A 270,637-nucleotide genomic window follows, 5' to 3' on the forward strand; every position below is an offset into this window, starting at 1 on the left:
AAAATGCGTACAGTAAACAAAAGTGATTCTGAGAATAACAAATATTTTCCAACAATACTGTTTATCTGAACAGAATATAGCTACTGAAATGACTTATAACATCTCTAAAAGTATGAATAATTTTGCATTTTTCTGTATATTGCACTAATACATACTCCACTTTCCCACAAAGCAATTTTAAGGCTGCCTCCCTTCTCTTCTCTGGCGAGATCCATTAATGTTATATTTACAACTTCTCAAGTTTTGAACATCCTGTCTTCCACTGTATTATCCATTTCATAACTGTATATTAGCGGTATATCATGGCAACCTGCTCAGGGATCTTATGGTGAAGTGCAGGTAGGAAATATTATAATGAAAAAATAAATAATCAGTTTGCTGCACACAAAAAACCTGTATGTGTAGGAAGAACTGTGGAAGTTGTTCATAGTTCAACATGTGTTAAGCATGCACGCTCATCTATGTCACTGTATGCATGCTACAAGGTTGTGGGTTATGTGCATTCAGCAAACTAGATGGGCTAGAATAAGAGAATTTCACTTGCATAGTACAAGGGGCTTGATGTACATTGCAAAGATTTCTGACTCTCAGTGGTTTTTTTAGCAGCAAAAACAAAAAAGACCCCACGTCCTCCAACTTCTAGATGAAGCTGTTAGAATCCCCGATTCTTAGAAATTCACACGTAGATTTGTATCTGCAGCTCATCACCACACACACAAAGAGTTTGTGTATATAGTTTGTGAACTACACGTTGGCATCTTATCATAGATCTCATATCTCATAAGTTTTGGGCCAAAGTAGACAGTTAATTTAAGTACACAACAAGAATCTTTATCAGTTCAAATACTCATTACCAGTTGAGAAGGAAGTTTCCTAGCTTCACACGTTAAGTTATCACAGAATAGTTAATGATACTTGGAACTAGAGGGGTTAGGAAATCGTTCCAACGCTGTGCAAGCCCCTTGTAAGAAGTGACTGAGCCATGTTTGCTGATGTGTGTGTGTGTGTGTGTGTGTGTAGGTTTGTTTCCTGAAGCCAATTAGAAAGGGCAAGATATAGTGGGATTTTGTGCATTCCAACTGGATGCTTCAAATATGGATCATTTAAATGGATTTCCCTCTAAGCAAATAATCTTATCTCTAAAGCAATTGGTTTGAGGAACCCAGATACAGCCAAACATTCATCCGAGTCAGTTGAGCTTAATTATTGTACTCTTTTTGTTTTATTTAATTTTATTCACGTGGTCTGGAGTAGCGCTATTTTTAAAGCACAATATTTCGCCTTCATTTGGCTGTAGTTGCTCTCTTTAGTGTTCACAGCAAAGCTCAAAGAGTCCCCTTCGCGGATAAAGTTTACACTAAATTGCCCCATATCTTTTTGACATTATCATTCTGCAGCACCCTTTTAAAGAGGAGTACTGGATAAGATCTCAAGAGGGCCAATCCAGGTCTTACTAAACAGATTCAGGAATGTGTATGCAGCACATAGCAAACAGGACTCGAAGTTTCCTTGACGACAGGGGAGGAAAGCAGGGTAATAAAATGCAGCAATTTCAGGGTGGGAATGCCCATTTCTAGATAATATTCTTCTGGTCATGGAGGTCATGTTTCAGAGTAACTCTTATCAGAGTTAGATGAGATTGCAGATCCAGCAAGACCCAAACAGAGAAATTTTGCTTCTGGGGTGAAGAAGAAAAAATGTTATTTTTCCTTCCCTAAAGAAACTGGCCAGAATCAGCATTGAATCTTACTTCATCACTGGCAAGAGGATTTTTCTCTACAATATTTTTGCGCTCAATCATCACCATGCTGGTGGCCGAGTGTGCATGCCTGAGCATAGCAGGTGGGCAACCCAGGCAAGTCTCCCCTCACCCCTAGTTGTCGCCGTCACCTCACCACTGCCTTTTAAACTGGTTATACAAGTGCATTTTAAGTGCATTATACAAACGTGACACTAGATGGCAATGGTGAGCTTATGGCAAATTCAATATATATTTTTAAACCTTTTTTTAAAAATCATTTTCACAGCATTTTTTTCATTATGTGTCTAGATTCCACCTGAAGAGACGCGGGTGGAGCTGTGGTCTAAACCACAGAGCCTAGGGGCTTGCTGATCAGAAGGTCGGCGGTTCGAATCCCCACGACGGGGTGAGCTCCCGTTGCTCAGTCCCAGCTCCTGCCAACCTAGCAGTTCGAAAGCACGTCAAAGTGCAAGTAGATAAATCGGTACCGCTCCTGTGGGAAGGTAAACGGCGTTTCCGTGCGCTGCTCTGGTTTGCCAGAAGCGGCTTAGTGATGCTGGCCACATGACCCGGAATTTGCCTGCAGACAAACGCCGGCTCCCTCTGCCTATAGAGTGAGATGAGCGCCGCAACCCCAGAGTCGTCTGCGACTGGACCTAATGGTCAGGGGTACCTTTACCTTTTACCTAGATTCCACCTGAACTGTGAAAGGTGGGGAGGTTTGGGTGAACTGGGGGCTTGGGCAAGGTGTAAAGGGAGGTGGAGTGGCAACTGGGGTGGGTGGATGTGGTTGGTGAGCTATGTAAGCAGGGGGGTCAGCCCCTAGTATCCGGTATGAAGTTATTGGGGTGTTCAGCCAAACCCCTTGACTACTTGGGAGGTCTTAGGGCCATAAATCTTGGGAGAAATGAGAGAACCTGCTTTGCACGCAGAATGTTCCAGGTTCAATCCCTGCCATGTTCAGGTGGGGCTTGAAATGCCCCCTGCCTTAAATCCCGGAGAGCTGCTGCCAGTCAGTGTAGGCAATACTGAAGTGCTGAAATGTCACAACCTGAACGACCATAGCTTGCCCCCCCCATCCCCCAGTTTTGATCCTGGGTACGCCTTTTAATGAGGGTGAAAAAGGAGAGCGCAAAATATGGTCTGAAGCTCAACATCAGAAAAACTAAGATCATGGCCACTGGTCCCATCACCTCCTGGCAAACAGAAGGGGAAGAAATGGAGGCAGTGAGAGATTTCACTTTCTTGGGTTCCATGATCACTGCAGATGGTGACAGCAGTCACGAAATTAGAAGACGCCTGCTTCTTGGGAGAAAAGCAATGACAAACCTAGACAGCATCTTAAAAAGCAAAGACATCACCTTGCCGACAAAGGTCCGTATAGTTAAAGCTATGGTTTTCCCAGTAGTAATGTATGGAAGTGAGAGCTGGACCATGTTTTTCCTTCTAATGTCCTGAGACATAGATTTTCCAAGGGCCTAGTTTCTGCCTTTTGTGATTGTGATAAAAAGTCGACGGAATCTCTCCATCATATAATCTTTATCTGTTCCCTGCATAGTGAGGCTCGGGAAAAATTACTAAGACCAATAGCTCAGAAACTTACAGGTGCACCAGCTGAGTCACACCTTGCCTTACTCCTGCAAGACAATGACTCCTATACAACCTTGCAGGTGGCAAGGTTTCTAAACTCTGTCATATCTCAAAAAAGGCGCTGTGGCCAACTACACGACCACTAATACTTTTGTTTTCTGCTCCCTGGCTGCAATTTTAAAACTTGTATTTGTGCTGTGGTTTGTTTCCCTATGACTCCAGGGTCTATGGTTTGCTGTAACTGTATGTCATATATTCCATATTTTATGTTTTTATGGGCTTACAGCCGCAATAAATTTGAATTTGAATTTGGACCATCAAGAAGGCTGATCGCCGAAGAATTGATGCTTTTGAATTATGGTGCTGGAGGAGACTCTTGAGAGTCCCATGGACTGCAAGAAGATCAAACCTATCCATTCTCAAAGAAATCAGCCCCGAGTGCTCACTAGAACAGTGTTTTTCAACCACTGTTCCGCGGCACACTAGTGTGCCGCGAGATGTTGCCTGGTGTGCCGTGGGAAAAATTTGTTTATTTGATTCCTATTCAAGAGAATTACTTTATATATAGTCAATATAGGCACAGAGTTAAATTTTTTAACATTTTCTAATGGTGGTGTGCCTCGTGATTTTTTTCATGAAACAAGTGTGCCTTTGCCCAAAAAAGGTTGAAAAACACTGCACTAGAAGGACAGATCCTGAAGTTGAGGCTCCAGTACTTTGGCCACCTCATGAGAAGAGAAGACTCCCTGGAAAAGACCCTGATGTTGGGAAAGATGGAGGGCGCAAGGAGAAGGGGACGTCAGAGGATGAGATGGTTGGACAGTGTTCTTGAAGCGACTGGCATGAGTTTGGCCAAACTGCGAGAGGCAGTGAAGGATAGGCGTGCCTGGCGTGCTCTGGTCCATGGGGTCACGAAGAGTCGGACACGACTGAACGACTGAACAACAACAACACGCTCCTGCGGCTAGCCATTTCTTCCGCCAGGAGAATGAGCCAGCGCGGATGAGAACGCGCCGAAGCGCCCCATGCCTTCCCTGCCCTCCTCTGGGCGGAGTTCCCCAGCCCAAAACAAGGGAAGGAGTTCAGGCTCTCCGCCCCGGCCGGCCTCCGCCTCCCTTCCCGGGGTCCCAGCATGGCGGGCCATGGCGCCCCGAGGGCTCCGCCGCCGGTCACGCTCCAAGTGGGCGTCCGGGTTCCCCAACTCGCCGAGGCGCCCGTGGAGCTGCGAGACGCCGCCCGGCGCCTGGTGGTGGACGCGGCCGGGAAAGCGCTTCCCTTCGGATCCCTGTACCGGGAGCGGAAGGCGATCGTTGTGTTTGTGCGGGTGAGATGGGGTTGGAGAATCCCCCCCCCCCAAAAAAAAGTGCTTCGTTTTAAAGGGAATTTAAAAAGTCTTGCATTTTATTTGGGAAAGACTTTCGTTTCCTCTTGCAAACAGGAAATCGGAAGCTGCGATCGCAGTCCGGATTGCAGCCGAGGCCTTGGAGGAAACCGGGCCGTCCGATGCACATTCATTTTAGGCAGGAATTCTTAACCCCATTTACCTTGGATTCAGCCCTGTTGAATTCAGCAGGGCTTTTTCCCCCTCCGTAGACGCATGGCAAAGGATCGCGCTTCGATAGCGCTGCGCTCTTAATACTTCAGTGGACTGGCTGATAACTAAAGGTTGCCCCAAGAGGAAAGAAATCTTATCTTGATCACACTTCCCGGGTTGTAATGGATCCAATCGCAACACGTTTGTGCATGACTGAAACAATAATTGTAAAGAAGGGGTGGGGCTTCTCTTTTAAACAGGGCTGTTGCCAAATGAAAGGAATTTTAATTCACTCACCTGAGATTTTCTGTTACAGGTGGGTAGCCGTGTTGGTCTGCCATAGTCGAAACAAAATAGAAAATTCTTTCCAGTAGCACCTTAGAGACCAACTGAGTTTGTTCTTGGTATGAGCTTTCGTGTGCATGCACACTTATTCAGATAGTAAATAAATGACTTGCTGGTTTTGTTCTGGAAAAGAAAAGAAAAAAATATAATGGGCTGTGTACAAAACTCCCAGAAAGCACATGATTATCTTTATCTCTTAGCCCTCCCCTCAAAAGAAGATTTTTCTTCCTTTTAGTTTTTCGATGCTCAGACCTTTGAGTGAACAGGTATGAAACAATCATTAAATGCAGTGTGATGCATCCAGACCTCCAGCTGCCAACTCCACTATAGATGGCTTTCTGATCTATGCTATTAAAACCTCAGTGTACTTACCTATTCCCCCCCAAAAAAAATTTTTTTTGAGACCGTGACACTTTTATTACAGTTACAGGTAGGTAGCCGTGTTGGTCTGCCATAGTCAAAACAAAATAAAAAATAAAAAAATCCTTCCAGTAGCACCTTAGAGACCAACTGAGTTTGTTCTTGGTATGAGCTTTCGTGTGCATGCACACTTCTTCAGATAGGTATCTGAAGAAGTGTGCATGCACACGAAAGCTCATACCAAGAACAAACTCAGTTGGTCTCTAAGGTGCTACTGGAAGGATTTTTTTATTTTTTACTTTTATTACAGTTGTTCTAACACTCCTTATCGTCTCTTTTCAGCATTTCTTGTGTTATGCCTGTAAGGAATATGTGGAAGATCTGGGCAAAATTCCCAAGACATTTTTACAAGTAAGTACCGGTAAGTTTTTTTTAAAAAAAGTATTGTGAAGTCCAATATAGGGCAATTTTACTGCACTTACATATATCTTCAATTACTTTATAACGCATGCAGTGATGAATTTGTTCTCCTCCATGCTTTCTGTCATTCTTTTTAAGTTATCAGCTGAGCACTCTGGAAGCCAAAGAATCAGTGTCGCAAACAGTAGTTCCTTCTTGGTTTGCAAGAATACGTATGCACTAATTTGTTATATTAATAATAACAGAATAAAAAAGAAAGACAGGCAGACAGACAGACAGACAGACAGGTGAGGTTTCAGAGGAAAGTCCTGTGATAAATGTGTAGACCACCATCAGCCTACAACCTCTTCTGTAAAGAGGCAATTTCTTAAAAAGCTGAAAGGGCCTATTGCTTCAGGAATCCCTCAGGGGGCTCCACTGTACAGGGTTACAGAGAAATAGTGGCAATCAGCACTAAAAAGGTTACCAGTCTAGAAAACTAATCACTAATTAATAGCATTCCAGAATTGGCTGCACAATCCGAAAACATTTCTGCCGTCCTATCTGATTCTTGCACCGTTGTAAATGGCCATTGTATCATCCCATTTTGAGCATCTCTGATGGCCTAGCTGTTGTGAAGTCCACCTTAAGCATTTATTATCGTACCACAATGATCGTGTTGTAAGTACTGTACCAGCTGCAGTTTAAAGATTTATATATACTTTTGTGTGTTTCCCCCCCGACGCCTTCCCCATTTAGGATGCAAATGTCAGACTTGTGGTTATTGGACAATCATCGCACCATCACATTAAGGTAGGTCTGCGTAAGTCGGAATTATTCTATTGGCATATTCTGAACTCGGATCACTTCACCTCTGAGCAGGCACAGTGAAGCAAACTGGTAAATGGAGTTTTGTGCATTTCCCTTTCTCTTAACAACCAGTGTGAAGTAGGTGCTGATGTAACTGGCATAGCTATACCTGGGAGCAGATCGAAATAATGTCTGCATCAGAGACCCTTCTCCAGGTGCCCACATCTTTGGAAGGTACCACAGAGAAGTGTTGTTGTTTTTTCGGGTGGCACCCAAACTGTGGAACACTTTTTTTTTTGCTACTTTTGTGATATTACGTTATTTTTATTTTGTAATTGAAAACTGCCTTCGAGTATTGGGCAATGAGGTGGGATTTAAAGTTTATAAATAATACTGAAATCCCATGCATATCTACTAAGAAGTAAGTCTTTGTGGCTTTACTCCCAAGTAACTATGTATAGGTTTGCACTTAAATACTGTAAATAAAAAGAAAAGTTATACGAGCCATGTTCACATCTGCATGATACATTTAAAAGCGCTCTATGCCACTTGAACAGTCACGACTTCCTCCAAAGAATAATGGGAACTGTAGTTTGTTAAGGGTGCTGGGAATAATAGTTTTTGGGGTGTTCTAACAACCCCCAGTACCCTTAACAAACTACAGTTCCCAGGATCCTTTGGGAGGAAACCAAGACTGTTGGCACAAGTGTGCTTTAAATGTGTAGCATGGATGTTACCACTCCTGTTTGTCTAATATATTATTACTAAGATATATGTGAATAAGGACAATTGGTGTCCAGTGGACTTATTTTAAGGGGAAACACTCTAGAGTGCCACCAGAGAGGAACCTTTACTTGAATACAGTGGTACCTCACAAGACGAATGCTTCACGCAACGAAAAACTCGCTAGACGAAAGGGCTTTGCGATTTTTTAGGTGACTCGCAAGACAAATTTTTCTATGGCCGTGCTTCACAAGACAAAAATGTCAATGCATTCCTATGGGAATTAAATTTCAATGCATTCCTATGGGAAACCGTGCTTCGCAAGACGAAATTTTCGCAATACGAAACGACTCGCGGAACGAATTAATTCCGTCTTGCGAGGCACCACTGTATGCACATCTAAGCCTGTGTGCATGCACACGAAAGCTCATACCAAGAACAAACTTTGTTGGTCTCTTAAGGTGCTACGGGAAGGAATTTTTTTATTTTATTTTGTTTTGACTATGGCAGACCAACACGGCTACCTACCTGTAACTGCGTTTTAAGTGTGCAGCTCGAAGGTTTTCAAAATCAGAATTACACTCTGGTCCTAAATACACTGACCTGGAAATGAGTCCCACTCATTTTAGTGACAGTTCATTCCAAACATGTATGCCTAGGGCTACATCCATACAACATAATCTTAAACATTTTGACTCCAGAGAAAGTCTCACCCCCCCATACGTGTGCAGCCTTCATTTTCCAGGTAGTTAGTAGTAGTAATGATAATTATTATTATTATTATTATTAAATCCCACCCATCTGACTGGGTTGCCCCAGCCACTCTGGGCAGCTTTCCAATGTGTTATTGTGATATTTACATATGTTTCTTGCAGCCGTTTTGCACTTTGACAGGTTATCCTCATGAAATGTATGTGGATCCTGGAAGGGAAATCTACAGGATACTTGGCATGAAAAGGGGTGAAGCATCTGCAACATCAGGTAGGCTGTGGTACCAATTGTAAATGCAGAACATATCTTAGATCCTGTTTTATACATTTTTGCATTTCCCCCCTTAAATGTGCTTTAACTATATGGTGTGGATGTGGGGCCAACCCAGCCATGAGGGGCTGAGGCAGTTGCCTCAGGTGGTGGAAGCCCACGAAGGCAGCACCCTGACAGACACCCCCCATGAACCTCCCCGCCTCCCCTGGCGCAGCAGCACTGGTTTCTCGTGAGAGCTCACTGAAATCTCGCAAAATCTTACTGAAATCTCACGATAAATCACAAGAGATTTCAGTGACTTCTCGTGTAAAGGGTGGGTGTGTTTTAAGCTTTGACTTAAATAGCAACTGAATGGGAAAAAAACACAGTCCGTGACAATCCAATTAGAGCTTAAATATATGCAGAATGACCCTTCATAGCTGCAGTGCTTTGTGATAATCTTGCGTCTGGATTCGCTCCCCTGTGAATCATTGGGACTGTAGGGTTTACAGAGAAACAATTTGCATAATACATTTTCTAACAGTCTGCATTAGATTCCCATTCTCGCATAAGTCTCCCTACTTGAAAATTGAAAAAGAGCGGAAGGCTGCAATCCTAAACTCTTAGTAGGAAGTAAGTCCCATTGGGACTTCGGAGTAAACACAAAGACAGGTTTGCATTGTTAGGCTTGAGTGGGAAGGTAGCTGGCCTTAGAAGGAAAAGTCCGTTGTTGTTGTTGGTTTATGAGTAGAGAAATTTCTGCTTTTCCTCCTCAGTCCGATCACTTTCCTTTTCTTATTGGATACTCAAATGGCCTGCTCTCTCCTAAGCACATTTACCAGTAGTTGCCGTTAGGTCTATTAATTCCAGCTGACTGACTTGCACAAAACCATGCAAAGATTGTAGCCAGGTATGCTTGCAAGATCTGCAGAGCAAACTTAATTTCTCATGCAAAATACGCTTACTCTTCTATATCACACTATATCATACCATTTCAGGGCAAAGTCCTCATGTAAAATCCAACCTGCTATCGGGAAGCATTAAGAGCATGTGGAGAGCAATGACGAGCCCGGCATTTGATTTCCAAGGAGATCCAGCTCAGCAAGGGGGCACTTTGATTTTAGGTCCAGGTAAGTTTGTTAAAATTAACCTTTGCCTTGGTTATGCTTACATGGTGTATTTGTTCTCCTGGATATACTGGTGAAAAGTGGCCAAGCCCTTGTCTCCCTTTCTTCATACCATTGAGATCTCACACTTAGCAGATAAGCATGCTACCGCCAGAGTGAGCAGCTTTTAATGGGTGGAGGGACAGCAGCCAATCTGTGCCCTCCCCACTTCACAACTGTTGTTGTTGTTGTTCAGTCGTTCAGTCGTGTCCGACTCTTCGTGACCCCATGGACCAGAGCACGCCAGGCACGCCTATCCTTCACTGCCACTCGCAGTTTGGCCAAACTCATGTTAGTAGCTTCGAGAACACTGTCCAACCATCTCATCCTCTGTCGTCCCCTTCTCCTTGTGCCCTCCATCTTTCCCAACATCAGGGTCTTTTCCAGGGAGTCTTCCCTTCTCATGAGGTGGCCAAAGTACTGGAGCCTCAACTTCAGGATCTGTCCTTCTAGTGAGCACTCAGGGCTGATTTCTTTAAGAATGGATAGGTTTGATCTTCTTACAGTCCATGCGACTCTCAAGAGTCTCCTCCAGCACCATAATTCAAAAGCATCAATTCTTCGGCGATCAGCCTTCTTATTGGTCCAGCTCTCACTTCCGTACATTACTACTGGGAAAACCATAGCTTTAACTATACGGACCTTTGTCGGCAAGGTGATGTCTTTGCTTTTTAAGATGCTGTCTAGGTTTGTCATTGCTTTTCTCCCAAGAAGCAGGCGTCTTTTAATTTCACGACTGCTGTCACCATCTGCAGTGATCATGGAGCCCAAGAAAGTGAAATCTCTCACTGCCTCCATTTCTTCCACTTCTATTTGCCAGGAGGTGATGGGACCAATGGCCATGATCTTAGTTTTTTTTATGTTGAGCTTCAGACCATATTTTGCACTCTCCTCTTTCACCCTCATTAAAAGGTTCTTTAATTCCTCCTCACTTCACAACTATCATGGCATTAATGGGTCTTCTTTCTGACTTGGACCCTGGTGCTATGCGGTTATTTTGTCATGTGGCCTCTCCTTCCTTCCCTTAATGTGCTGTGCTCAAGAAATGATGCTCGATAGCTGGAAGTCCAACCCCCCACACTGCAGGAATATACAGCTGTCCCTTGCATGGATCAAACCTGCAAGCTTGGCGTTAAAACAGCACTGCGCTCGAACCAACTGAGCTCTCCAGCTGGGGGAGATTTGAACTTGCAGCAGTGGGAGGAAACCTCCTGTTTTGTGGTGCAGGGACATGCCTCCATTGCTGCAAGTTAGTTCTTGTGAGTGGGTTGCATGTGGCAGGGATTAGCAAGAGTTTTTAAGCTTCTGTTAGGGAAAAGAAGTGTACGGAAATGTACAGTAATGTACGGAAGTGAGAGCTGGACCATCAAGAAGGCTGATCGCCGAAGAATTGATGCTTTTGAATTATGGTGCTGGAGGAGACTCTCGAGAGTCCCATGGACTGCAAGAAGATCAAACCTATCCATTCTCAAGGAAATCGGCCCTGAGTGCTCACTAGAAGGACAGATCCTGAAGTTGAGGCTCCAGTACTTTGGACACCTCATGAGAAGAGAAGACTCCCTGGAAAAGATCCAGATGTTGGGAAAGATGGAGGGCACAAGGAGAAGGGGGCGACAGAGGATGAGATGGTTGGACAGTGTTCTCGAAGCTACTAACATGAGTTTGGCCAAACTGCGAGAGGCAGTGAAGGATAGGCGTGCCTGGCGTGCTCTAGTCCATGGGGTCACGAAGAGTCGGACACGACTGAACGACTGAACAACAACAACAACAACAACAGGGGAAAGAGCGCAAAGTTGTTGAGTTATTGGCGGGTGGGGGATTTAATAAAAATGCTCACCCAACAGTACACAGCCCTCCCCACACTCAGCCGCAGACGCAGGGAATACAGGCTTTCCTGTGGCGGAAATGGGACAAAGCACCGGGGGCGGAGCGAAATCATGAGCACACAGGGGATCGCTCTTTTTTAACCCTGTGGGTTCCAGGGTTTGGGCCCTGAGTTGAGGGAGCTTTTGCTTCTCTCCTTCCCTTCCTCCTCCACTTGTTTGCTCGCCTGCCTCCTTCCCATCCTCTCCCTGCCTGTGGCCAGCGCCAGGCGCTGCTCTGTAGGGCTTTCAGCGTGGTGCCTCCTCTGAGGAGACCCGAGGAGACCATAGCTGTCAAGTTTTACCTTTTCTCACGAGGAAGCCTATTCAGCATAATGGAATTTCCCTTAAAATAAGGGAGAACTTGACAGCTATGGAGGAGACTTCTGAGTCGGCGGAGGGCGGCGGACCCTCTGCTGGGCGGGCGCCATGGCGCATTGCGCCACTCAGCCAAATGGAAAAGACGGCCCTGCCTGCAAGTTTGGCATTAATCAGCACTACGCTCAAACCGAGCTCTCCAGCTGGGGGAGATTTGAACTTGCAGCAGCGGGAGAAAACCTCCTGTTTTGTGGTGCAGGGAATTGTGCTGGGGACATGTCTACATTGCTGCGAGTTCGTTGTTGTGAGTGGGTTGCATGTGGGTGTCATCAAAACACAGTCCTTGACTGGTGGGCTTTGGTGGTGTTTCTGTGGTTATTGGAGGGGGGGTGTTTTGTGCTGTTTGGAACTTTTCTGGTTTCTCCCCTCCGCTCCTAGTTTGAGCACATATATGATGGTCATTGTGCTGATGTAACAACAGTTAATCTCAATTTCTTTCCCCTGTAGCATAATCGGAGTACAGTGGTACCCCGACTTACGAAAGTAATCTGTTCCAAAGGCGCGCTCGTAAGTCGAAATCTTCGTAAGTCAAATGCGCCACCTCGGAACGGGGGGGGGGGAATCGTAAGTCGAGAAAACCGCATTCAAAATTTCGTAAGTCAAGGTATCGTGCCGCTGCTTTCCCTTCGTAAGTCGAAAATCTCAGAAGCAGCGGCCATTTTTTCGCTTCCGGAGGTCAGTCGGAAGTCGAAAAATACGGAAGTCGAGTCGCTCGTAAGTCGAGGTACCACTGTATAGTAATCAGTAAATGAGACTTTGTCATCTGGAAAGCAACCCCCCCCCCCCAAAAAATATAATCCATAGCTGATATAGAATATGAACAACCAGTTCCTATATCCAACACCCAAGGCACCAGACCACATTGACTGAAAAGATAGGTGATTGTGAATATTGACAGCAATATTTTGTAGATAGACAGTAATAGGCTTAATTTTTCCTCCAGGGGATGAAATCCACCATGTGCACCTTGACGACAACAGGTTGGACCATGTTCCCATTAACACTGTTTTGCAACTTGCTGGAGTTCAAGCAGTAAACTTCACCAACAGACCTCCAATTATTGACGTGTGACTTTGTCAAAAGAAGAAAAAAAAATCCAGGGAGCGAGTTAAATGATACAATACATGGCAACAGTGTGTTCAGCAAATAACTTTGGATGAGGTTACTGTAACATTGGGAGATCCCTGGCTACTGAATAGTTCGGTTTCCGGTGGGTAAAAATGGACTTCACACTTTATTGTTTCATTGAACACAAAGTTAAGTTGTGATGTGTTTAACAAAAAAAAAGTGATGTTTAAACGTGCATAAAAATATACTTGGCATACACAGTGTATAGGTTTTATTCCATCACAACCTTTATTATTATTAGTGAGTTCTGTCTTCTTAACCCCTGTCTCACAGTGACTTAATAAAATGACTTTTTTTTACAGATTAAATAAAAATGTAAATTTCTACTGTCTTTAAAACAGCTTCTTTGATGAGTCAAAACAAAATGGTTATGATGATGGACCCAGTGGTGGCGACTCTGCAATCCTCTTCAAGAATATTGACATGGACTCAATGGGTGGCAGACAACTAAGTTTTATTCAGAGTAAATTCTAAGAAATGAACTAATTTGTCTGCTCTGAATAGAATTTAATTGAATGCCACCTGATAGGCGGTGAGGAACTGAAACGTGCAAAGAAAAGTAAATTTGTGTCCTGTCCCCCAGAACGATATAGGGAATTACTTCCAGACCTTGAGTTAAAACTTCTGCATTGGGGGGTGGAGTGGGATAGGAAAACCTGTAACATCAAATATTGTACTGCATGTAAGCGTTTAGGGCTACAAACTTTCATACCTTTTGCCCAATTTGGTCTCTAGAGGGTTCGATACAAAATAATGTGTGGATTCGCCATGGAAAATACAAGGAAGGATAGCACAAAATATGCATGCCATGTGTGGAATAAATCTTGTTATTCAGTTTTTACTTGAGAGGGGTGCTGTTTGAGACCTGAGGCCTGATTTTTCACTACATATTAAACAGCATTTCCCCTTCTATTTACATTGCTGTCAGTAACGTGCAGCAATGAGGCAGTGCCCTCTCTCACTACTTTACATGAAGTGAAGATGGAGCACCCATACAGCAATACAGTAAAGTGAATTTTGCTGCCTGCAGAAAAGGATGATAATAATAATATGATTTATGATGTATATGCCACCCATCTGACTGGGTTCCCCCAGCCACTCTGGGCGGCTTCCAACAAAATACAATGGTCAAAACAAAATAAAAAATAAATCCTTCCAGTAGCACCTTAGAGACCAACTAAGTTTGTTCTTGGTATGAGCTTTCGTGTGCATGCACACAAAAGCTCATACCAAGAACAAACTTAGTTGGTCTCTAAGGTGCTACTGGAAGGATTTATTTTATTTTTTATTCTGCATCTGATGAAGTTTGCTCTGTTCCTTAAGATGCCACAAGACTGCTTCTCATTTTCATTTTTGCTTTAACAAGCATCGTTATCCTTGCAGCATTTATGTTTAAATTTTTAAACTCTGATGCTTGAAAATGAGATGAAAACATTTGTTGTTGTTGTTGTTCAGTCGTTCAGTCGTGTCCGACTCTTCGTGACCCCATGGACCAGAGCACGCCAGACACGCCTATCCTTCACTGCCTCTCGCAGTTTGGCCAAACTCATGTTAGTAGCTTCGAGAACACTGTCCAACCATCTCATCCTCTGTCGTCCCCTTCTCCTTGTGCCCTCCATCTTTCCCAACATCAGGGTCTTTTCCAGGGAGTCTTCTCTTCTCATGAGGTGGCCAAAGTACTGGAGCCTCAACTTCAGGATCTGTCCTTCTAGTGAGCACTCAGGGCTGATTTCTTTGAGAATGGATAGGTTTGATCTTCTTGCATATTTCATATGCAAGAAGATCAAACCTATGATCTTCAAATATGAAATATGATTTCAAATATGAAATATGAATGAAAACATAGCATTTTAATATCCAGCAGATGGCAGGCATACCCTAAAAGGAAGCATGGAGAGTAAGCATTATATGTTGGTGTGCTTACGAATAGGAGGAATGGAGGGCAAGCTATGAACAATTCAGGCTGATGCCTTGTTTGTGACACGAAGACCATGGACAAGAAGAGCCTACTGAATCAGGTCAAAGACTCCAAAATGTACGGCAACCAAAAATAAATCCGAATGCTAGAACGTATTGTGAAACTAGTCATGAAATGGTTAAAGCATCCTATCTGGGTCACAGCCACAGAACTTAACAAATTCACAAAACCCACAGGCTCTGCATGAAGTCATTTCTTGTGTACAAAAACAAATGTACATCAGGACTGCATGCACACGAGACTGCCTACACAAGGTGTGACTTACCAATCAATGTAAGTCGCCAGCCTTGGATTGTGGCCACCTACCATATGCTTAACCACCTCCCTGATTTTGCAACCCCAGGCAGCCAGCAAAAATAGGTCAGTTGTGCCCCTTTTCTATTGCACTTGGCTTGCTGGGCCACTGACTTGAGCAGGCCTCCTGAGGACTGATGATAAATCTACTTTTGATCCATGAGATGTGGGACCATTCGTAAATTGTGATGTATTGAAAGGATAAAGTAGTTGTGATTAAAATAAGGTAATGTATGAGAAGGGGGAGAAGGGCATTTACAGTGTGTCTGATTTATGGTCCCGTCCCGTCCCCCCAATTGTATTTGCGAAATGTCCTGTGCTGAAGGATGTCTCATGGATGTCTGCCATGAAGACTCGGAATGAAGAAAGGTGCCATGTAGCTTAGAAACTGGCAGCCAACAAAGTGGTTGAGTCCATCTAGGCCAAACTCTGCCCTCCAGACATAGCTGTCCAACGTTTCCCTTTTCTTGCGAGGAATCCTATTCGGAATAAGGGAATTTCACTTTAAAAAAAGGAAAAACTTGACAGCTTATGCCTCCAGATGTTTTGGGACTACAACTCCCATCATCCCTGACCACTGGTCCTGTTAGCTAGGGATGATGGGAGTTGTAGTCCCAAAACATCTGGAGGGCACTACTCCTGCACTAGGCCCATTTCTGCCTCTTCCGTTTAGCTGAGATTCCTGCATTGCAGGGGGTTGGACTGGATGACCCTTGGAGGGGGGAACCCTTCCAACGCGACAATTATATATGATTTTTTTTTGGTCGCCAGGACGCCAGCCAATAGGTTTCTATACAAATCCGTGGACAGAAAGAGAGGATAGGGTGAAAATGATAGAATTATAATTATAATTAGGACGGCTCTATGGTACCCTGAAGATAGCGTGTTAAGATTTTATGATTTTGAACTAGTGAAGAGATATGTGATTGATTATCAGCAGCAGTTTAAGTAAAATAAGATTTAAGATTTGATCTAAGAAGTATTATGTTGTATTATAAGATGTTAAGTTTTTAGGATTTTCGAACTAGAGAAGAGATATCTGAATGATTGTCAGCAGAAGTTTAGGTAAATAAGATTTAAGAATTGATTCAAGAAGTAATATGTTGTATTATAAGGTTAATCAAATGTAAAGAAGTATATTTGGCTATGTTAATGATAATGGATAATGATAATGGATTTTAAATTTAAAGATGGATGTTATTAAAGTAAATTAGCATTGAAAGCAAAGGAGAGAAAACGGGGGAAGTCACCCCAAGAAGATTCGAAACAAGAATTTTTTTTTTTTTGTAACAAGTAAAGGGATGTTGGTGTTCCTGCTTAGATTTACTTATGTTTAGGTTTGTTTGTAATTGTTGTATGTTGTATTTGTGTTTTGTATTGTCTCTGTGTTTTTGTGGAAAACCAATAAAATTTTTGTAAAAAAAAAAGAAAAGAAAAGAAAGAGAGGAACGTCGAGGCCTTTGTCGCCTTGCGCTGCCCTCGCCCCCCCCCCCCGCGCGACGCAGGTGCTCAGGCCTCTCTCACTATGACATCACCGGGGCCGAGGCTAAGGGATTGTGGCGTCACGCCGCCCGGCCCAATGAGCGCCGGGCGGGCGGAGGGAGCGCCCGAATGAGGAGGGAGCGGCGCCCGAGCGCGGGAGCTGCAGCAGAAGGAGCAGCGGCGGCCCGAGCAGAGCGGGGCCGCGGCGCTTGTGGCCGAGACGTCCGCCGCCGCCGCCGCGTCCCGCCGCCCGCTGCCTCCTGCTCCCGCTGGGCTGCGTGAGCCCCGCGAGGGGGGTGGTAAGCGGCGGGGATGAGCGCCGGTGCCCTGCCGCCTCCTCCTCCGCCGCTGCCGCCTCCGCCGCCATGAAGCGGAAGACCTCGGCGGCGGGGGGCCGGCGAAACTCGGCCCCGGCCACCCTGCCGGACACGCCGCCGCCGGCCGTCAAGAAGACGCGCAGCACGGCCACGCTGCCCGCGGTGCTGGAGGGCGACGAGCAAGCGCCGCGGCCCCTCCGGCGAGAGCTCTACCTGCAGATCACAGGTGAGGGGCGCGCGGATCGGCGAGGGGGGCGTGCTCGTGTTTTCCCAACCGATCGCACTGGTGGGCAACTTGCAGATCCGCGCCGGCGGAGAGCAGCCGCCGCCAAGTTCCTCCCAGCCTCCCTCGCTTGGAAATAAGCCTCCCGCGTTGCCGCCGAGTTTCTGCTGCGCGGCGCAGCTTTCTCGCCCCAGATGCGCAGCGTTGGCAGCTGCCGAGGTGCGGGATAAACAACGCCTGGCGGTTCGTTCGCGTTTCCAAACGTTGCGGGGCTTCCCACGACCCCTTGGGATTGCAATCAATCAATTTATTTATTTATTGCATTAGCCCTATGGCCATAGCACATAGTAAAAGACCAGGCAGTAGCCTGACACGATTATACAGAGAATACAACAGTTAAAACAATTGGGAGTAAAATCGAACAGGTTAAAACAAAATAAAAATAAAAAGCACTAGCAGGCGTGACGACAGTTCTCCATGTTGGGAATATACATAAGACTAAGGCTAAGGGAAGTTGGCCAAAAAGGTGGTCCTGAGTTTCAGGGCCTGTAATATGTAGATGGCCACTCCACGTGAAACCAAGGGGTTGGCATCCACCAGTAGATATTTCATGCGGTCAACGTCCCTGGCGATAGTCGGCGGGATTAGAGAGAGAAGCCTGGATCTTATTGAGGCATATAGTGGGCAGTAGAGGAAGAAAGGAATAAAGTCCTCTATCTCACCATTGTTGCACGGGCAGAGTCGAAGATCCAGAGGGGTATTGGAAAATACACCCTGTAGGAATGCTGTGGGGATGGCATGGAATCGAGCCAGTGTAAAGGCCCTTCTCAGCGTAGGATCCAGCAGATCACTCAGATAGTGGGCCATTAGATAGTTCTTGATCAAGGGCAGCGTCCCTAGCAAGAATCCAGTCGCGAGTTTTGTCCTTGTCCCATGAGGATAGGGCTGCGAAGTCTGGATTGAAAATCTGATGCACGAGAAAGCTCCTTATCCCCATTGGGCCACCCCCCCTCTCAATAATCGCGGTGTCGTTGGTTTTTTTTGCCTCCGAATGCGAATAGGTCAGATGTTATCCTCCGCCGCCACCCCGGTGTTTCGTGGTTCATATGTTATCCTGATTTCTGATCAAACCTTACAATTCTGTGCATTGTATAGAGATAGAGAGTCGAGGGAAATGTTTCTCCCCCCCCCCCTGCTGCTAGTTATGAGCCCTTGTGGGAAATTGCTGCCTCCTCAGAGTCGGTATGCCTGTGTGGGATAAACAATACTTCTTTATTGTTGCCTGTTCAATGGATGCTTGTTTTCCTCTCTACCTTTTGTACAGGAAGCTTAACATGACTCAAAACTGCCCTGGTGATACAAATCATGGGCAAAAGGACCCTCAAGTTGCTTTGCCACTAGCTCCCTGCTTTATAGAATTGTGGAGTTGGAAGATAACCCCTGCAGTCATCTAGTCCACCCCCTGCAATGCAGGAATCTCAGCTAAAGCATCCATGACAGCTGGCCACATTTAGTCAGAATCTCCTTTTCGAAGTGTTGGTGCTGACCTTTAAAGCCCTAAACGGCCTCGGCCCAGTATACCTGAAGGAGCGTCTCCACCCCCATTGTCCAGCCCAGACACTGAGGTCCAGCGCCGAGGGCCTTCTGGCAGTTCCCTCGCTGCGAGAAGCCAAGTTACAGGGAACCAGGTGGAGGGCCTTCTCAGTAGTGGCGCCAGCCCTGTGGAACACCCTCCCACCAGATGTCAAGGCAATAAGCAACTGTTTTACTTTTAAAAGGCAACTGAAGGCGGCCCTGTTTAGGGAAGTTTTTAATGTTTGATGCTGTATTGTTTTTAATATTCGGTTGGAAGCTGCCAAGAGTGGCTGGGGAATAAATAAATTATTATTATTGTAATTTGCAGCCATTGGTTTGAGTCCTACCCCCCAGAGCAGGATAAAACAAGCTTGCTCCATCTTCCTTGTGGCAGCCCTTTAGATATTTGGATATGGCTATTATATCTCCTCTCAGTCTTCTCTCTTCCAGGCTTACCATAGCCAGCTCCTTCAACCATTCCTCATAATGCTTGGTTTCCAGACCCTTGTTCACCTTGGTGATCATTACGGTGGGAAGCACTCTGTAGCACTCTTCCGAGTAATGCAGTGGTTCTAAGCTTCTCAGTACAGTATATTATTATTTATTTATTCATTATTACATGTAAAGCTTATCTGTCCTCCAAGAAGCTCAAAGTGGCATACATAGTTCTCCCTACTCCCCATTTCATCTGCTCAACAACCCTGTCAGGTAGGTTAGTCTGAAACAATTGACTTGCCCAACATCACCCAGGGAGTTTCGTGGCTGAGCAATGATCCAAACCCAGGGACAGTATCCAACTAAACAGTTCCGCTAGCACAAAGACTTTTGAGTGACCCCTAAGTCTGGTGGGTTGAAGGTGGTGGTGGGGGACCCAGAACAGATTTAGGGGTTGCATGGAGAGAGGAGAGAAAAGGATCAGGACGTTGCATAGCTAAAAGTCCCTGCACTAGTTGTTGGCTGGGGCAGTATCCAGGTAAACATTTCCACTTGTAGATATACCATAGGTATATTACAATATGACACTACACAGGCTATCACATCAGTGTGAATATTCTGAAGCGATGCTAGGTTGCAATTCCTTTTTTCTAGTTAAGAGATGCCTTAATCTTATGAATCACAACATGTTTCTCCTTTGCGTGTTTTAGATTTCAACATTTTATTGTGTATATATGTTCGCACATAAAATTATGCCTACAGTATGATAATATAATACATCTACAAAAACTATACTCTGTAGAATGCCCTCCCTTATGTTCTTTCAGAAGCCAGGTAAACAAACACCTTTTCGCCGGGCTTTTAGAGGCTGAGAGATTGGAAATCCCCTTTTCATAATGCTGTAAATTACGTAACTGATGAGAATTATTATTTTTTGTTTCTATTTCTTAGGCTTTATTGTTTTCACACTACCTTGTTTTTGTAAACCACCCTATGGCCATTTTTGCTGAAGGGTAGTACGTATAGAAAGCTCATGATAAAAAAAATTAAATCTACATTCTGATCATTGTAACAAAGCGTATTTTAAGGAGACAAAGGCTGAGGCAGGGTTCTGGAGTTGAATAACACTCAAGGTTCTTTTTCACTCACAAGGTTGCTCTTCTGTGTCACTCAGCCTGTCATGCTGGAAAGATGGGCAATCATCTAAGGCCGCCAACACACTACTACTGAACAGCATCTCTGGTTTATTTGATTGATCTGCTTTCTTTTTCCTCCAGCTTTTTTCCTGGAAACGCTGTGTATTGTCCTGATCTGATGCATACATAATTTATCTGCACAGAATGGAGTGGATTTTTTAAAAAAATCAAAATAAAGAAGCTAATTTTAATTTAAATTGGATGCTAACACACATTCAGCTGTATTGAGCCTTCAATTACAGTCATTTCAGTGAAACTCTGAAAGTAATACACATGTGTGAAAGTTTAGACTCATGAGAACAGGCCCAAAGGTCTGCTTGCATGAATCAATGGCAGTTTTCCCCCACACAGGGCGGGGATTGCCTTTATTTCTGCAGATTTTCCCTCTAGAACCTGATCCCATGCCATTCTGGATAGGTACCCCCAACCCTTAGGAGTAGCAGGGAGCTAAAGTAAGAAAAGCCCTGTTCTGTGTGCAGAATTATCTGGATCCAGCCCATGATATCTGAAAACTGAAGTAAACACTGCCTTGGTTAGGTCTCTCCACTTCAGTTGTCCATCCATAGAAGAGGAATGTTACTCACTTTCTGAAAAGGGATGCAAGGCATATGGGAGGTAACTGTAAAGCACATTACCTCTGAAAAGTGATGCTGCATAAATGGTTAGTAACAACAATAAGTAACAGACTGTGAATTGAATTCCCAAAACAATTTTTGGAAAAACCCAGGCATTATAAGTTGTGATCAACATGCCACACAGCAGACTGTATGCCCATTTTGCCGCTTATTTCACATCACACAAAAAAAGAAAAAGAAAAATATTGTATATCTGTGTGCCAAATCCTTTGGCAGGCCACAGTACATAGCTAGTGGATTTTGTTCAGCTTGGGAGAGCCTAAGTAATGCATGGCTCTCTTATGTGTGTAGAGTTAAATTCACTCTGATTGCTTCTGTGTCAGAATAAATGTTACAAAAAAAAAGCTCAGTACAGCTGGAACTTTGCACATGTCCTGAAAACATGTCTCTGATTTTTCTTTGTGTTGAGCTGGTAATAGAAGATTGCAATGATGGACAGGGAAAGCCCTAAAATGTATCTCCGTGATAATCCCAGTACATGTCACTCAGCAGCGTGCTCCTTGACATAGGTTATTCCAGAATCAAATAACAAATCTGATGCAAAAGAAGAATCTTGCTCTGTAAATGAAACGGTACCCAACTGCCTAAATTTATCAATACTTATTTTGCTGTTTTTGGAAAGTCGAGCCTTTTCCCTTTCAGCTGTGGGGGCAAGGGCATCTTGCTGATAGACTATAAATAATCAGGGCATGCAGGTTCCCTTTCCACATTTATTTTAGAACTTCTGAGTTCAACCCCAAGTTCAACTTTACCCCTAAGGCTGGGTTCTTGCCTGTGGCATCTTGGTTTATTAAATGAAGTCATAGAATCGTAGAATCTTTGAGTTGGAAGAGACCCAAGGGTCATCTAATCCAAACCCCTGCAATGCAGGAATCTCAGCTAAAGCACCCAAGACAGATGGCCATCCAATCTCTGAAACCTCCAAGGAAGTCTCATGAACTGCTCCGCCTATAACTTTGTGATGAAATGTCAGTCATGTGCAACCCAGACATTCTCTGAAAAGATCCCTCTGACAATCAATCAATCAATAGTTTTTTTCCCTATAACTGGGTACACAAAGCAACCCCAGTTGTTTAGCTTTTCGAAGGGGATGCTTCTAAGAGGCTAATCTGCAGCACTTGGCATCTAAAGATGCTACTTTGGCTGCAGAAAATGAAAGCTGGCTTCTATATCCGCCTATACACTTTAGCTAGACGCCCTCCCTTGCATCTATTCTCCCCTCTTCCTCGTTAAGTATTTGTTGTTTTGATTTTAGGACTAGAAAGGGACCAGCCAGTGCATTTATAAAGGGGAAGATTTGCAGCTTTTGCTCAAATTATTTCACATCTACAATAGCCTTGTATGAAAGACCAGTATTATCCTTATACTATTGATGGGGGGGGGGAGAGGCTGAGAGTGGCCTTCCTAAATATGTAAACCGTGTCAAGATTTGTACCAGAAGCATCTTGACTTGCACTGCCCATTGGTAGCCACCCTGTGTCACCTAGTGAAAGACTGCAGACAGCCACCCTGTGTCACAGACTGCAGACTACTCTGAGCGCTATCTTAAAGGCCTTTTAATATTGGATCTTTGCCTCTTTCTTGGCCTCTTGCCTGATAGGTTGAAGTAAGTTAAGATGGGCTTTTGAAATGATAACACAGCAAGATACTATTGCTCCACTTGGTTTCTGTGAGATACACCACATGGTTCAAAGTCAATCAACATCAGTTTATAAGGGAATGTTCATGTGACCTCCTCTGGCATTCATAGGACATGTAAGGGGGTCGTGGGGCTCCAAGGGCTAGCCACCCCCCCCAACCTATGCACCCGGCAGCTATGCTCCACTTCTCACCATCTTTTTCTTCAACACACAAGAAAGGGCTCCACACACATACCGGCATGCCTTCATAAAGCTCCTCCACATGAGGGGAATCATCCTGGGCCTGTCAGGATTTACCTTTACTGTGTTTCAATGTAAGTACATGGTAGAGAGCCCTGTGACAAAAAGACCAAAAAACAAACAAACCCTCCAACCTTCGGTCCCTGTAAGAATTCTTTGTCTGCCTAAGACTCGTACTTCCATAACATGAACATGAGCAAAGCATGCAATTCTGAGCTTTGCCTGAAGTACACAAGCACATCTGGCAGGAAAGGCAGAGAGATATCTCCTCTGAAATCTGCTTCCTTGGACTAGGAATGTGCCAGGTATTATCCTAGGGCAGGGGTAGGCAAACTAAGGCCCGGGGGCCGGATGCGGCCCAATCGCCTTCTCAATACGGCCCGCAGATGGTCCAGGAATCAGCGTGTTTTTACATGAGTAGAATGTGTCCTTTTATTTAAAATGCATCTCTGGGTTATTTGTGGGGCATAGGAATTTGTTCATTTCCATTTATTCCCAAAATATACTCCAGCCCCTAATAAGGTCTGAGGGACAGTGGACCGGCCCCCTGCTGAAAAAGTTTGCTGACCCCTGTCCTAGGCCATCCAGGCTGGAGCTGCAGCCTAGCGGACATCTTTTCATCAGCTGAGGCAAAAGTACCTGGTTTGCAGAGGAACCAGAACTGGTGGCACAGAGGACAAGGTGTTGTCACTGGCTGCTGGAGACCCTGATTTGACAAAATCTATGTACAGCAAGTCACCCGAGTTGCAAAATAAGCACCATTTTGCTGAGATCAATGGGCAAATTTCCACTGACCTTTTAAAAATGGATGTAGATTGTAGAGGCCAAAAATCTGGGCATTGCAGCTGGTGGGGCTTTTTACAACGGTTTGAAAATATATGTATTGAACAGGTAACATACAGAAAGAGAAGGAAGATGACCTGTGTAGATCCTAACTAAACCTCAAGTGCACCAAAATATTTGGTGGTTCCTTCCCCCAAGAAGAAGAGGGCTAAGAAGTCTTTTAATATTGACAGTCTTGCCCTTCCAAAAAAACATGGAGCCCGATCCTATTCACCTTTACTCTGAAGTACATCCAATGTACTACCTAAACATATACAGGTGAAGCTTGAAAAATTAGAATATCATAGAAAGGTTCATTTCTTTCAGTAATTCAACTTAAAAGGTGAAACTAATATATGAGATAGACTCATGACATGCAAAGCGAGATATGCCAAGCCTTTATCTGAAGAAGTGTGCATGCACACGAAAGCTCATACGAATAACAAACTTAGTTGGTCTCTAAGGTGCTATTGGAAGGATTTTTTAATTTTGTTTTGACTATGGCAGACCCAACACGGCTACCTACCTGTCCAATGTACTGAGTGAGGCTTATTGCTGAATTAAGTGTGCCCAGGTTTAGGTCAGAGTACATTTCCCATTTGTGAGTATTTACTTAGTACAAAGTGTTCTCATAACTCAAGGATATTGCTCTTTATATGTCTGTTCTGATTATTACAAGGCTTTCTCATGACACCCATTAGTCACTCTCAACTGCAGCACTTACCCTGTAAATATTGATAACTGCTTTACAGAAGTGCTGAAGTCTCAAAGGCACAAAATGAGCTGGAGCTCTTCCCAAATGAGTAACGAAATTAAAGAACTTTCAGAATTAGCTGTGGATAGATGTGAAATGAAGGAGTGACTAGTGGAATAAGGAATGTAGCTATTTGTTCTCCTTAGGCTTCAGATGTGTTGCACTATGGAAGGAGAATGTATCTTAATGGGTAAAGGTAGGGTCATATACCATTTTATCAATGTTGTGATAGCTTACATCCACACTTCAGTAAATGCATTAAAGTCACTTACTTTTTTAGTATGGACCCTGGATCCCTGAGTGGTGTGACATTACTTGAGAACAGAGACCTTGGGCAAGTTATCTTGGATAACTAAAATAGACATAGCGATGTTACTCAGTGTAGTCATTAAGAAGGTGGTTGTAATGATAACCTTTAGCTTATGGTATGGTGATATATCTGGAAAAGACCCTTATGGTGGGAAAGATTGAGGGCACAAGGAGAAGGGGATGACAGAGGATGAGATGGTTGGACAGTGTTCTCGAAGCTAATAACTCGAGTCTGACCAAACTGTGGGAGGCAGTGGAGGATAGGGGTGCCTGGCATGCTCTGGTCCATGGGGTCACGAAGAGTGGGACACAACTAAACAACAACAACAAATGGTGATTATATATAAAGTTTATTGCAGTACTTTTCATTTAGCATGCTAAAACAAATATTTGGTATCTGAAGAAACTGTTAAACATTGACCCCCTCCTAAAGAAAAATGTCCATTTTTGGCTTGCCCTTTGAAACTGTCCTCTGTGGACACATCTATTATGGAAGGGTTTAAACATTATTATTTCTACATTTGGTTTCTTTCATAGTAATAGGCGTGGTAAGGAATTGTAAAAATGTTCTGCCATGAGCATTCCTTTAAAGTTAGCACCCTAAAACAACATCTCCACACCCTGCAATTAGTGTCATAAAATTGCTAATACTTCTTCCATAATATTCCGCCACTTGCTTGGGAGGAAGCAAATCCTCAGCTTTCAAACAAATAAGCACATGATGTTTTCTTTTTACCCATGGATTTTTCCTTTGATGAGCAGCAAAATGAGGAAGAGTGTGTAACATGCAGAAGTGAAGAAAACTAAAAGATGTAATTCTAAAAAGGTTGTGCTTGCAGAACTGAGACTTCTCACATGCATTCCTCCCCTAGTCTGCAAATAGTATATCCCTCCCCATAAAAAGTTTAGGAACATAGGCAAGTTTCCGAGTAAGACCACCGACCAGTTGAGCTTGGTACTATCAGTGCTGGCCACCAGCAGATTCCCAGGTTTCAGACAGAAATATTTTCCAGCCCTACCAGGAAATGCTGAGAATTGAAACTGGGATCTTCAAGCCTCACAGGAAAGTTCTATAGTGTGAAAGCTTCTCTGTGCCCCTTTGAGGTCACAATTTGCCACATCTTGATGCATTATACTTCTGTATGTTTTCTCAGGATGTGTGCATCATTCTTTAATCTGAAATAACATTGTTGTTGTTATTTATACCCCACCCATCTGGCATGGTTTCCCCAGTCACTCTGGGCAGCTCCCAGCAGAATAGTAAAAACACGAGATAAACACTTGATAGTCACTTGAGATAAAACACAACGCATCACACAAGCCAGTTTCCCTGTTGCTGACAAAAAGCCAATTCATTTACAGTATTAGATTTCCTAGCTACGGAATCATCCCCGAGTGCCATTTTCTTTTTCAGGAGAATCCATGCACTGTAAATCTCAACATGCATTATCAGTTCCCTCCTTTCTACATGTAAAGGAGATACACAGGTGGGAGTCTGATTTATGGGAAGGCAGTTCACATGTGGAAGCTTTGATAGACAGAGAATTGGACTAGGATGTTTGTCTGGGTGCGCTTAGCAAATTACCGGTACTCCCTATGTTTTCGGTCTCGTTAAAATAGGAATGTTAGCAAGCCATACCATAAAACTCTTGAGGTTTGCACAGCACTTTGCTCATGTTGAGGTGCCAAAGAGATGATACTTAGTGTTTATACATTGCTATGAAATGTTCAGAAGTTAACCATATTGTAACCGTTTCAGCAAACCTGTAAATTTGTTGCTGGCATACATCTGTCTCTAGAGACAATGGAGTGTGCCTCTGGGGGGTGAAGTCAAACCGCTTCAGTGCCTACCCCAGAAGGAGTCGTCACCCCGAAGGTACTACCCCTCCCCTAACACCCCATACGCCTGCAAATTAAATCAGGATTATTGCCCCCATTTTACAGAAGGGGCTGAGGTTGCGAGAGAGACTCTCTTCCAAGTAACCATACTAGGGGATTGCACTGCCCCCCCTTTATTGTGCAACCCTGTACATGGTTCCACAGAAGTAAATCTAAACTGTACTTGTGCATTGCAACCTTTGCCAAAGCTATGCTGGAGCATGTGAAAGCGAGAGTATTCTCAAACAATTCCTTCCAGCCAAAATGTATTTGGGAGCCGCCTTGAGCACCTCATATTGAGGCATAAAGGTGGGATATGAGAACTCTTACTTCTGTTTTTATATTATAAAAAAACACCATTTTGTTAAAACACACCCAAGGTTTGCACTTGTGAAACCTTAGCCATCTGTTGCTCTCTTGTTTTAGTCTACAACAAACGATATCCCACCTATTTCTCTGAGGAGACTCAAGATGGCTACGGGGCTGCCATAAAAAATATGGCAGACTCACACAGCAGCTTACACTCAAATCAACAAATCCCAGCAGTACAAAAGCAAGACAGAAGTTTCCAGAATGGCTGCCTAACTTAAATGAAATTCGCGTTAGTTTAGTACAGGCCAAGGAAAGCAAAGAGGCGGTGGACTACTTTTGAGTTTTGTGGCTTCGTCCAAGGCCCCTTGAAAGCCGGTTAGCTGCAAGATCCTGCCTCAAATATTGTCGCGGAGATAAGAGCCTGAGGGAAAGAGAAAAGAGAGAGAGAGGCGCCTCAAGTGTTGTCGTGGAGGGGAGAGGTTTCTGGCCGGCGCGCTGGCGGTTCGCAAGTCTGCGCGTCGCCTCAGCCACCGGGCGGCCGCCCACCAAGGAATGGAGCTCGGCCTGCCGAGTCACTGGGCGAGCCCGGCTACTGCGTATCTCCCCCGCGGGCCGGGCCGGGCCGGCTCCCCTGGCGGCGGCTGCTGCTGCAGGGCTTGGAGAAGAAGGGCCGTGCCCCGCTCGGAACGCGAAAGGCGGCTGCGGCCGCCTCCGGCTAGCGGGAGCGGCTCTGCCCCGTTCGCCAGCCAATGGCAGCCGCGGAGAGGCCTCGAGAGACGCTTCATCGACGGGGGTGGCTGTTCTCCTCAAGTCGCCTGCGCTTCCCCGCGGCCGGGCGAGTCCCCCACCCCTCGGGCTTAGGACCGGGCGCCCTCTCGGCCACTTGCAGCGGGAGTGGTGGGCGGCGGCGGCGGCGGCGTGTTTCTGAGGAAAACTTTCCGGAGAGAGGGGAGGTGCCTTTCGCTGTCTCCGCGGCCCCGCAGCCAGCAGGGGTTGGCCGCAGCCATTTCCAGCGAGCTCTGCCTCGGGCTTCCCCAACCTCGACCGCCTCCTTTGCTTCATGCCTGTAAACAATGAACGCCGGGAAGGACTTTCGCCTGTGCGCGGAGGTGGCGAAAGGTGAGGAGGGAAAAACCAGGCTTGGTAAACGGAGCCGAGAAGGAAGGAAGGGAGGCGGGCGGATTTCTTTGCGTCGACTTTTTGGCCCTTTAAAAAGAGTCGCTCTGCGCGCGGGCAGAAGTTTCCCGGCAAGCGCGTGAACCACCCGGAACGCCGGGCGGCAGGGCGACTTCTCGGCTGCTAATGGCGTGGATCAGGCCCCGGGGTTTATAGCCTGTTTGCCAGAAGTTTGGCGGGGGTGAAATAAGTCTCGCAGCAAGTGTCGTTGCATAATAAAGGAGCCCCGGACTTTCCTTTCCTCGAGCTCCGTCTTTTATATAAGCCGTTTAAACTTGGCGTCTTTGTTTGGCATAAAAATGCAAGTGGTTTGTCCGTGTGGTTATTAGCTGCTTTGCAAAAGGATACAAACTGCAGGCTGCCGGCAGCTTGTCTGTCTGCTCATGGGGGTGGGTAGACTGCGTTTGTAAATACTGTGCACACGCGAGCGAGCAAATCTGCTGGTGCAATATCCCATTGCAGTGGAAATAAAAGAGAAACCTCAAGAGAACAAAACGGGTGAATCTGAGAATACAACCCGATCCTAGCTATGTAAGCTCTCTTGACTTAAGAAGGGTTTTCTTCCCTGTTCTAAGGCTAGGAGGTATAATTCAAGGCCTGTGACTCTTCCAAATAAAACACGTTTATTGTGTTGCACCGGGCCTTACAGGTATTTACTTGGAAGTAAGTCCCCTTGGAAATCGCTAGGGCTTCCTAGTGGGGCAAAGACTAGTTGATTTAAATAAATGTGGCAAATAATCCAATGGGATCCTACAGGCTGGCATACTCATCTGTTCGGTTTCAAAATGTTTTAGAGTGCTGCTTTTGTTAATCAAGAGGTTTTTTGTGAAATGATTGCTTTTCATTCAAAAGAGAACTTAAAAAAAACACACACACATACACAACTTCTCATTCTTCCATCGCAGTTGCATTTCATACTTCCTCCAGTAATTTAGAGATAGCTGTAAGGGTATGATCAAAGCCACTAGTTTGACCTGTGCTCTGACCCAAACAGACTTTTAAGTGAATAATAACATACTTTCTTTGTTTTCCCCTCCTCTTTGCCAAAAAACAAACAAAGCCCAAAGCACACAATTTAAACAAGTTTGATCACATGTAAATGATGTGAAGGGGAATTTGCTAGACTAAGGGTAGGGTTTCTAGACACACCACAATGTCCACCTATTAGGTGTGGGTATCTGCCAGGGAAAGTCTCTGCATATAGTGGTATTGAGGCACAGAGGGAAGAAAAGCCTAGGCTTTTTCTTGCAAATGTCCATTCCTATAATGCGTGGATGCTGGAGTGGAGCCAGTGGCATTGCACAAGCACACAGCCCTGTTCTACACATTGTTCCCCTTAATAAAATCCATACATGAGGGGGGCTTCAGTAATGTATGATTTCCTTCCCATAGTGAAACTAAGTGGTGTTCGGGTCTCTGAACCACCCTGTGAGGTAGATTGGACGAACCTTGCCTGAAACCGCCCATTGAGCAGCATTGGTCAATGCGGGTTTGAGCCTGGACTTGCTACATCCAAACACATCATTTTGGACACTTACTTTAACCACCATGACCAGTTGTTAATGTTTTATGTTGCCTGGCACAATAGCATCTCCATTTTTTTTTTAATATCTGCAGTTTTAACTCAGTTCAAATAGTATCAGCATATTTGTATGCAGATATATTGGCTTTCATGACAAACCACTAGTTTCATGTCTGTTTTTCAATTTCAGATCGTGTTTATTTTGCCATTCTCTTCCATAAACCAAAGAGTGGTAGCTCAAGCACACATTATTTCTGCGTAGACGATGAATATGTATATGAGAAGTAAGTATATTATTATTCCCTTGTTCTTCAACGCAGTGAAATAAAGCATTATGAGGATGTAACAGGAGTCTTTATCATAACAGGTATTATTATATCCCTGTCCCTGAAGGGAAAATATAATGGGAGAAATTCAGCAAAGCACTATGGCAATCATTCAGTCAGTGCAAGTGTTTCAGCTTGCCAGACAAACCATTTCCCCTCTCCTTCCCCCATGCACTGTTCTGGGTGTTCTCCCCCCCCCACCCCCTGAGCCAGTTGGGGGAGGCACAGGGGAAGAGATGGAGGAAAGGCCCCCTTGTAGTAGCAGAAGTCCTTGTGCATGCTTCCTTCCGCTAGCAGGACTCATTAGTTGGATCTGGCCCATAGGATCAAGTAAGGTGGTTGAAGGTAACCAAACAATGTAAGAACATCTCTGCTGGACCAAACCAAAGGACTGCCTGGTCTTATATCCTGTTCCCCACAGCAGCCAACCAGATGCCTATGAGAAGCCCATAGGCAGGATGTGAAGGCAAAAGCCCTCTCCCACTGTTGTACCCCAGCAGTGGTATACTGCTGGGGAGCCATACTGCTTCTGAGCCTCTGTTGTCTCCACCAAGAATAGTAACCATTGATAGCCCTATGTTCCATCAATTAGTTTAACCAAGAAAGTAGCCATCACGAGGTCTTATAGAAGCAAATTATATACGCCCAACTAAAAATTAGCAAGGTTCTTTAGGTAAAGGTAAAGGGACCCCTGTCCGTTAGGTCCAGTCACAGACGACTCTGGGGTTGCGGTGCTCATCTCGCTTTACTGGCTGAGGGAGCTGGCGTACAGCTTCTGGGTCATGTGGCCAACATGAGAAAGCCGCTTCTGGTGAACCAGAGCAGTGCACGGAAATGCCGTTTACCTTCCTGCTGGAGTGGTACCTATTTATCTACTTGCACTTTTGACGTGCTTTCAAACTGCTAGGTTGGCAGCAACGGGAGCTCACCCTGTTGCGGGGATTCGAACCGCCGACCTTCTGATCGGCAAGCCCCTAGGCTCTGTGGTTTAACCCACCGTGCCACCCGTGTCCCTCAGCAAGGTTCTTTAGGGACCACTTTATATATATATAATATATATTTACACAGTTCTCATCTCAGTTTCTCCTCATAGCAACTCTGTGAAGTAAATTAGGGAGTCCCTGTAAACTTATTGGCTGAGTGGAGATTTGAACCCTGGTTTCCAGGACCTAGTCCAGCACCCTAGCCACTACACCAAGCAGGCTCTCAAAGCATATATTTTAAATAGCCTTTAACTGGTACATTTCAGAAAACAATTGTAGATAATGCCAGTGGCACATTTTGAAATTTGTTGTCAATGGACCATAAATCAGGGCCCTGTTAGCTTGCTTTTTAAAAATATGGTCTTGATCAAAACAATTTCAGTTTCCCTTGTTAAAAAAGAAAAGCAGTCATGCAGACACAAGAACAGATGGTCTCAACTGTTCATCAGCCTTTCTGGGGATCACCTGAATAAGCCATAGTTTGAGGGAAAACTGCGTGTAGCCGGTATAAACTGCTTAATCGAGATGCAGTATCTTTGCTACGTCATGGCAAGCCTCCTGTTTTCTGAAAGAAGACAGGCTCAGATCAGAGACTTATTCAGCAAGAAATAGGCAGTATCCTTTGTGGATTGCGTTTTGTAGATATTCCTGAATTAAACACCCACAGCAGAGGCTGATTGGGAGCAGGCAAGGGCAGAATAAAGAATCATTCAGAGATCCAGCGGGCAACTTCCACTGTGGCTTTATTCTTTGTGGTGTGTCCAGGCACACAGTATGACAATTACAGAGTTCTTGTCACCTTCCAGTATATATTTTAACTTGCAACTGAAAGGTTTTGAAGGGTTTTAACAGGATGCTCTAACAAGCTTTTGTAATTTCTGCATTGTTACCTTTCAGACTGACTTTTCCAAAAAAACAATGTCTGCAAATTGTTTTACAGAAAATTCCCAAATTGTTTCAGCACATATTGACATTGTAATCCAGAAGACACCAATATGTATGAGGGTTACATAATTGTTTTTCCACCGATAATTGCAACGTATTTGAACAGTAATCTAGAAGTGAATCTGAATAAGGGGTATGTCAGCTATAATGCCTGCTTATGTGGGCAGTGCTGGCAGAGTTGAGGAGGGACGTGGTTCTTTTGAACAGCAATTTCAACTGAAGTATTTCAGTTTAAGTGAACTTTTCTTCTTCTTCTTCACCCCTCTCTCACCCACCCGCCCCCTGTCCCCAAGTTTCTATGCAGATTTTGGGCCACTCAATCTGGCAATGATTTACAGATACTGTTGCAAGCTAAATAAAAAATTGAAGGTAAAAATGACTTTGTACTCAATGGTTTGTATAGTATTACGTTCCTTTATAAAAATGTTGCTGGGAGTGAACATTATTCACTTGAAGTTCATGTGTGCACTGTTTTTACTACTTCATATTCACTGGCAGGAAATATTTAAAGTGATAGGGATTTAGGTTGGTGTTCATATGGGTAGTCCAGAGAATGGTGTGTGTGTGTTTGGCAAAAGGGTGGGGAAGAATAATGTGGTAGAACTTGCCTGCTTTTATTTTGGAGTACAAATAACAGGGAATTCATTCTGTGGTTAATGCATAAAGGCAGAAGGAAAGAAGCTGAAAACCATGGAACTTAAAAGTCCTCATGGTATCACAGACAAAATAAACTTACTAGGAAACACTGTTTGGAGTGGAAGTGCCAACTCCCCCAATGAATTTCTTGTTTCTGGCAACCTGCCAGTGTCTGAAGAGCTGTAGGACACAGAAGCACATATTTCTTTAATACTGTATGTATTTCAGTGGGTTTTATTTTTTTTTCATTAAAAAAAACCTTAACAATGCTTGCCAGTATCTCTTGACAATTAAAATACTGGTTCTTTATAATAAACATACCCTGTTGTTTTTAATATTTTAAGGGAAATGTACTGTAATGAAATGGGTGGGATTCTAACCTAAGTCATATATAGGACCCCCAGAGATGACATGCGGCACCCACCCACAAGGCATCAAGTTGAAGCTCCTTGTGGACCACCATTCAGCATTAGGCACCCTGGGCAAGAGGCAAGCCAAATAAAAACATATGATGAAAGCTCTGAGGCACCCTGCCCTAGTCTATTCAGTGGCGTGATATTTAATCTTTTGATTAAAATAAAATTGAAAATTACTTACATAATGGAATTTCCCCACACTCAACTCTCCCTCCTCAAATAAGTTTCAGAGAGTTGGGGCGGAGGACTGAGGGCAAATTTAGGAGGTGCGTGAGGAAATTATGTTGAACAGCCAAAAGTCCTAGCACAGGGGTGGCCAGCTCCCAAGAGACTGCGATCTACTCACAGAATTAAAAACTGGCAGTGATCTACCCCCCTTTTTTCAGGTCAAAGCTGTTGAGGGTTTTTTTAGGGAAGAGGAAGGCCTCGCTTTTGGGGGGTGCAGGGCTTTTTTTAGGGGAGCCAAAGTTATTTAGCTTCTTTGTGGGGAGCCAGTGACCTACCAGTGATCTACCACAGATGTCCAGTGATCTACCGGTAGATCACGATCTACCTGTTGGACGTGCCTGTCCTAGCAGAAGCGCTTATTGGATACCTCCCTAAGAACCCCAAAGGTAGGCTGGTCTCCCCTTTAAAATCATTAGGAAACCAACTCCCCAAATTCCACCTCCGCTCTAATGTTGGAACAGATAACTAGAATAAATAAAACTAGTTTTGTTCCTCGTGGATTCTGTGAAGGTTAAATACATCTAGTTGCTGTGCCTGCCTGTTCTTAACTGTTATTCCCTGCTACAGATTGGTAGGCACCACAAGCTTGAAATCTTATTTCCCTTTTTCTTTTATGATCAGATGTAACAGTTGACAAGGCAATCTGTTATTTTCAAGCTTTTACAAAAATAATACCCTGGTGTTTTATAGAACTGTAGTAGTATATAATGGCAATTAAGCCTTAAAACTGTACTGTGTAGTAGTGTGAGGGATCTTGGAACAGCCAGCATGCTGCAGAAATGGCTCATCTAGTCCAACAAGTCACACTGTTTTCCAGGGTTTCCCACATTTTTTCAAGTTATTTAGTGCAAGAATGTCTGATAGTAGATTGGGGGGGGGAGAGAATGCCATTGCAGAATAAAAAAAAAAAACCAGAAGCTGCAAATATGCTTTCATTCAGCCTTTGAAATGCTGTTGCAAAGTTAAACAGTGAAAACTGAAGTTTGTGACTCAGCAGTTACACACAGCTGCAAGACTTAAAGTGATGTTTGCTGTGCAGATCTGATAAATTGTAGGTTTGGAATTTGAAGTACTATGTGGAGGAGCTGGTTATGGGATTGCTCTTGGATCTTCACATTTAAATTACTCTGCTTGGGCCACATTAACACCATACGTTTAAAGTGCTGTGAAAACACTTTTAACAGTCATTGGACCTTCAACAAACTACGCATCCCAGGTTTCTTTGGGGAAAGCCATGACAGTTTAAAGTGGTATCGCAGTGCTTTAAAAGTATGGTGTGAATGTAATTATTTTTCAGTGAACAGGGAAGCAGGAGCTAGAGGTTTATAAGAGCATGTCTTGAGAAAGACAGCACTATAGGTTCAAATTCATGTTAGGGTATGTATTTTTTTATTGCTCTTCTGCAAATGACTAATGAATCTCTGTGTAAATAAATTGCACATTGTCTGGTACAATTAGAAAAGACCCTTTAAAACAGCAAAGTTGAGGAAATAGTAACTTCTCATAGTAACTTCATGTTTACACAAGTTCTTTTGTTCCTGACTCAAACACTTGTGTATATTGTGGACTTCAGAATTGTTTCATTAAATTATATTTTTTTCCTTTGGATATTTGACCTTCTAGCTCATTTAATTTTCTTCTTCTTACCATTTCAACCTTCATTACTATGCATGCTGGGTCCCAATGTCCCTCTTTGTCGTAGAAAGACATTGACAAAGAAGTAGTTATTTGAATTATGTCTTAAAATGTACCAATGTAACTACGTGTTATACCAAATGAGGCTGTTTTCTGTGTGTGCTTAAATATGACTTTTTATAATGCAAGGAGTTGGATTATAACTCCATTGTTTATTTCCTTGGTACAGTCCTTTACCATGCTAAGAAAGAAGATTGTTCATTATACTGGCTTTGATCAGAAAAAGCAAGTCAACGCAGCCTTCCTCATAGGCTGTTACGCAGTAAGTATTCTCATTTTTAACTTTAAACTGTCAAAGACGCGCAAGCCTGTGTCGTCCCTGCACCCTCATGTCTAGTGATCAAGTAACTTGTGGTTCATGTGCTTTTGCCCCCAGTTTAGGAAAAGGAATGCATTCATAGGATAAAACTGCTTTAGTTTTATCCCTAAGGCCATTTTCTTTCCCCATTTTCCCCTCACTTGTTGCTGCTGTTACTCTTATTATATGGATTTATTTATTGCCAGACTATTTTGGCAAGCTCACCTGCCTTGCTAAACCAGATGTCATATATGATATAGTGTGAAACAGGTGGAAGATGTCGCTGGACCTACAAAGCCTCAAGTGCAGTTCTTGGCAAGCCCCAGTGTTCAGCTGATCTGTCCTGGCTTCCATGCACAGGTCAATGCAAAAACTAGTCACCTGATGGCCATTGTGATGTCAGGTGATTGACATATGAGTCGGGCACATCAACCTGACAGCGGGGTTGTGAGGAATATGAGGATCAGGCCCAGTGCTTTTCTTCTGGAAAAAAGGTGCCAGTACTATGTACTTTTGAGTACCCCCAGAAAATAAAACACTGATAAGGCCCACTGGTAGATCTAGTTATACCCTATTACAGGGGTGGCCAACTCCTAAGAGACTGTGATCTACTTACAGAGTTAAAAACTGGCAGTGATGTACCCCCTTTTGGGGGGTTCAGGTCGAAGTTGTTGAGCTTTTTGGAGGAGGAGGAAAACACTGTTTTTTAGGCATTCAGGTCAAATTTGTTGTTGAGCTCTTTTTAGGGAGAAGGAAATCCCTGGTTTTTGGGGGTGCAGGGCAGAAATATTGAGCTTTTTCTAGGGGAACCAAAGTTGTTCAGCTTTTCTGGGGGAGCCAGTGATCTACCAGTAGATCACGATCTACCTGTTGAACGTGCCTGCCCTATTATAAACAGTCTAGGGTTTTGAAGTTTCGAAGAAGAAGAAGAAAGACTTTTTAAAACAACAATTGAATTGGGACAGCTGGGAATTGAGTGGGGCTAGTTTGAGGGAGCAATGTTAAAATACATTGGAGGAAAAACCATGCCCGTGAGGAATAGTTGTGTTTTTTACTTTTAATTTATTTTTGTTGGCACATTCCAAATACAAAAAAGTAAAGTGAGCATAACGAAAAACATAACCCACAAAGCACACAGGTGTAGACTTGGGAAGGCAGAATAGCTTTGACACATATCCATGGCACCAGACCAGAGCATTCTTCTAGAATGAACCCTGTACAACTGGAAGCATAATCTCATACGCATCAGTATTAATGAAGGGAAAAGAATGGGAACCCTGTAATAAACCAAACTCTGTTCAAGGAAATCCTGGGTTTCCTTGGACACGAAGGGGCACATCAGTGAGACAATCAGTAATGGTGGACACGTATTCCTGAAGAGCTTCTTGTTCATGAGTGCCTCCTGGCACATTGGCACAGTGGTAGCATCAGATAAATACATATCTATATATTAGGGAGCACAGAAGGGGCAATGTGCGTTTCTGGAGTGAGGGGTGAGCTTTCTCTCACAGATCATATTTCTGGAAAAGAACGGTACATTTCATATTAACACTCCCATCCTAAACATACTTTCTTTGAAGTAAGTCTTGCTGATCGGCATTGGGAGTCATTTTGGACTCACAGCTGTCCATGGAGGCACAGGTTAATTCTGTGTCCAGGGCGGCTGTCTACCAGCTCCATCTGGTACGCAGGCTGAGACCCTACCTGCCCGCAGACTGTCTTGCCAGAGTGGTACATGCTTTGGTTGTCTCCCGCTTGGACTACTGCAATGCGCTCTATGTGGGGCTACCTTTGAAGGTGACCCGGAAACTGCAATTAATCCAGAATGCGGCAGCTAGACTGCATCTACATTGGCTCCCAGTACGTTTCCGAGCACAATTCAAAGTGTTGGTGCTGACCTTTAAAGCCCTAAACGGCCTCTGTCCTGTATACCTGAAGGAGTGTCTCCACCCCCATCGTTCTGCCTGGACACTGAGATCCAGCGCCGAGGGCCTTCTGGCGGTTCCCTCACTGCGAGAAGCAAAACTACAGGGAACCAGGCAGAGGGCCTTCTCGGTAGTGGCGCCCGCCCTGTGGAACGCCCTTCCATCAGAAGTCAAGGGAATAAACAACTACCTGACATTCAGGAAATACCTGAAGGCAGCCCTGTTTAGGGAAGTTTTTAAACTGTGATATTTTAAATGTATTTTAATGTTTGGTGGAAGCCGCCCAGAGTGGCTGGGGAGACCCGGCCAGATGGGCGGGGTACAAATAATAAATTATTATTATTATTATTATTATTATTATTATTATTATTATTATTATTCAAGTAAATGTGCTGAGAATTGCAGCCTTAGTGTAATTTCTAGTATATGATTCAGTTAAGATTTGTGTGTGGAAAGTACATTTCCTTCAAGTAACCACAGAGATCCAGCAATGGGTATAGCAGGCATGGGGAGCTTCAGACCTGGGACTAAATGTGGCCATCTAGGCCTCTCTGGCCCTTGGAACCATGCTCTCTCCTTCTTCCCCTGGCCACATCATCATTGGCACTGCTGTACATACTCCTCAAGTCCAGAATATGAACTTGAACTGTGTAACCATGCCTCTTGCTTGCTTGGATGAAGGGAGGGGAAATGAGGGTTGAACGCTCTTGAGTTTTGCATCTCTGACCCTGGCCATAACAAAAGGTTCTCCTGTTAGGCTGAATAATGTTCTCCATCCCTGGGGTAGAGGGCAAGTTATTTGTGTGGGGAGTACTTTTCGTCCAAAACATAAGGAGGAGGCACCAGGTTGGGGACAACTTCCTTCTCTACAGCGTACTCTAGAATCCCTTGCAATGTGCCAAACCGCTTAAATGGGCATGCCAATCTGAAGAGAGTTCTGTGCTGAAGGTAGAAAGTTGGGAAATAATTTTTCTCAACAATAATGCTCCACCAGATATGTCCAGGCTGCACAAGGCTTAAATTGGTTTAAAAGCTTCTTGAACTGTAACTTTACTTTTTTCATACCAAAGATACCTTTTGTAGACAATATTGTTTGGATCCTTCTTTCTCCAATCTTCAAAGGGGTATAAGCTGCTCTGTACAGTGTGGCTTGGTACAGTTTGCTAACTATTTCTGAAAGTTGCATGGTGTGTCCAGAATTCTTCTCCAGCTGAGTGGGAGTTCAGCATCAACAGGATTTCCGCTCAAAGAGCTACACTATTCATACCCTGTTAGCAATGAACACACGTTGGCATGGATCTGGTTCTTGGTTTGTCCTGTCCAACTTACAGCAACAAACCCTGCCTACACTGGTGCATTATGCAGTTGTCACAAAGCAGGAGAAGTTAAGAGCTAGAAGGGGATGTGAATGCAACTGTATGTGTGGTCCTCTCCTTCCAGAGCTATCCTTTTGCAATTGCTATATTGCAGGCATCCCAGAACCCGGCCTTCCAGATGTTTGGGAACTACAACTCCCATCATCCCTAGCTAACAGGACCAGTGGTCAGGGATGATGGGAATTGTAGTCCCGAAACATCTGGAGGGCCGAGTTTGGGGATGCCTGCTATATTGTATTCTTGAACATAGTTTCCCCATGTGATTCTTTGATTTTTATGTGCCTTTAGATTTCTTAAATGTTTGGTCAATTGGTTAGATTATTTGCTAAATACATTTTGACTAATTAAAAACGTTTCTTCAGTTAATTGCAACACTTTTTAAATGTTAATTAATATAAAAGCTTCAAATAGCAGGTGTAATTAAAAAAAAGAGGTATTCCTTCTTGACTCCTTTGGTGATCCCTGCTGCAACAGATACATACACCATCTAAGACGAAACAAATCGAAACAAAAAGGTTGTTTTCTTTGGGCATGATTCAATTTATGAGTCGTGTCAGTGGAAGCCTCTCCTCTTTCTCCTCCTCTCCCATGTCCCCCAAAATTGGCTCAGGGAGCTCGGAAGAACCCCCAGAGCGGTGTGTAGGGGGAAGAGGGGGGGAACCATTCAGCCTGGCAAACTGAATTGCTTGCCCTGTTGGAACGATCACATGTTGAACAACTCCCCTAATGCATATGAAAAGATGTATCTGTTAACTAGCTAATTACACTACATACATTCATCAATAAAGTGCTGTCTTTTAAATTAACTGACAGCAGTAATGCTTTTCTGTACTTCTTAAAGCAGCAGTTGTTGCTGCTGCCAAAACTACCCCGACACTTAAAGGGAGAGATTCTTTATCAGCTACTGAAAATTAGCTCACTGTTCTTAAAAAATAGTAATACAGAAACTACAAGAGCCACTGCTTTCGTGGCTTGCCCTGTCATATGGAAGTGTTCTCAGTGTTTCCATTTTACGGGAGTAATTGTAACAAATGAGTAGCATTTGTATTTAATGGAAGAAATGTGTCATTTTAGTGCTGAATCACTGCTACCTAGTGGAGCTTTGTATTCCTAAACTGTTTCCACTGTTTGGATTTAAACTTTTGCTTGATGCTTATAGAGGACATCTTGAACGTTTTCAGTAGGACTGGGATTTTAACCAGAAAGCAGTAAATCTGTTTTGCTAATTGTCTAGTCATTGTGGCTCTTCTTTTAGACACGTGTGGTGTCCTTTATGCACAGAGAATTTTGACAGTTCTTAAAATGGCAAGTTTTGCTCTCGTCCTATTATTGATTTCTATGACTGCAACTGTTTGAAACTAATAGTAATTGAATAGAAATTTAATAAATAAATAAACACTGTGGAGTTATCTATTTATTTTATCACCAGAATGTTAATGCTTTCAAGTATACTCTCTAATGGTAAAAGGAGTTACAATAAAATATTTGTTGTTGTTTTTCAATGTTTTGTAGGTGGCTGTATTAACCTTCTGATACCTTGATATCTCCCCTGCTCAAAAAAAAGAAATGACATATTTGACACACCCCTGCATGAATGTATCAAATGCATTTTTAGATGTTACTCTGGGGCTGTTGATTTCAGATACATCTAAGAATACTGTAATACTACAGCACTGCAAATTGTGCTATTCCTAAAAAGTTTTATTTTGGAAATAAACACAGACCTGAAGGATAGTGAGAGTGTTATTGAGAAAGTATTAGACATGCCTTGAAATCACTGGTCCTTGAATGCTCCAGTGAAAATTGGGTTTCCAATTCAAATGACCACATATAACCTTAAGCCAAATAAGGTACAATCTCAAATTAAGAAAACTTGTTTATCATACCTGTTGCATCTAGAATGTTTTCAGAAATTGAATCTGAGGCACGGAGAATGTGCTGTTCCTTCATTCCATGAAGATCATGAAGCATTAATGACATTTTCATTTATGTTTTCAGTGTTTGTAGGTGACATAGTTTCTTCCGTTTGTCTTTTCCTATCAGGCCATTTGCTCTCTTGGATCTTCCAATAAGAGTTTCTTGTGGTATACCGTATCAAAAACTGGGTTATTTGGGGACCTGAACTTTAGAAACAGAAGAAAGAAGCATTTCAAATAATGTGCAATAACTCAAAATAATAAATGGGACGGTTAAACAATCTGTTAGTGACTTGAACATAATTTTTGGGTAGGTTTCGTCACTAATCATCTGTATGTAATTGTGACATATATTAAATTGAGCAGCATGTATTAGCCTGTGTGTGCTGCTGGAAAAGGATATGTGACAACCTTCATTGACCTGCTGCTCTTCAGATGTTTATCATCCCTGACCATTGGTCATCACGATGGCTGGGACTGAAACATCCTGAGGCCATTGCATTGAGGGAGGGTGATACGTGGAATATTTGGTAGCAGAGTAATGATTGTTGTGAAATAAGATGTCATAGCTTTAGTTTGCTCAGTTAAAATTCCAACATGTTCATACTTAAAAGGCAGAACTGCATTAGCTTGGACAGGTTTATAGTTCTTTGTTAGCAGATAGAAATATACTTTGAGATTACTTCTGAAGTGATTTACAGAGGTGTGTGCAGTGTGTCTCTCGTATTTTTTCCATGTAACATTTTTACAAATCAGTTTTGGTTGTTGAGACATTAGGAAGAATGAAGTGGGTGCTTTTGATCTTCTCTATTATTTCATGGGTTAATATCCTTTCTTCTGACTCCCTTTGTCTGTTTTAACTCAGAAATAGCTCCTGTGTGTCCTGTCCTCCTCCTCTGTCTCCCGCCTCCATCTCGGCTCTGTATGCAAATCCTGCATTAACTTAGTAACAGTGTTTCTTTTTCTCAGGCTTGGCACTAATTATGTCCTTTTGGAGGGCTACCCTTCTTGGGTCCTACCCTCAAGAATTGCTGTAATTCAGGTCATCTCCAGGACTCATCTCTGTGTACTTTATTTTCTCAGCTTCTTCCTTCAGGGTAAGCAGTTTCCTTCACCTCTTGTGTTCTTTGTTTCTTCCTTAATCCTTCCTGGGTTCAGTTTGCCAACTTTTCTAGATGTATCCTTATTTTAGATGGAGCTGCTGAAGCAGAATCACCACTGCTGATGTAACATCCAAATATCTAACCTTTCCATTAGTAGTTCCAGTAGTAGCTGAAATTAAATTAAAAATTTCTAGGTTAATGCATGCGAATTTGATACCAACAGGGTTTCTTGTGTATCTTGTGTTGGCTTTCATAGCCTTCTCTACATTTCAGTAAACGGACGGGTGTGTGTTTGTGTCCTGTCTCTTTTCTAAAACCTGCAGTGGGTTGTGCGGGGTTTTTTTTTCCTTACAATGTTTTCTCTCTCTCTAAGGGTGTATATTTCACCACTGTGGTTGTTTCTCATTTCCCCAAGGAATAATATCTTCTTCTTTGATCTATGCAAGGTCTCAATGTTTGCCTTCACCTGTGACTTTTCATTTTTATACTTATCTACAGAAGCTGTCTCTTGGTAGAGTGCAGCTGCTACTCTAGCTTCCTGGCAGGTGGGTTGTTATTGTCTATCAAGAGGCATTAGGCAGCTGGGAGGTCGGTGCAGTGCAAACACACTGGCAGGAGTGCCAGATTGGTTCTACTAGTGGATTTGCACTACGCTGACCTCCCCACCACATTAACCCTCCCAGAAAGCAATAGTAACCCACTGCCAGAAAGCCAGGGTACTGGTTCTGCCCACTTGGCAAGTTGCTTCTGTAGTCTGTTTTTACAGTGTTATTATTGTAAACAGTTTATGAGTTATGTTTGTGCCTTGTCTTACGAAAGTTATTTCTGCTGTATTTATTTAGTTTCTGTCTTTCTGTGATGCTTTCTTTCCCACTCTTTTGTAAAGCTGATGAAGAGTTGCTATTTAAAACAACAACAACAAAATCTATAGAATACAAGGGCTTAAAGTTCTACTTTTTCTAAAAATAAAAATATGCACTTAACTTCCACAGGTTTCTCTCTCTCGCACACTTGACCAAAAGTCAACTGTTTTAACTTTAACTCTGATCAGTTGTATATTTCCCCATAATATTGCATGACTGATAGGGTATAGAAATGCCAGTTCAGTTATACTTCCTGCGAAAGGAACAGATGAACTGCTACCCATTTCTTAACCATGGTTAAGGAATCTGGAATGGACCTTCCCTCTTGCAATTGAATCTCCGTTACTACCTATGCAATGATTTGGTATCTGTACCAATGATTTAGTGGCCAGAAGGAATATACAACGAAGCAGGGAAGGGCTGGGACAGGGATTGTGAAGTCTGATGAACCACTCTTAATCCTTTATCTAGAGTTACAGCCAGCTAGTGTTATCTGCATGGTACCTTTGGGCTGAGTTTTGAAGAAAATAAAGCTATTGGTTGATGATACATTCACAAGCGTGCATGCACTTGCATCCAAAACCATTTAAAACAAAAGCATAACCTGTTCTGAAGGTTTGTAATGTTTGTACATGCTTGTGTCTAACTGGGGAAAGTAATAACGCTAAATAGGCTCATGTCAGTGGGCCATTGAATGATCTGGGAGATTGTTTTGCTGAAGTACTGTTGAAAATAAGTAGTTGTGGACTTGGTGCCTGGTAGGGAGGTTGTTATTAGACTTCTCATATAATCGTATTATCATAGAATTGTAGAGTTAGAAGGGACCCCGAGGGTCATCTATTCCAACCCCCTGCAATACAGGAATACCATCTAAAGGGTCCATGACAGATGGCCATCCAACCTCTGCTTAAAAACTAGAGTCCACCACCTCCCAAGGGAGTCTGTTCCACTGTCGAACAGCTCTTGCTGTCAGGAAGTTCTTCCTGATGTTTCATCATAATCTCCTTTCTTGTAACCTGAATCCATTGGTTCAGTTGACCCACTGTGGCGGGTGGAGAGGTCTGCTTCACCAGCACATTCCCTGCAAAGAAGGCAGTGGGAAAGCAACAACCCAGCAGGATTGGCCCCACAACACCTGTGCGGACACCACCTAGTGTTGCCAGCTGATGGATAGGTGGGTGTGGCTTGTGAAGGGAAATGACCTGGCAGGCCAAGATGGACCAATGGGCTGGAGATTCCTCACTCCTGTCTTAGAGCAAGGTGAGGCGACAGCTCTGGCAGATAAACCATGGTGAAAGTAGTGACCTTAGCAATTGATGTGTCCATTAGAAAAGTGCTTTCTTCCACTGATTTCCTCCCATCCTCACCTTATGATACCATTGCAACATCCTTACTGAAGAGATGGTCTTTGTTAGGACATGGTTTCAATAGGTTATCACTTACGAAGTATACCAGAACTTCCAGCCTTCCTGTTCAGAGCTCTCGCCCAGCAGATGCAGATGTGCATGAATTGAGACTGGGAGGTCTTACAGCAGATGTTCCACCAAACTTTAGCTTTTACCTAGAAGCAACTCCAGAAGAACCTGCTCGTTTATGCAATAGTATTTTACTTGCTTGTAGGACAGCATTGTGTTTAAAGCAAATCGAAGCTGCATTTCTTAAAAAGAAATTTAAGCAAGGTAGTTTTCCAAGTGCAGGGCTTCTAATTTCCAAGCTCTTGCAGGGGTGGGGTGGGCGTCCTGTTATACACTCCCATCAGTGCCTATAGCCAGCGAAGCTCTCCTTCAAGATTAACAGGAATAGCTTGTACTGTTGAACGTACAAGCCACTGAGGGTGTTGTGACACGATTCCAGCGCCCCACTAATCAGAATGTGCAGGAGGGGCCCCCAAGTGCAACAATGCTCATTTCTCCCACATTTTGAAGTAACTGAATACAGATTGCCATGTAAGCAATATAAGACCAGTAACTCCAGAGACTAAAACTACCTAGCTGTGCTACTTTGTGTAGCATCTGTTCATCAAAACAGGACTTGAATGTTAATGAAACATGACTTGTCTCTTCAGTCCATGCAATGGATAATTGCTTTGTGTACAGCCATATTGTATTGGGAATGCTAATTGGATAATCAAGAATTGCAGCTCCTGAATTATCTTTTGCCTATAATTTTTTTTCCTTTGTTTTGTCTACTAGGAGAGCACAGTTGTTTAGGAAGGCTGATTGCAAAATTGTATCACCTAGCATTATATTTTAAGGTTTGAAAACTGGGGAGGGTGAAACTTGATAGAAGTGTGTACAGTTGCCAAACTTTGCCTGTGCTGTATTTTCTATTTTAATTTCTAATGGAGTGTATTTCTGTAAATTTTCATTGCAAACTGTTTATTATTTAAAATTATGATTGAATAGGCGGAATGAAAATAGTCACACTTCATGTCTTGCGCTGATGGTGGCTTAAAATGATTTATGTTCCTTGTGTGACTTTGACAAAGTTAGTTGTACGATGCCAGAGGTTATTCATTTGCCACACTATAAAAGTAAGTAATATAGATAGGAGTCTCACCCTTGCAAGCAACCGTAGGCTGGTTGTGAGAGCCAGGCCTAGCTGATATATCATGGATGTGGTGTGGATTCCACCAGAGTTGTCAAATCGTGTGGGTGCTGTTCTTCTTGATAAAAGCAGTTTGTGTGAATTGAGTACCAACATGGTTGTAACAGTAGTAACCATAATCCTGGACTTGGTTGCTTACATGCCAGACTGCTGTGCAATGCAAAGCCTTCAGTAGCCAATCCTGTTAGTTTAAAATCTGACCCATTTGATGGTTCTGAAAATTTTTTGGGATGCGCTAACGGCTCATGGAGAAAACGTTGCACTGTTTTGAACCGGAATCTAATTCTGATCTGCAGTTCTACTGCAATAACACTTTCTGGAGCTTGAACAGCATTTATGTATGCAGAATTGTTCTCGGTTCCATTTTTCCTGGCTTTGTATTGGCCGCCATTTTACTTTATAGCCAGTAACGGACCCCCCATAGGAACCCTACAGGTTGCAAGGTTTTTAACTGCAGTCCTCTCGCATAAGAGATGTTCTGGAATGCTGTTTGATTATTGAAAGTTTTATTATTATTTTATCTAAAAACCCGATCCCCTTGTCTTGCGTTTTTGTAATGGTATTATCATTTGATGATGAAATTATCACCTTGTAATGGTATTATCTTATGCTGTTATGGTTTAATTTTGTACCGTTTTGTTTTGTTTTATACATGGGCAAAAAGCCGAAATAAAATATCTATCTATGTGTATTTATAGCCAGTCCTCTGTATCATTATATGCACGCTATCCTTTGTTCTACTGTATTCCTTGCTTTGGCGGGTGGGAGAACTGCAGAGAATATTATCTTGTAGTTAACTTAAAAGCACCATATGAATGTTATTTTTTCCTTCTCCTCTCTCTTTCCAAAATAGATAATATATCTGAGGGAATCTCCAGAAAACATATACAGGCATTTAGTGTCCGAAAATGTGACATATCTTCCTTTCAGGTAAATGAAAGCATGTATTAAAACCGCCCATCCTTTAAAAAATATTCATTTTACCCTTTCTTGGCAGGTTCTTAAAAATAATAATAAACCAGATAGAGGAGCCCCATGCAATTTGCTATGGCATGGCAAAATGTCCCAAGAAAACAATTTTTAAACACTGCTGTTTAGTTAATGATCCATAAAATACAGTTTTGTGTTTGCACCAGCTGAACACTTCTCGTATGATAGATTGGAGTGCTCTACATGTAGACACACACAGTGCAGTCCTAGTCATGTCAAGTAAGCTGCACTGAATTCAGCAAGGCTCCCCCCCATAAGTGTTTATTGAATTGTAGCCGCAGGCTTCAAGTTTGATGGGGGGCCAAGCTAGCTACCTACTTAAGTGGCTAGTGGATTTTGCCCCCATGACAACAGAGCTTCCAAGTGCAGCAATTTATTTTTCCACCTGTGGCTGACTAGTGCCTAGCGTAGCAAATGAATCCAGTTCTGAGAATTCAACACACATGCAGGGCAGATCACTGCAGAAAATGAATCGAGCAGTTGGGACTTAACTTTGCACATGATGCTCCCCACACGCATTGACCTAAGTACTCCTCTCATCTCATCATGGTTGTCAGTGTGAGCCTCGGTGAAGCATGCAGCATCTGCTGGCCAGAGAGCTCTCAAGAAAGGGACAGGTTGGCCATGGGCAGCAAGGATGGGCAGGCTCCAGTTGGTGGAGTGAGCCAGTCTGTTGACCCAAGAGAGCAGGGCAACCAGCCACAACAAGGTCCTTCCTTGCCACGTCACTGCTCCACTGGTGTGGCTTAGGAAACCAATGCCCATACATTGAGACCATTTAGCTTTTGCTGGAAAAGCTGCAATTGTATGCCACAAAACTAGGGAACAGTTCAAGTGTCCTTTTGACACGTATTTATCTCCTTGCTGTTAACTAATAGAAATCACTAGATTGTGTTGTGTTGTGTCAGGAAGCCTAAAAAAAATTCCTTGGGAAAGTTGGCCAACGTTGAGTTCACACTTGTGTGCCTTGCAGGGATGCTGCATTTGGTACCTGCAGTTTTCATCTGACGCTGCTCGACTGCTTTCAGGCGGTAAATAAGGTTAGTAAAATAAATTCCATGTGTGATCTGGAACCCTGTACTTTGATCAGAACCGTACGGGATTCTGGACAGTTTGAAATCTGAAAGATTAGTCTTCCGAAAGATTGGATAATTAAGGAGAGGGGGAAATAAGCCAAACCAAAATTGTGGTTTGGATCCATAGTGAGATCAGACTGCACTTCCGTGTTTGTAAGACACCTCCCACCCTCCAAATTCTATCAAACCCCCCCCCTTCTTGCAGCCTCTCATTCCAAACGATGCATCATTCTAGAGGGTCCTCTGACCCTCAGGAGTGGCCTTTCACTGGTCAGTAAGCCAGCTGTTGTCTATTTTTATTAGCTTTGTGGTGACCCATGGTTTTAAATACAGTGGTACCCCGGGTTATGTACGCAGTCCAGTTCGGGTCACGGTATGTAACGCGGGCGGGCGTATCACGAACACACGGGGGGGGGGACCCAGAAGAAGTGCGATTTGAGCGCTTCTGCGCATCCGGGGGTCGCGCGTGCTCTGGAAACACTTCCGGGTTGCGGGCGTTCGCAACACGGTGTGTGCGTAACCCAGGGTACCACTGTAAGTAAATTGAACTGGAGTGACTGGATTTGGGGGAGGCTGCAATGAGGAGGAGGGGGAGGAAGAAGAAGAAGAAGAAGAAGAAGAAGAAGAAGAAGAAGAAGAAGAAGAAGAAGAAGAAGAAGAAGATAGTGTTGGAAAAGTTCCAATGTGTGATCAGGAGTGACTGCATGGGTAGTAGTAATAATAACACTCACTTAGCAATTTCTGAGTGCTTCGCATGTATCATTTACATAAGTAAAGTTTTAGTTCAGACAATGTAGATAATACGGAATGGTAAAAGAGACAGACTAAAAGTGATCATTTATGGTCCATTCTACAAGGCTTCTGTTGTTGTTTTTAAAGTTACTCTCTTGCAAATTTTAGGCTTTGCGGTATGGCTTCCTTGATTTCAATTCATTTGATGTAGATGAATATGAGCACTATGAGGTAAGCATCATTCTGTTTACTGATGTCTACTTATAATTACTGCTGAGACTGTCTTTGCTTAAAATTGGCATGCATTACTTATAGCTCTTGATTTTTTCTGTTTTCAAGATAGTCTATATCTAAGTATGTGGAGTCAAGGAAAGTAAGGTAAATAACAAAAAGATGTTTCAATACACTTAAGGCTGTCGCATGACAGTGTGAGAGCATGTGGTCTATAATCCCAGATGAAATCAGAATTACACATTCTTATTCTGCAAAACCTTACATCAGCATTCCTCGTCATCCTCACTATGTTCACCGAAGCAAATGTGACTAATGTCAGGGGTGTTTTAGGGATGAAGTAAACAATTCTTCTGTTTTCTTAACAGAGGGCTGAAAATGGAGACTTTAACTGGATAATACCAAAAAAATTCATTGCCTTCAGTGGACCACACTCAAGAAGTAAAATTGAAAATGGTATGTTTAAAAGATAGAGGCACTTGCGGCGGAAACAATATATTATTTTGTTACTTATTGCGTTACCAACTATAGCAGGCACGTCCAACTCCCAAGAGACTGTGATCTACTCCCAGTATAAAAAACCAGCAGTGATCTATCAGTTGTCATTGGAGGGAGGAAGAACTTATTTTAGGGGACAAAGGCCATAGTTGTCGAGCTTTTTTGGGGGGAGGGAGGCTAACCTCCCCCCAAAGTTACAGGGAACCAGACAGAGGGCCTTCTCGGTAGTGGCACCCGCCCTGTGGAACACCCTCCCACCAGATGTCAAAGAAAAAAACAACTACCAGACTTTTAGGAGACATCTGAAGGCAGTCCTGTTTAGGGAGGCTTTTAATGTTTAATAGATTATTGCATTTTAATGTTCTGTTGGAAGCCGCCCAGAGTGGCTGGGGAAACCCAGCCAGATGGGCGGGGTATAAATAAATTATTATTATTATTATTATTATTATTATTATTATTATTATTACTACTACTACTACTACTACTACTACTAACTAACCATTAACTAGGACACTTAACAAGTGCACAAAACAATGAAGCCAACTAACGTCGGCAGCATACTAGAAACGATCGCCCTTTTGAAGCTACGTAGGGACGGGGCAGGGGTGCAAACATTCATTATACGTTGCTTTAAATCCCGCGATTGATAAGGATCCCGGGACCGACTGCGATCTTCCTGGGATCTACCTGTCGATCGCAGTCGACCAGTTGGTCATCACTGAACTATAGAAATCAGCATTTGAAAACAGGCTGGGTTGATAGGTTTTGGTGGGGTATTCTGGGTGGCTTGCTTGATATTTTGTTCTACCCTGCCGTAAAGGTTCATTGGTTCCTTTCTTCCAGGTTACCCACACCATGCCCCCGAGGCCTATTTTCCCTACTTCAGAAGACATAATGTTACCACTGTAATCCGTCTAAACAAGAGAGTGTATGATGCAAGGAGATTTAAAGAGGCTGGCTTTGAGCATTACGAGCTCTTCTTTGCTGATGGAAGTATACCTAATGATGCCATCATCAGAACATTCCTAAGTATTTGTGAAAATGCCGAAGGTGCTATAGCAGTTCATTGCAAAGGTACAGGAATCATGAGTTAAAGTAATTGACGCTAACTTTTTGGAATAGCATTCACAGCATGCATTATTAACCATCACTTAGTTCAGCCATTATACAGCTTTTTTTTTTTAAGCAATTTGAGCAAAACCACACCAGTTTCTCTTAAAATTAATTTGTACTGCAAGGATTCTGACATTTCTGTCATTAGAATGTTGGAAGTCTGTTTTTTCTTCCATCTCATCCCTAACTGCTGTGGCCTCTTGCTAGGTTACTACTTCCAACTTCAATGTGGAATCTTGCTAATCATACATAGTCTTTGTTCAGTCGTTCAGGTCGTGTCCGACTCTTGTGACCCCATGGACCAGAGCACACCAGGCACTCCTGTCTTCCACTGCCTCCCGCAGTTTGGCCAAACTCATGCTAGTCGCTTCGAGAACACTGTCCAACCACCTCGTCCTCTGTCGTCCGCTTCTCCTTGTGCCCTCCATCTTTCCCAACATCAGGGTCTTTTCCAGGGAGTCTTCTCTTCTCATGAGGTGGCCAAAGTACTGGAGCCTCAACTTCAGGATCTGTCCTTCCAGTGAGCACTCAGGGCTGATTTCTTTAAGGATGGATAAGTTTGATCTTTTTGCAGTCCATGGGACTCTCAAGAGTCTCCTCCAGCACCATAGTTTAGTTAGAGACTAAGAAATGGAAGCAGTAAGCCTCTAAACATCCTGCTTTCGGCCTGTGTTCCAGTGGATTGCACTAAACTGTAACAAGCACAAATGTGAAATAAATAAGTTACCTGCATAAATGTGTAGTAAATAAAGAGCATCCCAGCCAGGCCACCTACAGGTAACCCTCATCATAAGTCACCCAAGAGGTAGTGATAACTTACAAAAGTTTTTTTATGGGAGAAAAGTGACAATGTGCAGCTCAAGCGTTTGGAAGTAATAATAAAGGTGAACATCCTTACAGAATAACATATGGATATATTTCAGTTTGCTTTTTTGTATATTACAAATCTGGGTATCAAAAACTTTTGAAAGATCCCTTCCAGAACAAACTTTTGACTGCCACCTTATGTCCAGGTATGCATTTGGTGCAGTTTAGCAAGTTTTCATTACGAATACAGTGTGTTGAATCCAAACAGGTTGGGGAGCACTTCTTGAACGGGGTGAGCTGTGAGCAACTTGGGGTTAGGAGGGAGCAGAGTTGTTGAAAATTGTGTAGCGCCCCCCCCATTTCCCCAGAGGGCCACAGGTGGCTCAGCTCAGGAGCATCCCCTAACCATTCAAAGAGATTGATGAAAGCTGAGGAGCTTCATTCAAGCTTGGATCTGCTCAAGCATTTGCTGTTTAAATTTGTTTATAAAATACATCAACAGGGCACTCTGAGCTGACCACAGAGGATACTGTCAGTTACAGAAAAGGAACTAGAATAGGAACATAGGTAACTGCCTCATAGCAGGTCTGACTATTGGTGCATCTAGCCCAGGGCTGTCTGCTCTGACTGGCAGCGGCTCTCCAGAGGCAGACAAACGGCAACCTCATCATCTGCATCCCGATGGATCCTATTAACTGGAAATGCTGGGGACTTTACCAGGGACCTTTTGCATGCAGAGCATGTGATGTATGACTGAGCTATATAGTGTGTGCCCCCCCCGACACCCACCCACCCACCCACCCACACCAAATACATGTCCTGATGTGCTTGGTGTTCCTTTTTGTGAAGGCCTGGTCTAAGAAATGTAGGGCCCAAGCAATTGTGGTTTGCAGAGGGAGCATAAAACCATGATAAAGCCTGAATGAGGATCTGCTTGCAAAAGCCAGAAAAAAGAACGAGCTTATTTGTGTTCCACGCAGCTGGACTTGGCAGAACTGGCACACTTATAGCCTGTTACATTATGAAGCATTACAGGATGACTGCTGCTGAAGCTATTGCCTGGATTAGAATCTGCAGACCTGGCTCTGTGATTGGAGCACAGCAGCACTTCCTGTTGGAGTAAGTAATCCTTTAAACCCATTCTTTCCCCCCCCACACACACACACACCAAAGATTGAATCAGTGCTGAAACTATTTAATTATTTGCATGCTGTGGCCAGGACCTGGCCTCACACAAATTGGTAATGACCATTCTGCCTTCTGATATATTAAATACAGGTTAAAGGAGGTTAGGACCGTAAAACAGCAGTTACCCACATAGGGAGCAGCGATTGGCTGTGTGCCTTCTGAAGACACTGGTAATTCTGACTGCTGGCTTGGTCTGCTCCTTGCTGCTTTACACGTAAATCGGAAACCGCAGTATAAGCAGCCTGCAATCACCGGCATCTGGTTAGAGCTGTGGTGCCTTTGACTTGCCTTCCCATCAGTAGCACACCTTCCAACACTATGAAGCCCAAATCAGGGATGCTGTCTTTCCAGACACCATCTTCCCACTTTTTATTGTGAGAGCACACCAGCCAATTTGGTTGCTGTGGTCTCATGTGATTTTGTGCTGCAGGCCTCCCCCCCCCCAAAAAAAGCTTTCTTTAGGCACAGCGCCCTAAAATCCATGTTATGGGGCACCATGTGAGATTGTGCCCCCCCCCAAGTGCAGAGAAAAGGAGGAGGAATTGGGGAAAAAATAACCTCATTTTCCAATTACTGGAAACAGCTGCTAGGTCAAAATAATTTTGCAAATGGAAGGGCATAGTTGAATGCAATGCGATAAATATTTTACATGACTATATTGAGAACCATTTTGTACCACATTAGAGGATGGCACACCTGCTACCGGACTCTGCTTAACCTATGAATTTGGATTTATAAATGTAGTCAAAAATTGATTCTGGTAATTTCTACTGTATTTTCTCTCTGTAACAGGAAACAGTCAGAACTTTGGTTGGAAGGTGATATTCTCCGTGCAAAGCTAAGGAAGACAGCAAAATACACTGTTACAAAAATTCTTTCAGGAGTAGATGACATTTCAATTAATGATTCCAAAAGTCAGATTGGCAGCAGTAAAGATTCTGAACTGGTAATCACCCGAATGTCGTGCTGTTGTAAATCTTAGCAGGAAAAGAGGCGAAAAGGACACCAAGAACTCAGGCCAAAATAACAGGTCTCTTGTAGGTTTAATTCCAATACAAATGAAATGAAAACGCCAGGACAAGGCCTTGTTTTGGTATTCTTCCTCAGCTAGAAAATTAAGAGACCCTATGTTAATTATCATATCCAAAGTCTGAAGTTGTCAACAGATTTAGTCATCTACAGATTTACAAACACATATATGAAATATACAAAGAAATGTACAGGGAAAGTTAATATTACCTACTAGTGTCTTAAGAGTTTTCAGGTCAAAGTGTACCAATTATTTCGAGTTGAGTGACTCAAATGCGTTTGTGGAATTTAAGAGAAAGATAAGGTGTGGTCTGCTAAAGAATTAAAGTGGCAGTGGTACAGTTTGAGATTACAAAAAGAGTTATAACAATCTACTGAGAGAATTTAAAGCAACAGTGATACAGTTGGTCTTAAAGTTACAGTATAAATTAGAGCTAATTATAGAAAGGAAGCAAAGTCCTGATGGTTGTTCAGACCCCGGAGAGAAATCATATTGAAAAGATGGATAAATTTGGTTTCTTGTTGCAAGAGAAGTCTATCAGAGTTCTTGCGATGGAAACGATCTAGGGGCAGCTTCCATATAACGAAGAATAAGAAATCATCTTCTGTGTGTTTTTGTATTACAAACCTCAAGGAATTAAACCTACAAGAGACTTGTTATTTTGGCCTGAGTCCTTAGTGTCCTTTTCCTCCTCTTTTCCTGCATTATTCTACCAAGAACTCCGAATTCCCTCTGTTGTAATCTTAGGGCATTGCTAAATGTGGGTATAATGAAGCAAAGTGTTGGATTCTTTTCGTATGCCCTTCCGTATTCCTATTCCTAAAAAGCATCCTAAGAGTAGGGAAAATGTGTGACGAATGAGCAAGATTGAAAGGACATAATTTAGATATTCTTTTCTGAGTAGCAGAAGAGAGATACACAAGTTTCTGTTGCTGAGGAGAGGGGGTTCCTCCTGTGGGTTTTTACACCCGTGTTAACAAGAAAATAAACAGATACGCACCAAAATGATGAAGAATTGTTTTTTATGAAATCTTTTGCTACTTTAGGTGAAAAGTTCATTAGTTCACTGGTGGTCTGGTATGCATCAGGTTTTATGCATCAGCATCAAGACTTTGTAGTATACTATAAATTATTCCAATGATTTACCATTTATTTACAGTACAGTGATGATGAAGAAGAAATGCACTCCGTTACGCAAGGAGATAAGCTTCGTGCCCTGAAAAGTAAACGGCAGTCGAAAGCAAACTCAGTTCCGCTAACGTAAGTTAACTTTATTTTGCATCTGCAAATGCAAAAGCCTCTTTCTTAAAGACTGACTTCCTCAGTATGTTTTTAGGTACTCTAAAAGTTGCACACAATTAATTCATTGCCACTCGCTGTCGCCTTGATGTCCAAATCTTCTCATTCCCTTACCATCAGTAAATTCTCCTCTCCGCCACTGTGAGTTTCACATCTCCTAACATATCAGGCTCATTGGCTAAATCACAAAACACTTACTAAACCGAACATTACATCAATGCCTAAAAGCTTCTTTGTTTCAGTGTATTTTTTAAAACAAAACTGCTACAAAACAAGGCCCTTCCAAGATTGGTTTTCCTGCCCATAACTTAGAAGTTTCTTGATTTTTGCCTTTAGGCAAACTGCTGCTGGATCAGGTCCCTGTGTTTGTGTGTGTGAATGTGAAGGCTTTTGGCCAAAAGAAGTTCCTTTGCATGTGCATTATGGTTAGAAAAAAAGCATATCGGGTAAAAAGTATGCAATACTTTTAAAATATAATTTTAATGTAGAAAAGCAGCACATCTCCCTCTCTCTCTCTCTCTCTCTGTTTTGTTTGAAGTGTGTATGTATGTTTTGATGCTGGTGTTGCTGTTAGATCAGGCAGGCCAAATATTAGTCAAGCAGATGTAGCCTAATTGATGGATGCTCCCACAGAGAGCATTTAATACCGGTGCGCTATATTATGAGCAAGGTTTTGTGTCTCTGTGTTTTTAAGGGCGGAGATTGCACTCAGGTCCTGCTTTTTAGCTTCCCATAAGTACCTGGTTGCCACTGTGAGAACAGGATGCTAGACTGAATGGACCATCGGCCTGTTCCAGCAGGCTCTTAAATTGTATTCTTAAATGGCATTTGGACAAACCTATCCAAATAGTTAATTTGCAGCTAAGGCAGAGTTTGCGGGGGGTGTGGGGCAGTTAGGTGAAAAGTGATTTGCAGAATCCTTCTTAGATTTACCCTGTAAATCAAAGGAAGGTTAAAATAATCTCCCTAGAAATACAGCATGGCCTTTGAACAGGGAAGGGATTCCCCCCCCCAATAGCACCAAAGAACACGGATAGAGCTATTTTCTTTTTTTCAACTGCGACTGGCTAAAATGTACCACTCATTTCTTTTTTTAAAAAAAAAAGTTCTTGATTTTCCCGTTTGATTTCATATCCATCTCTTCCTTCCCACCCTCACTCCCTTTTTAGATGTCTCCTAGCTATGCTGGTCTCTGTCCTGAGTAGCATTGTCATCTGGTGGATTGTGTGTGGCTCCCTTCTTCCCAACCTCCTATTCTGTCTAGATGGGTTAAGAACCTAGGTCCACCAGGACCTCCCTTGACAGAGTCATAGTGTAAGTGTGTCCCTATTACATTCTTTACAGAAGTTCACCTTCTGGCCTCTTTCATAAATGCATGCACCAAGCTTTTACAGCCTTCTTCTTTTTTCCTACCCCACCCCCCTTTTTTTTGGCAAGGCTTCATGGAACCTGGGCTACTTGCTTTTACAAGAAAAACTGATTGTGATTTTGTGTGCTTTAGAATTGCCCTTCGAAAACTTGCAGACATTTGCAGGATGGATGGTGTTTTTTTCTTGTCTGGTGTTTCCTCCTATCGGCATATGATGAAAGGTCGTTTGGGGTTTCTCCATCTCCTAGTTCTGGACTAGTTTGAATAGCTACCTTGCCTCAGTAATCTGTGCTGGATTTCGATTCTCAGATTATTATGGATTTGAAAAGATGCTTTGTCAGTGCAGTATAGGTCAGACACTGAAACTTGCAATCCTATGCGTGCTTCCCTGTGAACAAAGCCGCATAGGATTGTGCTGTAAAAGGGATGTAACAGGACAAAGCTATTTTCTGGATTGCGGGTATTCTGGATTTTTTTGCATATAAAAGTCTTAAATCCCACCTTTCTGTCTGATTTAGGGTGGAAATGTAGAATAGTTTATGAAAAAGGAAATTTTGTGGTGTCTTGGATTGTACTGGGCCGATTTAAGGAACGAGGCCTTTCGCCCCCTAGTGATACTTTGGAATATTTCACATTTTCCTATATCTTTAACAAGAAGGTTTTGTGTTGAGCAGCTTGTGCTTCATTGCGACTTTCAGTCCTTAACTCTGCTCACCCTTACTAGCTTAATCGGTTATATGCTCCAATTTAAACCTACAGAAATGAGGCACAGATGATTTCCTTAACTTTATAAATATAGAATCATAGAATTGTACAGCTGGAAGTGATTCCCAGAGCAATCTAGTCCAACCCCCTGCAATGCAGGGAATAAAGAGAAAGAGCTGGATGTCATTCATATTGCTGGAACCTTGCTCCAAAACCCTTGATCCTAGCAGTTTCATACAGGTGCTTTATAGCTGCTGACCATTGTCTTGCTTTCTGTTATTTCTGGAAAGTAGCATATCCTGCATTTTCAATTTTAAAAATGCAGTAAATCACTGTATACACATCAGCCTTAGTGTGCTTAGAATAGCTTGCATTTTATTAACTCCTGGAGACTTGAGACACATTTCTTGTCTCGCAGTAGAAGCAATGAGCTATGCATTGCAACCAGTGAAATGAATTGGTGGATGCAGCTGCAAGTCACAAAGTGAAAGAGGCAATGACAGTGAGGGATTAAACTGTCTCTTCCCTTTGCAGCTGCCACTACAGTTGCAGTCTTGCAGAACCTGTCACTTACCTGAAAGGCACCCACTTACAAAATGTGGGGGGAGAGGGAGTGGTCACTGCTGTAGGAGAGGGATTTAGCATCTTAATGGAGCAATCCTTTGTCTCTGGGAGTGCTGTTATGATGGAGATGGAGGTGGACCATTGAGGAGACACTTAGATCTCCACTGGCATAGACCTTCCACCAGTGATGTTGGGTGGAGGAGGTAAGAAAGGGGGCTGATCGGGGCTGACTATGGATACCCCAGAACCATAGGCCCTTTGTTTCCCTCACATGCCCACAGAATCACTGAAACAATGCCTGTCATTCCCTCCTATTTCAGCCCCTGGCAGGGGGATGAAATCTGTTGTCCCCCACCTCCTGCTCTGGCTACTGTGAAATAGCCGAGGAGTGGATCTGTCTATCATTGTACCAGCTGATCACTCTTTCCCCCCTCCCCAATTCTGGTGTAAAGGTAAGTTAGGATTGCTCTGTTAATTGTCCTCTCGGTGACCGGTTCATACCACTTGTGGAGGAAAATGTGTTTTTTTTTAATAGCTGACCTGAATTTTTACTGTCCTTTTAAAGTTTTCGGGAATGCCTTTTCCTATATCTAAAGTGGCTAAGAATAGAATAAATAGAAATAAACTGAAAGCATATCAATAATACAAGCCCTATTTTTTATTTTATTTTATTTTTTAAAAATAAGAATAAAGAAATCCATAGTCACCTAGCCATTGCCCCTCCTGGAAAGTTTCACTGAACAGAAATATTATTGCAGCCCACTTAATCGCTGACAGGAACAGAGTGGGACAAATTCTTATATAGTATCGGAGCTGAATCTTGCTTCGTGAAGAGATGGGATTTATTTGTTTAAATTTGTATACTGCCCTTCATCCGAAGATCTCAGGGTGGCTCACAGCCTAAAAATACCAAATGAAAACACAAAATACATAATAAAAAACAAGAACACAAAAAAGAGCAAACCAATAACCCCCCCCCTTCCCAAAAACACATTTAAAAGGACATAAAATCGGCCAAAGGCTTGGTAGAAGAGAACCCCTGGTGCCCTTAGAGGTATAATGAAGGTGCCAGACGACCCTCCCTGGGGAAAGCATTCCACAAACTGGGAGCCACTGCAGAAAAGGCCCCTTCTCGTGTTGCCACCCCCTGGACCTCTCGTGGAGGAGGCACATGAAGAGTGGCCTCAGATGATGATTGCAGGGTCCAGGGTGGTTCAAATAGGGAGAGCTGGTCCTTGAAGCATTGTGGTCCTGAGTCGTTTTAAGGCTTTGTAGGTCAAAACCAGTACTTTGAATCGGCCCTGGAAACTAATTGCCAGCCAATGCTGTCAGGCCAGGATTGGCGTAATGTGCTCGAACCGTCTTGCCCCGGTGAGCAGCCCGGATGCCAAATTCTGCGCCAGCTGAAGTTTCCAAACCATCCTGAGAAGCAGCCCTACATACAACACATTGCAGTAATCCAACCTGGAGATAACCAGAACATAGACAAGAGAAGTTAGGTCATCCCTGTTCAGATAGAGGAGCAGCTGGGTCAACAGCCAAAACTGATGGAAGGCACTCCGCACCCCTGAGGAGCCGCCTGAGCCTCCAGCGAAAGCAAAGGATCCAGAAGTACCCCCAAGCTATGCACCCGCTCCTTCAGAGGGAGTGTACAGTGGTACCTCGTGTTGCAAACCGCCCCCCTTACGAATTCTTCGGGTTACGCACTCCACTAACCCGGAAGCAGATGCCCCCTGTTGTGAACTTTGCCCCAGGATGCAAGTGGAAATCGCACTCTGGCAGCACGGCAGCAGGGCCGTCTTAAAGGGATCGGCCGCCCTGGCGCAACGATCCCTCGGCGCCCCTGGTGGGCCGCCTCTCCGCTCACCTCCCTCCCGCGCTGGCTGCCCCTCGGGAGGGGGGTTGGGCGAGCGGGGGATGAGGGGTGTGGCGCTGCAAGCCGGCCACCCTCCGGAGCCCCAGCTGGAGCGCTGGGAAGGGCGCGCAAAGCCCCGCGCCGCTCCAGCGCCACGCCCCTCATCCCCCGAGGGGCGGCCAGTGCGGGAGGGAGGTGGGCGAGCGGGGGATGATGGGCGTGGCGCTGGAGCAGCACGGGGCTTTGCGCGCCCTTCCCAGCGCTCCAGCTGGGGCTCCGGAGGGCAGCCGGCTTGCAGCTTGCCCGCCGGCGCGCGGGTGCCTGCCTTGCCCGCCCGCGGGGGCAGGTTGGGGAGGGGGCGCCCGGTATGCCGGCAGGTTCGCGGGGGCACCCCTGGGGGGCCTGGCACCCTGGTGCACCGCACCACCCAGCCCCTATGACGAGACGGCCCTGAGCGGCAGGCACCATTAACGAAAGCGCGCCTCATGTTATGAGCGGTTTTCAGTTACGAACGGACCTCCGGAATGGATTAAGTTCGCAACCAGAGGTACCACTGTAATTCCATCAAGAGCAGGCATCCACTAGGGAGCTGCCCACTAACCAAGCCTTGTTCTTACCTGGATTGAGCTGCAGTCCATGACCGAGGCAAGACAGTGGTCCTGTGCACCCACTGCCTCACCTACAGATGTAAAGGAGAAATAGTGTTGTGTGTCATCAGCACATTGCTGACAACGAACTCTGAATAATAACCTCGCTCAGCGGTTTCATGTAGATGTTAAATAGCATAGAGGATAAATTTGAACCTTGAGGAACTCTACATTGAGGGCTCCCCAGGGCCAAAGAGTACTCCCCAAGCATCACCCCCTGGAAATGATTATCCAAGATGCTATGTGAGCATGCACCAGCTAGGAGGGGAAGGGATGCAGTTGGGTAATGTATGCTGATGAAATCTCTCCAGTAATAACTGGGTAGTGAAGTGGAGGAATTTAAGGAGAAGTTTGTTCCTGCTTCACCGCCTATGGAAAGCATGAAAACAAAACAACGACATTAGGAGAACAGGATAGCAGCAAAGCAGAAATTATATTGTTTTTTTTTAAAAGTGTTGGTTCACATAACTTTTTGAAAACTAAAGAGTTCATTTGCAAATCCTGAGCCCCAGTGTAGGGATTCACAGATGGTTTTTCAGTGTGTATAAAAGCCAATTTCTTTGGTTAGAAACTCCTGTGGTCAAGCTTAGGCAATCATTTCTTTTTATATTTAGATATTTCATAGTATCAGCTCATATGTTGGATTGTGTGGTCACCTGTGCCTTGTCTAAGACATTCAGGAGTAATGCAGAGATGTTTGTATGGTAGGATCTTGCTCCTCCATAAAGGCACTTTTGTTGCGAAAGAAAGAATAAGAAAGAAAGAAAGCCCTTTGCTTCTCTGTTTTGGAAGTAAAAACTTGAGCCCAAAATGGTTGGCCGTATTAATAGTCTGAATGAAAAGTTTAAATGGGTTTAAAACAGAGCAGACATCTGAATACTACCACACACTCAATGAGGAAAGACCTAAAACACTTGTCCACAAAATCCTGTCTTTTAGGCATCTTTGTAGAAAACTCTGTGCCATATTTATCTTCGTACATTATGTACATTTCAGTTTACTTTTAAGTAATTTCTTTCTCCTACTCCTTTCAGGGTAATTCTGCAGTCCAGTGTTCAGAAAAGTAAACAGCCTGAATCTAGCAATTCTGACAGTTCAGGCCATTCTAAAAGAACAACCAGGTCTACTGCAAGAAAAGGCAGTTTTAAGAGGTGAGAACTACTGCCCTGCCCTGCAGACAGTGTCAATTAATGAAGGCTGAACTTTAAATAAAATCCAGGCTTCTGCTGCTTGAATTAAATGCCGCTTTCAGACAAACACTGAGCCGTAGTTTTAGTGCAAGCAGCAGTGAGCTTTGCGTTCACAGATTCCCCCTTCCCTCCTTCATGAGGTCAGAAGCATCCTCTTTTAAGTTTTGAACTAACCTGTTGCTTTTTGTATCTGAATCTGAGGGGTGGGAGGAACTACGTTTAGCTTTCGGGAGGGGGGGTCCCCTTTTCAAATAAGCCCACGTCAAATTGTGGTTTGTGATCCTGGCATACTTGAAACTATAGTTTAAACTAATCACAGCTCTTGCCTGTTAGTTTAAAAGTAGAAGTGGATGCTGATGATGTTCTCCTTACGGCATGACTCGTAAGAGGGGAGAGGAACGGGGAGCATGCGAGACCAGGGCTCACACACATAAAGCTAAAATATGGTTTGGTGTTGCATTCAGCCTGGTCCAAGTATCCTTTGCCAATGTATTGGAAAACTGTATGCAGGACAGAACTGCTTGAGTTAAATGTGGATGTTTCGAATAACATGTATCATGAAGGCACATGAGGCCTCCATCTTTGTGAAGCTAAGCAGGTCCAGCTCTGGATGGGTGACAACCTCAGAAGCCACGTATGAAGGTTGAATGTAAGCTGAAGTAAATCAGTAAAAGATGTTTCAGTACCATCAGCCTCCCCTTGTAAAACAAGTTTAAAAGACTTCTGTGTGGGTGAGAGAGTCTCTTAGATATAAGAATATGAAAATTACATAAATGCCTCCTCTACTTAGATGCAAAGACCTTAAAGAACTGAGCAGGAGGCGTGGTATTTATAGAAAACCGGGGGGGGGGGGACTTCGACATACAGGATTGCAATATTTTGTTGCTTAATTAGTGCATTTAAGATATATTTTGAATGACTAAAATATACCCATGTTTAATCAGTCACCAATTTGAAAAACATACAGGTGCTACTTTTTTTAAAAAAAGGAAAAAAGAACTGTAGATGGCAAGAACCATTTTGGTATTGTGTCCTGCGTGAGAGAGGAAGGGGAATAACGTTTCTTGTAAGATGACGGCTGCTAGTTCCTAAGTGCACATCATCAAAAACAAAACAAAACACTCACGTAGCTATGCCGTTGTTTATTTTAGAACTATTGGGTTGTTGTTTTTTTTAATAACAGCACTTGAAAGAGACTGGCCATTAGTTTAACAGAAGGAAATAGAAATTGCATTACATCAGAGTTTGAAAAAAATGCATGTTATTTTTTGGGGGAGTGTAAATTTGGTTGTTGATGGTGCATTTTGAAATGTATTCTTGCAGTAGAGATGCTAGTATGGTTTTTCTGTGCCCCCCTCCCCCTCCAACCACACGATCTAGTTCCAAGGCAGCAGGGTTGTCCTGGCTTGTCAAATATTTACCTTCCTCCTTGGAAGTAATTGGTGAGAGTCCTTTTGTTGAGAAGCTTTATCACCTCTATCCAGCATTTCATTCCCCTTCTCCAGCTGTTCTTTTCTTCTGTTTTCTACTAGCACCTCAACCAAATCCACTTGCTACAACACTGTTGTTTTGTGCTATCGAGGCGCATGGTCTTACTCTTGCATTTTTAAGAAGACTAGTGAATGTAACACCTTGTGACAGTAACAGCCACCCATCCTTACAATGTCAATGAAATTTTATCTGGACAATACTTATTTTTCTAAGTGGCTTCAGCAGAAATAATTCCTGCTTTTACTTTTAATATTTTTCTTGTTTCAAAATTATTCATATTTCCACTACTTTCACAGTCCACTATTTACTCAGCTTGTTGAAGCAGAATGAACAATGAACCAGTTTCTCAAAACCTGCTGATTTCGCTGGCTATCTTTCCTCCTCCCTTCTGCATAGTCTTATTATTTATCTTTGGTATGCCTTTATTTGAACGTCTTTGTCTTCAAATATCCCTAGCATTCTATTTCTATTGCACTCTAATAGACCTCTGCCTTCAATCTCCACACTTTTTACTTGACCAGATTCAGATACTACATCTTGCCTTATTAAGACAAGATATGCACAGACCATATACACAAACATGCCACCCCTTCCCTTCTCCTTTCTCTCTGAGGACCCTTTGATGAAAATAGGGAGACTGTAGGGGGAGAAGAGAAGGTGGAGCTTCTTACATGAGCAGATTTCTGCTTATGCAACAAGGATTCTGCCCTGTAGGTTTGGTTAACCAAGAAAGTCTTCAATCGTGATGTGCCAAGGAGAGAAAAAGTGCTGCAAGAACAGAACATGCAGGCACAAGGCTCAAGCTGTGTTGCATCTGAATGGGCCCTTTCCTTAGAAGATATCTTGGGTCGGTAGGTTAAGGGCCCACGGGCTAAATCGTTGCATGAATTGGATATTTTAGGCATTGGATAATTGAGATTTAAAAAGTACACAGTAGGGCCTGGCAATATCTGGTTTTCACTATCGTGATATATCACCGGCTAAACATTACGATATACTCATAAATCACAATGTCTGAAATAAGGATGGAGCTATGTAGAGACATCGGCCGGCTTAATGTTTTCTCCCGCATTGTAATTTTTGGTGGCACATGCTCTTGTGATTCGCTGCCCCCTGCAGGAAACAGGAGAGAGCTGAGCGGGCAGAGTTAACCAGGACTGCAGGAATCGAGAGCATTGGCTGGCTTCGTGGTTTTCTCCACATTTAGATTTTTTGCTTAGCGCATGCCCAAACACACACACACACATAGCGTGATTTGCGATATATTCCCAGGTCAGAAATTATGAAACTGCTAGCAAGATACGGACTTCAAACCAGTTTTGGATCATATATACAGCATCACCCAGTAGTTTCCTGTAGTTTTGTGGTAGCCATATTTCTTGGGACTTTAGTGGAACCGAGGTTAGAGAGGAATTGAACGCTGATGTTTGAGTAGCAGATATTGGTTGTTTACATCAGGAGTGAGGAACCTCAGGCCTAGGCATAAATGCTCTCCAGACCTCTTTGGCCCTCAGAATGCCCCCCGGCTGCCTTCCTCTGACAGGTCATCCTCTTCCTAAGTGCTGTGATATTGCCTCTTGTTTGGCTCAAATTTGAATGGACAGGTGTATGTGTAGAAACCTGATTTATTTTATTTTTTTGCACGGCTGGACTGTAATCTGTTGCACAGTGGTAAGACTCGCATGAATATTACCCCTGTCTGCCTGTGAGGGTATGTGGCCCTCGGGCCTAAAATGGTTCCCCACCTCAGTTTTCTACATCACCTTTGATAGTGATGAACGCTCCCCCTGTTCAGCCTCTTTCACAATTGTTCAGTCAAATAATATCAAACATTTAATAGAGAACGGAAACGCTCGCATCCAGGTACCAGCCAAGGCGCACTTGTGATGTGGCTCATCCTGTCTTGTGAAATTTTAGAAACGATATGTTAAGTGAGAAGGTAAAACAAATCTGTTATGCTTCACTGTGTTTTTTTTAAAAAATCAGTTTGGAAGATTATGGGTTGCAAAATCATGCTGTCTTCCATTTCCAGGTTTCCCCCAACAATAGTTTGCCAAGATGTCCAAATTCCTGAATGGAAGGACTCTTTTCTCTTTGCAGAGGGGCTATCAGTGGGTGTTCTCGGAGTAGAACTGGCATTGGCTACAGCCCACATCCAGGGCCGTCTTAACCATTGAGCCTACTGGCGCAAAGCGCCAGGGCGCAATGGCCTGGAGGGCGCCTCCGCCCTCCAGCCCCGCCGGCAGCGCCCTCCGGCTGCCCGGCGGAGCATGGGAGCTGGCCGGCCGCGCCACGCCCTCCGGCTGCCTGGCGGAGCATGGGAGTGCGAGTTCGCTGGCCACGCCACGGCGCCTGATATGCTTAAGACGGCCCTGCCCACATCCCAGAATTCTAAACTAGGGTATACAGTAAAAGGCAAAGACTAGTAATTCTGTAACTTGTTTTCTCAAGTCCTATATACAGAGGGGGATTTAGCACACTGTATTCCCCACGCCAGAAGTAAGTAAGGCACACAGAAGTGAATTTTGGAGATGTGGGAACTGACTTGTATAGTGCTGGAAAAGTCTGAACAAACCCTATAAACATACAGGTGACCCAAATGGGGCGTGGAGGGAGTTGTTTTCAAAAGCAACTTGCAGTGTTGGCCACACAGCAGTTTTATGTATCCCTTGGTGCAGTGCTGTGGCGCATAAACAGAAAAGCAAATGCCCTGGGGGGGTGGAAATAAGTGTGCTTCCTTTGGAAGCCTTGCCTCCTTCCATACCCCAGTCTCATAATCTTCATTGTGCCACAGTCCTTGGTCTGGTCAGTAGATTGAACTTCTAAGGACAATGATCTGTTGTACATACGCAAGACATACTTGTGTGACAGATCTTGCAAAGTAGGCTTAGGCCACGTTTATCAGCCTTAAGAGGTGCTCTGTGTAAGGTCCCCCGATGCCCTACAGAGAAAGCCCTGTGCTACCACCAGGCATTTTGTGGGTGGCGACAGCATAGAAATTCTATTGCAGGGGAAACAACCATTGTTAGAAAAGTACTTTACATATATGTAGAACTGCTTCTATATCGGGGTTGTTCACAAGCACTTATACGGAGCGGGCGCATCTGATTGCCTCAGCCAGTTCAAAAAAACAAAAACAACAAAACCCTCGGATCTTAAGCTCCTACGCAGTTTTCAAGAGTGCTTAAGTAACTCCCCTCCCCTCTTTCTCTTGAAAATGGCTGGAAACCTTTGCTACAAATGAAAGAGTCGTCCCGTGTTGCTACAGATAGCAGTTTAGGGAGCAAGATATTATGTTGGCACGATGAGTGGAGAGAGAATGGATTTTAAAAGGCACTTGAAGAATAGGATCAAATGCACCGTAAGTCCTACACTATTAATTAAACAGTAAGAAATACTTTTAATTTCTTTTAGGGATAGTTTAACCATGAAAAACTGCTGGGGGGACGGACGGACGGACACACACTTTGTTTTAAAAGATCTCCATCTGCTTTTAATATCGTTAGTTGCATTTGGTCTTTCTTGTTTAAACTGAAAGCTGACTAAGGCGACAGTACTTCCATGCATTAAACTCTGGCTGGTCTTGAAAGAATTGTTTTCCCTTTACGTTTTCTTTCTCTACTTTTCCTACAGTCTGATGCCTCAGAGGGAAAGGAGGAAGAGGGATACTTTACAACAAATGCGCTTATGGTACTTTGTTCCCACTGCTATCCCTTTATAGACCTGAACTCTTTCCCCCCTGCCCCTTTCCCTGCTTCACTGTTTGTAATCTGAGTTGCTTGGCCTGTGCTTTCGTTTACTGCAGATGTCGCATCGTTTTCAAAAATGCCGTCTGTGAGTGGTTCTTTCCCTCCCCGAGCCCCATTTTTGTTTGTTTGCTTGCTTAGTTTTACATTGGCCAGCGATGCTTAAATTACTGGTTTGTGTTTCGCCATGTGTACCTGACATCTTGCACACCTCATTTTTATCATTTCAGCAGCGCTCCCAACCCAAGAACCAGAACTGTGTTGCGTTAAAAGCAATCAAGAGTGGAAGAGGATGCAAGGGGAAACAAAAGGACATTGCTGCCAATTAAAACAATTGGAAGAAACTTTTTTGTAAAAAGAAAAAAAAAAGCAGTGGTCTATTTTTTATATTTAGTTGGAAGAAGTTTTAGTTTTGCGAAGAGAACTTTTGTGTGAGGACCCTAAATTACTGTAAACTGTACCATTTTTACTTCTAATGCTAGGAAATTATTCCCAAATATAAAAAGCAGCGTGTAAATTTTAGCCTTCGGTCTGAATAACTCCTGTTATCAAAAGAGCTTTCTTTTCTGTACAGCGCTCATGTATAAAATGTGATGGCAATCATCTGGCTTCTGTCAACCACCAAGACGACTGTGGCATTTTAGCTATTTGGAATGACAAATGTAAGTTATCAATGTAATTTCTCTCCCTAGGTGGAGAGAAGTGATACTTCATTCCCCCCCCCCAAACAGCTCCATACAATTTTGACTATCCTAATTTTAGTAGGATTTTTATCAAGCGGTAACAGACTACTAAACTAGTGTCCATCAAAGTGTGATTTATTTTCATGGTTTTGTTTCCTGGGGTTTCTTTTTTCTCTCTTCAAGTTACACCACTGTCTGTTGTGTTACTTACTGCTTCTAATTTATGTACATGTAAAGATTGTATGTGCCGTATTTTAGAGCCACTTTGGAAAGTTGCTCTCCTGTGCAGGTAGAGGAAAAACTATCCTAACACTAATGGTTTGGGCCAAAATGCAGGAAGCAAGGAGAGCTTACTAGTAACTTTTCTTTCTTTGCAGATATTTACACACACCATCTCATGTCTATAGAAGCAATGCTAGGGAAGTCTCTCTGCAAGCCTTTAGGGCTGCTGCAGCCACCAAGATGTCCTACAGCCTATAGCAGGCATGGCCAAACTTGGCCCTCCAGCTGTTTTGGGACTACAATTCCCATCATCCTTGACCACTGGTCCTGCTAGCTAGGGATGATGGGAGTTGTAGTCCCAAAACAGCTGGAGGGCCAAGTTTGGCCATGCCTGGCCTACAGCTTCACCTAGGGATTCAGACAGGAGTCTATACTCCAGCCCTACCTGAAGAAGCCAGAGATTGAACCTGGACCTTCTGAATAGAAATGCATGAGCTCTAGCACTGAGCTCTGACAGAGTTGCAATAGCCTCTTTGCTCCCCTTGTCTGACACACTGCAGCTTTCGATGACCTTTTTAATGGAGAAGCTGTAGCAGCTCTAAAACACAGAGCCTAGGGCTTTCCTAGCAGTTCGAAAGCACACAGTGCAAGTAGATAAATAGGTACCACTCTGGCGGGAAGGTAAAGGGCGTTTCCGTTCTGGTTCGCCAGAAGCGGCTGCGGACAAACGCTGGCTCCCTCGGCCTATAGAGTGAGATGAGTGCCGCAACGCCAGAGTCATCTGTGACTGGACCTAACGGTCAGGGGTACCTTTACCTTTTTTAGTAGCAGCCCTGGAGGCAAGTGTACCTGGAGCATCCTAAGCTATAATTTTCATTTGTGGCTTTAAAAAGTTGGAAGAAAGGGGCCAAAGCACCATGATGCTTCTTTCTGCCTTTTGTTATTGGACATAGCACTTTGACAGCTGCATTTGCCACCTTGTTAGATCTTAAAGGGACAGGAGGCGCGGTACAATCCTGCTCCAGGAACGCTGTCTTTCTTCCACTCAGCTCTTTCCTGTGGGAAATTGCTGTGGGAGCCAGAAAGTGGCACAAGAACACCTATCTACTTGAGAGCAGTTGCTACTACTTTTTAAGTAGGGCGTTGGCTTTGTGCCTTAGGATTTGGCTTTTTTGGGGGGAGGGTATCTGCCCTGGCTCTTGTGGGGCTAGCAAAAGAAACCTAAAACTAAGACTGCTAGCCACTTGACATTGAGTAAGCTTTCAGTTTCAGTGAAGAAGTTGCTGCCAACAGTTGTCAAGAAATACAACTATAGTTTCATAAATATGTTATGATTGAATTCTCACTGCCACAACTGACACATTCGGTAAAATCGGTTCCCTTATTCAAGGCCTGTAACTCCCAGCATTTTACTTTAAATCACAGTGCTGCTTCGTGTTACTACAAAATTTCTCCATGGTGTAGCAGCTTTCATTGAAGAGTTTTGCAGACTTCACGCATGGAGATTATTTGAAAGAATGTGATGTTTCTACATCATGCTCAACTGATAGAGCCAATATTTGGTTTCACAGCCTGTGTACATGGTACCAAATGCTAGAATTACCAAACGGTGAGCTCCAGTCCCACCCCTCTTACTCTGCAAAAGTGATTTATGAGTAAGGACTTTGTAATGTCTCTGTGGCCCTCCAATGCTTGGGTTACAACTCTCATCACCCCCAGCTATTTGGTCATGGGACCAAGCCACCTTTTGCCCAAAGGATCTACAGAAAGGAACTGGGAAGCTTCCCAGGGTCTAGTCTCCTGCTGCTAGTCATTTCATATTGGGTATTTATCTTGTCCAGTAGAGCTAGGCGAATTAGAGGATCCAAATAGATACAGTCTGCTAAAAATTATGAGAAAATGTGCTGCGTTCATCTTGAGCATGGGTAGGCAAACTAAGGCCTGGGGGCCGGATCTGGCCCAATCGCCTTCTCAACCCGGCCCGGGTATCAGCGTGTTTCGACATGAGTAGAATGTGTCCTTTTATTTAAAATGCATCTCTGGGTTATTTGTGGGGCAGAGGAATTTGTTCATTTCTCCCCTCAAAATATAGTCTGCCCCCCCCCCAGGTCTGAGGGACAGTGGACCAGCCCCTGCTGAAAAAGCTTGCCAATCCCTGATCTCGAGTATCAGTCCATTTGATACGATCAGTATATACATACATAGGGTCCTGAATTTTAGGATATGAGAAGGCAGTTCATATGGAATCATAACTAACTTTTTATATATATAAAAATCTAAGCCCAGTTGCTTCATGGGAATATAATTTGCTTTTAGAACAGCAACTCTGGCCTTTCCTTACAATGGGCATTGCTACCAGAGAGTTATTGGTCAGTACATGGACTAGATGAGCCTTGGGGTCCCTTCCAACTCGTATGATTCTACATTAATTTCCTTTGAGTCCCAAAATGTAAGCCTATTGAATCCTATTAGGCAGGGGATGAAGGTTAGCTGAGATCACAGCCTACTAGATACAGTGGTGCCTCGCTAGACGAAAAACTCGCTAGACGAAGGCATTCGTCTAGCGGAAGGCTGCCCCGCTAGACGAAAAAGTCTATGGGGCTGCCTCGCAAGGCGAAAAATGTTCGTCTTTTTTTTTTCGTTTTGCGGAGTGCGGCTGTCATTGCCGCTCCACAAGACGAAAAACCCGCTAGACGAAAATTTTCGCAGAACAAATTATTTTCGTCTAGCGGGGCACCACTGTATATAGCCTTGGCTTGTCAATTCTCTGAGTTGCTGGGAAAAAAGAAACTATTGTCTACTAATCAGTTTTGTGCAAATTCAGATCTTACAGGACTGCGAAAGGCATAGGGATGATATTCATCTTTAACAGAGATAATCAATGTGTGTGTCCCCCCACCCCAATTTTACTTAGTGGGGTTTCTCCTTCTGTGACTCAAATATTCCCTTGAAGTTTGGGACTGTAATTCCTCTCTACAACATAACATTAGAAGAGTTCCTCCTGTTGCCTCTGAAAATATTGCACTAATTTACTGGTAAGCCAATGTAGAAAATACAAATACTACTAAAAACAGACAGGCAACAATATTTCAGTTACCTGAGGCCTGAACGCAAGTGCTATTTGGTAGCTTTTTGCAGTGTAGGGTAGACTGAGTCCATGTCAGCCTTTTGCTTTAACTTAAGATGAAATACTTAAGATGCCCCATGGGAGAAGACAGATTGATCCTGGGAGGTTGACACTCAAGACTGAATTGCAAGGTATGCTTGAGCTTGGCAGCAAGGTCTTGATAGAAGGAAAGATTACTTAGCAGTCCACAACTGCTGTTAGTCCACACACCTTACTGTTTCACTAGCTGGCTTCTCCCCAATTTTCTTCAGCCCCACTTCCACTCCCCACACTCAAAACCTTAAATGTTGGCCTATAAAGATTGGAAGACCTTTAAGTTACATGGAGTTGTTCAATCATTAACAGCCCAAGCCTAGACATGTTTGCTTAGGAGCCCCACTGTTTTCAGTGGTATTTACTGCCATGTGTGTACAGAATTGCATTTGCTGTTAGCCACCAAACTTTGGAGATGACTTAAGCCCTGAACATTTTACTATACACCAGGCCCTCCAGATGTTTTGAGACTACAATTCCCATCATCCCCAACCACTGGTCCTGCTAGCTAAGGATCATGGGAGTTGTAGGCCAAAAACATCTGGAGGGCAGAGTGCTATACACACTTCTCTCACACACAATTCTCCTCTTAACGCAAATAGAAATTGCAACAACAGCCACTGGAAAACCAATGCTCCAATTTAAGGCACCTCTTGCTTCATGTTAAGTACCGGTAGTTTTTGCTGAACTCTAGTTCCAGGTCTTACGCATCTCAAACCATCGTTGAGGAACACAGTCTGGTAAGTCAGCTGGAAAATATATTCTTGTGTTTCTCAATCCTTTCTTGTGCCTAAAGTGGGGCTTGTTGCATTTCCCAGGCTTGCAAACCAAAGAGGGTTCACAGTTCTTTTGCATCATTTGCTTTAGTTTGGGCTCTTAGAGCTATTAAATGAATGCCACTTCAGCTACTGGTTTTGCCTTCTACGTACACACCAAACCCCGAAATTATTCCAAGTCAGTACTGGTTTATCACAACTTCGGCACCATTTTCAAACTTGCCAACTTAGGGCAAGGTCGTTCTCAAAGATTCACCTGCTATGACAACAGCTGTGCTGTTTCAAAACTGGACAAAAAACACCCACCCACCCCCCGAGTTGCCACTTGTAGTTCCCAGTTATGTTGCCCTACAGTTTTTATATGTGTTGCCTTGTGAACTGTTGTACAGATCATTTGTTCCAAATACGTGGTGTAATCAATACTGCTCATCTGTTTTTTAAAGCAAATAATATTTTTTAAAGAAATCCAGAAAGGAAGTTTATTTTGCTAAAGGTATTTTAAGGGTAAATTAATACTATCTTGGGAATTTGATCTGATAGTGTGTGTTTCTTATTCAACCAGTGTAATTTGATTATATAAATACTGACATACAAGAGAACTGTATACAAATAAAATATATTGCTTATATCAGGCTCTGCAATGTGTAGTCTTGCTATAAAAAGGCACTGGTCCCTTTCGTACAAGGGAAAACAATTTCTTGGTAGATTGTCTCTCTCTGAAGGAATTTGTATCCATGCCTTAGCTGCAAGGGAGCCATAATTAAATTCACGTGTTACAAAATAACACTTTTACCTGGGGCTATTTGAGGGATTCTGTATTTCAAAGGAAATGCCCAAGTACAACACTCACAAGTACCCACACCTAAATGATCTACAGGGATTAGTGTAACTCCTGCAAAATAAGATAGGCTTTTAAAAAGCATCTTTTCATTAATTAGGCAAGGAAGCTGCAAAGCCTAGTCCCCAACTGGATGAACACACCCCCGATGTAATTTCAGAAGGGTCAACAAAGCACATGAAGGCTGTTACGGTTGTAGATGAAATCCCAGTGAGTAGTGATGGATTGATCAAGTAGATTAATCCTGTATAAAACTTTCATATGTCAGTAGCCACACCGAAGTGGTATAAAGTTGTCTTAAGGCCAGATAGCTTCAAGTATGGTTTCACAGGAAGAAACACACTGCCATACCCCCCCCCCAAAAAAAAACCTCCACAGAGATCAGGAGTTCTAACCTTGGACTCACTTAACTACCCTGTTTCTCCTAAAATAAGGCATAGCCATAAAATAAGCCATAGCAGGATTTCTATGCATTTGCGAAATATAAGCCGTTCCCCAAAAATAAGCCATACCCCGAAAATAAGCCATAGTGACGTGGTACCTCCCATTAAAACAGCCTGGAGAGGCGTGGCTATGCAGCGTACCGATGCGACACAGTTAAAATAAGACATCCCCTGAAAATAAGCCATACTGTGTTTTGTTGAGTGAAAAAAAATATAAGACTGTGTCTTATTTTAGGAGAAACACGGTAGTTAGGTTTCTGTATGTATGAATGTTTATTGATGGAGGGAACATTCCCGCATTGCAATCTGCAGTGATCCACCCACAGGGCTTCCCGGTTATTTCTTTGGTCACCTTCACTCCCAAGACACCCACAGAAGAAATCCACTCTCCAAACTGGAAACGAAACAGTAAAAAGACTACAGCTTGCAGCTTCCGAGTGTTACGGTGTAAGAAAAGTGTGAAAATACCACCTCACACCCCAAGCAATGAGCAGGCTTTTGTTTATTTGCTAACCTCTCGAAATTGTGCAACTGCTTGCATAGGCGAAGGTACATTTCACTCAGGTCAGAAAAACAGCTGCCAAGTGCCTATGGGGTTTTGCCATCAAGTCTCAAAACAATCCTCTCTTTTCAAAAAAAAAACCAAACAAACCAAAAACCACCCAATCTGGTACAGCTTACGTTTGTGACACCATGGACAAAGAGACATCCCTCTGTACTTGTTTTGACACCATCACCTTGAACCTTTATTTGAAAGCCCTCACGTACGATACCATAAGCCTTCGAAAAGCTAATCCCCAAACAGTGGTGCTCAACCTTGCCTCCTAGCCCACAGGATAGGTCTAGGCGCTTAACACAATAGAAGTGCAAAATTCACACACATAAGTCATCTCTCTCTGTAGGCTTGGATGATATTCTTCCAAAGCAACATAGAGCTGTTAACGTCACAGCTACTTTTGAGGCGCCGTTATTCAGTTCTTTCAAGCTAAAGCAGGGAAATCCTCGGGGTCGTCGGGGTTTGGAGCAGTGGTGTGCATCTAAAAGGAAAAAAGAGCACATCTCAAAACCTTTCTGCTAGTTAGATAATCACTGGCGGTGTTATCTAGATCCTGAGATGCCCATAAAATTTGACTCTTGTTCATCTCAGTTTCCATTATGGCGCTGCAACCTTCGAACTCAAGTATTATTTACTGTAAGCTTCTATTAAAACAATGGATGGACAGCGTCTGTGTACATTAGGCATATAGGATTATTATTATTTATAAAAATATTTGTAAAGCCCAAGTTCTTAAATTCTGAAGAGTCTGAAAATTCACAACTATAGCATTTCAAGTTGCATTAGAATTAAAGTGACCACAATTTTTTTCCATTTTTTTTCTTGAAGCCTTTTTTGTTTTATTCCGAAAAATTGGAAAAATTGTTTCAATCCGAGCAAACATTCCGTTTTTAGAAGTCCATAATAACTGTGATAATGACAGACACAACAGAGTAGATGCAGAAGCAGAGACTGAAACTATACTGAACGTTACAGCTCAGAAAATGATTCTGATTAAATTTCATGCCTATTCATTGAAATTTAGTCCCACTTCCTTCTTCAGTTCTTTTTATGAGAATGTGTTTTTTTTTAAAATACTGTGGAGAGGAAATATGAATAATTGTTACTTCTGGATTTGTTTTGTTTTGTGGAGGGTTTTTTTTGTTCCACATAAACAAGTAAACAGTTCAGGAGATTGTTGCTCCATTTGTTACAAATACAAATAAATATTATTTTAAAAGTAAAAAAAATAATAAAAATAAAGTGACCACAATTCAATCACAAAAAGTTCAACTGGGAGTCCTTAGGTCAATCACTCTTGGCCTACCTCAAGAGCTGTGAGAATAAAAGGGGGAGGGGAGAGATCTATGGCCAAACTTGCAATGGCAGGATAGAAGTGGAATTATTCGTTTGTTTTATTCTAAATTCTGCCTCCTTACTTTATTGCTCTTTCCCCCACCAACAGCGCATGCATGCTATGGCATCCTCCCAACCAGAACTCCTAATTTCCACCCACACAGGTGAGCCCATCAGATGGTTGTGGTCCTGGAACAGCAGTGGGCTCATAAATTTATATTTCCTTGTCTCTTGAGTCTACAGACAGGTCTCAAGAACTTTTCTCCAAACTACTAGAGAACTCAGATGAATTCCTAACCCATTTTATTCCCGATGGGGGGTTGTTTTTTAAAAAAAGAAGTTCCTGAGAATTTGACAAATCTCCATAATTGAGTTTGAGCGATTTTTCTAAACCAGGGGTCAGCAACCTAAAGCCCATGGGCCACAAGCAGCCCACAGGGGTCGTTTAACCGGTGCACAAACAGCCCCCAAACAGTTGCCTGCTCAGTGAGTCCCCGCGTGCTGTACTGAACCCGCGCAGTGCAGCACAGGGACTCGCTTCCGTGGTGCCAGAAATCACATCTACGCAGACGCCGGAAATCACATTGTGCAGACGCAGAAAATCGCGGGCACGCGCACTCATGCGCACGCGCGATCCGGCCCACAGAGGGATCTCCGCTGGAGTGAACCGGCCCAGGCGAGGTAAACCTTGCCGCCCCCTGGTCTAAACTGGTGAAGTGCTCAGTCTGTATTCACTAGATCTGGGAAGCAGGGCTTAACACAACACACTAATAAGAAGCATTACCATCACTTCTGGCCTGTGTCCTCCTGAGTCCTCAACTCTCCGGACACGCCCGCGACCTCCCCGGGCTCCTCTAGCTCCACGCCCCGGACGAGGCAGGTTCCCAAAATTAATGTCCAGCTGAGATGTGATGTCATTTGCTGCTTTCCGGAAAAAGTGGGCATCGTCCTCAAAATCCTCCTTCAGCACCTAGAACAGAATTTATCTAGATTATAAACACACAACCTGAATTCTTTCCCCCCAAAAAAGATCACCCACCGGGCGCTTCCTAGGAGCTGTGAAAGGGGGACATGAAAAGGAAACGGTTGCAGCTTTAAAAAGAAAAAAACCAAACCCAAAAATTGCTACAATGTTCTCACCACACCTTTTGACCCAGTGGAGACCTATAAGGGGGTTTAGAGCAGGCATAGGGAAACTCTGCCCTCCAGATGTTTTGGGACTACAACTCCCATCATCCCTGACCACTGGTCCTGTTAGCTAGCAATGATGGGAGTTGTAGTCCCAAAACATCTGGAGGGCAGAGTTTAGCTATGCCTGCTGTATAAAGTATGTGAGAGAAGACAGCTCTTTTATTTAAACTGCCACTAATGACAAGTTGCTCTCAAAAGTGTACTAATACTGTTAAACATTTTACAGCTGTACCTTGGAAGCCAAACGCTTTGGCTCCTGAACAAAATGGCTCCCGAACTATCAAAACCCAGAAGTGAGTGTTCCGGTTTTTGAACCATTTTCGGAAGCCGAACATCCGGCGCGGCTTCAGATTGGCTGCAGGACGCTCCTGCAGCCAATCAGAAGCCGAGCTTCGGTTTTCGAATGGTGCCGGGAATCGAACAGACTCCCAGAACGCACTGTATAACAATATTACACCTTGCTAGCACAGCGGTCACTTATGTTACAGAGATGACAACACTCCTATTATCTTGGCATTTTAATAGCCAACTCTTTGTCCTTTGCAAAAAGGGGAGTCCATGTGCTCTGCCAAAGATGCTACACTGTAAATACTTTTAACCATGGTTCGTACAACACAGAAATGAATGTTGATTAGTTGTTGGTTACGTGAAGCAATTCACTTAACGCTTTTTCTTGGGCTCAATACAACCAAAAGGCAAAGTCACCTTAAAAGTGTTGTGGTTTATCAGGTGTTGCAGAGGAAGTTGCCTGGGTCTTATAAGCTTAAATCTTGGTGCTTTTGAAAAGAATCTGTGTTTCATCTAATCCTCAATGCAACTATTTAGAATTACAACCATTTTATTTGCAATGGCACTATTTTATTTACAACTTAAACAATTTAAAACCTAAAATATAGGGACTAATGCAAGAAAAGCCCTCATGAAGCTGGGCTAAGGCAACATCTAATATGTAGGGGCTGTGCCTATCATAATTTTTGGCAGTTACACCCCAATACAAATCATAAAAACACCTGGCACTCAAAAAAGCTTCAGAAAACCATTAGTTCAGTTTTGATTTCAAACTCTGGATGACAAGTCTTCAAAGTAGCAAACAAGACACAGCAAAAAAAAGCTTTTTTTGGTCAATACGACTGAGCCATCATGAACAGAAAAATACTGCTGGAAGTTTTAAAAAAACTTGAGAAATTCCCAATACATGCAAGATATTCTAAGACTGTAATGTTTCATCTGTTCAGACTATCTCTCAGTATGTTTCAGCATAATAAAGCCATATTTTTTAAAGCATAGGGTTGAAAGGAAGAACCCTCTAAAATATAAGTTTTTGCTTACATCATCTCTATATTTTGACTTATGAATCACCACTGCTTTAGAAGGAACGGTGGTTTCAGGCTTCCGGATGTTGAATTCAGGCTTTGGTCGACTTTGCTCCTGAAGATTTTTCCACTCATCCAACGTCATCTCTTGAACTACTTCTTCCACAGGCTCTCCTTCAGCAACTCTAAGGGTTTACAGTTGTAAAGTAAAAACCATTAGCCTCTCTAAGGAGGCAAGAAGGGAAAGGCAAAGTACAATTGAAGGCACAGAGCACTGAAAGTGGAGCCTCCCTTTCTAAGCAATGGTAAGCAGAGCTTGCACCAGTGAGAGGAAGCTGCTACAAACTATTGCAGTATGGAATGCTCCTGTTCCAGCCAGCCATTCCCCCTTCCAGGCTACTCCATTCCACCACAATAGACTGTACTCCTTTGAGTATACAAAGAACTCATAGGGTAACTTAAACAGAGTCCTGAAGATTTTTCTTTTCAACTCCTGCAGACCTTGATGTTCCCCTGAGCATGTCAATACTTCCCTCATGCGTTCAAACTTCTGGAACTCAAAATACGATTTCCAATACAGTGATACCTTGGTTCTCAAACGCCTTGGTACTCAAACAACTTGGAACTGAAACACTGCAACCCCAGAAGTAAGTGTTCCGGTTTGTGAACTTTTTTCGGAAGCCGAACATGCTCCATTTTGAGTGCCACACTTCCGTTTGTTTTTGCTATTTATTTTGAGTTTTTGTGGTTCTTTTTGTTTTGTTTTTGTGACTGTGTAGAACCCAGTTCAGCTACTGATTGATCGTGTGTGACTGCAGTAAATTGATTACTGCTTTCATTTTATGGATCAATGGTCTTGTTAGACCGTAAAATTCATGTCAAACTGCTGTTTTAGGGGTTGTTTTCAAAAGTCTGGAACGGATTAATCCATCTTTGCATTACTTTCTATGGGAAAGCGTGCCTTGGTTTTGGAACGGATTTCCGGAACTGATTAAGTTTGAGAACCAAGGAACCATGTACAGACCTCTATAGCAGGGTTGAGGGAAGAACCCAAAGGCCTGGCCGAGGTCCACCAAGGCAAGTAGCCAACCAACTGCTGGCGAAAGTGGTAAGCCCTGTGTTGATCAGCAGAGGGTGGCATTTTCCTCCCGGCACTGAGCTGGGGAGAGAACTTTTCTTACCAGCAGATCCCTGCAACGAGGATATAAAGTGTGCTTCCTGCTGTTCGGAGGGCAATCTCTGAAGAGCTGACCGCGATTCTCTCCGACGCAGTGCAGTGGGGGGGGGGGAGGAAAACCCTTTCCCAAACCTTGCAAATATGCCTCTCCTCCCACTTGCAGCATGCCAGCAGAGAAACAGGAAGTAGCTAGGACCTTATAGCAATTGGGCGGAGGGCTGTCACTCGTAGGCAGAGCATAAGCCTTGCATATGGAAGGTCTCAGGTTCAACCTCTGGTGTCTACAGGCAGAGCTTGGAATATCTCATCTGAGATCCTGGAGAGACTCTACCAACCAGCATAGACAATAATGAGCTAGACGGACCAATGGATATAAGTCAACTCCCTATTGTTTAATGGTGTGCAAAAGGAAGGAGCTGGACCGTTGCAAGGTAAATAGAAGGCTTTCCTCCCCATCACAGTTCTACACTGGAAAGGGAAACCGTGCTCTTTGCTCTTCAGATTCCCTCTAGCTCATCATCTCAGGGCTGTGCTGGAAGGAGAGGAACCTACTGGTATGCGGCTTAGGACCCTCATACCTAAGGGACCGCCTCTCCTGGTATGTCCCGGGTAGGACCTTAAGGTCCTCAAATAATAATTTGTTGGAGGTCCCGAGCCACAAGGATGCTAGGTTGGCTTCAACTAGGGCCAGGGCCTTCTCAGTACTGGCCCCGACTTGGTGGAACAGTCTGGCACAAGAGAACAGGGCCCTGCGGGATTTGGCATCTTTCCGCAGGGCCTGCAAGGCGGAGCTGTTCCACCTAGCCTTTGGGTTGGTTTCAGTTTAACCCTGATGTTTCGTTCTTTTGGTGTGATTGGTGGGCTACTTAAAAATGAGGCTGCAGTTTAGATTTAATTTTAATTTTAATTTTGGCTTTGTAAGCCAAAGTGGAAAATGTATGAAAATGTTTAATTTTGATATTGTAGTAGTGTAGTATAAAAATAATAAAAATTATATAAAAAAGATTTAATTTTAAATTGTCTTTTAATCTGTATTTTAATGAATTGTTTTATGTTTTTGTTGTGATTTTATTGGTGTTAGCTGCCCTGAGCCTGGTTTGGCGGGGAAGGGTGGGGTATAAATAAAAAATTATTATTATTATTATTATTATTATTATTATTATTATTATTATTATTATTACTCACCACCACAATGGGAAGGAAAAGCACACTTCCTGCTCCTCAGTATGCATCTGCCTGCCTCTGTTTAACTCTGGATGTCTACCCACTGGTACTCTAGCCACACGTGCCTGCCTATTTGTGTGACCATTCATACCCACAAACGTTTGACCATGCCCACCATTGCTTCTGCCCGCTGCTGCCACAAGGCCCTCAGAAAGTTGGCCACCAGCAAATATGGCCCTCAGGCTCCAAAAAGGTTAGTCACTCCTGATCTATGGGATTCCACCACTATTTTTAACCTACTGTACGAGTCAAAGATACACTCGAACCTGACTTTTTCCATACTGCAACAGCAGCAGATGCCTATCATTTCACCTGTTTCTAAAACACTGACATTTGCTGTTCAGTATTGCTATAGCAAGTCCAAGATAAAAACCATTATAAGTACATTAAGTTTACTAGCCGTATGCACGCACACCCAAGAAACGCCTGAGATATTAATCTAACCCACAAACCACTTTAAGAGCTTGCATGCTCATATATACTACCTATGTCAAGCATTTGTCACAGGAAAGAGAAACAGATATGAGTTCTTATTCCCTGCAGGGAATTAGCTCGACATATCCCATTGGATGGGTATATTTTGCAGAACAATATATACAGGTATTTGATAGAGTACTTGGATGGAACAGAACATGGATATGTTATGGCTGTGGCAATAGGTCAGCTAGTTACACAATGGAAATAGCACTAAATGCAATCTTCACCAACCAGAGAAGAGTGGCTGGGGTGTATTGATTGATTGATTGATGCATTATCTGCCTTAACTGTTTCATGAGAACTCAGTTATCAGAAAAGCATTAAAACAGGAAATTACGTTTAGCTGCCAAGGAAAGAAATGCAAGTCTTATAAAGTCAGAATTTGCACAATGAATTATAGGCACCAAGGTTTGTATCTAACATACCGTATTTTTCGCTCCATAAGATGCACTTTTTTCCTCCTTGAAAAGGAGCGAATGGTGGTCCCTGGAGCTAAATTGCCCAGGGCCCAAAAGCAGATTGTGCTTTTTATTTTACAAAGAGAAAGGGGGGTGTTGAAAGGACCCCGCTCAGCCGCTGATCAGCAAGAAATCGGGAGAGAGATAAGAGTCCCGGCTCCCTTTCAGCCCCGCCCTCCTTTGTTGAATGTGCTGCAGAGGGAGGTTGTTTGTTTCCCCAGGACATGTGACTGGCTGATTAGATTATCTGTCTGGAAACAGTAGAAACTGCTCCCTTTCCTTAAGATTTTTCAGAAATGTGAGTTGAACCCCATAAAAATGGGGCTTTTCCTCTTTGCTTTTCCCCCTTTGCAAAAAAAAAGCTGCAAAACATTTAGCTGATCCTCAAAAAAACAGGGCTTTTAGAAGAGAAAAACTGGAAAAATATTTTTTTCCTGGTTTCCTCCTCTAAAAATGAGGTGCGCCCTATGGTTCCAGTGCGTCCTATTGAGCGAAAAATACGGTAAGTCATACTCTAGCAGGTCCATTAGAATTAATGAACCTACATTACTCATATCCATTAATTTCAAGGGGTCCAAATAGGGCTAAGATCAGCCACAAACGTAGTATTACCAGCTCCTTATCACATAGCCTGCCACAAGGTTTTTTTTTATGAAGTCACCAAGTGTGGGTCACAACTTGGGCAAGCCTGTTGTGGAATGTTGCATTGACTCTATGCAAGGTCTGCACCACTTGCATGACACTAGACAATGGGCCATGTTTTCCAATAATGAAGAGCAAGAAGTTCAAAACCAGCCCATACTTGGTTGGAGATTCTCCTTCAGGTGCTCCTGGATTCTCTTCTGTTTCTGCGGTCTCTTCCATAGGAGCAGTCTGTTCCAGCTCACTGTAGAAACATTAAACGCACTTCGTGAACTCGGCGGAAACCAAAAACTATACTCTGCAGTGAACTCGTACAGGCTGTTCAGAATAACTACACCTTAGTGTCTCACTGGAGAGATAGGGACATGCTCAAACAATATCAGTCTTTGCAACTAGCACATTGCATTGTGTGCCAGTAACTTGATGTGTGCCTAGGGCTTGCTGATCAGAAGGTCGGCAGTTCGAATCCCCGCAACGGGGTGAGCTCCCGTTGCTCGGTCCCCGCTCCTGCCCACCTAGCAGTTCAAAAGCACGTCAAAGTGCAAGTAGATAAATAGGTACCGCTCCAGCGGGAAGGTAAACAGCGTTTCTGTGTGCTGCTCTGGTTCACCAGAAGCGGCTTAAGTCATGCTGGCCACATGACCCTGAAGCTGTACGCCGGCTCCCTCGGTCAGTAATGCGAGATGAGCACTGCAACCCCAGAGTCGGACACAACTGGACCTAATGGTCAGAGGTACCTTAACCTTTACCTTTAACTTGATGAAAGAGATATCACAATACTCTGGGTAGAAATTTTAGGAACGTTAAACAGAATCCACAAACTCAGCAAACAGACACTAGCATCAGGATTCTGGAATTTTTGCCAATTTCTTAGATGCAAGATCTGAAAGCTAGGAGGCGGCATTCGTAAATGATAGATTATGACCATACAGCCTGGAAACTACCAGTATGTTCCAACAAGACTACAATCCAGGATATATCTACTAAAACACTGGCATACCTCATATCATCCTTAACTGCTCCCCAGTTGCGAGGTCCACTTCCACCCCTTTTGTCTTCTGATCTGACTCCTCTAGAGACATAAATCATATTCTTTTTAGTCCCCATTTTTGGAAATTAAAAATATTTGTATGAAACAGCTGTCCAAAAGGTTGGTTACAGATGCAAATTCACCCCCCCCCCAAGTATTACTAAGATGCTGTTAAGGTACTAGACCAGCACACTTACGTTTTGTCGCTCCCACTCTGTCGGTCAAATTCCCGCTTCCCTCTTTGATCAAAGCCGTTGAAAGTCCTGTTCATTCCACCACCTCTTCCTCTGCCTCTCATTCCACCTCTTCCTCCCCCGCGACCTCTCATTGGCCTTTCCCGATCAAATCGGTCTATTGGTCTGAAATATAATTCACCTTAGGCTCAACCCAACATATCTTCAATAGGTTAACACCATTGAGATGCAATAGAAAAACAAAGCATTACATGCAAGACATTTAATCACATTAAAATTATACACAGCGTAGACTGAAAAAGCGGATAGGCCTCATAATACAATCAAACCTCGGTCGTCGAACGTAATCCATTCCAGAAGACCACTCTACTTCCAAAACGTTCAACAACCAAGGCGCGGCTTTCGATTGGTTACAAGAGCTTCTTGCACTCAAGCGGAAGCCGCGTCGGACGTCTGAGTTCCGAGGAACGTTTGAAAACCAAGGCATTTACTTCCGGGTTTTCGGCATTCGGGAGCCGAAATGTTAAAAAACGGAGCCGTTTGAGAACTGAGGTTTGACTGTGCTCAAATTCAGGGCCATCTAATGAAACTGGATGATTCAGTTACAGGTGGGTAGCCGTGTTGGTCTGCCATAGTCGAAACAAAATAGAAAATTCTTTCCAGTAGCACCTTAGAGACCAACTGAGTTTGTTCTTGGTATGAGCTTTCGTGTGCATGCACACGAAAGCTCATACCAAGAACAAACTCAGTTGGTCTCTAAGGTGCTACTGGAAAGAATTTTCTGGATGCTTCAGGACAGACAGTGGCTGCCTGGGTAGCTTTAAAGGGGTATTAAACAAATCCAAGGAAAAGATGGGCATCACTGGTATGCTTCTGAGTAACAGCTGCTACCACAACGGGAGAGCTACGTTGCTCCCAGGTCCTGCTTGCAGATTTCTCATTGGATGACCACTGCGAAAACAGGATGTTGCACTAGATGGGCCTTTGCCCCAATCGAGCAGGATTTAACCTTACGGCTCTGGTGTTTCCCCCATGGAAATGAAATGAAGTTTATTACGGTCCCAGACCAGATTCACATACCATACTAAACCAACATAAAACACAATAGAATTAAGTTTGAATTTACAATCAAATATAGAAATATGAATATGACAGCCATTAGAAATGTGGTTTAGGTCTTAGTCTCTAAAATATTATCTAGGGTTCGCATCTGAGGCCTTAGTCTTTGTAATAGCGCAGCTTGTTCCCTGAGTTTTATGGCAGCCGTGCAAAATTTGGCCACCCTTAGTGTGATCTCTGGATCCTTATCCTCTTTCAGGGATTTTAAGCATTGAGGTTCAGACCCACTTGGAATTTTCTGTATAACAGGGGTAATTAAGACCGAGCGTATATCCTCATAAAAACGATATCGTAGCAAGACATGGGAGACGGATTCCACCTCTTATCAGGCCACCGGCGCAGACTCGCTCCGCATGCGGTTTACGCACACATCTACCCTGCAATAAGGCAGATGGCACCACGTTGATTTCCCCATGGAAGTTCACAAAACTAAATCAAAGCTGCAACTGCATTCCTTTGGTCCTATGTGGTAATGAGCAGGTTTCATTTTGCTGCTATTACCTAGAAAACATAAGCTATTGTGAAGATTTCTTCCAAAGGGCACAATCTTAAGATCTGGGTGCAGGAAAGTGGAATTCTGCCTGTGCAGTGGATCTTTTTTTTGGCTCTTCTACTCCACTGCTCTCAAAGGTTTAGGAACCCTCTGGAACAGAATATGATGGGGGCATGGAGGCCTGCAGGGGTACAAGTAAACTGGGAGGTCTTTTTTGTAAATCAAGAAAATCTTTAATAAAAATACATTAAAAAAATAAATAAATTGTGAGGTCTTGGTGCAAGCTGCTGCACACAAGTCCTTTCTTCTCACACAATACATCTCTGGTTCTGAGCTGCTATTTGAATTCTTTTCTAATGAGCAGCCAATGGTTCACAGAGGTTGCAAAACATTTCACTCCCCTCCCACTCGAGTTCAAGAAGCTGTAAGATGTGCTTTAAACAGAAATAAAATCCATGACTATTACCAACCCACAAATCTAGGTACGATAGAGCAATTCAGAAATTCAAGAGCTTTCTCTTGGTTTTTTACATACTGCTGTGATAAAACAACCACCTGAATTTATTGACTTTTCAGGAGAACGATCTGCTCCGGATACGTAAACCAGAGTCACATTTACAATACAAAGCGAGTCCAGGTCACGTAAGCAATCTAATTTAGCTGAAAGCAAGTTTGAAGCACGAAAAGGAATAATGCAGTCTAGAATTCCAAGACTCAGGCACATGGGGATACCCAACCAAGAACAGAATGACAACAAAAACTTGGCTTTGTGGTTGAACATCGCTAGTCACAGGTCACAGGTCAAGCCAACTGGTAGCTTGAAAAATGTACTCTGAAAGTCCTTTAGGGTGCCATTTTTATACCTCCTCCAACAGCGCATACCTTTCTAGTGTTAACTCCGCTTGTCTTTCCATTTCATGAGGACGGTACTCCCTGAAAGAAGGTCTCCATTCAGCTTTATCTTGCTTTACCTCTGTGCCTCGGTTTTCATTCCATCCCTGCTGTTCTCCCCTTTTTGGAGCTCGCTTCTGGCCTGTGGGGTACAGAACAAGCATGATTTTATTAGGCAGATGAACTATGAGAATCACACAATGCTACTGGCTGTTAACTGAGACACCTAGAGTCCAATCAGATTTGAAAGCAGCCTTCATCACCCTAGTGCCCTCCAATATCCTGGATCATAAAACCCATCAGATCCAGTCAGCATGGAGGCTTGAGCCCAACACAATGTGAAGGCATCGGGTTAGTGAAGGCTGTTGCAACGTAGAGCAGTTTGAACTGTGTCTGCTAGTTTGCTTTCTGCCGTTTGTTAACATCTAATACTGTATATTCAGGCATATAAGACAACTTTTTAATCCAGGAAAATCTTCTCAAAAGTCGGGGGTCGTCTTATATGCCAGGTGGAGAATCTGCGGTCGAGTATATCTCAAACTCTATATTTTAACTGGGAAAGTTGGGGGTCGTCTCATACGCCCAGTCGTCTTATACACCGGAAAATACGGTACTTTATAAATACTTCACAAAGTAAAATAAATAAAATACGTAGAATATTGATTTCTTTTAATGCATTTTTAGTTTAGTACTAATTTAAATTAATAATTTTGATTTATTTTAAATAACCATTTTATATTATTACCAATAATTTTGTTTCATTCCTTTTGTAAACCACATTGAGGTGGGTTTAAAAAAAAACTATCAAGCAGCATATAGATTGTATTAAATAAATAAGTCACTTTTTAAATGCCCAGCTATTTTTATCTTTGTCTTTGTATTTATGCTGCTCATTTGAATTTCTCAATGTACTTTTTATTTGTTTAGAAGAGTATTTCTCTAGATGTCTTCTATGAGTGGATCCAATTTAGTCCTACACAGAGTAAGCCCACTGAAATTGGTTCGGTTCAGTTACTCGTAAGTAACTTAATCCACTGTTGTAAATGGGTCTACTCTGAGTATGACTTCTATTTTTATTTTCCAAGCCACCTTGAAAACCTTTGGTCAAAATGCAAAGTACAAATAGTAAACTAAGCTAAACAAAACTTCAAAATGTATAGAAAAATGTGATTGTTCAGCTTCATTTCACAGCCCGTTGTTAAGTGTTACAATTTTCAGTGTACAGCATAAAGCCTGACAGTATGCAACTGATAATAAAAAAAGAAAAGAAAAATTACTGTATTTTCAAGTCCAAATCTGGCTCAAAGATACCACTGACAGCAAACAAACATTCACAATTGTTGACTGGATTTTACAAATTCAATACAAGCAACTCAGCAAGAAAGCTCAGCTGTCCAAGGGGGCAGTTTTTGTGCAATTTATATGAAAATAACAGAGGAAGCGTACCCAGTATTCAAAATGGGGGACATCCAACTAAAATGTACAAACTGCAGATATCACAACTAGTGGGGACAACTGTGAAAACCCCTATAAAATTCATACTCCCACAGATGCATGAAACTATTCCAACAATTCAAATAATCAATATTAAACGCCTTTTAAGAAATACAAGTACTATTGGTGTACAGCAAAAATCTTCGCAAGAAGATGAGAAGAGTTTGCCGATTACAAGGAAGATGTGCTAGTGATTAAGCAGGGAATAAATCTGTACTTTTAATGGGCAAGCCAAGAATGGTTAAACAGGCCCTAAAGGATCTTCACTAGCTCCCAGTAGGTTTCCGAGCACAATTCAACATGTCGGTGCTGACCTTTACAGTCCTAAATGGCCTTGGCATGATATACCTGAAGGAGCATCTCCACCTCCATCATTTAGCCCTGAGGTCCATCATTCAGCCCTGAGGTCCATCTCCGAGAGCCTTCTGGCGGTTCCCTCATTGCGAGAAGTGAGGTTACAGGGAACCAGGCAGAGGGCCTTCTCAGTGGTGGCACCCGCCCTGTGGAACGTCCTCCCATCAGATGTCAAGGAGATAAAGAACTACACAACTTTTAGAAGACATCTGAAGGCAACCCTGTATCGGAATGTTTTTAATGTCTGATGTTTTATTATGTTTTTATATGTGCTGGAAGCTGCCCAGAGTGGCTGATGAAACCCAGCCAGATGGGAAGGGTATAAAGAAAATAAACAACAACAACAACAACAACTGAATCAACAACAACAACTGAATCAGTGCCCTGAGCCAGCTGTTATGATCACACATCAGAAGTTACAGCACCACCACTCAACCTGCTAAGTATCACACCTTATTTATTTGCTTGATAGTTAAAGACTCATAAAACAACCGGAAGGACATAGTGAGATACCACGATCTGTTCCCAGTGAACTTGGAGCTTTCAATATATGGAAAAAAGATAATGGGAATGGCTGTTGGGAGACATTACATCATCTTGGCCCGTCTGCATAATTTGTTAGATCGCTCATCTTCTGTGACTACCTACAAGCCTTCAATGTGAGGAAGAAAAACTTGTTTTTCCAGAGATGTTTCATAAAGGAATCCTGCCTGTGTTGTCATGCTACCAATGACCACAATCCAAGCAGCAGCATGTATAAAGGCTCATGCCACAGTGCTAGCATTTTCTGTTTCCCAGCAAGCAGCCACCAAATTTTCTGGAATGAAGACATCTAAAGTGCCATTTGACAGAATCAACAACTGATGACCAAGCAGAGCCATTTTTTTTTTCTAGAATCCAAAAGAACCCATTTTATTTCAATGGCTGATCAGCTGCAATAGTCCAAAGGATGTCAAAACCCAGTGCTGGCCCACCCATGAGGCCTCAGGAAGCTGGATCCATTGGGGCAGCAGATTCAAATATCAATCTTTCTTCCCCCTTGTTCCTGATTTTGATTTTCCCTCGTCCTTTCTTCCCTAGAGAGAAGAGGGGCTATTTTGGGGTCCACCTCAGGTGCCAAAATGCCTTGGGCCAGCCCTGCTAAGACCTACAAATTGTCTAAAGAAATTAAGGACACAGCATGCATATGTTTACTATAAATATGTCCTGGCAAACGATTCATTCGAAGTCTTCAGTATTTATTATACCCACTATAATCATGTAGGAAGCTGCATTTTAAGCCATAAAGGAAAAATGTTTTAATGAACTTAGAGCTCTTTAGCGAGCGAAGGACTCTTCTACAACCCAAGAGGTTTACTTTTATAATTATATGGTTTCCTTTTGAGTTAGCTGAATCTCATACATATTAAAAGGCTTGTGTACACACACCCTAAGATAATTACACAGTGATACATTTTAAAGACTGTAATTTTTACAAGTAAAATAAGCCTGTGCTTATGACTACACAGCTGAAATTGAACGTATAACCAATTCTACAACCCTGGAAAAGGATTGCAGTTTTTTTTATCATTAATTTAAGTTAGCACCTCAACTACTGGCAAAAGATAAACCTAAGCAGTCCTAGATTTCAAATGTTTACCACCCTCCACACGGAGCACGCAATGTAGCAAAAACAAGAGTGGGGAAGGAGAAATCAGCAATGACGTCTGGATTAAAGTTGCATGTGACCAGGTAAACGGCATTCACAAAGAAAAGACCCCCCTGAATTTGCCATTATGTTGAGGGATTTCATTGAAGCAAAGTGCTCTCAAATCCTTTTCAGACCACTGTTTGGGCAAACTTATTATTTATCTGTTGAACTTTTAGACAATTCTTCTTCATCCAATAGATGCCATGATAGTTCACAACACAAAACCCCAATATCAACTTTTAAAAAACCAACACAACTCAAGCTTAAAGGATCGAATCTGAAAAATATAGCAGCAGTACACCATAGCGAGACATTAAATAAATACGCCTTGACCAGACATCTGAATCCCAAGAGTGTTGGGGGGCTCATCTGTGCCTCCAACAGAATCAGCCATTTCTAAGGAGAGGATTCTAGCCCAGTAAACCAGTATGAAAGTCTTGTTACACTATGAGGCGTTAACATATCCCACACTTTCCAAATTCTGATGAACACAGGCAGCTGAAAGGGTTACGTTACCTAAACAGTCCTAGTCGCATGATTTTTCAAAGCTGCATGTAAATGTATTGATAGCAGAGATAGTTCAGATGCTGTCATCATCTGAAAGGATCAAAACAGCACAGAGCTGCCAATTCCCAGGGAGAAAAACGACCCAGGGAAACCGACAAAAAGTTAACAAATTAAATGTGAAAACAAGCTAACAGCTATCAAAGACTTAACACCCATCCTGTTGATATGATGGGAGAAGATATAAGGGAACTTATTAATAAAGCAGCACTAACAGAGATTGGACAAAGTTCTAAAATGACTAAATCCCTACTGCTTTTTAGCCAATAACTATTCAAAGCCCATTTCACCATTTCGAGGGGGGGGGAATGAACATCGTGTGACTTAAGAGGCATCAACCTAACCTAAAGCAAAGCTTAGTGGAAAGTGATCTGCATGGAGATCTGCTTCCAAGGTTCATTCCGGTGTGGTGTCATGGTTACTGAGTGTCGGACGGACCTAGGTGACCACGGTTTTAATTCCCACTCAGTTGAGAAACTCACTGAGTGATATTGGGCCTCTTGGCCTAACCTACCTCACCAGGCTGTTGTGAGGATAAAATGAGGAAGGGGATTAAGTCCATGTATGTCACTTTGGGTGCTCGGGGGTGGGGCTATTAAATGCAACAAATAAATAAATTTTCAGTTCAACAGTCTTGTGCAGCAAGTCTCTGCCGGGGATTCTCAACAGCAGCTGCCAATCAGAGTCGACTGTGCTAGGGAGCTCCATAGCCAATGTTAGCATGTATATGACACAATTAGCAATAGGGTCACACATTGTGGAAAGGGGAAGAACAGGTCGTAATCCTGCAGGTTTTGGACAATGTTACCATTTAGGCCAAGGGTGAGAAACCTCAGGCTCAGTGGATGAATGTGGCCCTCCAGGCATCTCTCTCCAGCCCTTTGAAAACTCCGCAGAGCCACATTACTTCATATAGAGTTTTTTTTTTTGCCTGGCTAAAATGTGTCCTTGCAGTCTGATAATACCTATTGCTAGGCTGGAAGCCCTTAACTTGTGGGTGGAGGGGGTTGTAACTCACTGAATAAATATTAAGAGTTGCATCAGCTTCTCACCACCAGCCTCCAGACCCCCCCCCAAAGTTAACTACAAAGGAATGTGATCCTTGGGCCAAATAAAGTGTTCCACACCTCTAGTTTACACCTAGACAGTTTAGGCATTCACATCTCTAAAGAGGAGTCTGTATACTTTCCCCTTTGCTCTTCTGTGTGAACAGTAAATTTAATGGAGAATGAAGGACACTTCAGACATGATAAAATGTTCTCCATCTGATCTGCCCATTGTCCCGGGTTCAGATTTCCACAGAGAACCATCAGCACACTACCACAGCCAGCTGCAGCAACTCATGCTATATTGTGTGACAGAAAAACTGTGCTGCTGTGATGAAACAATTGCCGTAGTCCATGGATATCCCATCTCTCTGCATATATGTGTCTGTAGGGAGAGACAGGGCATATGAAGATTTTGGGCAGCTCCTCCACTCCCAAGTACAAATTGGTTAAATTGAAGAGTCAAGATATAGAAAGCGAGAGACTGGGGACAGCCAGCAAAAATAGATATTGTGTACGTAATTTGATCCAATACATTAAAGTATTCCGAAGCACAAATGAATTTGTCTTACACCCAATTTTACATTTCAGTGACCTGCTAAACCATTCTGCCGTTCATTTTTTTTACCTAAATCTTTACATCATGAAATTTTATATTAAGCTGTGTCCAGTGTATATGTGTATTAGGTTTTACTACGCTAGTTATCCCAAGCTGCAATGTTTTTCAAGTGATTGACAAGGCACACATTTTTGTTCTGGATTAAAATAGGAGGCAGACTCACAGAAATACATGTATTTTGTTCATCAGCAGTACTTGAGGGAGCACCTAAATTTGCTTGCCTGGGTCTTTGTGGCAACACAGGATAGCATGTTCTCTGAGGTGGCACCCTGTCTGGGGAACACCTTCGCTACAGAGCTACGGCCATCTCCCTCATGAATGATTTTCTGATGCCAAGACATCCCCTCTGCCCAATCACTTGGAATGGCCAATCTTTTGTGGGCAATGACAACGCTGGTTACATCAAAGAACCTGATACAACCTTCCCTTGGAATAATGCCATTATTCATAAATTGGCAAGTGGTGGGGGTGGAAAACACACCAATGTTTCATGGGGAAGCCCTGCTCTGGGCATCGTCAAGTGTCCAATGTTTTCGCTTAGGTTCTCAGCATAATTCAGGCTTCCTAGTTGGCACATGGGTTGGATACAACTGCCCCCACTGCCTCATACATTTGTATCCTGGCTCCGAGTCTTGCACAAACTGAGTTGTTCACAAGTCACAGAAGCCAACTCCTAGGGGCAGAGGTCCCTTCAGCCCCTCCAATAAAATATTTGAGGGGGGTTGTGTCCCCCCCAGTTGAGGGGCATTACCATTCAAATGGTGTGTGTGCACCACCCTGTGATCGATTATCTCCCCACCACTACTGCCACCATTTTTTTTATTCAAGTTGGCACTCCTGCCACACGTGCAGTCTGGCATGCAAAGAGTAGGCGACAAAAACTTGATTGGAGCCGGTTCTAAAACCTTCAAGCTCTAGAGCAGCAAAGAATGCTCTCTAGCACAGTGTTTTTCAACCACTGTTCCACGGCACACTAGTGTGCCGCGAGATGTTGCCTGGTGTGCCGTGGGAAAAATTGTGTTTATTTGATTCCTATTCAAGAGAATTACTTTATATGTAGTCAATATAGGCACAGAGTTAAATTTTTTAACATTTTCTAATGGTGGTGTGCCTCGTGATTTTTTTCATGAAACAAGTGTGCCTTTGCCCAAAAAAGGTTGAAAAACACTGCTCTAGCACGAGCACCCCTCGTTTCAGGTACTGCCGAGCTCAGGGCTTTGGAGATCGGCTTGAGCCCCAAGGAATCCACATCAAGGAGCCCTGAAGGCAGCCGAGCGAGCCCTTTTTTTGACAGCTCGGCGTCAAGCGACTTTCGCCCGACGGAATTAATCGGGGACAATGCCGGGCGGGGGAGACTCGCTGGCTCTTGCCGCCGGCCAGCCCGCGGAACAGAGAACGGGAAGGCGGAGCCCAGACGCCGCGGCCGCAACTTCCCGCCGCGCTTCGCCCTCATCCCAAGCGCCGCTCTCCCCGCCCGACGCCACAATCCCCCGCCTTGCAAGCAGGCGGCGGCGGCGGCCCTGCCCTTCCGCAGCCGGCAGACTCGCCCACGGCCCGCGCAGGGAGGAGTCGGAAGCCGACCACGAGGCGAGCGGCGGCGCAGCCCTCCTGCGCTCCCAGCGGCCTCGGGCAGGTGTGCCGCGTCGGTCGCTGGTTGGCGATCGCCTGGGGCAGCAGCTGCTGCGCGTCCATTAATCCGAACCGCACCCCGCTCTGGCCCAACGAACCCCCCAACGTCCAATGTCCATTCGCAGTAGCGAATCCGGATTCTCCTTACCCCGGCCCCGGCCCATTTATGCCAAAGGGATCCCTCGTCTAAAGGGCATCGCGGGGGGCAGGACAGCCCGAGCCTAGGCGGAAGGGGCTCGTTCCCCAGGGCTTCCCCCACGCGGCCCGCTCTCCGCCCCCGCTCCTGGTCCCTTCCCTACCGGGCGCTGCTGGGGGGCTCTCCGGCTGCAGGAAAGAGGCGCCTTTGCGCTCCTTCTGGGATTCCCTTTTGGCGGCCGCGGTGGCGGCGGCGGCGGCGGCGGCTCCTCCCGGGCCGGGCTTCCTACCGGCCGGTGGGGCGGCCGCCGCCTCTTCGCGCTTCTTGCTCTGCTGTTTGCGCCGCTCCGCCTCGCGGAGGATGTCGAAAGGGTCGGACTCGTCGTCGAGCAGCTGGTGGAAGCGGTTGGCGACGGCGCAGCCGAAAGTCTCCTGCATGGCTGTGGCGGCGGCCACGGGGCTGGCCAGCGCGCCCTTCATCATTGCCGTGGCGGCGGCGGCGGCGGCTACGGCGGCACCGACGGCCGCCCCCTTCCCCCGAATGCGACAGAAAGAAGCGAGCCGGGCTCAGCGCGGCCCAAGTAACCACGCCATGGCCGCTCGCCCGCCCCGTCCGACTGCACTGCCCAATCGGCGCGCCGGCGTCGGCCCCCCCCCCCCGAGGCGCTGGCCGCCGACCAATCCGCGCCCTCCGTCCCTCATGGCCCTACCCAATAATGCACCTCGACGACATTCAGAGCCACCGGCCAATCAGGGAGCTCGTGCCCTCCCCGGCCGACCAATGAAAAGGCGGGATCCCCCCCCCTCCGCTCGCACAATTTCCCATGCCGCTGGCTTATGACGGAGAGCGTCTGTGGCGTCACGTGCCCGGCTTTGGAAGCAAAAGCAATGAGGGCCGGTTTTTTTTTTTTAATGTCATGCCTAGGACTACACCGGTGGGGGCGGGGGGGGGGGAAGATGTCTCAGTAATTAGTAACTGTTAATTACTGTACATGAGCAAATGAACTAGAATGGCCCCACTAGAGTTAATGGATAAAAATATATCAGAAATCCTCCATGTGGTCTATGGAAATATTTTTCAGTAACTGTAGGAGACAGCTTGGATATTAAAGTGCTAGTGTAGCAAATGATAGGATTATAACTAAGTTATTTCCCTGAAGACTGAAGTCCATTGTGAATAGGAAAATGCTACAAATATACCATTCATTTATCTTGGTGTTGTCTACACTGACTGACAGCAGCTCTCTGTGGTGTCATGCTGGAGTCTTTTCTCAGGCCTACATGTAAATGACAGGGATTGTACTTGGAACCTTTCATACACAAAACCTGTGCTCTGCTGTTGAGCTATGGCCCATCCCCTCATGCCTGAGTGGGGCTTTCAACTTGGGAGTTCCTAGTTCTAGCGCTTCGATACTATCTAAGTTAGTATAAACAGTATAACCACTTCAAAGGAAATCTCTAATAAAAATTTGCTGGACTAGAGTTTATTAGTAACTTTTAATTATATTTGTTTAGCTCTGGCTCATGATAATTGCTTCCCATCCATTTCAGATGTTAAATTAACATTAAAAAGCTATGAAAAATTATATCACAAATGAATGCCGTTGTAAATAGACACTGTGTGGTGTAGTGGTTAAGAGCAGTAGACTCGTAATCTGGTGAACCGGGTTCGCGTCTCCGCTCCTCCACTTGCAGCTGCTGGGTGACCTTGGGCTAGTCACACTTCTTTGAAGTCTCTCAGCCCCACTCACCTCACAGAGTGTTTGTTGTGGGGGAGGAAGGGAAAGGAGAATGTTAGCCGCTTTGAGACTCCTTCGGGTAGTGATAAAGTGGGATATCAAATCCAAACTTCTTCTTCTTCTTCTTCTTCTTCTTCTTCTTCTTCTTCTTCTTCTAGACACTTTTACATTGGATATCACAAACTGTAGCTCTTGCATTTCATAGACACATGGCTTCGTGGCTTACCGTTCCCCCCCCCCCCACCATGCCTATTTAACTGCCTACTAAAGAGAACCTTCGGCCATCTAATAAAGGCTCTGATCTGAAAAAACAGATACCACAATAAATTTGTTAATATTTACTGTGCCACAAGACTTGTTTTTGCTGCAACAGACTAGGGATTCCTCCAAGGCTTGGTCCCTGAGGTCTACTCAGTATTTCATAGACACTAATATACTATATACATATACTAATGTATACTAATGGTTTCTGTTACAATACATGGGAGGGAGACTATGGCTGGATCTACACTGATCTGGAAAATGCTATTTAAAAACACTTTAAAAATATAGCTTGCAGTGCAATTTCCCATTGGCCACAGATCACTGCTCTACAGCACTCTCTGGTGTCACATTTTTAGAACACATTTTAATGTTATAATTCACCAGTGTAGATTTATCCTACAATCTAGGGTAAAAAAATCTGCCTCTCCTCCTTACTGCTCAATATACTTGAACTGCTTCCCAGAACACCTGTGCAATGCTATGTTTCTTACTTCCATCCAGTCTCATTTCAGAACCCATCTTTTCTATGATGCCTTTTCTTTACTCCTCTAGTTCTCATGCCCAGCATGTATAAGCCAATATAGGACTTTATCCAACAGTGGCTTTGCCTTAGAAGCGCTTCCACTTCTGCAGCTGATTGTTGCTGTCTCCACTTACCAGGGCATCTGAAACCCACTCCTAAATATTTGGTAGATATGACATGGAGGACAGCAAATGGAAAAGAAGGATTGGTAAAAGTGTTATGTTAGCAGAAGTGCTTCTGCTAGTACAAAGCCCTCAATGGATGCCACACTGTGCAAATAAGTAGACTAGAGAGCATTTATAAGAAATATGAACTTAACACACTCCATACTATTTATTTGATGCAGAGCATGTTTTGTAACTTGGGGTGAAAGGAGTACAATTTCCTTTCAGTCAGGGAGAGGGGAAAATCCTTCCCTAAAGGTGTGGAGGATGACAGCATGTCTGTAGCAGTATGAATGTTGCCTGTCCAATTAAGTGCTGCCAGATGTAGTAATAAATCATAGACCAGTAATCGTTATAGGTTTGGGGTTATAGGTTTCTTATAACGGCCTTAGTCCAGTATACCTGAAGGAGCATCTCCACCCTCATTGTTCTGCCCGGACACTGAGGTCCAGTGCCAAGGGCCTTCTGGCGGTTCTCTCACTACGAGAAGCCAAGTTACAGGGAACCAGGCAGAGGGCCTTCTCGGTAGTGGCACCCGCCCTGTGGAACGCCCTCCCACCAGATGTCAAAGAGGAAAACAACTACCAGACTTTTAGAACAGTGTTTTTCAACCACTGTTCCGCGGCACACTAGTGTGCCGCGAGATGTTGCCTGGTGTGCCGTGGGAAAAATTGAAAAATTCGAAAGATTTTAAAAAAAAATATTCCAGCCAGAATATCAGCTTTGTGTTCAGCTAAACAGGCCCTGATTGCGCACTGAATAAAGTATTTTATAATTTTTCATATTTCTGTTTACTTACTGTTTCATAATAAAGTAATTATAAAATACTTTCTTTGTGTTTATTTGATTCCTATTCAAGAGAATTACTTTATATATAGTCAATATAGGCACAGAGTTAAATTTTTTAACATTTTCTAATGGTGGTGTGCCTCGTGATTTTTTTCATGAAACAAGTGTGCCTTTGCCCAAAAAAGGTTGAAAAACACTGTTTTAGAAGACATCTGAAGGCAGCCCTGTTTAGGGAGGCTTTTAATGTTTAATAGATTATTGCATTTTAATGTTCTGTTGGAAGCCGCCCAGAGTGGCTGGCGAAACCCAGCCAGATGGGCGGGGTATAAATAAATTATTATTATTATTATTATTATTATTATTATTATTATTATTATTAGGGTGTGCCTGAGCCCCTCTTCCAATTCCTGGATCCAGCATGGATTCACTTGCTGCAGTAGCCAAGTCAGCCTGGGAATAGCCTGCTAATGATAGTTTGTTACTGTTAAGGGAACAAAGGGAGTGGCTCTGTGCAAGAGGACAAATGGGGGGCCTCCCCCACGCAGCTGTCTGTTGGTTAGAAATGCAAAAGGTCAGAGTCGAAAGTTATGTCAGCTAGAAACTGAATGCAAAAGCTGCAGGCTGGAAAGGCAGAGAGAGAGAGCTGTGGCTATGGGAGAAGCTGGGCTTCATTTAGGTGTTAATGCTGTGAACCCCTCCACTGTAGGTTCAAATTGTATATACAGGCAATACTTGTTTTGCACAGGGGTTCTGTTCTGGACCTCCGCGCACATCGGCAGAGCGTGCGTAAGCCCGTTCCGCACCTTTTCATAACATCTTTATGACATCTTGGGGCTACTGGGTTTAGTGCTGTGCGTGTGCGCGTGGTCGCACATCATGCAGATGCACCTAAATCAGGCATTACCTGTATGTGTAAATAAACCTTCATAAAGTCACCAGTCTCTGCTGTGCCTCAAAAAGAAGCATGAGCTCTGGGTAAGCACCTGGAACCTTTGGAATCTCGCACCACTCAGCGATGGGGGGGGGGAGAGGTTGCGTATGTACATTTATTTGCATGGTGTACTGTACAGGTAAAACTCGAAAAATTAGAATATCGTGGAAAAGTCCATTTATGTAAGCAATTGTTTTCATTAGCTATTGGAGTTTAATATATGACATAGACTCATGACATGCAAAGCGAGATATGTCAAGCCTTTATTTGTTATAATTGTGATGATTATGGCGAACAGCTGATGAAAACCCCATCAGAAATGAACCTTTCCATGATATTCTAATTTTTCGAGTTTCACCTGTATATTCTGCACCTCCACCATAGATTTATGAGCTAAAAGAAAAGAGCAAATAGATGCAGCTTTCCAAATCACTTGCTACCTACCAGGCTAATGAACTCCAGTAGGCATCTGTAAAAAAGCACAAGGCTTCCTCACTGCCCCAATACATATATAGATGATATAGATATAGATATATCCCGACAAATTTGAACACAATAGCACTCTCCTCCTGTGGTTTCCAGCCACTCGGATTCAGAAGCGTACTAAAAGCTGAGCATAGCCATGGCAAATAATGATTGTTTAACATACCTCATAGGACTGTTCAGTGTATAAAATGGGGTACAGGAGAAACATGCCTGTCACCTTGAGTTCCTTGGAAGAAATGTAGAATATAAATGTGACGATTTTAAATAAAGATACATATTTAATGATTTTCTGCTTGGCTTATCCACAGAAAGCAAATGCAGTAAATATCCAGACAATACTGTTTTCACTGCTATTTTTCTTATTTTTCTAGAATAAGAGGTGCAGGAGGAACTCATCACAAATGCCTCCCTTGTTCTCTTATAATGGCAATGGAGCCCAGTTGAGAGGTGCTGGAACTGGGTTCTGGTGAGTTCCAGCTGAAAAAAAAAAAGCCATGACTGTATTCTAAAAACAAAAAAACAAAAAACCCTTTACAAATGTGCTACATAAATCCTAAGTTCAACTTTCTTATAGGTGACTATGAGTGCATTGTCCCAGAAGCGTATAACAAAGAGCTGACAGAATCGTAGCTGAGCAAGCTAGCAAATCCCTAGCCTGTGGTTTGATCCGGCTGGGCTGTTGTCTGCGATGAACGTACTTTGGCACACTATTTTCTTCTAGGTTTGGGGAATAATTTCACTCTATTCAGAACCAGGGCTTTAAGGCCCAATATATTAGACTGGAACAACGTATTTCCTAGTTTGTCACAGTTTTAGCTAATAACATAAGCGCTTTTTCCGTCCAACTGCACATTTTCTTGTTCTGATTCATTAATTATATTTAAATAGAGGTTGTCACGTGATAAGCGCTCAGGTGGCCTCTTGCTTAGCGCGCCTAGAGAGCTGCGTCGGCAGTTGTGATTGGTCAGATGCCTGGGACTAAATAACGCGCCAAACGCGCCCAAAGCCTGTTTACTGCGCATTTAACCGCCAGCGACAGAACCCGCCTCTTTCCAGCTCAAAGCCAATCAGTACCAAGCACAATTATTCACATGAGGACAGCCGGGGGCGGGATGCCGGCGGCCCACCCACCCTAGGAGATTTTCGAATTCTGTTGGCCGGAGACGGGCAAGCGCCAGCCAATGGCTGAGCTCCGCTACGGCTAAGTCCCACCCAGCTGTTCTCTTTCCCCAGCCGCCCGCCTTTGAAGTGAGGGAAACACAGCGCGTTCCCCGCACGCCATTGGCCGCGGCAGCCCGCCACTCTCCTGACGTCCGCGCCCGACTTGGTGATTGGTTCCGCCCAGGCGCGAAATGTAACGCGGGAAAGTCTTGGATTCGGTGGCGGCGGCGGCGGCGGCGGCGGTCAGGGTTGCGGCCGCTGCTGGGTGACAAGCCGCGTGTGGGAAGAGGCCGCGGGTGCTTCGGGAGTCGGAGCGCGGTTGCCGGCGTCCGGCTTCCCTGAGGGGGCAAAGCTCTGCCTGCTTCCCTGCCATGCACCCCTGAGGTGTCCCCTCCGGGCACCGAAGAAGAGCCGAGGGCGGCGGCGGCCGGGCAGCGGATCGCACCGTGCGAGAGGGCGAGTCCCGGTGCAGGATGTCCGAGCGGCCGGGCCTTCCCGCGCCCGTCATCATGTGCCCGGGCGACTCCCCGAAGCGCGTCCTGGTCTCTGTCATCAAGACCACCCCCGTCAAGCCGCCCCGCGGAGGCGATGGCCGCGCCCCTCCGCCGCCGCCCATCCCCACCAGCCCGGGCTTCAGCGACTTCATGGTCTACCCGTGGCGGTGGGGGGAGAACGCGCACAACGTCACCCTCAGCCCCCCGCCGGCCACGCCGCAGCCTCTCCGCGATGGCGGCGGCGGAGGAGGAGGACCAGGGGGCGGCGGCGGCGGCGGCGGCGTCCGTGGAGCCGCGGGGCGCTCGGGCGGAGAGGACGAGGAGGCGGGCAGCCCGGACAGCGGCATCGGGGGCGGCGGGCACTTGAGGGTGAGTTCGGCGCCGAAGGGGTTAAGAGCCCCTGGAGGGGGCGGGGCGGGGAAAGGCGCGCGGCGGCGGTTGAAGGGAAAGGGCTCCCGAAGACCTTTTTTTTAAAGGGTTCCTGGCCAACGTCCGCCCGGCCCCGCCCCCTCGGGGCGCGAGGGTGCTAATTTGTGTGTGTGTGCGCGCGCGCAGTTAAGTCACTTCCGCGAGTGATTCACGCCCTGGGTGACGACACCTCCGCGCGCCAAAAGCGGGCGTGTAGTGTGTGTGTGTGTGTGTGTATGGAGAGGTCCCCCCCCTCGCGCGCCGCCGTTTTTCCCCGCGTGGTAGCGCGCGCGCACCCTCGAAATTCGCGGCTGGGTGCGCAGGACCAGCTCCCTTTGGGCTCGCGTGCGCGCGCTCTTTGCCCTTTAAATAATAATAACAACAAAGAGGCAGCAACCTCGCCTCCTTATGTCCGGTCGATACAACTCCTAAATAAACGGCAATCTTCTGCTTCCTGAATATGTGGCATGCACATTTTGTTTATTTTTTACATATTACATTTCTAACCCACCTGAGTCGTGGTTTGAACCCCGACCTCCCAGGTCCCAGCCTGATGCTCACTTCTTTCTTCTTTGGCGATCACTCCTAGCCCAGTAAGATTGTCTTCCATTAACACAGTCTTAACAGTGTGTATCTGAAGAAGTGTGCATGCACACGAAAGCTCATACCAGGAACAAACTCAGTTGGTCTCTAAGGTGCTACTAGAAAGAATTTTCGATTTTGTTTTGACAGTCTTAACAGTGAGGCCGTAAGTGACTGTGGAGGCCAATTCTGGACCCACACTCCTTCCACAGTCAGGACATTGGTTTCCAGGCAGGAGTTGATCACGGTGAGGGTTTGCCAAGCGTGCCTTCCTCTTAGCACGTTTTTCCTTTGCAATCCTGTGTTCGAGTGTCTTCAAAGCCCATGACACCTTTGGTCAAGGCTGTTCTCCAACTGGAGCACCCACAGGCCAGTGTTTCTCAGTTGTTGGTGTTTATACTACTATTTTTTTTTTTTAGACTTGCCTTGAGACCTTAAACCTCTTTTATTGACCACCAGCATTACGCTTTCCATTTTTAAGTTCGGAATAGAGTAGTTGCTTTGGAAGACGATAAACAGGCATCCAACATGACCAGTCGAACGAAGTTGATGTTGAAGAATCATCGCTTCAACACTGGTGATCTTTGCTGGAATTAGTTCTCCTGTCTTCTCAAGTAATGTGTAAAATAGAGAACATGCTTCCTGAATATGTGGCATACACATACCCCCAGACAGTGGTTGTGAACGCTGCCACAATTAAACACCATTCTAAGCTCTTTTTCTTTCGAGACTCGCAGAAAGGCAGGGATAAGAGAGCCACATGCTGACCTAGGCATGAGCATCTTCACAATGCCAGGCCCTCTAAGTGCCCCCATGTTGGAGGGTATGGAGATATGTGACCCCCGAGCTAAGGAGATACAATTCAATCTGTTTATTTCAGTTGTAGGCTAGCATTTAACTAAGGGGATAAGTAATGCAACCTTTAGACGAAATCTAAAGGCAGCCCTATATAGGGAAGTTTTTAAATGTTTAGTGTTTTATTAGGTTTTTATTTGTGTTGGAAGCCGCCCAGAGTGGCTGAGCCAACCCTGTCAGATGATCGTGGTATAATAATAAAATTATTGCCATTATTATAGAATAAGATGGCCCTGCAGATGATCACTGCAGATGGTGACAGCAGTCACGAAATTAAAAGACGCCTGCTTCTTGGGAGAAAAGAAATGACAAACCTAGACAACATCTTAAAAAGCAAAGACATCACCTTGCCGACAAAGGTCCGTATAGTTAAAGCTATGGTTTTCCCAGTAGTAATGTATGGAAGTGAGAGCTGGACCATAAAGAAGGCTGATCGCCGAAGAATTGATGCTTTTGAATTATGGTGCTGGAGGAGACTCTTGAGAGTCCCATGGACTGCAAGAAGATCAAACCTATCCATTCTCAAAGAAATCAGCCCTGAGTGCTCACTAGAAGGACAGATCCTGAAGTTGAGGCTCCAGTACTTTGGCCACCTCATGAGAAGAGAAGACTCCCTAGAAAAGACCCTGATGTTGGGAAAGATGGAGGGCACAAGGAGAAGGGGACGACAGAGGATGAGATGGTTGGACAGTGTTCTCGAAGCTACTAACATGAGTTTGGCCAAACTGCGGGAGGCAGTGAAGGATAGGCGTGCCTGGCGTGCTCTGGTCCATGGGGTCACGAAGAGTCGGACACGACTGAACGACTGAACAACAACAACAACAACAAGATGGCCCTATTTTCATTGGAGAAATGTTGGAGGGTGTGCAATGCGATGCCAGACTGGCATGGTGCAAAGTGCCCAGTAAGATACCAAGCACAATAAGATATAATTAGATATAATGTAGATATTAAATGTATTGATTGCACAGTCAGCAAACAGGTGCTGACAAAAATGCCAGTGTTTTGTGCTCTAGCAGGTTGTGACTGATGAATACTGTAGTTTTGTGCCAGGAAATGCCTGCAACTGCTCCACTGGCCTATGAGCTGAGGTCTAATGCCCCACCACCTTTTATATAGTAGTTCTTGGGAAGCATTTGTTAATGGCCTGTTTATTTTCCAGGATGGGACTAGGAGAGGTCGACCAAGAGCAGACACTGTCCGAGATCTAATAAGCGAGGGAGAGCACTCTTCAAGCAGGATTCGTTGTAGTGTTTGCAACAGAGTATTCCCACGAGAAAAGTCTTTACAGGCCCACAAAAGAACTCACACTGGTAAGTGGAACAAGTCAATAAGGGGGGAAATCAAGCATGGATATTCTGTCAAAGCATGGATCTTGGAGAAAAATACACTTAAGGTGTTTGTTATGAACTAATTGGAATTTGTGATAGGGTGGAATTTCATAACATCATACCATCTGTTTGTAATAGTACAACAATCGCATTGCAGTTACAATCTGAAATCCAGGTGAAGTAGTCTTGGAAGTATTCATTCCAAGGGTGTCAACTGGGATAGCTCAGTTGGTAGAGCATGAGACTCTTAATCCCAGGGTTGTGTGTTCGAGCCCCACATTGGGCAAAAGATTCTGCACTGCAAGGGGTTGGACTAGATAACCCTTGTGGTCCCTTTCCAGCTCTATGATCGCTGACACTTAAAGAAATGAGAGCAAGTATTTCACACATTCAATCATGTCATAGAGGCTTCTTTAGTTTCTTCCTTGCTTATAACGTTTTTGTGAGAGAGATGCATTTACTTGGGGGGGGCTCAAATAATTCCCCTGAACTGCACATGTTCCATATTTCCTTGTTGCTCTTTTGTAAATCTGTCTCTTAATAAACACTCTAGCTTCACCACAGTATGAAATACTGTGATAGTCTTTTAATTACATTTATACTTGGCCTGGGTCTTGCTTCCAAGTGAACAAACACAAGATGATCACCTGTCTTTTTGGGGTGGGAAGTAGGTGGTTGGTTTGCATCTTCTGTTTTTTTCTCTTTCCTCAAACTCCTAAGTTGGTCACAAGGATTCTGCTTCTTCATGTTTATCCAGGCAGAAGGTGACAACAAGACACTCTGAAGCTTTTGGCGCTTGCTTTGGAATTGTGGCCACTAGCCTGCTAAGATTTGGGAGTGAACCTAAGGCAGTTCAGGTGCCCAATACAAAGACTTGCTAGGTTCAGCCCAGCAGAGCAGAAGTGAAGGAGGAATGATTTTGCATTCTGCAGTTTCTCATTCCTCCCTTAGCATGCCCCCAACATATCGGGCCTACAGCATCAAAGCTCTGACATATGTTGGACTAACACACTTGAGATTTCAGGGGTGATGCGGAAGGGAAATCCAACACCAGAACTCCCTGCAGTGACAGGTCTCTGGCACTGTCCAAAGGGCTATAGCAGGGACCAGCAAACTTTTTCAGCAGGGGGCCAGTCCACTGTCCCTCAGACTTTGTGGGGGGCTGGACTATATTTTTGGGGGGTGGGGGATGAACAAATTGCTATGCCCCACAAATAGCCCAGAGATGCATTTTAAATAAAAGGACACATTCTACTCATGTAAAAATACGCGGATTCCCGGACCATCCATGGGCCAGATTTAGAAGGCGATTGGGCCACATCCGGACCCCGGGCCTTAGTTTGCCTACCCAGCAACTTCCAAGTGACTGTGGCCAACTTCCAAGTGACTGTGATCTACTCACAGAGTTAAAAACTGGAAGTGATCTACCCCCTTTTGGGGGGTTCAGGTCAAAATTGTTGAGCTTTAGGGAAGAGGAAAGCAACGTTGAGCTTTTTTAAGGAAGGAAACCCCTGTTTTTGATGGTTCAGGTCATTTTCAGGGTGCAGGGCAAAAATGTTGAGGTTTTTTGGGGAACCAAAGTTTTTTAGCTTCTTTGGGGGGCAGTGATCTACCACAGGCGTCCAGTGATCTACCGGTAGATCACAATCTATCTGTTGGACATGCCTGGGCTATAGGATTGTCCTTTCAGTGGGAGAACTTTGAACCAATGGGACTTCAAAGAATCTTAACTTTGAATAATGCCCATTCTGTTGGATTGTTTGAATGAGGAAATATAGGATGCATGGGCATAGCCAGCCCGGGGGGAGGGGGCAAGGAAGGACAGCTGCCCCCCAGCAATAAAAATAGCAAACTGAGCTTATGCCCCCACCCAACAAAAATCCTGGCTATGCCCATGATAGGATGTACCGGTACCTTTTGCAGTAACTTGGAAGCAGAGACTGTATATCAGAGAGATTGTGTAGTCAAGTAGCATGCCAGCTAGGGCACCAGCACTTGGTCCACTCTAAATTTTATGTACATCTTTGTTGTCCCTCAATTGTATCTGAAAGCAACTAAAAACATTTTAAAATTTGACAGCTTTACAATACTAACAAAAATAACACACTTTTCAGAATGAGTGTTCGGTGCTTTTATTTCTACAAGTACCCTTTTCAACCACATGATTGTTTTTTTTCCCTCAGGTGAAAGGCCTTATTTGTGTGACTACCCAGAGTGTGGGAAAGCTTTTGTTCAGAGTGGGCAACTTAAAACACACCAACGTCTCCATACAGGGGAAAAACCTTTTGTGTGCGCAGAAAATGGTGAGCCAAGACGGAATTACCTCTGTTCAAGTAAACTGCTGTGAATACAATTGGGAATAAGACGTGCCTGCTTCTAATATGTATTATATGAGAGGGGAGGAAGATTATGTGTACTATTAGTTTGAAAAATTAACAGTAAAATAAAGTGCTTTAAAAATCCATTGAAATCTATGGGAGGGTGTTTTAACTAATATTTAATTCCTCAGCTAAAACTGGTGATACTGAGTGCTTTACTTTGCCAATAATGTGTGAAAAGTAAGCATTTTTGAAATAATGCATCATGTAGTGAAGCACTAGGAGCACTGGGCGTGGGGGGTTTGGGATGGCTGAAAATTGTGAAAGCTGAAATTGAGTGCTTGAAGGTGGGGAGTATTTTGTGTAGGCCCCTTCCTTCCTTAAAAGGAGGGACCTATGGGGATTATATAAATTGAAGGGGGGAAAGCTATTTCATGGCCAGTCAGCATGTGTGGCCATAGGGCAATATATCCCATACATCTTTGGAATAAGTGGGGAGGGCATGCAAGAGAAATTTGGAAAGCTAAAGCGGCCCAGAACCTGAGAGTTTTATACACTGATTGGAACACGTAATCCAGAATTTTGGTTGCCAAGCGATAGTGTCTACTTTGTAAAAGAAAAACTCCACTTGGTGTATGTTTTTAATGTTATGTTTTCTGGGCTAAGCAGCAGTTGTGTTTTAAACATGGGAAGATAGTAGAATGTCTCTGTTTAAATTATTGGTATGTCTGTCTTGTCTTTTTAACAAGGATGCGTAAGCAGATTCACGCATGCAAACCGTCATTGTCCCAAACATCCATATGCAAAGCTGAGGAGAGAAGAACCAACAGACAGACTGAATAAAAAGCAAACTGCAGAGAACAAAGCTGTTGCTGAATGGCTAGCAAAGTAAGTTATTTCATTTAAAATACGAAGCTGTTTTATATACATTATTATTATTATTATTAAAATACTTTGTGATGTTTAAAAGCAATTCGTAAATGAATTAAGTTTAAAAGCATTGAGAATTGAGAACATTTTGTCATATCACATTGGATGTATTGTAAGTATGGCATTTCAAACCACACTCAGCAAGTCTTATTTTTTTAAGGCTTCTTATTCCTCCTCTTTTTTTTCTTTTTTTAAAAAGTATTTTTATTAAAGGTTTCTTGATTTACAGAAGTATTTTTTACATGTATCATTTTTACAAATAGTTTCATTTGTTGAGACATTGGGAAGAAAAAGGGGGAAAGAGGTGGGCAGGGGGGAGGATGGATGGGGCTGGGATCGGCTGATGATGTTTCTATTTTACTTAATATATGTAGGGTTTGATGTCAGCGTTGCTTGTGCAGGTTCTCTGTTGTTCGCTTGTGTTCCTTTGGTGGTGAGAGAGGTTGGGGTTGGCCTAGGGTGTGGCTGCTCATTTGTGGTTGGCTGTGGTGGTCTTTGTTTTCATGTGTGAGTGGTGGGTGTGGGTGTGGGTGTTTTGGATCAGGTTAGCCATATTGATTTGTATGCTGTTGGTAGATTTTCCAAGACAATAATGCCCGCTTACACCACAAAGAACTCATAACCCACCTACCTGGTACCAAGTAGTATGGGAAACAGCCCTACTAGAAAAACTAACCAAATAAGCTGAAACTGACACGGGGACAAATACAAGCCACACCCCGGTATGGCTCCCCTTTATTACACACACTGCCCAACAAGATAATGGACCAAAATTCTTATTCCTTCTTACCTCACAGTCGTCTTTGCTGTGAATGAACCAATCCTTTCCTTAGCTTAATTAAATGAAATCCAAGGGACTATCAGGCTACAGTGTTTCAGTTGCTATTTATAATGCTAGCGTTCATCTTTACTGACAGGTACTGGGAGATGAGAGAACAGCGCACTCCTACATTGAAAAGCAAAACTACTCATAAGCCTGACCAGGAGCAGCAGGATCCCATGGAATACCTTCAGTCTGAAGATGAGGAGGAGGAGGAAAAAAATATTGCCCATTCAGTTTCTTGTAGCCGCCTACAAGAACAGCGCGAACGCTTGCATGGAGCACTGGCACTCATTGAGCTTGCCAATTTGGCTGGGGCACCATTACGACAGTGATAGAAGAACTGGACCTGCTGATTAAAAAGTACTGCATTTGGTACTTAAAACCAGTTAGCTCCTGGGCATAAGCTAAGCACCTTATTTGCTTCTATAGGCTGCTATTCTGTAGAATTTATGAAGAATGTTGTCGCCCCAGAAAATGGGGTAAGAGAATTGCACTTTTTTTTTTGTATGAGAAAGTCAGATGTAAAGCTTTTTAAAGTATTTTGTAAATAGGAGACTGTATAATGCAGAGTGGGAAATGCTCATTTTATGGAAAGCTAGATTTGCAAAGTTAGGGCTTTGCTCTTAATCACAATTATGTGGAAGTGAGTCACTGCAATCAGTGGGGCTTGCCTCTGTGTAAAAGTGTGTAAAGTCAGAATTCCTGTCATTCTTTGATACAGTTTTCACAGGAAGCACTTTCTGAACTCGATTAGATTAGAATGATGGTACGTATATTCAAAGAAAATAGCTGAAACCTTTTTTAAAAAATTGGATGTAAACAGTGATGCAACCATGGTTTTTCAGACATCAATATTTTACCTAGCATTGCTCGCAAGAACGCTAGAAATAGCTGTTGTAACCTTGTAGCAGCATAGAATCACTGGGTAGTATGTCGTTCAGGATCTTCACTGTGACTACTGACATGGAGACTGACTTTCCTTTAGGTAGGCTGAGGTCTTGGCAGTCTCTTGGTTGAGTAGCACTTGTTGTTCCCAACAGAATATTGGGAACATTTGCACATTGTTGGACTCATCTATGATAACTGAGTGATACATATTGCAAATTCTAGGCATCATGGTAACATTCCATCAATTGAGGATTTCTTTCAGATTCAGACCCTATAACAATGGGATTTGTTTTTGGTAATGGGGATATTTACAGGGTAGCATTGGTTTTAGTAAAAGACAGCAAACACTAATACTGCTTCAGAAGATTTTATTGCAGATAGATATTTCTTGCATAACGCCACCTTATTGCTTCCATTTGAAATGTTACATACCAAGTTTTGTGTTCACTAGCTAGTACAGTTATTGATAAAAGTATTTGCTATACAATTAGTAAATTAGGCTTCCAGAAGTAGTTGCAAGTGTGGAATATATGGATTAGTATTTTTTCCCTTTCCCCCCAAATTAAGATATAGGGATAGCACTTAGTGTTCTTGAGCACTCAACGGAAAAAAAAGTTATAGCCTTAATAGTTTTAAGTTATCATATGCCAGGCATGTGCCTTTCATAGCGATTTGTGATCAAATTGAGTAGAGGTGCATAATAGACTAAGAGAATTTTATGCTCCTGTTTTTAGGGAAAAAATAAAGGCTATTGGCATAAAAATATAAACTATGTGATAATTGTCCTAACAACCACCTATTATTTAAGCATTTGTTGGACTTCATTCCTTCTGACCACAACAAATGAGCAAAGAATGTTATCTCCCAATGTAAAGTTTAATTAACAGATGTTTTGTCATTGGCAAGTTAAAGATGCATTTCCAGGGTTATACTTATATAGTGTCAAAGTCATTTTTGTATAACATTAAGAATTATGTATTAAAGCTGGCAGACAGCTAGAAAGGGGGAAGGTAGTGCAGTAGATGGATTTAAATTTCACTGTCACTTTTTGGCTTGCTAATTTCTTATGTTTGTTTGCCACCTCTGATTCTTTAAAGCCCTTGGGGAGAAAATCTAAGGACCCTCAAATGCCAACTTTGGTGCTTTCCCACAAAGGGAAAGACATTTTGCACTTCATGGAATCCAACCGATAACTTAAAGGTAAACTTACGACTGCAACATCTGGTATTGCGAGCAAGGCCTAATTCATTGTTGGTACACACAAACACATTCCCTTTTTTTCAGTCTATATTTACACAGAATGCATATTGAAAATATGCATTTAATTTTTTTTAAAAAAAAGAAAACCCTGCATACTAACTAGCTCAAGGCTAGTTGAGCTGCTTTACCAATTATGTATAAAATACATCTTTGGGGAAACTCCAGAATAAGTTACATTTGTGAAAAAGATTGGCTTTTTGAAATGGTGGTTCAAGAATTCTCTGCTTCATATGATTAAGCTGTACTTTTGGCATGAATGAAAATGCTGTAATTCTAATAAGCTTTGAATAAAAAGTTGCCTGAGTTTTAAAACTGTTTATGATGATACTGTTGCTTTGCATTGTATCCTAGAGATCATATGCTACATTCGGAAGTTCTGGTGCATGCACAGTGGTTCTGTGTCTCTGACTCGTGTATGTTGAAGAACTGGTTGGTACAGTTCTCTCTCTAATTTAACAGGAAATGCAAAGCACCTTGTGTGCATTTGAAACCTTGACTAATAAGCCTGTTTTTCTTCATATGCTTTCTTAGGGGCTAGCTTATTCTAGCACTGGAGAATATTTTTATTAAACAGTGAATGAGGAGAAGGAGCTACAAATACAGTCGTGGGGGGGAAATGTGCACCCTCTTTGAATTCTGTGGTTTTGCCTATCAGGACATAAAAGCAATCATTTTGTAGTTATCATTCTTGAGCTCTTTGAATATACACCCAAACTTCTTTAGCAATTCAGTGCCAGGTGCGTTGATGTTGAGTCACTTGTGCCAGCTACGAAAACCATGCTCCCCACCCTCACACGGAGAAGATTGGGAACTGTCCTGAATGTTTTCCACTTCTGAATAGCCTTTATTTCCCACGGTAGAATGATGGACGTAAAATTGGTTGGAGATGGCCTTAGAACCCTTCCCAGTTTCATGGGCAGCATCACTTGCTTCTCTAAGAGCATTGTGTCGTCTTTCCTCCTTGGCATTGTGTTAAAACACACATGAATGCTCCAGACCAGGAAACTGATAAAACTTCAGCTTTTTATAGAAGAGGGCAAATTTGCTGCCATACAGTTTGAATTCCTGTATATGCAGAGTTGAGTGTATTAGTATATGGTTAAGAGAATGTTTTTAACACGCTATTGTAGGCTTATAAGTATACATTCAAAATAAGATGTTGAGATCCTGATTTCTCAAGAAAGAATGTGAACGTCAATCCTGCTGTGAAGGGCTGAGAAAGTTAAATATGGATCAGTTGTGAAATAGAATGAGAAATGGGTTCTAGGATTTGCTGAAGGGGAAATATATATAGGTCATAAAAAGGCTGTTATGGCTGAGTAATGTTTGTCGTTTCAATTTGCCACTCTCATGGCAGTGTGCAAAAGCATTTGATCTCCAGGACTATTGGCATCCATCAGTCTCGAGACAATGGAGTTCGCCTCCGAGGGTGAAGTCAAACCGCTGCATTAGCAGCAACAAAGTGACCTTCCTTGGGTGCAAACCTGGGCAGTGTGTATGGAGGTCCTGGGCTGCCCAGATGACAAGACCCCACTCTCAGCCTTGCTGATGGGGTCTCCAGGAATGAATCTTTAATAAGGCATGTTGCTGTGCTTCATAATGGATTAGGAATAGAAGATCTCTCAGAAAACCCATTGTAACAGGTAAGACAGCAACCTGAGTTCTTAACAACAAAGGCACCAAAATGCAATGATAATAATGGATTATTCCTACTAATTATGGAAATTGCATCCATCTTTAACAGTACCTACTGAAGGGGTATTTCACCCCTTGCAGTGTAGCCTCTCTCTTAAACACATAAAGGCAACAGGTTTATTTAAAGGCTATCATATTGATTATAGCACTGTTTTCAATTGGTAGATACATAAAAGCAAAACCATAGTTCGTGGGGCTAAAAGCACTGAGATACAAGAATCACAGCCTGACATTTTTAGGAAACTTATAGAAGAGGGGATTCCCAATTCCCGTCTGCATCAGCGAGCATGACCAAGGATCAAAATGGATGATAGGAGATGCAGTCCAGCAATATCTGGAGAGCCTGAGTCACTTTTTGCTGTGCTAATTTAATAGTTGCAGCAGGAACATCCTCATCTTGATGGACACGGGCATAGTTAGGGTTTATTTTAGGAGGGCAGGACCCTGTTATCTGCCACACAATTGATCAGTTAGTTAAGTATTTTATTTATTTACTGGTTACACTCATGTTGATTGAGTCAATAAAATGATCGGGTGGGGAGGTTGCATGCATCCTGGCCTTCAACTTAAAATGGCTCTGCTGTTGCAGCTGGAAGCCGAAGATGGTTCCCAGTTGTGACCAGGGCTGGATTTAGGTTTGATGAGGTCCTAAGCTACTGAAGGTAATGTGGCCTTTTATATGTCCAGCTGTCCTCTGTCAACAAATTGTCACTGTTTTTTGTGTTGAATATATGCTATATGGTAATTTATGACCCTAATAGGTATCTAAAGCCATTTGCACATAACAAAATATGTATTTTATCAAAGTAATTGTTGAACTGAAATACAATTAAGAAGTATATTAATAGTGAAATAATTATTAAGCTCTAACTTAAAATGATTTTTTAAATTCATAACAAACTCAATAATGCAAACACATTGGCATTTGACAATAACAAAAGTTCCTTTAGAAACACAATTTACAAAGACTCATAATCTAGTCCAGGGGTCAGCAAACTTTTTCAGCAGGGGGCTGGTCCACTGTCCCTCGGACCTTGTGGGGGGCCAGACTATATTTTGGAGAGAAAAAATGAACGAATTCCTATGCCCCACAAATAACCCAGAGATGCATTTTAAATAAAAGGACACATTCTAGTCTAGTAAAAACGCCAGGCAGGCCCCACAAATAACCCAGAGATGCATTTTAAATAAAAGGACAAATTCTACTCATGTAAAAACACGCTGATTCCCGGACTGTCTGCGGGCCAGATTTAGAAGGCGATTGGGCTGCATCCGGCCCCCGGGCCTTAGTTTCCCTACCAATGACCTGGTCTCTAGAAACTTGTTATAACATGAAATAATAATCGTAGCTGTCAACCCTCCCTGCTGTTCCCCACTGCTAGGTGTAAATATATGATGCAAACTACTAATAATTACCAATAGCAGAATGTAGGCACCCTATATATAGAAATGAGCAAACCAGTGATATTTTAGGGAGCAGGCTAGCAGGCGGGGCCCATTGCTTACATCACAGGAGCCTATACAACACAAAACACTATTGCTGTATGTAGGTTTCATTTTATTTGTTTTTTATCTTATATTTTGGAAATGTACATCCACGTTGTTTCCCCCCCTTTAAATTTGGGGGGGGCCCCAAGAAAGTAGGGCCCTAATGTTGTGTATTAATTAAGACGTTCTGTCAGCAGGGTGGAGTAATGTCATTTGTCAGTTTAAGAACACAAGTACAATCTGGGTCCCACCAGAAAGTTAGATTATTATTGGTTCCCGCTTAAATGTATCCATCCTCTCTGTACCAGTGTGCCTTAAATAGAGCATCCAGTTCCCCAGTCTTGTCTTGTCTTTAGGGTTGCCAGGTGTCCATTATTTGAGTGGACAGTCCACTTTTTTCACATTATGTTCACTATTCCCCCCCCCATACACAAAATAGTGGACATTTTTTTAAAATTCAAAAGCTTTATGATGAAATGGTATTTTAATACGTGTTAAAATGTGTTAAAACGTGTTAATATGGTCTGAAGCTTAACATCAAAAAAACTAAGATCATGGCCACTGGTCCCATCACCTCCTGGCAAATAGAAGGGGAAGAAATGGAGGCAGTGAGAGATTTCACTTTCTTGGGTTCCATGATCACTGCAGATGGTGACAGCAGTCACGAAATTAGAAGACGCCTGCTTCTTGGGAGAAAAGCAATGACAAACCTAGACAGCATCTTAAAAAGCAGAGACATCACCTTGCCGACAAAGGTCCATATAGTTAAAGCTATGGTTTTCCCAGTAGTAATGTACGCAAGTGAGAGCTGGACCATAAAGAAGGCTGATCGCCGAAGAATTGATGCTTTTGAATTATGGTGCTGGAGGAGACTCTTGAGAGTCCCATGGACTGCAAGAAGATCAAACCTATCCATTCTTAAAGAAATCAGCCCTGAGTGCTCACTAGAAGGACAGATCCTGAAGTTGAGGCTCCAGTACTTTGGCCACCTCATGAGAAGAGAAGACTCCCTAGAAAAGACCCTGATGTTGGGAAAGATGGAGGGCACAAGGAGAAGGGGACGACAGAGGATGAGATGGTTGGACAGTGTTCTCGAAGCTACTAACATGAGTTTGGCCAAACTGCGGGAGGCAGTGAAGGATAGGCGTGCCTGGCGTGCTCTGGTCCATGGGGTCACGAAGAGTCGGACACGACTGAACAACAACAAAAAATGTTTGTAAGAAAATATATAATTTAATTTATATATATATATTTATATATTAATTTATATATTGTCCGCTATTTTTTGGAAGCAGACCTGGCAACCCGACAAGTTGTCTTGTCGGTTACCTTACAATAAAAGAGCTGTTCATGATGAAGAAGTGTCACTGGAATTATTGTTCCACGAACCCAAGACACTACACTTTTAAGATACAGCTTGTTTAGCTTATGCGTAAATGCACTGGTGCCTTGAATGCCAGCGTGCCATAACCCCAGCGGCCTCCGTCCGCTCTCTGCTGCTTGGAGAGACGAAAGCGGCACCAGAGGGCGCCGCAAACTCAGCGCTGGCGAGAAGGTTCCGCGGGAGCGCAAGAGGGCGCGTCGCCGCCGGCGCCTCCGAGTGGGTGGGGACGGGCTGGCTGGCGGGCGGGCGGAGCGCGACCTCCTTCCTGTTTGGCTCGGCTTCCTCCGGCTCCGTCGGCGGGGATGCCGCGCGTAACGGCCGAGCGCCCGGGTCTCGCCAAGAAGAGATGAAAGGCATCCGAGAGGAAAAGCCGGAGCCGGGCGCTTCTGCTGCCAACGCCGCCTCCCCTTCCCCTCTGCTCAGGCTGCTTTCCGCCCTCTTCTACGGGATCTGCTCTTTCTGCATCGTCCTGGTAAACAAGGCGGTGCTGACGGCTTACAGGTGAGAAGCAGGGCGAGCACCTGGACGGCTTAGCGATCCCGCTCACTCACCGTCGGAGGTGGGGGGGGGGACACACAAACCCCCCAACTTCCCCCTCCGATCGTGGATGTGAGATCCGGTTCCTGCCCCATTCAAAACCTACTTTTCTACCCAGTACTTCCTTGCAGGCAGCGCCTTCACCGCCGACTCTGGGCATCGATCCTGCTAACTCGACGGCAACCCACCCCCCATCTGTCCCGTAGTTTCCTGGCTGGGCCACAAACCTTCTTCATCGGTGTTTCTCTCTTTCATCCCTCTCTGAAAATAATGCTGCCCCCCCAATCTCTTGATGAACTCACACCTGCATTTTGCAAGGTGTTTGGTGACTGGGAAGGGCAGTTTCTCAGTGGGAGAGCATCAGGTCTCCTGTTCAATCTCCAGGTAAGGCGGAGAGGGAGCCGTGTCTGAGACGCCAGAGAGCTGCTGCCGGTCAGTGTAGACAACATTAAGCTAGACGGACCAAAGGGCTTACTTGGTGTTATTGGGAGCCAGTGTGGTGTGGTGGTTAGAGTGTTGGGCTAGGCGCTGGAAGAGACCAGGGTTCAAATCCCTGCTGGGCCATGAAGCTCTGGGGTGACCTTGGGCCAGTCACTCTATCTCAGCCTCACAGGGTTATTGTAGGGATTAATGAGGAGGCAGAGAACAATGTGTCCCTCCTTAGAGGAAAAAGTGAGATATAAAATCCAATAAATTTGGGCAGCCTTTGCTCTGGTGGCAAAGGTTGAACTGAGCTCCAGAATTCCTCAGTCCAAAGTTCTTGCTCTGCGTTTGCTTTTTCTGGTGGTTAGCCAGCTTGGGAGTGTGGAAATGCAGGAATGTGTTTCACGAATCAATCATACGCATACAGTCAAAACGAGCAGCTTTCAAGGTTCAAGAATGCATTCTTAAGGAATTTCTCTTTTTTACTTTATTTATCCATACATTTCTAAACCCTTAAATCAAATGCAAAAAAAAAAAAAGCTTCTCAAAGCAGTGTACGCAGGCCACATGGCAAGGTAAGCTTGTGCAAATAAAAATGTTTTAAGCTGGTATCTAAAACTAAGCACAGGAGACACCTCCTTTAATATGTGAATTCCTCAATACAGGTAGTACTACATTACAAACTCAATTTCTTTTAGCTGTCAAACTCAGATATCACACAGGACAGTTAGCAGTGCTTCTCCAGCAGAACACAAAAGACAGGCAGGCATGTATTAGGGCTGCCATACGTTCTGATTTCCCTGGACTTTACTGGGATTTCAAAGGCGGAATTGACGTCCGAGGAGAAATTCTGAAAGGTGGCGCTTTGTACTTGACCTTAGACAAGCCAATAGGAAAAAAGGTCAGCAACTTTGGAGTGTCCTGGTTTTTACTTTTTGAAACATGGTAACCAAAGGTGGTTCTTCAAGTAGGCTGGGCTGTTAATGTATTTTAATATTTGTTGGAAGCCGCCCAGAGTGGCTTGGGGGACCTAGCCAGATGGGGTACAAATAATAAATTATTATTATTATTATTAATAATAATAATAATAATAATAATAATAATAAATGTGAGTAAAGGTAAAGGGACCCCTGACCATTAGGTGCAGTCGTGTCTGACTCTGGGGTTGCGGCGCTCATCTCGCATTTAATGGCCGAGGGAGCCAGCATACAGCTTCCGGGTCATGTGGCCAGCATGACTAAGCCACTTCTGGTGAACCAGAGCAGCACACGGAAACGCCGTTTACCTTCCTGCTGGAGCGGTACCTATTTATCTACTTGCACTTTGACGTGCTTTCGAACTGCTAGGTGGGCAGGAGCTGGGACCGAGCATCGGGAGCTCACCCCGTCGCGGGGATTCGAACCGCCAACCTTCCGATCAGTAAGCCCTAGGCTCTGTGGTTTAACCCACAGTGCCAACCGCGAGTAGTTACCTCTTAAATTTGGCCCGAGAGCATATTGACTGCCAGCGGAGATCTTTAAGCAGCAGTGTCTGGACCACTATGACCTTTGCAGCTGTTGCATCAGCCGGAACTGCTAATGGGCAATCCTAGCCTCAGGGGGCATATGCACCCGAGGCGACAAAAGATGGATCAAGTAGCACCCCCAGAATGTGGAGCTCTCCTACAAAGAGAGTGCAGTCCCATCTAGAACCAGCAACTGACCTATCTCTTGGACATAGGAGCCACTCAACCATAGATCCTCCATCTTGAGCTGTGTGGAGAGGGGGCTTTTTGAAAACTAGAACTTCTCGTAGGGCAAGATGGCTGTTGAATAGTCCTGTGGTTGCAGTTGATGGGGGAAAGAGTCCATCTCACACAGAACAGCAGGAGCTAGATGGGGGGGTAGCTTTCCCCATAGGCCCAGATGGTCCTCAGAAAGCCCTGTGGTGGCTGCTAGGAGAGGGAAAGGCCTCCTCAGTTGGGATATGGGAGCTGGACATGATAGATCGTCAGATTCATGATTAAACTCCCATTAGCTCCAGCAAGCATGGTCAACGGTCAGGGAAGATGGGAGTTGCAGTTCAACATCATCTGGAGGACCAAAGGTTCCCTACTCCTTCTGTAACATGTAAACTCCACTGGATCACAGCCTTGAGCCTGTACAAGCAAAATAACTCCTGGCTTTGGGGTCACCTTCCATGTGCAAAACTCTTCCCTTGAATCAGAAATAGCCCTTCTCTGAGTGGAAGAGACTTTCTCCTTGTAGAAGGGCATCATTGCATCCCACCCTGTAACATTTTAGTTTTTTATTTCTAAGTAATGATAAAATAGTTTCACAGCTGTGGTTTCTTCCCAAGGCTTGCTGGGAACTATAAAGTTCTATGAGAAGACCACATCTCTGTAGGAGGAAATGTTCAATGCGATCACAAAAGTACGATTCCAAGCAGCTTGTGAAAACAATGAAAGTTTTGGTCTGTAGCTTCAGAACCAGGCAGCCCTTTCATCTTTCTTTGCCAAAGGAAAAATAAAATCCTGCCAGATTAGAGAAATAGGTTCATATGCTGTTGATGAGAAATGCACAGAAAAATGGCCAAGTAATCTGTACTGCAAACTGCTTGTTTGTCTTTCAATTGTCATGAAAATATTGTATTGAAAAGCTAACTGCCCCCCCCATTAATTTGTGCAACCCTTCTTTGAAAGGGGACTAGCCAATTTTATTTTCCTTCAAGCAATATCAGAACCTAACATGAAAAGCTGTTATATTTTTTTTCGTTTTATCAACATCTTCAAGAGTTTTGTTTCTTTCTGGAATAAAAAAGAGTTGTCTAAAAATCTTGTTTCCTTTTGTTTTTAAATTGCTTCTGATACAGTTTTCTTTTCTTTCTAGATTCCCATCTCCAGTGTTTCTTGGATTAGGACAGGTATGTTCGAAGATTAAAAGGTTCTAAATGACAGGTAGCTTAGATGATTAGGCTAGTTCCAAAATGTTGTTGATGTCAGTGGCTTAGGATTTCAGTGTTGCATGACTTCCAATTCAGGTTTAAGGCCTATTCACGCAATTCTGTAACTTTGGGTGGGGAAGGGCTGAAGCTCAGAGGTAGAGCCTTGCACACGGGAGATCTCATGTTCAAACCCTGGCATCTCCAGGTATAGATGGGAGAGACTCCTATCCAAAACCCTGGAGTGGTGCTGCTAGTCAGTGTCAATACTGAGCCATGTGGACCAATGGTCTGACTCAGGACATGGTGGCTTCCTATGTCCCATCATGTGAGATGGGAGAGTCCAGACAGGGCCCCTATATTGCACCACCATCTCTGGCTTCATCACCTGATCAGGATCTTGAGTCACATATCACATTTCATGTGTCGAGAAGGTGACTGTATGTAGCAGTTCTCTACTCTTGATGGTTTCCTGCTGCAGACATTCACCTTCTCGGCACATGGAATGTGACAGTAATGTGGCAAAGGGGACAGGGCTGAAAATAGTGTCGCAGCTCTCCCCGCTTGCATGACTGAAATTGTGTGAGAGAAACTCCCGGGTAGTCTGTTTATTTGCCTTCATCTAGAAATGGATGAAATGCAAATTGGTTGCTTCCTCTTGAGTACAACCTAGGCACTAATGCACAACTTGAGGTGTGCTCCAGCCATAAAGTTGGGATGCATTGGCCATGGTGGCATGTGACACTGAACCATGGTCTAGTGCTACATGCACGAGCTAGTGTATGTGGAGTCGCCGCCAAGACCACATGTCCTGAAAGACCTATATTGGCTCCCAGTACGTTTCCGGGCACAATTCAAAGTGTTGGTGCTGACCTTTAAAGCCCTAAATGGATGATGGGACCTGAAGGAGCGTCTCCACCCCCAATCGTTCTGCCCGGACACTGAGGTCCAGCACCAAGGGCCTTCTGACAATTCCCTCACTATGAGAAGCAAAGTTACAGGGAACCATGCAGAGGGCCTTCTTGGTAGTGGCGCCTGCCCTGTGGAACGCCCTCCCATCAGATGTCAAAGAAATAAACAACTACAGTATCTGACTTTTAGAAGACACCTGAAGGCAGCCCTGTTTAGGGAAGCTTTTAATATTTGATGAATTATTGTATTTTAATGTTTTGCTGGAAGCCGCCCAGAGTGGCTAGGGAAAGCCAGCCAGATGGGCAGGGTATAAATAAATTATTATTATTATTATTATTATTGTTGTTGTTGTTGTTGTTGTTGTTGAATGAGCACAAGCAAAATCTTGGACTTACACTTCTACATAGCCAGGAAAAGGACTTCTGCAATGTTTAGTTTCACTTTCAAGGAATGCTGACTTAGTGCTGAATATGAACCATGGTTTAAAACAAACTCCATTTACTTTCTAAACAAGCCCATTTCAACCCATAGCCTTGTTGAGTCGCAAGAGTTTTCCTTTAACTGGAGATTCTTTGAAAGCAAAACTAAACACCGCAGAATTCAGGCCACATGGAGGGAGGGCAGGGGGACAGAGCAGAAGAAGCCCAGTGCTTTGCTTGGACTCATTCTAGCTCAGGCTTCCTCAACCTCGGCCCTCCAGATGTTTTTGGCCTACAACGCCCATTATCCCTAGCTAGCAGGACCAGCGGACAGGGATGATGGGACTTGTAGTCTCAAAACATCTGGACATTTTGTCACTTCCGGGTTCGGCACGATGCAAATGTGCGCGGTCACACACATATCAGAAACGCCTAAAATGGTTGCTGCCTATCCAAGGTTAAGATCTGCCTCCATGGTGAAGTCTGCAAACATGGAATGCTGAAAGGAGAACCCACTCTTGCTGTTCAGCAATGCAGCTTTTCTGCAGACTAACAGAGAAAGAGTTCTGTGATTCACCCACCCGTATATTTGAAATAGTATTTTGCTGTTGCGTACATGACTATTACTTTTTTTTTGTTTTTTAGATGGTAACCACTATTCTGATCTTATATGTGTCAAAACTGAATAGAATCATTCACTTCCCTGATTTTGATAAGAGAATCCCTATGAAGGTAAGACGAAGTGCATTATTTTAGAAAGTGAAAATCCTAACCTGATGCTGTGTTCTATGTTGCATAATATAAAAGAGTGATTGATAATCAGTGCTTTGGAGCAGGGATCAGCAACCTTTTCCAGCCGTGGGCCGGTCCACTGTCTCTCAGACCATGAGGTGGGCTGGACTATATTTTTTTTGGGGGGGGGGGTGGAATGAACGAATTCCTATGCCCCACAAATATCCCAGAGATGCATTTTAAATAAAAGCACACATTCTACTCATGTAAAAACACCAGGCAGGCCTCACAAATAACCCAGAGATGCATTTTAAATAAAAGCACACATTCTACTCATGTAAAAACACGCCGATTCCTGGACTGTCCATGGGGCGGATTGAGAAGGCAATTGGGCCGCATCCAGCCCCTGGGCCTTAGGTTGCCTACCCCTGCTTTAGAGCCTTTTTGCCCCGTGCTTGTCTAGCCGCCATGGAGTACAGTGGTACCTCTGGATGCGAACAGGATCCATTCTGAAGCCCCGTTCGCATCATGAGCAGTCCGCATCCTGAGCGCCACATCTGCGCATGCTTGCCGTGCAATTCGGCGCTTATGCGCGTGACATCATTTGAGGCATCTGCGCATGCGTGAACCGCCGAACCCGGAAGTAACCTGTTCCGGTACTTCCGGGTTCGGCGGGTTCGTAACCCGTGACAAATGCAACACGCAGCGTTCGTAACATGAGGTACGACTGTACTGAGTTTTTCTCTCCAACAAAGTATGTAATGCTACACCATGATTTACTGCTATGTGCAAGAGTTGGAACAAGCCCAAGCAATGCCTCAGGCTTGTGAGCTCCCCTTCCTTTGTTAGAGAGCTGCCAACTACACAGAATGAGTCAACAATATTGTTCCCTTTTTATTTGATGCTTTTGCTGTGAGTGCCGCTGCTTATGTAGGGACCCCTGACTGTTAGGTCCACTCGCAGACGACTCTGGGGTTGCGGTGCTCATCTTGTTCTCTAGGCCGAGGGAGCCGGCGTTTGCCCGCAGACAGCTTCCGGGTCATGTGGCCAGCATGACTAAGCCGCTTCTGGCGAACCAGAGCAGCACATGGAAACACCGTTTACCTTCCTGCCGGAGCAGTACCTATTGATCTACTTGCACTTTGACGTGCTTTCGAACTGCTAGGTGGGCAGGAGCTGGGACCGAGCAATGGGAGCTCACCCCATTGCAGGGATTCGAACCGCCGACCTTCTGATCGGCAAGCCCTAGGCTCTGTAGTTTAGACCACAGCACCACCCGCGTCCCTTCATTAGGCTCAGTGGGGTCAAAATTGTGGTTGGTGTAAACATGACGTGTTGGTTTTTTACTTTATTTTATTTTCATGGTTCCTGGTAATCAATTTTTGTAAGATCAAACTTCTTTTATTGAAATAAGCAGGGCCTGGAATGTTGTATAAAACATTGCCAAAGTTCAAAAGTGGCAATCATTTACAAAGTTTGCTGCTTGCTGTAGTTACTTTTTTCTGTCTGTTCTGGTGTGTATGAAGTAACTTGAATAGATTTCTTCCACAGTTTCAGGGGGAAAAAACTGGTTTCATTTCTAAATGGTACCCTCATTTTGTTGCAGCTGTTTCCACTTCCTCTGATTTACGTTGGAAATCACATAAGTGGATTATCAAGTACAAGCAAGCTAAGGTACAGCAAAAAGCTGGGTTGTTGCCGTACAGTTTGGCTTTTATTTAGCCCCTGTAAGTGAAAATGTTTTGAGACTATTAAAGCCGTGCTGTAGCTACATGTTGATTGAATGAGAGCCATATTGCCACATCCACAGATTGTTTTGGACAACGCACTGGGTGAAATTGCTCTGTGTGCTGTGTGAGGCAGTTAGGAAGGATTAGTTGATTTATTTTATTTCATTTATTATTTATTTATTAAAAATATTTATGTACCTTCCACTCAAAATATCAAGGTGCTGTTCAACAGTATATTGCTGTTGTTGTTCAGTCGTTCAGTCGTGTCCGACTCTTCGTGACCCAATGGACCAGAGCACGCCAGGCACCCATATCCTCCACTGCCTCCCACAGTTTGGCCAAACTCATGCCAGTCGCTTCGAGAACACTGTCCAACTATCTCGTCCTCTGTCGTCCCCTTCTCCTTGTGCCCTCCATCTTTCCCAACATCAGGGTCTTTTCCGGGGAGTCTTCTCTTCTCATCAGGTGGCCAATGTACTGGAGCCTCAACTTCAGGATCTGCCCTTCCAGTGAGCACAACAGTATATACATATGCAATAAAACATAAGCTATATAAAGCAATAAAAATAAGAAGAACGACTGGCAAAAAGAAAATCTAAACCACTGAATATGCCTATCAGTATAGCACAGTCGGTAGGGCATGAGACTCAGGGTTTGAAAGATTCCTGCATTGGGACTAGATGACCCTCGTGGTCCCTTCCAACTGTTTGATTCTGTGAAAAGCATTGGAAAATCTTCAAGAGACTGAAAGTTAACAGCAAGAAGGCCTGCTGAGAGAGGGCAGGGAGAGTATTCCACAGCATGCGAGTAGCAACATTTAAGACTTGACTTCTAGTTGAAGCCCGTTGGGCTTCTGAAACATGGAAGAGGACTGCAAGCTCTCTTCCTGATGAACTCAGTGACTGAGCTGGGATATAAAGGCTTTGTTTATCAATGCAACCTTGCTTTGTAGCATATGTGTAACCAGGTGTAGTTCTGACTGCTCATGTATGTCCACCACCAATGTGAACCCAAAGTTAGGTTTGCCATATTTTCAAGAGCAAAAAAAGAGAGGATGCTACGATGGCCATTCAAAGCAAATAAATGCAAATTGTCTCAGATTTTACCCATGAAAAAGAGGGTGGGTCCTGGAAAAAGAGGACACATGGCAACCCTACCCAAAGTTCAACTCTTTTATTTGGAGTCATTGTGCACATCCCTTGAACCTTATAAAGTAAAGTAAACCTTATAAAGCCCAGTAAAGAAGTTCACGAACCAGGATATACAGGTGAAACTTAGAATATTGTGGAAAGGTTCATTTCTTTCAGTAATTCAACTTGAAAGGTGAAACTAATATATGAGATAGACTCATGACATGCAAAGCGAGATATGTCAAGCCTTTATTTGTTATAATTGTGATGATTATGGCGTACGGCTGATGAGAACCCCAAATTCACAATCTCAACTTTGGGGTTCTCATCAGCTGGACGCCATAATCATCACAATTATAACAAGCAAAGGCTTGACATACCTCGCTTTGCATGTCAAGAGTCTATCTCATATATTAAACTACAGTAGCTAATGAAGACAGTTGCTTACATAAATGGACTTTTCCACGATATTCTAATTTTTCGAGTTTCACCTGTAGAGGAAATAGAAAATTCTTTCCAGTAGCACCTTAGAGACCAACTGAGTTTGTTCTTGGTATGAGCTTTCGTGTGCATGCACACGAAAGCTCATACCAAGAACAAACTCAGTTGGTCTCTAAGGTGCTACTGGAAAGAATTTTCTATTTTGTTTCGACTATGGCAGACCAACACGGCTACCTACCTGTAACTGGACCTGTAGAGGAAGACAGGCTTATTGCATGAAAATAAAAGAGACCGAGCACATAGATCACTCCCTCAGGCTGCTACGTGGTTAACACCAGGGCAGCAAATTGCACAACACACACAGAGAGAGCTTAATTGTAAAGTGCAAAGAGAGTCCCTAGTTACCTCAGCCTGGAGAGTGCGTGTATCGATGTGCCACAGGCCCATGCTGAAAGACAAAGGGAGTCAGGGATAGAGATCTATGCCTTCCATGTGAGTTGACCTCTCTCCTTCTGTATCCTATGCCAGCAAGGCAGCAGAATCGCTCGCCCATTCTTTGATTTGCGGTCCAGTGAAGTGCAGGGATAATCCTCGTGATCACAGAGCAAAGAGGGAGGGAGGGAGGGAAGGGGGGGGAGGTAAGAGCCCAAAATATGACCTCCAGTAAGAGAACCTACCGGTAGATAATCAGCTACAGGGATCCCGTTGGAGCTGTGACCTACCTGACCGTTGAAAATTTGGTGTTTAATTATATGTTAGGTTCCAGCAGTGCTTCCCCCCCCTAAAAATATGTTTAGGGGTACTCTCATTTTCCTACTCATATTGAAATACTGTCCCTCAATGAGGCCAAACTTAGATTCACAAAATATTTAAGGGTATGCATACCCCTGCGTCCCCCCCAGAAAAAAAAGCACTGGGTTCTGCTGTGATCTGTGGAGAGGGGACTTCCTGGGTGAGCGAATACCACAATACTTCAGTCATTTAAACCATTGTTTATTCCTGTTCACTGAGATATGTTTGAAGTGGAAGGGACACAACCTTAATTTCAGGGAAACCGTATGGTTATCCATATCATAATTTTACCCTTGAAAGAGGATTTTATCGTTTGTGTGAAGCCTGGTTCCTACGTACAAGAGGGTGATGATTAACTTCAAGTTTAGTGTGCCGATGTTTCCTGTAAGCATTAACGACCACGATGTTTGCTGTACCTTCCTGGCCACGTTTCAGATAAAAGCTAGTGTTTTATATTTGATTCATGCTAGCTCCATGATCTCCAGAAATACAGCACGTAAAAAAATTGAGACTAGCCCCCATCGTTACATGTGGGCGACTGTTGCAGATGCTTCAGTAGAGATGTCACATGCTGTCAGCCACCTGAAGTGTGTTTATGGGAGCTACTGCCCACAGAGCCTCCATCTTTCCAGGGTTCTGACTCCATTTATTGGCGCTCAGACTGCTCACAACTACATTTGGGCACTGGCCCAGGGCTTGGGCAGCCACTCCTGAATCAGATGAGAAATAAAGCTTAGGTGTCACTAGTGTATCCAAAACTCATAATGCTCCAAAACTCCTAATGACCATGCCCAGTGTTGTCTTGGTATGGGTTTGTTGTTTTTGTAGAAGTCTTTTAGACACTGTAGGCCTTTGGCTTGCCAGGGTTTTTATCGGGAGGTTTTGTGCTGCGTGTTGGAATAGTGGGCGATAGGCCGGGGGGGGGGATAGTTAATGGGGACGGGGACAGTTTGCCTACTTTCCCCTTCCATTCTTTAAGCATGGACTGCATGAACCTGTTCAGTGTTTTCTTTAGTTTGTTTTGGAGGAATGGGGTAGACCCATTGTTTCGTCTCGTCTTCTAGAATATGCGGGATTGTGTGGTGTACTTAGTTGGCGATTCTACGCTGGGGATCCCCCCATCCTCCTTCTGAGGAGGGGAGGTGCAGGTATCTGGGGATTATTCTCGGCTTTTTGTGTGAGAAAATAAACGAGTTTGGGGGTTTTCTGTCACTTCTGGAGTTGGGTTGGGGGAGACCCTACCCAATGTTGGTGTTTGTCCTCAGGGACAAAATGGCGCCTTGTGGAATCTTAAAGCATGTGTCAGGACCCCCAGTGCTGCTCTCCGGACTCTTCAGTGCAAGGAGGAATGAAATCACTGTAATACAGTGTCTCCAGTACCCATTGGGAGCACTCAGCCCAGGAGGATACCGTAGTCACTGGTCTCAAAAGTGGCTAAAAGACATGAGTGGCACACCCTCTCTCAATAAAAATCATCCATTAGGGCAATCAAGGCTGATTCAGCCCCGATACCTTTGGCAGTGACTGCCCTGATGCCTTGGCCTATAGCTAGTGATTGGTGGGAGACAGTATATCATTTATTTATTTAACAAGAAGCATAAATGAATATTTATTTTTTCAAAAACCTCTTCTGAAATGGTTTGCATAAAACCTTAATTGACTCATTGCTTCTTATTTCTTGCTTATAATTTGCTCAACATCAAAAAAACTAAGATCATGGCCACTGGTCCCATCACCTCCTGGCAAATAGAAGGGGAAGAAATGGAGGCAGTGAGAGATTTCACTTTCTTGGGTTCCATGATCACTGCCGATGGTGACAGCAGTCACGAAATTAGAAGACGCCTGCTTCTTGGGAGAAAAGCAATGACAAACCTAGACAGCATCTTAAAAAGCAAAGACATCACCTTGCCGACAAAGGTCCTTATAGTTAAAGCTATGGTTTTCCCAGTAGTGATGTACGGAAGTGAGAGCTGGACCATAAAGAAGGCTTATCGCAGAAGAATTGATGCTTTTGAATTATGGTGCTGGAGGAGACTCTTGAAAGTCCCATGGACTGCAAGAAGATCAAACCTATCCATTCTTAAAGAAATCAGCCCTGAGTGCTCACTGGAAGGACAGATCCTGAAGTTGAGGCTCCAGTACTTTGGCCACCTCATGAGAAGAGAAGACTCCCTAGAAAAGACCCTGATGTTGGGAAAGATGGAGGGCACAAGGAGAAGGGGACGACAGAGGATGAGATGGTTGGACAGTGTTCTCGAAGCTACTAACATGAGTTTGGCCAAACTGCGAGAGGCAGTGAAGGATAGGCGTGCCTGGCGTGCTCTGGTCCATGGGGTCACGAAGAGTCGGACACGACTGAACGACTGAACAACAACAATTTGCTCTTTCTCTGAGCAGAGCCCAGAGTGGCTAACAGTGGATGCAGTAAACAGCACAATATTGAAATGAATTCGTTGGCATGATATGCAATTGCCGCAGTCCGAAGCAGGCAGCAGCACAATAAAACAATGCAACAAAGCCATCCTCATGGTGCTCCAAAAGCCAGTGAAAATAAATTAATTCACTTTAAATCGGCGCCTGACATCCATAGAATGTGAGGGACAATCGGAGATCTGTACTGGGAGGGAATTCCATAAGTGGGGTACAGGCACTAAGAAGCTTCTGCTGGATGTTATGAGCCTCCCCAGCTGGTCTTAAAGCCCTCATCGGTTGATACTATGGCTTTTTCTGCACACATTGAATATTGTGCTGTGCAGAGTTCCAAGTTTTCCTTTATTTTTGAAATTGTCGCTTCCAACTATTCCGTTGTGTATTGGGCCTGTGGGGTCAGACTGACATTTTGACCATGACAGAGACTGAGAATTTGTTCAGGCACATTTCTTAATGGGGGGTGGTATCATAAGCATTAATTGTAATTTTTAAAAAAACCTTGCAACTGACATGACGTGGATATTTCCCCCCCTCTCTTTCTATTTTAAAAAAATCCAGTTTGCCCATGTTTACAGTCCTAAGGAAGTTTACCATTCCTCTTACATTACTGCTGGAAATGATTGTTCTTGGGTGAGTATTTGCTTCACATTTTTGAAATACCGCTGCAGTCTTATCAGCTAGGCTATTTGGCCAGAATGCATGGATGAGTAGTTCCTGTTGGCTAGTTGAATTTTGACGATAATATTCGGGCTCCTCGGAACACTATGCACTGGGTACAAAGCAGACGCCATTTAATCTATGAGCACTAGAAACTTGCAGCAAAAGATTTGGCTTGTTAGTTTGACTCAGTATGTGAAGTTCAGCCCTCCACCCCCACAATACCCCGCTGGTTTCTTGGCCTAATGACAGCAGAAGTCACATCTTCTACAAAACTCTCAAAGGTACTGTGCAAATCTGGACCTCATAACCTTGTCCTCCCAGACTTCCCTTATCTTCTCCTTCTCATTCGCTCCTTATTTCTCCATGCCCCAAGCACATACTGTTTTCCATTTTTTTTTATCACTCTGCTTTCTTCGTTTCAATTCCTTTACTTACCTTGTCCTCCTTGTGTTCCATCTTCTCGAACCTTCTTTGGGTTTCTGTTCTCAGTTCATTGCCAACATGACACCCTTCCTTCATCTTTCCTTTCCAGTCGGTAGCCTGGCTGTAGTGCTTGGGGAAGATAATCCAAGCGAAACTGACAGCTGTTCTCTGCCTCACAGAATTTGGATCGCAAAGATTCCTTGCTTCCAGAGCATTTGGAATATTTGTGGACATTATAACATCACAACATCTCAGCCAGTCTGTGTCAGAGGCTTTCCTGTCGCAAGCACAATACAGTAAAGATCGCAATATGCCTTTCAGTCAGGCTCCTTAATGATTGGGCCATAAAGGGGTTTTCTCCTATTAATGTCCCAAATCGAATTTATTTCACTCACATATGAAAGGAAAAGGGACGCAGGTGGTGCTGTGGGTTAAACCACTGAGCCTTGGGCTTGCCGATCAGAAGGTTGGCAGTTCGAATCCCCGCGACGGGGTGAGCTCCCGTTGCTCGGTCTCAGCTCCTGCCAACCTAGCAGTTTGAAAGCACATCAAAGTGCAAGTAGATAAATAGGTACCGCTCCGGCGGGAAGGCAAACGGCGTTTCCATGCGCTGCTCTGGTTTCGCCACAAGCTCTGGCACCGCCACAAGCAAGATGTTAGAACTGCAATGCTCTGCATTCTTGCCGAAATCAGATGAATCATGTACAAGTTTGGAATGTAGATTATTGGGATTTATTATGGCAGTTCCCAAATGCTTTCATAGTGGAGAGGGGTGATGTAATCCCAATTCAAAGTTAGCACTGAGCTTTTGCAAGAAGCCCAGTGCATTGCAGGAAGTTCATCATAAAACCAATTAGCAATTTGCATAGAGTATTTTCAGGATTCTCCATGTACTCTTGTCTTACTGCAGGGGTCAGCAAACATTTTCAGCAGGGGGCCAGTCCACTGTCCCTCAGACCTTGTGGGGCGGACCGCGGACTATATTTTGAAGGGGAAAAACGAACGAATTCCTATGCCCCACAAATAACCCAGAGATGCATTTTAAATAAAAGCACACATTCTACTCATGTAAAAACACGCTGGTTCCCAGACCATCCGCGGGCCGGATTTAGAAGGTGATTGGGCCAGATCCAGCCCCTGGGCCTTAGTTTGCCTACCCATGTCTTACTGCAACTGTCTCTTGTCACCGAATCATTAAGTATACAGCCCTATACACAATTGTCTGGGACTATGTACCATTATGAGTAGACCTGTCTCAGATTTGCATTGTAAGATACAGATATCTCTGTCTGGAGATGAATTTTGCTTTTGCTGTGTGAAATACTTCATTACCCCTTTCCATGGCTGGAGTTTCCCTTTTCTTTGAGCTATCCCCTGGGTACTCCACTAAGCCATTGGAAATTGTGCGTCAGAAACAAATCCCTAGAAAGGCATCACAAATGATCCCTGCCTTTGACTGACCTACACCTGAGGTACCACTTTAGCTAATGGGGCCTCCCGCTGCCGCCGCACGATTTCTGTTCTCATCCTGAAGGAAAGTTCTTAACCCAAGGTACTAGTTCTGGGCTAGCGGAGTCTGTAACCTGAAGCGTCTGTAACCTGAAGCGTCTGTAACCCGAGGTACCACTGTATTTGCAAGACAGAATGGGAGCACAGGCCTTGTACTGAGCCAGACCATTACTCTATCTAGCGCAGCATTTTTTTGCTCTGTTACCCAGGGTCTCAGGTGGTAATATTTCCCAGCTCTTCCTGAAGATGCCAGGGATTGAATCTGGGCTCTACAACCCTTTTTAAAGGAAGCTTCGAAATGTTTTAGAATGGGGGGAAATTGGAATCTTGTCGGCCTGCAGATGTTGTATGATTAACAGAAATAACCCTAGCTCTTTTGTTTCATTCTGCTGTATCACAAACCACTTTCTGAGATGCATAATACTGGTTCAGATAAGTGTTTAGTTTGATTAGTGTTCATCCTAATTATAAACTGAATGGGATCAGCCATACGGTTTCTCTTTACAGGAAGCGCTATCCGCCGAGCATTGTAATTAGTGTGTTCGCAATCATCCTTGGAGCTTTCATAGCAGCAGGGTAAGATTTTAAAGTCCTTTCCTTTTGTGTTGGATCCTTGTTTCTTGAGTGTACCACAAGAATGAAACCGTTTCTCCAGGAACTGTCAGAAGAATTAGCGCAGGAGACGGCTGGTGCAAAATGCACAGTCCTTTGCATCACATAATGTATGAGCCGCATGCGACCCTTTGGCTGATGTCCATGTGGCCTGCAGTCCCCCTTCCCTGCTGCCCTCAGTGGCGGACTTTGGGCTCTCAAATTTCAGCAGCCCTAAAATTTGGCACACCTCCAACTCTCATGCTCAGTTCTGCAGCACTGTTGTGTTTCCCCCTGCGGCACGGAGCCCAGTGCGACCGCAGCAGTTGTGCCATCCTAAAACTGCCTCTGTTTCCCTGCTGATTGGTGCTGGAAACAGCAGATCTGCACACTCCTCAGCTGCTCCCAGCACTGGTCCGTTGATTTCTTCTCCTTTGACAGTGCACTGCCTTTTCCATACCATTTAAAAACTACAACTAAACCTCTCTTCAGTTCCAAAAGATGGGCTGTGGTTGGAGAAACACAAGTCCAAGGCTTCCCCGGGTGCTTTGAATTATTTGCACTGTTCTTTGGATCTGGGGCTATGAAACATGAAAATCACTTAAAAACTAGCTTCAGCTGAGTCAGGCCTCCTACAGTACTGCATTTCATGTTTCTGCTAAACATAAAATGTGCTTGCTCTCCTACTTAAAAATGGTGGTGGGCTACTTAAAAATGAGGCTGAAGTTTAGATTTAGTTTTAAATTGTATTTTAATCTGTATTTTAATGAACTGTTTTATGTTTTTGTTGTGATTTTATTGGTGTTAGCCGCCCTGAGCCCGGTTTGGCGGGGAAGGGCGGGGTATAAATATATTATTATTATTATTATTATTATTATTATTATTATTATTATTATTATTATTATTATTATGCAAAGTCATTTCTTCACTTCATTCTCATTTACTAACCTTGTACTTCTGCTGGGAATTACCCCAAGATACAGTAGGTGACGCGGGTGGCGCTGTGGTCTAAACTACTGAGCCGCTTGGGCTTGCCGATCAGAAGGTTGGCGGTTCGAATCCCCACGATGGGGTGAGCTCCCATTGCTCTCTCCCAGCTCCTGTCAACCTAGCAGTTTGAAAGCATGCCAAAAAGTTCAAGTAGATAAATAGGTACTGCTCCGGCAGGAAGGTAAACGGTTTTTCTGTGTGCTGCTCTGGTTTCGGTGTTCCGTTGCTCCAGACGCGGCTTAGTCATGCTGGCCACATGACCCGGAAAAACTGTCTGCGGACAAACGCCAGCTCCCTCGGCCTGTAAAGTGAGATGCGCGACACAACCCCAGAGTTGCCTGCAACTAGACTAAACATCAGGGGTCCTTTACCTTTACCTTTACCTTTTTACAGTAGGTGAATGGTTTTCCTGTATCACCACAAAAAAGGAAGGTACCACATTGAGCAAAAGATTCCTACATCACAGGGAGTTGAACTAGATCAGGGTTTTCAAAACTTGCGGCACCAGTTGCTTTTGGACTACAACTCCCATCATCCCTAATTAGCAGGACCAGTAGTCAGGGATGATGGGAATTGTAGTCCAAAAAAACAGCTGGAGACCCAAGTTTGGGAAACCCTGGACTAGATGATAGTTGTTGTCCCTTCCAACCCAACCATTTTATGAGTCTGTGATAGTTAAAATAAGTGAGGAAATGGTCTCAGACCTAAGGGAAGATTCAGGAATGAATCGGAGCGATTTCTGAGTGAAATGTTATCTGGAACAGTCCAGCTGTTTTGTTTCGTTTGCTGTTGCCTTTACTGCTATGGACTTCTGAACGTGCTGTTAGTGTCAACAGGTTTTATAATATGGAAGTGGATTGGGGAGCCAGCAAGGCACAACACTGTTCAAAGGATGCCTTTTAAATACCTTCATCTCTGTATTCTCTCTTCCAGATCAGATCTAGCTTTCAGCATGGAAGGCTATGCCTCTGTGTTGCTGAACGATGTCTTCACGGCAGCAAACGGTGTTTACACAAAACAAAAAATTGACCCAAAGGTAACTATGTGGGGATTTCATTTTCACGGAAAACTAAGGAATGATCATCTTTGTTCTAAGAATTTATGAATATGTTCACAGACAGCCTTAATTAGGACTTGAGTAAGATTGTGAAAGTCAGCATCAATTTTTTACATACTGTCCCTGCTAAGAGGTTGACAGTACAGCAGTTAAATATTTAGGTATTTAGTTAATGGTTTTCCAGCTTTGGCCTTCACACGGATGTCATGATTCTAAAAGGATGTGTCATCTTTCTAAGAAGCCAGAAACGTCTCAGGAAAGGAAATCTAAGATTGCTTAGCTGCTGGATCAAGAAGGAAACGGATCTCTATGCAGACATAGACAGCTTTGTAAAGCTGTGCTGCATTGGGCCCAAGGAGTTGCTGTTGGGTTGACCATGATTCAACTATCAGCAAAATTCAGTTATCTCATTAGCTTCTCTTGCCTTCACATTCCCTGTATCCTTCATAAGACTAATTCAAGAGATCTTCACGTAACTGTTACGAGGTCTTTTTGGATTTAAAAAAACAACAACGCACGATATATGGCAGCCATGCATTTGTTTTGGAATGTTATTCCTCGAAACTTTGCCGAGCTCACCTTGGGAAGATTTTTAAAGGCCCTGGTGTGTTGCAGTTTGGAGATGGTTAGAACAGGCACATAACTACTACATAGTAAAATTCAGGCCAGGTTTCTTCATGGCAAAAAATGAGCATGTAAACGGACTTTTACTGGCAGTTTGAGAGTTTCTTCCCCACCTGCTTATAACATATGTCTCTTTCATCTCCCCACCTATTTCTCAAATATTGATCTTCTGCTTCCTAGGAAATCTACTTCTGTGTTTGCTTTCTTAGCCGTTTGCTGTCACCACCTTTGCTAGGTTCAGCTTGTTTTGGGGGAGGGAGGGGAGAAAAGGAAGTTCACATCCTATATGATAGAGCACTGGCTAGACAAAGCACAATTGTTGGCAGGAGTGAGACCTTCTCCCATATCACACTTGTGCTCAGAGACCTGCACTGGTTTGATTATTTGCTACCGAACTTGGGACCAGTTTACCTGACATAATGTTTTACTCCATATATTCCCACTTGACTGCTTCTATCTGCAGAAGGTAAAGGGTAAAGGGACCCCTGACCATTAGGCCCAGTCACAGATGACTCTGGGGTTGCGGCGCTCATCTCGCTTTATTGGCTGAGGGAGCCAGCGTACAGTATCCGGGTCATGTGGCCAGCCGATTCTGGTGAACCAGAACAGCGTACAGAAACGCCGTTTACCTTCCCGCTGGAGCGGTACCTATTTATCTACTTGCACTTTGACGTGCTTTCGAACTGCTAGGTGGGCAGGAGCTGGGACCAAGCAACGGGAGCTCACCCCGTGGCAGGGATTCGAAACTGCCGACCTTCTGATCGGCAAGCCCTAGGCTCTGTGGTTTAGACCACAGCGCCACCCGCATCCCTTTTCCTATGATAAGTGCCACATAATCCCTGTCCAGCATTTGCCAAAAAATCATCAACCACACTTTGCCTGTTGATATTAGGCAAGCATCGTTTTGGCGCCTGCAAAAACATTTTGTTTAGACAAGCTTGCCTAGATGCCTAGAATGATGGTGCATTTTTAGTTTATTGCAGGGTTTAATTTTTTTTTGAATGTTTTAAATCGTTGTTTTAATTGTTTTTACCAATAAGTTTTGTGTGTGTGTTATTCTCTTTGTAAACCACTTTGAGGTCTTTTGCAATAAAGTGGTATATAAATTTTAAAAAGATGGTAAGATGTTTGAGTGAGTGTCTACTCCAATTTTGGTCAGTTTTGACCAGGCCTGCACAAGCATTTCGTAGGTGGGATTTTGCTGCGTTGATTATTTAGTAAGAAACCTCTGTTACAGGAGCATATATTACAGAAAACTGCAGGCATATATTAAATGGGTGAATTGCTTTCTTGCCAGAGTCCCATTAGATCTTTAAATACAAAATCCCCCCCGTGGCTATTAAGTGATCTTTAGCTTGTCAAACAGGTGTGTCTGTTTTATACAGGAGCTGGGAAAATATGGAGTCATTTTTTATAATGCCTGTTTTATGGTAATTCCTACAGTTCTCATAAGCTTCTTCAGTGGAGACTTCCAACAGGTAAGCGGTGCTTGCAAACCACTTAAGCCATTGTAATATATCCATTGACTTGGATCCTCATTTCTGTTCTCCGAATGGTAGGAGTTTCTCTTCTGCCCATGGAAAGAAGATAACTTAGGAAAGTTTTGAGTAAAATATGCAGGGCTGGTGGTGGTTTCTAGTGACCATGTGCAGGTGGTCAGCATTATGGGGCGGTTCCCTAAAATTCATCAAGGTGGGCATAATTCTGACAATGAAGAAGGACTATGAGCACTGGAAATTAGAAGCAATTGGCAACAAAAATGTAAATGAGCAGTCTTCCTGCCCAATCAAGAACAAGTCTGTTTTAACTAGGGAAATATTTTATGCAGATGGTATCAGGGGTTGGGTAAAAAGAAGAAGAAGGGGTTAATCCTTTGAATCTTGCAGAATCAAAGTCTTCCTGAAAATGGCCATTAAAGCAAAATGTAAATGGAAAGAAATGAGGCAAATTTACAAGAGGAGGGAGTTCCCCAACTGCAGAGCGGCCAACAGAAAACTAGTCCTCATTATGCAAACTTGATGCAACAGGTCTGAGGGATTAGAGAGATCGCAAGTAAACGTGGGGCACAACTTAAATTTCCTTTGTTTTATCTTCTCTGCACATTCCAAATGGATGTCTGGGAGCGAAACTGACATGAAAACAGCACATATCTAACCTTTTGTGGGGGTCCTAATGAATAGGTCTCTAGATCCATCTTGATTGCAGGTGATATTCAAAGAGTGCTGGCGGTTAAATTTGGAGCAGACAGCTTGGGGCAATTCTCAAGCATCGGATGTATCAACCTTGTCACCTTTTTGTTTATTTGACTGGGTTATTAGAATATCTTATTTTCAACGAAACATACCTAAAACATGTCCTCCTTTATTTTTGTAGGCCACCAACTTCAAGGAGTGGACAAATGTTTTATTTATCTTTCAATTTCTTCTTTCCTGTGTATTGGGGTAAGGTGTCTTTGACAAGTAATTGCTGGCTGGGTTTGTGTTTTGTTTTTGTTTTTTTAATCCGACAGATCTGCTCTTGACCTTTGTACAGTCATACCTCGGGTTGCGCTCGCTGCGGGTTGCGCATTTTCGGGTTACGGATGCGCCAAACCAGGAAGTACTGGAACGGGTTACTTCCGGGTTTTGGCGCTCACGCATGCGCAGAAGCACTAAATCGCACATGCGCAGACGTGACGCTGCGGGTTACGGACGCTGCAGGTTGCGACCGCGTCTCCCGCATGGATCACGTTCGCAACCCAAGCGTCCACTGTATAGTCAGCAGGTTGGGATAACAGCTAATAACTGCAGCAGAACCCTAGGAAGATGAAGAAACCCGATTGGTTCAAATAGGGTTTTAATTCCCCATCTTTAGTGCAATGCCCCAGTGCATTTACCAGGAAGCACAGATAATTTCTACCATTTGTTTCTCAGAAGGTATTGCTCTTCTTTTTCTGTCTGTTCTGAAGCACATGGAAAGTTGTGAAGTGGGTAGACTCTCCTTCATTGGAGGCTGGGTGGTTATCTGTCAGGGATCCTTTAGCCGTGATTCCGACATGGGACTAGATCACTCTTGGGGTCCCTTCCAACTCGACAGTTTTATGACTCTGTGATTATATGATGCAGAGCAGCAGCCCTCATCTCATTTGTCTCCGATTGAGCAAGCGTCAGGCTTCTGGGAATTCTATCCCTCCCTCAGTGGCAGAAAGAAGCAAAGAAAACAAAGAAGAGATCTGACTAATGAGGTTATTCAATCATCACAACAAGAGACAAAGGAATGCAGTCTGTCTCCCATTAATGGCGTTGCTCCAACTGAGCCCCTTCCCCCTCCTTTCCTAGCAACAGCACTTTCCCTTATGGTGGCCGACATTGGCTAATTTTCTCTTGAGTCCTTTGCACTCTCAATGGATGCCAGGTTCTGGGAGAAGAGGGGTCAGAAATACTCTCCAGTTATAACGTGTCAGCAGGCTGCTCTGACTCTGTCTCCCCTTTCCCTTCTCCCAACACCTCCCAACTCTTCTGTTCACCTGTCTCTGAGCTGCGACCTTCCTCAAACCGCCGCTGTAATTCAATACAGTTGTACCTTGGTTCTTGGACGGAATCCGTTCGACTTCCGAAAACGTTCGAAAACCAAGGCGCAGCTTCCGATTGGCCGCAGGAGCTTCCTGCACTCAATCGGGAGCTGCGTCAGACGTTTGGCTTCCAAAAAACGGGTTTGCGTTGTTCGAGAGCCAGAACGTTCAAGTCGCAAGGCGTTCCAGAACCAAGGTATGACTAATGCCTTCCTCTCCTCTGGAAGCTTCAGAAGAAGGGAGGTGGGAGCGATCTCCACCATTCCTCCTCAGTCTTGTCCCCTTCAGTCCAGTCCCTGACAGCAAGTCATGTGGCAATTTTGGATAGCCCACATCAGGGTGGATTTGATTTAAATCAAATTGATTTAAATCACAATTTAAATCGCTAGTCAGTAAGGCTTGATTTACATCATTTTTTTTTACAGAAAGACTCATTCTTGCTGGCATAGTCTTAATATTTACAACCAGATGGAGGTTTCATTTTTGGAATAATAAATTTTCAGAGTAGTTTTTACAGTTATATCAAAAATTACTGATTTGGTTGTACTATTAGAAATACATAGACATATAATTATGAAATTGCCCTGAGGTTTAATACCGGTAAGTTAACTGTTTATATCTGGACAACTTTTCTGCTGTACTTTATTGGAAGGAGAAAAATAATCATTTCCTTAAGCACAATTTAAACAATTTATTTAACTAAAATGAAAACATTATAGCATATGTATTCATGTTTGTTAACTGATGTGGTTAAACAATTTAAAAAAAAAAAAACTTAGGCTGAGTTTTAGCACACATGAAAAACTTAAAACAAATCCTTATTGATGAATAGCCTTTGGACTATAATGTAACTTAAATAGAAAACTATCTTTAGAAAGATTTTTCCTCCAAAAGCATTTTATTTTAAAAATCCATTTTTTAAAAAATCAGATTTTAATTTAAAAAAAAATCGGATTTAAATAATAAAAAAATCAGATTTTTAAAAAATTATTATTTTTAAAATCATTTATTTTTATCCACTCTGGCCCACATGGAAGGATGTGAAAATTGTATAGTCAAACATGGGTGGTGAAGTCCGCACAAGCACAGGTTTTTATTTAATCACCTTATACATAAGTCTCCCAGCTCAACTTCTTTTAGATCACGCTGGAGGTGTTAAAAATATATACAGCCCTGTTTAAGAGGAGCAGTGAAATGATGGTATCATAAGTTTTGCATCCCTGTGCATGCTTGCTTCTGGGAAAAGGTGCACAGGATCAAGATACCGTATATACCCGAGTATAAGCCAACCCGAATATAAACCGAGGCACCTAATTTCCCTACAAAAACCTGGGAAAGCTTATTGACTCGAGTATAAGCCGGTTCACCTTTGCCGCTGTGGAGGAGGAGGAGGAACGAGCAGCCCGAAAGCAACCCTTTGGGCTGCTCCTTCCTCTTCTTCCTTTGCCAAGTTTGCATTTATGCGAGCAGTTCAGGAATGGAACAAGCTGCCTGGGGAGAGTAAAGAACCGCTGTTCTTGTACGCTTCTTAAGGAATGGTTGACTGGGGAGAGCGGGTGGCGGCACGAGCGTAGAGAAAGGGCTTCTTTCTCGCTGCCCCCACCACCCGCCTCACTCGAGTATAAGCCGAGGGCAGCTTTCTCAGCACAAAAAATGTGCTGAAAAACTAGGCTTATACTCAAGTATATAGGTACTTTTTATTTTTTATTTAGGTTCCTTCTGATGTATTCTACCGTCCTCTGCAGCCATTATAATTCTCCCCTCACAACCACAGTGGTTGGTGCCATAAAGGTAAGCAAAACCAACAGGACCTGTTGATGAGTGACGGCATCAGAACCAGCTATGGAATCCATTCAGATTTCATTTTCGTCTTCCGATATAGGGACACTTAATTTGTTTGAATGGCGGCGCATTTGCTAAAGTAAATGTAGTAGTAATAGTACCACTATATTCTGCTCTGGTCAGACCTCACCTGGAATACTGTGTCCAGTTCTGGGCACCACAGTTCAAGAAGGGTACTGACAAGCTGGAACGTGTCCAGAGGAGGGCAACCAAAATGGTCAAAGGCCTGGAAACGATGCCTTATGAGGAACGGCTTAGGGAGCTGGGTATGTTTAGCCTGGAGGAGAGAAGGTTAAGGGGTGATCTGATAGCCATGTTCAAATATATAAAAGGATGTCATATAGAGGAGGGTGAAAGGTTGTTTTCTGCTGCTCCAGAGAAGCGGACACGGGGCAATGGATTCAAACTACAAGAAAGAAGATTCCACCTAAACATTAGGAAGAACTTCCTGACAGTAAGAGCTGTTCGACGGTGGAATTTGCTGCCAAGGAGTGTGGTGGAGTCTCCTTCTTTGGAGGTCTTTAAGCAGAGGCTTGACAGCCATCTGTCAGGAATGCTTTGATGGTGTTTCCTGCTTGGCAGGGGGTTGGACTGGATGGCCCTTGTGGTCTCTTCCAACTCGATGATTCTATGATTCTAAAGAGAAATGGATTTGACGGGCTATGCCACAGAGGAATCTTTTTGTGGGCGGATGAATTTTATTTTGGTTAGCTCGCAAAACGGCAGAGACAAATCGTTACTGAGCCTATATTATCGTGATAGGCAAACAGGAATCTTCGATCAGTAAAACAGACACCCAAGAGGTCATGTTTCTATACAATAGGAGACAGGACAAGACATATGAATCTGGGTCTGGTCTGAGTAATCTTATACGGGGAATAAATTGGAAGGGGGTGGAATTAATGCTTAAGATTCCATAGGATTTCTCCAGACATAATTTCTTAAGGGGGAAACCATATTAGGACTCTTAATAATATGTCTGTGCTTATCTGTGCTCTGTTGACATTGTACTGCTGAGGTTCTTACCATTTTTTGCTTTCTTCGCCTCTCTTCTATTTTTGGTCTTGTTATTTTTGACAATCAAAATTTAAAAATATTATAAAGATTTATTTTATTTTTGAAGAGAAGAAAACCTTGAGAGGTGAACAAAGAAGTATTCATTAATTGCCCTTAAAATAAACCTTTATCATGAGAACTGTGGACATTCCTAGGATTCTAGAGGATGAAGGACGAAATACTTCTTATCTGCAGTGCGTGCAGCTCATAGCCCGATGAGATGTTATTCACTGAACAAATATCTCTTGTTTCCCGAGGAGGGCAACACAATGTATCAGATGAAGGGAGATTGCTGTGTGCATTTAAAAAAAAAAAACAGAACAGCATGGGGGAATATTTTTCATCTGCTGCCATGGATCCCCATATCATTATTATTTCAAAGTTTTATTGAGACATAATGGCCATTACTGACAACCCAAAAGTACATGTTAGTTTTAATCCATCAACTTTAGATCAGAATATTTTCTTAACTGCTTGCAATTCTTGGGAACAAGCACGCCTTACAGCACAGTGATATCTAGGAGAATAAGTTAAAGCATGCCTCTTTATTTTATTTTTTCCAGAATGTGTCCATCGCTTACATTGGAATGCTATTTGGTGGAGACTATATCTTTTCTATGCTGAACTTCATAGGGCTCAATATCTGGTGAGTGGGGGTTTTGAATGCATGCCCAGTTCACACGGAGGACAGGAGATATGGCTTTCTGACTCTGTGTGTATGTGTGTGTGTTCTCTGCTTTCCCCCTTTAGCATGGCAGGAGGGCTGAGATACTCGTTTCTAACAATACGGGGAAACGACAATCCTCAGAGCTCCACAGATGAAGAAGAAGCAGAGCCGGGTGCCAAGAGCTAGCAGAAACAAAAGGCAAGAGAAGCTGGGAGGACACAGGCTCCTGTAGAAGCTCAACGCAGAAGTGGCTGTAGAGTGGAAGTTCTACCTCATCTCGCATTGGGATCCAGGGCAATCCTTGTGAGACAAGGCATGATCTTGGAAAACAGTCAGCTGCAGGCATGTTTGATCATTATTTATGTAGCAAGACTAATTACAATGGATGGATGGATGGCAGGGTTTGGTTATTTCCCCCTTCCATGGGAAATCTTCGCACTGGGTCAAATCCAGTCGTCCTTCCTTCATGTTTATTCTGTCGAGGGTGTTGAATCGCCTTTTTCTCCCAGACTGCCTGTAGCTGTGGGTAGACTCCTTGCTTAAATTTCGAAGAGGATTGACCAGAAGATGGCTGCAGACTGCAAAATATTGTTGTGCTTACAGCCACACACATGTGGTTAGGAACTCGACGGCACACATCTGCCATGTGCCACATCTAGCTGCCTCGGTTCAGAGCTTTAGAGATCTGGGCTGCATTGTACTGGTTGGAGGGTGGACTTAGATGTCCCCTTGGCTCCCCCCAGCTCTAGGATGCTGGAGCTGAAAGGGCAAGAAATATGTCATTTGCAAAGGCAACTCCAGTGCTATCCAGAAACTAGCCATTCGATTGCAGAGATTACTGTGGTCTTGTGAATGTGCCCCACCAGTTTTGTGGGAGCATAGGTCTCCAGTATGATCTGCAACCTCCAGATACATTGGGCTGTCTGGGGGGTTGATTGCACTGATAATCTCACTGGATACCAAATACGCCATGCAGGGCATGAGCACATCTGATACCAAATACGTTCTGTGCCTTAAGGAAGAATAGCAGGCTGGTGTTCAGTGGCATGGACCCTAACTTCTCTGAATGGAGTTCTGTAGTGGTGGAACAGTCTACCACAAGAGACCAGGGCCCTGCGGGACTTGGCATCTTTCCGCAGGGCCTGCAAGACGGAGCTGTTCCACCTGGCCTTTGGGTTGGTTTCTGTTTGACAGTTATGCTTCATTCTTTTATCGGTGGGCTATTTGGAAATGAGACTGCAGTTTTAATTTTGAATTTTTAAATTTGTATTTTAATCTGTATTTTAAATTGATTGTTTTTATGTTTTTGCTGTGATTTTAATTAGTGTTAGCCGCCCTGAGCCCGGTTTTCGGCTGGGAAGGGCGGGGTATAAATAAAAACTATTATTATTATTATTAGTTGGGGTTTTCCCTCTCCAGCCGAGCCTCTGGCAGCCTACGAAGGCCAAAGAACCCTCTGGAATGGCACAACACCATCTTTGGATCCAACCCAGAGTGTTTTTATTAAGGGCTTTCCTTCTTACTGTGCTGGTTCTGTTTGCTTAATTCTCCCAGTGGGACAATTGTCTTCAGCCGGATCAAAACCTGCCTCCGCCATCTTTGGCTGTGCTGCCATGGTTGGGCTGTTCCAGGCTTTTGCTATTGGGTTAATTGGGAGAAAGCCAATAGAGGTTGAAGTATTAGGCAAGCTACAGCACAGGGCAAAGTTCCTTAAAATTCCTTTGTCAGACACTTTTTACCTTTAGAACAGCAGTGTTTTAGATGGGAGACAGAGGTACAGAGCGTTCGCAGCTCGTGGCATAAAATAATAACACAGGTACAGAGGTTGGCTGCTTGCGTTTGCGGAGCCTGAATTGGCTGCTAATACCTCAGTTCAAGTCACTGGGCTTTTGCTTAATCTCCCTGGCAGGAGCTGGGATCCTCAGGCCAAGTGGAGTCAAATGTGGCCCCTCCAGGTCTCTCTCTGACCCTCAGGATTCTGCCCAGAACACCACCAGCAAATGACACAAGTAGGGAGGAGATTCTAATATTCCTTTACCATTTGGAGAAATTTTGGGGAATTTTTCTTACTATTTCATTCAACTACCTTTCCCCGTAGCTGTCAACTTTTCCCTTTTCTTGCGAGGAATCCTATTTGGAATAAGGGAATTTCCCTTTTAAAAAAGGAAAAAGTTGACAGCTATGCCTTTCCCCACCCATGTTGTTGTTCAGTCATTCAGTCGTGTCCGACTCTTCGTGACCCCATGGACCAGAGCACGCCAGGCACCCCTATCCTCCACTGCCTCCCGCAGTTTGGCCAAACTCATGTTCGTAGCTTCGAGGACACTGTCCAACCATCTCATCCTCTGTCATCCCCTTCTCCTTGTGCCCTCCATCTTTCCCAACATCAGGGTCTTTTCCAGGGAGTCTTCTGTTCTCATGAGGTGGCCAAAGTACTGGAGCCTCAACTTCCGGATCTGCCCTTCCAGTGAGCACTCAGGGCTGATTTCTTTAAGGATGGATATGTTTGATCTTTTGCAGTCCATGGGACTCTCAAGAGTCTCCTCCAGCACCGTAATTCAAAAGCATCAATTCTTTGACGATCAGCCTTCTTTATGGTCCAGCTCTCACTTCCATACATCACTACTGGGAAAACCATAGCTTTAACTATACGGACCTTTGTCGGCAAGGTGATGTCTCTGCTTTTTAAGATTCTGACTAGGTTTGTCATCGCTTTCCTCCCAAGAAGCAGGCGTCTTTTAATTTCGTGACTGCTGTCACCATCTGCATTGATCCTGGAGCCCAAGAAAGTAAAATCTCTCACTGCCTCCATTTTATGCCACCCATAAAAGCCCTAAATTGGGAGCTTTGAATAGGTTGCAGTTTAAGGAAGCAAGAGGTACTAGAATGGTTTTCATTAATATATCTCAGACAATCAGGTTTTGGGTATCTTTTGCTAGCCAGTCTGCACAGTGCAAATGCATTGAAAGTAGATGTTGCGAGTACTTCTGATCAAGTACATGAATATTGTGGCACATATGTTCTAGAGCAGGCCTAGGTAAAATCGGCCCTCCAGATGTTTTGGGACTACAGCTCCCATCATCCCTAGCTAACAGGACCAGTGGTCAGGGATGATGGGAGTTGTAGTCCCAAGACATCTGGAGGTCTGACTTTGCCTATGCCTGTTCTAGAGAAATGGAAATATCCAGAAATTCAGGGGGAGGAACATGGCGGATTAAATGTCTTTTGTCAGCAGGTTGCCAAAGGAGATAATCATGTGGTGATTGATGATAGCCAGACATGAATCTTGAAATGGAAATATCCTTAAATATGAAAGCACGCAACTGTCTATCTCTGTAATAGGATACCTTTTTGTAAGTCATGAAAATAGTATCTGTTCTGTTTATAACTTGTTCATATCTGTAATTAAACTGTCAATTCCCTCTATGGCTGTTCAATATATTCTGGCGTATAAGACTACTTTTTAATCCAGGAAAATCTTCTCAAAAGTCGGGGATCGTCTTATATGCCGGGTGGAGAATCTGCGGTCAAGTATATCTCAAACTCTATATTTTAACTGGAAAAGTTGGGGGTCATCTTATACGCCCAGTCGTCTTATACGCCGAAAAATACTGTAATAATAATAATAATAATAATAATAATAATAATAATAATAATAATAATAATAATGGAATTATATATATATATATATATATGAGAGAATGAATATGAACAGAAAAATCTAAGAAGAAATTTTTAAAATTCAATTTACTGTATCAATTATATAGCATTCAGGTAACCAATTCCACATTTCACACATGTTACAATACATAAAATGGGATCTGCAGCTTTGTGGCAGAGTATGTGGTCTGTATAAAGGATGTTTCACTCAGCTAAAAAGGGGGGGGGGTGAAGGTAAGAGGGCTGGGAGGCCCTGAAGAAACTGCTGCCAGTCAAAATCGTCAATAATGAACTATCATAGAATCATAGAGTTGGAAGGGATCCTGGATTGCAGGTTTATAAACTAAGCATCCATGACAGCTGGCCATCCAACCTCTGCTTAAAAACCTTCAAGGAAGGAGAGTCTACCACATCTCATGGAGGTCCATCCCACTGTCAAACGGCTCTTACTGCCAGAAAGTTATTCCTGGTATTTAGTTGGAATCTCCTTCCTTGTAACTTGAAGGCATTGGTTTGGGTCCTAGCCTCCGGAGCAAGAGAAAACAAGCTTGCCCCCATCTTCCATGTGAGAGCCCTTTCGATACTTGAAGATGGCTACCATATCTCCTCTCAGTCTCCTCTTTTCCAGGCTAAACATGTCCAACTCGTCTCAACTGTTTCTTGCATACAAAATATCCTGTCTCATGAAAAGTGGTTGGAGTATATGCCCTTTGGCTCCAGTAAGTTCTATGATGCTACTGTAAAAAAAGAAAAGGGGGGGGGCAGTGTGGTGTAGTGGTTAAGAGTGCTAGACTCGTAATCTGGTGAACCGGGTTTGCGTCCCCGCTCCTCCACATGCAGCTGCTGGGTGACCTTGGGCTAGTCACACTTCTCTGAAGTCTCTCAGCCTTACTCACTTCACAGAGTGTTTGTTGTGGGGGAGGAAGGGAAAAGGAGAATGTTACCCGCTTTGAGACTCCTTCAGGTAGTGATAAAGCGGGATATCAAATCCGAACTCTTCTTCGTTGCAAATGTAGGTGTAATCCTGCCCATGCAGATTGCATGACCTACGATGATGTCATGAGCATCCCTTTCAGGTTTGGGGGCATGTATGGTTCCATCATAGCTACCTGGTGCAGTGACACACTCTGAACGAGCGGATCTGATGGCCAAAAAATTGCTGTGCCTGAAGGAAAGGCTTAAGTGTCCAATAGGTTTGCGTTGAGGATTTCTCTCTTATTGCCCCAGCACTCCTTGTGTGATTCTCCCAGTGGAGATATGAGTGATATGGGATCCTCCTTCAGCAGTGTGGGCCCATCCCTACTTCCTACCTGTCTGCTACAGCCTCTTGGACCCACTGAAGAGCCTCTCTGGTTAGGGGACCATATGGAATGTGATAGAATTTGGTGCCGACTTCAGTGGGAGTTGGGAAACATCAAGGAGCCCCTTTATTCATTTCCTCTTAGGCAATGGCATCTTTTGACCCAAGCCAGTATACATGAAGATGAGAGTTCATTTTTATTAGTCATTTAATTCTCCTCATGAAACTATTATCTCCAGCGATATCCAAACCTATTTCCATAATCATTTGTGGTATAGTCACACATAGGTGACCCTTTTGCTGCCGGATCACTTAAGAAAAAGCAACAAACAGCCAAAGTGCATCAACATGTAGGCAGAGCATTCACAACCTTGCAATGGAAGGGGCAGAACTTAAATGGCTGTTGATCTGGTCACTTCTGAGTATGATTCACCCGTGGGCACGTAGGAGACCATCAATCTTCCATCACAGATCAGAGCTGGTTTCTGGAACCCTGTGCAGGGCAGGAGATATCAGGGACAGGAAACAAACACCCAGACCACGTTTCCTCCGTGGTTCAGGAAGATCCACTTGGGCAAAGCTACAGCTTCACTTTGACCCAGCTTGTGCTTCAGATTTTTGTATCCAGGCCAGGTTCTAAAACATCATTGTGGAGACCTGTTTGTTTTCGCCCAGCCTGATTGTGTGATCCTTAAAGTTAGGGCTGAGGTGCCTGTGACCTCCTATATATATTACTTTCCAATTCCTGTCAGCTTTAGGCAACTTGTCCAATGGCCAGGGGTGATGACAGGTCTAGTCCAACAACTTTTGAACACTACAGCTGCTCCCTCCCTGCCCAATGAATCAAAACATGTTAAAGCTGAGTACACTTTCATGACTGCGTGTTCAACAGAGATGCCATATTCAGAATGATCTGATGAAAAGAGCCCCAGTATTAACTGGGGAGCAATCTTACATTAGCCAGGGCAAGTATGGTGTGAAAGATCCAGGATGCTATTATTATATCGGGTTCTTTTCCTTTTAATTTTTGCAAAATTAAATATCCATAGATAGAATGATTATACTGTATACACATATAAATTTATGGAAGCAACCAAATACTTCATCTTGGTTTGTAGAGAATACGGTGATTATTTTGGTCTTCGCTGGTACAAAAAACCTCAAGGAAAGGTTTGTTACAATGATATTTCTGACACTTCAAATTAAGAACGAAGTTGCCTATGTTTTACCATATTGTACTATGACCTTTTATATGTCTCAAAATAAAAAAATGGGGATTCTTTGATCTTGTACTTAATTAAAAATAAATAAAATCCATTTTGCAGTGTCTTTTTGTCTGCCCTTTCCAAGTGCCTTGTCTGCCCTTTCCTAGAAGTTAGCAAATTTCATCATGTAAGCAACTTCCCAAACTTTACCTAGAGGTAACGATATGGGAGTTTTCTGTCTCTGACAGGTTACTGTTTTGGCCATTAATAGCTGAAAGTCATTTCCCAATCCTCTTCTGCTTTAATATCCTTAATCTGTCCAATTATAATTACAACAGGATCATTTGGGAAATGATAGCCCAGGATGCTTGTTATTTCTGTCAACACAAATTCCCAAAATCTGATTGTTCAGTATGCCCACATAATGTGAAACATGTTTTCATCAGAAGCTCCATATCTCCATCATGGGCCCTCAACCTGGCAGGAGTCAGGTACCATCCTGTCAAATCCTTATAGAACTTTTCTTTAAGAGTCTCCAAATCAAATACCATTTGTCGGTATTTGAATAGACAAATCTGCTTGCCATCTTGCTTTATAGCAATTTTGTTAATATTTTGTATATCTGACCTAAAGTTCCATGTGACCAATCAACTGCTGAGATCAATAATTCAAAATTCATACAATTTCTAATGAGCTATGGCATCTTTATTTATTGGAGGTTTCAGGAGAGCTATCGTGTGCATGCACACTTCTTCAGATACACTGAAACAGAAGTCACCAGACCCTTATATATAGTGAGAGAGTGGGGAGGAGAATTACTCAGAAGGATGGTGGGAATGGGTGATTGGCTGATAGGTGTGGAAAACCTGTTGATGACTGTTAACAACTGCAATTGCTTTTACGGGAAAAAGCAAGGGGTGAGATGGCTAAAGATAGCTTTGTCTTGTATAATGAGAAAAGAATCCAATGTTTTTGTTCAGACCAGGTCTCTGCATGGTTTTAAGTTTGGTAATTAGTTGCAATCCAGCAACTTCTGTTTCCAGTCTATTTCTGAAAGCTATCTTTAGCCATCTCACCCCTTGCTTTTATTTGCTACCGAACTTGGGACCAGTTTACCTGACATAATGTTTTTACTCCATATATTCCCACTTGACTGCTTCTATCTGCAGAACATTTCCTATGATAAAGGTAAAGGGACCCCTGACCATTAGGTTCAGTCACAGATGACTCTGGGGTTGCGGCGCTCATCTCGCTTTATTGGCTGAGGGAGCCAGCATACAGTTTCCAGGTCATGTGTCCAGCATGACTATGCCGCTTCTGGCAAAACCAGAGCAGCGCACAGAAATGCCGTTTACCTTCCCGCCGGAGCGGTACCTATTTACTTGCACTGGCGTGCTTTCAAACTGCTAGGTTGGCAGGAGCTAGCAATGGGAGCTCACCCCATGTGGGGATTTGAACCGCCGACCTTCCAATCGGCAAGCCCTAGGCTCAGTGGTTTAGACCACAGTGCCACCTGCAGCCTGCTAGATGTATAAAAATAAACATGCAGCACCCTTTGGACCCTAGCCTATATAAGTTAATCTTCAATATGATGAATTGTTCCCCCTCTTTACATGATAGGCTGCTGCTTATCAGATACGAGCGTGACAGGAAGGGTGTGGGAAGGGTGTGGGAATGTGACGGGTGAGAGTTTATTGACAAGTAGCTTCCTCTGAGCTGCTAGCAAGTGTGCTGTGACCCACTGCTGACTCCGTGGTGTGTAAGTCAAGCTACATTTCGTATTGTTATTAATTTGGAAGGCCGGTCAGACTCCCCATAATGTCTTCTGCATTCAGGGAGGGTCAGAATTTGAGCAAACTCACAGATTCCTGGACTTGGCTGAGAGCAACTGCAGCTAACTTCCTCACGAGGCCATCCTGGTAATGGTGGGTCGTTGAAGCAACAATGGCTCCGATAGCCAGCCCCTCGATGGAAGTCCTCAACCAGGTCGAAGGTTGTGCCAGGCACAGAGGGAGAAGCTGCCAGGGTAACAGGGGCCATGATGTCACCACGGGAAGAGAAGGTGCCTTTTTACAACACAGGAAGTGGGCAGAACTCCATGCAGGTCCTGAAGGGCAGCCAACACGTTGGAGCAGGCTGTTACAGAGAGACATGGCGATAGCACCTAGGATGCCTTTGAATCCTATGCTGGGCAGGACAAGCCAAACTCTCCATAAACTCAGGAGTATATCATAGAATCATAGGCATGTGTGAATAAACCATATCTGCAGACTACATTGTGCCCTGATTTCCCAGTGGAAGCACAGCCCTGGGTGAGTGAAACATTGACGCTAGATTTTACTAAGTAGATCAAGTAGCATGGGGGGGGGGGCGGGAATTCAATTCAGTTCACATTTAAAGGCAAACTGACCAAATCTGCATTTTTGCCGGAGCAGTATGACAACCCAAACACAGCTGTCCTTTGAAATGTGATCTTCTCTGAATTTTGCAATATGCTTCTCCAGCCCTAATAGGGTAAAGTATACATAAGAATACATATGTTGACAATAATAAGGTATCGTTTAAACAAAATAAAAATTTCTTTCCAGTAGCACCTTAGAGACCAACTGAGTTTGTTCTTGGTATGAGCTTTCTTGTGCATGCACATTTCTTCAGATAACTGTATCTGAAGAAGTGTGCATGCACACGAAAGCTCATACCAAGAACAAACTCAGTTGGTCTCTAAGGTGCTACTGGAAATAATTTTCTATTTTGTTTCGACTATGGCAGACCAACACGGCTACCCACCTGTAACTGTTTAAAAGCTGGTACCTGAGTTTGATCCCTGGCCTGGCCTCTCCCCTCCATGTCCCTTTTCCCTTGTGTTTTTATGAGTTTTATGAGCCTGCGGGCAGGTTCGGGACTAAATGACCCTTGTGGCCCAACTCTGTTCTATGATTCTAAGTCTACCATGAGCAGTCTGATTTTTAATCAATACCTTTCCAGCCTCCCGCCTGAGACGACAGCTTCACTGCACCTCATAAGCACCCAAAGAAAAGGATGGAATTGGACTGGGGCTGCAATGCAGTGAGAGGAATCTTGACTCTTAACCCTGTGCCAAACTCATCAAAACTGACTTACCCCCCAAAAAACTATTTACCCTGACGTAGTAAGAGTGGGAAATGGAGCCTTGCCCTTGATATTCCCCAGTTGAACGCTTGATTCGGGAGCTTGGGCTGCAACTGACAGTGCCTAGCACTGGTGATCAGCGTATGGGAGTAGGTTGTAGAGCAGAGCTTTCTAAACTTTTCATGTTGGCAACACACTTTGCAGACATGCATCATTTCGCAACACAATAATTCAGGTTTACTGACAAACCAGAGGTTAAGCTAACCCCTTTCCAGCCCCGGGGATAGGGTGGGGAGCATTCAGGCAACACACCTACAACCTGCGGCCAACACACTTGTGTGTCACAACACCCTGTTTGGAAAGCTCTGGTGTAGAGTGTTAGATTCACTTGCCATTTCCCACACACACACCCTCAAGCAGGTGATTGGTGGTATTGAGCACTAAAAACATGCATGATTCAGCCCACATTATGCACGTGCTTTCAAGATGCCTTGAGATAAAGCAGTTTTTTTTCCAGCTGTCAGCAATGGTCAAAGAAAGTGTCTTGTGCCTCCAGCCTCGGCTCTGTGCTATAGCTTTTCTTTCTCGAGGAACTGGTTGCTGTTTTGCTGTTTCTAATGCCGACAGGAGGTCCATATGGGAGCCTCAGGGGGTTGCATAATAACTGGCTTGTGCTGGTCATTCTGGATCCTGGATGGTCTCAGCCACCAGGGTTGGTGATGAATCCTTGTGCCTTCATGTAATGAGTCCTTGTGCCTTCATGTAATGAGTCCTTCATGTAAAGTCCAGTCAAAGGCGACTGTGGGCTGCAGCGCTCATCTTGCTTTCAGGCCGAGGGAGCTGGCGTTTGTCTGCAGACAGCTTTCTGGGTCATGTGGCCAGCATGACTAAACTGCTTCAGGTGCAATGGGACACCATGATGGAAGCCAGAGCACATGGAAACACTGTTTACCTTCCCGCTGTAGTGGTACCTATTTATCTACTTGCACTGACATGCTTTCGAACCGCCGACCTTCCGACCAGCAAGCACAAGAGGCTCGGTGGTTTAGACCACAGCACCACCCACACTTTTTTGCCTAAAAGCAAAACAGACCATCACACAGTTATATGACAGCAAAATGGCTGAGAATTAGCCCCACTGAACTCAGTGAGATTTACATTTGAGTATTTATTTTAAAATTTTATGCACTGCACTTTCCTATAAGATGTCACAAGGCTAAAAGCATCCTATTACAAAACAAAAATCAAACACATCAGTGAGAGCTGGTTGGCAAAGAAACAGGTTCAGAAAGCCTGCCAAATAAATATAGTTTTTTAGAAGACATGTAAAAAGAGACAGGTATGACTCCTGCTGAACTTCTATTAGCAAGGAGTACCACAGGGTCGAATCCAGGGGTGGAACGAGGGGGGCGGGCCGACTTGGGTACCACCCTGGGGGGGTGACACTTGGGGTGACCCCTCCATCTCTGGCCTGCCCCTCGCTCTGCCCAGTGCCCAGCCAAGCGCTGAAAATAATCCATTTAAAAAGGGCTTTTTTCAGTGCTCGGATCGGCGGGGAGGTGAGGGGCGGGCCAGCGAGGAGGGGTGACAACCCTCCTTCTCTGGCCCGCCTCTCGCCTCCGCACTGCGGCTCTGCCCAGCCCGCTGTGACACGTGCGTCACGACGTCACAGCGCACACGTCACAGCGCCCCGCCCCCCCCGGGGGTGCCTCCGCGCACGCCGCCCCAGGTGGCGAAGAGGCTTGCTACGCCCCTGGTCAAATCCCCGCGACGGGGTGAGCTCCCGTTGCTCGGTCCCTGCTCCTGCCAACCTAGCAGTTCCAAAGCACGTCAAAGTGAAAGTAGATAAATAGGTACCACTCCGGTGGGAAGGTAAATGGCGTTTCCATGCACTGCTCTGGTTCGCCAGAAGCGGCTTAGTCATGCTGGCCACATGACCCGGAAGCTGTACGCCGGCTCCCTCAGCCAATAAAGCGAGATGAGCGCCGCAACCCCAGAGTCGTCCGCAACTGGACCTAATGGTCAGGGGTCCCTTTACCTTTACCTTTACCACAGGGCACAGCCTGCCATACTAAGGGTCCAACCCCCACCCCTCCCCCTGTAAAGGCCAGCCAGACTTTAGGGGCATGTGAAGACAGAAGACTTCAGTGACTGAAACAGAATGTAAGGAATGAGGTGGTCCTTAAATAATCTTGGAAGCAAGTTATTTAAGTCGTTGTGAATTAAGACAGGCCCCTGGCCTGGTAGCAGATTGGTCGCCATTGTAGCTCTCTCAACAGGAGAATAACATCTTGCCAGTGACCCACTCCTGTGAGAGGTCTGGCTGCTACATTGTTCACTAGCTTTGGCTTCGAGATCCGATTCAAGGGCAGAGCCACGTAAGAGTGTACAAAATTGCGCTGTTCATTCAAGAGCTAGCTAAGTGGTCCTGTCACATGGACCGACCACAAAACTAGGAGAGCACCACTGGCATGTGGAGAGAGAAACCCAGATGCTGGAAATGAGATTTATTCCATGTCTGGAATAACAGAAAATTGTGGTTTCGGTAGCTGTATGTGAGTATCTTAAATAGGAGTAGGCATATTGTATCCATAGCGGGTTATGTTCTGGGATATCTTTTATCTCAGCGAGAGACAGCAGAGAGCCAAGGGCAACATCATCCTGCAAACCAGCTGACATGAACGGGACCACAATGTGCCCTGAGAATGAGCATCTCTCCATGCAAAAAAACAGCAACATTTTAGCTCTCGTGTTTTTGTTTGGGTAGTTTACATATCTGGGCCAAGAAAGTTATTCTATGATCTCTATGGGTAGAAAAAAATTCACATGACTCACACGTTTATGATTAGACAGGCTTCTTCTTCTTCCTTTTACCAGAGCGAAAAGTAGCAGTGCGCCAGAAGAGAGACAGTGGCAGTATCTTGTCTGAGCCCACAGATAGCATCGGTTCATCATGGGTGAATTCCTGCAGCAGTTCCTCTCTTGCCTCGGGGGCATCACTTGTCTCATTTTCCTGGTGAAATGCGTCCGGCTTTTGAAATATTTCTCTCCGCTTGTATGGAGTACTGTGCCTGAGTCTTTTTTTCGGTCAATGGGAGAATGGGCAGGTAAATCAACTTTTCCTCATATATTTTTATTGCTGGGGGAATGTGAACTGATGTGTTGGGATGGGAGCAGGGGAGCAACACAAGAGGTCCCAGGCTGTGGCATCTCCATATTGGGCTAGGAAAGACTCTTGTCTGCAATCCTGGAGATCTGATGCCAGTCAGAGTGGGAAGTATTGAGCTAGAATCTAGATTAAGGTTACCAGATTTTTTTACGATGAATCCAGGGACACTTTTCAACTTCAATGGATTTTGTATGGGGACTGATGTGTAAATCCAGGGACGTCTGGTAACCTTAATCTAGATGGACCTAATCCAATCCTCTAACCACGACACTAGCTCTCAATCTTTGAAAGCTCATGTGCAGTGCCGGATTTACCTACAGTGGTACCTCTGGTTATGAACTTCATTTGTTCCGGAGGTCCGTTCTTAACCTGAGGTACCACTTTAGCTAATGGGGCCTCCCGCTGCCACCACGCCATTGGCGCACAATTTCTGTTTTCATCCTGAGGTAAAGTTCTTAACCCAAGGTACTACTTCCGGGTTAGCGGAGTCTGTAACCCGAGGTGTTTGTAACCCGAGGTACCACTGTATAAGCTAAACAAGATATAGCTTAGGGCCCCAGCCTCTTGGGGGCCCCCCAAAAAAAAATTAAAGGAAAAAAACTGGATGGTACATTTCCAAAATATAAGTGAAAAAACAAATAAAATAAAACCCACATACAGCAACAGTGTTTTTTGTTGTATAGGCTCCTATGATGTAAGTAATGGGCCACCAATCATTTTAAGTTAGAACTTAATAATTCTTTCGCTATTAATAAACTTCTTCTTAATTGTGTTTTAGTTCAACAATTACGTTGATAAAATACATATTTTGTTATGTGCAAAAGGCTTTAGATACCTATTAGGTCCATAAATTTCCATATAGCATATATTCAACACAAAAAAGTGACAATTTGTTGTTGACAAAGGACAGCTGGACATTTATAAAGGGCCCCATTACCTTCAGTAGCTTAAGACCTCATCAAACCTAAATCCGGCCCTGCTCATGACAGTTGAACTGCCCAAACATCTTCAAGGAGAAATTTATTTCCAGTAGCACCTTAGAGACCAACTAAGTTTGTTCTTGGTATGAGCTTTCGTGTGCATGCACACGAAAGCTCATACCAAGAACAAACTTAGTTGGTCTCTAAGGTGCTACTGGAAATGAATTTTTATTTTGTTTATTTTGTTTTGACTATGGCAGACCAACACGGCTACCTACCTGTAACTGAATCTTCAAGGAGATCTGCAACTCTGTTTTCCTTTTAACTACCCTTTCTTATGATAATATTGACACATGCACCCTTGAAATGTTTTTTTTTAATGCTGTTATGTAATTGAGAAACATTAATATGCAACTTCAAACTTTTTGAAATACAAAGAAATTCAGGATGCAGTCCTACACAAGTTTATCTGGAAGTATCGGTAAGCTCCAATAAACTCAGTGGAGCTTGTTTTGGAGCAGACATATGCCAGGACTGCAATGATAATTACTTTTGCCTATGGAAATGACTGGTTTGCCTATGGCAGCTTCCTAGCCCATATCATCTTAATACGATTTACAAACATAAGTTCTCCAGCCATTATCATTTTTTATGAGTGAATAGACAGATCTGCTATTCAGCGATGTGACTATAAACTGATAATGTAAAATAAAAACAAACACATGGTCGTAGATGCTAAGATAATGGATGCTTTGTTAACCTTTATGCAGAACAGCTCCAAAGAAATGAATGGACCTAACTTAGTCGTGTTCGTTAATTTCAATACATATACTCTGAGTAAAAGTAGTTAAAAAACAATAATTTCCAGTGGTTTTTCAAATAAACAGAAAGTAAAGTTTCCCCGAAAGTAAAACACAAAATATAACAATATAACAAAAAGAAGAGGTCACGGGCATGTTTCACAGCTTTTGTCAAGGGTGCCAACAAACATCAGATAAATAATTGTGTCCCCAGAGGTTTTGAAAATATGAGAATCACACATTCCAAACGTCCAACAAAGCTCTCTCATGCCATGAAATTTTTTTGCAGAAGAGCAATATTCCAAACATTTTTTCAACCAAGAAGAAACACAGAGGTTAGACAAAGTTTTCCATTTTTGTACAATTGAGCAACATGCTGCCGCTAACAAAAGAAGCAGTATGGGGGGGGGGGCCTTTTATGTCCTGATTACCGTCCTCAAATAAAGAAAGGAGTCCCAATTGTGGGGTGAATTGAATAGGTTCCTTAATAATTTTAAGAGATTTCTTCAGGAACTTTAGACCAGGGGTCAGCAAACTTTTTCAGCAGGGGGCTGGTCCACTGTCCCTCAGACCTTGTTGGGGGGGGGGCGGACTATATTTTGAAAAAAAAAATAATGAACGAATTCCTATGCCTCACAAATAACCCAGAGATGCATTTTAAATAAAAGGACACATTCTACTCATGTAAAAACGTGCTGATTCCTGGACCGTCCGTGGGCCGGATTTAGAAGGCGATTGGGCCGCATCCTTAGTTTGGGGACCCCTGCTTTAGACCAATGACTTTTACTAGTGGACATGCCCCCCCTAAATGGAAGTGAGTTTGAGAGGACCCACATCCCTGGTAAATCGGGTTCTACCTTTAGTAGAAAGTGTTGCGGTCGGGCCTGGCAAGACACCTTCCTGGTCAGTTGGGTGGGGCCGCTAGCCGGCTTTAGCTGCAATAGGGTCAGGAGGTGTTGCTGGGCCAGTGGCGTAGCTAGCCTCAGTGCTGCTGGGGGCGGCGGCAGCGCAGAGGCACCCCCCCTGGGGGAGGGGCACGACGCGTGCGTCGTGACGTCATCATGACGTCACGGTGCACGTGTATGCAGAAAGGGGGAATTTCCCCCTTTCCTCGCCCCCCCAGCGTTTTTTTCGGCAGGGGGGTGGTCAGCTAGGAGGGGGTGACAAGCATGACACCCCTTCCTCGCTGGTCGGGCCCCCTCCCCCGCCGAAAAATAGCCGCTGGAAGGGGGAAAAGGCGACATGCCCCCTATTTGGGTCCGCCCGGCGGGGCGGGGTGACAGAGGGCGGCCAAAGTGTCGCCCCCTCCCCTTGACCTAGGGGTGGCCCGCCCCCCCGCCCCCCCTTGCGACGCCCTGTGCTGGGCAAAGATAAATGTTGCAACTTGTGGTGGACATCCCAGCATCCTTTATATGGCTCTGCACGCAGGGTGATCTTCCTCTTGGCTGCGTGCTTTGGATCACCCCCCTCCCCACCCTCTTTTCATAGGCCTTTGCATTGACCTTGCAACTGCCTGTCATGGGGTCGTCTGCTTTTGGGACAGGGGCCCCGTAGGAATTTTTTTCCATTTGTTGCCATTTGGTTTTCGCCTACTGCAGTAGCAACTAGTCACAACTTGTAAGGTTGGCGGTTAGGCATTGGTTATTGTGTTGATTACCAGAATGATGATGATAATGGTGTGCAGGGAATTCCGTTAAAGGAATCCAGGGGCACGACATGCTTTTGTCTGAACCCCCGGTAGGGGGATAGGGCTGCGCAAGAGCCCCTGGGACATCTGGGGAGAGGGAGGCTTTGCCCCCAGCCTCCTTAACTCTCCCCAGTTGGCATTCTCCCGACGCTGACCCAAAGTCAGCTCTGTCCCGGCGGACAGCTAGTCTGAACCAATGCCTACGCAACCACTCACACAATTTGTATTTGAATAAAGTTGTGGCCTAAATTATTGCCAAAAACCCAAACAAAATTTATGTCTCAAGTGTGAATTCTTTGGGGGGGGGGGCTTGAGGACCTTGACACGCAACAATCTGGAGGTAAAACATGAAAGAGAGACTGCCCTACCACCTGCAGTTTATTTTGAGAGTGAGTTCCCTCACCCTTGCAGAATTTATTTTGTTTGGTCCATTGGTCCACATTCTGTCCTCAGTATCATAATTAAAGTCTGTTTCCCAATTTAGTTTCAAACTCACAAGTTTTCTAGTCGTACTGCTTACCATTTCCTTATATATATTTGTATAGTTCTGCCCTAAACCCTTTCCAGTAGGAGTCGGACCAATATTTAGAAGTATGTGTTCTGTTCATGTGATGGGTTGAGTAGCTTGTACATATACATAAGCAGTGCTTTTCTTCTTGAAAAAAGAAGGGAACTCACCAAAATGTTTGTTTGTTTGATTGTTGTGGGCCCAATAACAGTGCTGCCACACATACACACCCAGACAGTGGTCTGGTTTAGAAATGACCACAACTTTATTGATTACAAATATAGGGGATTTTTGGATCAGACATTGAGTGTATATTCGTTCCAGCCCCACAAGACCAAAAAATAATAATTGTTTTAATTTTAAGAAGGTAAGGGAACTTGGTTCCATATGGGACTCAGCTATACAGCTGCTAATAAGTGTGTTGTAAAGTGCATCATACAAATGTGACACTAGATGGCGATGGTGAGCTATGGCAAATTCAATATATTTTTTTCAAAACTTTTTTTTAAAAGCATTTTCAGTTATCCAATGTATAACTTAAGTACCTTTGGGGGGGGGGAAGGCCTACCTCCAACACAGAATTAAGCATGTTCTAGCACCCAGGAATAGCCAACATGGTGCCCCCTCGTGGTGTTTTTGTACTCCTACTGCCATCAGCCTCAGTTTGCATGGTCAATGGTCAGAGATGATGGGAGCTATTGCCCAGCATTATCTCAAGGGACGCTGTCTCTGCATTTCTCCATCAATGAGACTGCTGGGATGCAAAAAAAATCATGTGGAACCGCAGTGTTTGAAATGCAGGAAAGAAGCAGCCTATTAAAGATCACATGCCATCATTATTGTCTCATCCTTTAGTGATCACAGGATCTGGCGACGGGATTGGAAAAGCCTATTCCTTTGAGGTATGATAAACATTTGCATTTATGTTGCGTTTTGGAGTATTCATAGGGCTTTGAATACATGTTTCTCACAGCTGTCCTTACAGTCCTGTAAAACTCTATTTATCCGAGGGACAGGAGAGTGCATATTGGCTATGTGGGAAGCTCATTTGACATAGGGGAATTAGGGGCACAGCAACATGATGGTGGAATTCCATGGGATAAACAGCTTAGTGCTCCAGCCAGGTCAGGGATTCTCTGTTACAGAAAGTCGTTCTTTGCAGCCTCCCCATGGTGTCTCCAAAGGCACAAGCTCACAGACAAAGGAAATTGGGGGAATGTTGTCCCAAAGCTCTTGCAACATGGAACCAACAGTTTTTGGGGCAGGAGGATTGCCTTCTGCATAACACAGATGTATTGAAGAGGCAGGAGGAGAGAAGCTTCTATGTGGACACATCAGAGAATCATAGAGTTTGAGGTGGAGGCCTTGGGTCACTTAGTTTATCCTGCTGTCTGATGCAGGAACTGTTGGAACCAAAGCATCCCAAAGAGATGCTGTCCAGCCTCTGCTTGAAGACCTCCAGGGAATAAGAGCTTGTCTCTCCACCCAGTTGCATTGGGCACCAACTGTGGTGAGCTTCTGCCGGCTGTTAAAAATGCAAATTAACTTCCTTTGGCCTGATACCAATTGAATGATTCCTGGCTGCTGTAATTGCGAATAGGTTGTTTTTATTGGGTTGTGAGTTGTTTTGAATTTGAATGTTGTTGATTTTTACTGAACACTGCCTCCTGTACTATTATTTCCAAAGAAATAAATGGTTCCATAATTGACCTGCATTCATTGACTCCTAATGTTCTAATAAATCCAACCTCCTGCAATTTAAATTTATTAGATCTAGTCCTACTCTCTGGGGCAGCAGAGAAGAAGTCTTTGCCCTCTGCTATGTGACAGTATTTCAAGTATTTGAAGAGTGATATCTTGTGCTTTTCACACCCACCCCAGTCTCTTCTTATTTGGTTCCCAGTTCTTATACCACGGGGGAGGGGGAAGGTTAGAGAATGTAAAGAAGAGATTTAGGGAACTTCCCTATGACCTGCTTATTGTGCATTTATCCTGATTTGTTTGCAGGAAGATTAGGTGGTGTTGGCTATTTAAAGCATTCACCTGATTTGTTTGTGGGGAGATTAGATGCCATTGCATCAGAGCAAGTGTTCTACGTCTTCCAGTTCAGTTCCCCGCCATTTCCCTTATTGCAAAAAGTTTCATCTTTTGGTTACATGAAACTTCCCAGTGCACTATAATTGTTCGACCTGAATTTTCCAGTACATGATTGAATCCCACCAGGAAATAGAGACAGTTAATAAGCACCTTGAATGGTGCTCATAATCTCACCCATTATTAGCATTTTCATACTTTTGCCGCTAGGAGTCAGAATTTCCTAGTTCACTCCGACCTGCATTGCACAACTGGAAAGCAGTTGCTTCCTTTCAGCTGCACTTGTGTATCCTCCGCAGTTGCGAATATTAGGACAAATGCAACAAGCATCTGGATAGCTTCTGCCATATCAGTGCAGCCCAATCATTTCTGAAATACTAATATATTTACGACTTGCTTCCATAGCTTGCCAGACGTGGATTAAATATTGTTTTGATTAGCAGAACACTAACAAAAATGCAGAAGGTAGCCTCTGAAATTGGTAAGTATCTAATACAGTACAGTTTTGCTACAGTCTACTAATTTCCCCCTTAAAAATCACCAGTTAAATAATCCCTTGCCAATATCCTGGTCTAGGGCCTGTGATTGTCATAATACAGCACTAGTTTTGGTGCTTCTGCCAGTGCTTAAGGGGAAAAGTTGTTAAAACATGAATTATGTTTGTGTTTTGCTTTATAGAACAAAATAAGTAAGTTACGTGGTCTGCTGAGACCCCCCCCCCCAAAATATTTAAGAGGTCTTGGGAGGAGGGGACACCTTTGAGAACCATTGACCTAGCATATTGCCTAAATGCATTGCTGTCTTAGAAGTAGCCAATGAAATTCTTAAAGAGCACAAAAATGACTCTCTTCCCCCCCCCCTTCCAAATGCAGAGCAGTCCACAGGGAGAAAAGTGAAAATTATACAAGCTGACTTTACCAGAAGGAACGTCTACAATGACATTGAAGAAAGCCTTCAAGGATTAGAAATTGGAATTTTGGGTAAAGTTTCCAACAGCGCTTTTCAAGAGTTCATTTTGGGTTGCAGTGAGGCAGTGTGGTGTAGTGGCTGGATCAGGCAGAGGCAAACTCTGGCCCTCCAGATGTTTGAGACTACAAATCCCATCATCCCTAGCTAACAGGACCAGCGGTCAGGGATGATGGGAATTGTAGTCTCAAAACATCTGGAGGGCCAGAGTTTGCCTATGCCTGGGTTAGATTGTCGGACTAGGACCTGGGAGACCAGGGTTCCTAATCCCCCACTCAGCCACCTTGAAGCTCACTGGGTGACCTTGGGTCAGTCACTGCCTCTCAGCCTAACCTTCCTCTCAGGGTTGTTGTGAGGGAGGAACACCAGGAACCCCTTGAGCTCCTTCGGAGGGGGAGGAAGGCGAGATAAAGGCAACAAACAAACAAACAAAACTCTTCTCTCACAGTTATTGAAATTATATTGTGTCAAACTGGCCCTCATCAGTCCTACAAGGGGCTGATCTGGGGTCAATTTTGTATTATGTTTAAAAGGCCTATTACCAGTATCTTCTGAATGAGTTCAACAGATGCTATGCCGTCACGATAACTCAGTTTAAGGCAACTTTTACTAATCTGGTGCCTTCCAGATGTTTTGGACTACAACTTCTATCAGCCCCAGGCAGTTTGTAGTCCAAAACACAGCACCACCACTAAGCTTCTTGGGCTTGCCGATTGGAAGGTCGGCGGTTCTAACCTGCACGACGGGGTGAGCTCCCATTGCTCTGTCCCAGCTTTTGCCAACCTAGCAGTTCGAAAGCACAGCAACGCGAGTAGCTAAATAGGTACCACTGCGGCGGGAAGGTAAACAGCACTTCTATGCCCTCTGGCTTCCATCACGGTGTCCCGTTGCACCAGAAGCAGTTTAGTCATGCTGGCCACATGACGCAGAAAGCTGTCTGTGGACAAACGCCAGCTCCCTTGGCCTGAAAAGCGAGATGAGCACCACAACCCCATAGTCGCCTTTGACTGGACTTAACCATCCAGGGGTACTTTAGTCCAAAACATCTGGAAGGCACCAGGTTAAACCAGCAGCAACTGGTCTAAGTATATGTGCCATCTAGTTGTGTGACTCACTGTGTTTCTGTTTATTAGTTAACAATGTTGGGATGCTTCCCAGCCCCTTTCCAGCCCGTTTTCTTAACGGACCAGAGAATGACGAGGTAAGGATTATTCTATGTTTGTGCTCTTGAAAGCAACTGCTCAGAAGGCCCACACTTTCCTTTCATACGGAACGGAGAATGATCATGAACTTCTCTCGAAATAAATGAATAGAAGTTAAATTAGTTTGTTTATTTATCATTGAGGCATTCAGTAAATTGAATTAATTTTGATCAAGTTACATTTGATCTGAACAGAGCCACTATCACAAGTTCCTCCAGGTGTTCTTAGATGCAAATTTCCATCAGCCCCAGCTTGAATGGCCGATGAACAGGGATGATGGGAATTGTGGTCCAGCAACATTTGAAGGGCACCACATGGACTACCCCTAGAATAAGACATTTCCATAGAGTTCCTGGACCAACTGTTTTTAGCCAAAGTCCTTAAACGTTCCTTTATTCCCCTGAAGACCATAGTGCAGAAATGATAAAGACTCCGCAGAATCCACAGGGAAAAACCTGTAATCATAAGGGAAGGGAATGGGGAAATGCAGTAGAATTAATCAGGGTGGATTTGGTTTAAATCAAACTGATTTAAATCACGATTTAAATCACGATTTAAATCACTAGTCAGTAAGGCTTGATTTAAATCAGTTTTCCACATAAAGACTAATTCTTGCTGGTAGAATTAGTACCTGGTAGAATATGCAAGAATATCTACTTGCTGGTAGAATATGCAAGTAGATGAAGATTTTTAGAATAACAACTTTTCATATTAGTTTTTTTATCCCCAGTTTAATAGGTTAATCATTCATATTTGGACAACTTTTCTGTTGTACAGTACTTAGGAAGGAGAAAAATAATCATTACCGTAATAATAGCAATTTAAATAGATTTATTAGATCCATTCCACTCCAAACAATCAGAAAAATATTGTTTCTATTCTATTCACTGAACTTCTTGAAACTTAACACTGAAGGGGCTGCTTCTGTATTCATAGGTTTGTAGAACAATAGGATTAAGGTCTTTTTCTCAACTCTGTTCATGTTATAACATTTTTGCTGTGAAGAAGAGGCATGTGATCTCTGCTGAGTCAAATTTAGTTTTGAGAACTGCAAAAGTAAACCAAGCATCTGTGATAATATTTTGTAGGCAGAGTAACTGCCCAATAATTTTACAAAAACCTTTGGAAGAGCATAAATGACATTGTGAATGGATTAATAGAATTTATTTACCAAAAAAAATTAAACATATACAGCCTTATTCTACATAATTAAAAAACTAATCTTTATTTCATGATTGAATAACCTTTGGATGGTAATATATTTTCCTCAAAAAGCATTCTATTTTTAAAAATCCGATTTAAATTTAAAAAAATCTGATTTTTTTTTATTTTTTTTAAAAAAATCATTGATTTTTATCCACCCTGGAATTAATCTATAATGCCCACTTTATGATGGCCTGAATGTAAAAGAGAAAGCAAAATTGAGGCTGCACACCTACAGGGAGTAAGTCTCATTGAACGCTATGGGACTTGCTTCTGAACAAACACGAATAGGGCGATATTATAAATCTCACTGGTCCCAGCGAATAGCTGTTTTGATCTAGCAGACAGTGCCCTGCCTTATATTTACTAGCCAGATTTATATCTTTCCTGCATAGATTATAGTACCTTTAGCAAGGAGAGGATGCGGTGGCCATGCAGTTTTGCACGCAGTAAAACACGGAGAGTTGAGCTGCCTCCTGTTTCAGCCGTTCCTGTGCGGCCTGATTATTCCTCCGCTTTAAACCAGATGTGTACTGGTCAACGCTCAAAGAGAGGCCAATTGTAAAGTGGTACACATGGCCACCCTAATCAGGGGTGGAGGAAGGGGGTGCGGTAGGGGCGGGCCGCCCCAGGTGTCACCACTGAGGGGGGTAACAAAATGCCGGGTGGCAATTACCACGGAGCCTGCAGTGCGCCCAAGCCACGCACCTCTCCTGGGAGTGACATGGTGGCTTGGGCACCTGCAGGCTCCGTGTTGCCCCAAATAGTCTGCCCGCAGCCTCCCCCTCAGCTGTAGGGTGGCTGAGTGGAAGGAAGCAGGCAGACTCCGGAGGCCCCGCGGGGTGTCCTGCCCCAGCTCGCCCCGCACCACAGGTGGCTGGCTCCGCCCCTGGGCGCAGGGCATGCGCGCCGGCCCAGGCGCCCAATTGGCTTGCTCCGCCGCTGACCCTAATCACTGGGGAATAAATCAAGTGCATCTTCACTGTGCATCTAACAACAACAACAATTTATTATTTATACCCTGCCCATCTGCCTGGGTTTCCCTGGCAACTCTGGGCAGCTGATGTTGCACTGTGCAACAATCATCCCGTTCTTGATAGTACACAGCTCAAAAGATGGTTCTGCAGATGGAAAAATGGCCTACAATGTCTTGATATCTAAGGTAGAAAATATACACACACCCGTCCACGCACAGAGAGAGTAGTATTTTTTTTTAAAGCTATTTGTGGCCCATTTAATGGTCTACCAAAGCCTGCTATTTGAGGCAGGGCACCTCATCCCTATTGGTGGGGTTGTTGTTGTTGTTCAGTCGTTCAGTCGTGTCCGACTCTTCGTGACCCCATGGACCAGAGCACGCCAGGCACGCCTATCCTTCACTGCCTCCCGCAGTTTGGCCAAACCCATGTTAGTAGCTTCAAGAACACTGTCCAACCGTCTCATCCTCTGTCGTCCCCTTCCCCTTCTCCTTGGTGGGGTGGCCCCATGCAAACAAATTCATTATTTTTGTACCACATTATATTAAAAGGCATGTATGGCCACAGACAACCTTTGTTCATCCTTATATGTTTCCTTTCTTTCCTGTGGCCCTCCAGATGTTGATGAACTTCAACCCCTGCCCTGCCCCAGCCAGAGATGGCCAATGGTAGGAGAATATGGGGGGGGGGTGAAATTCAACAAGACTTGCAGCGCCAAACGCTCTCCATTCCTGCTTTAGACATTATGTGGAATTGAACTTTCTTGAACTCTTTCTCTCCACCAGATCAGTCAGCCTCTCATGCAATCCACTTTTTATTCCCTATAGGGCATCATCAACTGCAACATCTTCTCTGTCACCAAGGTATGTGCCACACAATAGCTAGGCAAGTGTGGAAAATAAAGATATTTTTTGGGGGGTGGGGGGTTTCACGGACATCTCGGCTGTGGTCAAAGATGTTTTCCTCACACAACGTGGGTAGCTGGTGATAGCTATGTTTCTTATTAAGAAGATCCTGGAGGGGTTTTTGAGGACCAAACTGAATTGCGGTTGCTGTGGGTCGCTTCACACTTTATAGATACATGTTGCAGGTTGTGTGCTTGCCAGAACAAAAGTGCAACATTTGAACTGAACACTTGTCATTCTTAGAAAGCCTTGTCTGAGCCAAGAAGACGAAGGAACATTCCGTTCAGTTCACAGTTTAATGCGAACCTGCCTGATTTCCACTTCCCAAAATGATACATGAACCGAAATGAAGCTACGCTTTGGAAATGGCACTTCTCCACATTTTGCGATGCAGTTCTCCAACCCAAAGATGTGCTAAAAATGTGTTTAACAGGGGAAATGTTAATAAAAAGGCATAGGATAGCAAATATAACATTTAAAAAAAATCATCATATTGGGGAAATTGCTTGCAAATTACACCCTGTCACCAAATATATTCATTTTTGTACGCAGTTTTTTGGTTGGGGAACTGGATCACATAATTCAGAGAAGCCTGGATTCCAAAGGAAAGCTGTGTTTTGGCTCAAGTATTGTTTTAGGAAGTGTGAATTACTGGTAGGTGGATTTGCATTAAATGTTGAGCTGTGGAGTTTGGTATATAGCACATTCTAGATGGTCTACTCTGTGTTAATGCTCTGGCTCGTATAAATTATAATATTTTGTTGCAAGCCACCCAGAGTGGTTGGGGAAACCCAACCAGATGGGTGGGGTATAAATAAATCATTATTATTGTTATTATTATTATTATTATTAATGTATATATATATATTTTTAGATGACACGGATGATTTTGAAACAGATGGTGTCAAGGTAAACCTCTTTCTTATGTTCAAGATTTATTTATTTAAAAAAAAAAAAGAAAGAAAAGAAGAAGAAGCTTTTGAACTGGAATGAACTTTGGTTTAACTTCCAGAATCTAGTTGTGTTACTTGGTGCAACCAGGGGCATGCTCCCTGGATAACATAATGATCACTGTGGACAAACATCGGCTTCCTTGGCCTGAAAGCAAGCTGAGCGCCGCAACCCCATAGTTGCCTTTGACTGGACTTAACTGTCCAGGAGTCCTTCACCTTTTATTGGAAGCCCTTGGTATTTTACATTAGGTTACAAAACGAAAGAGTGTTTACATTGCAAGTTTTATGTCATGTTGTTTTTCAGACAAAAGGGACTGATTCTCAACCTCTCTTCTGCCACAGGCACCTTTGTCTGTCCATTATATACAGTCTATTCTGCCTCTAAGGTAAGAATTCTGCGCTTGTTTTAGAAATTTTCTGTGCCGTTCTAGGATTTATGGGTCCAGAAGGACCTTATCTCCAGTGTAAGTAGGATCTACTGGAAGCAAAGGCAGGTTAGCAACTCAGGGGTAAAGGATATGATTTGCATGCAGAAGGTCCCAGGCGTGATTTTCAGCATCTTCACATGGGCCTTGGAATGCCCCCTGTCTGGAGAGCTGCTGCCAGTCAGAGTAGACAGTACTGAGCTAGATAGAGCAAGGGTCTCACTGCAGCTTCCTGAGTTCCTATGAATTGCTTTGACAGGGAGCCCTGAGAACTAAAGTTCTGTGAAAGGGAGGAGACACACCTCAAACCGAATTCTCCACACTCCAAAACACGTATATTTATGTAAATATGTGGTGGTTTGGTTTTTTCCCCCTGTCTGCCTTTCCATCCCATCAATGGGTCACCTGAGGCAGCTCAGAGCAACGGGGTGTCGAGACAGTACAAGCATCACATTAGAGGAAGCTTAAGAGAGGAATAAACACCCAAACACCGCTCATACTGTAATAAAACTGTTTTGCTAGGTGTCTAAACACCATCGGGTAGGGGATCTGCTAGATCTCTGAGGGAAAAGTGAGTTCCACAGTCTGGGTGCCACAAGGAGAAGAGATTCTCTTCTGCGTGCTCATCAACCTACAGAGGAAACAAAATGTATTGTTACAAAAGCCCAGTGCCTGCCCCTGCTCTCTGCCAAGCAGTGTCCAGAGCGGATCACAGGCACCAACACAGGGTCTGTGTCCCTTTGGAGAACAGAAGACACAGTGGAGACTCTCGCACTTTAAGAAATAGGGTTTATTTGCCTATTTACACCCTCAGTCTGCATGGAGGGGTTCCAGATCTTACAGCATGACCCAAAGCATCACAGGCAGTCCCTCCTTCTCCCTCGCCAAGATGGATTTGACCCTTTCTCCCCCTTTCTTCTTCTTCTTCTTTTAAAAAAATATTTTTTAATCATTTTTAGTTTTAACAGTTAGCATCACAAAAAAGTCATAATCATATACACATAGGATTCTCCGAATCCCTGGACTTCCCTCCACCCCTCCATAGTTTCCCTGGTTATTCTTTTCCAACTGCATCATATAATGTTCTCCATACTTTCTTAAAACTCCATTCTCACCATAGCTCTCATTACATTGCAAGTGTTTGTTTTTTTTTAATCCTGCCAATGTTTTTAATTGTTTACAGTGTTCTTTTAAGTAACTTATAAATTTTCCCCATTCTTTATTAAAATTTATTATCTTCATCATCTCTGATCTTCCCGGTCATTTTCGCCATTTTGGCATAGTCCATCATCTTTGCCAGCCATACTTCTCTTGTAGGTACTTCCTTCCATCTTTGGGCTAGCAACATCCGCACAGCTGTAGTATAATAATAATAATAATAATAATAATAATAATAATAATAATAATATGGCAGCTTCCAACAAATGTTAAAATACATTAAAATGTCACAGATTAAAAACTTCCCTAAACAGGGCTGCCTTCAGGTATTTTCTAAATGTCAGGTAGTTGCTTATCTCTTTGACCTCTGATGGGAGGGCGTTCCACAGGGCGGGCGCCACTACCGAGAAGGCCCTCTGCCTGGTTCCCTGTAGCTTTGCTTCTCGCAATGAGGGAACCACCAGAAAGTACTTGGTACTAGATCTCAGTGTCCGGGCTGAACAATGGGGGTGGAGACGCTCCTTCAGGTATACAGGACCGAGGCCGTTTAGGGCTTTAAAGGTCAGCACCAACACTTTGAATTGTGCTCAGAAACGTACCGGGAGCCAATGTAGGTCTCTCAGGACCGGTGTTATGTGGTCCCGGCAGCCACTCCCAGTCACCAGTCTAGCTGCTGCATTCTGGATTAATTGCAGTTTCCGGGTCACCTTCAAAGGTAGCCCCATGTAGAGCGCATTGCAGTAGTCCTAGCAGGAGATAACCAGAGCATGCACCACTCTGGCGAGACAGTCTGCGGGCAGGTAGGGTCTCAGCCTGCATACCAGATGGAGCTGGTAAACAGCTGCCCTGGACACAGAATTAACCTGCGCCTCCATGGACAGCTGTGTGTCCAAAATGACTCCCAGGCTGCGCACCTGGTCTTTTCTGTTCTTTTGGTATGTCTGGACCTAAAATTCCTAAAAAGAAAGCTTCTGGTTTGTTTCTTCCCCTTTCTTCTTCCCAGAAGCCATTTGCCTCCCCCAGAGCAGATTCTCCAGTCTCTGTTCACAACCCATAATGGCTCTCAACGACCCTAGTTTGGCCAGGCTACCCAGAAATTCATTTGCAGCTCATATTCTCCCTCCATATCACAAATCACCCCAAATCCTAGCATTTATTAATTTTAGTGTATAGGGGGATCCCTCCCCCACCCACAGTTCTGCGACACCATGTATCCTTTGAAATTTGCATTGATCCGAATTTGGCAATGAAGCTCTCCAGCCAACTAATGTTTATAGAAATGCATATATTAGGTAAAAGTGTGCATACCAATTAATATATTCATTTTAAAACTACAAAATTGTGCTATGTGAGGAAGGATGACTTGCAAAACCTGTGTTTATTAGGAGAAAGTCACAATAAAATGCTGGTGATTTTTCATGAGGGTTTTTAAAAAAAAGAAAATTCACAAATTTGCTGTCGAAATGGATCCAGCAAACTGGATTTAAGATTGGTAAAATTAGAAACGGAGATATCCAAAATTAACAAATCCTTTTATCTCTAGTGATAAGAAAGATGAATCACAGTATTTTGGGGAGGGGGTCTTGATGTTTCGGCAATTAATTAAAGTGCAAAACACTAACGTATGAAATTTTGTCTGTCTAGGCTTTTGTATATATGTTTTCCAAAGCGCTTCAAGCAGAATATAAAGGAAAGGGAATTATCATACAGGTAATTTATTTCTCTCTGCTATTGGAATAAATATAAATCTATATCATCTGCATTGATGAGATACTGGGAGACCTTGGATGTTTTTGCCACAGAGCCTAGGGCTTGCCGATCAGAAGGTCGGTGGTTTGAATTCCCGTGACGGGGTGAACTCCCATTGCTCAGTCCCAGCTTCTGCCAACCTAGCAGTGCAAAAGCACATCAAAGTGCAAGTAGATAAATAGGTACCACTCCAGCAAGAAGGTAAACGGCGTTTCTGTGCGCTGCTCTGGTTCACCAGAAGCGGCTTAGTCATGCTGGCCACATGCTGTACGCCGGGCTCCCTCGGCCAGTAAAGCAAGATGAGCGCCGCAACCCCAGAGTCGTCCGTGACTAGACCTAACGGTCAGGGGTCCCTTTACCTTTATTCTTTCATCTTAATTATGTGAAACATGTCGATTTCTCTACTTTAGTCCATCCTAGGAGATGCTGGTTTTTCACTAATTGTCATTGAAGCTTCCTATAATGTACAAACCATTCAAGATTGTGAAAAGGTTGCTGCTGCTTCTGTTGTGTTTATTTCCTGGTTTAGGCTTTGACTCCTTTTGGTGTCTCTACTCCAATGAGCAACTGGGCAAAGACCAACCTCTTCATAAAGTCAGCAGAAGACTTTGCTAGACAATCGCTGGAATATGTCACATTTGGCGATGAGACGTGTGGATCCTTAGCTCATGAATTCTTGGTAATTGAACTGCAAACTTTAATCAGACGAAGTAGATGGCTAGGGTTCCCCATCACCAACATCTAGGGCAGTGGTGGCGAACCTTTTGGAGACCGAGTGCCCAAACTGCAACCCAAAATCTACTAATTTATCGCAAAGTGCCAACATGGCAATTTAATATGGGATAATAATTAATATACTGTAATAAAATGAGTGGGGGGGCTGCCCTGAGTTGTTGGGGGGGGGCTTGGAACACAGTTGTTTTTTTGGGGGGGGGGAGAAAAACACTCACACGCCTTATAAACGCTTCCTAAAGCACGGGGAGCAGAAACAACACACAGAGTTTGGGGGGACATTTCCAGAGGGTTTTTTTTTTGGGGGGGGGGTTGCCAAGACATCCAGAGCTTTTTTGAGGGGCTTGGATCACAGTAGTTTTTTTGGTGGGGAGAAAAACACTCACACGCATTATAAACGCGGAGCAGAAACAACACATAGAGCTTGGGGCGGCATTGCCCAGAGATTTTTTGGGGAGGGGGTTGCCAAGACTAGCAGAGCTTTGGGGGGGTGGCTTGGATCACAGTTGTTTTTTGGAGGGGAGAAGAACACTCACATGAATTATAAACACTTCCTATGGCACAAGGAGCAGAAACAACACATAGTCTCAAGGATCGCAGGCAGCAACCAATGAAGAAAAACCCTTGACAAAGCCACCAATCACATGAACTACAGCCTGCTGGCTGTAAAAAAAAATCCCACCAATGGCTGGGGGCGGGGAGGCAGGAATATAGCTGCTTTGGGGAGATAAACTGCCTCTAAGCTGCTGCCGGTGGGGTGGGAACAGTTTACTTACAAGGAGGCGTGGGGGGAAGCTGCTGGCCCATTTGAAAACCCCAAACAACAGCACTGCTGGCGTGATGGCGCGTGCCAACAGAGAGGGCTCTGCGTCACTGCGTGCCCAATCTGGCACCCGTGCCATAGGTTCGCCACCACTGATCTAGGGGCTACTGGTGGCTTTTGAAGACTATTCTTCAGTAACATTATTTCTTGCCCAATCCTATCCATGTCCATTCTCCCCCCAATGAAAATTAGGATTGCAACCTTGAGTGCAATCCTAAATGGGTAAGGGGGCTAGGGAGTGAAATGGTGGACAATCTACCACATCCCAACCCCTTGCCAGCTTGTGGAACAAGCAAGCAGACGCAAGGCGCATTGCACGATAAGTAGGCAATGTCCTATAACTTCAGCACAAGTTTTTGTGCAAGCGTCTCTGCATGGATGCTTAATAGACAGCTGGCCTGGAATCTCCCATTGTCATTGCACCTTTCTCACTGCCACCCTAAAAAAGGCAGATAATAATAATAATAATAATAATAATAATAATAATAATAATAATAATAATAATAATAATAATAGTTTGTTTGTTTGTTTGTTTATACATATCCCACCTATCTAGCTGGGTTTCCCCAGCCAATCTGGGCAGCTCCCAACCGAATATTAAAAACACAATACAGCATTAAACATTAAAAACTTCCCTAAACAGGGCTGCCTTCAGGTGTCTTTTAAAAGTAAGATAGTTGCTTATTGCCTTGACATCTGATGGAAGGGCGTTCCACAGGGCAGGCGCCACTACCGAGAAGGCCCTCATCTGAGCAGTAGTGTTTACCATTCACCCACAATGTGCTGTCGTGTAAAAATCACACGCAAAAACGATTGGCCTGAATCTTATGAAACCTAACCATATGCGTGAGGTATTAATGTGTCTCCCCCATTTTTATATATACCTTCTAAAGGCAAGGTTCATAAAGTCCATTCCTGTATGGATCATCCACAGTGACCGATTACAAGAGACTGTACTAGTTAAGTTTGCAGAAAAAGTGAAGAAGAATGGGAAGAGTACCTGAGAAAGCCTTCTTTGGAGCTTATGTCCCTGCAGATTCTGTCTGGATTGTCTGCTATGAATATGCCAGCAGTGAGCTTGATTCGTTGAAAGGCTTTCATTATGAGTAAGAAGAGCCCTTCAACCTCTGTCTTTTTTTTCTTTTTTCTTTCTTTTTTGGTCCTGTTTCAATGCCATATATTAAGTACTTCTGCTTCTGTAGTCCCTTTGGAGCCAGAGTTTACAAGATGGCGCGTGCTCAGATGTAATTTGATTTTTGCAACATTGATTTTGATGTTGATTTGATCTTAACATTGATCCCCACAATGTAGTAATGTTCTGAAAGAATTACTACATCTGAAAGAATTAAAATGTAAAAATATGAAGAGAGTTTTTGAGCAGATGGTGGAGGACAGGAGGCGGCTTGAAGAGCATGTTCAGAAGCTCTTCCCACCAGCATGGGTGAGAAACAGGTTCATCAACCTAATGACTTCCAGATGTTTTGGTCTAAAGCAAAGGGTTGGACTCTATTAGTTATTAGGATGAGCAAGCAAGAGAAGTAAGTGCATTGTGGGACCATTGTCAACAAATCTTAGCTGTATGATCATATGACTTAATAAATTTTAATTATTGGATTAAAGTTGCATGTGGACACAAACAAATGTCCTGAATCAGGTTGCACAATTTCTCTGCTTGAAGCTAATATGAAACATGTTTCATAGTAGGCGCCATCTTAGAAGAACTGCTTCTTTTAAAACGGTATTTTCTACATGCAGTTACCGAGATTTGTATTCAAATGATATATAAATTTTTAAAACACCTTCTTACTTGATTAAAAGTGTTTAATCTATTAATCGAACCAATTAACCAATTAAACATTTCAGGCTGGTAACTTAGCTGATCTGTAATGTAGGGATCTTGCCTAGTTTGAGCTGAGTCGTATGCTGTCAAACTACTAATTGTTATGGCTAATATCCAGTAGGATAAACTAATAAATGTGTCTTATAAACTAAAGAATATTACACTTCATTTGCTTTTACTGTTTTACTGGTTTATGTTCATTGCCTCCATTTTTAAACCTACATAACAAACATTAAAACGTCAGTGAAATGTGGCCTAGTTTATAGTTTTTTTCTCAACATTTATTTGGGTTTGGTTCAGTCCAGACACTTGTATTGAGCTTGCTGTTGGATCCTTTTGCCTGAACTGTTGTGATACTCTAGAGACATATGCGGCCCTGAGTGCCCGAGCGCCCACACAATTTCCCATGAAGGAGCTGGGCACCCACAAATTTTGGTGCCAGGGCCATGCACGCTGGATGGCACCCATGGCCCCGGGCACTCATGGTTGCAGGGCCAAGTTGACACTCATGTAGGGGGCTTTTTACTTTCAAAAAAAGACAAGCCAAGAGAGGCATGATGTCAGTAGCTCCGAACCTAGCTTTCAAGACCTTAGACTTATAATAAGACGATCCTGAAGTTGAGGCTCCAGTACTTTGGCCACCTCATGAGAAGAGAAGACTCCCAAGAAAAGACCCTGATGTTGGGGAAGATGGAGGGCACAAGGAGAAGGGGACGACAGAGGATTAGATGGTTGGACAGTGTTCTCGAAGCTGCTAACATGATTTTGGCCAAACTGTGGGAGGCAGTGGAGGATAGGGGTGCCTGGCGTGCTCTGGTCCATGGGGTCACGAAGAGTTGGACACGACTGAACGACTGAACAACAACAACAACAACAACAACAACAACAACAACAACAACAACAACAACAACAAGATGATGGTGGCAACTTGGATGAGCTCCCACAGGAAACAGGGTGCCAGTATTTCCCTAGGAAATTGCAAGGAAAAGGTCAACTGCTTCTGCTACATTTTGAGACTTTCCAGTCGCTGAGCTTGCCTCAAGGGGACATGGCTTCGTGCAGAATATTTGCACTTTGTCAGTCACAAAGAAAAGCAGGTTAAGAGGATGGAAAACTGCTTTTAACCCATGACCATGTACAATGTGCTCCCAGCCTAGCAGATTACACCTGCCCTGTAGCTCTAAGGCTTCAGGTCTTCAGTCACTTGCTGTGGTGTAATCCCACCCTAGTTAGTAGGACTTTTCTGGGGTAAGTGCCTTGAGGATTGCAGCCTTAAGAGAGTCAAAGATTTACTTTTACAGAGATCAGAGCAGCAAATCTGTCTAGACAAGCAATTTACAGTGCAGTAAATCTTTTTGCTTAAGTGAACCATTGATCTCCAGTGTTGTAAACACTCTTATTATCATGACTGGCAGGACAGACAGGGCCCTACTTTTCTCAAAAGACCACCCACAAGAGAAAGAATTTGATGTGCCGTTTGCCTGAAATACTTTATTATGGTGTCGCAGCATAGCCTGAAGGAACATCTGGGGCGATCTAGGGCAGATTGGACCTTGGAGCTGGAATGGCGGCATGTATTTTCAGGAAATGCCACAGTCCTTTTTCAAAAGTAGCTACTTGGATACATTCAGCTAGGTTTCTGTGCCAAATGCAACCGCAAAAGCAATGACAAGATAATGAAATACACAGAGACATTTTCTCCCACTTGTTTTAAATCCTCCTATCGCTTGACCTTGTTGAAATGATAAAGCCAGGAATTTGTCTATTACAGCTCGCTGAGCTATTGAAAATGACGCTGGGGTGATTAATCTACTTTTTCATACAACTATTCTAAGATAGGTCAGCTATTGCTGGAAAATGGATGGCTTAAGCTGCAGGTTATATTTTTATTTCTCACCTTTGTATTCTAAGGAACTCATTGTTCTCTGATCACATTTATCCTGAATGATAATCCCGTGAGGCAGGGAGGTGGGTATACCCAGTGAATTCGCTGAGTTTGTGAAGATTTGAACTCAGATTCTTCCAGTCTCCGTTCAATATTCTAACCGCTACCTTATACTGTTTTTATATCAGGAGTTCTCTCCTTCCCATAAGACGTGCCTGCCACAAATAGCAATAAGGAAGAAAAAACAGGTTGGAATTTACCTTAGCATGGCCTACTCAGTTTCAGAGGACCACAGAGTAAGATGGCACACGTACACAAAAAAACCATTTTTAAAATCGCAGTGTGGTGTAGTGGTTAGAGTGCTGGACTAGGACCTCTGAGGCTAGGATTCACATCTCCACTCAGCTAAGCAGCCAACTGGGTGACCTTATGCCAGCCACAGTCTCTCTGCCTAATCTACCTTATAGGGTTGTTTGAGGATAAATGGAGAAGTGGGTTAGAGCCATGTACGCCATCTCCAGCTTTTTGGAAGAAAGAGGGGATATAAATTGAATAAATAAATAAATTCCTATGTTTTTCACTTGCTGGGGTGAGCACTCTTGGATTTCCTGCTTCGGAAAGCAAAGAGTCTTAAGCCACGGAGGAGGAGGAGGAAGAAGAAGAAGAAGAAGAAGAAGAAGAAGAAGAAGAAGAAGAAGAGTAGTAGTAGTAGTAGTAGTTTGGATTTGATATCCCGCTTTATCACTACCCGAAGGAGTCTCAAAGCAGCTAACATTCTCCTTTCCCTTCCTCCCCTACAACAAACACTCTGTGAGGTGAGTGGGGCTGAGAGACTTCAAAGAAGTGTGACTAGCCCAAGGTCACCCAGCAGCTGCATGTGGAGGAGCGGAGATGCCAGATTACGAGTCTACCGCTCTTAACCACTGCACCAAGATGGCTCTTCCTTCAAGGAAATTATTTCTCTTATGGCAAAATCAGCCATTGGCTCATTTTCCTTCATGACCAGTTCCGCGTGCTGAGAGTCCATAAAGAATTCAGCATTTTACTCTTTGAAACGCACAACATACAGCAAAAGCCACGTTTATAGTGCCACGATAATTCAAGCAACTGCTGACCACTTTGTGGTAAAGTAACCACATGAATACTCCACTATTTTGATTACACTTCAATATATACTTCCTCCCAGTTACTCAGGGATTATCCTCTTATTTTATCCGCAAAACAACCCTGTGAGAGGGGTTCCATGTAACTTCACCACAGTTCTGATCAGGGAGAGGAGAGGAGCGATGAGAACAGGAATCACTATGGAATTAATTTTCCAATAAGGGAATGGTGGCAGCAAAAATCTTATTTCTGCTAATTTGTCAAAATTGTGTGTCACAGATGCAACGTCACTTCTGTTTAATGAGATTGACGGGTACAGAAATTTCTGTCGTGCTGGTCTGTTGTTTTCCCCTATTCCATATCATTTTGGCCTATTTAGAGAATCTGAAAAACAGCAATACTCTGTTGCCTTGAAACGAGTTGCTGGTTGAGAAAGCTGGTTGCTATCTCAATGCATTGTATGCTTAAGGTTAGCTGGTATTTCTGACAAGCAGTTGTTTTTTAAAATAAAAATGAGCAAATAGCAACTCTCCCTTTACCCTGCTTTTGTCCTGGATCACAATGTCCCCCGCTGATGCTTTTTTGTAAAGAAATACGTAGCTGATGGCAAACTCAGGATACAAAAATGCAATTAAAATCACATCTAATCTGATCCTGAAGAACAGCATTTTGGCTTCCTCCTTTCCCCTCTGAATTCATGTCAGCCTTTCCACAGCTCAATTTGCCTGGGATGGTTTGCACCAGAAATATACCTATATTGCCTCTGTAGTGATCTACTTATTCTCAAATGACCTGCATAAAACAGGCATTATGAGAGGAGTAGCAGCAAGCACACAGACAGGCTGCATTAATCTCAAGGCAACTTCAATCGAGAACCTAAAACAGCATTTAATGGAGTAAATTCCAGACAGATTTTCTGAGGGTGCTTAAAGACCGGGGTGGAGGTGGTTAAATGTGGAATCAGTTCTGCTCATTCATACACATTTTTCACATCATCAATACAAAATGCCAGCCTGTACTTCTTTTTTACATTTATTCCAGTTTTTCCCTTAATCTGGAAAAGTTGGTAAAAATAACTTGTTACTGGGAAAGGGTGAATCTGTCCATGTCTGTTTCTATCTACTGTATTTCTCATCCCCCCCCCCAAATCTTCACTTCATTTGTCCACATTTACACATTAGTTTGTAATGGAGGAGGGCCATCAGGAAAATTCATCAGTATCTTAATGTGGTTTTTGTTAGAGATTTCAGAGTTGCCTACGTGCAGAAATGCAGCTGTCTTATCTCCAAGCAATTAGCTAGTTGGCAGAAAGCCCAGATCTGCTCTCTCTCAGACCCTTAGCAACGACCTGTGATTGGTCAGTGAGTTCCTGACAAGGTGAGCTCTGTGTGAGAGCTGTGTGGTGAGTGTGTGGAGAGAGAGAGACAGAGAGGAAAAGATTTTATGTTTTGTTTCTTTTATTTTGTAAAGTCTGTAAAAAGTAACTTATGGATACTAGTTGCTTCAATCAATAAATACTGTATATAGTTATCCAGTGAGTTGCTGAGTTCCTGCGTTGAGCTGTCTAGTCAATTTCACAACAGCCAGAAGCTTCCAGAAAAGTCTGCGTCTAACTCTGCGGTGTCCAGGAATACGTTATACTCCTGACACTAAATCTTAAGAGTTTTCTCCTAATACAGTGGTGCCCCGCTAGACGAATGCCTTGCTAGACGAAAAACTCGCTAGACGAAAGGCATTCGCTAGCGGAAGGCTGTCTCGCAAGACGAATTTTTGAATGGGCTTGCCTCGCAAGATGAAAAAAATTCTGATTTTTTCCCCTCGTCAAACTGCTCTTCCCCCGTTGGTGCTTCGCAAGACGAAATTTTCGCTATACGACAGCACTCGCAGAACGAATTAATTTCGTCTTGCGAGGCACCACTGTATACACATTTCTGCAAAGCAATTGTCCCTAAGAAAATGCATTTCTGTATGTTACTTTCACAAATATACGCCTGTTTATGGACACTTTACCTCAGTGTATGTGGTTTTGTGCACATTACTTACCTGGTGTACCACACTGCAGAATTCGGAGAAGTGTGGCTTTTGAAGGTTGGCTGTACTTCAATCTGTGTACTGTTTTGAAAAGTGTGGATTAGTTATGTTTGCCTTTAAATGTGAACCAGATCAAAGAAATCCCCCTTACCTTCTCGTTCTACATCCACTTTGGTGTATGTCACTGGTGTAGAAGCCGGTTTGTGCATATGGGGTGGGAGGTATTTGTCATGTTCATTTGTTCCTGACCTGAGTCCCAGCCAGCCATTTTGCTTCTGGTAAATCAGTATACAATAAGCAGCACAAAAACGGCGCACACAAATCTACCAAACCATTCCACGTACTGAATTCTATATTGGTAGTCCAACCAAAGAGAGAGCAATGCAAGAAGTCTAACAAAGAAGCCACAAACAGAAAACTCATTCAAGTTAGTACAACAGGACAATTTCAGTCTTTAAATTTCTTTAGCCAGGCTCCTGTAGATACTGGTGAAAATAGGTCCAGTCAGATGAAATATCAATGATGATACGCACAGATGTTAATTGATGAAAGCAAGCCCAATCAGATGAAATATTGGAGATGTTACGCACGAAAGTTAGACAGGGTGCCGGCGTTTGTCCCCTGTTTCACCCATGGACAGTTTGGGGCTTCTTCAGTAAATTCTTTCCCAGGATTTACTGTATTTTCATACATACAAATTTACATGTTACATCTCATCTTAACTAGTACATCTAGTCTTCTTCTTCAAAATATTCTTTCTCAAGGATTTGGTACATTTACACACTTTCAACTTCATATGCTAAGTTCTTTCTTGGCTCAAGCATTTATTCATTTAGCCATTTTGCTTCTGGTGGCTCAAATGATTATGAATGTGCCTTTTGAAGACATGCCTGAATTTCAGCACCCTGGACTGGAGGAATTGTTCTCCAACACCCCCAGGCAGCATTTTGTGGGATGTGATCCATTGGCACAGTCAAATTCAACATTCCTTATTTCCCTAGAGTTGGCACAGGCAAGGGGGACACCCGGTCAGTGTAACTTCCTCTTCCACTGGTCTGGAGCATCCTCCCCCTGCATGTGACCTGGGAGATGCGCGTGGCTCTGGCTGACTCCATAAAAGAGCCCAGTCATGCAGCTATTTTCTGAGTCTTGATCAGTCTGTTTTGTCTTCTTGTCTGTTGTCTTGTCCTGTCTCTTGCTTCCATGCTGCTCTCCTGCAGCCATTTTGTATTCTCTTGATGTAATTTTTGCTGTCTGCTGGTTCTCAGCCAGCAGCACATGAGTTCGGTCTCTATATGAGATAAGCTCACAGTTTCTTTGTGTAACTACCAAGTGAAGTCTGCCTTTCAGGGATCATATCGTGAACTGAAATGAAGCAAGTAGACTTTTGTTACTTTACTCAGAAAGACTCTTGTGTCTTTATTCTTTTAAGAGGGATTAAAGGGGACACCAGGAAATAATCTTAAGAGATTCAAACGAATCTGCAAACTAGCATCCAGCTATATTGAGGGGAATTTGCTTTGCTACATCACTTCACTAGCGTGAGTGAAGGAAGGATAATACTTATTCAATATACCCTGTCCTACTATCCTTAACATTCCCACACATTTGAGGGATTGCCCAGAGATAGAAATGGTGATAAACCCATCAGCAGATAGAAGAGCCTTTTACCAACTGTGCCTGGTTTCACAGCTATGGTCATTCCAGATCCTCCAAGTGTCCCTATTTTCCAGGGGCGGTCTTGGATTTACAGAAACTGTCCTGGTTTCTGATTTGATCCCAGAATGCCCCGCTTTTCCTTAGGACGTCCCTATTTTCATTGGAGAAACGTTGGAGGGGACATCTCTGTTTTCATCGGAGAAATGTTGGAGGGCATGCATTCCTTGCCGCAGTAGTTCATGCGTTGGTTACTTCAAGCTTCTGTTGTGCTTGATCCAGAAGCTGCAGTTAGTGCGAAAATGCTGGAGCACAACTGCTGACAGGAGTGAGGCTTTGTCAGCATATAACACTTAGAACACCTGTGCTCAGGTATCTTCGTTGGTTGCCAGTTTGCTACTGGGCCAGGTTCAAGGTGTTACTATTTGCATATAAAGCCCTTGAGACCAGTTTACCTATGAGATCACCTTACTCCACAGATGCCTGTTTGACTGCTTCAGTCCGTGGAATTACAGGTGCTACATAATACCGGTTCTGCCTTTGTAAGAACTCAATCGTTTGGTGTGAATTTCAAAGGGCGGTTGTGTTTCCGTTCATATCTTGGTTAAAAAAATGCAAACAAAAATTAAATTTCTTACCCATCCATAGGAGGAGGAGGAGATAGCAGCCTTAATAGATTAGTCTCTTCTGGGTGCTGTGCAGGTTTCAAATTACACCTAGGGATGCTGGAATGAAGGAACACCTGGGGATAAAGAAACACAATATTTTTCCATAAGGTAAGCAGTTCTGCAGACATGTCTCCAGGCTTAAGCAAAACACACATGCTCTTTGTGGTGCAGAAGAGCATGATGAAACATTAATTAAAAGCATGCTTGTTTTTCCTAACAAATAAACATTGGTTCCATAAAAGAGATAAGCTATTCTCTCTGCCATCCTTCACTCTCTGCCATCCTGATCCGAAACACATTTAGTTGACTGTTGCTGCATCCCATTTCTCTTGGATGGCCTGACAGGTAACTTGTCATGAACCCACTAGAGGGCAATATTGTTTTATGTTACTAGTTCCAAGCAGGCAACTTCCACCCACCGGCCTCTCGCCCCCTCTCTTCTGCGGCCTCCTCCTTGCAACTATAGAGGAGACCGTGAACATGTGAGGGCTTATACAACAAAAGCTTCCCCCAGCCACCACCCGCATGCAAAAACAGTTTCCAAAACATAGAAAAGGAAAGTGTTCAGGGGAAAAGATAAGCTAGATCTCCCTGAGAGTTAGTTCTCCATATTGTGGGAATTTGCTTGAGTGCAGAACTACGTCAAAAGTGGGACAGTCCTTCTCACACAAAAAACCAAGAATAAGCACCAAATACCTACACCTCCCCACCTCAGAAGGAGGATGGGGAATCCCCAACATAGAAGCATATTACAATGCCAACCAACTACGTCACATAATCCCATACATACACCTAGAAAGGGACACAATTGAAAACATCTGCACCACAGCATACCCACTCCTCCCAAACAAACTAAGAAAAATCCCCACAACACTTAACAGGTACACACAAACCATGTTCAAAGCATGGAAAGCAGAAATAGGCAAATTATCCCCAACCCCATCCCCACTAATTCCCTTGGCATACCACCCACTATTCCTCCACGCAGCACAAAACCTCCAAACAAAAACATGGCAATCCAAAGGCCTGCATTGCCTAATAGACTTTTATAAAAATAACACACCCTTATCAACACAAGAAATACAGGACAAATTAGAAGACACCCAAATACCCTGGTTAGCACAACACCAATTACATGCCCTCTTTAACAACCCAGCAGTAAAATCAGCAGCAACTAGACCCCTGACAACCTTTGAAAACCTCATCCTAATGACAAAGGGACACGGCGAAGGAATAGTATCCGCAATATACAAAAGTGGGACAGTCCACATACCGTCCAACATTTCTCCAATGAAAATAGGGACATCCTATTCTATTATTATTATTATTATTATTATTATTATTATTATTATTATTATTATTATTCTACCCTACCTGACTGGGTTTCCCCAGCCACTCTGGATGGCTTCCAACATATATAAAAACATCATAAAACAATTAAACATTTTTTTTAAAAAAAAACTTCCCTATACAGGGCTGCCTTCAGATGCCTTCTAGAGGTTGTAAAGTTACTTATCTCCTTGGCTCAGGGGGGTCACATAACTCCACACCCTTCAACCTTTCTCCGATGAAAATAGGGACATCCTAAGGAAAAGTGGGACATTCTGGGATGAAATGTCTGTAAATCTGGGACTGTCCCTGGAAAACAGGGACACTTGGAGGGTCTGAGTCCAGACATGTGAAATTGAGGAGAGGCATGCTGAGCCTAGCATGTTTACAATGCAATTCTATGCATGCATGCATACTCAGAAGTAAGTCTATTGAGCTCAGGCAAGAAATTGGGTGTAGGATTGCTGCACTTGTAAACTCTCGCTCTCACTGTGTGTGTGAGTGACACTCTCACACACAAAGCAGGAAGCACACTGCAATGCTAAGCCTGGGCGTTTATTGTGTAGGCTTCAGCTGGGGCACCATCGCTGTCTGAAGAGGCACAACAAAGGCAGAACAAAACACATGCACAACACAACATTTGTGGCAGAAAAAAAGTCTTCAGCAGGTACCTACGGGACATATACTACAGTGCATGGAAACAAAGCCATATGCCACCCTGAAACCTCTGCAGCCACGAACAATATTCAAAGTGTGATTGTGTATAAATGGCCTGATCATAGCTGTCAAGTTTCGGATTTGAAAATAAGGGATCAGCAGTCTCACCTATCCCGGGGACAGTCACATGTCAGTGGTGGGCGGAGCCAGAAGCAAAAGTGGGTGGAGCAGCAATGTAAACTCTAAGCGGGCTCGGGCTCGGAGCGGAGCAAAGAGGAGGGCAGCCAGCAAAGAGGAGGGCAGCCATGTGCTCTGCGCAATGGAGCGCCATCGTCTTCTTGTCTGATCCCATCAAAACAGGACAGGAAGCAGCAGCTGCTCAAAGGCAGCCAGGCTCCGCCCACCAGCTAACCCTATTGGCCGGCTGAGGGGCTCGGCAGCAATGGAAAGGGGCTGATGCAGGGGGAGGAATACACCCCCCTGTAAGCACGGGAAACGGCTCCCACTTGCTTTGAGGGCTGAGGCTTTTCTCTCCAAGTAGGCGAGGTCTTCCCACCCAGTCCCTGGCCAGCAGGGGAGAAGCTGCTTCCATTAAAAACGGGAAATTTAAGGGAAATAAAAAATAAGGGAGAGCAGCGGGAAACTGCTTGAAATAAGGGAGAATCCCGGGGAAAACGGGATACTTGACAGCACTGGGCCTGATACCATCATGAACACAAACAATTATGAATGCATATTAAAAATAATATATGAAGGGGACTTGACAGTGCCCTAGTTTCATACTGGTCTGGAGTCACTGATGTGCCCCACTCCGCTAGGGACGAGATACAGGTGAAATCAGACTTGCACACACATTGCTGGACGGGGAGACACACACAGAGCACAATTCTCCTGCCTGTTCCAATAGCGAGGCTGTGCATATCTAGATTTTTTATTTATTTAGAAGCTCATATGCTGCCAGTCTGCTCTGGAAAGGGACTGGAGGAGGGGGCGACTTTAGTCCAATAGCCTTCCCCTTCCCCTCCTGTCAGTTGCTTGTTTGGGGTTTCAGCTTTCTTTAGCAAGGTACCTGCACACCCTGCAATTGCTCTGCGCTTCCTCTGTTGGATTACAGCCATGAAGTTCCCCCGCTTGCTTCTCACATTACAATAGTCAATCAGCGATGGATTTGTTGCCTAAGCTTTGGTTGACAATGTTGTGATCCTTCGGTTTGAAAAAGGGGGAGAGGGAAATACCAACGAGCTATCGAATGGCAATGAGCTGTGGATAATTCTCGCTGGGATTGCATTTCATCCTATGACCTATTAAAAAATAATCCACCTACTTACTTTGGACCTGACTTCCTCTGTGATTGTTGTTTTAAAAAAAACAGGCAACCTCCCATTAACCTCCCATTGCATGCACATTACGTACTGTAATTTGTTAGGACTTAACTTTTAAGATGGGATAATATTTTTACATTTTATCATGATGGCCTTGAGGGAAAGGTTACAACTCATTCTCTCTCTCTCTCTCTCTCTCTCTCTCTCTCTCTCTCTCTCTCTCTCTCTCTCTCACACACACACACACACACACACACACACTTTCCTTCATATTTATCCTGACATATATAATTAAACGTAGATAGAATTAGAGCAGCAGATTCCTATATTATTTCCAAGCTGTCCCTCAAGAAGTCCTTTTTATTGTACGTTCCTGAGAATGTGTGCTCATGATGGTTTCAGGGCAAAAATCCTACTTTCAATATTATTGACACCTACAGAGGTTTCGTGGTAAATATCCTGCTTCATTTCCAATCCATGCAACTCCTGTAGCTTCCTGCTGACGCTTCCTGCTGAATCCCAATAACTTTTCATACCACAGGAAATGTAGTTCCAGGGTTTCCTTTCTCCTGTTTTGTTGTCCTATAGCGCAAGAGTGCACCCCCCTCCGACAGCAACAATGCGGTAACACTGGTGGAAAACATAACAACTTAATAAAGCAGAACAATGTGTGGCCAGTCCAGTCTTGATCCACTGCTAATTCACTATTGTGGTGTGAATGACGTGCTGCAGAATACACCTGCACACACAAAAACCACCCACCCACCCAAGCAAGTGAGTGATTGCTTCTATTAATTCACCCCAAAATGACACCACAACACCCACCCAAATGCAAAGTAGGATCTACAGTCATTCTTCGGATGAGAAAGAAGAAAGGCTGGGCTTGAGCATTGCTAGTGGCACCATTTAGGCAGAAGCCAAGGTCCCACTTGGCTTAATCCTCAGGAAGGCACCCAGATACAGCAATGCTGACTTACCGCATTTTGAAGTCAGTGCAATAATATAGACAGGGCCGGATTTTGGTCTGATGAGGCCCTAAGCTACTGAAGGTAATGGGGCCCTTTATATGTCCTTTGTCAACAACAAATTGTCACCGTTTTTTGTGTTGAATATATGCTATATGGCAATTTATGGACCTAATAGGTATCTAAAGCCATTGGAACATGTTGTCATGCAACCGGTCCATGCAGAATGCAGGCACCCTATATATAGAAATGAACAAACCAGTGATATTTTAGGGAACAGGCGAGCAAACAGGACCCATGACTTACATCATAGGAGCCTACACAACACAAAACACTGTTGCCGTATGTAGGTTATAATTTATTTGTTTTTTTATCTTATATTTTGGAAATGTACATCCAGGTTTTTTTCCTTTCACATTTTTTTGGGGGGCCCCAAGAGAGTGGGGCCCTAAACTTCTACGTAAATCCGGCACTGAATATAGATTGACATGTAAACCAGGGGGGATGATTACCTAACTGCACCACTGGTTCTCACAGGGGAAATGCCCTCCACAAGTTGAATTACCCCACCCAACCAGCAAAGTTTGCCACATTCACAACATGGATTCTGATACACACACACACACACACACCCCGAGCCAATGAGGCAAACCCTGTCTTGCAAGCAGAAGTCGTTGCACAGGGCTTCCACTGATGGGACTCATGAGCTGAATCCCACCCATGGAAAGAACTCGCAGGCACTATGAGTGAGATGGACAGCCCTTGCTGTGGGGAGGCCATTTTCAGCCACAGCTCCAGGAGTTCAAGGCCTCCAGTGCATTCCCATGGCTCAAACAGTGCATGCTACTCTCATCTCCCTATGTCTCCCTCTCTGTCTCTCTCAGTCATTCTTCCAGCAAGCTATCGCAAATCACATGCTGGCTGTGGAATCATCGCCTAGACTGAAGCAGTTTTGAAACCCAACGGAGAGAGGACTGGTGCAGAGTGCGGAATGCGGATCATGTGCCTGCCATATGGAGATGCTGTGTGAGCGCTGCCAGGTCGACATGATTATTCCCCATTAAAAGAATATTATTCAACATTTTACTGACATCCTCCGTGGTTGCCTCAAAACAGTTAGCTTGCGACCCAGATGCGGGTGGACGGCACAGTTTACGGAGTGAAGCAATTCTGGAAAGCAAGGTGATTATCATCAGCCTGGAGGCCACCCTGCTCGTGTCAGGGGATTGGCTTTCTGAAATGGGAGAGAAAGACAAATTGGCATCTGCTGTGCGTTGCTGAGGTGGCTCAGGCTACTTTGCTGCCCTAGGCGGAGTGTAATTTATGGGAGCCCCAGCATCTTGTCTTATGCAGTGCGTGTGTGCTTTGGGGAGTGTTACCTCAAGAGTTTCTTTTCTCTGATCCATGAAGAAGTACAGTCAGGTAGCTTCAGATTCTGGTCTTACTGCTTTTCCAGGAGCCCCATGCTCTAGGCAGCAATGTGTATCACTTTGCGAACGAACTTAATTCGTTCCAGAGATCCATTCTTAACCTGAAGCTGTTCTTAACCTGAGGTACCACTTTAGCTAATGGGGCGTCCTGCTGCCGCTGCTGCGTGATTTCTGTTCTCATCCTGAGGTAAAGTTCTTAACCCGAGGTACTACTCCCGGGTTAGTGGAGTCTGTAACCCGAGGTGTTTGTAACCTGAGGTACCACTGTACTTCCAAATGTGTCACACCAGCACGGCTGCAATTGGGAACAGTCCTGCTCATTGTGCAAGGACTGGACCTCTGCCCTGAAGTCCTACCCTCATGGCACCTCCACCTTCACACAAGCAAGTGGAATGAAGGGGCTTTCATTCCATTTGTTTTTATGGAGCCAGCATAAAGAGATGGCAGTGAAATGGGCAGTTGACCCTACAGCTTAGAGACAACCTTGCTCCAAGGGACAGGGAGAGACGGAGTTAAAATTGGAGCTCCTCAAATCCTGCTGTTTTTGCTGCCTTCCTTCCTGGGACGCGGGTGGCGCTGTGGGTTAAACCACAGAGGCTAGGGCTTGCTGATCAGAAGGTCAGCGGTTCAAATCCCTGTGACGGGGTGAGCTCCTGTTGCTCAGTCCCTGCTCCTGCCCACCTAGCAGTTCGAAAGCACGTCAAAGTGCAAGTAGATAAATAGGTACTGCTCCGGCGGGAAGGTAAACGGTGTTTCCGTGCGCTGCTCTGGTTCGCCAGAAGCAGCTTAGTCATGCTGGCCACATGACCCAGAAGCTGTACACCGGCTCCCACGGCCAGTAATGCGAGATGAGCGCCACAACCCCAGAGTCAGACACGACTGGACCTAATGGTCAGGGGTCCCTTTACCTTACCTTCCTGGCACAGACCTGACTATACTGGGCTGGTCCTGGTACACTAGCATGGAAGGTACATGTTCTTGTATTCTTTTTGATGCGATTTATGAGCATGGGGAGCTTCCAGGAAGAAAGCAATCTCTCCTCCACCCCCAGTATAATAAACATATGAAGATGCTTAAGGGCTGCCCTGTGAACAGTTAATCCGAGGCTCCAAGGCTTTGCCGCTGCTTCTTTGTGCTGGATGTGTCATTAAGACTCCTTCTTTGCCAAGGCTGTTGTCACTTCCTTGGAAATTAAATAGGAGGCTCTGCCCGCCCATTTGGAAAAGATCATATCATGGATTTTGGGAGCCAGCGATTACAAGCGATAGGTTTAAAATGCCTTCAGAAGTCTTCCATCACCAGGGTCTGAATGACTTCCTTTAGAGCGAAATAAAATAAAAAGAGGGGTGTTAATTAATGCCTGCAGCTGTGTTGTATCATCAGGAACAAAGCCAGGATAGCAACTGTGCGGTAGCACGAAGAGGTGCTTTTAACAGCAGCAAAGGCTTCTCGTCTGCCATCATCCAGAGTCAGGCAGCCGAGAGTTAAATTGTCTGGGGCACAGCATCTTCTTCACACTAGAGATGTGCCACAAATTCACCATCCTGCGGTTCCTCCTCCTTGCAGGCCGGGTTCCCCCCCAAGGGGGAGGCAGCGCACAGCTGTAGGCAATTAGTGCTTGCTCCAAAGTGTCCCCAAACCATGCCTGCTGTTATACTTCAAAGACACGGCCCTGGAAAGCTGCAGCTTTTGGGAAGCCGGGCTATTCCTGTAAATGCTTCTGAAGCTGGAGGGAGGAGGGGAGGGGAGAGGGTCTCATGCTTTAACTACAGCTGCAGTTTTGTGCGTGCTCATGCAGGGTTCAGTCCCGCTGGACCCAGCAGGACTGAGGCCGCTTCCAGAGAACCTGTTTATTGAGCATTCATCCTGATTTGTTTGTGCTAAACTGGCAGGGAGATTATATAAGGCGTCTCCTTATTTACTGAGCATTCATTCTCCTTCGTTTGTGGGAAGTTATACGACACCGTCTCAAGCAATTATTACGCAACACTTCTCGCCGCATTACCCATCACATTTTAATCTTCTTTTTTATTGGGGGGTTGTTGTTTTTTGGAAGCTTGGTGATGCAAAAGCACCAAATCCACTTTCGTTGTGCAACCTGAATTGGCTGGTATGCAGTTGAATAGGGACAGTGTGGAAGCTGTTGTACTTCAATGTACAGCGATCGCACTGTTCACATCTATGAAATCAGTCTGACTAAAATTGCCCCTAAATCCTCTGGTGCTCATTTTCAAAGGGATACGATACTTCACCTCTCTACGATGTGAAAGATTGATGTACATGCCAGCAGCAGGCAGAGGGTGGGCGTGGGCGTGGGGCAGGGGGTAAGTACTAAGAATAAAGCCAGTTCCAAACTGCACCAATCAGGATGCCCCTGAAGATATTGTCAATCAATCTGGTGTGACGGTTCCTGAGATCAAGTGACGAGAACCCGCTCGTCATGGGCGAGAATGATCAGTCTCACACCGGTGTGGGTTGAAAGAGTCTGACTACTCAAGGGCTACAGGAGCCTTTATTTATGGGGCAGCAACACAAAAGCATACAGGAACATTTCACCATATTTGGACTACATGATTGCATCAGCCAGTGGATATAGAAGTGTCATATATGGATAGGGTGGACACATACTTGCTTACGTTGCTTAACATGCTATGTCTACGTGGATCAATGGGCCTGTGTGCATGAGATGTTCACCACGCCCAGTAGGCGTGGTGCATGTTCTTCCTGATAAGGGCGGTACGTGGTGAGTTTCCCTACAATCAAGGAGTGGATTTTGGAGTGCAAACCATTGGATGGCATTTTGAATCAGGATGGTGAACTGCAGTGCCAAGAACATCACCTAATTTGGTGTGGTGGTTCCAAACTGCACCCATTTGGATACATCTGATGATACCACTATTCCAGATTGGTGTGATAGCTCCCAAGATCAAGGAGCAGGTTTGGGCCTATGTTTGAAAAACAGTTGGGTGCCATTTTAAAGCAAGATGGTGGACCAAACCATTCCAAAATGCAACAACTTGAAAGTCTCTGAATATATTGTTGACCAGTTTAGCCTCACAGTTCCATACTGGGCTGATTTGGATGCTGCTGAAGATATCATTGCCCAATTTGCCACGACAGTTCCTGAAACTGAGGAGTGGTTTCTGGTTTTATTTGAAAACAATTGGACCATGATTGTGAAGAAAGCTGGCCGACCAAACCATTCCAAACAGCACTGACTTGGGTGCCTCAGATTATACTGCCATTCCAATTCAGTGTGGTGGTTCCTGAATTCAAGGAGTATGTCTGGATATTGTTAGATGCAATTCTTAAGCAATATGGTAGACCTCACTGTCCCAATTTCTGAAAATAATGTGCACAATTTAGCACAACAGTTTCTGAGACGGAGCAGCGGGTTTTAGTTTATGTCTGGATACCACTGGCTGGACTGAAAGAAGATCAAACCTATCCATTCTCAAAGAAATCAGCCCTGAGTACTCACTAGAAGGACAGATCCTGAAGTTGAGGCTCCAGTACTTTGGCCACCTCATGAGAAGAGAAGACTCCCTAGAAAAGACCCTGATGTTGGGAAAGATGGAGGGCACAAGGAGAAGGGGATGACAGAGGATGAGATGTTTGGACAGTGTTCTCGAAGCTACTAACATGAGTTTGGCCAAACTGCGAGAGGCAGTGAAGGATAGGTGTGCCTGGCGTGCTCTGGTCCATGGGGTCACGAAGAGTCGGACACGACTGAACGACTGAACAACAACAACACCACTGGCTGCCATTTTGAATTAAGATGGCCAGCTGAACCTTTCAAAACTGTAACGATTTTAGCAAAATTTGGCATGGATCCAGGCAAATCCCAAACCAAATCAGGCTAACTTGGGTGGATACGAGCTTCAACCAACTTGGGTCCAGACCACCTCAGATCTCCAGTTGGGTTAGGCCAGGTGGAGCAATACTGGGATGTCAGGGGTGGAGAGGACTGGGCAGCAAGGAGACACAAGCAGCCTCCCCAAAGGGCAGCCTACAGAAGTTTGCAAGAGGGCTTTTAAACAGCCCCACACCACACTTTGACAGGGTGACTGTCCTCATTAGCAGAACACATTCACATGCGGTCAAACCGAGCAGAATTGAACCCCCGCCCAAACTCACATGTTACTGGGGGGGGGGCAAATTACACTATCCATTTGCACATCTCAATATTTTTTGGTTTCTTAGAATTACTGGGCAAAGCCCACTTTCAGTTAGTCCACTGCATTATATATTTTTGGAAAGTTGTTAGCAATATTAACATTTTAGGCCGTGGCTAGGAAGGTTTTGCTGGAAGCTGAATATTAGAAGAGAACAGGCTCGGTCAAAGTAGCCTATGTGGTTTGGAAGAGTTGGGAAGGCTGCAGGTTTTCTGCCCAACATCCTATAGCTGACTTGAAAAGGATGAAATTTTGTTTTAAATCTGTATCCATGACTCATTCATCTATTTTTAAAGCACATACGAGGCTTTACTGAAGGGCCTGTGCATCCACATAAGAAAACCCCACATGTAACTGGATGTTTCTTTGACCTACTCTCCAGTACCAAAAATATACACAGATGTTTTTAAAACTGAAAGGTAGCTTTGTAGTTGTGTGCAGTTGGGCTCATGTGTGAATATAATTATTGCTATTGTGATTAAAAACATGCCCTGTATCTCAAGACAGTACGGTTCAATGGTTACCTTGATTGGCAGGCATTTTAGGATGCTATTGCTCAACGGAACCAGATGGAATGGACATTGTGATACTGGGTTTTTACATGTTCAGGAGCTGAGTTGTTTCAGGTGCAGTGGAGGGCTGGTGTGTAGACAAGATTTAGCTGTAGTTTTCAGATCAAGCTAGGTCTTAGTAACATACAGTACTGTCCATGGGGCCTTGTATCTGGCATCAAAAGAACTTATTGAGTGGACTCATGTGACTGCTGCCTCGGGTAACCAAGAGTGTATGGTTCTGTCTAACACTTTCTGGGAGCCATGAGTTAGAGAGGTCTGTTGTGTTCATGCTCTGTTTGCAGGCTTTCCATGGACATCTGGTTGGCCTCTGTTAGAAGCAGGATGCTGGGCTAGCTAGACCTTTGGTCTAAACCAGGGGTCCTCAAACTTTTTAAACAGGGGGGCATTCCACTGTCCCTCAGACACTGTTGGGAGCCAGACTAAAGAGGTGCCAGAAACATACTCTTTTTCATGTATTTTTTTAAAACAACAACAACCTTGTTTCAAAATACGGTAACAGGCGCTATCAGTAATAATATAAGCTACCTATATCTCACCTCTATACTTCAAAACAAAATAAAAAATAAAAAAATTCCTTCCAATAGCACCTTAGAGACCAACTAAGTTTGTTCTTGGTATGAGCTTTCGTGTGCATGCACACTTCTTCAGATACATGCACACGAAAGCTCATACAAAGAACAAACTTAGTTGGTCTCTAAGGTGCTACTGGAAGGAATTTTTTTATTTTTTATTTTGTTTTGACTATGGCAGACCAACACTGCTACCTACCTGTAACTAACTCTATACTTCAGTTCTTCTGGGTTGTTTTTGACGTTGTTGTTCCTCATGCATATGACTTTCTCTGCATTGAAGTTTATTTTCAAACTTGGGGAAGTTTGGGTGGAGAGCTTTATTTTAAAGATTAACCCACCACTATTTACATGGAGATTCTCATGTACAATAAACTGTTGTGATTCAGACTTCTCTTCTTGCTAATTCTATTTGCATATGTTGCCTGTGTTTTTGGTGCTTCCCTGACTTTTAAGGTTGCCAAGGCCACCGCATGGGACCTGAGGGTGCATTAAGGAGGCAACTGGCCGGCGAGGTGCTGCTCCGACGGGCACAGAGCCGGCCTGAGGGGAAGGGAGGAGGGTAAGGGCTGGTGTGGAGGGGGTTCCTTCACCGCCATCCCGTCCTCAGTAGCAACCGCGTTACCAAGGCTTTGTTACACGCACATGCTTTTACCTCAGGGGTCTTCCCGCCTGGCCGCTTCCGAGCCTCGGGCCTTGCAGGCGGGCTGGGTTCAGGACCCTGGCGGGCCGGAACTGGCCCGTGGGCCGTAGTGGAGAACCCCTGGTCTAAACCAGCAAGAAGGCTCTTATGTGTTGATATTGATAACAGGTGAAATGAGTGCATGTGTGGTAAACATGGGCCAGCTGCCTTACATCCAGCCAGACCATTTGTCTATCTAGCCCAATATTTCTACTCCCAACTCAGCAACTCTCTGGCATCACAGACGGAGATTCTTTCCCCCAAATAATACTCTACTATCTCAGAGCTGCGTATAATTCAGTACGGCACAAATGTTTGATATCAACAGAGCCTGGAAGTTTTGTGGGGTGTATTTTGTTTTAGATTTAATATGCTCTTCCACAAATAGCCTATACTTTGAGGGAGAACTATCAAACTAAGCCTGCAAGTGCAAACGTCCCACCTTCAAGACCACACATAGAGCACTGTAACCAACACAGTATTTATCTGATCCAGAATAAAGAATAACTGTAATCTACATCTTGCAGCTGCTAAGATTAGGGAGCTTGTGGGAATGCTCTCTCCCATTTACTGCCCTCAACAGCTCTTTCTCTGTAACAGATCCTCTGTGAAATACAGGTGGTTTTGTTTGAAGTGTTGTACCTCCAGGTTAGACTGTCTTCTTCAAATGCTATAAATTAGCTGCTTCCACTGTGGCAGAGAACACATGTTTTTAAGTCCTAGTACTATAATGGGGGCAGGGGTGGGGGGAGGATTTCCATTATGGCTATTCCAAGACATGCATAAAGTCTATGAACAAAAACCAAAATTGAATTGTTTCATAATTCTCCCCAGAAGGTTTAGCAACATATAACAATCCAATGGAAATTTATTTCCTAAGGAGGATGCATCTGGGCAGGGCTTTTACGGTTGGAAAACTTTCTGGGAGGCCTGGCATACAAGAGCAGTAATTCTATGAAGAAAGGAGACAATGACTTGCACCTTTTCATTTAGGAAGAAGAAGAAGAAGAAGAAGAAGAAGAAGAAGAAGAAGAAGAAGAAGAAGAAGAAGAAGAAGAAGAAGAAGAAGAAGAAGAAGAGTTTGGATTTGATATCCCGCTTTATCACTACCCGAAGGAGTCTCAAAGCGGCTAACATTCTCCTTTCCCTTCCTCCCCCACAACAAACACTCTGTGAGGTGAGTGGGGCTGAGAGACTTCAGAGAAGTGTGACTAGCCCAAGGTCACCCAGCAGCTGCATGTGGAGGAGCAGAGACGCGAACCCGGTCCCCCAGATTACGAGTCTACTGCTCTTAACCACTACACCACACTGGCTCTCACACTGGAAAAGGGAACTATGGCAGAGATTAAGAAAATCATGCACAGTGTGGACAATGGTTTTATTCCTCTCCCATAGTATAGCCTACCCAATGTTACCCAATGAAGCTGCATGATGGAAGGTTTGGGACAGAGAAGGGGCAGTTCTTCTTTGCATAATCCAGGTGTGGAGGATCTTTGTTCCTCCAGAAGTTGCGGAACTACAACTTGTATCATTCTGGCTATTGGCCATGCCTGCTGGGGCTGAGGGCCATCCATTTGTTGTTCAGTCATTCAGTCGTGTCCAACTCTTCGTGACCCCATGGACCAGAGCACGCCAGGCACGCCTATCCTTCACTGCCTCCCGCAGTTTGGCCAAACTCATGCTAGTCGCTTCGAGGACACTGTCCAACCATCTCATCCTCTGTCGTCCCCTTCTCCTTGTGCCCTCCATCTTTCCCAACATCAGGGTCTTTTCCAGGGAGTCTTCTCTTCTCATGAGGTGGCCAAAGTACTGGAGCCTCAACTTCAGGATCTGTCTTTCTAGTGAGCACTCAGGGCTGATTTCTTTAAGAATGGATAGGTTTGATCTTCTTGCAGCCATCCATTTAGATGACTTTAAAATGAAATTAGACAAATTCATAGAGGGTAAGGCTATCAGTGGCTGCTGGCCATAAAGGCTTATGCTACCGTATTTCCTCTGAATGCCAGTTGCTTGGGGACAACATGATAAGGCTATTCCCTCATGTCCTACTTTTTGGGCTTCCCACGTCCTGTGGGAAACGGGATGTGGGGATTAGGGGACCTCTTATATTCTTATGAAAAGCTTAAGCTTCCTGGATATCTGCCTGACCTGTAGATGTTAAAATGCATGCCAGAAAAAATAGCAACCCTACAAGGTTTAGCTTTAGGAATCCAATATGCCATTGAATCCATCTGTAATGAATCAGATCTAAGTTAGGGGATGTTCAGAAACCCACGGTGTTTTAGGAGTTAATGGGCACCCCAGTTTGAGTGGCAGATACCCCTTGGGAGGCGGGACTTCCCGCTCTTTAAAAGGAGGGAGCAGCCTTTAGTGTGAGGAGAGTGGTGACTGGAAGAAGGAGGGCGTGGGGCCAGGTTAGGTTTAGGTTAGGTTAGGTTAGGATTGTTGAAGATGTGTATATGTTGCTGAAAGAAAGAGTTTACACTGTTATGAAACTAAGCTTATGAACCATTACTGAAACCGTTATGTTCTGTAAGAAATAAAGACCTCTTATTGATGAGCTAAGAAAATATCGTCGTTCATTTGGTCCAGCGAGTTATATAGGCTCTTGAGGAGGTGAACTCAGGGAAAGGACAAAACTAACCTGAAGGGGGATAGTTTGTGTCTTGGAGTTCCCTCAGGAGGGGCTAGCGGGCGGAAACCCTGGTATTGCCACAGAGTTGCTAAGAGGGCTTAGCTAACTGATACAGTGAGGGGATCTAATAAGGAGAGACCCCGAACTGTAGGCAAAGGAGAGGTTAACCCCTGAAGCCCTGAGCAGAAGATATAACCGGCCACGGCCGCTGGACAGGAAAACTCCCGTTACTAAGGGATCCCCAGATTATAGAGAAAAGGGGATTGAAATAACAGACGGACCTCAGAGGGACAGGTGGGGTGCATTGTAATTTGACCCAGAACACCGGATTAAAAATTCACTTAGTAACGAGGGGAGAGTCTGAAGTGGAGGTTCGTCCATCCAAGGCACATGGGGAGGAATTGGAACCTGAGCATGTATAATGCTCTCCTGCCAGAGTATTGTGCATTTCTGGGACAGGGTACTCGACAGCTTTCACACATGCACTGCAATGAATGTCCACGTGTGTCTCTTGTAACTCAAAAGGGAAGAATCAGAATCCAGCTGACACAACCAATTTCTCTCTCTCTCTCTCATGCACACACATGCAGCATGGGAAAATATCTGCCTCTTCTTTAATGGAATCGCTCTGTGCTTCTGGTTTAGTACCAAGCTCATTGCACAGGAAGTTGCCAGCGGATTGTGCCCTGCACAAGGCTTCCCTTGCAAATAGAAAACCGAACCTTGAAGCTGCAGAAACCATCTAACGATAAATAAAAGGAGAAATCCTCTTAAATGTTTTGCACCACAAAAATCCAAACCGGTCTTTTCTTTTCACAGCACACAAAATTACGAGAGGGCTTCTTAGAGCAGAGCTCTTCAATCTCTGGAGAAATGAGAGGGATGGGGCTCACCCACTTTATAAAGGGACGAAACCTTCCTTATTAACATTCCTCCTGTTAAAAAAAGTGGCACGGCCCAAAAAACCTTTGTGGGACAATGCTGTTTCGTACAAAAGGGGCTCTTCAGTCAGTCGTCCCCCTCTCAGCTTTTTTCAAGTCGCCCCGACTTCAATAAGCTCAACCCTCTGGAACAATCAGCGCAGGAAACTGTGTGTATTCTATAGGTCTAGCAGCTGTTCAATATGCTCTGCTGCAGGTCTCCCAGTGTTTTGCCCTGTCCAATTTTGTCTTGGTTTTTCCTCCTTTCATTAACGATGCTCGTGAAACGGGGCAGAGAAAGGAAGCAAGAAGTTCGGTACTTCCCCTTAACAAACGGCAACAATAACACATGATGGGCACTAACCTCTAGTCTTTAAATTCAATCCAGAGAGAATGGCTATTTTTCTCTTTGGATTTTTAGCCTGTCCTGTGCCAAGGAGATGGGGAGATGGGGCTGGTAACGGTACTTTAGGGCAGGGGTGGCCAACTCCCAAGAGACTGAGATCTACTCACAGAGTTAAAAGACTGGCAGTGATCTACCCCCTTTGGGGGGGGTTCAGGTCAAAGTTGTTGAACTTTTTTAAGAAAGGAGATCCCTGTTTTGGGGGTTTCAGGTCAAAGTTTTTTTTAGGGAGGAGGAAAGCACCATTTTTTAGGAGTTCATGTCGAAGTTGTTGAGCTTCTTTGTGGGGAGCCAGTGATCTACCACAGACATCCAGTGATCTACCAGTAGATCATGATCTACCTGTTGGACGTGCCTGCTTTAGGGTATATCCACATAAACTTCAGACTCTGCATATCAGATTGGAGAAATGGCAATGTTGGCATAAGCTAGGGTTGCCATATTTCAAATGGTAAAATAAAAACCAGGACACCCCGAGAGTTGTTGAGCTTTTCTTTTTAGGCAAAACGTGCTTTTCCACTGACTTACCTAAGATCCAGGACAAAGCGCTGCCTTTTGGAAATTCCCCCCAGACGTCCCCATTGAAATCACAGTACAGTACAGTGTTACCTCTGGTTAAGAACTTAATTCGTTCCGGAGGTCCGTTCTTAACCTGAAACTGTTCTTAACCTGAAGCACCACTTCAGCTAATGGGGCCTCCCGCTGCCGCTGTGCCGCCAGAGCACAATTTCTGTTCTTATCCTGAAGAAAAGTTCTTAAGCTGAAGCGTTATTTCTGGGTTAGCGGAGTCTGTAACCTGAAGCGTATGTAACCTGAAGCGTATGTAACCCGAGGTACCACTGTAATGTATGGGCAGCCCTAGCACAAGTGTTGGAGCCCACAGTGTGCATCACAATAACCTGGTTACAGACCTGAACCAGGAACACATAAAAAACCATGGCTACGACAGTCTATCAGGAGTTTTGTATATGAATAGTTTGCAATCAGATAACATTATTTTTGATTCAAAGCAGGAGCGCCATCTCGCCCTCAGGATTGTGGGTGTCCAGCACCACAACACAGACATGCGACGTCACATGGCCCCCAGGAGCTGGCTCCTATGATTTGAAGTCCATGCTGCCTATTGCTTTGGGTTATGATCCAGTAGGAAAAAGCTGCAGGTGACAGAGAGCCTGCTTTCCATGTGGAACGTCCAAATACAATCCTCGGCGTCTCCATTTAAAAGGATCAGGGAACAGGTGATGGCAAAAGACTGAAACACTAGACACCCACTACCTCTGTCAGAGGAGATATTGCTGGGTGAGATGATTAAATAGGACATCTCCCTATGTTCCACACCTAATGCGTTTCATTCCCAGTGTTTCAGCACGATAGTACTCTATATATTTAGCTGGATCTTGTCCACCACCCCCTTATTGTCAACATCCAGCCTTCTAGAACACCTGTTTTCTTTCAGGATAAGAGAAGAGTGATTAGAATTTTACCAGTGATTGTTCTACCTTAAAAAAAAAGAGAGGCTAGAGAAAATAAGTCAGCTAATCTGGAAATGGCTTCCGCCTACAATGCAACAGGTGACTCAGTCTGGCAGCCTGACTCGTTGCTGTGTTTTCACATTGTCCCCAGCGGAGAGGACTTGTACAGTAGTTCTGGCTTATGTCCTTGGACTTTCTGTGAAGCAGATGTACACGAGTGCAGTCAGATATGCTCCAGGGCCTGTAGTTTTATGACTCAGCGGTTAATTCCTTCCGTTAATGCATTTCCCCCCTCAGTTATCAAAGTACCTTGGTGCAATGGAGTCAATGCACACCCAGGCCTGTTTGTATACTGATAATGGGTTCGGGATCACACAGACCAGATGCACTTTAAAAAAAATAAATATATTTATTAAAGTTTTGCATAAAACATACATAAATAACAACAACACACAATAAAAACAACTATAACAAATAACAATTAAAAACACATAAACTACAACTTATTATTTCTAATAAATTTCAATTTTTCTCACATCTTGATGGGACTTCCTCCTATCTCCTCCTTCTGCGTCCCTTGTAATTACCTTCCTCGTAACCTCCTAAATTTAACTCCATATCATCCTTTTTCTAACAATTATAAACTTCTTAATATTCCTTATCTCTTAACTCATATTATCCTCACCTAGTTCTTAAATCTAACTCTTATCTTATCTTATCATCTTATATAAAATACTTCTACCTTCTACTCTACAACCTATATTATTCTCAAAATATATCTAATTTTAAATCTTACAATGATCTTTTAAATACAGTTTAAATTTCCCCCACTCCTTAAATACATTTCTGCAAGCTCCATATAGTCCATCATTTTCATCTGCCATTCGTTGATCGTTGGTAATTCTTCTGTCTTCCAGTTCTTAGCTATCAAAACTCTAGCTGCTGTTGTGGCATACAAAAACCAATTTCTGTCACTTTTTTCAATATCTTGGCCAAGGATGCCTAGTAAAAAGGCCTCTGGTTTCTTCTTAAACGTGTTTTTCAACACTTTCTTAATTTCATTATATATATTTTCCCCCAGAAGTCTTTCACCTTAGGGCACAACCACCATTAAGTTTAATAGACCAGATTCACTTTCTCCCCAGAGAAATGTTGGAGGGTAATGCACTGAGACTAAGAAGGTGGAAGCAGGCAGGCAGGTGCCACCCTCTGGATTGGTTGGTGGCGAGGGGCAGACTCACTGGGGTTGGTGGCGCATCACTGCCCCATGTGTCAACTTCCACTGCAAGCAGAGGCATTAGTGAAAGAAAGAGTGTTCAAGGAATCAAGTCAAGCAGGGACGGGTTGCGGGGGGTTGCGGGGGTTGAGAATGCCAAGTTGTTTTTAGTTACAGGTGGGTAGCCGTGTTGGTCTGCCATAGTCAAAACAAAATCGAAAATTCTTTCTAGTAGCACCTTAGAGACCAACTGAGTTTGTTCCTGGTATGAGCTTTCGTGTGCATGCACACTTCTTCAGATACACTGAAACAGAAGTCACCAGATCCTTAAATATAGTGAGGGAGTGGGGAGGGGTATTACTCAGAAGGGTGGTGGGAATGGGTGATTCCCACCAGTAGGAGAACACCAGTAGGAGAACACTTCAATCTCCCAGGACATTCTATAAAAGATCTCAAAGTAGCTGTCTTAATACAAAGAAATTTCAGAAATAGACTGGAAAGAGAAGTGGCTGAATTACAACTAATCACCAAACTTAAAACCACGGAGAAACCTGGCCTGAACAAAGACATTGGATTCTTATCTCATTATACATAACAAAGCTATCTTTAGCCATCTCACCCCTTGCCTTTCCCTGCAAGACTAATTACAGCCGTTAAGAGTCGTCAACAGGTTTTCCACACCTATCAGCTGATCACCCATTCCCACCACCCTTCTGAGCAATACCCCTCCCCACTCCCTCACTATATTTAAGGATCTGGTGACTTCTGTTTCAGTGTATCTGAAGAAGTGTGCATGCACACGAAAGCTCATGCCAGGAACAAACTCAGTTGGTCTCTAAGGTGCTACTAGAAAGTTGTTTTTAATATGTCCCATTTGCTTTCCTGCGCTTTGCTTACTGTAAGCAGAAAGAGGGCGACTCTGTCTTGCATTTTCAAAGCTCGCAAGTTCAAGAGCTCCACGCGGCCATCTCGGAACAGGCACAGACGCTCAAAGGGGGGGTTCCTGTTTCCCTCCCTGCAATTTTTGCTCCCCTAGAAGCCCTTTGTTTTCTGGCTGTCATAAAACCAACAAGGGGACAGCTTTGGACACAGCACTGAGAAACGTTCTTATTGTTCTGTTTGTTTATCCAGCATCTCAGCGCAGCCCGACCCCATTGCCCTTCTAAGGAGGAAGCCTGGAGACCACTTTGGTGTTCGGTGCCAGCTGCATGAAGAAGTGTGAGAAGAATGAGGGCTGTGAGGGAAGGCAGTAGGGGGAGGGAGGGAAGGAGGGAAGGAAGGAGCCAAAGGAAAATAAGAGCACAGTTTTCGCCCCTGGCTATTAGCAAACAGCCTGTGAGACCCTTTGCATCACACACGTACATTGTTGGGCAGCCTGCGACTCAAACTGCCATTTCCTTGCGAGGAAGGAGCCCCCATTCGACGTGGGTGGCCCCCACTGAAGACACACGGTCCCCATCCCATTCAGAAACTGCCCTCTGTCACTGCACTCACGGCAGGCCGAATGTTTGTTGTTTGAGTAAATAAACCAGTCAGTGTCTCAGGCTAGCTGCAAAGACTCTTTCCACCCACCATAAACACCCCTTTCCATACCTCCCTTGGGAAAAGAAGGGGAGGAGATGCGGAGGGGGGAGAGAGAAACAACCAAATAGTAACAAGAACATGGGGGGGGGGGAATTCCAGAGCTATTCAATGCCACCCACTAAGCTCTAACCTTCAAACAATTGGTGACCAAATTGTGTCAGTGCAGACCTCAGCAGTGTCCTGTTAGCACTTGGAGGGCAGCCATGGGGTGACTTTGAAAGCATCCTGGAAGAAGGAAAAAAAGACTGAGAAAGCCTCAAGAAAGCAAGTTCCCACAAAACTGTTGGATTGGCTTCCAATAGGACGTAGCCCAGAGCCTCTATGGATTAACCGTAATCTCAGCTCTCACAAAGTGAATAGATGTGGCACTAAGCTGTTAAATTTCCATTCTGCAGGGTTCTGCCAATCTCTCGGCTAAAAGCTATGTTTGGAATTGTAAGTTGCTGTGTGGGGGGTGATCTGCTGTTGTTGGGCTAACTTTTCCAAATCCCACCGAGAGGGAAGTCTGCGACACTTGGAACTTTGCGTACTAAGTTTCCCACAGGCGTCTGGTTGGCCACTGTGAGAACAGGGTGCTGGACCAGATTGGCCATTGGCCTCATCCAGCAGGCTCTCCTTATGTTCTTAGGTTGTGCCCTTAAGTCTAGCGTGGTCTAAGCAACAGTCAAATCACAAAGCTTTGCTGAGGGTATAGCACGATGCACTTTGGGTTGTTGACTTCACTCTGCACAGATCCCAGTCACTCCTTAAAAAGGTAAAGGGACCCCTGACCATTAGGTCCAGTCGCGGACAACTCTGGGGTTGCGGCGCTCGTCTCGCTTTACTGGCCGAGGGAGCTGGCGTACAGCTTCTGGGTCATGTGGCCAGCATGACTAAGCCACTTCTGGCGAACCAGAGCAGCGCATGGAAACACCGTTTACCTTCCTGCCAGAGTGGTACCTATTTATCTACCTGCACTTTGACGTGCTTTTGAATTACTAGGTTGGCAGGAGCAGGGACCGAGCAACGGGAGCTCACCCCGTCGCGGGGATTCGAACCGCCGACCTTCTGACCGGCAAGTCCTAGGTTCTGTGATTTAAGCCACAGCGCCACCCACGTCCCTTAGGTGCTAGTAAATTTCTGGTGATGTGGCAGAATCTGAAAAGGAGTGATGATTCAAGCCCCACTAGAGCCCTCGCCACTCTAGGGTCCAGTTCAGTCCAAAATAATTTCATATTTTGGCCTACAGAAGCCCGAGGCCCTCCTATAGAAGTTCTCAGACACTCATCACTTTCCCAATATTACCGAGGGAAGGAGGGATCCCAGAAGGCATCTTAGGAGACGTTCAGGCTTAACAGTGGAGGCTGGTCTATTCAGGTAAATGGGGCACTGCCCCACCAGCCTCAGCCTGATTGTGTGTGTGTGTGTGTGTCTGCCTACTTAGTTGCCTCCAGCCCAGGAGGTGGCACTGGCTACCAGTTTAGCGTTGCCTTCATCCTTTGTGTTGCCCTTGTATAACTCTGCAGGGAGGAGGATGGAGACAAAACTAGACTTAGCTGGATCTGTCCATCATTGGCTGTCTGTACTTGTCATTGGTTTGGCTCCTCTTGCTGCTTTTCTCCAGTTCCAATGGGAACCAGCCACCACTGAGGCCTGAGACTCTGAATGCTACCACAAGCCTGTATATAAACATCCAGGGGCAACAGGAATAATGGGATCTCCAATTCCCATACTTGCCAAGGAATGGGGGGTACTTCAGTGCAGGGGTATAGCAAGGGGGGCGTAGGGGGCAGTACGCCCCAGGTTCCATAATGGAGGGGGTGACAAATTATCAAGGAACAATTACTGCCCTACTAGGGCGGTTCATAAAAAAAACTTTTTTCTTTTTCAAAATGCCTGCTCCAAAGGTTTTACCTTACTATACTAGGGATTATATAGCTATATATGAAATTTCATGCATATCGGTTAATATCTTGACCCTCCTCCACCAAAATAGCTGTTTACTTGGCTGTTTTCCTATGTCATGAAGGCTGAAATTTCAGTTCAGTGAAGCACTTACTGTTCCCAACCCTAACCCTGTGGGAAGCCATCTAATTAGACTTTAATTTGATTTTGAGATGTTTTTAAGAGGTAATTTAATTAGTTTGATTTTATACCAATCTTATGTATCTGATGTTAGCCACCCTGAGCCCGACTTCGGCCGGGGAGGGTGGGATATAAATAAAAGTTTATTATTATTATTATTATTATTATTATTATTATTATTATTACTTGTTATTATTCCTTTGTAAGAAAATATGAAATAACGTAAAACCATTTTTGCAGGGGGGGAATCAAGGGGGGGCAAGAAATTTTCCGCACCGGGTACCACCTGACCTTCCTATGCCTCTGTTCAGTGTCTATAATCACCATAGTAATTAATCAGGTTGCAAACATCAAGCCTTCCCCTGTTTTAGTCCCGTCCTCAAACCACTTTTTGTTCTTCCATGAAACTTGAGCACTAAAAACGGCAGCTTTAACCTTCAAATTGGGACGAGGGTGGCGCTGTGGTCTAAACCACTGAGCCTAGGGGTTGCCAATCAGGAGGTTGGCAGTTCGAATCCTCGCGATGGGGTGAGCTCCCGTTGCTCGGTCCCAGCTCCTGCCAACCTAGCAGTTCAAAAACACCCCCAAAAGTGCAAGCAGATAAATAGGTACTGCTCCGGCAGGAAGGTAAAGGCATTTCTGTGCGCTGCTCTGGTTTCGGTGTTCCGTTGCGCCAGAAGCGGTTTAGTCATGCTGGCCACATGACCCGGAAAAACTGTCTGTGGAGTGGAGAAACGCCGGTTCCCTCGGCCTGTAAAACGAGATGAGCGCCGCAACCCCAGAGTCGTCTGCGACTGGACTTAACTGTCACGGGTCCTTTACCCTTTTTTTTACACTGCTGATGCAAGAACTATGTGCAACCTGCTGTGGATTTGTTGTCCATCAAGCGTGCGTTGAGACACAGCAACAACACACAACCGGCACTAGACAACTCCAACTCTCAGTGCCTGTGGGTATGGGACCATATTATGCTGCCTTTAAAGATGAAAGTGCTTCAAGGCAGTCCACAAAAGAAAAGTATTGGGTGATGGCCAACAAAGTCGTACTCAAAGAGCGGAGTCCATTGATTGCAATGAGTCTGATTTAGTATGACTAAAGGTGCATTCAGACATGGGGATTATTGCATTAGTTATACTGTAATGCTAGCGCTTCTGTTCCTGTTGCTAACATTCATTTTACCCTGTTATTTATTGACTTACAGAACTGAGGCTTTTTTAAATCAGCATGCCACTGTGTCATGCTAAAATTTATTCACATCAATGGGTGGAGTGTTACACAACAGCGGATGACACCACCAGGGGTGTAGGAAGGGGGTGGGGTCGGTTGCCCCGTGTTCCATCATGGAGGGGGGTGTCAAAAAGGAACAATTACTTACCTACTAGGACGGTTCATAAAAAACTTTTTAAAAAATGCCTGCTCCAAAGGTCTTATCTTACTACACTATGGCTATATCTGAAATTTCATGCATATCAGTTAATATCTTGACCCTCCTCCACGAAAATAACTGTTTAGGTGGCCATTTTTGTATGTCGTGAAGGCCGAAATTTCAATTCAGTGGAGCCAAAACACAATCCATCCTGTAGATTTAAGTATCTGTCCACAGTCACCTCCTTGTTATCAGAGGCCCATAATCCACATTCCTTTGTAAGAAAATATGAAATAACGTAAAACTATTTTTGCAGGCAAAAAATAATAATACCAATGGGGGGGGGGATGACAAGAAATTTTCTGCACCGGGTACCACCTGCCCTTCCTACGCCTCCGGTCACCACCACTCTTTATGTACACATGTATTTCTGTTTCCTCGTGATTCACCCATGGAAATGGCAGAAGAATTGTATGCAAATTACGTCCTGCGATTTTCTGAGTTTTAACAGGGTTGCAAATATTTTGAGGGGGAAGCAGTTAGCATGGAAATGAGCCCAAGACTTTCAGTAGATTCCATTAGAGTTCCAGAAGTGGCTTTTACATCATTTGAAAGCTCACATAAGATGCAACAATTATCAGGTAAGGAAAGGATGGAAAAAACAGAATAAAGTGCTGTCTGAATGTAACCCAGGGCTGTCAAGTATCCCGTTTTCCCCGGGATTCTCCCTTATTTCAAGCAGTTTCCCGCTGCTCTCCCTTATTTTTTATTTCCCTTAAATTTCCCATTTCTAATGGAAGCAGCTCCTCCCCTGCTGGCCAGGGACTGGGTGGGAAGACCTTGCCTACTTGGAGAGAAAAGCCTCAGCCCTCAAAGCAAGTGGGAGCCGTTTCCCGTGCTTACAGGGGGGTGTATTCCTCCCCCTGCATCAGCCCCTATCCGCTGCCGCCGAGCCCCTCAGCCGGCCAATAGGGTTAGCTGGCGGGTGGAGCCTGGCTGCCTTTGAGCAGCTGCTGCTTCCTGTCCTGTTTTGATGGGATCAGACAAGAAGACAATGGGGCTCCATTGCGCGGAGCACATGGCTGCCCTCCTCTTTGCTGGCTGCCCTCCTCTTTGCTCCGCTCCGAGCCCGAGCCCGCTTGGAGTTTACATTGCTGCTCCGCCCACTTTTGCTTCTGGCTCCGCCCACCACTGACATGTGACTGTCCCCGGGATAGGTGAGACTGCTGATCCCTTATTTTCAAATCCGAAACTTGACAGCTATGATGTAACCTAACATTTTATACCACCCATTAAAGCTGCAGACCGAACCCCACTTACCTGGGAATAAGCCCCATTGAATACAGTAGGATTTAAAGAACTCCAAACCTCAGTTTGGGTTTACACCAGAATTGCAATTTAATATGACAATGGAGTGTGACACACACACCCTCCCATCCAAAACTATAACCATCCCTACAATTCTTAATTTGGATTTTGAAAAAAGTTAACCAGCAGCTCTACATAAATAGATAGCGGGCTTTTAAAAAAAACAAAAACCTGAGCTATGAAAAATAAGAGGAAAACGAGTGAACTGAGCCTTATATTGAGAAAGCGAAAAAGAAAAAAAAGGAAGTAAGGACAGAGAGTGCCTGTGAGTCTATTCCAAATTAATTAACATTACACTACTGCAGTTACAAATGCAAACAGATTTCCCAAGCATGCTGTTTGGCTCCCCTCCACTCTGAGGATTCAAGTTTGACTCCTTGCTTTGTTCTAAGGGGAACAAAGAAAAATGAGAACAATGTCACCCTGACCCTTCCTTTACCCCCTTGCGCACAAACGGGCCCTTTTAATATTCAGACGAGCTGGGACATGAAGAGGTCCCATGAGAACAAGCACCTGCCAGTTCTTTGGGCGGTAGCTTGAGCAGACAGTGCCTACATTGCTTTTGTGAAGAAACAGATGCATCTGTTTGAAAAATGCTAGAACGTGGGTAGGCAAACTAAGTCCCCAGGGCTGGATCCGGCCCAATCGCCTTCTAAATCCAGCCCGCAGACGGTCAGGGAATCAGCATGAGTAGAATGTGTCCTTTTATTTTAAATGCATCTCTGGGTTATTTGTGGGGCATAGGAATTTATGGACTGGGTGGCTCTTGTGGTCTCTTCCAATTCTATGATTCTATGTATCAGCTAAACAAGCTATAGCTTAGGGCCCCACTCTCTTGCCCACCCCCCAAAGGAAAAAAACTGGATGTACATTACCAAAATATAAGATAAAAAAACAAATAAAATAAAACCTACATACAACAACAACAGTGTTTTGTGTTGTGTAGGCTCCTATGATGTAAGTCATGGGCCCCGCCTGCTAGCCTGCTCCCTAGAATATCACTGGTTTGCTCCTTTCTATATATAGGGTGCCTACATTCTGCATGTGCAAATGGCTTTAGAGACCTGTTAGGTCCATAAATTGTTGTTGTTGTTCAGTCGTTCAGTCGTGTCCGACTCTTTGTGACCCCATGGACCAGAGCACGCCAGGCACGCCTATCCTTCACTGCCTAGAGAGCCAGTGTGGTGTAGTGGTTAAGAGCGGTAGACTCGTTATCTGGGGAACCGGGTTCGCGTCTCCACTCCTCCACATGCAGCTGCTGGGTGACCTTGGGCTAGTCACACTTCTCTGAAGTCTCTCAGCCCCACTCACCTCACAGAGTGTTTGTTGTGGGGGAGGAAGGAAAAGGAGAATGTTAGCCGCTTTGAGACTCCTTCGGGTAGTGAAAAGCGGGATATCAAATCCAAACTCTTCTCTTCTTCTTCTTCTTCTCTCGCAGTTCTTCCAGTGTCATAACTTTTATATGCCTTTTGTCTTTATCCATGGAGTTTTCTTGGCAGGGATACTGCAGTGGCTTGCCAGTTCCTTCTCCAGGTGGATCACGTTTGGTCCAAACTCTCCACTATGACCTGTCCATCTTGACCTGTCCATAGCTTCCCTGAGTAATTCAAGCCCCTTCACCACAACAAGGCAGTGATCCATGAAGGGGAGGTCCATAAATTACCATATAGCATATATTCAACACAAAAACAGCAACAATTTGTTATTGACAAAGGACAGCTGGACATATAAAGGGCCCCATTACCTTCAGTAGCTTAGGGTCTCATCGAACCTAAATCCGGCCCTCTTCCCGGTGGGAGCACTGAACGGGCTTTGACAGTGTGGCTGCACAGCTCTGACCTTGCCACTATTTCCCTGCTGTATCCCATCCCTATCCAGGCAAACTGTAGTGATGCCACAGTTCACTGGATTCTTGGGGGGCTGGGGCTGGGAGGGTGGCAACCCGGCTCTGCCCCAGAGTTAAAGATAAGGAACCCTACAACAGGAAGAGCCTTGAAATTGCCCATCAAGTTGCACCCAGGTAGTAAACTAAACAGACAAATAACTTACCTGGCCGGTCTTCTCCAGATGTATATTATTTATATTTGAATAACAGTAATTCTTTCTTGGGGACGCGGGTGGCGCTGTGGTCTAAACCACTGAGCCTAGGGCTTGCTGATCAGAAGGTCGGCGGTTCGAATCCCTGTGACGGGGTGAGCTCCCGTTGCTCGGTCCCAGCTCCTGCCAACCTAGCAGTTCAAAAGTACATCAAAGTGCAAGTAGATAAATAGGTACTGCTCTGGCGTGAAGGTAAACGGTGTTTCTGTGCGCTGCTCTGGTTCGCCAATTAACAATTTCAACTTTGGGGGTTCTCATCAGCTGTACGCCATAATCATCACAATTATAACAAATAAAGGCTTGACATATCTCGCTTTGCATGTAATGAGTCTTTCTCATATATTAAACTCCAGTAGCTAATGAAGACAATTGCTTATATGAAAGATACTCGGAGTCCAGTGTGACTTTCATGCTCTTTATTCAGCTCATAGTAGTGAGGAATGTAGTTCCCCCAAAACGTTTGCTTTATATACACTATTTACACAATGGGCCCCACGTGATTGGCTAATTCCGGGATACTCCTGTATGCCAATCAGAGTGCGGATTCACTTCCACCTGGAGCTGGATTGGGTGGCTCCTGCAGACCAATCAGACTGCTGCAATCTCAATCCTATTGTTCTGGGACCAATCAGACTGCTGCAATCTCAATCCTATTGTTCTGGGACCAGTCAGACTGCTGCAATCTCAATCCTATTGTTCTAGGACCAATCAGACTGCTGCAGTTTGGATCCTATTCAACTCAGTACATAACATTATATAAATGGACTTTCCCATGATATTCTAATTTTTCGAGTTTCTGTATCCGTGTCTCCTGATAACACGTACAATTCCAAACATCTGTAGCGAGGGGCTTAAGTTACTATGCAAATTTATCTACCACACAAGCCCTCCATCTAGCTGTGGGATTTAGCAAACTTGGCCCTTGAATTGGTGCTTATTTGAGGTCTTTTTAGTACACACAGCCCAAACATATTACAGATGTTTGCCAGTGGTTATTACACTTCTCTGTTCTGTTCTTCTGGCCAGGAAACATATAACATAGCTGTTTTATGGGACTAAAATCTTGAGGTGAAACAAATGTAGGTCAAACTGCAGGGCCTCGGTGAAATTTTCGTAAAGTTCTTGCTGGGGCAAAAATATCCGTCCCACAAAAAAAGCAGAAAACTAGAACTGGGACTTGAATAGCTTTTGGTATATTGTTTTGTGTTTGAGATCTAAGGGAAGAAATAATTAACAAATGAATCATTCCATAATTGATTTTAGTTTCAGGGCCCACAGGGACTTTATTGTAATGTTCATTTTCCAAGCATCCATTCACCAGGAGCAACTCCCCCCCCCCACAGACAATTGAAAGCAGTTTGAAAGAGCGAACAATTTGATGCGTGTACACGTCTTTTATAGTCACTGATGAGCAGGCTTGGTCTGCTACCCTGTGTCAAAAAGTGTGCATGCACACGAAAGCTCATACCAAGAACAAACTTAGTCGGTCTCTAAGGTGCTACTGGAAGGAATTTTTTTGGTTTCTTTTGTTTTCATAGAATCATAGAGTTGGAAGAGACCACAAGGGCCATCCAGTCCAACCCCCTGCCAAGCAGGAAACACCATCAAAGCATTCCTGACAGACAGCTGTCAAGCCTCCGCTTAAAGACCTCCAAAGAAGGAGACTCCACCACACTCCTTGGTAGCAAATTCCACTGCCAAACAGCTCTCACTGTCAGGAAGTTCTTCCTAATGTTTAGGTGGAATCTTCTTTCTTGTAGTTTGAATCCATTGCCCTGTGTCTGCTTCTCTGGAGCAGCAGAAAACAACCTTTCTCCCTCCTCTATATGACATCCTTTTATGTATTTGAACATGGCTATCATAATACCCCTTAACCTTCTCTTCTCCCGGCTAAACATACCCAGCTCCCTAAGCCGTTCCTCATAAGGCATTGTTTCCAGGTCTTTGACCATTTTGTTTGCCCTCTTCTGGACACGTTCCAGCTTGTCAGTATCCTTCTTGCACTGTGGTGCCCAGAACTGGACACAGTATTCCAGGTGAGGTCTGACCAGAGCAGAGTATAGTGGTACTATTACCTCCCTTGATCTAGACGCTATACTCCTATTGATGCAGCCCAGAATTGTATTGGCTTTTTAAGCTGCTGTATCACACTGTTGACTCATGTCAAGTTTGTGGTCTACCAAGACTCCTAGATCCTTTTCACATGTACTGCTCTCAAGCCAGGTGTCACCCATCCTGTATTTGTGGCTTTCATTTTTTTTGCCCAAGTGTAGTACTTTACATTTCTCCTTGTTAAAATGCATCTTGTTTGCTTTGGCCCAGTTTTGACGTCAAACCTGTTTGAACAGAGGTGTCAATGGGACGAAATGTGTGAGTTCCCAACTGGAATGAATACCCCTTTCAAATTGCGTTCAGCTCTCTTAAAAGCTGCTGTTTGCATACACCAGCCTTTCCTAACTTTGTGTGGGCCAGATGTTTTGGACTACAACTCCCATCATCCTTGACCATCAGATGCACCAGTGGGGAAGCCTGATCAACACGCTCCCTGTAGAAGGGCAGGAGTGGATCGTGTAGTTCTCCTCACAACTCTTTTCTCCTCTCTTGAAACATGGAAGCAAGGCTAGAGTGAGCCATTGCTTGAAGATTTATGCCCCGGGCTGAAGACACATCATACATTTAAAGAAGAAGAAGAAGAAGAAGAAGAAGAAGAAGAAGAAGAAGAAGAAGAAGAAGATGATGATGATTTTGGATTTGATATCCCGCTTTTCACTACCCGAAGGAGTCTCAAAGCGGCTAACATTCTCCTTTCCCTTCCTCCCCTACAACAAACACTCTGTGAGGTGAGTGGGGCTGAGAGACTTCAGAGAAGTGTGACTAGCCCAAGGTCACCCAGCAGCTGCATGTGGAGGAGCGGAGACACGAACCCGGTTCCCCAGATTACGAGTCTTACCACTGCACTCCCCCCAAAGTATCCTGGAAACTGTAGTTTACCCCCACACAGTTGCATTTCCCAGCATCCTTAACAAAATACAGTTCATAGGGGGGGCAGCTGCTGCTTTAAATGTATGGCGTGTCTACAGACTGTTCTGCATATCACCAGAAGGCTAAAATTATTCTCTGAACTGCTTGGAGGAAGTATGGGATACAGAATGCACCAAACAGAAAACACAAAGGCAATGCACACATTGGAAACACATTGGTCAAAAAATTCAAATGCAAATTTCAAGGGGGGGGGGGTTGTTTGGCAGATTGCTTTGGCAGTACTCAACCTGCTCTATTTTTGCTCGGTATTTGGGTGTGCCTCATTCTGAATGACAATGAACGATACTTGAATAGTCCCCAAAGGCAAACTATTGCTGCACGGCACCCCAATCTGCTAGCGGTGCGAGATTCCAGGGGTCGCCTTCAGAATGAGGTACAGCCAGTGCCGGATTTACGTATAAGCTAAACAAGCTATAGCTTAGGGCCTCACTCTCTTGGGGGCCCCCCAAAATGTAAAGGGAAAAAAAATCCTGGATGTACATTTCTAAAATATAAGATAATAAAATAAAATAAAATGAAACCTACATACGGCAACAGTGTTTTGGGTTGTGCAGGCTCCTATGGTGTAAGTAATGTGCCCCACCTGCTAGCCTGCTCCCTAAAATATCACTGGTTTGCTCATTTCTATATATAGGGTGCCTACATTCTGCATGTGCAAATGGCTTTAGATACCTGTTAGGTCCATAAATTACCATATAGCATATATTCAACACAAAAAACAGTGACACGGAGCAATGGATTCAAACTACAAGAAAGAAGATTCCACCTAAACATTAGGAAGAACGTCCTGACAGTGAGAGCTGTTCGGCAGTGGAATTTGCTACCAAGGAGTGTGGTGGAGTCTCCTTCTTTGGAGGTCTTTAAGCAGAGGCTTGACGGCCATCTGTCAGGAATGCTTTGATGGTGTTTCCTGCTTGGCAGGGGGTTGGACTGGATGGCCCTTGTGGTCTCTTCCAACTCTATGATTCTATGACAATTTGTTGTTGACAAAGGACAGCTGGACATATAAAGGGCCCCATTACCTTCTGTAGCTTAGGGCCTCATCAAACCTAAATCTGGCCCTGGGCACAGCAGAGACTGTAGTGTCTTTATGATATATGGTTTGTTTATATATACAACCTGAGCCTATGATGGAGGGATTCACAGCATTAAGACCCCAAGGGGGCCTTGCTTCTTCCATAGTTGCAGCCTTGGATTCAAACAGAAATCAAAATCTCTATGTCTCTCTTGGTTCCCAACTTCCTGCATTCCTTCTTTCTCACATCACTTCACTCTCTGGCCTTAACTCTGCCTTTGTCCTTCTAACCATCCGTGATATGAGGGAGGGGGCTTCACCCATTTTCTATCTTGCACAGAGCCCTTTCCTTTGTTCCCCTTAGTGGCCTATTACCTCAACAGGAATCTAGCCCAGACATTCATTCTAACCCCATCCCCGCCCTCAAAACCCATAACAATATATTCAAATGTTGCTTTTAATCATTTAAGTGGCAGCCTTTTGTTGGCATATTCACTGATGCAATGAGATTTATGGGCCATGCCATCCTTCATAATCAGGAATATTAACAGTCCCCTAGTCCCATTCGTGAGCCATCTTTGCAACAGCCTGATGAGGCAGATGAGTAATTTTGCTAATTTCATAAGCACGGAATTAAGGCTTGAGGGCAGAGATCAGACATGTGCATAACAGCACACATTTTATCAGAAATCACACAGATCTTAACATGCATTGGCCCTCTCTCCCCATCTCCACGGAAAACGGGAATTAGAGCAGGGCTTCCTTTGAGCTGAGGTGTTAGGTGGTTGTGAATTTCTCACACATTATTACATTGGGCCTTCCTTTTTTGGTGAACAGCCAGTTTGACACTAACATCTGAACTGGAAACACGGGAGGGAAGGGAGGGAAGGAAGAAGGAAGGAGGGTATTCTGCAAAGATGATCTGTATGAGTCACACATAGGAGGCCACCCAGTAACTTTGTTTCTCTGCTAGGATTTGATCCAAAGCCATCCAACACTTTCCATTGAACCAGACTGACCCATATGCAGGCCAGACAAGGAACACATTTAACTAAAAAAAGAAAAAAAGAGGAGTTTGCTTTAAGATTCAAAATGTATGAATGTTAGGCTCCTTTGAGCAACGTGTCTCTTGGCTGAGGTTTGTGTTGCAAGTTCTACAGAGATTAATTTGCCTTTTCCCCTTCCTTGCCTTGAATATTTATTGACGGTATTTACTTGCCTGCAGATGACTCCTCTCTTCATCGCAAACCATAAAAGGCTTCCATACAGTGGTGAATAATTAAAACCGACCTTTTAGAACTATGAGCATCACATTAAGCAATAAAACAAGAGAACATTCGCCGTTGTGGCAGATTATTAAAATCATTTGAAAACCCTATGCTAGTAAGGTAAAACAAGCATATCAGCACATCTAAAAGACCTTGGGCATTCACCTGCTGCCAAAAATATATAGTTGGCATCCAGCAAACCTCTCTGGGGAGGAAATGCTGAAGATGGGGGGCCATCACAGCAAAGGCCCTGTGGTGGGACAGTGAAGAAGGAGCTCTGAAGATGGTATCTGGGTTGGGGATGCTCATGGAAGAGCAAGTAGTCATTGGAGCATCCTGGTCCTAAACCATATCAGGCTTTAAAATTTATCATTCCAAGGTATGGGGTGAAGATAGATTTTTAAAGGGGAAATATAAATAGCTGACCACGAAATTCCGAAACCAGAGGGGAAAAACGGTGCAAGAGAATTGGAAGAAATATACAATTATTTGAAAGGATGTGATTAATAAAAATTTGAAATTGGAATCAGAAGAGATTTAGGCCAGAGTAATCAGAAGTTAAGTTAAGAGAGGTTATAAGAAGTTGGAGATTTGATTAGGATTAAGATTTTAGGTATATGATGATTTGAATTGTAAGAGTAAGATTAGTTGTGAGAAAGAAGATTTTATAATGTTACAAAGTTACTAAAGAAGATTAGAAATGAACGCAGAAGAGAGGACGTGAGGAAGTCCCAAAACAACGATTTTAAAGAGGATAAGGGTAGATAAATAAGTGTGTGTAAGGTTTTTTTTGTATTGTTATGTAGTTTTTTGTAGTGTTTGTAATTTGTGTATTATTATTGTTAAAATCCAATAAATTCTTATTTAAAAAAATTATCATTCCTGAGGATGTACAGAGCCCTTCATTCTAGTGCTGTACACAACCAGAGGACGTATCATCCTGACACTCATACTTGGGGAAATTGAGCTCAATGTGTGCCACAGGTACTTGATGTCAGTGCTTTGAAATGCTCAGCAAAGCACAGTTGTGCTCAATCAACTCTTCCTATGGAAAATCTGCAGCAGATCCAGTAAGGCAAATGTACATTCCATCGGAAATTTAAAACATGTAAACAGGCTGACAGAAATCATCAGAGGGATGTGAGAAACTTGTAAATTAACAACAAATGCTGAGGGAAAATGGCCAGGACAAATGCAACAATGTTTTTCACAAGCATGGAGAAGTTCTCTAATCCACTGCTTCAGAAACATATGGTGCGCTGAACATTAGATGGGTATAAACCCGAGAGATCCTTGGCAGCTGAGCATGGAAATATAAATGAATGCGCTTTGTTGTGCTATGTCTGTCCTTCTTTAAATATTTACTTCTTGAAAATTTAGTTTTAGTTAGGATACAGTTTTCCACATTCATCATGGGATGCATTTTCAGGCTGGGGCGGCAGCTGGAAATTCTGCAGAGTGCGCTCATGGTATGCAATCATTATCTCAAAGGTCTGACTGGAACATTTATTCCTCTCTCTGCATGTACAGATACAGCCCAAAATCCAGGCAGGTGGAAGAAAACAAATGTTCCAGTCTATAAGAGAGCCAGTGCGGTGTAGTGGTTAAGAGCGGTAGACTCGTAATGTGGTGAACCGGGTTCGATTCCCCGCTCCTCCACATGCAGCTGCTGGGTGACCTTGGGCTAGTCACACTTCTTTGAAGTCTCTCAGCTCCACTCACCCCACAGAGTGTTTGCTGTGGGGGAGGAAGGGAAAGGAGAATGTTAACAGCTTTGAGACTCCTTTGGGTAGTGATAAAGCGGGATATCAAATCCAAACTCTTCTCTTCTTCTATAAACTTCAGACTTTACAGTAATTCTTTTTCAGGCATATATCTGTGTAAAATGAATGCATGTGGGGGCAATGACTTCATATCATTACATCAGTATAGTTGGATTTCAGCTGATCATTGAAGACTGCATCCAGATATAAGAGGAAAGCACTGATGCAAAGGATGCTCCGTTTGAGCAGTTTCCTCCAGTCTGTTGCTGCCAGAGGAAGCTGGACCAATGGGATAAAATGCATCTACTAAATATACGGATTGTGTTTTGGCATCAGTGCCTTCATGAACAATAAATAAACTTTCGGAGGAAAAAGAGGAAGGGAGGAGGACATGTTTCTCTGGGTTTATGTGTATGCAGAAGCTGTTTTGGCCCTGCCCTTAACCAAAAAGAACCAAGAATGAAGACTGGAGACAGCCAATAGGATAAATCAGTGTTTTTCAACCACTGTTCCGCGGCACACTAGTGTGCCGCGAGATGTTGCCTGGTGTGCCGTGGGAAAAATTGTGTTTATTTGATTCCTATTCAAGAGAATTACTTTATATATAGTCAATATAGGCACAGAGTTAAATTTTTTACCATTTTCTAATGGTGGTGTGCCTCGTGATTTTTTTCATAAAACAAGTGTGCCCTTGCCCAAAAAAGGTTGAAAAACACTGGGATAAATGGGCAGTTTTCGTAACTTACAAGACCTGCAGGGAGCACAAACATGATAGCAACAGGCTAACCACCTTTCAATATGGTCCCTAAACTTCAGGTCAACACTGCGGGAGCACGTATCTCCCACTGTCTACCTGTCCTGGGCGACTCCACCTTGACTAGTCTGGTGATGGGTTCTTGCCAGCTCATATTAAAGATGTCCTGCTGCCAGCTGTTCCCAGTGAGTTTGGGTCAGAGAGCAGTTCAAAGCCCTGAATGACTTGGGAGGACTGGAAGGACCGCCTTCCCCACTTCTGACCCAGAGGAAGTGGCCCTGGTCATCATCAGTGGTAGTAGCAGCAAGGAGGCTGGTAACATGGGGACAAGGAGTTCTTGGTGGCAGCATGCCATTTGTTGAGCTAACTCCATGGCAAAAACAGGCACAAAGTTAAAGCAATTTCATTTGTCCAGACCTTTGGAATAGGAATGGGGAACCCGTGACCCTCTAGATCAGTGTTTTTCAACCTTTTTGGGGCAAAGGCACACTTGTTTCATGAAAAAAATCACGAGGCACACCACCATTAGAAAATGTTAAAAAATTTAACTCTGTGCCTATATTGACTATATATAAAGTAATTCTCTTGAATTTTTCAATTTTTCCCCACGGCACACCAGGCAACATCTCGCGGCACGCTAGTGTGCCGCGGAACAGTGGTTGAAAAACACTGCTCTAGATGCTGTTGGACTCCAACTCCCATAAGCCCCAGCCAGCATGTCCAATGATCTGAGATGATGGGAGTTGCAGTCCAGCCACATTTGCAGAGCCACAGGTCTCCCAAATCTGCTTTATCGCACAGGTTCATGTGAAACTGAAAGTATTAAGGCTACAATTTGTTAAGGTTTTAACTGATGTTTTAAACGCTTAATGATTTGGTGTTTTTGTTGTTGTTTTTGAGATCCCTTTTGGGAGGAAAAGTGAAATGTAAATGTAACAAAATAATGAAAGGTGACTCATTTTATTTAAAATGAGAATAGAAAATATCGAAATCCACTTGGGAAGGTTTAATCTTCCCCCCTTCTCCTTTCAGTTGTATCTCATTTTCAAAATAGGGGAAGACACTGTATTCAACTCAGGAATGATTACGCAGAATATAAAAGTCATCTGGCTGCTAGAAAGCCAAATACTTTTTAAAAGTAACATTATTTGGGGGCAGGGGGCAGGACAGAAAGCAAGTATTCATTTTGAGGGATATTAATATTTCTGATCGTTGATTCATCTTTATCCCAGCCATGCTTCTCCCTTCCTAAAACATGTCTTCATTCATAATGTGTATTTATGGCGCTAACAAGCCAAGTGATGTACTTTGAACATTGCATCATTTGGCTTTTCAACAAATATGAGCTCATTTAAAAAGACACACTCGCAATAAAAAATGTTTTAATTAAGCTATGCGAAGCCTTTTCCTACAGACCGAATCTGATATTTGTCATTTCAAAGGATGACAAGATGACCTAGATACACGATGAGTCCTAGACTTCAAACGTTGAAAAGGACCACAGGTTTTATAATGCCTGGGATCCAAAGAGCTGCTTTAGGGCTTGGCATGCCCAGTGGAATTTTTGACGTATTTTTTTTCTGAGCAGTAGACCTCCCCATGCTATATGACAAACTGATTTGGACATCTCCTTCTCCAAAGTAGTTTGCCATGTGGCAATGTGGCAGAGGGTGGGGGCTGCTCTTCAACAGACATAGCCCCAAAGCCTTGGGAGTAGAGACCCAGCTGTGCAATTCTCTCCATTCTGCCCTATAATTTAGCCACAGAATAAGTCTGTTCCAGCTTCTGCATGATAGCCCTTCATATATTTGAAGGCAGCTACTATGTTCCCCTCAGGGGCATAGCTAGTTGCTCCAGCACCCAGAGCGGTGGGGGCGAAGTGAGCCACCCACAGAGTCCGCCTGGCAGACGCAAGCCTCACGCTGCCATTTCGGGCAGCGCAGGGGCCCAAGCCACCGCGTCACTCCCAGGAGAGACACATGGCTCGGGTGCGCTGCAGGCAGGGCCGGTGCTAGGGTTTTTTGCGCCCTAGGCGAGACCACCTTCTGGTGCCCCCCGCCCCCCCCGCCAAAGCCTGCTTTGGCGGGAGGTGGGGGGTGTAGGGGGCAAGCAGCACCTTCTCCGCTGTAGCAGAGAAGCTGCTGCTCGTCCGTCCCACCGTCCCGCCCAAGCCTGGCCAGCGCCCCCTCCATTTTGGCGCCCTAGGCAACTGCCTAGTTTGACTTAATGGACGCGCCGGCCCTGGCTGCAGGCCAGGCCCTGCAGTAAGTGCTGCCCCCCGCAGTGTGCCATTTTGTCACCCCCCTCAAGGATGGCACCCAGGGTGGACCGCACCACCCGCATCCCCCCTTCCTACGCCCCTGGTTCCCCTTTCTCTTCTCCAGCCTAAACTTCTCCAGCTCCTTCCACCATTCCTCGCAGTACTTCGCTTCCAGACCACACACCATCTTGCTAACCCGCCAGTTCATCAGTGTCGTTTTTAAAATGTCCTGCCTAGAACCGTACACAGAACTCCAAATGCAGTCACCACAGAACAGATTAGACCTATCATTTTTCATGACCTGAGCGCTATTGCTTCTGTCAGTGCAGCCTAAGTTTGCATTAGCCCTCTTAACAACCGCTTTGCACTGCTGCATCAGGCTCCGCTTGCGATGCACAAAGACACCTTGATCCTTTTGAAGAAAAATTCAAAAGCTGCTTAATGACACGGTCTGCCATCCAAAGGAAACACTTTTAAAAATAACATTGGGAAAGCAGGAGCCCTTTGGTGTGTCCAATTTAATTCTGGATATTAGTATTATTGCAGTTCAGCGCTCTTACCTATAACGATCAAAATCTTGGTTTAAAAATTTAAAATCTTAGGTCTCATGGTTTGCAAGCATTTTGGGGGGGACATTTCTTATAATGATGCTAGTATGTACCAGAGCTTTGCATACCCTGTCGAAGTTGAGTTATGTCATTAACATCTGTATGACCAAACTCAGCAATGCTGGTTTACCATAATTATTATAATTAATCTGACTTATGAGTATGTATGTTACCAAAGGTGCTTGCATACCACCAAAGGCAGGAGAATAGCACTTTATGGGCATGCCAAGCAACTGACATCATCTCCGGAGGGCCCTGGCTGCATAGATTAGTGGGTGGTTAGAGGTTTCCTTCTGTGGTGGCATGTGGATCATGGAACTCCTTCCCAAGGGAGAACTGCCAAGCCAAATCTTTGTTATCCTTCAGAACCTAAAAAATGTGTTTACTCGTGAGTTAATACAAATATAGTATCAATCCTGTTAAGCATTACAGTCTTAAATGAAGAAATAGTTTTACATTGAAAAATCCCTTGAAAGTCTTTTAGAAGTTGATGTAAAGGCTTCTACAATGCGTGTCAGATGTATAATGAGACAACTGGAGACCAGGACAGGGCCCCGTTTCGGCGTAGACGCCTTCCTCAGCTCATTTTTTTTTTGAAAGAAGTGTATAATATATATATGGTTTCTATTTCTTTGATTCTTGAGAAGATGTAGCGTCTTAGAGAAAGTTTTCCTGGGTTTCTCAAAAACAAGTCATGCTGGATGAATCTCATTTCTTTTTTTATAGAGTTACGAGCTTGGTGGATCAGGGGAATGCTGTGTATCTTGATTTCAGTAAGGCTTTTGACAAAGTCCCTCAGGATATTCTTGTGTAGAAACTGGTAAATATGTATTGGACAAGGTAACTGTTAGATCAGGGGTCAGCAAACTTTTTCAGCAGGGGGCTGGTCCACTGTCCCTCAGACCTTGGGGGGGGGCAGACTATATTTTTTGGGGGGGGGAAATGAATGCATTCCTATGCCCCCCCCCAAATAACCCAGAGATGCATTTTAAATAAAAGGACACATTTCTACTCATGTAAAAACACACTGATTCCCGGACCGTCCACGGGCCGGATTTAGAAGGTGATTGGGCCAGATCCGGCGCCCAGGCCTTAGTTTGCCTACCCGTATGTTAGATGGATTTGCAACTGGTTGACTGAACCCAAAGTGTTCACCAATGGAGCTCTCATTATCCTGGGGAAAAGTGACAAGGGTTCTGTCGTGGGCCTGTTGTTGCTCAACACCTTTATAAACAACTTGGATGAAGGGATTCAGTGAATGCTCATTAAATTTGCAGATAACACCTAACTGGGAGGAGTAGCTAATGCTGCAGAAGACAGAACTGGGATTCAAGATGACCTTAATGGAGAACTGGGCCAAAACTAACAAATGAATTTCCATAGGGACAAATGTTAAATTCTATATTTAGATTGGAATAACCAGCTGCAGATCCTGAAGTTGAGGCTCCAGTACTTTGGCCGCCTCATGAGAAGAGAAGACTCCCTGGAAAAGACCCTGATGTTGGGAAAGATGGAGGGCACAAGGAGAAGGGGACGACAGAGGATGAGATGGTTGGACAGTGTTCTCGAAGCTACTAACATGAGTTTGGCCAAACTGCGGGAGGCAGTGAAGGATAGGCGTGCCTGGCGTGCTCTGGTGCATGCAGTCACGAAGAGTCAGACACGACTGAACGACTGAACAACAACAACAACAACCAGCTGCACACATATGAGATGGGGGACACCTAGCTTGCCAGTAGTACATGTGAAAAGGATCTAGGGGTCTTACTAGACCACAATGTTAACATGAGTCAACAATGTGATGCAGTAGCGGCAAAAAAGCCAATGCTCATCTAGGCTGTATCAACAGAAGTATAGTGGCCTGATCAAGGGAAATCACAATACCGCTCTATTCTGCCTTGGTCAGACCACATCTGGAGTACTGTGTCCAGTTCTGGGCACCACAGTTTAAGAAGGATATTGACAAGATGGAACGTGTGCAGAGGAGGGCAACAAAGATGATCAAGGGTCTGGAACCCAATCCTTATGAGGGAATTGGGTATGTTTAGCCTAGATAAGAGGAGACTAAGAGAAGATTTGATAGCCACCTTCAAGTATCTAAAGGACTGTCACGTGGAAGCTTGCTTACTCCTGCTCTGGAGGGTAGGACCCAAACCAATGGTTTCAAGTTACAGTCAGGAGAGTCTGACTAAACATTAGGAAGAACTTTCTGATGGTAACAACTGTTCAATGGTGGAACAGACTCTCTTGGAGGTTTTTAAGCAGAAGTTGGATGGCCATCTGTCCTGGAGGCTTTAGTTGAAATTCCTGCATTGCAGGGAGTTGAACTGGAGGGCTCTCAGGATCCCTTCCAACTCTACAATTGAATGATTCTAAGCCATTTGTTCTTTGACCAATGGTAGAGCTCAATCCCAAACCGGAATTAAGATTGCCGAAAGAAATATCAGCAACCTCAGATTAGCTGATGACACAACCTTGATGGCAGAAAGTGAGGAGGAAGTAAAGAACCTTTTAATGAGGGTGAAAGAGGAGAGCGCAAAATATGGTCTGAAGCTCAACATCAAAAAAACTAAGATCATGGCCACTGGTCCCATCACCTCCTGGCAAATAGAAGGGGAAGAAATGGAGGCAGTGAGAGATTTTACTTTCTTGGGCTCCATGATCACTGCAGATGGTGACAGCAGTCATGAAATTAAAAGACCCCTGCTTCTTGGGAGGAAAGCAATGACAAACCTAGACAACATCTTAAAAAGCAGAGACATCACCTTGCTGACAACAGTTAAAGCTATGGTTTCCCAAGCAGTGGCGGAGTAAGGCTCCGCGGTACCCGGGGCGGCAAAGGAAACGGCCCGGGGGCGGGGCGTCGTGACATCACATTGTGATGTCATGACGCTCCGCCCCCAGGGCGTTTCCGGGGGTGCCGGCGCCACTTCTGCAGCCCTCTTTTAAGCCGAAGAGCTCGCTTTTAAGCTCTCCGGCTCAAAAGGAGGCTGTGGAAGCGGCGATCCGATGACAGAGTGCGCCTGCGCGTGCAGGCGCACTCCGTCGTCGGGCCGTGCGCTGCCGCTCCCAGGGTGACGGAGGGAGCGGCAGCGCGTGGGAATGGTGGGAGGGGCTGCCTCTTGTCACCCCCACGTGCCGCCGTTCGCTCCGTTGCCCCAGGAGCAGCAGCACCGCACACACCGTGCGCTGCTGCTCCCGGGGGGACGGAGCCAGCGGCAGCGCGTGGGGCTGACAAGCGCCGGCCCCTCCTACCACTCCCCACGCTGCCGGTCACCCCGGGAGCAGCAGCTTTGCACAGACGGGGTGCTCCCTCGGCCGTGCGCTGTTGCTCCTGGGGTGACGGAGGGAGCGGCAGCGCTTGAGAATGGCGGGAGGGGCTGCCGCTTGTCACCCCCATGCGCCGCCGCTCGCTCCGGTCGCCCCGGGAGCAACAGCACACGGCCGAGGGAGCACCCCGTCCGTGCAGCGCTGCTGCTCCCGGGGTGACCGGCGTTGCCTGGGGAGTGGCACCCGCCGCTTGACGCCCCCACCCGCCGCTTCTCGCCCCTGTCGCCCGGGGGCGTACCGCCCCCACCGCACCCCCCTAGCGACGCCCCTGTTCCCAAGTAGTAATGTATGGAAGTGACAGCTGGACCATAAAGAAGACTGATCACCAAAGAATTGATGCTTTTGAATTATGGTACTGGAGGAGACTCTTGAGAGTCCCATGGACTGCAAAAAGATCAAACTTATCTATCCTTAAAGAAATCAGCCCTGAGTGCTCACTGGAAGGGCAGATCCTGAAGTTGAGGCTCCAGTACTTTGGCCACCTCATGAGAAGAGAAGACTCCCTGGAAAAGACCCTGATGTTGGGAAAGATGGAGGGCACAAGGAGAAGGGGACGACAGAGGATGAGATGGTTGGACAGTGTTCTCGAAGCGCTTGGCATGAGTTTGGCCAAACTGCGAGAGGCAGTGGAGAATAGGGGTGCCTGGTGTGCTCTGGTCCATGGGGTCACAAAGAGTCGGACACGACTGAATGACTGAACAACAACAAAAGAACTCATCCAGATGATGAGTCAGGATAGCGCATCCCAGCTATAAACCATACACGAATGCACTCACAAAACAAAAACAAAGCACAGAGAGGGTACAGTTTGAAGGTTCAAAGAATGTTCCAACAGGTGGCAAGATGAATAATCAGCTTCATCAGGACACGGAATGACAAAAACATTCACCGAACAAACCTCATATAATACATTCATTCCACCCCATAATAAATTGCTTTGGTCTCCAGTGTGCTGTCAGCTTCCATCATTCTGCCTGGGAAACTGCCTCTGGGAAAAGGTATCTTTTCTTCCTCTCTTTCTTGAAGAAAGGTATTAAAAGGCAGCAAGAAAACAACTCCAATCTTAGCTATTATTGTGGCAGAAGTTTTATGTGAACAACTCATGCAGCATTTATAGATGCTATTGCCAAACCATCTGCATTCTGATAAGGGCAGCTTGTGAATGTCAGCCTAATTAGCCAAGTCTAATGTCTGGTTTCCTGTAGAGAGCTTTTGTAGAGTAATTACCTTCCTTGAGGTCAAACTGCTGCAATTACAGGTCTTTAACTAATCGAGATAAACAGCCTTTGAATTCTCACAGCAAGCAAGCCAGTCCCACAGAGGGGCTTCTCATCTTGACCTATAGCAATATAGGATATTATGACAGGTGATTGCAATGCCTTTTATTTATGTATATTTACCACACCGACCTGAATGCCAGTTTATCCGGCTAAATCCTTATGAACAGGAAATAACTAGACAACTGACTGATAGAGAGTATTATCAACCCCTCTACAATGACCCCACTGAGAAAGTATCTAATCTTATCCGCATCACAGTTAATGAGGCTCTTGCCCTAGACTATATTTCTATACAAATTGCTGATTTTTTGCACTGTAAAAACCCAAGGGTTCCTATCTTTTATGTTCTTCCCAAGATCCATAAAAACATTACACCACCTCCTGGTCGTCCTATTGTGTCCGCCGTTGGCTCGCTCACAGAGCCTTTGTCCAAGTACCTTGACTCATTTATATTTGAATACTCTATTGCCACTACAACATACATCCGAGATACCAAGGACCTTATAGCCAAATTGGAGAATTTACTATTACCAAAAGGAGCAATTTTGGCAACCCTCGATGTCAGTTCCCTCTACACTAATATACCGTTGGAGGACATTAGAGGGACAATTGAAAAATTATTGCGGTCCAGGCAGAAACAAGTTCCACCATATCATTTCCTTATCCAATTGTTGGATATCATTTTTGAGAACACTTTTTTTCGATACAAGAATGATTTTTACGTTCAAACCAAGGGTGTAGCCATGGGTGCTGCCCTGGCCCCCTCTGTGGCTAACATCCACATGATTGATTTTGAAAATAAATACTTTTTTTCAGAATCTAATCCTTTTACGCAGGAGATTATCTTGATTAAAAGGTATATTGATGACTTGTTTGTAATTTTCAGATCAGAATCAACATGTATCGCCTTTCAAGAGTGGATTAACACATTGGACCCCCACTTAAAATTTACTTGTCAATACCACCACAAAGAGATTCCTTTCTTGGATGTTGTGGTTTATATATCTAATACAGGGGTCTGCAACCTTTAAGACAAAAAGAGCCACTTGGACCCATTTCCAAAGCGAAAAAAAAACCTGGGAGCCGCAAAACCATTGCGACATTTAAAACAAATATAACACTGCATATATTGTTTCTTATCTTAATGCTATATATACAGGATCGTGCAGTCAGCTGCTATAGCTGCTATATCAATGAAAAATATGAGCATGTCTGATCTGTGACTTTTGATGGCTAGTCCCAGTTATTATTCTCTAATGAGGGGAGAGAGATGCACCCCATATGGTCCCAAATGCATGTATGCTTTGCTGCTTTTGATGCCCCAAATACAAAACCCTCTCGTATTCTGAGCAAGCTTGGGCTTGCTCTCCTGGGTGTTGAATGAAGTCAAGGTGTGCATGTAGGGGTGTGTGTGTTTGTTTTGAATCAAATAAAGGGGGTGTTGAATAAACTCAGTGGGTGTGTATGTGTGCTGAATCAAGTCAAGGTGTGTGCGTGTGTGTACGGGGGTGTTGGATCAAAGGGGCGGGGGTGTTGAATAAACTCAAGAGCTGTGCTGTGTGTGTATATGTTCAATCAAGTCAAGGGCTGTGTGTGTGTGTGTTGAATCAAGCCAGAGGCTGTTTTTTGTGTGTGTGTGGGCCAGTAAAGGGATGTTGAAGAGAAGCTCAAGGGCTCTGCCTGCGTATTGGGGTTGGGGCAGCCCTCTGCCCCTCGCCAACGCCCTGTTCTGCTCTTTGCTCTCCCCCCCCCGCCCCCACGGAAAAGCAGAGCGCTCTGGCTGCAGCTTCAGAGAAGAAAGAGCAGCCCGGGCTGCTCTTTCCTCTTCCTCCCTCCCCCGATGGAAAAGCGGAGCGCTCTGGCTGCAGCTTCGGAGGAGAAGCCATGCACCCCTTCAGAACAGCTCATCCCCGCTTGCTGTGAAGGGAGCTGGGGGCAAGGGGTGAACGCTCACCCCTTCTCCCAGGCTCCCTTTTAAAAAACGGGGATAAGCCGCTCTGAAGGGGCACCATGCACCCCTTCACAACGGCTCATCCCCGCTTGCTTTGAATGGAGCTGGGGAGGAGGGGTGAGCTTTCACCCCTGTCCCCAGCTCCCTTCAAAGCAAGCGGGATGAGCACAGGGCGTGGGGTGGTGGAGAAAGCAGCATCCCGGCTGCTTTCTCCACCACCCCGCGCCCAGCCGCCGATCCCAAAAGCCTGCTTTTGAGATCGGCGGGAGGGCGCGGGGTGGAGAAAGCAGCCGGGATGCAGGCTGCTCTCTCCACCCTGCGCCCATTTTGGGATCGGCACACAGGGCGAGGGGTGGAGAAAGGTGCATCCCCACTGCTTTCTCCATCCTGCGCCCTGCTGCCGATCCCAAAAGCCTGCTTTTGAGATCGGCGGGAGGGCGCAGAGTGGAGAAAGCAGCCGGGATGCAGCTCTCTCCACCCTGCGCCCAGCCGCGGATCCCATTTTGGGATCGGCACACAGGGCGAGGGGTGGAGAAAGGTGCGTCCCCACTGCTTTCTCCACCCCGCGCCCTGCTGCCGATCCCAAAAGCCTGCTTTTGAGATCGGCGGGAGGGCGCAGAGTGGAGAAAGCAGCCAGGATGCAGCTCTCTCCACCCTGCGCCCAGCCGCGGATCCCATTTTGGGATCGGCACACAGGGCGAGGGGTGGAGAAAGGTGCATCCCCACTGCTTTCTCCACCCAGCGCCCTGCTGCCGATCCCAAAAGCCTGCTTTTGAGATCGGCGGGAGGGCGCAGAGTGGAGAAAGCAGCCGGGATGCAGCTCTCTCCACCCTGCGCCCAGCCGCGGATCCCATTTTGGGATCGGCACACAGGGCGAGGGGTGGAGAAAGGTGCGTCCCCACTGCTTTCTCCACCCCGCGCCCTGCTGCCGATCCCAAAAGCCTGCTTTTGAGATCGGCGGGAGGGCGCAGAGTGGAGAAAGCAGCCGGGATGCAGCTCTCTCCACCCTGCGCCCAGCCGCGGATCCCATTTTGGGATCGGCACACAGGGCGAGGGGTGGAGAAAGGTGCATCCCCACTGCTTTCTCCACCCAGCGCCCTGCTGCCGATCCCAAAAGCCTGCTTTTGAGATCGGCGGGAGGGCGCGGGGTGGAGAAAGCAGCCGGGATGCAACTCTCTCCACCCTGCGCCCAGCCGCCGATCCCATTTTGGGATCGGCACACAGGGCGAGGGGTGGAGAAAGGTGCATCCCCACTGCTTTCTCCACCCTGCGCTCTGCTGCCGATCCCAAAAGCCTGCTTTTGAGATCGGCGGGAGGGCGCGGGGTGGAGAAAGCAGCCGGGATGCAACTCTCTCCACCCTGCGCCCAGCCGCGGATCCCATTTTGGGATCGGCACACAGGGCGAGGGGTGGAGAGAGCTGCATCCCGGCTGCTTTCTCCACCCTGCGCTCTGCTGCCGATCCCAAAAACCTGCTTTTGAGATCGGCGGGAGGGCGCAGAGTGGAGAAAGCAGCCGGGATGCAACTCTCTCCACCACTCCGCGCCCTGCTGCCGATCCCAAAAGCCAGGCAGGGGGGCGCAGGCGGGCCACAGGCGCAGCGCCCCCCACCATTTCCCCGCCCCGGAGCCGCGGCAAAGCTCTAAAAGAGCCACATGCGGCTCCGGAGCCGCGGGTTCCTGACCCCCGATCTAATAAGAATACCTTGGCATTTAAACCATACAAGAAACTAACAGATTGTTATTCTTTGCTTCATTTTTCTTCCAGTCACCCCTCACATCTGAGGAGGAATTTGCCATATGGGCAATTGGTAAGACTCAAAAGGAACGCGACCGATGAGAGGGATTATAAAAAAGCAGCCGATCTACTAGGTAGAGCCCTTATAAATCGTGGCTACCCTGACCATATTATACAGGATGCATTCAGACGTGCCAATAACCTCAACAGAAAAGACCTTCTTGAAACTCGATGTGTTAATAAATATAGAAAACCCACTCGCCTAGTTATGGCAATGGACTTTACACCTATGGCCAGCCACATTAGGAACATCATCAACAAACATTGGCACATCGTTGAAGATATTCCTGGCTGCAAAGATCCACCCCTGTTAGGTCTGAGAAAGAAAGGATCCCTACGCAATCAACTTGTTAGGTCTGATTGCCTTGAACCTTCTACAACAGTTACGAGAGGTCACTATAAATGCGGTAAATGCAATGTGTGCCCCTATAGTCTGCAAGTAAAAGAGATCAAAAATGAACATATGTCTTTTACCTTTAAAATTAACTCTATGACAACTTGTAGTTCTAAAAATGTTGTATACTGCATACGGTGCCCCTGCAACAAATTCTATATAGGAAGTACTACTCGATCGTTGAAACTGCGCATAGGGGAACACAGATCTAGAATTCGTAATAAAGTAATGGAAGCCCCTTTAACATCACATTTTTTACAAATGAAGCATAACGATACTGATCTAATGTTTTTTGGGATTTGGCAGTACACACCAAGAAAGTATTATAAACAAGACGTTGAAAAAATACTCAGGCAACAAGAAACCAAATTAATCTTTATGTTCAAAACACTGCAACCATGGGGACTGAATTCGGATCTCGATTTCTCTGTGTTCATTTAACTTTGTAAATTACATTGCAAGAACTTTAGTCACTGTAAGTACTGTCAGGATCCATATCCTCCTTCCCTCTAATCACTGACACCTGCTAGACTACCCTGTATGAAATGTTGTATATATGGTTGATCCAAACACAGTAACTTTGCTAAACGAATTAATGCAAAAACATTTAAGGACTGAAATTGTCCTGTTGTATCAACTTGAATGAGTTTTCTGTTTGTGGCTTCTTTGTTTGACTTTTTGACTTTTTGCATTGCTTTCCTGTTGACTGGAATACCAATATAGAATTCTATACGTGGAATGGTTTAGTAGTCCTTATGATGGCACTGGGGACAGTTTAACGTTTACATTTGAGAGCGAAGAGTATACATTTTGACAGAATGATTGATTTGGATTTACTAGGTGTCCTCAGTGAACCAAACTTCAGTCACCCCTGGATTAGATCCATTGAAATCAACGTGACTTAATTTTTCATGATTAACTTACACCCTATTGATTTCAGCAGTTGTTGTTGTTGTTGTTGTTGTTGTTGTTGTTGTTGTTGTTCAGTCGTGTCCGACTCTTCGTGACCCCATGGACCAGAGCACGCCAGGCACTCCTATCCTTCACTGCCTCTCGCAGTTTGGCCAAACTCATGTTGGTAGCTTCGAGAACACTGTCCAACCATCTCATCCTCTGTCGTCTCCTTCTCCTTGTGCCCTCCATCTTTCCCAACATCAGGGTCTTTTCTAGGGAGTCTTCTCTTCTCATGAGGTGGCCAAAGCCTCAACTTCAGGATCTGTCCTTCTAGTGAGCACTCAGAGCTGATTTCTTTGAGAATGGATAGGTTTGATCTTCTTGCAGTCCATGGGACTCGCAAGAGTCTTCAGCAGTTGTACTCTAAACAAAACCAAGGCCCCATCTGCATTATGCCTTTAAATCCTCATCATAGCGCTTTAAACAGTCACTGCTTTCCCCAAAGGATCCTGGGAACTGTAATATGTTAAGGATAATGAGAGTTGTCAAGAGACAGCGCTGTTCCCCTCACAGAGCTGTAATTCCAGAGGTCAGTATGGAGAGGGAATGATTGTTAAACCACTCTGGGAATTGCACCTCTGTGAGGGTAATAAGGGCCTCCGAACAACTCTCATGATCTTCTCAGCTGACTACAGTTCTCAATATTCTTTGAGGGAAGCTGTGACTCTTTAAAGTGGTATGATACTGTTTTAAATGTATAGTGCAAAGGGGGCCTAAGTCTGTACACACTCTCAAGAAACTGTGGATACCTATAGTTGAATTTGACTGGGGTCCTTTACATTACCTTTACCTTTGATTCCGATGGATAAACTTCCCTAGAAAAGCATTTAACTATCCCCAAAGAATCCTGGGAATTGTAGTACTCTTAATAAACTACATTTCCCAGGATTCTGGAGGGGGGAAGTAATGTGCTTTAAATGTATGGTGTGCATTTCCTTTCTTTCTGATTCTACGAGCTGCTTTGGAAGGCTGTGTCCCCCAATATAATGCATTTGGTATGTTATTTTCGCTAATATAGACATGTTCATGCATAGGCTACTTTACCCTAGTATATGCATTTTTGTACACAGGGGGAATGGTGTTGCACAATTTTGAAGGATTGTTGTGTTACAGTTCTCACATTGTTTCAGAAAAGTGTGTGTTTTTGGTAGGTTCACCATTAAATGTGAACTGAATCACATTTCTCCCCCATCCCTTGTGCTGGCAGAAACTTATGTCCTAACATGAATAGCAGCTTTGGAAGAATGGTTTTGCCAGGTGTTTAACTGGCCTCTGTGAATCTGAGGAGATTCAGGACAGACGAGAGGAAGTATTTCTTCACAGAAGCTAGTCCAACCATGTTGCCCACCAGCTTGGATGAATTCAAAGGAGGATTAGCGAAATTCATGGAGAATAAGAGCGTCTCCACCCCCATCGTTCTGCCTGGATACTGAGGTCCAGTGCCGAGGGCCTTCTGGCAGTTCCCTCACTACAAGAAGCCAAGTTACAGGGAATCAGGCAGAGGGTCTTCTCAGTAGTGGCACCCGCCCTGTGGAATGCCCTCCCATCAGATGTCAAAGAAATAAACAACTATAACTTTTAGGAGACATCTAAAGGCATCCCTGATTAAGGAAGCTTTTATTATTTGATGAATTATTGTATTTTAATACTTTGCTGGAAGCCGCCAAGAGTGGCTGGGGAAACCCAGCCAGATGGGCAGGGTATAAATAATTATAAATTTTTATTATTAGCCATTATGGCTATGTTTTACCTCCAATGTTGGAGGCATTATGCCTCTGAATATCAGATGGTGGGAATCACAAGTGGGGAGATTGCTGTTATTAAATAGTGGGTGGACATAGCAGACGACACAGTGATTTTCAAGCAGCTCTCTTTATTCTCAGGCAGGAACGGAACTGAACTGAAGGGCTGAGCCAGCCTGCTTATATAGTATTCAGTAACATGCAACAGTAACGACTCTCTCTCTAGGTACCCAATCCGTGAGCGGCAATCTCAATCCTTCATTTGCATGTGTGGACCTGAGTGAGAACTGCAGCCACGGTAGGCAGAGTGAAATTATATACACAACACTCCTAGTGGCCTAGGGTGAGAACTTCAATACATAACAGTTGTTGTGCTTATCTTCTGTTTGTACATCACCTATGAACATCTCGTTGCCACTGTGAGAACAAGATGCTGGAACTTTTATGTTCTCTGCATACCATGATTCTAATCCTGATCAGCCTACCAGTGACTGGTTTGTTTTTGCAATTTCAAAAGCAGTTTAATGTCACGTGCAATTTAACACTTAGCCACGATCACATCTCACTTTCTTATATACAGTATATATATATATAAAGAACATATAAGTGCAGGGGTGATCAGGACTATGGCAAATAAGAAGGGGATCTAAGGGGATCTAACCCTTATTATTATTATTATTATTATTATTATTATTATTATTATTTATACACCACCCATCTGGCTGGTTTTCCCCAGCCACTCTGGGCGGCTTCCAACAGAATGTTAAAATACAATACAACATCAAATATTAAAAACTTCCCTAAACAGTTGTCTTTTAAAAGTAAAATAGTTGCTTATTGCCTTGACATCTGCTGGGAGAGCGTTCCACAGGGCAGGCGCCACTACTTAGAAAGCCCTCTGCCTTCTCGGTAGTATTGCCATGGTCACAGTAAAAAGCACTGAGTCCTGAAATTGCTGTTTTCGTTGGCAGGGAGGGAAGCTGCCTATTGCTTTATAAAAAAAACCTACAACCCCCCCCCACCCCCAATGAAAACATGTTAAGAGACAAAAACGATATTGAGTTATTCTTATGAAAGCACCCTAATTTGGGATGTCTCTAGTTTTTGGTAACTCACTAGCTGTGAGATTATTGTACTGTGGGTTGGGGATATATATATATTGTAGCAGTTTAGAAACTTTTCATCCGTGGAGAAATATTGGCTCCCTCCAGCACTGACAGCAGCTGCCGGAATCCAGGGGAGTGAGGAGGAAGTGATATTTACATTATATTTGCATTCCTTGCAAATTGGCATCTGCTCTAAACATTTCAACCATAAATGAGGACCTGGCCACTGTGTTTGCTCTCTCCCTCTCCCCCCCCCCACCCCCAAACGTCCTTTTTGATATTTAATGCGACATGATGACTGTGGTTACTAAAACCTAAAAAAGACATTTGCAAGCTATCAAAAGTGAGGGTGCCACTCATACGACTAAATGGGAAACACTGCTGGGTCTCAGGATATTTATAGAAGGATAACCTTGCCACCATTTGGCCTTTCAGGGAGGTCCTCTTGATTACTGATAGTGTGTGCGCGTAGCCATGTGTATTGAATGCAACACTGAGAGTCACAAGTCTCCCCTCCTAGTTTCCTTTTAACTTTACAGCTCACCACAATAAGTGTGGCCCACCCAGAGAGCTGGCTGAGCGGTGAGGTTTTTGTTTTGTTTTGGGAGGGAAACTTCTCCTCTACTTCTTTATGAAGTGCTTCCACGTCCTACAGAACTGTCTCTCTGCATCAGCTCGTGCCTTCCAAGTTGTTCACTGCAGGCAGGATTTAGGGCTATCCTATTCCCATGCTGCTAATACAATGTTGTGATTGTTGATAAAGGAAAGAGCATGGGCTCTTTCCGTAGAAACCGGCAGTGCACAGCATTGCTTTGTTGTGCTTTGTCAAAATATTTTTTGCTTGGGGCGTGCTGCAGACTCCTTAATGCACTTACGGTAAAGGTAAAGGTAAAGGTAAAGGGACCCCTGAACCATTAGGTCCAGTTGCGGCGCTCATCTCACTTTCCTGGCCGAGGGAGCCGGAGTACAGCTTCCGGGTCATGTGGCCAGCATGACTAAGCCGCTTCTGGCGAACCAGAGCAGCGCACGGAAACGCCGTTTACCTTCCCGCCAGAGCGGTACCTATTTATCTACTTGCACTTTGACGTACTTTTGAACTGCTAGGTTGGCATGAGCAGGGACTGAGCAACGGGAGCTCACCCCGTCGCGGGGATTCGACCAGGGGCGTAGCAAGCCTCTTCGCCACCCGGGGCGGTGTGCGCGGAGGCACCCCCCCTGGGGGGCGGGGCGCTGTGACGTGTGCGCTGTTTACCTTCCCGCCAGAGCGGTACCTATTTATCTACTTGCACTTGAAGTACTTTCGAACTGCTAGGTTGGCAGGAGCAGAAACTGAGCAACGGGAGCTCACCCTGTCGCGGGGATTTGAATCGCCGACCTTCCGATCGGCAAGCCCTAGGCTCTGTGGTTTAGACCACAGCGCCGCCTGCGTCCCTAGTTGGCACCAATAGTGTGAAACACGTAAATCAACAGGCAGAATCTATCATACTGTGAAACCAAATCCATGAGTCCAATGAAGCTTTATGACTCATTTTAATCCTATGGCCACACCTATACTGGTTTTGGAATGGAGGGTAGTTTCAAAAGTTTATTAGATGGCATGCCATTCTGTTCCTTAAAGAAGAATAAATGTTAAAAGTTCTGCTGGTCTTGCGCAAGTCCCTTACAAAAGCCTAAGCAATTCTTTTGATCCTAGCCAATAAGTTGATAACTTCTGCAGATCAGTGTGATGTCATAATAACACAGATGCAGGAAATAAAACAATATATATGTTTTGGTTGAAAGCACTCCACCTCCTTTTCTCAATGCAGGTAGTAGTAGCTGTGGGAAGCTTTGGGCTGTATCACCATTCTCAGGAGATCTCTGCCTATACTGGAGGGGAGACCTCCAGGGCACAGGGCCAGATTTTATTCAGAATGCGACAAAACATGAGCAAGATGGGAGAATCGACACCAATATCTCACCCGGAATTATGAATACCAGCATAACACAGAAATCTGAGTTGTGACCTGAAGTTAATTTGGAATAATGCGGAGCACAAACAGAACATTAAACAGGAAACAGCTTTGCCTAGAGAAAACACACAACTTTCTCACCGATAATGCAAACTGAAAGAAATAAAACCAACACCAAATTGTTTATGAATATCCATCAGTAAAGATGGACCAAAACAATAATTAGGCATAACAACACAAATGCACATTCTGTAGTAAAAGAACAAATTTTATAAAGTTGATCAGATGGCTTTCAATTTCATTTAAAAATGACCAGGACCCCAGAAGACCTCCTTTCTACAAACTCTGCAAAAGGTAATTCAGAAGCAACAGCTACCTAACTAGGTAAATGCACCTGTATGGGAGTGTCAAGACAACGTGTTTGTAGAAAATGACATATAAAGAAACTGACTATGACAATCAGGGCCGGATTTAGGTTTGATGAGGCCCTAAGCTACTGAAGGTAAAGAGGCCCTTTATATGTCCAGCTGTCCTTTGTCAACAACAAATTGGCGCTGTTTTTTTGTGTTGAATATATGCTATATGGTATTTTATGGACCTAATAGGTATCTAAAGCCATTTGCACATAACAAAGTCTTGGTAGACCACAAACTTGACATGAGTCAACAGTGTGATGCAGCAGCTAAAAAAGCCAATGCAATTCTGGGCTGTATCAATAGGAGTATAGCGTCTAGATCAAGGGAAGTAAGAGAGCCAGTGTGGTGTAGTGGTTAAGAGTGGTATACTCGTAATCTGGGGAACCGGGTTCGTGTCTCCACTCCTCCACATGCAGCTGCTGGGTGACCTTGGGCTAGTCACACTTCTCTGAAGTCTCTCAGCCCCACTCACCTCACAGAGTGTTTGTTGTGGGGGAGGAAGGGAAAGGAGAATGTTAGCCGCTTTGAGACTCCTTCGGGTAGTGAAAAGCGGGATATCAAATCCAAACTCCTCCTCCTCCTCCTCCACTATATTCTGCTCTAGTCAGACCTCACCTGGAATACTGTGTCCAGTTCTGGGCACCACAGTTCAAGAAGGATACTGACAAGCTGGAACGTGTCCAGAAGAGGGCAACCAAAATGGTCAAAGGCCTGGAAACAATGCCTTATGAGGAACGGCTTAGGGAGCTGGGTATGTTTAGCCTGGAGAAGAGAAGGTTAAGGGGTGATATGATAGCCATGTTCAAATATATAAAAGGATGTCATATGGAGGAGGGTGAAAGGTTGTTTTCTGCTGCTCCAGAGAAGCGGACATGGAGCAATGGATTCAAACTACAAGAAAGAAGATTCCACCTAAACATTAGGAAGAACTTCCTGACAGTGAGAGCTGTTCGGCAGTGGAATTTGCTACCAAGGAGTGTGGTGGAGTCTCCTTCTTTGGAGGTCTTTAAGCAGAGGCTTGACAGCCATCTGTCAGGAATGCTTTGATGGTGTTTCCTGCTTGGCAGGGGGTTGGACTGGATGGCCCTTGTGGTCTCTTCCAACTCTATGATTCTATGAAAATATGTATTTTATCAAAGTAATTGTTGAACTGAAATACAATTAATACAGGGTTTTTTTCCTTTAATTTTTTTGGGGGCCCCCAAGAGTGTGGGGCCCTAAGCTACAGCTGGTTTAGCATGTACGTAAATCCAGCACTGATGACAATGGCCCAGATCACACATAACACTAAGCCAAACCATAACTTAGCACAGACAAGCAAGCCACCGCTCTCCTCCCCCAGTCCTGCAGCTGTCTGCTACCCAAAGCTAAGCCATGGTTTGGCTTTGCATTATGTATAAACCAGGGGTTATGGTTTGTCTCACTCCAGGAATACCACAAGTTGTAATTAAAGTTTTCTCTTCAATGACTGCTCATGCCTTAGAGGCAAACCATGAGTCTGGTTTCAAGTGTATCACCAAGTAAAACCATGGTTTAGCATGATGACAGCAAGACCAGGTGAGGAACGGCAGAGCCCTGCAGCCACGGTCTTTGCTCTGGAAATCTGCTCATTCATTCTAAGCCTTTATTCGGCTTAGCATTATGTAGGAACCAGGTCATTCTGCGCTCCGTTCTGCATGAGATAATCTGGGTGCAAGTTCGTTATGGACGAGAGAGGCCGTTTTCGTTATAATGTGAAATTCTGGGGGTTTTTGACACAGAAAATGCAACGCGCAGCATCTCATTAGCCATGCAATGAAAACACAGACAAGCCCCATGGCTGCCCGCTTGGGGTTTAAGCTTCAACCAGCAACGTTGGAGGGCCTGTCAGAGCCATTATGGAAAAAGTCCTATCCTGAGGCACTGCATGTGGGAATGTTACCAATTGGGAATCAGGCTGTCTTTGTAGTACAAAATGTTTTCGTCAATTAAAACTGTGCTCTGGGATATGAAAAAAAAAAACTTGCTAGGTGCTGATAGATGAGGTTATGTCATTCTCTCTCTATTTACCCCCCGAGAAATAAATTCCTCAATATAAAAATATAATTTTTTTTCTCCTCTGAAAGGGTACATTTTGCTCCCGGTGGTAAAGTGGTCTGCAATCTTTTCAGTCCCAGAACCCATCTTTAAACCCAATCTGCTATATGAGATCTGGTTTTATTTTATTATAACTGTGTATATTCTTTCTCTGCTTCCCCCTTTCATGCTTTTTTCCTTAACACTCCTCCCCTCACAATCATTCTGCTATGCCCTTTTGTTTTATTTATTTATTTATTTTTTTATTTTGCACACTCACAGCTAAATCAAACTGAATAAAATAATGGTTGTGTCCTTGGTACAACCCACCTTAGGTTGGCACGCAATCTAGTTTTTGGACCCAAACCACTAGTTGAAAAATCAGTGTATCAGAGGAGCCAGGCAACAGTGCTATAGAGCCAAGACACTAGAAGAGCCATCAGATATCAACTCCCAAGCTCATACTTAGCATAAGGATTTTCCTAGAGCAGTTTTCACCAACCCGGCATCTTCCTGTTGTTTTGCACTACAATTCCCGTCAGCCACAGACAACACAGACATTGGCAAAGGCTGTCATAGGGTGACATTCCATTGCACAACCCTTCTTACACTTAAGCATTTAGCCTAAGAGTACTTAGACAATAACAAATCATAATATCAGCAGGGAAGTAATATATTGCGCAAACTGATTTTTATTTTATTTTATTTTATTTTTAAAAAAATGTTTCCAATTGGTCCCCCAAATGTAAGTTATTAGGTGTTACAGCAGCAAACTCTGTTTCATATGCTACTTTGAAGAATACAAATATTATGTCACATGGAACCAAAGTGTTGGCCAATAAGATCTCTGAATGGCTTGCTCTTTTTTTCAGCTGTAACAGTCTTGCCATGCTGTTTTACAAGGCAGTAATCCAGCCACCAAACAGAGGGCCTCTCAAAGCAAAAGCCTTCAAACTTTATCCCAGCAAAGGTGGGAGAGGGAGGGGGGTCAGGTTATGACCTTGTAAAACAGCACGACAGAGCTGGGACAACCTTTGCTTCAACTGCCTAAAAACTACCAGTATTTTTTTTTTTAAGAAAGAAATCAGAAAGAAACTTAGAGGAAGAGTTGAGAGAGAAGCATTTCAGGAATGCCCCATAATAACAGTGGCAAGCGATCAAAAAGTCTAAGAGCCGTTCCCTTGCTTTAATCAATATCACTGGATGTGAACTAAAAAATCAAATTATACTTGCTGGGGCTTCATAACTTGAACAAGACATTTCTTTCTTTTTTTTTCATCCTTCCCTCCCTCCCTTTCTTTCTTTCTTTCTTTCACAGTGGCAACTTCATAGTAGTAGTAGTAGTAACAATAATAAATTTATCATTTATTACTCCGCCCATCTGGCTGGGTTTCCCCAGCCATTCTGGGCGGCTTCCAACATGATATTAAAAACACAATAAAAGATCAAATATTAAAAACTTCCCTAAACAGGGGTGCCTTCGGATGTCTTCTAAAAGTCAGACAGTTGTTTATTTCCTTGACATCTGGTGGGAGGGCATTCCACAGGGCGGGTGCCACTACCGAGAAGGCCCTCTGCCTAGTTCCCTGTAACTTCACTTCTCGCAGTGAGGGAACTGCCAGAAGGCCCTCAGCGCTGGACCTCAGTGTCCGGGCAGAATGATGGGGGTGGAGGTGCTCCTTCAGGTATACTTGGCCGAGGCTGTTTAGGGCTTTAAAGGTCAGCACCAACACTTTGAATTGTGCTTGGAAACGTACGAGTCTTTCAGGACCAGTGTTATATGGTCCCGGCGGCCACTCCCAGTCCTCAGTCTAGCTGCTGCATTCTGGATTAGTTGTAGTTTCTGGGTCACCTTCAAAGGTAGCCCCACATAGAGCGCATTGCAGTAGTCCAAGCGAGAGATAACTAGAGCATGCACCACTCTGGAGAGACAGTCCACAGGCAGATAGGGTCTCAGCCTGCGTACCAGATGGAGCTGCCCTGGACACAGCTGCCCTGGACACAGAATTAACCTGCGCCTCCATGGACAGCTGTGTGTCCAAAATGACTTCCCAGGTTGCTCACCTGGTCCTTCAGGGGCACAGTTACCCCATTCAGGACCAGCTGTTTTTATTTACTGTTTCTGTTGTATTCACCCTTACGTTGGAGTGCTAAGTCACTATTTCTTTTCTTTTTTATAACACATTTGAGTCACACAATGGCTTTGACCCAGAGGTCCAGTGGATGCATAGATGTCCAATGTGTTCAGGAGTCCCCTTTTACTTCAGTGGAGGCTGACTGTGCCAGCTGCTGGGAACTGGTGGTGGGCAGGGTTGATATCCTCATGTCCAGCCTGCCGTCTTCCCACAAGAATCTGGGTCAGCCACTATGAGAGCAGCATGCTGGATTGGATAAACAGGCTCATAGAATCATAGAGTTGGAAGAGACCACAAGGGCCATCCAGTCCAACCCCCTGCCAAGCAGGAAACACCATCAAAGCATTCCTGACAGATGGCTGTCAAGCCTCTGCTTAAAGACCTCCAAAGAAGGAGACTCCACCACACTCCTTGGCAGCAAATTCCACTGCCGGACAGCTCTCACTGTCAGGAAGTTCTTCCTAATGTTTAGGTGGAATCGTCTTTCTTGTAGTTTGAATCCTTTGCCCCGTGTCCGCTTCTCTGGAGCAGCAGAAAACAACCTTTCACCCTCCTCTATATGACATCCTTTGATATATTTGAACATGGCTATCATATCACCCCTTAACCTTCTCTTCTCCAGGCTAAACATACCCAGCTCCCTAAGCCGTTCCTCATAAGGCATCGTTTCCAGGCCTTTGACCATTTTGGTTGCCCTCTTCTGGACACGTTCCAGCTTGTCAGTACCCTTCTTGAACTGTGGTGCCCAGAACTGGACACAGTATTCCAGGTGAGGTCTGACCAGAGCAGAATATAGTGGTACTATTACCTCCCTTGATCTAGACGCTATACTCCTATTGATGCAGCCCAGAATTGCATTGGCTTACATCATTTATTATTATTTATTGTATTAAATATGAATTCTGAGGAACCCCACATTGAAGGCTCCACAGGGCTGAAGAGCACCCCCTCCCCCAAGCATCACCCTCTGGAAATAGCCATCCATGTAGGACTGGAACCACCACAAAGCAGTACTGCCCACCCACAACTTGGGCAGTTGCTCCAAAAGGATACCATGGTCAATGGTATTGAAAGCCACTGAGAGGTCAAGGAGAATTAACAGGGACACATTTCTCCTGTCTCTCATTTGACAGAGGTTATCATTCAGAGCGACCAAAGCAGGTTCTGTGTCAAAACCAGGCCTAAACCCCTATTGAAATGGATGAAAAAAATCAGTTTCGTCTAAGAGCACCTGGATCTGGTTCTCAGTAGCCTCAGGATAGGACTTTTTCATAACATTTTTCTGACAGGCCCACAATGTTGTTGGTGTGCATCTTCCATTGTTGTGAATGGTTGTCATTTGGAACTTTTACTTTCTTTCAAAATGTTTAATGTTTATTTTTAAAAAAAAAAAATTAAAACAACACAGTGAACAACTGCTACTGTTGATTCACAAATGAGATTCTGGGGGGGTGGAGACAGTTAAAGTATCCCCACAATAGTATTTCTCCAAAATGACCTTTGGAGGACTGGTGGCCAGTGTCTCTTTCTGTGAATTAGCATAGACGATGAAAGGCAGTCACTCAATTCCCAGTGGGCTAATTTGCAATGCTGGTTTAATCTAACTGTCTAGAACTAATTGCTGTACTCTATAGCACCATCTCTTAACAGAGAAATTCTCAGCAGACGGCATGATTTCAATCATGTATGCTGCAATCAGAGGTTTAGCTATCAGATCTTTATGAGGCCTGCGTTTCTTACCTCTGTGAAAATAGGGAGCAGCGCTAAAACTGGGTTTCACCCTACAATGTAACTACTGGTGACAAAAAGCATTTCCTCAAAGGACTCGGCTAGATTGGTAAAGTGTTTTATATGTGTTGTAAGCGCATTATAACACTGTGACACCAGGTGGCGCTGTAGAGTCCCATTTTTGCCAACACGATTTCTCATGCAAAATTTACAATGCATTTAACTGTAACACTTCTTTGATGTGTCTTAGACCCAGCCGAAGTCTTGAGCTCCCACTATAAATGAAGTAATGATCCCCATTTTTGACAACTTCTGAAGGAGGGGAAAACATTTCCATTTGAATGATGCACTTGGATACGTGATACTTTATAAAGCAGGCAACTACATCACTGTTTTTTCATGCTGGTCATTGACCATAACAAAAAAAATAGATTATATTTGATTCACTGCTTTTCCTTTAATTACATACATTGGTGGGGTGTTTATTGTTGTTGGAAGAGTAGCCTATGGGGAAAGAAGGTTAAGCGCTCTACAGCTGCAATTCTGCCCCACAAAATTTCCAGAACCATTTTACAAGGTTCGTAAAAAAAAAAAAAAATTTAAAATCCCATTGACACCAATCTGTCCAGGTCCCAGTAACTGTCTAACCCCCAAGGAAGGAAGGAAATGATAGGGCTAAGGAATCATTTGCAACCTCTGCTGTGAGCTTTCACTAATAATATCTGCACCCTAACTATTTTTTCAGTTACAGGTGGGTAGCCGTGTTGGTCTGCCATAGTCGAAACCAAATAGAAAATTCTTTCCAGTAGCACCTTAGAGACCAACTGAGTTTGTTGTTGGTATGAGCTTTTGTGTGCATGCACACTTCTTCAGATACCATATTTTTTCAGGTAGCCTTTGTCCTATACCTTACAGCCCTCCAAACGTGGCCCTCCAGATGTTTTGGGACTACAATTCCCATCATCCCTGATCACTGGTCCTGTTAGCTAGGGATGATGGGACTTGTAGTCCCAAAACATCTGGAGGGCCAAGTTTGGCCATGCCTGCTAGGACTAAGCAAAACATGTGGTTTAGCATCACATAGCCATACATCTATCTTTAAAAAGGAACGAACTGTAAATACCAGTCAGTAGGTGACCCAGTCAGGATTGGGGCCACAGTATGCTTGGAGGGGTGTGGGTGCCAGTTTTCATTTCCATCCTTTCACTTTTGGGGACATTCATGTTGGGTCATAGGGTGGGAGAAAGGGTTAAATTCCCCCTTTCCACCCACCATGATCCTGGTCCTGATCATAGGCTAGCCATATGTCAGGAAAATTCCTGACATGTCCTGGTTTTCGGGTGTAAAAATGTCATCATTGGTGAATTTTGCCGAATGACCAGATGTCAGGGGAAACCCGAATGTATGGCTACGTGATGGAAAAAGCAGCAGAAACAGCTCAAAAAGCTTAAAATCAGTATTTTTGGGTTAGGTTCCCCCTCAATAAAGCTCAACTTCCCAAAAAAACAAGGTCTTCCTAAAAGGTCTTCCTAAAAAAATCTCAAGAACTCTGTGGGTGTCAAGAATTTTACTTTTTGAAATATGGCAACCCTGCCTGATCAGAACCCTCAGTATCTAATCTCTATAAAGGAGAAGGAGAAGGAGTTCTGTGTAGTCTGGCTCTTACAGGACCAGATATGTCTGAGTACAAATCCTGATATTAGTTTTAGTTAGATGTACACTGCTGTATAGGGACGCGGGTGGCGCTGTAGTCTAAACCACTGGGCCTCTTGGGCTTGCCGATCAGAAGGTCGGCGGTTCGAATCCCCGCAACGGGGTGAGCTCCTGTTGCTCGGTCCCAGCTCCTGCCAACCTCGCAGTTTGAAAGGACACCAGTGCAAGTAGATAAATAGGCACCGTTCCGGCGGGAAGGTAAACGGCGTTTCTGTGAGCTGCTCTGGTTTCGGTGTTCCGTTGCGCCAGAAGCGGCTTAGTCATGCTGGCCACATGACCCAGGAAAACTGTCTGCGGACAAACACCGGCTCCCTCGGCCTGGAAAGCGAGATGAGCGCCACAACCCCAGAGTTGTCTGTGACTGGACTTAACTGTCAGGGATCCTTTACCCTTTATTTTTTACACTGCTCATGCAAGAACTATGTGCAACCTGCTGTGGATTTGTTGTCCATCAAGCGTGCGTTGAGACACAGCAACAACACACACTAGCACTAGAGAACTGCAATTGGTGTCCTGTTGTGAATCAGCATTTGTACCGCAGGGGATCCTGAGCTACTCCAGGCCTGGTTTGGTTGCCTCAACCATATTTCCAGCATCTTGCCATATCAGTTCTGCAGCTTTGGACTGCGCAGCCACAGCTCAGTATTAAAACTCTTTCCTTTCAGCCTGCAATACCAATAAACAAGGACCAGCTCTGCATCCACCACCACCCCTCCGGGAGTACAAACCAGCACAATCCATTCTTTATCCCTTTAAATCATAAAAGCTTAGATTTTGAGGGAAACAACTCTAATTGATGACAGATACACCACTGACTTGTGGATTCCACATTTATCTCACCGTAATAATTTTCCACTGTGTTGAGTAATGAGAAACAAATTGCCAGCACCCTGGCACCAAAGCGGACGGGAAGGGCAGATTCAACAGACTGTCTAATTGCAGTAAATATTTAGGGAAGGAAATCTCCTTACATTTCAATCTCACTTCAACTTGTTTGTTGCATCCAAGCAAATTGAATTTCCAAATACAATTACCAGCATGCGTACATGAAATCTTGTAAAGGATTCATTGGGAAAGGAAACTGGCAGCCTTCACAATGAAATAAACAATGAGGAAGGCCCATTGCCCTGCAACAATTTGATTGCATCGCTGGAAAGAACAAGTCAAGAGACAAAGTTGCTGATAATTCTACATAGAAGTAGAAATTCCTGGGGCTGTTTCAAACCAAGGGTCACTAGTGGTTCCATGGTAGAAGGGAGACCAACCTGGCCACGTCTATCGGTCAGTGAAGCTGAAGCTGCTCCAAAGCTTGCTTTCCTCTACCCTCCCCGTTCCTTTTTCCTGCAGACAGAGACTGACTTCTCTACTTCTACCAGCGCTTAGAATATGTTTAGATGATTTAGAAGTATCACACATTTTTTAAAAATGCATATGTCCTACTCAGCAAGTACTTCTGTATATACGTAGGTTGTCATACGTTTCACTGATCCAGTACGAATGTAGCGTTTCTTATTTCCTAAAAAAGGCCTGTACAGTCATACCTCATGTTGCTTCTGCTTCAGGTTACGTGTTTTCGTGTTGTGTCCCACGGCCACCTGGAAGCGCCGGAATGGGTTACTTCCGGGTTTTGCCAGTCGTGCATGCGCAGGAGCACTAAATCGTGCTTTTCGCATGTGCTTTGCCTTGCGTCGGTTCTGTGTTACGGACGGGCCTCTGGAACGGATCCTGTCCATAACACCAGGTTCCACTGTACACTCACTCCCCTCTTTCTCATCTCCCATATACATGGTTTATTTTAACCATGGTGCAAGGGTACCTCTGGACCAGAGTTAACGATGGTTAATGATCCCTCATAACTAGGGTTTGCAAACACATTTCAAACCCCAGGGAAATGCTGGTCAGTAACCAGTGTAGATGTGACACTGCACTGTGGTTAATACAAAACAAGGAAGGAAGGAGAATTCAGGCGCAACCAGAAAGTAAGTGTGCAAGCCTAATCAAGGTAATAATAATAATAATAATAATAATAATAATAATAATAATTTATTATTTATACCCCGCCCATCTGGCCGGGTCTCCCCAGCCACTCTGGGCAGCCTCCAACAAATACCAAAATACAATACAAAGTCACAGTTTAAAAACTTCCCTAAACAGGGCTGCCTTTAGGTATTTTCTGAATGTCAGGTAGTTGTTTATTCCCTTGACTTCTGATGGGAGGGCGTTCCACAGGGCGGGCGCCACTACCGAGAAGGACCGGTGTTATGTGGTCCCGGCGGCCACTCCCAGTCACCAGTCTAGCTGCCGCATTCTGGATTAATTGCAGTTTCTGGGTCACCTTCAAAGGTAGCCCCACGTAGAGCGCATTGCAGTAGTCCAAGCGGGAGATAACCAGAGCATGCACCACTCTGGCAAGACAGTCTGCAGGCAGGTAGGGTCTCAGCCTGCGTACCAGATGGAGCTGGTAGACAGCCGCCCTGGACACAGAATTAACCTGCGCTTCCATGGACAGCTGTGAGTCCAAAATGACTCCCAGGCTGCGCACCTGGTCCTTCAGGGGCACAGTTAGGAGACTGGGAACAGTTTGTATGCACTGGGCCACTGTATAAATGCACATGTAGTGAAATAAATGCATGTGTGATCGTTAGAGTCCCCTTCCCCTGCCCATAGTTTTTGCTACATGGGAGTCCTTTCAATGCACCATGTTTGAAGCGCCCCTCGTATATTGTCCAGACAAAGGTTTTCGTTTTGTTTTTTCAAAAAAAAAAACTATTGAGTTGAGAATAGGATTTCATTCAAGGCCTCAGAGTAATTATACATTTTACATATCTTTCAACGCAATGCTGTACAAAGCCTGGGAATGCTCTTGCAGACTTGTAACAATATTTCCACACTGCACATCTACTGCAGTTACTCATTAAGTCAAATTGTTAGCACATGAAGTCATTGTGCGGGGGGGGGGGGGGAGAGAGATGTAAGGCACAACATTTGCTGGATGCAAAGATGAGCCTGAAAGAAAAACCATAATTGTGCTTTGCTTCACAGTCAAAGCAAAATTCCATCGACCATACAGATTGCGATTAGTACGAAAATGACTTTTGCATTAGATTTCAAAGCAACTTTTTTGTTTTCTGCTTCTTGTCAAATCACTGGTAGATAGCAGAGTTTCAGATCTGTTCAAGTAGAAATTAAATAATAGCCCATTAGTCACTATATATATATGACAGAATAAAGATAATTAGAACCGCAAGCTTTACTGGGTAGAATAATCAACTAAAGTTTCAGTTGATTAATTGGTGGGGGTCAATTTTAATAAGAGGGAACCATTTTTAATCAGTAAAGATGTTAAATATGGGCAGGCTATTTTGGCTTTGGCATGTTACTGAAGTATGTAATAAAAATAAAACGTTTTACACATTCTTCTTTTCTGACAATGCACGACAGCTTTTTACATAGGGGTGTTGCTTGGGTCACAATTTGGGGGCTAGAAAACTTGCTTTATTATAAATGCATACAAGCTGTTTTTTCCAGTAATGTATGTGCTTTGAAGATTATTGAATCTGCCTTCTCCCTCCGCCGCAGCCCCCACCCCCGACATCCTTTGGCTGTAACATGAAAAGTGATTGATACAGCAAACCAGAAAACTGATACTGAAATAATGATACATATTTTGGCTATGTGGTCCAAGAAAGACGCCTGGAGAAAGGCAATATTACTATTTGCAGCTGTAGCAGGATGAATAATGGTGATTTCCAAAAGGGGAATCCTGACCCGTAGGCATGAAGAGTCCACCTGCCGTATTCCATGCTACAGGCTCAACTGCACATTATGTTCACAGGCAAGTTTGCACTTGCTTCTTATTTTCTTTCTTTTTCTTTAAATGAGTGCTGGGGAAGAGGGTAGAGGGCTGGGTCTGGGCCACAAAAGAGGCGGAAATGGGATTTAACCCTTTCTACTACTCACACCATTGAGGGGACCCAGGTGGCGCTGTGGGTTAAACCACAGAGTCTAGGGCTTGCTGATCAGAAGGTCGGCAGTTCGAATCCCTGCGGTGGGGTTAGCTCCCATTGTTTGGTCCCTGCTCCTGCCCACCTAGCAGTTCGAAAGCACGTCAAAGTGCAAGTAGATAAATAGGTACCGCTCCGGCGGGAAGGTAAACGGCGTTTCCATGTGCTGCTCTGGTTCGACAGAAGCGGCTTTGTCATGCTGGCCACATGACCCGGAAGCTGTCTGCGGACAAACACTGGTTCCCTCGGCCTATAGAGCGAGATGAGCGCCGCAACCCCAGAGTCGGACACGACTGGACCTAATGGTCAGGGGTCCCTTTACCTTTTACTCACACCATTGTGGTGGTCAGTTCTGTCCCTCACCAAAAACAGACTGCTGTTTGTTCTACAGAGCAAAGCCACTACAGTCGTACCTTAGAAGTCGAACGGAATCTGTTCCGGAACCCCATTTCACATCCAAAACATCCAGAAACCAAAGTGTGGCTTCTGATTGGCTGCAGGAAGCTCCTGCAGCGAATCGGAAGCAGCGGAAGCCCCATCAGACATTCGGCTTCCAAAAATAGTTTGCAAACCGGAACAGTCACTTCCAGGTTTGCGGCGTTCAGGAGTCAAAGCATTCTAGAACTAAGCTGCTCAAAAACCAAGGTAAGACTGTACTGATGCCAATAATGTAAAGCGATATGACTAAATGCAGGACAAAGAGGGGTCCCATCCATTATTCAGCTTCCTTCACATTCGGTCCCCACAAATATTTTTTAGTTTTGTATTTATTGACTATCGTGAATCATCAGGAACTCCTCTGTTAAATCTTTGGAACCTTAATTTGCACAAAGACATAATTCTCCTTTACTCTCATCTCATTTTCCTGGAGTGGTTGCCTTTCTGTTCCAGTCTTGATATATGTGATGGGAAAATCTGTCAATTTTAGCTTCTCTCATTTCTTCATTTTTCCTGTACTAAGTCCAATTCTCCACATTTTCACATGCAATTTTTTTTTAAAAAAAGTCCTCGTGAAAATTCACCAGCATTTTAGTGTGAATTTCTACTTATGTACACATTTTTGTAGGTAATGTTGCCAAAAATATTTTTGCAAAACAATTTCTCCTACTATAATGCATTTCTACATGCAATTTTCATTAATCAATGCATTTTATGTATGCTTCACCCGAATGCATGCATTACTGTACTTGGCTTACGGAATTGCAAAATTCAAAGAAGTGCAAGTTTCAAAGTATGGCTGCCTTTATGTTCATGTGTTGTTTTGGAAAGTTGGCATTTTATGTAAAGTCACCTTCAAATGTGACCTGAAACAAATTTCTCCTTCATCCCTAATGGAAAGACTTCTGCACACATGGTTCAGATTCCTAGCATGTCTATAAAACCCTTTGCAATATGGTTGCTGCTGCCCTCATTGTTATTCCCATGCTATCTGGGCTACCTGTAAGGACCTGCCCAAGCAGTTAAGCTTCTTGGCTTCTGCACAAACCTCACAAGAGGCACCTTGGGAGGTCCTCAGTTTGCGTGGTTTGTAAGCATCCCTGGAAGGGCGAGGTGAACCATACAGGCAAGAATCCTCTCATCTGTATAGACTGCATGTAGCGGCAATTCCACAAACATCCCGAAATCTCTTTAAAAAAAAAAACAGGGTGTGAGAAATAAACATAACCATACAGTGGGGCTGGGCAAACTTTCCTTCTGTCAAATGCTGCAGTCCTTTGGGAGCAATCTGTGGAGAGCTTCATGTGGAGCCAGGGACGTCTTAGCCATTGAGGCTACTGGCGCAAGGCGCCACGGCCTGAGGAGGGCGCCTGTGCCCTCCAGCCTCGCCAGCAGCGCCGCTCTCGCCCACCTCTTCTCGGGCTGCGGATGCGGGGAGGCCGCCGATGAGCCTCCCGTCAGCGCTGCAGCCAGGGCTCCCTGGACGGCAGCACCGTGCCGCCGCTTTGGCCAAGCAGGCAGAGGTGGAGCACAGCTGGCAGCGTCCCTACCCGCCCCTCCTCACCCTTCAGCTGCCCACTGCGCTTGGCCCTGCCCAGCGGAGCGCGAGTTTGGCATCTCCGCCTGCCGCACCGCACCCTCTGGCTGCCCGCTGTGCATGGCCCTGCCCGGCAGAGCACAAGGGGCGCCGGAGGGATCTTCACACCAGGGCGCCGGATTTACTTAAGACGGCCCTGTGTGGAGCTGAAGCCAGGAGTGGCAAGGCCAGAGCGAAAAGTAGGATGGCTAGTTAGACATGGCTAGAAAACAACAACAGCAGAAACAACAGCAGCAGCAGCAGCAGCAGCAACAACAACAACAACAGCAGCAGCAGCAGCAAATTAAGATTCGCATTACCAAGAAAGAATACAAAAGAGAACACCAGTCTGCACGATATTTGCATACGGAAAGGTACATGTATTCATGCAAATTTAGAAATAATGACTGAGATTTAAATAGAAATACAATACATATCACCAGAGCGAGGAAGACACCGGGTGACTGGAGTGCCGACTTGGCTTGCTGGCCCTGTGCTGATATTTGTTGATGGACAACTTTAAGGCTCCTGGTTTCCTTTTTTAAGGGAGCCTTATCTTTAAACAAGACTTGCACTGGGTAGCACTTTTGAGTCACAGGTCTGGGATTCTATGAAAAATGACAGGATTTAGTAAAATAACAACTTGGTACTCTCTGTAAGGATTAACACACTCTGTGTGTGTGTGTGTGTGTGTGTGTGTGTGTGTGTGTGTGTGTGTGTGTCTTTCGGCCTCCAATCAGCTACGAAAGCTGGAGCCTCACAATGGAGCAAACGGGACAAAGCAGGCGGAGCAGCGGAGCTGTTTCCTCTGTCCCTGTGCGAAAGCAAGCAGACAGCTGGCACCTTGAGATATTTGATATGGCATCGGAGAAAGACGCTTTCTGGTCTTAAATCCAGAAGGGGAACAGATCCTCTTGCTTTTGCGGATCTTCACTTAAAGCCTGACTGCCAAAGACAGAGTTGGTTTTAATTTCAAAATCAATACGAGGATTTCAGTTTTCCTTACTTCTGCTGCTCCTTGTCATTGACACATGGACATTTTGTTTCCAAGCCCCGTTTGCTCTTCCCAGCACTCTTCAGTGGGAGCCATGGCTGTTTGAAGTGGTACAACTTCTCCATTCGGCTTCCTTCTCCATTCCCTCCCTCTGGCTTTTTCCAGCTCCAGCACCCTTCCATTCCACCTTTCCTATGGTCCACACCCTCTCTAGCAACATATGTCACTTGATTAGTAAAAATGTTTGCTTTCGCTCTCCCCCGCCCTCCTGCAAATCACACTCTTTTACCCATTTCAAAATGAATTGCGCCCAAGTGCTGAGTGGAATCCTGGGCTGCCATCGAACAGAGCTGACTTGCTGCTTCCAAAACAAATTGTTTTGTTTTTTACCAGCATTGCTTCAAGGCAAGCTGTGTAACTTTTTATCCCTGTTAATTTATAAGCACTGTGGATTGTAACCTGTCATCCCACGAGCAAATACCTCCTCCCAGCTTTACCAGCTGCTGAAATTTATTTGGGAGTTTCAGCAGCACATAGAAGCCGAGCGAGTCCCGCAAATGGGTTTAACTGATAGCAGTTTATCCACACTTTTGCCAAAACAAGCTACAACGGTGAGAGCTGTTTCCTGTAATTCTATGGTCTTTTAGCAACACACTATAGAGCTGACCTGGTATCATTTCAGTGCCATATGGGAGAGTTTAGTGTCGTATGGGAGGTTGTTGACTTAGTATGATTGTAATTCCAACTAGGTGCCACAAAAAACGCAGCTTGCTGAGGTATTGCATCTAGGTAATGCATCTAGGAAAACAAGTGAGCACCAATATGGCGCCTGGCTACACTTTTCTGACTGTTTTTCATTCTTCTCCTCAGCGTGAGGACTTGAAGCTTTTGTCTGAGCTTGAAAGCAAACACAAAACCTCTATAGCAGGCCGGGGGAGAAACAGGGCAGAATGAATGCTAGCTGCAGGCAGCTGAAGGTATTCTAAAACAACGACTCACCCCCCTGTAGCCCGAGAGTGGTACAGTCCATTTGCCCACAACTTTTCAGCCATCTGATTTTGCTAGAAGTACAGATTAAGGCATCTGCGCACAAGAGGGAGGTATCATAGGGTAGCAGCTAGATGCAAAAGCAGATGGGGCTCCTGTCTAATTTTTTATCTTCTGCAGAACTCTTAAAGGTGCAGGAAGTCCTGCTTTTAGGACACCCTAAGGTATCAGCAGTGTCAGGGGAACCTCAAAGTTTCCAAAAATACAAAAAAAAGAGAACCTGAGTGAGGGATTAAAAAACAGCCCAATGAGGACTGAGCATGCTCAATGGACATGGAATACAGACTGACCATAGACCAGGCACCCCCAAACTCGGCCCTTCAGCTGTTTTAGGACTACAGTTCCCATCATCCCTGACCACTTGTCCTGTTAGCTAGGGATGATGGGAGTTGTAGTCCCAAAAACAGCTGGAGGGCCGAGTTTGGGGATGCCTGCCATAGACTGTACCAAGTAGTTTGTCAGTGAAGGGATGCTTCTAGGTGCTCAGAAACTACTTAGTATGTTGTGTTTCATGGCTGAGAACTGCACTTTGACATGGACCTCTGACTGCAGGGGAAAGGAGGGCCAAGGCATTTTCAGAGTGCCCTTCTTGTAAAGGATTGGCCCTGCCATTACGTAGCGTAAGATGGTGTCCTTAGGCAGCAGGCGGGGGGGGGGGAAACAACGGTGAAAAGCTGGGGAATAAACCTGTGTGGGACTTGGGCCTTGCTCTGGGCCTCTGAAGCCACCCTGTTGCCGTCAGTGGTGGACACTGACCCATCATCCGTATCAAAGTAAGAATGAACAGCAGTCTGGTTGGTTTCTGTATATGGAATGGGGAAGGCTGCCATCTTGTTCTTCACCTCAAGCAGCAAAATGTCTTGGGGTGGCCCTCCACCTTAAGCAATACAGTATCCTCTATGCCTGTAACTCAGGAGTGGGGAGAGTTCAGGTATATATACAATACAGATGGTTACAGCAGGGGTGGGAAATTGGTGCCACGCCAGATGTTACCACACTGGAGCTCCTGTCAGCACTAGCCTGCTTGGCCTATGGTTGGGGCTAAAGTAAGTTATAGCTCCACAACTTCTGCAGTTCCCAACCCCTGCTATAACCATGTGGTCTAAACCACTGAGCTTCTTGGTCTTGCCAATTGGAAGGTTGGCGGTTTGAATCCCCGCGACGGGGTGAGCTCCTGTTGCTCTGTCCCAGCTCCTGCCAACCTGGCATTTCGAAAGCACGCCAGTGCAAGTAGATAAATAGGTACTGCTGCGACGGGAAGGTAAACAGTGTTTCCATGCGCTCTGTTTTCTGTCACGGAGTTGCATTGCACCAGAAGCGGTTTAGTCATGCTGGCCCCATGACCCGGAAAGCTGTCTGTGGCCAAACGCTGGCTCCCTCGGCCTGAGAGTGAGATGAGCACCGCAACCCCATTGTCACCTTTGACTGGACTTAACTATTCAGGGGTCCTTTACCTTTACCTTTTAGACATACCTGAAGTCCATCTCCCCTGTTTAATAGATATTTCATTCCTTTTCAGCCATGCAAATGATAACGCTTTCTAGCCATTTCAAACCTGGAGTGAGAACCAAGCAGCAAAGACGACAGCGCATGAAACTCTTTCAATGAGCATGTTCAGAATTTGATGACCAGACTGGATGGGTAATGAGGACACATTACATCTGGCAAGCGGCATTTCATACACTCTGTCATAACAGCGCAAGTCTAACTTCCCTGAAACAAAAACAAGGTAACCTAAGCTTTCTGCACCGTTAATACAGTTAAGACTTATGGAGGATTGAAAATGCAAATGCAGCAGAGCAAGAGGGCAAGGGAGCCGTGTTTTAGGAGATTAATTAATTAGGAAAAAAACACACACACACACATTAGAAGCAAAGGCACACATGTGAATATTATTATTGGAAAGATGATTTCGCTAAAGAATTTTTATAAATGGAAACTGCTTCAAGTTCAAGCCATGCTTGAAAACACAACCATATGGGACAGTTGAGAGCAACAGCTGTGCCCAAATATTTTCCTAAGAGGGGAACATTTGTACTTGCTCTATTCTGTATCAAAACAACATCTATGTCTCGTTGGTTAATTTGTAAGCATGTTTGCAAGAGTCATTGTTTTTGCCACTATGGAAATTTAGATGCCCATCTTCAAGCAAAGTGCTGTATTGCCCAATAAATGTGATAAAACAATGCTTTGGAGGCTCTGGCTCTCCAAACTGTAAAGAGGGGTGGGTGTCTATTTTTCAGCGTTTAAAAAAATCAAGAAAAGCATTTAAAAATAAAACATCTGAGAGCAGTCCTGAGTACTGTATTTATTACTATAAAAACATAAAATTGGAGGTCGTATTGAAATATATCCTATACATATGATCATAAATCACAAAGTGCCGTAAATTTATGAAGCACTTTGCAAGGAATGGCAATCTAAATAAAAGAGTGACAGGCGCATGAAACAAAGCAACAGTTTTGCAGAGGCGCAGTGGAGGAATTATTAATGGTGAGAAAGGAGCTGGCATTGTTGAAAATGCTCTGTAGAATAAACAGGGAGGGGAGAATAGAAAAATAAAGAGTTGCATTGAAATGATTAATGCACAATGTGGCCCGGTAAAGTCTACCCTGATGCAAGTGAGACGGAACATGACCATGTGTCATATTGTCATAAATTATGCTGGCCCTGCCATGAGTCTCAAATTGCACCTCCTGGTAACTTTGGCTGCCGCCTCTTGGTGGCAACAGAAAGATGGCTCCAACCATCTCCAGGAGCCATGGTGGGTGGCAGCCAAATGGCTTGTGCAGTCAGGGACCCTTCATAAGCAGTGGCAGAAACCAAAGAAATCTGCTTTATGCTTAGTCAGACCACTGGTCCATTGATTATCTCCGCTTACTGACAGTGGCCCTCCAGTGTTTCAGAAAGGGTTCTATCCTAGCCTCATTTGGAGACATCTGAGATTGAACCTAGGACTCTCTGCATGCAAAGCAGATGGTCCGCCATTGAGCGAAGTCACTTATGCCTCTGAACACCAGTTGCTAGGGAGAGTGCTGTTGCAACCAGGTCCTGCTTTCAAGTTTCCCGTAGGCATCTGATTGGCCGCTGTGAGAACAGGATGCTGGAATAGATACAGGTGAAACTCGAAAAATTAGAATATCGTGGAAAAGTCCATTTATGAAAGCAATTGTTTTCATTAGCTACTGGAGTTTAATACAGTGGTACCTCGGGTTACGTACGCTTCAGGTTACATACTCCGCTAACCCAGAAATAACGGTTCAGGTTAAGAACTTTGCTTAAGGATAAGAACAGAAATTGTGCTCTGGCAGTGCAGTGGCAGCGGGAGGTCCCATTAGCTAAAGTGGTGCTTCAGGTTAAGAACAGTTTCAGGTTAAGAACGGACCTCCGGAATGAATTAAGTACGTAACCAGAGGTACCACTGTATATGAGACGGACTCATGACATGCAAAGTGAAATATGTCGAGCCTTTATTTGTTATAATTGTGGCAATAATCATCCCAAAGTTGAAATAAAAAATAATAATAAAATAAATTCCTTCCAGTAGCACCTTAGAGACCAACTAAGTAAGTAGGAGCTTTCGTGTGCATGCACACTTCTTCAAACAATTGAAATAGTTAATTTGGGGTTCTCATCAGCTGTACGCCATAATCATCACAATTATAACAAATAAAGGCTTTACATATCTCACTTTGCATGTCATAAGTCTATCTCATATATTACTTTCACCTTTTAAGTTGAATTACTGAAAGAAATGAACCTTTCCACGATATTCTAATTTTTCGAGTTTCACCTGTAGACCTTTGGCCTGATCCAGCAGAGCTCTTCTGATCCTTCTGTTGAGGATAGCTGCCTTCAAGCTCAAGGTGCTGTGAACAGAGGTGTCCCTAGAAACCAGCCTTTCCCAGGAGTGCAGGCCCTCAGTAGGGAGGGCGGTGCGGTGCAAAAATCACCTGTCAGGTAGACCTGTATTGGGAAATAATCCACAATCAATTGAAAAAAATGTTTAAAAGTACTTTTCCAAAAACAAAAAAACCAGAGTCCTTTCTGAGGGGGATAATTCACTACTGTGGCCCGTGTTTCGTTAGCCCAAAAATGGAAAACAACGAGGTCCTAATTAAAGAAGAGTGGCAACTTAAGCTGACAGAATATGCGCAGCTTGCAGACTTAACGTATAGAATAAGAGAACAAGAAGAACATACATCTAGAGAAGATTGGAAAACGTTTATTGAAAGATGGTGTACACTTGGAAACATTGGCAGCATTAAGATAAATTCAACAGTGTAAATAAGTTTTGATGGGTGTAATAATGGAATACTGAATGGTTTAGTTTTTGCAGGGATTTATGATATGCAAAATGAACCATGGAAAGAGAAGAAGGGAAGTCATTGATATTTTAAGGATGTTTAAGTGAGTATTCTAAATTGTAAAACAGAAAATTTAAGTGTGTGTGTGTGTGTGTACACACACAAAAACCTATCAGACTATGGAATGTATGGCGCATATGTGTGTTGTGACACACTGCCACTGTTGTGGTGAGATCAAACACAGGAGAAGCTTCCCGTCCTTCTTGTACCATGGCAAAGGCATGTGGCAAAGTGATGGGGGGAGCACCAATACAACTCCTTGCCCCGGCTGTGGGCCTGAAAAGTCCCCTCCCTATTACCTCTCTCACATGTGTCGATATCTGCCTTCCCAGGGATGTCAACTGAAGCCTTAGGGAGCCCCATCCTTGAAGGACAGCGCTGCCAATCAGCACCACGGCACAATTCTTGTCTGTGTCTTATAGATCCTGGCTGCTCAGTCATTTTATAACCTTCACATCTCATTTTACAGATGGGTAACTGAAGTGATTATAAAGCTACCCAGACCTGATGAGTAAACTTTTGGTAGCTGTGTACAAAAAGCAGCAGCAAGTATAGAGCCCCTTTTCAGGTGAAGAAAGGGAAATTATGCAGTGCAATAAGGAGGCCAGTAAGGGATAGAAGGGTGGCGCTGTGGTCTAAACCACAGAGCCTATGGCTTGCTGATCAGAAGGTCGGCGGTTCGAATCCCTGCAACGGGTTGAGCTCCCGTTGTTCAGTCCCAGCTTCTGCCCCCCTAGCAGTTCGAAAGCATTTCAAGTGCAAGTAGATAAATAGGTACCATTCCGGCGGGAAGGTAACCGGCGTTTCCGTGCGCTGCTCTGGTTTCGCCAGAAGTGGCTTAGTCATGCTGGCCACATGACCTGAAAGCTGTCTGCGGACAAACGCCGGCTCCCTCGGCCTATAGAGCGAGATGATTGCCGCAACCCCAGTCGTCCGTGACTGGACCTAATGGTCAGGGGTCCCTTTACCTTTACCTTTAAGGGGTAGAAGCAGGACTGGGTTGGGAGCATGCTAAGTAGGGGTGGAAAAGCAGAGTTGAAACGGGCGATCTCTGCACATTTCTTTAGCTGTATCGTTTGCTTTATCTGAAGGGCTTAGGAAGATTAACAGCAATTTCTCATCCAAGTCTGCGTCCAGCGCTATGAAAAGGAAGGTCACAAACTTTCTCAGCGATTTGTCATGGGGAGTTCATGGCTTGATGGGCTGGCTTCTTTCAGCCAGCAGTGTTTTTCTTTTCAACCTCATTTGTAAGTCAATGCTTATGTTGGACATTTGCTATATTGCAGTTTAACTGCCTAGTGACAAGCCTTGTGCAGATTCCAAGGAATTATTTACTCTTGGCCTTTGGAGATAGAGCTGTTGTCACCGAAGGTTTTCTCAGCCAGCATCTCCTACAATCGCATTAAGATAAAGCAGGATCTTATGGTGGCTGGTGTCTTTAGAAGGATAGCATTGCGCTTTGGGGGTTGCTGACATTAACCATTTTCCTGATGGTTAAAGGATGCATCCAGATGGGTGTTTATGGTGGGACTGGTGCTTCTCATTCATGCAAGGGGGTTTTATGCTTTGGTTTTTTTTTTTGCAGCATCTACATGACATTGTCAACATCAAAACAGCAGCCTGTATTTTCCCCTATTTAATCCAGATTTACCATTTATCAGGGGAAATCCGACAAGTAACAAACAAAACTGTTGCCAACGAGCCATTTGCAATATCTCAACAGCCCATTTACCAATTAAGCCCCAGTTTGGAAGCACTGAAAATCTACTTTTACAATGATATATTATCTTGTTACAAATAGTACTGGGGTTTGTTTGTTTTTTTAAAGAAATGACCAGTTTACCAGGATTTGGCATAGAAAGAGGTTAACAAATAACACACACATCCCTCATTTCATCCTGGCGTTCATCAAAAAATTAAACAAGCCTTCCATATTTACATTTGAATCTTTTAAACATCTGACAGATCCCTAAAATAAATGCCCAGAGTATGAATGAGCTGCAATTTAATTTGCCTTCTATTCAATGCAATTTGGTTGGTTCAGAACATTTGACTTGCTCTGGCTGCATATGTGGATCTCTGTGCCCACCCCTTCCCCTTCTTCTGGACTGAAAGTGCATCCTGTGAACATGCCACTAACCCATGGTAAATTTCTACGTGCCCTGAAAATCACTAGATTTCCTCCTACTGCCAAAGTAAACTGCTTGAGGAGTGGGTTTTTGCTTCTGCTCTTGCTTTTGTAAGCTGCTTTGAGGCCATTTGTGTGGTTTGTGTGTTTGTGTGTGTGTGTGTTTTGTTTTTACAATCAAGCAGTATATAATTTTTATGAAATAAATGAATAACTGCCTCAGAAATGTTTGTTGAAAATTTCTTGTTTTGAAGTGTTAGGAGACAGAGAAAATGCAGCAAAATCTTTGTCCTTCAAAACTGGATGATCAGATATTGGTGCAATGGAGTTCATTTTGTAGGGACCAATTGTGCAGTAGGGAAGGGATGGGGAGAGACGAAGTGTCACCACTGTGCCGTAGGAATTGTGTCATTTCATGTGGTGCTATTTCCCATTCCTCTGCATGGCAAACAGATACAGTTTTCTCAGATAGAAGCCCACCAAAGCAGATAACGGTGTGTGTGGGGGTGGGTGGGTGTAAATGATGACCCACTGTTAAGCTGCCACCTTTATTTCAAGAAATTCTTCAGTCCGTTTATTATGAACAATTGGAATGTCACAAAATAGTGAGCAAGCTTTGGTTCCACCAGAACTTGTCATTAGGATGGATGTTAAGCAAAGGAGGGACAGGAAATGAGAATAAAGCCAGCTTGGCATTGACGCCATTGGTCAAATTGTTAATTTTTGTTTTATAGTCTTTAAAAGGGTGTGGCTATGCTTGGTGCCACCTGCACTTCAGGATTTAGCATTAGGTGGGAGCTAAGAAACGCAGGTGGCGCTGTGCGTTAAACCGCAGAGCCTAGAGCTTGCCTATCAGAAGGTCGGTGGTTCGAATCCCCGCAACGGGGTGAGCTCCCATTGCTCGGTCCCTGCTCTGCCAACCTAGCAGTTCAAAAGCACGTCAAAGTGCAAGTAAATAAACAGGTACTGCTCCGGCAGGAAGGTAAACGGCATTTCCATGCGCTGCTCTGGCTCACCAGAAGCGGCTTAGTCATGCTAGCCACATGACCTGGAAGCTGTACACCGGCTCCCTCGGCCAGTAATGCGAGATGAGCGCCGCAACCCCAGAGTCGTCCGTGACTGGACCTAATGGTTACCTTTACCTTTAAGAAGAAAGATTGTTCTTTTAAGACAACACAAAACAGAGCCACATTTCTACGTTTGAAGCACATTAAAATCATATTCTGTCCCTTAAAGAATTCTGGGCACTATAGTTTACTGCTAACAAAGTTACAGTTCCCATGAGCCCTTAATAAAACTAGAGTGCCCAGAATTCTTTGAGGGAGGAAATGTACCTCAAATGTATACCTTCTAAATGTATAGTGTGTACATAACCTTAGGAGACAAACTGCAACTCCCAGCTTCTAGATAGCTCAATGGTAGCTGTCTCCATAGCTATTCAGATATTTCTTCCAGCATAATGCACATGCTTCCCCTGCCTTCTGTAAATAATAAAAGACTATCAAGTGGTAAGAAAAAGAAGAGAAAGGGAAATGGACATTTAGGGTAGATTCACGGACTAGTCTTCACCTGTTCTTCACTTTTTGCAGCAATGTCTTTGTGGAGGCTCTTTGCTGAATGAATGATGAACTTGCAGATAACATGAAACCCTGTTCAAACTTTCTACTTCTGAATTACATCAGTATGCGAGGGGGAGAAGGACGTCAAGCATGCTAGCTGGGAATCCTTGCAGCTATCCCCATCGTATAATCATGACTTGTAAAGAAGAGAGTCTACACAACTCATGCTGGATCTCCTCCAAATTGCACAGGGAATCTACACAAGTAAGTTGATTCCTCACTTCAACTCATTGAGGGTGATAGAGATAGTGACAGAGAGGTGGATCCAATGTCGTTATATGCATGTTGATTTAACTCTGAGGCTGAAAACTTGATTACCGGTACTCAAAGGTGAGCTTTCTCAGACCATCTCCGCAGCAATAGTTGTACATTTATATTCATATTTCTATATATTATTAGAGCAGGAATGAGGAACCTCAGCCCTGCAGGCCAAGCGTGCAATATGCTGAAAGTGCCTTTTGTATGGACTATTACTGCTGTTTTAAGCAAATAAGCTGGTTTGCCCACTGCTGGTTAGGATGCAGAATGTGAATAATGATTTGAATTTAGAGGAAAATTGTTGTTGTGCACCAGCGTGCACGGCAGGCAATTTGTGATAGTTCATAAGGAACAATGATTGGGAAGCATGAGGAGTCAGTACTCTGATATAATCCCTGGTGTTTGCTAATTTTGTTCTTTGACAAAAACCATGTTTGTACAGTGGAACCTCAGGTTGCGGACGTAATCCATGACGGAGGCACGTCCGCAACCCGCAGCGTTCGTAACCTGCAGCGCTGCGCCTGTGGACGCACGTGATGCAATTTGGCGCTTCTGCGCATGCGCGAGCGGCGAAAACCGGAAGTAACCCTTTCCGGGTTTCTCATGGTCCGCAAACAGAAAACACGTAACCCGAAGTGTTTGTAACCCGAGGTACCACTGTATAGGAATAAAGATTGGTTGCTCTTTTGTTCAAAACCTGCCATGGTTCCAATATTTTTAAATATTGGTAAAATACAGCATCTGTTCTAGGGCAAAGCAGCACACTAATCCAGCTGTCTGGTCCTTCAGCTCATGCAGTTTACAGATGTTTTTTTTTTAATGGCCTTTTTTTCTTCATTTCCCCATCTTCTTCTTCCAGTACTGCTCTTCTTTCACATGTGTTCATCCTTCAAGGCAGCTGCCCCCATTCCTGGTGTATTCCAGGTATTGTGGACTACAACTCCCATCATCCCAATCATTGGCCATGCTGGCTGGGGCTGATGGGAGTTGTAGTCCAAAACATATGGAGGAAATTGGAGAAGGCTGCTTTAAGGTATATCCATTCTGTTTTATTGTTCCTCTGGATCTAATCAGTGTGCCAGTGGGCAAGCAACAATCTGTTTCTCGTTGATTTTTACAAGCTTTCCTTTGCCTTTTGGATAATAAATTATTCCCCTGGCACACATACAGAATTTAAAATGCCCCTTTCACTGTTTGGGTGCAGTGGATTGACGTTAGCTGATGCCAGTGAGCTTTCACTCACGATGACCCCCCCCCCCCATGATCTCTTCCCTTGATGGGAAGAGATGGGATGGAAGAAATCTGTCAATTTCACTTCTTTCAGATTCTCATTTTTTTCAGTTCTCCACATTTCTGCAGCAATTTACAATTTTAAAAAAGGGTCCTCATTAAAGTTCTTCAGCATTTTAGCTAAGGAACACATTTTGGTATGCAGTTTTGACTAATGTACACACTATAATAAGATATAATATATTGCAATGTGTGTTATTTTCACAGATATATCCATTTTGATGTACACTCCCCGGCATTGCAAAATTCAGATTTGTGAATTTTGAAAGATGGCTCCATTTTGATTCTCACATTGTTTGAGACAGTGTGAATTTGATAGATTTGGCTTTAAATCCAAACTGGATCTAATTTCTTTACCCACTGCTAATTCCAAGGCCACAGCCAGTTCAGACTCCATCAGTATGTGTTTGACATTAGGATTTGGTGACCCTAAGTTTGTTTTCTGGTTGCAGGGCAACAGCCATGACCAGATGAATGCATTAAAGCCCACTTTAAGTTAAAAGAACTCAGGCAGAACAGAATCCATATCATATGCAAGTTCAGATTTAACTCAGTTTTTTACTTTAAATGTGTGTGTTGTTGCTCTTGCTGAGTGATCAATGTTAGAAGTGAGTGGTTTGCTCAGAAGCCCTTTTCTGGTTGCATGGGAGCTAGCGAGTGATTCTGAGCCTGTGTCCATCTCATTTTGGAGTACATGCATGCCTTAAGAGTAAGCCTAAATGCAAAAGTTTGTGACAGGCAATATGTTACCTATTACGTCAAGCACGGAGCATTACAGCATTTACACTGCATCACATCAAACAAGAAATGTTATGACATACTCACCATCATAAACCTTAAAGGATTTTCCCAACCCAAACATAGCTCCATATCTCTGAAACTGGATGCCTGCTGTCACTGTTGATAGCAGCAGCCCTCTGATCATAAGAGCCGGTGGCTGAATGTGCAAATGCTTACCTGTCAGTGCTCCACGGAGAGCCAGAAGCAATGAGCGGTTTAATGTCACCTGCTCTAGTTACAGCTGGGAAGCTTGGCAACTCTCCATATTTCCCTGTGATGAAAGCATAACGAGGATTCTAATTGCAGAGCCTGCAAATTTATTTGTGGCTCATTGTTTTCTGCTTCCAGGATCTAATTTTCTCTGGGTGCTCTCACATGACCTCCTTCCATCTAGATAGATAGATAGATAGATAGATAGATAGATAGATAGATAGATACAGGGTCATCTTTACCCGGGGTGCAAGGGGTGTGGGGCACCCGGGCGCCGAATTCTGGGGGGCACCAGGTGCCTGCCGCTGAAGCCGCCTAAGCTCTTAACTATCTACCTGTTATGAAATAATAATTTTGATCAAGCTACAAAAACAAAATACATATATACGGTACTCTGGTGATCAGTGTTTATTGTGTCTGTCTCTCACAATTCCTCCAACTTTTTTTCGGTGAAAATACAGACATCCCATTCCGTAACGGTAATTTTACTATTTATACCCCACACATATTATTGGGTTGCCCCAGCCACTCTGGGCAGTTCCCAACATATATAAAAACATAGTCAAACATTTTTTAAACAACTTCCCTATACAGGATTGCCTTCAGGCGGCTTGGAGGCCAGATAACTCCATACCCTCCAATATTTCTCCAATGAAAATAGGGGCATCCTAAGGAAAAGTGGGACATTCCAGGATCAGATCAGAAACTGGGACGGCTTCTCTAAATCAGGGACGTCCCTGGAAAATAGGGACACTTGGAGGATCTAGTGAAGAGCATGTGTGTGTCATACAGGAAAAACGTAACGTAGAGTTCTTCCAAAAAAGGATCGTGGTAGCCTAAGCAGAAGGAGGGTTATGCATGGGAAAAAAAGGTTAAAAAAAAGAAGTTTTTCCATGACCCCCTCCTTAAGGAATTTTAGCAGCATTACACTTATCCTCTCCCCAGGCATTCTTTTTTATATAAGGGTACAATAGGGTGCTTAAATTTTATTACTATGTTAGTCAAGTACTTCAGTCTATATGCTGTATGTCCCTCTAGAGGCCAGCAAAGTATCATAAAACAGCTGCGGCAAAAAACACAAAAAAGAAGGCTGCTGTGTAAACCCAAGACTTAACTGCTGCACCCTGTATATTGCATTACAAGCTTCCGCCAGCTTTCCAGGGTCTGCCTGGCTGTTTTATTCAGTCTGATTCACGCAGCACTTACTGCTGCAATTTAAAACCATTCTGTTCCTTGTTAGGACCACAGATGTTCAAAATGCAAATATACCACTCTGTTAAGGCCTCTTGCCCTGATGTGCGTAGATGGATCTGCTGGGTTTTTCAACATGTACACAAGCACATTCCCGGGAACAAGGAAACCAAACCTCGCCGTTGCAATGTGTTTTAGTTAGAAGGATAGAGGCTGGGAAATTAGGGCCCTGCGCAAATTCCTGATTTATAGTGCCTCTGGCGTGGATTGCTACCTCTACCAATATTATTTCCCTTTTTAAATAGTGGATATTACATTTTATCTCCCCAGTGGAATGTCTTCTAAAACTCTTTGCATGCGGATTCACATTGCTGCTTCCAATTGCTGTGGCTGGTAAGATGGCGGCACCATGATGGGGAGTAGCAATGGGAGGAATACTTTGAAACTTTCTGACTTGAGGTAAAAACACAGCAAGGCCATTCTTTTTCTCAATTTGGATCAAAGCTGGTTTGGGGGGGGGAATGCACCAAAATATTTAATATGAAAAGAACAGATTCTGCATGCATGTGGGCTGTGGCAAATGTTGTGTGTACCCAACTTCCCAAATCTGCAGTTGGAGCACACTGGTTTTAAAGTAAACAGGAGTGTTTACACAGCCACGTTTCTCCCAAATATAGCCATTGCTGGAGACATATCTGCAATGGCTGGATTAAAACATTGTTGCTGGTCTAAGAGGTGCTTCTTCATCAGGGAAATGCTCCTCTGGTGGTTTTTGAATCATGAGCAAGGCTCATGTTACTCAGAATCAGCAGCCCAGACTGGGGAGGAGGAGGTGTTAAGGTAGGAAGAGGGTACCTGTGACCTTCCAGGTGTTGGATTCCAGCTCACCATCAACCTGAGCCAATATGGCAGGTTGTCAAGGATGACAGGAGCTGTAGCCAACCTATATATCTGGAGAGCCCCTGGTCATCCCCCCCACACACAAACCAGACATAGAGCTATTAATGGTGTGGCACATCTCATCATGAAGAAGCCTTTCCCATGGGACCCAAGTGACATTTGAACAAGCCTGATTTCTCAGGGCGTTCACACAACCGGTCAGCACCACCGCCAAGAAAATTTCTTGATGTTGGTAATCTGAATGCTAATCTGAATACCACTTTATGAAGTGGGGGGGGGACCCAGTTTGGTGAAGCTGCTTCCTTCTTCTGTCGAGAAACATGCATAAACATGTTTCGATTGCTGTTCTGTCCATTTAGGACAGCTCTGAAAGCTTTGGATTTCCCCCCATGGGATATATTTTATAGCCAAATCCATGAATTCTTCACTAAGTAAATGACTTCTATGGGAGATGAAGAAGAATGTGACTGAGTAATGTTATCAAGACAATGTTGTTGTTGTTGTTGTTGTTTGCTGCTGTGAGAGAGAAATAATCTGCATGACAGCTAACCTTCCTTCTTCCTTCCTTCCTTCCTTCCTTTCTTTCTTTCTTTCTTTCTTTCTTTCTTAAGCGACATTAAAAGCTCCAGATGCAATTTTATCTCTTTGGTTTTACCATAGGGCTGAAGACCCAAGTGTGGGGATTGGGGGGAATTGAAAAGCAGAATTTTTCCACACTTTTCGTAAGGAGGAGGCATTTTTCAAAGCCGTTTTAGTCATGTGGGTGGGCAAATGGATGGATAGATAGAGAGGCGGAAAAGGGAGTTTCCTTCATGGGTTTCCAATAATTGGTATGTGGTTTACATTCCATTCATCTGAAGGGCTGGGATATTAATCAGAACCAGGCATGGGCTACTAAAACTACCTCTAGCATTCGAAAACATGCGCCAGCGTGTTTTTTCACATGTGTCTTTGCCTCGACACCCACAGTCCCCCGAGAGAGCTTGTGGTCATTTACTACCCTAAGCTCAGCTGCAGGTACTATAATAGGAACAGCCTCGGAGATCTTTTTCCAGGGAGAGGTTTTGCTGATTGCTAGCTTCAGAAGTGAATTCGTTTTATAGTCAGGGAGGCCATTCTCTGTCTTCCTGTCAATTGGCTTAACTCATACGCAGGAGAAGTGAAGGTGGGGGCCATGCAGCTTTTTTTGAGGGGGGGGAGCTCATCTGGACGGAGTGATGGAGGTCTGGCAGTTTCGTCTGGCACCTGGTAGCCGGACATTAAAGCGGCCAGGCAGTGAATAAAACGCTGCTGCTGGCAGTGGGGTTTGCTGTGTGGTTAGGAAGCATACAAAAGAATCCGTCTGGAAGTACCTCGTGGTCATACAAACTTACTTTTGAGCTCTCTCCCAGAGGAGGGCGAGGAATGTGGCATTTTGGCTTCAATGACCGCTCACACAGGGAACTGGCTAATGAGAAAAGGATGGGCTAGGGTGGCTGGGATCTTGGCCTGCGATTGTTGGCTGGAGTCACTGCAGATCGCATACCAGAGGTCCGAGTTCAAATCCCAGCACCACCATGGGCTTACTAGGTGGTCTTTCGTTAGGTGCTCTCTCCACTTGTAAAATAATAATAATAATAATAATAATAATAATAATAATAATAATAATGAGGGGCCATAATTATAAATGCCTCTTGCTGCCATCACAGCCGTCCTGTGTGGAAGACACTTTAAGGCTATGTATACAACATACTGGTACATTTAAACACACACCCCTCCGAATCCTGTGAACTGTAGTTTGGGAAGGGTTAACTACAGGATATATACAAACATAATAAAACATTTAACTTAAAAAAACAACACCTCCCTATACTGGGCTGCCTTCAGATGGCTTGGGGGTTTAATAACTCCATGCTCTCCAACATTCCTCTGATGAAAATAGGGACATCCTAAGGAAAAGGACCATCAAGAAGGCTGATCACCGAAGAATTGATGCTTTTGAATTATGGTGCTGGAGGAGACTCTTGAGAGTCCCATGGACTGCAAGAAGATCAAACCTATCCATTTTCAAGGAAATCGGCCCTGAGTGCTCACTAGAAGGACAGATCCTGAAGCTGAGGCTCCAATACTTTGGCCACCTCATGAGAAGAGAAGACTCCCTGGAAAAGACCCTGATGTTGGGAAAGATGGAGGGCACAAGGAGAAGGGGATGACAGAGGACGAGATGGTTGGACAGTGTTCTCGAAGCTACTAACATGAGTTTGGCCAAACTGCGGGAGGCAGTGAAGGATAGGCGTGCCTGGCGTGCTCTGGTCCATGGGGTCACGAAGTGTCGGACACGACTGAACGACTGAACAACAACAACAAAGGAAAAGTGGGACATTTGAGGATCAAATCAGAAACCGGAAAACTTGCGACACTTGGAGGGTCTGCAGGATTTTGTGAGGGGGTAGAAATGCGCTTTAAACATATGGTGTATATGCAGCCTAGCTCTCAACTAATGGGGGTCTGTAATGGGCAGTTCATTGAGAGTACCAGACAGATTTTCTCCACATGCCACAAGGAACTCAAGAGGAGACTGCCCAGTGCTTGTAGAATTGCTGCACACAAATGGCTCACCCCACAGAGCTGCCAGGTGATGTGAATTAAAGTGGCGTCCAGAAGATGGGATATACAAGAAGATGGTCACTCATCCAATGAATTGCGGCCCATTGAGCAGCCTGGACAAAACTTCAAAACCTTTCAAGGGTAAGACTGAAAAGGGCCATCGTGGAGTCACAACGCAAATAAAACAAAGGTCTAATACTAACATGAGTCGACTTGGAGAAGGAGGAGATTGCCGATTGTGTTTTGTTGCAAGTGAGTGCCAAACTACATGTCACATTTCCTGTGTGATTAAATAGCACGGTTGGAATGTGGCACCAGGGTGAGCTCACTGCATTCTGGGAAAATAAAAATGGCAACCGTCTCCTGGCTCCAACACCAGTTTAAAATTAAAGCAAAATAACGATAGTAAAGTTAAAGTATATAAAACCATTGCCTGGGATTTATTTCCCTTTCAGTAAGTGCATTTATGTTGGGAGTAACTGTAATTGGTATGCAGGTCGAAAGGTAAATGCCTGAGGAAGGGCTGCATACACACCACCCATTTAAAGCGTAATTCCCCTCCAAAGAATATTGGGAACTATAGTTCCTCAAGGGTGCAGGGCAAACTACAGTTCCCAGAATTCTTTGAGGGGCAAAATGTGTTTTAAATGTATGGTACTTACACAACCAAAGTTACACCATTCATTTAAAGCGCAATTCCCCTCAAAAGAATATTGGGAATTATAGTTCCTCAAGGGTGCTGGGAACTGTAGCTTATGTGCAGGGCAAACTACAATTCCCAGAATTCTTTGAGGGGCAAAATGTGTTTTAAATGTATGGTACTTACACAACCAAAGTTACAGCCCGAGCAGAGCCATTTAATCATTCCCCCAAGCCTTACCCCAATTTCCCTTTTGGACCATGATTTTATAGCCCCCTGTGCACATCAAGACCCTGTAATCTGGCTTTCAAACTAAAACAGCCCCATCCTAATAAGTATTCAGGTTCGTATTCTCTTTTTCCATGGCCATATGCTGCTTTAAAGTTGTTATGTTTAAGCTTTGTGGGGGGGGAGGGGACACCTGAGTTAAATAAGTTCGCTTATTCACTTTTGCTGATAGTTGCAATCCGCCCACAGAGCCCTTTCAAAACTCCCCCCCCCCTCCCAGTGTTTTGGAAAGTGGATAAGGGACCCATTCAGTGACGCACAAGGTTTGCTTGAGCCCAGAGTGAAGCACGCATTTCATAAAATGAGAAAATAACCTCAGACCACACACACAGTGCAATTTCTGAACTCCGGCTCACTCCTCCTTCTCCTCCACCCCACCGATCCTGCCGCACACACACCCCCCTCTCCTGCAAAACAAGATGATGACTGACATTCTTAAATCCTTTAAGCATCCATCTACAACTAACGGCAAAAGGAGGTTTTCAGAGCTTAGGTGGCTGATTGTTAGCAATAAGCTGATGAAAAAATGGATTACTACGGTATATGCCTGCCATGCTGAAGGGGAAATCACAGAAATCCTTCCTCCAGACCCTCCTGCTTTTATAGGCAGGTTTTGAAGAGAAAAGGCAGCCGATATCCTTGCTGTTTTAGACAGTGCCTATTAAAGGGTGTGCACTGCAGTGGGGAGGCTTGACACAGCAAGAGGCACAAATTTAAAGCTAGACTTCTTGCTGCTTGCAGAGACCATCTGTACATACAAAGATGTGAAGGTTCGACGATGGTTTCCTCAAGCCACCAGTGCCTTTTTGTGCAGTAAAACGTGCTGCTTGTTTTGATTGGTGTTGGTGCAACAGGCCATTCTCTCAAGGTATTTCTACTGTTTGTGGGGTTTTACATTTTGCAGGCACTGCTGTATTTTCCACCTGGAAAGCTGTGATACAAACAGAGCATGGAGTCAGGTACTAAGTATTAAATGGGCGTACCTAGCAGTTCGAAAGCACGCCAAAAAAAGTGCAAGTAGATAAACAGGTACCACTCTGGCGGGAAGGTAAATGGCGTTTCCGTGTGCTGCTCTGGTTTTGGTGTTCCCTGCGGCTTAGTCATGCTGGCCACATGACCCGGAAAAACTGCGAACAAACGCCAGCTCCCCCGGCCTGTAAAGCGAGATGAGTGCCACAACCTCAGAGTAGACCAGGGATGAGGAACCTGTGGGTCAACTTTAGCTTGGCACCTGTCCCAATTTGGTCCACTTTCCTCAAACCAGTTATTCAGCTTTGTTTTGTTTTTTAGTTTTGTCCAAAGTTGTTGACCTGAATCTTAAAAAAATATAATCGAAAATTCTTTCTAGTAGCACCTTAGAAAGCTCATACCAGGAACAAACTCAGTTGGTCTCTAAGGTGCTACTAGAAAGAATTTTCGATTTTGTTTTGACTATGGCAGACCAACACGGCTACCCACCTGTAACTTAAAAAAATATAGGTGGAGATGGAGCTAGGTCAATTGTATGACCAGGCTCGTCATGCAGCAGAAACTAAGATTTGAAATCACACTTTTTGTACACCACCCTGGAACCTTTTGATAATGTGTGACCCCTGGGCTCTCACTTGTGGGGTGCCTTGGGGCTCCATCCTCTCCCCCATGCTTTTTAACATCTATATGAAGCCACTGGGAGAGATCATCAGGGGGTTTGGGCTGGGTGTTCATCAGTATGCAAATGATACCCAGCTCTACCTCTCTTTTAAATCAGAACCAATGAAGGCGGTGAAGGTCCTGTGTGAGTGTCTAGAGGCAGTTGGAGGGTGAATGGTGGCTAACAGATTGAGGTTGAATCCAGACAAGACAGAAGTACTGTTTTTGTGGGACAAGGCAGGCAGATGTGGAGGATTCCCTGGTCCTGAATCAGGCAACTGTGCCTCTGAAGGACCAGGTGCGCACCCTGGAAGTCATTTTGGACTCACAGCTGTCCATGGAGGCGCAGGTTACCGGTAATTCTGTGTCCAGGGTACCTGTCTACCAGCTTCATCTGGTACGCAGGCTGTGACCCTACCTGCCCGCAGACTGTCTCACCAGAGTGGTGCATGCTCTAGTTATCTCACACTTGGACTACTGCAATGTGCTCTATGTGGGGCTACCTTTGAAGGTGAACCGGAAACAGCAATTAATCCAGAATGCGGCAGCTAGACTAGTGACTGGGAGTGGCTGTCGAGACCATATAAAACTGGTCCTGAAGGACCTACATTGGTTCCCAGCACATTTCTGAGCACAATTCAAAGTGTTGGTGCTGACCTTTAAAGCCCTAAACAGCCTCGGCCCAGTATGCCTGAAGGAGCGTCTCCACCCCCATCGTCCTGCCTGGACACTGAGGTCCAGCGCTGAGGGCCTTCTGGCGGTTCCCTCACTGCGAGAAGCAAAGCTACAGGGAACCAGGCAGAGGGCATTTCGGTAGTGGCGCCCGCCCTGTGGAACGCCCTCCCATCAGATGTCAAGGAAATAAACAACTATCTGACTTTTAGAAGGCAGCCCTGTTTAGGGAAGTTTTTTAATATTTGATATTTCATTGTGTTTTTAACATTCTGTTGGAGCTGCCCAGAGTGGCTGGGGAAACCCAGTCAGATGGGTGGGGTATAAATAAATTATTATTATTATTATTGCTGTTGTTGTTAAGAAATGAAATGAAATCCTGATTATTGTTCAAGGAGAAGCGGTGGAATTGGTAAAGAATTGTCTTCTGAGCTTTATACTTTTATCCAGATATGCCAGTTTATCTCATCAAATGTTCACTTGACAAATCTTTTATAATGTGGATGTGTTTTTGCTTTCAAACGAAGCTTATTTACATTTTTATTTTTTTATTTTTGCAGTAGTGATGCACCCCTCACAGGCACATGATAAACAGCAACCAACATTTGTATGAAGTGTACAAAAACAGAATACTGCCCTAGTATAGCTTGTATGAACTCTCAAAAGCACTTATAAAAGGTAGGATCTGTACCATATGGGGCATGTGCAGAACACATGCTAGATTCTGTAAGAGCTTTTACCCACACTTATATTGAATAGATCATCATAACTTCCTTCTCGCTTCACCACTTGTGAGTTATGTGGCTATCTGAATACAAAAAGGTAGGCGGGAGTCTGCTATCAGACTACATAGTCATTTATTTAGTCCCTTTTTAAAAAACCACAGCTTTTACCCTTAGGTCAAGATACAATCAATATCTGTTGAGGAGAAAACAGAAGCAAGCAATCTTCCCCTTTGGTGGTCCCTGTTATCAGATGCAAGGGCAAACGGGTTGTCCCCACAGTAAATCTTCTCTATGTGAAAGCTGTAATTTATGTGTCTGGTGGTGTGGGTGGGGGGCACATTAACATGTTACAGGCCATCCTCTGCAACAGAGTAGATTGACCGAAGGGACTTGGTAATAGCAGAGTGGCAGGTTTTGCATGTAACTCTAAGCCAGGCACCCCCAAACTCGGCCCTCCAGATGTTTTGGGACTCCAGTTCCCATCATCCCTGACCACTGGTCCTGTTAGTTAGGGATGATGGGAGTTGTAGTCCAACAACATCTGGGGGGCCGACTTGGAGATGCCTGCTCTAAGCCACAGAGGAGGTCATAGCCACTCTACTCCTCCCCTAGTGGTGCTACACAACCATGTGCTAAGCCATGGCTTGGCTTAGTGCGTCATCCAAACCTGGGTTCGTGGATTATCTCACTCCACACAAACTGCATGCTGTAACCAAGCTTGTTCTTGGGTTTTTACAGCTCATGGTTTGTCTGGAGGTGAGAAACCATTAGCCCAGGTTTAGCTGGTGGGAACATGGAAGCAGCAGGAGCCGGACAGTCACAATCTCTTCTCTGGGAACTCCCCTGTTCAGACATGGCCATGGTTTATATACAGCAGCAGCAGGCAGAATTGGGTTCTCAAAAGATCTACGTGGCTCAGTGGAAGGCAAAAAAAAAAGTTCTCAAAGACCAAAATAAGAAGGTATGGGGGAAGGACAACACTCAGTGCGAGTGGATTTTTTTATTAGTGTCCTGTATTTATTTTGAGACTGAATCCAGACAATGGTCGGGGGGGGGGGGGAGGGTTGGCTTCCATGCAAAAACCTTAATCCAATTTATTTTCTTTCTCATCCCTCTTTTATTAGGATGTGGGATACCACAGTGGCATTCACAACTTGCCAAATTTTATGCGTGGAGAGGGAGTCTGCTGGGGAGACGGGAGACCAGTCTTTTGGACATGAGCAAAATTATAGCAACTGCACTTGCTATGCTCATTCAGATACCTGCCGAAAATTTTTATATTCCAGCAAGCTTACATATTTTAAAAGTTTTGCTGATCTTATCTGTTTTAATGGGTTAAAAAAATGTATACTTGTTTCAGAGTTTTGTGGATTTTAGTAGGGCTAAATTTATCAATGATGGAGATGGAGTCGGGTCCCTGTGTCTACCTAACCCAAGAACATAGGAAGAGCCTACTGGATCAGGCCAATCGCCCACCTAGTCCAGCATCCTGCTCTCACAGCAACTGGCATTTTGAAGCATTACTACCAGGTGGCGCTGTGGGTTAAACCACAGAGCCTAGGGCTTGCTGATCAGAGGGTCGGCAGTTCGAATCCCTGCCATGGGGTGAGCTCCCGTTGCTCGGTCCCAGCTCCTGCCCACCTAGCAGTTCGAAAGCAAGTCAAAGTGCAAGTAGATAAATAGGGACCGCTCCAGCGGGAAGGTAAACGGCGTTTCCGTGCGCTGCCCTGGTTCACCAGATGTGGCTTAGTCATGCTGGCCACATGACCCGGAAGCTGTCTACAGACAAACGCCGGCTCCCTCGGCCTATAGAGCGAGATGAGCGCTGCAACCCCAGAGTCGGACATGACTGGACCTGATGGTCAGGGGTCCCTTTACCTTTACCACGAAGGCATGGTATAACTATCATGTCTAGTAGCCATTTATAGTCTTACCCTCCATGAATTTGCCTAATCCCCTTTTAACCTCTTAGGGGTGCCATATAAAAACTCCTGCTCAAGAAGCAACTTCCAAAGAGGAAATGACTTGAATCCCACAGGAATTTGGTTATGTGCGGACAGGGCAAATGCACACTTTAAAAGATAGAACTCAAGTGTAATTTTCTATTACGAAACATGTTACGTACCCAGAGGCATGTTACGTACCTCCGTGGAGTCTGATGTTTTTATTTATGTAAAACATGTATATGACACTTTATATTTTGAAATGTCAAAGTCCTGTGTAGAAACAAATAAAATCAAACAATATAAGCAATAATACACAAATTCATGATTAATATAAAATTCACAATAATTCAGTAACCACAGCAGCTGCCTGTATGCACCAATGGACTGGAAATGCCTGTGTAAACAGGGTGATTTTCAGCATATTGCTAGAAGCACAAAACTGTTGTGGCATGTGTATTTTTCAGGTTGTTTTGTGCCACTACCTTGAACTTCGATATTTAGCAAACTAAAATGCATTATGTCTACTGCGAGGACAGAGTGAAGTTTATAGCATCTTCCCATGACCTAAAGGAGAATCTGCTACAGATCAAATTTAAGTTGATTTTTAACTGGGCAGTCCTCCAGACCACAAAACCCACCACAGTTCAGAGATTGCTGTGTTCAGTTTTCAGTGCCCAGTGTTCAGAACAATTTCCCGTTGCATAAAACAGCTTACACAGGCAAGGACACCCACAAATGCTTTTATTAATGTAGTGTTAAATCTGAAATTTCAAAACTTTCAGGAGTCACACAAATCAAAATTGCTTCCCCCCCTAAAATTATGCATCAGAAAAATCCCTCCCATAACCTGGTCCATTAATCCTTAGGCTATGCAACATGCTGCTTTTAGTACTGTACAGGCAACTCTCCATTTATGCAGGAGTTACGTTCAGAGGCACCACGTGTTTAAGTGAAATTGCATATATTTGAAATACCACTAAAAAAGCATGTAAACACCAAATTCCTCCCCCACGCCTTTTTGTGATGTTTTTGGGCCACTTCCGGGTTTGGTTTGATGTGTGTATGAGCAGTTGCACAAAGATTGAGCATCCATAAATGTGGGGTTACCCATATAGTAATTCTGCAATCAACAAAGGACTAGTTTCTTACTAAGTGATTGTACTGCATACAGCAATGCCTTTGGGACAAGACATTAGCTGGAGGACTTGAACATATACCTTCGTACGTTGGAAGTCGAACGGAATCCATTCGACTTCCAAAACGTTCAAAAACCAAATTGCAGCTTCTAATTGGCTGCAGGAAGGAAGCTCCTGCAGCCAATCGGAAGCCCCGTAAGTCCCGTTGGATGTTCAGGTTCCAAAAGCATGTTCACAAACTGGAACAACCACTTCCGGGTTTGTGGCATTTGGGAGCCAAAACGTCCGAATTCCAGGGCCTTTGGGATCCAAGGTACAACTGTATTTCCATACAAATGAACAAACGGAGGTTGTGTCTACAGAAAGGACAGTCGAGGCTTTGACAACCTAGTGCCTTCCATACGTTCTAGACCAGGGGTCAGCAAGGTTTATCTTGCCTGGGCTGGATCGGTCCCGCGGAGATCCCTCCGTGGGCCGGATCACGCATGCACGTGAGCGCGAGACCCCGCAATTTCCAGCATCTGCACATGCGCAGAGACGATTTCTGGTGCCGTAGAAGCGAGTCCCCGCGCTGCAATGTGCCGGTTTAGTGCAGTGCACGAGCGGGCAGCTTGGTTTGGGGGCAGCTCGTGGACCAGTCAAACGACCTCCACGGGCCGCTTCTGGCCCATGGGCCTTAGGTTGCTGACCCCTGTTCTAGACCAGTGTTTTTCAACCACTGTTCCGCGGCACACTAGTGTGCTGCGAGATGTTGCCTGGTGTGCCGTGGGAAAATTACTTTATATATAGTCAATATAGGCACAGAGTTAATTTTTTTTAACATTTTCTAATGGTGGTGTGCCTCGTGATTTTTTTCATGAAACAAGTGTGCCTTTGCCCAAAAAAGGTTGAAAAACACTGTTCTAGACTACAGTTCCTTTTGCCTCTAGCCAGCACAGCTTATATCTGAAGAGAATCAAGTTGGCAAAGGATGTGACTGACCACCTTTTTGCAAGCTTTCACAAAAAGCTTTTTTACACATCACCTTGTCTTCTGCAGACTATTCTGTGGCATGGCCCCTAGGGTATTCTCTTCTGCACTGTCTCCTGACTAGCTGATAGAGGCCCCAGGGAATTCTTACTGTTTTTAATGGGGAAGCCGGGTGGCCTGGAGTGCAACAGGGTCATAGTTCTTTGGCAATAAACCTCAGGTTTTCATTGTCTTAAATAACTTACGTGGGATGTAATGATAATCTATCCACAGTGCAGGCCATTCATAAAACTGAAAAGTGCTTCTCAGTACAAGAAATTAGCTTTCCCCCACAAATGTTTGTTTTAGTAGAACTCTATAGAGATGTTTTTCATTGAAGGGATTGTCAACAAAGGGTATTAAAAAGTTTTAAAGAAACTTAATAATGAGGTGCTCTGCTCCATCTAGTTAAAGCAGGCACTGCTACATTATGCTTAATTATAGGCTTGCAAGCATTTTAGATTTTTATTTATTTGTTGTATTTTCAACGATTTAATTCAAACTCACCCTGTTCACCTTTACTGAAAGGGTGGATACAAGTTTTAATAAGTATGTATAGTAATACAGAAGATTAAAATCTAAAAGGCTGAGAATACTTTTGCAGGCAAAATACTGATAATGGAAGAGGCAAACGTGAGCTTCCAAATTTGCAAGGTTCTTCTCTTGATTTTTTTGGGAAAAAATCCAAATCTAGCTATATATTTTTTTAAAAAATTGTTTTTATTAAGATTTTCTTGGTTTACAAAAGTACATACAGTGTCTCTGCTTTCAGTTCATAGAGTCCTTTTTACAGATCACTTACATTCAATGTGAGACAAATGTTATAAAAAATGTAAGATTGGGGGAGAAGAGAAGTGGGGAGAGAAAGAACAGGGGATAGAGAATAGAGAAGGGGGATAGTAAACATTCATTCTCTTACATAGTGTACAGGCAAGGTTTTTGTCTCAGCGTCACGTGGGTAGGTTCTTTATCAATTAATTTATTAGCTTTCGTTGGCAATGAGAGAGATTGGGGAGCTGAGGTCTTGGTTCTTTGCCTTAGTTTTTACTACCATCTTAATTTCATCAAAAGGGACAGTACAAATCAATCCCCAAAAGGAGCATGTTCTACATATCTACTTTGAAGGAAGTGAAGCACAGAAGAACCAATGATACATTACTGATTTTATAAATGCTCACAGCAGCACATGCGAGGTATCGTATGTAAAAAGGATTTTATTTTCAGACAAAATGCTTGTAATAAATTCATCCAAGCTGAAATTTTATCATTTTTCTGGCAAAACCACCTGGCAATTCACTTACCAATTTAGTGATGCACACTCAGCCAATTACTTATGCACTTAGCCAATTGTAATTAATTCAAGAAAGTGGCACAGTGAAGTGAAACAGCAAGCAAAGGCTGCTATGCAGTTTTTATTCATTTAAATGAGGCTTGTGCAGATGTTTCACAAGATACATTGCAGCAGTGATGGCCAAACTTGGCCCTCCAGATGTTTTGGGACTACAATTCCCATCATCCCTGACCACTGGTCCTGTTAGCTAGGGATGATGGGAGTTGTAGTCCTAAAACATCTGGAGGGCCGAGTTTGACTATCACCGCATTACAATATCTGGCAACCAGTGCCCAGCAATGCCAAATGCAATTAACGGATGTACCTACTGAGTATTCCAATTATGATACCTGCAAAATAAATCAAATATTGAAGAACCATTTGAACTCCCCAGTTAAGAAGAATAAGAAGCTGAAGAACTGTTTAAACTCTCCTGTTATGATGACCAAAAAGCTGATTAATAATAGAGATTTGTGATTTAAGCTGACTGGAAACAAATCAAACACTATCAACCACCCAGACATCACATGGATGAAAACACATCCCACTGTGGCAAGTGGTGGCAGGTCGGATCACAAATCACCTTTCTAAAATGTGTATTTATTTTAAAATTAGGATGAAAAAATATGTATAGTAAGGGTTGTTTTTCTTAAGTCCTCCGTTTAAAACACTAACATTAAAAGTTTATATCCCCCAATAAAATCTGTCAGGTTTCTGGTTACCATACTGCTTTTTTCATACACTGATACCTTCAAGTTTTAGTTTCCAGCAGGTGTGAAATGAGACAGCAATACATGCCTGCAAGGCTTGTATTGTTCAAGTTACACATCTTGCTGTATAAACGATCCCAGTGGAACTGCCCTATCTTTCAGAATAGTTTCAGATATCACAAAGTAGCAGAGTACAGCTACCTCTTCTTGCTCAATACCCCCTCCAGGCTAACTTTGTGGTGTCTGATGATACATGCTACTTGATAGATTTGCAGGAGCCCTTTACGATATCAGCTTAGCAGCTGCCAAACTAGTTCTTTGTCAAACAAGCACTTTTCAAGATGTCACAACATTTGGGACAGAGCAACTCTGATTAATCCCAAAGTGTTTGCAGCGATTAACTTCGCTTGCTGTTTTTTTTAGATGTCTGAAAGTGTCCTAGTGGTTGCTCAGAGGAATACCAATCAGGTACAGTCATACCTCGGGTTATGACTGCTTCAGGTTGCGCGATTTCGGGTTGCGCACTGCGCCGAATCCAGCAGTAACAGAACGGGTTACTTCTGGGTTTTGGCACTTGTGCATACACACAAGGCCTAAATTGCGCTTTGCACATGCGCATAAGCGCCAAATTGCATCACGTGCATGCGCAGACGTAGCGGTGCGGGTTGCGAATGCACCTCCCACATGGACCGCGTTCGCAACCAGAGCGTCCACTGAATCTAGTTAAATACCCCACTTTTGCCACTGCTTTGCTGACATAAAACATGACAAAAATGTTGGTGTATACAGAGGTCAACAAATTACAATGAAAGATAAAAAGGATGTGGCCATTCACCCCATGGTGCTGCAAGTCCTGTGCACGGAGGGATCGTCATGTTTTCTCCTCCTTCCCAAGCCTATTCAGTCTGTGTGTGTGTGTGTGTGTGTGTGTTTACATGGACACAAGTAACTTGACTAAATGGAAGGGATGATCTAGATGGGAATATGGAAGGCAAGCAGAGTTTTCATGTGTGCA

The 270,637-nt window shown here is 44.2% G+C and overlaps 6 protein-coding genes across 13 annotated transcripts; 5 read left to right on the forward strand and 1 right to left on the reverse strand.

Moving 5' to 3' along the window:
* The first annotated feature begins 4,448 nt into the window (after positions 1–4,448).
* PRXL2C (peroxiredoxin like 2C) lies at positions 4,449–13,202 on the forward strand. Its single transcript, XM_033164594.1, has 6 exons — positions 4,449–4,655; positions 5,913–5,981; positions 6,729–6,782; positions 8,378–8,483; positions 9,464–9,595; positions 12,815–13,202. Exons 1-6 carry the CDS (start codon positions 4,464–4,466, stop codon positions 12,940–12,942), a joined length of 681 nt encoding a protein of 226 aa, XP_033020485.1. The 5' UTR covers positions 4,449–4,463; the 3' UTR covers positions 12,943–13,202.
* A 3,916-nt stretch (positions 13,203–17,118) lies between these two features.
* Positions 17,119–66,363, forward strand: CDC14B (cell division cycle 14B). 7 transcript variants are annotated; one of them, XM_033163907.1, is made up of 15 exons: positions 17,119–17,296; positions 29,978–30,071; positions 32,335–32,410; positions 35,186–35,278; positions 45,958–46,034; positions 47,068–47,134; positions 48,071–48,133; positions 48,502–48,589; positions 49,475–49,705; positions 51,532–51,670; positions 52,532–52,685; positions 53,929–54,029; positions 60,243–60,359; positions 65,523–65,579; positions 65,866–66,363. In XM_033163907.1, the coding sequence occupies exons 1-15, from the start codon at positions 17,119–17,121 to the stop codon at positions 65,903–65,905; spliced, it is 1,575 nt and encodes a 524-aa protein (XP_033019798.1). In that variant the 3' UTR covers positions 65,906–66,363. The 7 variants fall into 7 exon arrangements, 6 of the variants coding, with proteins under 6 accessions (XP_033019798.1, XP_033019799.1, XP_033019801.1 ...); XR_004427547.1 differs by lacking the exons at positions 17,119–17,296; positions 65,866–66,363 and adding exons at positions 28,071–28,208; positions 65,137–65,250 and having other exon boundaries at positions 65,523–65,546; XM_033163908.1 differs by lacking the exon at positions 17,119–17,296 and adding an exon at positions 28,071–28,208.
* Positions 66,364–72,476: 6,113 nt separating this feature from the next.
* On the reverse strand, positions 72,477–92,016 carry HABP4 (hyaluronan binding protein 4). 2 transcript variants are annotated; one of them, XM_033164110.1, is made up of 8 exons: positions 91,553–92,013; positions 83,849–83,999; positions 81,358–81,519; positions 81,131–81,202; positions 80,291–80,374; positions 76,169–76,337; positions 74,433–74,618; positions 72,477–72,794 (listed from the first exon to the last, which is right to left on the reverse strand). In XM_033164110.1, exons 1-8 carry the CDS (start codon positions 91,869–91,871, stop codon positions 72,738–72,740), a joined length of 1,200 nt encoding a protein of 399 aa, XP_033020001.1. In that variant the 5' UTR covers positions 91,872–92,013; the 3' UTR covers positions 72,477–72,737. The 2 variants fall into 2 exon arrangements, with proteins under 2 accessions (XP_033020001.1, XP_033020002.1); XM_033164111.1 differs by lacking the exon at positions 81,131–81,202 and having other exon boundaries at positions 91,553–92,016.
* A 5,887-nt stretch (positions 92,017–97,903) lies between these two features.
* ZNF367 (zinc finger protein 367) lies at positions 97,904–106,808 on the forward strand. The gene is made up of 5 exons (XM_033164389.1): positions 97,904–98,308; positions 100,947–101,097; positions 103,299–103,418; positions 104,183–104,321; positions 105,281–106,808. The coding sequence occupies exons 1-5, from the start codon at positions 97,919–97,921 to the stop codon at positions 105,516–105,518; spliced, it is 1,038 nt and encodes a 345-aa protein (XP_033020280.1). The 5' UTR covers positions 97,904–97,918; the 3' UTR covers positions 105,519–106,808.
* Positions 106,809–111,953: 5,145 nt separating this feature from the next.
* On the forward strand, positions 111,954–138,428 carry SLC35D2 (solute carrier family 35 member D2). The gene is made up of 12 exons (XM_033163800.1): positions 111,954–112,402; positions 115,729–115,762; positions 117,757–117,843; positions 119,450–119,517; positions 124,925–124,996; positions 127,466–127,534; positions 129,473–129,575; positions 131,606–131,698; positions 132,594–132,661; positions 135,483–135,561; positions 137,232–137,314; positions 137,419–138,428. The coding sequence occupies exons 1-12, from the start codon at positions 111,954–111,956 to the stop codon at positions 137,519–137,521; spliced, it is 1,308 nt and encodes a 435-aa protein (XP_033019691.1). The 3' UTR covers positions 137,522–138,428.
* Positions 138,429–149,528: 11,100 nt separating this feature from the next.
* HSD17B3 (hydroxysteroid 17-beta dehydrogenase 3) lies at positions 149,529–168,661 on the forward strand. The gene is made up of 11 exons (XM_033164715.1): positions 149,529–149,715; positions 154,548–154,594; positions 156,192–156,267; positions 156,659–156,766; positions 157,886–157,953; positions 160,959–160,994; positions 161,911–161,945; positions 162,294–162,375; positions 165,217–165,282; positions 165,851–166,000; positions 167,770–168,661. Exons 1-11 carry the CDS (start codon positions 149,562–149,564, stop codon positions 167,878–167,880), a joined length of 933 nt encoding a protein of 310 aa, XP_033020606.1. The 5' UTR covers positions 149,529–149,561; the 3' UTR covers positions 167,881–168,661.
* The last annotated feature ends 101,976 nt before the right edge of the window (positions 168,662–270,637 follow it).

This window comes from Lacerta agilis, chromosome 11 (genome assembly GCF_009819535.1).
Source record: "Lacerta agilis isolate rLacAgi1 chromosome 11, rLacAgi1.pri, whole genome shotgun sequence".
NCBI lineage: Eukaryota > Metazoa > Chordata > Lepidosauria > Squamata > Lacertidae > Lacerta > Lacerta agilis.

Bases quoted from the DNA above. Each gene is read 5' to 3' on its own strand.
- PRXL2C (XM_033164594.1), top strand. From the start codon at position 4,464: ATGGCGGGCCATGGCGCCCCGAGGGCTCCGCCGCCGGTCACGCTCCAA. The intron at 4,656-5,912 runs GTGAGATGGGGT...GTCTCTTTTCAG, and splicing joins CGATCGTTGTGTTTGTGCGG to CATTTCTTGTGTTATGCCTG. The intron at 9,596-12,814 runs GTAAGTTTGTTA...TTTTTCCTCCAG, and splicing joins CACTTTGATTTTAGGTCCAG to GGGATGAAATCCACCATGTG.
- CDC14B (XM_033163907.1), top strand. From the start codon at position 17,119: ATGAAGCGGAAGACCTCGGCGGCGGGGGGCCGGCGAAACTCGGCCCCG. The intron at 46,035-47,067 runs GTAAATGAAAGC...TGTGCCTTGCAG, and splicing joins GTGACATATCTTCCTTTCAG to GGATGCTGCATTTGGTACCT. The intron at 51,671-52,531 runs GTAAGTAATCCT...TCTCTGTAACAG, and splicing joins CAGCAGCACTTCCTGTTGGA to GAAACAGTCAGAACTTTGGT.
- HABP4 (XM_033164110.1), bottom strand. From the start codon at position 91,871: ATGATGAAGGGCGCGCTGGCCAGCCCCGTGGCCGCCGCCACAGCCATG. The intron at 74,619-76,168 runs GTAAGCAAAAAC...ATTCTGTTCTAG, and splicing joins AGTCAAAATATAGAGATGAT to GTGCTGAAGGAGGATTTTGA. The intron at 72,795-74,432 runs GTAATGCTTCTT...TTTTCCTTTTAG, and splicing joins GACACAGGCCAGAAGTGATG to ATGCACACCACTGCTCCAAA.
- ZNF367 (XM_033164389.1), top strand. From the start codon at position 97,919: ATGTCCGAGCGGCCGGGCCTTCCCGCGCCCGTCATCATGTGCCCGGGC. The intron at 98,309-100,946 runs GTGAGTTCGGCG...TTTATTTTCCAG, and splicing joins GGGGCGGCGGGCACTTGAGG to GATGGGACTAGGAGAGGTCG. The intron at 101,098-103,298 runs GTAAGTGGAACA...TTTTTCCCTCAG, and splicing joins CCACAAAAGAACTCACACTG to GTGAAAGGCCTTATTTGTGT.
- SLC35D2 (XM_033163800.1), top strand. From the start codon at position 111,954: ATGCACTGGTGCCTTGAATGCCAGCGTGCCATAACCCCAGCGGCCTCC. The intron at 119,518-124,924 runs GTACAGCAAAAA...AAAAAAATCCAG, and splicing joins TCAAGTACAAGCAAGCTAAG to TTTGCCCATGTTTACAGTCC. The intron at 137,315-137,418 runs GTGAGTGGGGGT...TTCCCCCTTTAG, and splicing joins TTCATAGGGCTCAATATCTG to CATGGCAGGAGGGCTGAGAT.
- HSD17B3 (XM_033164715.1), top strand. From the start codon at position 149,562: ATGGGTGAATTCCTGCAGCAGTTCCTCTCTTGCCTCGGGGGCATCACT. The intron at 156,268-156,658 runs GTAAGTATCTAA...TTCCAAATGCAG, and splicing joins GAAGGTAGCCTCTGAAATTG to AGCAGTCCACAGGGAGAAAA. The intron at 161,946-162,293 runs GTAAACCTCTTT...GTTGTTTTTCAG, and splicing joins TTGAAACAGATGGTGTCAAG to ACAAAAGGGACTGATTCTCA.